Source organism: Ostrinia furnacalis, unplaced genomic scaffold, assembly GCF_004193835.3.
Source record: "Ostrinia furnacalis isolate ACB-3 unplaced genomic scaffold, ASM419383v2 OfSCF1632, whole genome shotgun sequence".
Lineage (NCBI taxonomy): Eukaryota > Metazoa > Arthropoda > Insecta > Lepidoptera > Crambidae > Ostrinia > Ostrinia furnacalis.
Window position 1 is genome coordinate 719 of NW_021131871.1, and position 288,358 is coordinate 289,076.

Sequence of the window (288,358 nt, forward strand, 5' to 3'; positions counted from 1 at the left end):
TAGTCCTTGAACTGTTGTATAACATACATTTTTTTCAACTATTTCTGTCCAGCAGTAAAAGAGGAGTAGGCTGTACAAAATGCCCATTTAGCGCGGATTGAGGACACTAATCGCCTTAATAGTAAAACACTGCATTACTATAGCTTATTTACTGACACCAAAATAAAAATATTGACAGCTTTTATTGGATTCTCTAATTGGAGTAGGTAACGATTTTATACGCAAGGTGTTTGTGATGATGATTGCAATTTGCAAGCTGTGTGAGGTGAGGATGGATCCTTATGGATAAGAAGTACTTAAATATCTAAAAAAAATCATCAAGGAACTCTTAAAGTGACTCATACCTTAATTGCTGACTGCTAATTCAGGGACCTTTTTGGCACAGGGCACTTAAAATCTATTTTTATTTTCTTTTTTGTTTTTTTCTATGTTTTAATCTTGTATTATGCCTACCTATTGTGTATTGTGCCAAATAAATAATATTCTATTCTATTCTATTCTAATTCCTGTTTCCATTCGTCCAGCTTCATTTACTATAGTTAAGATGCACATAATATTATCGACATCAGCAACCCACCATTACTGGCCGCTTTAGATCGGTCATAATTTCAAAAATGGAAAGAGTATACGAGCGCGGGCGCAGGCCAGTAGGCGCGCGCCACGCCCCGCTATTAAAAAGTTTTTGTCCAAATTTTATGAGTATGTAAAATGCTACCGTTCATAATGGTTATGTACGAGACTGATGGGAGAGTTTGACGAATCGACAGCTTGCATGGTTTACAAGGATTTAAGATGCCATATTTGGACGTGGAAAAAACCGGCAAAGAGCGAGTTTGGACTACCACAAACATCCATGAAACTGGAATTATCATGAATTAAGTTACTTGGCAGGCAGGCACTTTAAAAAGTTTTAAATTCCTATTTACAAGTTTCCCATTTACTGTAGGTATGCAATTACTCATTATTATACATACTTTTTTAAGCACCCAATTCCAGTATTTATAGCGTGTAAACAGACTTTATTTTAAATGTGCGCAATTGATTTTGTGAATATTTTGTGAATACTTTAACACATTGTGAACCACTTTTCTTTCACGACTATAAAAATATTTTAGCAATTTAATTCACAAAATCAATTGCGCACATTTAAAATAAAGTTTGTTTAAACTTTGACAGCAATAGACTGACATGCAAGGTGACATGTTAATGAAGTTTTCAGTTACTGTTGCCATTAAAAGAAATTAGTACCATTAGTTTTCCGCAACATGGCGAGGGTTTTTATGTTCCTGGTCAGGCTATAAGAATTATTTCGAAATTTAGAGGATGTAGCGCCATTAATAAGAGTAGCAAATTAACCTCCCCCGACAACTTCAAGAAACATTCAATTATGACATCCAAAATTACATTTTAATTGTTTAATGTGTTTTTAATTGGCCCCCGTAATAACTTAGAACAGGTGTTCGCTTATCGGTTCTGCAAATCGTACTGAAGAGGTCATATTTATTCCACCTCTTTGCATTTTTAGACAAGTTACATGCAACCTGCATGATCGATTAATCAACTTATGAAAAAAAAGTAGAGGGAAAATGGCGGCTGAAAATAGAAGCGCGAGTTCGCGCCAAAACAAACAGAAGGGAGAGGCTTTAAAAACGAAATTACTAATATTATGTATGTAAGTAGGTAGTTAGGTACTAATTGACCTCTACCATCGGATGTTTGTTACTTTTTTCACAAATTGCAAAGAAGAATATTTTGTGAACATTTCTCGAGCGATTTAACCCTTATTCAAACGCGAGCTGGTTTGCATTTTTTTTACAAAGTTGAAGTGGATTTTGGGTAATTGTGGGTCACTTATTTCATATTTTTGATCAAAATTTATAAAAAAATAGGGGAAGGGGTAGTTTTTTGGGTGGTAAATAATTTACCATTATCCATTCATGACTACGAATTATTAAATGTTGGTGGTAAAATAGTTACCATTGTCCGTTTTGGTTTATTTTTGGTTCTTGACTAGTGACTTCCTCTTGGTTCTACCTATATTTTATTAAATATTTTGGGAATGAAATAAATATATTGTTTTTATATTTATTAATATTACTTATTATGCTTACAATTAGGATGCTTACCTTGAGTCTGAAACTAACAATTCACTAATTACGTAACGTCAAAACGTTACGTAAATAGATATCAAAATAACTTAAAATTTCTCCAAATATTTATTTAGTTTTATTTGTGCACATACAAAAAACAGCAGTTTTTTATATATCATCAAACTTTTGTCAAGACGGGATCGGACAATGGTAAACTATTTACCACTTCTTTAAAATGTCTAAATTATATGAATAAATCAATTGCAGACGTTGCCTATAAGTGAGATTACAGGTAGAGACAATTTTAATTTTAACTAAAATGCTTATTTTACTTCGAAATCTTTTGTTTTTATTTGAAATCTAACTTGTCTTTATCAAAATTACAAATCTAGAGCCATTTTCAGTTTTGTTGTTAACGAAGCGTTGAATGGCGCGCTCGGAGAGGCTTAGTTCAAATGATCATTCCAAACGTTGTGATAGGGATAGAGACATGCGATTTTTGGTTTTACGAAGGTAATATGATAGAGAATAATACAAATTAATAAAAACCACCAGTTATAGGGGCATTTATTGGAGAAATTTATCAAATAACCAAAAAAACACGAATTTTTAAGCAGATTTTTTTCAAAAATTATATTTTTTTGTTATTTGTTGGCCTTTTTTGTGTATTTTATGTATTTTTTTAGTATTGCCTGTTATTTAGAATTATTACTGTTTTTATTTTATCAGGATATACCGCTTAGTTTAAAAGTTATTACGTTTTCTTTACAATAAGTAATTGGAAGAAAAAAAATTCTATAAAAAATTAAAAAAAAAACTAAAAAAAATTTTGACCTCTTTTTTGTCGATAAAAATAGGTCTTGTTTCATCTATTTTCATATGTACACTTTAACGTGACTCACACTGTATATTTACCTTTATTTGAATAAGGGTTAAATCGAAATCTTTATGCTATCATTCCCATAGGTACTAAAGTTTTACTGTCTTTCAAGCAAAGCTATATTATTTCACACTGTTTTTAAGGTGTTTTACTTACTAATATTTTATTTTCCCACATTTAATTTTGAATACCTTTAGCTTGGGTCGCAAAACCTATAAAAACTGAAAACACGGCTATAAATTAGTTAGCTCAAAATTAAAACACTAATGAGAACAAGAAACGAGTTTTATAACCAAAACTGATTGAAGGTTGAGCGGCGCGCGCGCTGCAAATCAAAGATGGCGGCGCTGCGGGAGGCACGCTTTAATTGTCGAGCTGTACTTGTAACTTATGTTTTGTTGTGGAGCCTACATGCACCCTGCGGCAGTACGGATAGCAGAATAATGAATTAATAAGTAAGTTCCAGCGAATACGTATAATCTTCAAGCACCTACTGCAGTGTGTAGAGCAAAGAAAAAAATACAAACTCACCATGTCGACCTCTTCGCAAATGGCAACCTGGATACCCTTGAGCCTCTCCAACCTCCTAAACAAAAACCACTAGCCATAGGGTAGTTGAAGAAATCACCAATAAATTGACATAGTTACTACTACCTACCTACCCACTAGCTGAAAAAAGCGATTCCACAGTAGACCCACAGTACCCACTGTGGATTACATAAAAACACGACGCCCACAGATTTATTATAGTTAGGTAGTATTTTTTTAAATGGCAACAGGCTGTTAGTTCGTCATAAATCCCTCATTTGAAGGTTTTTTAAAGAGAATTTGTGTCCTAAAATTATTGAATTAAACAAGTTAGTTTCATTCGATAAACCTACAAGTAGTTTTTGGACAGTACAACAAAGTACCACGTCAGTCGCTTCCGCGCTGCCACTCGGCATCAGTATTCGAAGACTTCTGTATTACTTAAACCAAATGCAATCAGAATCAGACGCTGTATAGATCAATTGCGTTTTAGATAAAACACGAATAACATAGAACCTGAAACCTTTTGAAAGCTCTCTAGAATCTAGCCTAGGAAGCTAAAATTCATCTAAGTCGGTAGAACACAAGCTAACCATTTTTAATCAATGACTTAACTTACGGTCCATTTATGTATCTAGTTGAGTTGATTCTATTTATTGAAGTTATTTTGATGCTTCGGTTCAAAACGCCTTCTTCTACGTAAGTAATGATCCCCTGGCGGACTGACGAGAAATGATGGAAATACTCGTAGCGTTTTATTTGTTAAGAACTGCCAGTGCTCTATCGACTGTATTTTTTTAAAAGAGAGCTCTTGTCAACTCTACTCCAGGATCAAGATTATGCTTATTTAGAGCATTTACCCGAAGAAAATAAGTACCTTGGTAAGTAGTGTACTACTTCGCAATGTGGATAGAGGAATAAACCCGCGCGCAGTAGCCGCGTTGCGCTGCGCTTGTAACTTGTAACTCATTCATCGTTGCATGTTAATGGTTGTTCTCGTCAGCCCTTGAAGTATTAGTGGCCGGTTATATCAATAAAGTTCTATTGCTAATGTTAGTTTACTAGGTACATGTTTAAGTAGGGTTCCTCCTACAAACAACGAAAATGGTCATCTTCAATTATTTTGAAGCACAATTTTAACAGTACTTAAAATAAAGGAAAACCAGACTTTTTTCCTGGATATGTCAAAATTCGTGGTAGGTTAGGCCCTTTTTACATGGCACTTAGGTTTCCACTAAGTCCAGTTTCCCAGTTTAAGCTGCTAAAAATCTCATGCATAAAATCTCACATCGTTCCCCGGGAATCCGTATCCATCCACCGCAGTGTCAAATACTGTCGACACACGACGCACTGCTTTGAAACCTTGATACATTAAAACCTCACTGTCTTGACAGTTCCAGGCAGGAATCCCGTCCATAATATCAGTCAGAAAACAAAACATTTATCTAATTCAGTCGACCATCAGTAAATCAGGTGCGGACCGCGCGGTAAAATATGGCGGCCACGGCGACATCCATCGCGGCAATTTACATACTTCAGTGCGCCGGCGCATTCCCACGCTGCGTCTTAATATCGGCCAAATTAAAGGCTTGCGTCGGATAAGAATTCGACCCATATTAAACGTTATCAAAAGGGAATTAAGAAATTAGCCACATTTTTCGGCTTTTTTCGACTCTCTTTTATCCTGAAATTATCACAATCTTCTCGGATACACGCCGGTTTTCGTACCAAAAGTAATGAGTCCAGTAAATGTTTCAGGAATAAAGCTGCAACTTGAAAGTCAATAGTAACATTGTTTTAATGTTTTAATTGGGTTATTGTGACTTATATGAACAGTTGGTAAATATCCCATCATGACCTATCCAGGACTTGGGCGTGGATGTAATTCCGCTCATGAACGCAACACTGTTTTTAAGAGCTTGATACTTACTCGTATGCTCATTTCCTATGAAACCTTGGAAACGACCATGAGTCCATGATGCATGCTGGCATTTGCATGATTTTAGCATGCATGCATTCATGTCGCATTCGCATTGAAGGGAAACAGTCGCCTTTTCGCAAACCGAATAAAATCTACACCTTTTTAAGAGATAAAGCAATCTTTTTGCCGGCGACATGAAAGCTGCATTGTGTCCGGTATTTGCATGCCAGGGGCTTGTTCACAATCATTCTATTCAGCTGCGCGCGCGCAACTTGTACTCGCAAATGAGATGGGGACAGCCAAAGACATGCTCGGGCTTGTATACTTTTACTTTACTTGATTACGATAGCTTGCTGACTCTATTGAATTATTTATATCTAGGTACGTTACTTAGCTTAGAATATTAATTATCGCCCGTATTCACAACATTACTATGAGTCGCACAGTGCGCGTGGACGCAAAGGGTGACACACGAACCAATCCCAGAGCTCTATTCAACGCTGTGCGTTCGATTTGCTGCTTCATTTAATTGTTTGTGTGATCGCTGCCTAGCGATAAGACCGTGTAAGTAAAGAGAGCACGGTTGTCTTTTCAATTTGCTAGGTATTTCAATAATTTGTAGTTTTGTAGTTAGTTAGGCTTTAGACAGCAAAATATTTTTGAAAATAAATCTAAAACGAGTCGCGTCCGAAGTTCCAAGTTCCGAGGCGGCTTCAGTCAGTGATATTCGGCCTTCCTTCACAGATCCTACACAATGCTTGTAGCAAATAGAGCAAAAGGGTGAGCCGCCAGCGACGTTGCGGCGGCCCTTTGGCGCGGATTTGCATCCAGCGTCCGCCATCTTGGTTCTTTTTGGCGCGAACGCGCGGCCTGGGGCACAGTGAGAGAGTATTCTACTGAGTTTGGGAGATAAAACTTCTATTCTCTCTTTAAAAAAAACCAGATTTTTTTTAAAGAGAGAATAGAAGTTTTATCTCTGGATCTGGATTCGTTACCGTCATGAAATTAAATGACAAGCTGTTCAGAATAAAAATTTTGTCACAACCTCAAGCGTCCACCAGTTTCCATAAATTACGTTAACGAAACGACATTTTATCAGCAACCACAAACAGTATGTGTTGCTTTGTCAACTACAATATTCGTGGGCCTCGCGGCATATTGCTCTTGTCTCCCTCACAATCCACTAAGAAGGTGATAGCAATCACAAATAGTGAAACATGCTATTTGACAGGTTGTTTAGTAGAGCAGGTGCTACTTTTTAATTCTTAAAGGTCTGAAGCTGTATATTCTAAGTGTCCAATTCACAAACCTACATATAGCTCAAAAATAATATTCCTACCGCTGCAACTCCTGTTTAGCCACGATTTTAGGATTCCTGTCAACCAAAATTGGACATCGTTTCCACTCACTGTGCCCCGCCCCTTACTCCGTCGTCTGTCGCTACATTCGGGAGCGCGGGCGCATAAAGGAGCCGCCTTCAATTATTATTCACTTATTATTTCGCTACGAGCGCCGTGATGCGTATCATACCAAATACCTACCAATTAAGATTGTCCTTTTCATCGAGCTTGTACCTCTGACGAGGTCCAAGTCAAGGCTGCGGAGTAAATGGCTTAAGTTCAAAAATAAAGTAATAAGAGTTTGACTACATAAACTGGCACCAATAAATGGTTTTAACGTCAATAATATTGGTTTGTAGCTTCCATGCCTACGGCTCCACCCGTGTAACTTGTTTTACACAGAATTTTAAGGTAAAAAAATGAAGATTAAGATAGACATAAAAATGGATTTTTAAAATAAGGTCATGCACAATGAAATTTTCTATTACAATTTGTATCTTTATTATTAAACATAAATGTCTAACATTCTTAAATTCTAATAAGTAGATAGATAAATCGCACATTATCACAATCTCTGGAAATTGTAAAATAAAGTAACAAGTCCATTTACATAGTACAAAATTCAAAGTTAAGGCTGATACTGAGGTGGATGACAAAATAACCAATTACCTACTAGAAACAAAACTAGTATTACTTACTTATTACAAACACTGTAACGGAAATTAAAAAATGTGAAAATATTCTATTGATTTTCAACTTAGTAGCCATCTCAATACTTAACTTATCAAAAGTTATACAGTACTTATTATTATTCTGTGGTTATACTGACTTATATCTCACTACATTTAGAGAGAGAGGTAGTCTTTGAGCGCTTTCACATAATACAGGGTGTCCCAGAATGGATGAATAAAACTGCTAGGGGAGGTGGCTCTAATAATGTACTATCCCTAAAAAATATGAACAAAAATAAAGCGCATAAGGACACAAAAAAAATGTTTTTGAAAAAGTGAAAATAAATCAGCTTTGCCTAAGTATCTGGCTATAATTGCTGCGTTTGGAGTTTATTTGTACTTTTTTCTTACTAATATTAATTGTACATGATCGCTTCGTTTATCTGTAAACAAACTTTTGAAAATAATGACAAGATTTCGAGTTTAGAGCACATTATTTAAAAAAAAAATCCGAACTCAATTTTTTTTTTTCATATTTTTAGTGATAATACATTAGTAGAGCTACCTCCCCTAGCAGTTTGATTCACCCATTCTGGGACACCCTGTATATGAATGCGCTCTATCTCTTTCTTTTCTTTAATTCTATTCGTCATTGGGCCCACAAACATTCTATCCTCACATTTTAGTTCCAGCACTTCACCAAAAGTTCGCTCACATGCCAGCTGCCTCCCTTCTCATCTCGGGTCATATAGCGCGGGAGTACTTGGCGACGACGTCCCTGTAGAATGCAAAGATGACCTCGCTGGCTGCGCGACACTTGGCCACCGCTTCGAAGTATGTGCCTTCACTGTACGTGCCTTCGGAGAAACCTGGAACAAGGTAGTGTTTTTTTTTTATGCAAGACAACGGGACTATTCCCACCTCTCGTTCCCACCACTGCAACTCCTGTGTAGCCAGGATCTACAGCTTGACCGGCACAAAAACCCAACCAATGAAGGTCAAGTTTGTCCCGGGGGAAAGTTAAACTGTCATTGGACCCGCAACGAAATTAATCAGAAGAACATAGGAGGAGTTCGAAATTAAGGTTCGACTTCCCTCCATTGCAAAGCGGATGACAGGTGACAAACAAAGGTTTAAAACCTTCAAGAAAAGATTTTGCACCACGGACAATAAATTAAATTAAGGGGGCCTATCTTATGAGCAATTAGCAACTACCTGCCAATAATATTTTTCACAAAATCGCTTAAAAGCACTCAAACAATCGCTTATGCAAGACAAGGCATGTATTTGACCGCAATCGCACCTGATGTTAAGTGAGATGCAGCCAGGTTGATGTTAGCCATGAATACCAAAGCGGGGCGGAGCATAGTGTCAGGCGGACGAATTTCTTCTCTAGAATTTCGGCACGCAGCACGGAGCGTTTTCCAAGCGAAGCACAGACAAGAGATGTGCTTTGAATAACCAATTAGATCGTTATTTCCAAATATCTCCGCTCAGCTTCAGTGGAAACAGATCGAGCAGAAAGGAGAGGAAATGTATCTGGCGGACTTATTTTTCTATATTTTGATTCTAAATAATTTCTCCGCTACGTTCTCCCAGCGCCTCTCATACCCGAAAGCGTCATACCATTCGTAGACAGCAATAGAATGACAGCTGACGACTACGCATAGCTCACATCTCTCTTCTCGTCTCCTCTCCGCTCCGCTTTGGTGGAAATAACCTGCCAGCTTCGCCGCACATTTCTCTCATCTCCACTTTGCTTTCGGCCGTATAGGAGCTGCTCACAATACTCACAAGTGATCAAATTCCTGTGAACCCCATCGAAGACGCAGCTGATGTCCACCCCAGAATGGTCTAGGGCCCACCCCAGAAAATCTTAGAAATAGTAATTTTACACAGTTTATCATCATTTACATACTATCAAACTGGAATTGGAAAATAACCCTAGATAAGCCAATGGATAAAAAACTACTCACAAGTGATCAGACTCCTGTGAACCCCATCGAAGACGCAGCTGATGTGGGCCGCCAAAATTCTACGTGCTCACGGACCAGGCTTTAGCTACCACCATCTACTACTAAAGTAGTAGTAATGTTAGCAGCATTGTATTCCGGCAGTCGGTAGTAAAATATCCAGCTCCTGTGGTTGAGGATTCTGGGTGAGGCTCGCTTCCACCATCGGCCTGAATCTTCCTCGAGCTTCTTTGTTGTTGATAAAAACCCTAAAAAATACTCACAAGTGATCAGATTCCTGTGAACCCCATCGAAGACGCAGCTGATGTGGGCCGCCTCCCCCCGCCCGCCCCGCCGTACCTCCCCTCGCGCGTCAACTGAGCACGACACGCACGCGAACACGTGACGCATCGCTACTCCAGAGTTGAGCAGCGCTAGGCACGCGCAGCTCAGGAACTGCTAGGAAACGCCTTGAATACTAGCCGCCTCGTGCTTTGGCAAAATGGCGCCGACCCTAGCAGGTCATATTATATCACACTCACACAAGCATGATAAGTAACTACTAATCGCACCCCCCAAGGCCAACTCATAGCAGGCGCAGATCCAACCCTCGAAAAAGGTTGTGGGCATAGCCACCAAAAATGAGCAAAGTGAGAGTTGGATCACTACATGCCCGGACATACATACATGCCTATCGATCTTATCAATAGATCATAATTAAAACAAGCAAATTAGGGTTGTGGGCGCTAGGCACGCACAGTTCAACGCGTACGACATGTGCTTAAAAGGGGTCTTGTTCTAAGTCCGCCTGACCAGCTACAACGATCTTACCTTAGTCTGACACTAAAACAACAATGTTAATACAACCGTGACGTCACATCGACGCTCTGGTACGGACGCGAACACGTGACGCATCGCTACTCCAGAATTCAGCAGCGCTAGGCACGCGCAGCTCAGGAACTGCTAGGAAATATCTCGAATACTAGCCGCCTCGTGCGTTCGAACGTACTACCGATTGGCAAAATGGCGCCAACCCACTATATCTATATCTCACTCTCGGACGTACTGCCTATTTACAAAATGGCGCCGACCCTAGCATGTCATATCTCACTCACACAAGCATGATAAGTAACTACTAATTAGACTGCCTCGTGGCCAACTCAGGGGCCAGACCCCCCTGGAAAATTACACTAGATACCTACGCCAATGGCGCACGATAGAAACTAAAGCCCGGTCTGTGAGCACGTAGAATTTCGTCCAATGACCCCTAGCGTAATTATATTGACTGTGCGACTGGCACCCGCAGTGAGTGTGCGAGCGCGATAGCAACATAACTACGCGCGAGCGATAAGGATGGGTAGCTTGGGGTCATTGGACAAAATTCTACATGCTCACAGACCAGACTATACCATGAAAGAATCCTCTCTGGGGAAAGATTTTTCTGTTCGGTTTGGTCTGTGGTTGCATTTGTTTTAAGTCCGCCTAGGTAGCTACCACCATCTACTACTAAAGTAGTAGTAATGTTAATAGCATTGTGTTCTGGCAGTCGGTATTAAAATATCGTGTTGTTGAGGATTCCGGGTGAGGCTCGCTTCCACCATCGGCCTGAATCTTCCTCGAGCTTCCTTGTTGTTGATAAAAACCCTAAACAAATACTCACAAGTGATCAGATTCCTGTGAACCCCATCGAAGACGCAGCTGATGTGGGCCGCCTCCCCCCGCCCGCCCCGCCGCGCCTCCCCGCGCGCGTCAACTGAGCACGACACGCACGCGAACACGTGCCGCATCGCTACTCCAGAGTTCAACAGCGCTAGGCACGCGTAGTTCAACGCGCAAGCCCGGTTTCCAAGAGCGGTGCAGTGTATTTTGAATAACCAATTAGACTTGGATAATATTTCCACAATTCTGCTCAATATTGAGGGTATTCGCGAATGAAAAATCCGCCAGATGGCAATACGTAGACGCGAGGTCCAAATGCTGCATGATTGGTTATTTTTGACATGACATTGACAGATATGTCAAAATCCACCAATCACGCAGCAGTCAGACCGCACATCCACGTCCCGCCATCTAGCGGATCTTTCATTCGCGAAAACCCTCATTGTCATATCTTACTCACACAGGCATGATAAGTATCAACTAATCGCACCCCCATGGCCAGGTCCCCCTGAAAAATTATCCTAGATACGCCGACGACGCGCGATAGGAACTAAGAACCAAGAAAAGAACCGCCTCAGTGCCTCTCTGTGGTTGAGGATCCCGGGTAAAGCTCGCCACCTTCGGCCTGATTATCACTTTCCATCAGGTGAGTGTAGAGAGTAGATGCAGGCCAAGAACTTCTTCGTTGTTGCATGCGCGTATATAGTGCGAGGGTCGGGTGGGCCGTGTCCACCCCAGAATGGTCTAGGGTAGTTTATCATCATTTACATACTATCAAACTGGAACTGGAAAATAACCCTAGATAAGCCAATGGAAAAAAAAATACTCACAAGTGATCAGATTCCTGTGAACCCCATCGAAAACGCAGCTGATGTGGGCCGCCTCCCCCCGCCCGCCCCGCCGCGCCTCCCCTCGCGCGTCAACTGAGCACGACACGCACGCGAACACGTGACGCATCGCTACTCCAGAATTCAGCAACGCTAGGCACGCGCAGCTCAGGAACTGTCAGGAAACGCCTTGAATACTAGCCGCCTCGTGTGTTTGAACGTAGGTACTACCAATTGGCAAAATGGCGCCAAGTAGTAGGGCTTGTTCTAAGTCCGCCTGACCAGCTACCACGATCTTACCTTAGTCTGACACTATAACAACAATGTTAATACAACCGTGACGTCACATCGACGCTCTGGTACGGACGTGAACACGTCTAGCGTTGTTCAACTCAGGAGTAGCGATATGGATCGCTACTCCTGAGTTGAACAACGCTAGGCACGCGCACTCCTCTCCGCTCAGCTTATATAGAAATGAATCAAGCGGAGAGGAGAAGAGATGTGTCGAGCGGAGCAGGCGGCCACGCGTACCTCGTTCCCCGCTGCCTTCTTCCCCGTACCTCGCGCAATTGAAAGCGTCATAAGATTCGTAGACAGCAGCTGCAATAGACTGACAGCTGATAGCTACGCATTTCACATATCGTATCCTCTCGTCTCCTCTGTGCTCGTCTCCGCTCCGCTTTGGTGGAAATAACCTGCCAATTTCGCCGCACATCTCCTCTGGTCTCGTCTTGTCTCCACTTTGGTTTTGTAACCTTGTAGAAACTGCTCACAATACTCACACGTAATCAGATTCCTGTGAACCCCATCGAAGACGCAGCTGATGTGGGCCGCCTCCCCCCGCCCGGCCAGCCGCACCTCCCCTCGCGCGTCAACTGAGCACGACACGCACGCGAACACGTGACGCATCGCTACTCCAGACTTGAGCAGCGCTAGGCACTCGCAGCTCAGGAACTGCTAGGAAATATCTCGAATACTAGCCGCCTTGTGCTTTCGTACGTACTACCGATTGGCAAAATGGCGCCAAGTAGTAGGGCTTGTTCTAAGTCCGCCTAGCTAGCTACCACCATCTTACCTTAGTCTGACACTATAACAACAATGTTAACTGCGCACAAGGCTGCCGTGACGTCACATCGACGCTCTGGTACGGACGTGAACACGTGCCGTATAGCTACTCCCGAGTTGAATAGCGCTAGGCACGCGCACTCCTCTCCGCTCAGCTTAGATAGAAATGAATCAAGCGGAGAGGAGAAGAGATGTGTCGAGCGGACTCGAGCGGAGCAGGCGGCTACGCGCACCTCATTCCCCGCTGCCTTCTTCCCCGCACCTCGCGCAATCGAAAGCGTCATACGATTCGTAGACAGCAGCTGCAATAGACTGACTAGTTTCACATATCGTATCCTTTCCGCTCATTTCATCTCCGCTCCGCTTTGGTGGAAATAACCTGCCAGCTTCGCCGCACATTTCTCTCGTCTCCACTTTTCTTTCGGCCATACAGGAACTGCTCAAATACTCACAAGTGATCAAATTCCTGTGAACCCCATCGAAGACGCAGCTGATGTCCACCCCAGAATGGTCTAGGGCCCACCCCAGAAAATCTTAGAAATAGTAATTTTACACAGTTTATCATCATTTACATACTATCAAACTGGAACTGGAAAATAACCCTAGACAAGCCAATGGATAAAAAAATACTCACAAGTGATCAGATTCCTGTGAACCCCATCGAAGACGCAGCTGATGTGGGCCGCGCAGTTCAACGCGCACGATATGTGCTTAAAAGGGGCCTTGTTCTAAGTCCGCCTGACCAGCTACCACGATCTTACCTTAGTCTGACACTATAACAACAATGTTAATACAACCGTGACGTCACATCGACGCTCTGGTACGGACGTGAACACGTGCCATATCGCTACTCCTGAGTTGAACAGCGCTAGGCACGCGCAGCTCAGGAACTGCTAGGAAATATCTCGAATACTAGCCGCCTCGTGCGTTCGATAGTACTACCGATTGGCAAAATGGCGCCGACCCTATCATGTCATATCTCACTCACACAAGCATGATAAGTAACTACTAATTAGACTGCCTCGTGGCCAACTCAGGGGCCAGACCCCCCTGGAAAATTACCCTAGATACGCCAATGGCGCACGATAGAAACTAAAGCCCGGTCTGTGAGCACGTAGAATTTCGTCCAATGACCCCTAGCGTAATTATATTGCTGTCGCGACTGTGCGACTGGCACCCGCAGTGAGTGTGCGAGCGCGATAGCAACATAAGTACGCGCGAGCGATAAGGATGGGTAGCTTGGGGTCATTGGACAAAATTCTACGTGCTCACAGACCAGACTACCATGAAAGAATCCTCTCTGGGGAAAGATTTTTCTGTTCGGTTTGGTCTGTGGTTGCATTTGTTTTAAGTCCGCCTAGGTAGCTACCACCATCTACTACTAAAGTAGTAGTAATGTTAATAGCATTGTGTTCTGGCAGTCGGTATTAAAATATCGTGTTGTTGAGGATTCCGGGTGAGGCTCGCTTCCACCATCGGCCTGAACCTTCCTCGAGCTTCCTTGTTGTCGATAAAAACCCTATAAAAATACTCACAAGTGATCAAATTCCTGTCAACCCCATCGAAGACGCAGCTGAGCTGGGCCACCTCCCCCCGCCCGCCCCGCCGCACCTCCCCTCGCGCGTCAACTGAGCACGACACGCACGCGAACACGTGACGCATCGCTACGCCTGAGTTGAGCAGCGCTAGGCACGCGCAGTTTAGCGCGCATTAGGCTGCATTTCCATCAGAGGTGTGCGGTTACCTCGCCTCGGTAAATGAAGTGATTCTATTGGTTCTTTACAAACACATACCTTGCTACGCATCCTCGCACATCTCTGGTGGAAACGCAGCCTTAGGCCCGGTTACCAAGAGGAGCAGAGGCAAAATGTGTTTTAAATAACCGATCAAATTTTATTACTTCCACATCTCTCCGCTCAGCCTTGATAGAAATGGATTGAGCGGAGTGAAGAGATGTTCGCGCGGACTTTTTATTATAGAATTTGACAGCAGCGCACAAACTAAAGCGTCATACGATTCGTAGACAGCAATTGACTGACATATTTGACATCAACGCATAGCTCACATATCCTATCCCCTCGTCTCCTCTCCGCTCCGCTTTGGTGGAAATAAACTGCCAATTTCGCCGCACATCTCCTCTGGTCTCGTCTTGTCTCCACTTTGGTTTTGTAACCTTGTAGAAACTGCTCACAATACTCACAAGTGATCAGATTCCTGTGAACCCCATCGAAGACGCAGCTGATGTGGGCCGCCTCCCCCCGCCCGCCCCGCCGTACCTCCCCTCGCGCGTCCACTGAGCACGACACGCACGCGAACACGTGACGCATCGCTACGTCTGAGTTGAGCAGCGCTAGGCACGCGCAGTTCAGGAACTGCTAAGAAATACCTTGAATACTAGCCGCCTCGTGCGTTCGAACTTACTACCAATTGGCAAAATGGCGCCGACCCTAGCATGTCATATCTCACTCACACAAGCATGATAAGTAACTACTAATTAGACTGCCTCGTGGCCAACTCAGGGCCCCCCCCCCCCTGGAAAATTACCCTAGATACGCCAATGGCGCACGATAGAAACTAAAGCCCGGTCTGTGAGCACGTAGAATTTCGTCCAATGACCCCTAGCGTAATTATATTGCTGTCGCGACTGTGCGACTGGCACCCGCAGTGAGTCTGCGAGCGCGATAGCAACATAATTACGCGCGAGCGATAAGGATAGGTAGCTTGGGGTCATTGGACAAAATTCTACGTGCTCACAGACCAGACTATACCATGAAAGAACCCTCTCTGGGGAAAGATTTTTCTGTTCGGTTTGGTCTGTGGTTGCACTTGTTTTAAGCCTAGCTAGTTACCACCATCTACTACTAAAGTAGTAGTAATGTTAACAGCATTGTGTTCCGGCAGTCTGTAGTAAAATATCCAGGATTCCGGGTGAGACTCGCTTCCACCATCGGCCTGAACCTTCCTCGAGCTTCCTTGTTGTCGATAAAAACCCTATAAAAATACTCACAAGTGATCAAATTCCTGTGAACCCCATCGAAGACGCAGCTGAGCTGGGCCGCCTCCCCCCGCCCGCCCCGCCGCACCTCCCCTCGCGCGTCAACTGAGCACGACACGCACGCGAACACGTGACGCATCGCTACTCCAGAGTTGAGCAGCGCTAGGCACGCGCAGTTCAAGAACTAAAGCCCGGTCTGAAAGCACGTAGAATTTTGTCCAATGACCCCAAGCTACCCATCCTTATCGCTCGCGCGTAATTAAGTTGCTGTCGCGCTCGCACACTCACTGCGGGCGCCCGTCGCACAGTCACGACAGCAATATAATTACGCGCGAGCGATAAGGATGGGTAGCTTGGGGTCATTGGACAAAATTCTACGTGCTTTAAGACCAGAGTATACCAGGAAATACCTTGAATACTAGCCGCCTTGTGCTTTCGTACGTACTACCGATTGGCAAAGTGGCGCCGACCCTAGCATGTCATATCTCACTCACACAAGCATGATAAGTAACTACTAATTAGACTGCCTCGTGGCCAACTCAGAAGCCAGGCCCCCTGAAAAGTTGCTCTAGATACGCCAATGGCGCACGATAGGAACTACCAGGAAAGAATCCGCCCTGGGAAAAGATTTTTCTGTTCGGTTTTATCTGTGGGTGCACTTGTTTTAAGTCCGCCTAGCTAGCACCATCTACTACTAAAGTAGTAGTAATGTTAACAGCATTGTATTCCGGCAGTCGGTAGTAAAATATCCAGCTCCTGTGGTTGAGGATTCTGGGTGAGGCTCGCTTCCACCATCGGCCTGAATCTTCCTCGAGCTTCCTTGTTGTTGATAAAAACCCTTAAAAAAATACTCACAAGTGATCAAATTCCTGTGAACCCCATCGAAGACGCAGCTGAGCTGGGCCGCCTCCCCCCGCCCGGCCAGCCGCACCTCCCCTCGCGCGTCAACTGAGCACGACACGCACGCGAATACGTGACGCATCGCTACTCCAGAGTTGAGCAGCGCTAGGCACGCGCAGTTCAACGCGCACGAGAGAAACTGGAGAAAAAGAAAAGTTTTATAAGTGGAAGTGTCAGAAAAAGTAATGTTTAACAACTAGGAATCCAGGCGCCAGCCTGTTTTTTGTTGTTTAATAAAAAAAATCTACTACTCTTCTTTCTGATAGTTGACAAGTTAAGCTCAAAACTATTTTTTTTATGCAGAACAAGGCAGGTATTAGACCGCATTTGCACCTGCCTGATGTTAAGTGAAATGCTATCTAGGATGGCACATATCTGCCCTGTAAGTGCTTATTTACTCATCAATAATCTTACACTACAGGAGCTCAACCCTCTCTAATTTACCAAAGGGAAGTCTAAGTTTGTGGTTTGTCAATATTAAGACTAATTATAGCTTCTTTCGTTATCATACTAATTCAGAATAATCTTGAGAGCTTTTTCTCAATTTATGTCCACAACTTTGTGATATTTTGTATTTTAACAAATTTTTGTCTCACACAAAACTGCGGGCTGTAGTGAAACCACTTAAATCAACCATTCTTACCCCTCCAAAGTCTTCTAGCTCTTGTATGGTGACAGTGATGCCGGTGCGTGGGTACAGACTGCCCAAGATTGCCTTTTCACAAGTTTGTCTGATCACATTTTCTTTGTATCTGCAATTAAATTGGATTCATCATTAAAAACCATTTAATTACACTAATAGCAGCACTTAACTTCTGTATTGGACTAGCTAACATAACACCATGATAATGCATTGTAACATCTATTTCACAATAATTTTGAAAAGATTTGTGCCTTATTTTGAGTAGATCTCTTGATAGATATTGTTGTAATCTCTTATTAGAATTAGGCTATTAAGATACCGCAATATTATACTTGAAATCTACAGATTTTGTAATTAAATATCAGTAATTAAATTATACAAATGAAATACAAACCTATCAGCAACTGATGGTTTGCCACCTTTGCTACTGTACAATATCTCGAGAGTTGACTTCTCTATGCTCTGGCTTGTAGTTTTGATATCCAGGGGACCGTTCACGCTCACCAGCGCCACTGTGTCTCCTGGAACACGATAGATAACGATTTTAAAGAACAACTAATATTATAACCCAACTTTTTTTAAGTGCCGATTTTTTCAATATTTAGCGCATTTACAGGTAAATTTAGTATTAAACTAAATACGGAAAGCTTGCTAAAAGTACTCCTAACTATTATTAGGGCCTTAAACACCGGTTTAACGACAAATAAAGCGATAAAAACCATTTGTACAAACCTTGAGATAATATCGCCGAACCATCGGATTTACTCAAAAAGTTTAACTCGCACTTCATAGGTTGGAGTTTGAAATCCTTAAAATCCTTTTCATCGGCGCCCATAGTGTTAATTTACAGGGAATTTTGGAAAATTGGGTTTATTTACTTCTTAGTCGACTGAAACGTGCATTTGACATTAAATTGACATCAAGAACTTCAAGAAAGTGACAACAACCGAATGCCAAAAAAAGGTACGGTCCAATAAAGAAAATCGTGAGAGCTCATCGTTTCGCGAACGTTGAGTGAGCTCAAAGTTTAGTCCTACTGAATTCTCTCCACTGTGGCCTTTTGCTCAGCTGAGTGGAGTGAGTCAACGTCACTCGTTTTGACATTTCTATTGACAGTAAAATTGCAAACGTTTACGCTGTTTTTTTCAGATTTGTGCAATTTATTGCAGGATAAAGTGTAAAGAATTTATTTCCATGAAAAGAAAATAAAGCAAACAAGATGAAGAACCGATTTAATACCTACGATATAATGTGTATGATCACAGAATTACAGAGGTAAAGGTTATGTTTTTGTTTTGGACTTATTTATTTTTACATAATTTATTTACGTTTTTACTGTTATTATCTTGCATTATTCTAAAATAATGCAAGATTCGAATCTTCAATAAATGTACCATAAGCTTAAGTCATAAGCTATGAGATAAAACACAATAAACCAATTACGAAATGATGTTAGGTTGCCTTGACCGTGATGCAACCCAGAATTTTTGGCAATGTACGTAAAGATTATCTTTTTGATAATAAATAAATAATAAAAAACTTTTATTTCCACAAGTTTACAAATTACAATTTATAAATTAATTTAGAAGCATCTGTCCGTTCCCTCTTGTGGCACCCTGTATGGGCAAAACCTCCTCCATCCCGCTCCATTTCTTCCTGTCCTGGGCTAGGTCGAACCAATTATCTTTTTAATATTTGTTAGGAATTTCATTATCCTATTTTAAATCTGAAAAATCTACATTTCAGGCTGATTGGCATGCGAGTCAATCAAGTGTACGACATCGACAACAAAACGTATGTGATACGATTGCAGCGGTCTGAAGAGAAGAGTGTGCTGCTACTGGAGTCAGGAAACAGATTCCACACCACACAATTTGAATGGCCCAAGAATGTGGCACCCTCTGGGTTCACAATGAAGGTGTGTAAAAGTATTTATTAAAAAGAATGGTAGTTAACAAACTAAATGAAATCTATATAATTAATTTTGTTTATTAACCAGTCGTATTCATTCCAGTCAACAATGCAAAAGTGTCTCATTCTTATCAGTGCTTAGGCATATAGGTTTATCAAAATCTAGACTTAATAATAAATGCTCCACAAAATGGGCCTAACTACGGATGACAGCTGTCGAGCATGTGGAGAACATGCGGAGTCCATGAAACACCTACTCTGCGAATGTGACGCGCTAGCTAGAACTAGAATGGGTCTCCTGGGGTCGGCTTATCCGACGCCAGAAGAATATAGGTCCTTCTCACCCAAGCACTTGATCCACTATATGGATAGGATCTTTGTGGATGAGGGGGGATAAAGGTATAGGGAAGCACAAAAGATCCCAATGGGTCGACGTGCACTGCGCCCATGCGCGGCCCAAAAATAAGATAAGAGATAAGACTTAATAAAAATTACTTAAACATTAAAAATATTTTGTAGAATAACTTTGTGATTTAAGACACACAAAAAAATTGATACTCAAAATGATTGTGTATTCCATTTTATTGTAGCTAAGGAAACATCTAAAAAACAAACGACTAGAGCGTCTCACGCAGCTTGGCATTGATCGTATAGTAGACCTCCAGTTTGGCACCGGTGAGGCAGCGTATCATGTTATACTGGAACTGTATGACAGGGGAAACATAGTCCTGACCGACTGTGACTGGACCATTCTTAACGTACTCAGGCCTCATGTGGAAGGAGATAAAATCAGGTATTTATCTAATAAAGTATTTGTATGTTACTGTAAATACTGTCTTAGTCTAGCACTATGTAAATAAACAGTCCAATCACTATCAATACATATTATAAAACAAAGTTGCTTTTCTGTATGTCTATGTATGCTTAGATCTGTAAAAGTCGCAACGGATTTTGATGCAGTTTTTTTAAAAGATAAGAGTGATTCAAGAGGAAGGTTTTTAAGTACTTTTAGCACCTGTGCGAAGCCGGGGCGGGTTGCTAGTAAGCAATAATAACTCCTACCTAACCACTCATGAGAATATGTTATCATCACTAAGACAATTACAAGTGCCACACTTCACTATGAATCGGATTTGCACTTTGTTGAATAAATAGACATGACACATAATGTATTGATGATTGACTCTTTAACTAAATATGTGTTAAACATTTTTACAGGTTTGCTGTCAAGGAAAAATACCCACTAGACAGGGCAAAAACGAACTACGCTGCACCGTCAGAAGACGCTTTGAAAGAAATACTGGCAAAAAGCAAACCTGGGGACAATTTGAAGAAGATCCTGAATCCCAACCTTGGTAAGGTCAAACTAATAAGTTTTTAAACTTATTAACATAGCACCAGCTCTCACAATGCTGATCTATAGTTAAAGAGATATAATATACGAAATGTTTTTCCTAAATTAGTCTGTCGTGAGAGATAGAAATACATAAATAAAAAATAAAAAGTGGTACTGAACATCATGTCACAACTGTATAAGTAAAATAATATTCCAGTGTCACTGCATCACCATTATTTACATACATACATACATACCATTCAAATAATCCGCTCCCAGAACGCATCTAATTATGGCTATGACTGGCCGATTGTAGATAATAAGAGGAAGAAAAAAAACTTATTATTCCATAGAGCCAAAGCACACGATGCGCTGCGGCGGCATAGAAATATATGTGGGGGAACACTTTGAAGCAAAGTGCGGCGCGGCGCCGCACCGCTCGATATGACGAAATCTTTGAGGCGCGGCGCCGGAACGCATCGTGTGCTTTGGAACGCATAATATGCAACCATTAATACCATTATATCAAAGGTGTCTTTGCTGCAAAATGTGCAAAGGCTGCTGGAATGTAAATTTTTCTCTACTTTCCAAAAACAAAATATTGTTGTTTCCACATCTGTTTTAATAATCTGACGAAATAATTACATATTTCTTACAGAATACGGATCGGCCATTATAGACCACGTGCTCTTAGAGAATGGTCTCACAGGCAACATGAAAGTGAGCTCAGACCCCAACAAGGGTTTTTTTGCCGAGAGAGACCTTGGGAAACTCGCGACGGCCCTCAAACAGGCTGAGAAACTTCTGGATGCTGCCAAAACAGAAGTCTCAAAGGTTAGTGAATTACTATCTTTTCTGCTGATATCTTTATGATAGTAAGATTGTTATTTTTTCTATTCTGTTTTTATTAGATTAGACTAGAAAACAGATTTAACACCAAGACATAGTTAGGCGGAGCGCGGCGCAGTGTGGCCGCGCTCCGCCGCGGTACGCGGAACGACAGATTTAATCATTGTATGGAAGTACCTCAGTTTGTATAGAAAACACGCGCGGCACAACACACTGACAACGCGTCTGCGCGCGGGATTTTTTATATGAAATCACGCGGACCGCGGCGGAGCGCGGCGCAGTGTGATAATCGCCTTACACCCTAGTTAAAACTATGCACAGACCCAGCTGGTCTCGTATGCATTTTGTCATATTTTTTTTATTTCACAAAGACATCTATCAATATCGATGTCTATATCATTTTTGTCTCTCTTCAAATTCCAGGGCTACATCATCCAAAAGAAAGAAGAGAGACCGAGCCCCGAGGGCGAAGCACCTACTTTCCTGCTGACCAACCAGGAGTTCCATCCGTTGGTCTTCTCTCAGCACCGCTCGCAGCCTATTGCAGAGTATGAGACCTTTGACAGAGCTGTGGATGAGTTCTACTCGGCTTTGGAGGGGCAGAAGATTGATTTGAAGGTTCGTAGACAGTATGGAGAGGGCTTGGTGTTTCTTTACGAGATCGAATCAGAAACGAGGAGATCCGTAAAAACGAACTAAAACATATCGCGACAGATTAGCAAGCTGAAGTGGCAATGGACAGGGCACATAGTACGCAGAACTGACGGCAGCAGCAAGGTTCTGGAGTGGGGGCCACGTACCGGAAAGCGCAGCGTAGGACACGTACTTTTCGGCTGCGTATTTCAAGGTGAACCGATGACCTCATAATGGTAGCAGTAAGGTGCTGGATGCAAGCCGCTACCAATCGGTCATTATAGCAATCATTAGAGGAGACCTATGTTCAGCAGTGGAATTCTTATGGTTGAAATGATGATGGTAAAAGATATAGCTTGAAAAGCTCTCATTGCTCTCAAGTAGCGACCACGGACTGGTAAACGTAGCATAGCAGACCAGGTGGAGTGACGATCTGGTAAGGTAGGTAGCACCTGGATAATAAACTAAACTGCATTATTAATCGTTTGTATTCTTTCCAGACGGTGCAAGTGGAAAGAGAAGCGTTGAAGAAGCTTCAAAACGTGCGCAAAGACCACGAGAAGCGAGTGACTGAGCTCGCGAGCGTGCAGGTCGCGGACAAGCGAGCTGCTGAGCTCATAGCTCGCAATGAGCAGCTCATCGAGCAGGCGCGCCTCGCGATACAGACTGCTATCGCCAACCAGGTAACTTGAGGGGTTCTTATGGAAGGGTGACGCAACGACGACGCGATAGTGACGCAACATCGGCGTGACTGTGACGCAACATCGGCGTGACTGTGACGCAACATCGGCGTGACGGTGAAGCAACGTCGGCGAGACGTTGATGCGACGTCAACAAAGACCACGAGAAGCGAGTGACTGAGCTCGCGAGCGTGCAGGTCGCGGACAAGCGAGCTGCTGAGCTCATAGCTCGCAATGAGCAGCTCATCGAGCAANCTGAGCTCATAGCTCGCAATGAGCAGCTCATCGAGCAAGCGCGCCTCGCGACACAGACTGCTATCGCGAGCCAGGTAACTTGAGGGGCTCTGATGGAAGGGTGACGCAACGACGACGCGATAGTGACGCAACATCGGCGTGACGGTGACGCAAAATCGGCGTGACTGTGACGCAACATCGGCGTGACTGTGACGCAACATCGGCGTGACTATGACGCAACATCGGCGTGACTGTGACGCAACATCGGCGTGACTGTGACGCAACATCGGCGTGACTGTGACGCAACGTCGGCGGGACGTTGATCCGACGTCAACAAAGACCACGAGAAGCGAGTGACTGAGCTCGCGAGCGTGCAGGTCGCGGACAAGCGAGCTGCTGAGCTCATAGCTCGCAATGAGCAGCTCATCGAGCAGGCGCGCCTCGCGATACAGACTGCTATCGCCAACCAGGTAACTTGAAGGGCTCTTGTGGAAGGGTGAAGCTATAGTGACGTGACGACGGCGCGATAGTGACGCACATCGGCGTGACTGTGACACAACATTGGCGTGACCGTGACGCAACATCGGCGTGACTGTGACGTATCATCGGCGTGACTGTGACGCAACATCGACTTAACCATGACGCAGTGTCCGCGCCGAGCACATCGCTCAAGTGAGCCTCGCGATACGACGATGACGTGACGGCAACGCGACGTCTTTCTCGATAAGTATTTAGCATTTTCCAACAAGAGCCATGTGACATCAGAAACATGCTAATTTTGGAAGCTTGAGAAAGATTTTAATTTTATATGACTGCCTATTTCGTGCCTATGCTGGTTGCCTATTTGGTGATTGCATATTATAGATTTTCCTATCATCTATATTATCTTTACCTAACCAAACCTAACAACTTAACGCTACCAACCGGGCAAGCTGGAAATCATAGGGGGAGCCCTATGGTGGCTGAAATGATGATAATAATAATTATTATTAACCTAATATTTCCCATACAGATGTCCTGGGACGACATCAAACTCCTGGTGAAAACAGCGCAAGACAACGCCGACCCCGTAGCCTCTCACATCAAAGACCTCAAGCTGAAGACCAACCACATCACCTTACTGCTCGAAGACCCGTACAAGCACAGTGATGATGAAGACGATGACAGCGAGAAACTGGAGCCGATGCTCGTGGATATTGACTTGTCTTTGACGGCGTTTGCTAATGCTAGGAGGTGAGTTGATGGATGATGTTATAGGTTTTTACCCGACTACATACATGGGCGGGGCACATAGCTCGTAGAGACGATGGCCGTTGGGGCAGGAAAGTTCTCGAGTGGCGACCACGGGCTGGAAGACGTAGCGTGGGCAGGCCTCCTACTAAGTGGACCGACGATCTGGTAAAGGTCGCGGGAGGAGCCTGGATGCGGGCAGCGCAGGACCGTTCATTGTGGAAATCCTTGGGGGAGGCCTTTGTCCAGCAGTGGACGTCATTTGGCTGAAACGAACGAACGAACGAACCCGACTACAAATAGGAGGATTAGAGCCCTCGCCCACGGCGACTTTTGGTAACTTTTTGTAGGCGACTACTAACGCGCGTTAGTCGCATTTGCAACGCACTACAGAGGCGATGCCATCGCGCGACTGTATCGATGCAAACGCGCGACCGTGTCGGACGACATCGGGGAGAGAACGGATGGAGGGTTACTGATCGCGTTTGCATCGCCACAGAATCTCGTTTTTTTTATTTGTTCAACTCTCACTCAGACGATTTCTTGCTCTTAGGCCCGGTTTTTTGAATCGTAGTTAAAATAACCAATAGTCAAATTTGACAGATGTCAAATGACAAGTGGTTAAATATCAGAAAAAAATGTTTTTCGAACAATGGTTAGCTTGACTTTTCGTACATTTTTTAACTATTAGTTAGCATTTTGTTAATATTTAACCATTAGTACCAAAATTTAACAATTTGTTATTTTAACTATGAATCAAAAAACTGGGCCTTAGCTGAGTTGTGTTGTCTTAACTTACAAACACACTAACACTTCAAAACACGTTTGTCCAGAAATTCCATAACCTTAATTATTATTATACCTTTCCATACTCAAGAGGTTAATTGACTTTTACTCTAAAGAAGTATATTCTTATCTCACTCAGATACTACGACCAGAAGCGAAACGCCGCCAAAAAGCAGCAGAAAACCATCGAGTCCTCCGACAAAGCTCTAAAAAGTGCTGAAAGGAAGACCAAGCAGACCCTGAAGGAAGCTAGTGCCATCAGCAGCATCAGCAAGGCCAGGAAGACGTACTGGTTCGAGAAGTTCTTCTGGTTCATATCCTCGGACAACTACTTGGTAAGTTTAGTTTTAGGTATAGGTCTTGGGGCAATAAAGTTTTCGTGTGGGTCTATTCCACTTTGATCACCTGGCTTTGATGACCCAGGTGATCAAAGTCCACTTCCAGCGACAATTTAGTGTCCTTTGATCACCCACGGATATGATGCTCTGGGCGCCTCTGGGTGATCAAAGTGAACTCCAGTTAAATTATTATTTTAGTGTCCTTTGATCACCTACATACAAATCACACCTCCTCTTATACTTAATGTACGGACAAACATTGTTTAGGTTAGTAACGCTTTAAAATATTTCATGCTGTAAATAAAATTGTCTATTATATTAAGAAAATGTTTGTACCTACTTACAACAATTGGACATGACGTGCCTATTCAGAGGAGATGATTTGTATGTAGGTGATCAAAGGACACTAAAATAATAATTTAACTGAAGTCGACTTTGATCACCCAGGGCATCGTATCCGTGGGTGATCAAAGGACACTAAATTGTCGCTGGAAGTGGACTTTGATCACCTGGGTCATCAAAGCCAGGTGATCAAAGTGGAATAGACCTTCGTGTGGTTACCACAGACCAGAAGATGTAATATAGGGCTCGCACCTGGTAGACTGACGATCTAATGAAGGTCGCGGGAACCTCAATGCGGGCAGCGTAGGACTAGTTGTTATGATAATCCTTGGGGGATGCCTTTGTCCAGCAGTAGACGTCCTTTAATTGAAGCGGATGACCGAATAGGCTCTTGAGAACCATCAACGATATCAGCCAGATGGGTTGTGGAGACCTGTACCTAGAGACCATTTGAATACGGAAGCAGTCTCTTTCATACCCAGGAGACGAGAAATTTTTCAAACGAAATATATTTATGTCATAGCATAATTCAAGATACAATTTAGATTTCACAAATGTTCTTTGTCCAGGTGATAGGCGGCCGCGATCAGCAACAGAACGAGTTGCTTGTGAAGCGTTACCTTAAAGCCGGTGACGTGTACGTACACGCTGAAGTCACGGGTGCATCATCCGTCGTGGTCAAGAACCCGTCCGGAGCACCCATCGCGCCGCGAACGCTGGCCGAGGCCGGACAGGCCGCCGTGGCCTACAGGTGAGACCACAGCACACACATTAAAATAGCTACATTACTCCCAAGTGGCTAAAACGGTCCCTAACTGCAACGTATACGTGATCGTAAAGAACCCAACTGACGAGCCCGACGGCTTATAGGTGAAACCCGACGATCGACTGATCATCCAGCCTCAGTCATACATAAATAGCTACTCCACTTAGTGTCTTGACAGACCGTGAGCTCTCGAAAGTCTCAAGTCGCCCGTACAAGTGCCTTAAATGGCCCAATATGGCTTTAATAACCTGGTCAAAGTGGGCAAGCCTCCCCTTAAGTGTCTAGAATGACCTCCGTAGACTCCAAGTGCCTTATAAGTGATATTCATCACCCTCTCGTGTCTTAATGGTCCTGTTAGTGATAAGTCCGATGTCCCACATGACCTTAGCCACGCTACCTCAAAGCTGGTGACGTGTACGTGCACGCTGAAGTCACGGGCGCGTCGTCTGTGGTCGTCAAGAACCCGTCCGGAGCGCCCATCGCGCCGCGAACTCTGGCCGAGGCCGGACAGGCCGCTGTGGCCTACAGGTGAGGCCTGACGAGTATTAAAGGCAGTGTTCCACCAAAACGGAGACGAGACGTAAAGAGAAAAGACCTGATTACACGTCTTACTGGTCTCATTCACAAGTTTCCAAGATTCCCGACATAAATGACTTTCAAGACTCCCAAGTGCTCTAAATACGCCACCACGGCGCTCTAGTGTCTTAACTGCTCCTACGGGGCTTCCAAATGCCTAGAATTACATCCATTGCCCCATACATGATCTCAAAATGGCTGAATGACTTACTCCTGAAGTATATTTCACTGACCCAAGTGACTGCAGATCTACACTTCTCGGTCGTTCATTGCGATTTAAATTAGTATTGTCTCACTTTTAATAACTTTGTGGATAGTTTACCAGCCGTAAAGAATCGTCCAGTAATCAGAACGGTTTCCTGGTAAAGGTTGCCTCGTGAATGTTCAAGTGTCGCTTGATCCAAGCAATATACCAAAAGATCTTCCTTTAAACTTCTGCGTTTGTCCCCAGCGTGGCGTGGGAAGCAAAAGTGATGACGCGCGCTTGGTGGGTGCACGCGCACCAAGTGTCCAAGTCGGCGCCAACCGGAGAATACCTCACCACCGGCTCCTTCATGATCCGCGGCAAGAAGAACTACCTGCTGCCCGACCAGCTGCACTTCGGGTTCACCTTTATGTTCAGGGTGAGAGAGCCTTTTATCGCGTGCACCTTTGTTATTCCAAGTTTGCGCCCATATAAGGTCACCTCACCAAAGTTCCTTCATGATCCGCGGCAAGAAGAACTATCTGCTGCCCGACCAGCTGCACTTCGGATTCACCTTTATGTTCAGGGTGAGAGAGTCTATTGTCGCGTGCACCTATTTTGTTCCAAGTGTGTTGTCACGGGAGGGCACCTCACCAAAGGTTCTTCGGGTTCACCTTTATGTTCAGCAGGGTAAGAAAAACAGTAACTGTTGTCGCGTGAACTTTTGTTATTCCAAGTTTGCGCCCCATGTGAGGTTACCTCATCAAAGGATCTTCATGAATACCTGCTGCCCGACCAACTGCACTTCGGGTTCACCTTTATGTTTAGGGTGAGAGAGTCTATTGTTGGGTGCTCCTTTGTTATTCCAAGTTTCATCAAAGGTCCTTCTTGATACTACCTGCTGCCCGACCAGCTGGCCTTTGGATTCACCTTTATGTTCAGGGTAAGAGGGACTGTTGTCGCGTGCACCTTTGTTATTCCAAGTTAGCGCCAACTAGAGGTCACCTCACCAAAGGTCCTTCATGATCCGCGGCAAGAACTGACTGCTGCTTGACCAGCTGCACTGGTCCACCTTTATGTTCTGGGGGAAAGAGTCTATTGTTGCGTGCTCCTTTGTTATTCTAAGTTTGCGCCCATGGGAGGTGACCAGCTTCACTTCGGGTACACCTTTATGTTCAGGGTAAGAGAGTCTATTGTCGAGTGCACCTATTTGGTTCCAAGTGTGTTGTCACGGGAGGGCACCTCACCAAAGATTCTTTGGGTTCACCTTTATGTTCAGGGTAAGAGAAACTGTGGTCGCGTGCACCTTTGTTATTCTAAGTTTGCGCCCATGGGAGGTCACCAGCTTTACTTCGGATACATCTTTATGTTCAGAGTGAGAGCCTTTTATCGCGTGCACCTTTGTTATTCCAAGTTAGCGCCAACTGGAGGTCACCTCACCAAAGTTCCTGCATGATCCGCGGCAAGAAGAACGAACTGCTGCCCGAGCAGCTGCACTTCGGACCCCAGTTTTGTCATAGACGTCTTTGGGGTGAAACGAACGATCTCTTACTCATGAAAACCCTGGGTAAGAAGCGCAGTGTCAGAATGCGCTGAAAACTAGTTCTATTTGGAGAACGCCTGCTGTCATTATGTCATGATTGTAATAATGAAAAAAAAAACTTGAATAATAATCATTATTTCTTTATTCTTCACCAGCTGGAAGACAGCTGCATAGAGAAACATCGCGGCGAGCGCAAGACGATCGTGTTGGACGATACCGCCTCTGACGTCACATCCATACAGGAAGACGAGCAGGAGATCATTGTCTCTGATGATGGTAACACCCAATATTATACGAGTATATAGCAACTAACTTTAAATTATATTTAACAACTATTTTGTTTCATATCTCCTTATCTAGAGAAGGTTAAGGTAACTGGAGTGTGAAATCATTTTTGAGTCTAAATTCTTTAAACTGAAGCTTGTTAAGTCGTAATGTTTGTGGCTGTTGTAAAAATCACACGTAATTTTTAGATGCATTTCTCTCGAACGTCACTATAAACGTCAAATAGTTCGTGACGCCCAAAGTGGCCAAAAAATTGACAACAAAACGTTATTCCAATGAAGGTTTTCGCGATTGAAAAATCCGCCAGATGGCAATACGTAGACGCGAGGTCCAAATGCTGCGTGATTGGTGGATTTTGACATATCTGTCAATGTCATGTCAAAAATAACCAATCATGCAGCATTTGGACCTCGCGTCTACGTATTGCCATCTGGCGGATTTTTAAATCGCGGAAACCCTCATTGTAACAAAGTCATGTTTGAACTTTTTAGCTACTTTGGGTGTGATAGAAAGAAAGAAAGATACATTTATTTACATAAACTATTTGACGCTGGCTGTACCTACGTTTTCTTAGTAGCTTTACGAATGTATTACATCAAACAAAAATGTTCCCAGATGAGCCCTCAGACAAGGAAGACGCAAAATCATCGTCCGAACCGAAACTGGGCACAATATCAGAAGAAACTTCCAAATCTGACAACAAAGACGATTCGTCTTCTCAAACCGCTCCTACAGAAGATCTTGACAAAGAAGATGATGATAAAGAATATGATGAAAATGAGAAAGAAGATAAACAGGATGAAAAAGAAGACAAAAACAGTGACACAGACAGTGATGACGAAAGCTCTTCAGAAAGCAAATTCCCAAATACTCATATTAAGGTAATATTTACGGGTCTCCTACAGGGTACTATACTTGGCCCTACATTGTAAATTATCAATAAATATCTAAAGAAATAGTTATTAATTGATGAATTGAGTAAATTATTAATGAAATAATAACGAATTAATCTTTTTATACTTCTAGGTGGATCATGGCACAGGAGAAGTAACTGTTCAGTCCAAAACGCGAACTATGTCAGAAGCATCAGATAGAAGTAAGTTCTATTAATGTTTTAAACCTTCATCTAATTGTTATTAAGGTTCTATCTTACTATAGCGTTTAACTCAGCCAATGCCTATGGTACGGGAGCGGTGCTTGAGGGTGTTTTTGAAACGTCACACGTCACTAACATTTCTAATCTCCTTCAGTTTTTTTTTTATATCCACAATGAGGAAGCTCTTGGCCTGTATCTCACCTGATGGTAAGTGACGATCAGGCCGAAGGTGGAAGCGAGCTTCACCCGGAATCCTCAACCACGGAGGACCTGGCTATCTTACCTCTAACTGCCGGAACACAATAATGCTGTTAACATTGTTGTTACGGCGACAGATTTAGGTAAGATGGTGTTAGCTAGCCAGGCGGACTTAGAACAAGCCCTACCACCAACCTTGATTGAACCAAGATTTGTATGCTCTGTCACGTCACATGTCAATGTCCCTCTCACGTGTCGCTCCCATACCTCAGGCACAGACTGAGTTAAGCGATAAGCCTATAATATTGGATACGTCTCCTGGCTACGTATTTGTTCAAATTAGTACGGGGGCGGGTATGCAACCAGGTCGTACTGCAGTCGATGACGCTTTGTGTGCCGGACCGGTACGTATGGCGGCGCCGGCAGCCTCCTCTATTCGCAATTCCGAATGCAAGAACCAATATGCTAAAAGAGGCGCCAATTACCAGAACGTTGCGTACACTTAATGTAGTAGCTAGAACCGTTGACATATTCAGCTGTTCTTTGACTGAATTCACAAAGGTTACATTATTTATTTTATGTTATAGTCATAGCGGCAATCTTAATTGTTAAATATGTACTAATTAATCTACTCTATCGCATTGGGGTAACCTGTAATGTTAGAGCTAAGATTATTATTAAATAAATAAATAAATATTTACCTATAACAATACAAAAAATATCGTAGGTGAAGACACAATCATGTCCTTCCCATCGCTCCCTAAAAAAGGCGGTAAAAAGCCGCAGAAGGGCAAAGGAGAGAAACAGAAGAAGCCAGAAGAGACCCCCAAGGAGTGCCCCACCAAGCGCGGACAACACGGCAAGATGAAGAAGATGAAAGAGAAGTACAAGAACCAGGACCCAGAGGATAAAGAGAGGATGATGCAGCTGCTACAGGTATGCACTTCGATTCCCAGGTAGCAGAGGAAGTGTTATCATCATCATCATTTCAACCATAGGACGTCCACTGCTGAACATAGGCCTCCCCCAATGATTTCCACAATGGCCGGTTGGTGGCGGCCTGCATCCAGCGCCTTCCCGCTACCTTTATGAGGTCGTCGGTCCCGCTTGTGGGTGGACGTCCTACGCTGCGCTTTCAGTTACGTGGCCTCCACTCCAAAACCTTGCTGCGGCCGACAGTTCTTCGTACTGTGCCCTGCCCATTGCCACTTCAGCTTGCTAATCCGTTGGGCTATGTCAGTTCTTTTAGGGCGGCGCCGCAGCGTCACCTAGTCGAATATTCCAATACATTATGATTAATTATTTAAATATTTCGAAGAAGGATTCTCTTTAAAATATTTTATTTATATTCATAAAAAAATAGATACTGCTATTCACACCTTTTACGTCCTTATTTTCCTTATTTTCCCTAGTTTTCTTTTGTATAGCATCTCGTTTATGTACAGATCAATGAAAGAGTTACAAACCTATAAAATCTGATCATCCACAGTCATCTAACAACGCAAAGGAATCAAAGAAGGCCCTGAAGAAGGCCGCAGCCCTGAAGGCAGGCAACAAGACCAAAGGCCCGCGCGCGCAGAAGATTCCTCAGCCCGCGCCCGTTATACTGGAAGCTGATTCGGAGGAGGAACTGGAGCCCGAGGTCGAGGTATGTACACCCTTAACTGTCTTTTTTTATCCACAACGAGGAAGCTCTTGGCCTGTATCTCACCTTATGGTAAGTGATGATCAAGCCGAAGTTGGAAGCGAACTTCACCCGGAATCCTCAACCACGGAGGAACTGACTATCTTACCTCTAACTGCCGGAACACAACAATGCTGTTAACATTGTTGTTATGGCGACAGACTTAGGTAAGATGGTGGTAGCTAGCCAGGCGGACTTAGAACAAGCCCTACCACCAAACAAACCGAACAGAAAAATCTGCCCCCACTGGGAATCGAACCCGAGACCTCTGCGTCTGAAGCAGGTGGTCTTACCACTAGACCACAGAGGCGGTTAAATACATAGAAGTCTATAGTCAGCTAACAGCGTAAAGAGTCTAAGAAGGCGCAGCCCTGAAGGCAGGCAACAAGACCAAAGGCCCGCGCGCGCAGAAGATCCCGCAGCCCGCGCCCGTCATACTGGAAGCTGAGGAGGAGGACGAACTGGAGCCCGAGGTCGAGGTATGTAGACCCTTATCTGTATTTTTTTTATCCACAACGAGGATGCTCTTGGCCTGTATCTCACCTGATGGTAAGTGATGATCAAGCCGAAGTTGGAAGCGAACTTCACCCGGAATCCTCAACCACGGAGGAACTGGCTATCTTACCTATAACTACCGGAACACAATGCTGTTAAAATTGTTGTTAAGGCGACAGACTTAGGTAAGATGGTGGTAGCTAGCCAGGCGGACTTAGAACAAGCCCTACCACCAAACAAACCGAACAGAAAAATCTGTCCCCACTGGGAATCGAACCCGGGACCTCTGCGTCTGAAGCAGGTGTTCTTACCACTAGACCACAGAGGCGGTTAAATACATAGATGTCTATAGTCAGCTAACAACGTAAAGGAGTCTAAGAAGGCCGCAGCCTGAAGGCAGGCAACAAGACCAAAGGCCCGCGCGCGCAGAAGATCTCGCAGCCCGCGCCCGTCATACTGGAAGCTGATTCGGAGGAGGAACTGGAGCCCGAGGTCGAGGTATGTAGACCCTTAACTGACATAGAAGTCCACCGTCAGCTAACAACGTATATGAGTCAAAGAAGGCTCTGAAGAAGCCCGCGCCCATCATTCTGGAGGCTGATTCGGAGGAGGAACTGGAGCCCGAGGTCGAGGTATGTAGACCCTTAACTGTCTTTTTTATCCACAACGAGGATGCTCTTGGCCTGTATCTCACCTGATGGTAAGTGATGATCAAGCCGAAGGTGGAAGCGAGCTTCACCCGGAATCTTCAACCACGGAGGAACTGGCTATCTTACCTATAACTACCGGAACACAATGCTGTTAAAATTGTTGTTAAGGCGACAGACTTAGGTAAGATGGTGGTAGCTAGCCAGGCGGACTTAGAACAAGCCCTACCACCAAACAAACCGAACAATCTGCCCCCACTGGGAATCAAACCCGGGACCTCTGCGTCTGAAGCAGGTGTTCTTACCACTAGACCACAGAGGCGGTTAAATACATAGAAGTCTATAGTCAGCTAACAACGTATAGGATCTAAGAAGGCCGCAGCCTGAAGGCAGGCAACAAGACCAAAGGCCCGCGCGCGCAGAAGATCCCTCAGCCCGCGCCCGTTATACTGGAAGCTGATTCAGAGGAGGAACTGGAGCCCGAGGTCGAGGTATGTACAGTCACGGAATGAAAAGGTTCGTCAGTTTTCAAATTGATTCCTTCAACGAATCGCGAGCACAAATTACCTTTTGAAACTATGTTACAGAATGATCTCGAGTTAGAGAAAATAATATTTAACTGTTCGTCAGTAAAGTTCAAAATTATTCAGATCAAAGTTGTTTGACGATTTATCTTGTCAAGAAGATTATTATGATTGATAAACTAAAACCTTCTTGTTAGTTCAACCTGCCATTATTATTTCTATTAAATAAAAAAAGCTATTGTCAATGAGGAAGATGAGTGTAATTATTTTATAATGTAAAAAGATGAAACATAAAATATAAAAAATATTAGTGAAAGAATTTTTTCGATATCTCAAAAACTGAATTTTCTATGGGCATTCAAAGTTGGATGTTTTAAAAATCAACTCGCACTTGACCGTTTAGCGCGTGACGTCACACCGCCCGTTACCTCCGCCGGGATGGCATTGNAGAGGGAATGTAACGACCCGCCTCACTATCTGCAATAGAAATAAAGACGAGAGATACGAAGATTCAAGTAGAACAGAAAAAGAAAGACGTAACAGACTCAAACTATAAAAATCAGGAAAAACGTTGACGACCCTCGATAGAGTTAGAAACCAGTTTTAACTGTGACAAAACAGACTGTACCTTACTTCCGATTCTTGATCGTACACTGATTCCATAGAAAGTTACAAAGTGTATACTAATAACTTTTTAAAGTGAACAAAAAAAATGTCTGATCTTTGTGTCAGATGGTTATGGTGGTAGTACTACTGACACATATATTTTTGATACTGCCTTGTATAGTTCACATCTTTGACTTTAATAAATTTTAGCTGAGATCCAACTTGCACAACAGTTTTGGTTTCCTCCAATAGCACGCTACTTCGGTACAAGCGGGATCTTCACTACGTCTATACATATAACCTTAAAACCAATTAATGCCATTGTATGTTTGCATTCTTCATTGCTTGCTGCACAAACTCCGCATTCCAGATTTTCCAATTTATTCGTTATCTTCAGCACAAACAAATGTACAATGATATGCCGTAGCTCTAACTTTGTGTTCAGGTGTAGTAACTCTTGTTTTTACTGTACACCGCGGATATTATAGTCTTTTCAAATGAACTTACCCTACGAGTATTACATTATGTCCATAATTTGATAGTTGGATAGTTAGTCTATAACACGACTGGACGTGATCGTCCAACTCTGTAAAAATAAAATATTAAGACATAACGTTGCTAAATTATTGATGGGTATTATTTTTTATCGATAACCCACAGCAATCTGACTGACAGCACTAGTACTTTTACTTTTAAACTAGATAGAACTTTTATAATCTACCTCAAATACTACAAAAAGCGTAAATACTAAATACTCAATTATTTATTGCATCCATAATAATAGGTTCACTTACCTTGCAAGTTTTAGCACTTGGATTTCTGCAATAATATAGGTACTTTGCATGTTTTCTGAAAGTATCCGCAACCATAAGTAAATCTACTTTCGGAAGATTATTTGGTTGGCATCAGATACGGTTAATATAAATAAAAAATGTATCGAAATGAACGAAAATAAGTTTACAGAGCGCAGCTAGCACCCGCGCCGCCCGTCCGTCGTTGCCCAACGAGCGGTGTGACGTCACCGCCCGTATTTCAGGGGTGCTATCAGTTTTCGCGCGTTCCCATATTGATTTGCTTATAAAATATTCAATTTTCGTGATATCAACAAAATTTTTTCACAGTTAGTCTTATTTTAGCTTAAAGTTTTTGTTAGGGCTGAAAAAGGGGAATAAATTTTGATTTACATCTTCCTCATTAGTCAATGTCATCATTGCATTGCACTGATGGGATAGAAAAATAAACAAGCAAAACCTTATTCGTTAGCAAACGTCATATTTAAATTTAAATGTTAGCAGCACTGTTTCTTGCACTGTTATGTTGGCAGGTTTGACTCTTACAGTACCTAGTGCAAGCGAAAACCGACACTAAGGTGACGAACCTTTTCATTCCGCGACTGTACATTGTACACCCTTAACTGACATAGAAGTCTATAGTCAGCTAACAACGTAATGGCGTAATACATCAAAAGACGTCACTAGCGAGCGTGTTTAAAAAATATATGAAGATTTTAGTTCTTGAAAGTTTCCGCTCGGGGCGCTGTACAATCCATCATACATTTAATGTCACTTTTATACGCAGTGGACATTGAATGCGTTTGACGTAAACTCACTACGCCCTCCTACGTAAAGCATGAGCACCGGTGACCACAGGAGTTTTGAAGAAAAATCTCTTCGCCGTAATTCTCCAGATCTTTGCTGGCCCTTATCCGTATTAAACGATGTAGTAACGAATGTTTTTGATCGTGTTCCAACAGCAAGAGACAGCCGGCGCGGACGCCGACGCCGAACTGTTAGCTCAGCTGACAGGCGCACCGCTGGCAGACGACGAGCTGCTATTCGCAGTACCAGTCGTAGCGCCCTACTCCGCGCTACACAACTACAAGTGAGTGTCATTTTAGGTCCCTGTTTCCATGTCCTATTCGTTCGTTCCACCTGATGCCGTTCACTGCTGGACAAAGACCACCCCACAGATTCCATAATGACTGGTCCTGCGCGGTCCGTACCCACATGCTTTCACTATAAATTTTGCGGTCCGTCGTCGCCACTCGAGAAGGCTTTAAAATGTTAAATTAGTTATGTTTATTCCTATTTCTGACTATGTCTGTAGTCAAGCTGTAGGTACCCATGTACTTCATCAATAATGTGTGAAAACGTGTTTAGACCCGTAATTATTTATTTCAAACTAGCTGACCCGGCGAACTCTGTTCCGCCTTAAAGGGAATTAATAAGCAAATCTTTCCTTATTTGCTCACCGTTTAGACCTACGCTGGACTACGACAAACATTTTAACACCAAAATCAGCTCAATCGGCCCAGCCGTTCTCATTTTTATTTATTTCAAATATTTATTCCCATTAAACAATCACTTAACTTCCCAGGTACAAAGTAAAACTGACTCCCGGTACCAGCAAGCGCGGTAAAGCAGCCAAGACCGCAATACAGGTGTTCTTACGCGACCGGGCGTGCACCGCGCGCGAGCGGGACTTGCTCAAAGCGGTGAAGGAAGAAAACATCGCCCGCAACTTCCCAGGGAAGGTCAAGCTGTCTGCGCCGCAGCTGCATAAGCATAAGAAGTGAAACCAAGTCTGCTGGTATAATAATCAGGTAAAGCCCGGTCGCCGAGCACGTAGAAATTCGTCCAATGACCCCAAGCTACCGATCCTTATCGCTCGCGCCTAATTATGTTGCTGTCGCGCTCGCACACTCACTGCGGCCGCCCGTTGCACAGTCGCGACGGCAATATAATTACACGCGAGCGATAAGGATGGGTAGCTTGGGGTCATTGGACGAAATTCTACGTGCTCGGCGACCGGACTATAGTTGAAAGTAATTTTGCTCCAAAAGAAACTGTATTTTTTTATTAGATTAAAACAAAAAGGGAGATCACGCGTCTTGGAACTGTCACTCAAATTGATGCCCTTGCGCTAAGCTTGATATTCGTCCGGGTTTTCCCGGAGTTGTCCTAGTTTAGAGGGTATCCTGGGTGTGTCTGGTTACATTTTGTAGTCCGGGCTTAAAAATGACACTGACATTCGCCATGTTGTCAGAGCCATTTTTTTTCTAAAGCATTGTTTTCCTTTTTGTTTTAATGTTCATTTAATGTGAGTTTCTAATAAATAAAACCGATATTATTGACACTGAGCACCCTATGCATCGAGTGACTTTAGTAAAATAACACTTTTTTAGCTCAAATGCAAACAGATTATCCAAGCTATATCAATCGTTATAAATAATGAAACTGAAGTGATATTATTGTTATTGTAAATAATTTGTTTCGCGTAATTATCGCCTTTTTCTTATTAAATAGTGTTTAAACGTTTGTATGATTTTTATTTACGACGTTTAAAATTACAAACCTCAAACATGTTAGTTTCTATCGTGAAATTTTCAATAGTTAAAGTGCTTTTTAAAAGCCTACTTGCAAAAACAAAATTATTTTTTTATCAGTTTTTATGAGTTTTTATTTTATAACTCAAAATAAAACAACCATTTAAAAATTAACTCAACGTTACATTAAAATAAGAACCATAATTCAACAAAACAGCTTTTTGACTATAGTCTGGTCTGCGAGCACGTAGAATTTTGTCCAATGACCCCAAGCTACCCATCCTTATCGCTCGCGCGTAATTATGTTGCTATCGCGCTCGCACACTCACTGCGGGTTCCAGTCGCACAGTCGCAACAGCAATTACGCGCGAGTAGGATGGGTAGCTAGGGGTCATTGGACAAAATTCTACGTGCTCACGGACCGGGCTTTAGTGTACCAAGCATGATCAATGGCCAGTCATTCTCAACCTTACTGCGTGGGCATAAGGTGCTAGTCCTCGTCCTCTTCCTCCTCGCCGAAGCCTTCCCCCTCTCCAGGCAACTCGGGCGGGGGTGGGGGCGGAAGATGCGCGATGCGGTATGCCTGTAGACAAATCGTATGTGTTATAGAACTTCTTAAAATATTTAGGCTGATGGTTTTATACTATAGCATACTTTGCGGCGCGCTCCCACGACAAAACTATTGATTTTCCAAAAAAAAATATAATACGTAAAATAGGAAATTTCTCTAGTTTTAGTTTCTCTAAAAAGCATGTTTTATCATAAAATTAATCCGAATAGAAATATTTAAAAAAACTGCTACTAGGCAGCATTTTTTCCAATATGGCGGCGCGAGCGGCAACCTTACGAGGTCGCAAAGTTGAAATTCGTAAAGAGCACATCGAAATCTATATAAATACCAATTTTCATTACTCCCGGAAAACTTTCTAGGTAAAACTACCAAATGACTGGACTACTATACATTGTTTATTTTTTTTTAATAGGAGAGTCAATCAAATTCAATCAATATTGAATCCAAATGCCAAAATATTAAACTTTCGTTTGCCATTTAGATTTATTTTCCCAAAAATGCACAAAGATCGCCGATTCCATACGTTCGGCTACACAGGATATTTTATAATATCGACCCGAATCGAGACAACTGCGCATCTGGCCGTGACGTCACATCGACGCTCTGATACAGCCACGGGGTGAACGCGGATGAGTGCGAGGGAGACGCATTCCAGCGATGTTCGCAGTTAGCTCGATAGGATTGTAATTAAAATCTCAGACAAACTGAACTAATCTCACATTGAATAGTGAGGTTACACAAAATGTTGAGTTTTCCAGAGAATCGTAAGTTTAGTTGAAACTAAACTTGATTAGATCAAATTGCTTTTTACTCGCACATACATGAAAATTTTATTTCCAACTAGCTGACCCAGCGAACTCTGTTCCGCCTTAAAGGCAATGAATAAGCCATCGTAATTTTTCCTTATTTGCTTACCGTTTAGACCTTCCCTGGACTACGACAAACATTTTAAAACCAAAATCAGCTCAATCGGCCCAGCCGTTCTCGAGTTTTAATCAGACTAACGAACAGCAATTCATTTTTATTTATATAGGTAGAAGATAGATATGTAAGCCAAATCAACCAAAAGTCTCTCACCTCCTCGTCAGCAAATGTTGGGTCTGCCATCTCCATGACCTCAGGCCCGATGGGGTACTCGTCCTGTGGCCGCGGCAGCTGAAGCGGTGAGAAGTTGGGCGGCTGGAACTTTAGCCCCCAGCCAACGTACATGCATTCTGCTTTCCTGGATAATAGGGATTGAACGCTGCTGAATGGCATGTTGATAAATGCTGCAGGGACAGCCAATAAACACGGGGTGTCTGGACTAAACTGGCCGCAAGAAGCGTTCAAACATTACGTATCAAAGACGCGCCCCACCAATTTTTGGTCGAGAGAAGCGCGGGGTGCGGGGAGTTTGATCCGAGCAATCCGAGAGTCATTATTGTATTGTGTGTGTGCACTCATGGATGATTTAGCATGTACCGATAACAGTCAAAAATTAGCGGAAGAGTGGTGTGGCGCGTCTTTGTGGATGAAATGATCTATAACGCAAATTGGGGGGAGGGGGGGTCACGTAAATCATTACGATGCATTACAAGGAAGTGGTTTTCGAACTACGCGTTACATAACATTGCTTGCGTTGGCAACACTTCCCGTATTTTTCTGTAAATGCCTCGATTTCGTTCGAAATATCGTCTAAAGGGAAAAAAGTCACCGATAATTTCGCATGACTGTTAATAAAATTGATTGGACACGTCAACATATGCAGTAGCAAATCAATTGTCTATCATGGCATACGTATACTTTATGGTTTAATTAGCTTTTGCCCGCGGCTTCACCCGCGTGAAATTAATTTGTCACAGATCGTCATAAATTATGGCCTATATGTTAATCTGGGTTATAAACAATAATACTGTAAAGTTTCAACAATATCCGTTCAGTAGTTTTGGCGTGAAAGAGTAACAAACATCCAGACATCCACACAAACTGTCGCATTTATAATATTAGTAGGATCATGGCTTACGTAACTTTCAAGCTAATAAAGGGCATAGAAAGGTCACGAACTTGCCAGAGGTCGCGTAAGCAACAGCCCCAGGCCAGACGTTGCTCCTGAGCACAGCGAGTGCTCGGTCCGGCGCTAGAATGGAGCTGCATCGAGGGGTCCAAGCTGGTAAGCCTTCGACCCTCGCATCCTCTGATAGGGGGGTGAAGAGAGGGGGGCCGGACTCGGGCTCCATGGGGGGAGGGCCTTCGTCTTCTTCTTCTTCGACGCCCTCCTCCTACGAACGAATATAAAACTATAGGCCTAGAGTTTAACTGACTTAGGCCCGATTCGACCAAACTTTTATCCGAGAATAACTCCGGGTATAACTGGCACATTGACAGTTTCAGTATGGGAAATATGTCAAAATATTGAATAACTAGCGATTTATTCTGAGATTAATATTTACTCTTGTTTGGTCGAATCCACCCTTAGGCTGAGTTATACCATCTCACTTTTACTTTAACAAACGTCAAAAATCTCTCATATTCCATGCAAAAAACACCGGTTGTTGTAGTTACGGTTAAAGTAAGTCGGTGCAACTCAGCCTTAGTGCCTGAGGCATGGGAATGGGAGCAACACGGGAGGGTGTTTTTGTGATGTCAAACGTCAACGACAGTTGATGTGCTTCAGATTTGTATGCTTTGTCTTTGTCACGTCATAATATGTCAATGTCACCCCTCACTTACGCGCTAGACTTGTGTTAATGGATGACCCCAAAAACTGCACATAAGTAGGTTCACTTGTGTGCTGTACTAATCTATTATATTACTTCTGTAAAAACAAACTGCTTACTATCCCAGCATTGGGGTTCCACCAAATGGTGCGACCTTGCTTGAGGATATGGCGTCCATGGTGCACCCAGTACGTGAGATTGGGGTCCAAGAGGTCCTTCAACGTGTGCCCCTGGTAGAACGGATTGGGGTTGAAGTCCAGGTCACCTATAATCAGAATAGTTCTGATAAAGATAAGATTAAGATATCATCAAGAGTTATTTCTGTCAAGATAGAAAAGTTTTCGCATGAGATTAAATGCATTATGAAATCGCAATCTTGAATTCTAAGATAGCGTAAGAATGTTCACCTCGGAAACGATAAGCTCTTAGAAGAATTAGCGACAATCCTATCCTGAAAAAGCAATGCTTTCCAGCTACAGAGTTAAGGTAAGGTCTTAGCACACTTATCAACTCTGGAAGGGATCACGAGGCAAGACATTTACATTACGGTGCGGATAGTGTATAATAATAATAGTGCATGTTGCATACAGAGTTTTTTTTTTTATCCACAACGAGGAAGCTCTTGGCCTGTATCTCACCTGATGGTAAGTGATGATCAGGCCGAATGTGGAAGCGAGCTTCACCCAGAATCCTCAACCACGGAGGAACTGGCTATCTTACCTCTAGCTGCCGGAATACAACAATGCTGTTGGCGACAGACTTAGGTAAGAGTTTCACACGAAGAATACCGACTGCCTCGAGTTGATGCGGTTTAGGTACGACCCGTTTCCGGGTTGATAAGTATGCTTCGTCCTTTACACTCACCACCGCCCTCTTCCATGTCAATATCCTCCTCTTCCTCGCCCGAACCGAAGGTGAAAAACCCTTGGGGGGAGACGCAGCTGCCTGCAGCGATGCGCGCGATTTGTGCCCGAAGGAAGTTGCGTTCTGTGCCTTCGAATGGGGGGAAACTCAGCACCTAGACCAAGCGATTTGAAAGCATGGAAAATATTACAATATTTTCCACTTTGATCACCTGGATTTGATCACCCAAGTGATCAAATTGGACTCCAGACAACACTTTGGTGTCCTTTAAACACCCATGAATTGATGGATAAGATTACCTAGGAGATCAAAGTGGACTTGTTATCACTGGGTTATCAAAGGACACCAAAGTGTCGCCTGGAGTCCACTTTAATCACCTGGGTCACCAATCATCCAGGTGGTCAAAATGGAATAGATCTGGCTAAAGCTATTAGATGAACCTACAAAATTGTAGCTGTTCTACTGGCTAACCTCTGCATCAAGATCTCCGGTCATGCAGCGAACAGTGAGCCTCGCCACGCGGATTTGCTCAGGTATGAGGTCTGGCAAGCATATCCACGGTTCGCCTGGTTGGTTGCACACCCAGTACACCTGATGATCGCAATAAAATATGGAAAAATAACATTTGAATGAATTCAAAAGGTAAACTAAAAGGATTATGCCCGTTTTCACCTTCAAACCCTAATTTTTAAATGACCCCTATGGTAACACATTAACTATATTAATTTTGTTTTCATAAGGTTCATTTGAAAATTAGGGATTGATGGTGAAAACGGGCATTAATCTCTTATCTAACCTCTCTTTTCTTTCACTGTAACTCCTGTATTTATTATAGCCAGAATCTATAGTTTGGCCTTCGATAAACCAAATCAGACAGTCAAAGTTCGGAATTAACTTTAACTGTCTGATTGGGTTTAGTTTAGGGATAGGTTAGATTCAATGGATGGGCGCACAGTACACCTTGGAGGTGTGCCCAGCGTGGGATGTCGAGCGGGAGTCCCTCGTTGTCGCCGTAGGAGACGACCTCTCTCTGCAGGCCGTAGTGGCCCGCATGGTGGGGAGTAAGGAGGTATGGCAGGCGATGCTCTCCTTCTGCGAGGCAGTTATCTCGCAGAAGGAAGCGGCGGAGAGGGAGCGAGAGGCTTCGGCTGACGCCCCTATGATCCGCCGCCGTCGTCCAGGGCGTCGCAGGGTTTACAACCTCCACGCTCCTCCTTAGGAGTCTCGACCGCCGGGTATGGGGATGCCCGGCGGGCGCCTAACGAGACCCGTGGCGCCGGCGCACCAGTGTCCAGGGCGCCGCCAGCGGATGACCCGAGGGGAATCACTATTCCCCTCGAAGCTGGAGGGGCTCACCCAAGAGCGAGCTGTAGCCTGAGAAGGAGCCGCGGACGAATGTCCAATAGGACAATAACTCGCGGCTTCGTATCATTGGCCCCGGAGGACACTGTCAGGTTTTAGTGGGTAGGCCCCGCCCTCCCGGCGGGGAGAGTCCCACATAACCCATTGACTGACTGTCCCCATCAGCCAGTGGGCATGCGCAAAGAATTTACCGACGCAAAAAAAAAAGATTCAATGGATGGGAACAATGAATTTATTTAATCAGAAGAATCGAAAGCTGATGGATGATGATGATGACCTGGATGCAGGCAGTGAAGGTACGGTCGGTGTGGAAATCCTTGAGGTAGGCCTTTGTCCAGCAGTGGACGACATTTGGCTGAAACGAACGGAAGCATCGAAAATTGTTCTTGACCACCTTTTTATTGACGCCTTGCCCTGGTCGCTCGACGGGTATCGGTGGAGGGGGCTGCCAGGTAGACACCGGTTCTGGAGGTAGCTTCGGAGGCACTGGTTCCTTCGGTTTCTCTTCCCGAGCTTCGCCTTCGCCCACTAAATGAAAACAAAGTGGTTTTCATTAAGAGGCGTCAAATTGCCTTTGGAAGCTCGGTGACGTTATGTGTAAAAAGTCATATGCTGCGTAAGCTTTCACCTGACAAAATGATCTTTTGGGTATAATAAACCATTTCATTATCACCGTTGTTTCTACACGGACGTTGGAAGCGGACCCTATTTAATTTACCAGAGACAAATGGAAGATACTCCCCACTCTTACTAAACGGGTTGCGGTCTGGTGATCTTTTATTTCTACCTAACCGATTCGTTGCATATGGCACGTCATTTTGAAATCGATGGTTAGAAGAAGAAACTAAAAGGAATTAAACGTACTCAGTTCCTTCTGCTCCTCAGCCTCTTGCATGCGACCCTCCCCTTCCCCCTCCCCCTCTCCAGGCATGTCCTTCATCTCGAACTCCTGAGATTAAGACAAGGGAACAATGAGATCTAGTCTACTATACGTCTAATAAAAATCTGGATAATTTCTGTGAAATACATGTGTGTAGGTCGTAAATATTCGTATTTTGTGTTTCATAGATTCTGATTCTTTTCGAATGAAGTTCTTTTCGTTTCATTTGAAATACATTTTGATACTATCTGCTACACTTACCTATCTGATGCCAGAGTGTTCAATTTAATTTAAACATAAGATAAAGTAATTCTGTAGATACCCTAATCCTCCTGTCGAGTTCTTCGATAGTCAGATCTGTCTCCGCCACGTAATAGTTTGCTTTTGTACCATAAATCTTGCCGAAGAAACTGGAAAAGTCAAAAGATTATCTACGACTTTAAACAGACTCGGACTATTTAATATTCTCGCACGCAAAACCTGAACTACGTGATTCGTTGAACTCATTTTATTCACATAAAGCATACAGTGTCAGAGGCGTCTCTAGCCCGTGTAGCAGCTGTGTGCAATCATTAACATAATAACATCCTCCATCCACTAGTCTCTGCGTCTGTGTGCAACGCATAGTAGGTTCGTTCGTTCGTTTCAGCCGAAAGACGTCCACTGCTGGACAAAGACCTCCACCAAGGATTTCCACAAAGACCGGTTCTGCGCCGCTCGCATCCCGGTATTCGTTCTTATCTATGGTGCAACACACACACTGCACCACCTCTAGGCTGCTTGACTGAGTTAATCAGGTCTTAGGGGCTTTTACGAATGCTGTATCAAAATAACTTACCGAACGGTAGCAACCGGCTCCTTGATCGCTAGCATGTTGAGCGCGATGTATACTGCGTAGCACTCACTGTCTGGGAGACCATAACCAGCCTGTCCAAAGAAAGAAAGAAAGATACATTTATTACAATGGACATCACACAAATACAGGCAATTACATAGACATGACAGTGGCACATAATAATGGAACAAGAAAAAAAAAAGAAAAAAACAAGAGTAAACTGAGCAGTGCCACCCACCCACCAATAAGATGCCCACTGCAACGGGACCCCACTCAGCATATGCCGTGGCCCACGGTGACGAAGGCCACGGCGCTGGTTTTCAGTGTGCCCCATGCATTCAAAGAAGGAAAGAATACAGAGGTATTGAAGGTGTTAGCTAACTTCACAATCCTTGAGGAGAGAAGAGATTCTTGAGATGATTATCAAGGATTTAACGACTCCGAACAAACGCAGATGTGCGTTAGGGCTATATTTCACCGGGACACCATGGCGGCGCAACCAGCCGCCGGCTACCAACAAAATGTATACAGCTCTATAGAGTTACTCACCTGGTATCCGTTTGGCTGCGCAAAGCTGTATACCTACATTTTGTTGGAATCGGCGACTGGTTGCGCCGCCATGGTGTCCCGGTGAAATAGCCCTTATGTAATCTTTGATGTCACTCACCTCACGAAAATAATAATTATGGTCGATTAAATCCGAGATCCGCGGCTTCACGTTGTCTTCTTCTAAATCTAACTCCTGCTCCTCTTCTCCCATATCTTCTAGCTTTTGAGACTTGCTGGCAACTAACTGTAAAAAAGAGCATACTGATCATAGGCAGGTAATCTACAAACCCACTTTCCTGGGTGTAGAATTGACAAATTCTCCTAATCAGAAGTTCTGGATTTCGATACCCAGACTAAACTGTAAAAAAAACTACAGCCCTTCAATTTTAGCTACGATTAATTAGGTCACTATCAGATCTATTTACTTAAGTCTGAAACAACTTCACACCATCTTTAATGCCATATAAAGTATGACGAACTCAATGCCGTACCTAATGCATTCTCTGACAGGTAACCTTCGGGCACAAAAAATCTAATCATACCCTGAACATTTCATCAACGCGTCGCACAATAGACAGCTGCGGCGGCGATAGGTATATGTCGTTGAGGAGGTCGAAGTTGGGACGGAACTTCTCCTGCTTCACCTCCCAGGAGTACTGCTCGAAGCTGTCCACCACGTCCGGCGGCTTCTGCGACAGGATCTTGTGCACCACGTCCACTAGGTGGTCGTATCTGTATAGTTAGTGCAAGCGTTTCATAATCGGGTTCGATTCCCGGTTATATCACCTACTCTATGTTTTTAATAAGCACTTACAGTGTGTCTCCTGTGGCCGCGCATTGCTGCTTCAGGAAATTCTTCGCCAGAACCAAATCATTGTTGAGATCTGGCATAACATTTTCAGTTGCGGCTATTATATCGGGCTCCAGTAAAAATGTTTGCGACATTTTGAGGGTTTCACATGAGAGTAAAAGTAAATTAAACTAGAAATCCAATTCTACTGTGGATTTCTGAAAATAATGTTTTCATTTGATATAGATTTCAAACCATGACAGGTTCTGTCGTAATTTTTATCATTTGAGTTTTTAAATAAACAAATTGCTTCAACCTTGAATGCTTTTTGCAACCAAAACACAGATTACATATTAGTGAACCAAAATAAACACGAAGACGAATGCATCCGTTGCGAAACGTCAAAATTTGTGTTTTGGACTTGAATGTCAAAGAGGTTATTTAATTTTCAACTTGATTTTTCTATTTATTTTAGCGCTGTAGGAAGTTTAAAAGTGTTTGTGAATGATCTACTACACCAAAAAATAAAACCATCGGACAATCCCAATGTTCTTCCTAAAATTATAACATCTGCTGGTAAGTGGTGCTCTCAAAAACAAATCAAAACAATAGCAACAAAATCGCGAAATGGCAACGAAATTCGACGCGGCTGCTTACAATTTTCGTAAAAAATGTCCGTACATAAGCAAGGATTTGCTCAGGTGGTTCCCCGGCCACATGAACAAGGGTCTAAAGCAAATGCAGCGCAAGTTAACGAGCGTAGACTGTGTCATCGAAGTTCACGACGCTAGAATACCCTTCACTGGCAGAAATCCCATATTTACGAAGACCGTAACAGGTGCTAAACCCCACATATTGGTCCTGAATAAAATGGATCTGACTATGAAGTCGTTAATTCCCAAAATAAAAGACCAGTTAAAAGCAGAACAAAATATAGAACATGTAGTGTATACGAACAGTAAAGACCAACATTGCCTTGGATTAAAGATGTTGAGGCCTCTCATGGTCGACCTGATCAAAAATTCAAATAGATACAATAGGACAGAAGAGTCAGATTACAATGTAATGATCATCGGAGTGCCAAATGTTGGGAAATCATCGTTGATAAATATGATGCGGTCGAAAAACATGAGTGTAAGACATGCCTTACCTGTAGGAGCAGTGGCTGGGGTGACTAGAAGTCTGATGACCAAAATGAGGATCAATAATGACCCTACTATATTCATGTTGGATACACCTGGTGAGTAATATTTAATTAGAATATTAATTTACAGCAATAATAAGGTATTCAGTTGTTAGTTTATCCATATCTAGGGTTGCCATCTCTCCAGGTTTCCCTGGACTTTTCCTAGTTTAAGAAGGCATCCAGGTGGTGTTTTATTTGTTGTCCTGTTATAAAAACCTTATGTCTTGGGCTAATTCAGGGTGATGCAACTAAGTTTTATACAAAAGCTGACATATCCAGGTTCTGGGCTTCAAAATCAGGGTTTTCACACATCTTGTTCTGGATGCCAAATTTTAGAGATGGCAACCCAGTCCTATTTTGCCATAGCCTGCTTATTTAACCACTATGTAATAAATTGTTCATCTTATGTATCAGGTATCCTGGAGCCCTCCGTAACTGATATTGAGGCAGGTCTGAAGCTAGCGTTGTGTGCGTCGCTGCAAGACCACCTGGTCGGGGAGGAGGCCATCGCGGACTACCTGCTGTACTGGCTCAACAAGCACGGCAAGTTCAAGTACGTGGACTACATGGGACTCCTGGAGCCTTGTGATGATATCCACCAGGTGAGATGTTGTATGATTAGAAGTTAAATTTATTTTATTTTTAAAATATGAATTCTATCTATCTATTGTTTATTGGATTGTCTACTTTATCATTATCTAAATCATGTAATTACAAAATCGATGTAACTAGAACTAATAAAAACCATTAGTTCTAGTCACCTTCCTGCAGAGTAACAAAGATCCATTCTCAAAGTTTCAAACAATCTAAATAAAATATAACTCAAAGGTGATCAACTATCAACTATCAACGCACAGCCCAAACCACTAGACGGATCGGGCTGAAATTTGGCATGCAGGTAGATGTTATGACGTAGGCATCCGCTAAGAAAGGATTTTACGAAACTCCACCCCTAAGGAGGTAAAACGGGATCCACGCGCACGAAGTCGCGGGCGGTCGCTAGTTAATATTATAAAGAGGAAAGATTTGTATTTTTGTATTGAATAGGCTCCAAAACTACTTGACCGAATTTCAAAATTCTCTCACTACCCCCAGGTGTTATTCTCGGGCGCGCGCAAGATGAACCGCGTGCGGCGCGTGCGCGACTTCGACGGCAGCACGCGCGACGTGCCCGATCTGACCGAGGTGGCACGCACCATGATCAAGGCCTTCCGCACAGGCGAGCTGGGCCGCGTGCTGTTGGATGTAGACTTGTTGAAGAACCACCCGAGTCACGCTAGCCGTAGCACGAGGCAGATGGCGTAGCACGAGGCAGATGGCGTAGCATGAGGCAGATGACGTAACAACGAGACAGATGGCGTAGCAACGAGGCAGATGGCGTCGCGTAGTTCATGGCAAAAGTTCAAAAGGTTAACTTGCACCTTTTGAGATTGAAGGTAACAGACAAGTTAAGAGCTTGCCAACCTTTTGAGGTGAAGAGCCACCGTATACACTAAATATCATGTAGCTACGAAGATTTATGACATTTTATAATTTTAATAGTTAAATAATTAATTTTGTGACTGAAACTAGAAAGCACAAAAGACGTGTTAATTTTTTTTCCCTTAAAATTTCACAAAGCTTGCAAGGCCTAAGTGTTCACTGTGCTGCTAACCAAGCGAGTCACGCTAGCCGTAGCACGAGGCAGATGGCGTAGCACGAGGCAGATGACGTAGTAACGAGACAGATGACGTAACAACGAGGCAGATGGCGTAACAAGAGGCAGGTGCCGTAGCTCAGGACTCGGCAACGTTTTGATGTGGGAGCGCGGCGAGACAAATGGCGTAGTTCAGTGCTGCAAACTAACCTTTTGAGGTAAAGAGCCAATAGTAACAATTTACAAAAATACAGTTTGTAAGACCACAAAAATGTTTTATATTTGATGACCTGTGGCGTAGATGGAGTAGTTCAGGATTTTAGCTAAACGTTTGATAGACAGGTCTTTGGGTAACAGGGTCCCATACTGTCCAATATTATTGTCAAAATCCTAAATATACTAAACTCAATCCGTTAATATTAGCCTATCGTACGGGACTTCCCACTTCTCGTTCCCACCGCTACAACTCCTGTGTAGGCAGGATCTACAGTTAGACCGCCAATAAAAACCTAACCAGTAAAGGTCAAGTATATCGATACCTCTGGGCTCAAAGGTCGTAAAGGACAAAATACCGAAAATGAGTTATTTATACAGTTTTACTCAGAATTTCATTCTCTATCGATCTGTATATTTAGTTTGTCGAAAATCCCAAAAAAAGTGCCTTTACGACCCATCATTTTTGCTATGCTAAACAGAATTAATCGTGAAAATTGGGATGTAAATAACATTTGATTTTTTAGTACAGTTACTATGGTAGTAAAGAACAAGTAAACACACATTTTTGGGCGTATAACCTAATATTTTCATACCAAAGTCTAAATAATTTGTCCTTTACGCCCTTAGATTATCTAAACAAATATTTTAAAATCTACAAAAAGAGGATATTAAAATAACTGAAAAGGTAAATTTATTAGATGTTTCTTATTGTTTTTAAGTATGTGCGTTTTGAACAAACGAAAGAAATAAAAAATCATCAAAAATATGTAATAAAACTATTTTAGAGTGTAACATTTATGTGATTTGTACATATAAAATGATGATATCTACCCACATCGGGTAATGTAGCTTTTTATTATTTCTCATATTACTAGAGACTAGGCATTTGTCAGGGAAAAAGATAATTTTAAAAGATGATTTAAGAAAATGAAAACATGCTATAAAATAACGTATTACCTAATTAAGGTAGGATAGTCATCATCAAAATTGAAAAAATGAAAAAGTTACATTTGTTAAGAATATTATGAAAAAAAAAGTCGCCTTACTGTAGTACCTCAACGGCCGGTTCACGCATGTCTCCGTTTTACTGTTTCGTTTTATCGTGTACGTTTTTTTTCGTCAAGTACAATAACATAAAACGGAACAGTAAAACGGAGACATGTGTGAACCGGCCGTAAGGTGTCATTATTTTGTATGCACAAATCACAAAAATGCTACATTTTACAATTGTTTTAATGATTTCCTAGTAATTTTGACTAACGCCCTCGGTCAAAACCACTTTTGAGTTTTGACTGTAATAATTATAATAAATAAGTATAGTTTCTAAAGTTATTTGGATCAGCTAATAAAATATAACTAATCTTACTTACCTAACCTTTCTACTTTTGTACCAAGTACAATAACATAATTTCTAGCTAGTATGAATAATAATGTTTAATCTTTTTAGAATTTAGAATAACTACTTTGGTTTTCCTTTGTCCTTAATAATTCTATCCTATCTGCATTATCATAAGGTCAACTGGTTGACAGACTGCCCTATGGAATTAAGTCCGTCATTTCTTGTTTTTCGAAAAATTAATAATGATGAAATAAATAAATAAAATCAAATTGGTTTCGGCTTTTCGTAAAAAGTAGACATTTAAGAAGTTTTATTTAAAAGCGTCATAATACTTATTTTCTAATTTCGCTCTTATATCGGAAATGGTATCTTCTAGTTCGAAGATATCAAAACTTCTGCTTAAATACATAGATTCTAAAGTTATGTGCATTAAATTATGAAGCTACGAAAAAATATTTTATTTCATTAAAAACAAACATAATTTATTTAAATATGTGAAGAAATGGTATATTACCATATCAAATACCATAAAACATTAAATATTTAAGCTAAATTATCAATTTTTCCTTGCATAATACCTTACCTGGATATTCCGTTTACGACCTATGAAAACCTATAAAACTATGTAAATTGTCATTTATTACCTTGGTTTTGTAGTTTTGTAAAATAAAAATAGACTTACGTCCTGAGCAACTTGCCTAGGACGAATATTTGAGGGGCGTAAAGGTCTTTTTAATGTAATTTTGAGGGCGAAAAGGAAATCTATCTCAGTAAATACAGCTCTAGTCCAATTTTTCAATACCTCTTCGGAAAATGCTGTGAATTCTAAGCACTTTCTTCTTAGGTCATATTTTAATAGCTCGAAAAACAAAAAAGTTACTGTCGAATAAAAAAATAAAAAATCGTTTTTTGCTTCTCCTGAAAAGTCGTACTTTGTCCTTTACGACCTTTGAGCCCAGAGGTATCGATATCCCGGGGGAAAATTAAACTGTCATTGGACCCGCAACAAAATTAATTAGTAGTGTCCGACCGAAATTAGTTTTACGACCGAAACCGAAACCGAAAACGAATTTCGGCAACAGTGTCTATTTCGGCCGAAACCGAAACTTCCTTACNATTCGGTTTCGGTCGTAGTTTCGGCAAGTTTGCCGCCGAAAACGAAACTAAACCGAAACTCGTGTTTTTACCGAAACTCAACCGAAAACGAAACCGAATATTCGGTCGGACACTATTAATTAGAAGAAAATCCTAGCCTATTCTTTCAATTAAACTAATATGAAGATCGTTCTGCCTTCTTCCAAAAGTTGCTGTGCCTTTATCATTATGGATAATAATGTTGTATGTGGACAATAAATTATGATAAATCATTAAACGATTGAGTATTTAATTAATGTATAACCAAATAAATGTAAATATTGTAAATATGTAAGATACCTAATAAATAGTAGTAGGTATACCTCGACAAATACGTGTTTTATTACTTTTCCTTATAGCGCACGCTTGACCATAAAATACAAGGTTCACAAAACTTGCAAGGCCAATTACAAGAAGTCAACATTATGAATGTTAAAACTTTTTGCTATATCAAGCATAAAAAAAGACATCCTGTCAAACCATTTTAGAAAAATAATGTGACAACGTCAAAGTAATGAAAACCTCAATGTCCTCAATTTAAGTTCAAAATCAATGCCATAAATAAAAATTGAAACCTGAATAAAATATAAAAAAAATACATGGATACTAACAGTGCTCGCAGGTCATAGCAGGTCTTTCGAAGAATGTTCTGCTGCCTCTGAAGTTCTGATTGGATCTCAGGGTACGGGATCCAATATGAACCCCCTCCGGTACCTAGAAAGCATCGTCACATCGATCCAGGAGTACCGCTGGCTCATCGACATCGCGGCGGACTGCTATCCGATCGCCATGATGTCGAAAATACACACCGCCTGAACTGTGACGCGTCAGAACAAGTGTGCAGTCAGACGGCGTGCTGAGATGCTATGATGATTGTGTTTCCAAAACCTAAGAGAACCTCAGAAGACTCCTTCACCGCTTCCGTGAGCGCATCGGTCGGACGCGACTCCATCTCGGACAGAACATACTCGACGTCGGCGTTCGAAACCGACATCGAAACCTTCAGCTCGACTTTAACAGAGAACACCCTGAGCATGATAAGCACCCCGTGGACCACAGAGTCGTGGACCGTCGGGACGCTGGACTCGAACGCTCTGGGCTCGTCTGCCTTCTCGTGGCCGTGCAGCGACGAAACGATGAGCTCCTTCACCGACCTGCCAAACACCTCGACGTCCTACGGGGCCGTGAGTCCGCCCTTGAACAGCAGTAAGACCACCGTCACCATCCTCTGCGGCGGCGGCTCCTGCAGCGACAGCGTCCCTATAAAGCCGTTGACCCGACAGAACAGCAAGATGCAATCGACACCAGACACCTTCAGCTCGTGGACTGTTGAGACTTTCACGAGTTCTGGTTGGGTATCGGACATAGATTCGCAAGTCGTCAAAGCGAAATACCCTTGGAGTCCGAGCACCACGTTATCTGGGACCGACATCTACCCGAGCACTTTGGACTCGTTGACTTCTCGCAAAGGGAGCCGGGTGACGATAGCCACAACGGCGACATTCGGAAGCAGGAAAGGGGAGAAGGGACACATCACCCCCATGACCTACATAGGCCTCAACAACGCGCCCGAACACAACCATCTATTGAATTGGGCGATCGAGGTCAAACGCATTCCGTTAAGTGACTTGCCTAATATTATAGCTGCTGTGTAAAAAAAAAACGAAAGTAACAATAAGACATTTATTTAATAAAATAATGTTAAAATCACAAATTGTTTGCCTTGCCCTTAAATAACAATAAAGTAACAATGAGGTACTAGTACAATATACCTATAATTTAAATGCTCCGTATCTAATGTGCGCTTGGTTGTCGGACAACCTTTTACCACTTGCCACATTTATATTCTTACGACTAAAATATCCAATGGCAGTTTACTGTTTCGGCGTATTGCAGATGCCGATGACAGACTTGTAATACTTGGGGTCGTCGAGCGAGTCGACCAGGAAGGAGCCGAGGTCCCACTTGGAGATGGTCCTGCCAGGCGACTTGTCGGCGTTCACTTCTACTTGGATTTCGCGGCTGGGCTCGTCTGAAATGAGAAACTCGTATTAGGCCTTGTCTAGGAGGGCGAATTCGCCGCGAATGTCTTCGCGCTTTGCGTCCAGAGAAGCGATTCGAAACGCGAGTGTTTGGAGAGGGACTCAGTAGTGCAAAATACGTGCACTCGCAGCGCCGTCACGTTCGCGCGTTTACTGGAAGAGGTCCCTAGGCCTAGGTCTGGCGTAGTGCACGCGATTTATGTTATGTATTGGGATACTGATACTAGCAAGTATCTTGCCAACGCGCGTAGGATTCGCGACGAATTCGCCCGTCTGGACAAGACAAGCCGTGTTACTTTTGATGTTATTTACCAAAACCCTGTTAATCTTACCTGCTATATGTGGAGGGAAAACCGCGATCCAATCCAGAGGACTCTCCTTCAACGCTTGGTACATTCTCTTGTGGTCCTCGTTTATGCTGACGAATATCGGGGGCACTTTCTCCGGCTCGTAGAAGAGGAAGGCAGATATGCACGCGGAGACAGGCTTCACGTTTTTCGCGCGCATTGCGTCGATGATGTTCTTAGTGCCCTCGGACATGTCCGAGGTTGGGTCCAGACAGTTGCGGGTGCCCAGAGCTATGACCACCCCATCTGTGCCTTCCACGGCCTCGGAGACGGAATCAGGCTCGAGCACATTCCCTTCGAAGATCTCCACCTTATCCTTGAGATACTCTGGCACTTTAGCGGGGTCCCGAACGAAAGCTCGCACCGACAAACCTGTGAATGTATGTCATATATAACATTTACATATTTAGACCTATTTTCTGCAGTGTTATTGCATATTGAACAACGTGCTATAATATGAACCGTTACTACTTTTCAAATTTGCTGCTTGTTAAAGCATTACCTACGTAACATGTAACTAAATAAAACAAAGCTATTTTATATAGGAAATATGTATTTTACACAATTTATTGCTCCTCACTTTAGCTTTCGATCACATACCTGCATACATAACTAAATAAAACAAAGCTATTTTATATAGGAAATATGTATTTTACACAATTTATTGCTCCTCACTTTAGCTTTCGATCACATACCTGCATACAGTCTAATTTTTTAGAAATCAGCAGAAATGTCATCAAATATGGCCAACTGACATAAAAATATTTTTAGTCTGTGAACTAGTGATGCGACAAAACCTCTCGTTAATCGCGAAGTGAAATGTTGTAGTACTTGCGTATCATCGCCGGGTGATCGTCAAAATACTAAAAATATGCAACAAAGTCGCAACATTGAATGTGAACTGATTATGAAATTTTCGAGAACAGGAAACAAACTGTATGCACAGATGTAATCAAAAAGCACACTGGACAGTAAAACAATCAATGATATCCGTAAAGTTATTAAACTTCTGTTGCTTGCTGTTGCTTGCTGCGTGATTGGTGGATTTTGACATATCTGTCAATGTCATGTCAAAAATAACCAATCATGCAGCATTTGGACCTCGCGTCTAGGTATTGCCATCTGGCGGATTTTTCAATCGCGAAAACCCTCATTGAAAGAAGTTTTTTATTTTCTTAAAAATAAACAATGGAACAATACGTAAGCATAATTGCATAAAAAAGTAAAATAATTTCGTTTAAATAAAACCGACTAAAAATTAAACTGACTCCGAAAAAGTAAACACTAAAAGTAGAAAAATAAATTTACGTTATCTCCAATATTGTCGAAGTTATCGCTGGAAAACTAAGCAAAGTATCGTATATTTTTTATTTAAAATTAATCAGTAATCGGAATAAGTGAATACTTAAAATAATATCGATTAAATTTACAGATTATTGTCTATGACTCACAGGTTACGGCACTGATGTGTCAGAGACAAGTCATAGACAATATATATGTCGCAGTCGGATTGTATAATCCGCCGTTTTACATTACCACTAGGCATTTTACATTACAGCTCTGTTTTGTAATACGGCGGTTCAACGTTTAGGCGGATTGTCATTACGATACGTTCTTCAATACGGCGGCCCACGTTTAGCCGCATCGTACTACTATTTAGATTGTAGGGTGACCATACTTACAAAATAAAACAATGTTTAATGAAAATAAATTTTAATAAGACAGATTTCTTCTCACGATATTCCTTAGTTATTTTCGTTACTTTAAGTAGGTAATACTATATTATATATTAATTGGCTTCTGTCATTTTTTTGTATATTTATAAATCACAGGGGACAGCCATCGCAAAACAAATACATTTTTTTTGAAAGTTAATAATAAATAAAATATTTGGCTTTAGTCATTTTTAAACATAATGAGTAATCACAAGGAAAAAACATATTCAAAGATATCTCAAAATCTTCACCAGCCACTGTCATAATATCATACTTTTTGCACCAATAATATTGAGTAGGATTCCACCGAACACCAGAATCCATAGCCACTTTAGCGGTTTTGTTGTGGGCTATAACCTCCAAAACTCGGTCCCTTGTCCACGGTTTTTTGACTGTTCCACATTGTGAAGAATATAAATTCTACGATTGCAAGTTAAAATTGTTCTTAAACTCACTGTCGACACACATATTTATAACATTTTCTTAATTAGATTCAGAAATAACTCCGTAATTTAGCAACACATTTTCTGCATCCGATGCCATTGTTGTTGTTATGTCAGGCAGCGCCACGGTATTGAAAATGGGAACTAAAAATTGTCAAAGCGGCGGGTAATGACACGCTGTTTTACATTGCGGCTAGCCGTATTGAAGAACGTTTGGCGCCGAATACATTCCGGCGGATTTTCATTCAGCCGTATTCAATCCGCCTAAACGTTGAACCGCCGTATTACAAAACAGAGCTGTAATGTAAAATGCCTAGTGGTAATGTAAAACGGCGGATTATACAATCTGACTGCGACACATACATTATGGCGAATTTCAAAGATGGTGTGGGATATGAAGATTGCAAAAAGGTTAAAACAGCATCATCAACGCAGTGTCCCGTTGTGAGCGTCCAAACAGGAGTTAGCACTGATGCAGTGCAAACGTATTCGAAATATGCGTCAAGTTGGTTTGAAGAAATTTTCATTCCTAGTCTGACAACGTATGGGTATTCCATTGGGTCTGCATCTTTGCCGCCAAAGATCCGCAGTGCGGCTTCAATCACACCGCCTAGGACACTTAAAATGAGTAACACTGGAATCATTTTGAGACTTATTTAGTTTGTAATGAAACAGCTGCTCTTTTGTACATGTATTCTGAACTAAGTTACCTTTTAGCTTCGGTAGAATGGCTAGTTGTTACTTAAAGTAAAACATACTGAACGATGTCCCCATGTACAGCGATCCTAAAATTACTATTTTGCTTTTGTATGAATGAATGAATTTTATATGAATTTTAACACTAGTTTTATGTGCAGTCCAGTAAAGTAGTTATGATTGTTTACAAAACCAATATCAATAAACTAAACTATAGATTGTATTATTATTTTCGTTCAAATGTATTGATGGAAAGTACGCAATAATCGAAAACAATATTAAAATGACTTAGTAATATTTTATTATATCGTTGTCTTATCCTTCGTTATGTGGTGGGTTATCCACCCAATGAAAGGACCGACAGGCGTTAAGACACCAGCAACTCGACTATCTGTCACCGCAAGGTTGTCCACTCGCAAATTGCATTTTATAAACGTTGCTGTATTAACTGCTACGATTCCCGAATGATGAATCAAGGGCCCCCCGGAATCACCCGGACAAAGTGTGGTGGGGATCTGCTGTTTGCATTGTCTGCTAATACACATGTTTGGATAAGTATACGTCAGGTCAATCTTCGGGCATTTTTGGATAAGAACGTCCAAGACTTGCAGCGGCTGACCAAGCTTCAACGTAGTGTCCACTTGGTTGCCCGCCTTAGTGAGGCCTTATCCGACCGCGACAGACGCTTGTCCCATCAGAGAGGGGTACTCCATTGCGCTCAGCTTGCCGTACCAGTCAAGTTTTATTGGCATAGTCTTCAGTAGCCCGACATCGTTACGTAATAATTGGCTTGTTTTTATATTAATAAACTTATACGTTGGATGATTTACTGTAGCGATGACGGCACTAAAACTGTTTTCTGTTGACCCATATCTGATGACTAAACTTATCAATTCCGATTCAAGCAAATGGTGAGCTATCATATAGTCAGCACCGTCAATGCAATGCCCCGCTGTCAGCGTCCAAACGAGGCTCAGCACAGACGCGGTGCACACGTGAATAGACAGGCCCTTGTAACTGTCTTGCAGCTTGACTTTGCCTTGAATTTCCATTCTTACGACATATGGGTATTCGAATGGATACGCGGGTCTGCCGCCGAAGACACGAAGCGTTGGATCGCTAGCGCCTGCTTTTAAGGCATTACAGAATGCAAAAGCTGACACCATTTTTAAGTGGAGATTCTAAAACCAAAACATAACTAAAGTAATAATAACATTTTATCAACACGTAAACAAGTACTTCGTACAACTAGAGATGTAAATTGACTGTATCTGACTGGTCACGAATCACGATGGTCAAAACAAAAGCCATAAATGACCGGTCATTTACTGTCAAATTCAATTGGCGTCATATATTACTGTCTACACCTTGCACAAACTTTGAACTTACTGATCCTGAATTCATTGTGATTGTGGTCTGTATTATATTATTCCTGCTGGACGTGTGAATTTTCAGAAATAAAGTTCATATAGCCTGACCAGGAACATAAAAACCCTGGCATAGAGGCGCGTCCATTGCATTTGATAGTGCAACACTGAGTACAGTCGTACCTGTGTTAAATTAATAGGCTAACTTTATGTATCAGGATTCAGGATTACGGGTTAATTTGATATTTTCATAAATTAACGAAAACATATTATTATAGGTAACCTGTTTTAAATAAATTAAATGAAACCACCAATCGAGCAAGTAGGATTTATTTTATTATTCATCAATAATCAAATTCAGAACTTGAAAATACAACTGCAATGTCTGCTCATGAACGCTTCAAACTCGGTACTTCTTTCCCAATTCCATAAAATTCAACATTAGAAAGTGACAAAAAATTTTAAAATAGGTAGTTGAAACAAACCACAGCTAATTTTCATAGTGGACTGTACTATACGATAAACATGTCAGTCAATTTGACATCCTTTGTCGGAAACATTATTCAATGAAAATATTGTCCGAACCCTTAGTATTTCTCTTCGACAAATACTTTAACACATTGTGAACCACTTTTCTTTCACGACTATGAAAAGATTTTAGCAATTTAATTCACAAAATCAATTGCGCACATTTAAAATAAAGTTTGTTTACACTTTGACAGCAATAGACTGACATGCAAGGTGACATGTCAATGAAGTTTTCAGTTACTGTTGCCATTAAAAGAAATTAGTACCATTAGTTTTCCGCAACATGGCGAGGGTTTTTATGTTCCTGGTCGGGCTATACTAGGTATGTATGTGTCGCAGTCGGATTGTATAATCCGCCGTTTTACATTACCACTAGGCATTTTACATTACAGCTCTGTTTTGTAAAACGGCGGTTCAACGTTTAGGCGGATTGTAATTGCGATACGTTCTTCAATACGGCGGCCCACGTTTAGCCGCATCGTACTACTATAGATTGTAGGGTGACCATACTTACAAAATAAAACAATGTTTAATGAAAATAAATTCTAATAAGACAGATTTTAAGAATTATTACCTTCGTTACTGTATACTAAATAATATATTTGGCTTCAGTATTTTTTTTTTACTTAGTTATAAATCACAAGGGATAGCCATCTAAAAAAAAGTAACTCAAAACAATAGACTTTTCTAAACATTTTAAGAATTAATTAGATATTTGGCTTTAGTCTTTTTTAGACATTAAAAATGATCAAATGGAACAGGTAAACCAAAACAATAAAGTTTTAGTAATTTTTTCTGGGTTATTTTTCTTTAAGATAAAATTATCTTCACCGGCCACAGCCATGATTTCATATTTTTACACTAATAATATTGTGTAGAATTCCGCCGAACACCAGAATCCATAGCCACTTTGTCCGGCAGCGCCACGGTATTAAAAATAGGAACTAAAAACTGTCAAAGCGGCGGGTAATGACACGCTGTTTTACATTACGGCTAGCCGTATTGAAGAACGTTTGACGCCGAATACATTCCGGCGGATTTTCATTCAGCCGTATTCAATTCGGCTAAACGTTAATCCGCCGTATTACAAAACAGAGCTGTAATGCAAAATGCCTAGCTGTAATGTAAAACGGCGGATTATACAATCTGACTGCGACATATGGATCAGCAACGGCACACCGTTCGACCACCGACAATCTCAGTGACATCGTTGCGACTGTTAAGCACCCGGCTTATAATTTACTTAATTTAGTGACCATACAGCTTGGTGCATCAGGATTTAACGACGTTGCACTAGCAAAGACTAAGTCGACGAAATTGACCAAGTACGCAAAGCTGAGTGCGGTTGAGTACCCTTCTCTGGTGGGGCAAGCGGCCATCGCAGTTGGATATGGGATGACATTTGAGGGAGACCAAGTGGACCACACTTTACAACTTGGTAAAACGTTGCAAGTATTGGACGTAATGATAGGGACATGCCCCAAAGATTTTCGCAAAAAAGCTTTTTCTCCCATCATATGCTTGAACAGACTTTGCAGTCAACCCGCTACAAATATCTGTCGTGGTGATTCTGGGGGACCCCTGCTGCACGACTCAGGAATTGTTGGAATTAATCATATGGGTGAATCACACGAATGTACACTGCGATCAGCAAAGTCAGGAGTCATGAAAAGTAGTACTGTCGGGTTCAACATACCGATCAGTCCATATGTGGGATGGATATCTAATCAAATACGAGAAAAGGAAGAAGCCCACTAGATATGGTGGAGTAAAACCCATCTAAATACCTACATCGCGGCTTCATTGCTTACGACTGGGAGACTCCGTCAACATCTAGTGAACTCTAGTGCATTGAACTGAAAATCGTCGGGTTCGATCACTCATAACTCGAGAACTGCTAGACCGATTTTCATGGTTTTTGATTTGCTGTATTTATCCCCGTCCCGAGTAGCAAAAAAACGATTAAAACTTAGGAAATTTGAAAAACGAAAAACATTTTCCCCATACGAAATGTTCCTGGATTTCGTATTTTTTCTACCCGTGTGAAGCCGCATAGCCGGGGCGTACCATACCGCTAGACAAAATGCGAATGGGACGGTCTGCGTCAAATCCGTAATAATAAATCTGAAGGATATTATTATCCTTAAGTACCCAAACAAAAAAAATGAATAAAAGCAAAAAATACTTGTTTAGAATGTTCTTAGTAAAATTCCATTATTTATTTGTTATAATATAATTTACTGTGACTCAGAGGACATACAATAAACAAAATGTAGATGATAACAAAACACTTAAGTAATGGAATGAATAAATAAAGTTCCATTAAAGATTACGTTTGATCCGACGTCGTTTTAATGTGATCGGTAATCCAATTGATGAAAGGGCTCACCGGAGTGATCAGTCCAACAATATTGCTGCTAATCCCCTTTTTTACATGTTTCACTTTGCAATCTGACGATATTCCAGTTGATATGACTCCCAGGATCCCACTGAAATGCATAATGGGACCTCCAGAATCCCCTTTGCAAAGTGAGGAGGGATTTCCACAACGCCTGTTCAAGCATAACCCAGGATATATCATTTTGTTCTTCTTTATGAAGAAAGCACAATCTTGAACAACAACATCTAAAACTTGCAATGCTCTTCCCAGCTGCAGGGTGTTTTTGATTTCTTTTTCCATTAGCATCAATCCATATCCCAACGCTTTCGCGGCTTGCCCAGCCATCGTGTTGTAATCCACAGCGCTCAACTTTGCATAGTGTTCTAACTTTACAGGCAGGGTTTTCAGCAATCCAATGTCATTATGTACCCTAACCCCATTCATAGCATACATAGAAAGGTAAGCAGGATGCATAACATATGATACAATGTCACTAAATTTATCATTCTGTGATGGGATGCCAGAAGGTGACCCATATCTTACAACTCCTTTTGGATCAATAACCCATTTCTCAGTTATGATCAAGTTCAAGTGTTTAATGCAATGACCTGCTGTTAATGACCAAGTGGGTGTTAGGGCTGAAGCGGTACACATGTGGCTGTTTTGCAAAACAAGTTGAGTCTTATTTTTTGCCTTATGCCTTATTTCCATCCTTACAACGTAAGGAAATTCAGTTTGTTCAGCGTCTCTGCCTAGGAGAACACGTAACGCGGAATCGGTAACATCCACACTTAAGAAACATAATATAACAAACACTAACATGTCATTCCATGTGAAAATACAACAAGAATATACATAGGTATTGGTATTGCTTAACTGACTTGTGTAAAAATTATGTTCATGCTTCTAAAGCAATAAAATTCTACATGAAAAAGCAATAAACATTTGGTATATTATTTGCACCAATATTATTAAGGAAGGAAGGCCTTGGGGGAGGCCTTTGTCCGGCAGTGGACGTCATTTGGCTGAAATATTATTAAAGTGGAATAATAAATGCATGTTTTATGTAAAAACATAATTGAACACAAATGTAGTGTTACTAAATAAATTTAAATTAGTGCAAATGTATTTAGGTACATACAAGTATAAAATAACTTTGTGTACTATGATATAATATGTAGTAATCAGATAACTTCTTCATGCGGCACATGATTGATAAGACTTTTAAAATTAAAATGTTGAATAGAATGGATATAGAGCTTGTGATTGATTGAGCTCCAATTACTGTACAATACTATAGTCTGGTCCGTGAGCACGTAGAATTTTGTCCAGTGTTGCAGTGAGTGTGCGAGCACGGCAGCAATATAATAGTTAGGGAGGCGAATAGGGGAATTTTTGGCAATAAATAAATAAAATAAATAAATCTTTGGACAATTTCACACAGCGCCAGCTAGCCCCAAAGTAAGCAACTTAATGCTTGTGTTATGGGTGCTAGCTTAACGGATATACTACTTATATACTGTTTTTTTAAATACATAAATATTATACATAGTCACACCCAGACCCGTCACAGAAATTAAAATTCTTCATTTCAATTTCTGCCCGGCCGGGAATCGAACCCGGGACCTCTCGGCATAGTAGTCCGTTCTGAACCACTACACCAAACGGCCGGCAATACTCGAGCGTGGCAGTTTAAGATATGAGATATACCTTAGACCTAATAGAACAACCTTGTAAAGTATTTAGCTCTATATGTAGTGACGCGCGCCTAGGATCGACGATCAGATTAGTAAAAAAAAATGGATAGTCTGAAATACTCGAGCGCGTCAGATTAAGATATTGGGGGTTGATTTAAGTGTTTAAAGACTAAATTTAACTAATCTGACGATAAGTCCTTGACGCCGCCGAGTTATAGGGTCGCGAACTTGTAAAAAAAAAACGTTAATCCGGCATTCTCGAGCGCGATATTTTTTATTTTATTTTGAAGAATATAATCTAAAACTTACTAAAATACAAAATCTGCCGGTTTCTGCATGACCGGAAGCGTGGAGAAGCCATTTCGTCTTCCTAATAACGCGTTGCGGAATATAAGTCGCGAACGATACATTTTACAAAAAAAAGTTTAAATAAACAAAAAAGGTAACTTTATTACATTCTTAAATTCCCCATTTTATCAAGGAGAAAGAAAGGAAAAAAAAACCAAAAAACCTTTTTCGGTCAGATTAAGAGAACCCACCAACATTTTTGTCAGATTAAAAAAATATGCTTTCAGGATACCGAGATAAACCTCCCCTATGAAAATCTGACGCGCTCGAGTATTTCAAAAAACCTTTTTTTTTGCATTTTCAAAAATTCATCGTAACTTATCGTCACGCCGAAATCGTCAGTTTTTTTAAAGGGAGCTTCCTTGGGGCCTCCTTAACACCCCTTCCGAAAATCTGACGCGCTCGAGTAAATTTTTTTTTTCATTTTTGACTACTTTATATGCCTACCCCCACCACGCAAACCGGCAGATTAGTATACCGTTGTTATCAGAGGCACTCGGGGCATACGTAGTATGAATATCTGACGCGCTCGAGAATGCCGAAGTAACTGTTTTTTTTAAACATTTTTGAAAAACCGTACACGCCAAACCCACCGCTAAAATGGTTTTTGCCATACGAGCTTTTCTTTTCCAAATTATTTTATCTTTCGATTTTCATAGGTCTCGACGGCGCCGTTGAATTACGCCATTTAGCTACCTCGCCTCCCTAACTATAATTACGCGCGAGCGATGAGAATGGGTAGCTTGGGTCATTGGACAAAATTCTATGTGCTCACTGACCGGGCTTTAGCTTGAAAATTGTTTGAATATTTTTGCCCGTTTTCACAACATTTTTTGTTGATGCTCTACTCCTATTGGTCGTAGCATGATAGTGATAGCCTTCCTCGATAAATGGGCTATCCAACACATATATTTTTTCAAATCCGACCAGTAGTTACTGAGATTAGCGCTTTCAACCAGACAAACAAACTCTTCAGCTTTATAATAAGTACTAGTATAAATATTTTTAAGACACACACCTTTTTTCACTGCAGCATCCAAGGCGCAAAGCCCCGTCATGCCGGTGGAGCCGAAGATCACGATTTTCTTCATTCTAGAAGCAATAATATACGTCAGTACCCACAAACAGGATAATTACAAATATCTGCACCGCTAACCGGTCTGGCTCACAGATCACTATATATGTAGCAAGCGTCTGGCTAATCGTCAACAAGTCCCGTCGCCGACCACTTGAGATTTATCAAGAGCATTATCTAACTGATAAAAATTACACACGATTCACGATGAGTCTTTCATCGGAGGTGTGCCCAATCAACAAGTAAAACTTGAATGATATTGACTGATACTGTATTGTGTCGAATGAGAAGAAACAATCAACCAAAATAATGTAATATTTAGGTTTTTTACCTTGTATTTTTATGGTGAAAGGTCGAGAACCGGTGAAGAAACAACTTTATTGCGGGTCACTTGTCACTTGCAGGTAGTGGTGTGTGTGGTGGGGGTGGATGACTTTGACACTGATTGACATTGACAGTATTAAGTTCCGAAATACCCACCACACTTAACCTTTTCAGCGCCAAGTCTTAAGGTCTATACAGTGTGAGTCACGTTAAAGTGTACATATGAAAATAGATGAAACTAGACCTATTTTTATCGACAAAAAAGAAGTCAAAATTTTTTGAGATTTTTTTTAAATTTTTTATATAATTTTTTTTCTTCCAATTACTTATTGTAAGGAAAACGTAATAACTTTTAAACTAAGCAGTATATTCTGATTAAATAAAAACAGTAATAATGCTAAATAACAGGCGATACTAAAAAAAAACATAAAATACACAAAAAAGGCCAACAAATAATAAAAAATGAGACTTTTTGAAAAAAATCTGCTTTTAAATTCGTGTTTTTTTGGTTATTTGATAATTTTCTCCAAAAAATGCCCCTATAACCGATGGTTTTTATTACTTTGTATTATTCTCTATCGTATTACCTTCGTAAAACCAAAAATCGCATGTCTCTATCCCTATCACAACGTTTGCAATGATCGTTTGAACTAAGCCTCTCCGGGCGCGCCATTCAACGCTTCATTAACAACGAAACTGAAAATGGCTCTAGATTTGTAATTTTGATAAAGACAAGTTAGATTTCAAATAAAAACAAAATATTTCGAAGTAAAATAAGCATTTTAGTTAAAATTAAAATTGTCTCTACCTGTAGCGGAGAATAATGTTGTGGCAGGCCTTTGTTCAAACGATCATAGCAAATGTTGTGATAGGGATAGAAACATGCGATTTTTGGTTTTACAAAGATAATACGATAGAGAATAACACAAAGTAATAAAAACCACCTGTTATAGAGGCATTTTTGAAGAAATTTATCAAATAAAAAAAAAACACGAAATTAAAAGCAGATTTTTTTCAAAAAGTATAATTTTTTTATTATTTGTTGGCATTTTTTGTGTATTTTATGTATTTTTTTAGTATCGCCTGTTATTTAGCATTATTACTGTTTTTATTTTATCAGGATATACCTCTTAGTTTAAAAGTTATTACGTTTTCTTTACAATAAGTAATTGGAAGAAAAAAAATCTATAAAAAAAATAAAAAAAATCTCAAAAAAATTTTGACCTCTTTTTTGTCGATAAAAGTAGATCTAGTTTCATCTATTTTCATATGTACACTTTAACGTGACTCACACTGTATAGGAGAAGAGAGAGAGAGTATCTGATTATAATCTAATTACAATATTTCTTAATTTATACATTTTGTGTGTATTTTTACGATTGCCCTTATCACCTTTTGTTAGTTAACCGATTGAGGTGCGATGTGAATAATGTATGTGATGGACGATTGATGAGTCCGGGCGGGACAGTAGTGACAATTAAGAAAATGTTGGCTATTGCGATTTTGCTGTTCGGAAAGTAAACAAATGCCCCTTATTACAATGAATTTTTTTATGTATTTTATTTATGAAATAAATATTATGATTGTAGATATTGTCGTCTTTTAATAAAAAGGCGTGGAGGGTTCGGAACTGCGGAAACGTTTGTCTTCTATAGAAGACCGTGGCGGTGAAAATGTTAATTGTAACTATGTTCTATTCTTATATAAAACGAAACCATGCTCTGTGAACGAAACGTAAACGTAACGTAGTATAATTAATGACAAGTTATAATGGCAGCTGTAGTAACTAAACGCATATAACCTCACTAGTGAAAGATTCTCATGTGTTATTTTATGTGTTTTGAAAAATAAAATCAGTTTATTCAGCATATTAAATAAGTAAAAATGACAGAAACTGAAGAATACTTTCCGCGCGGTGGAAAGAAACCGACAGTAACATATTTTAAACAAAGTAACAATGTAAGTTAGTAAGTAAAGTAACAAAGTAACACCGTAAAATTCTTGGGTCTACCTACATATAGATAGCAATTTAAAATGGCAAAGTCATATAGATTTTGTGTGTAAGAAACTTTCCCAGTCATCATACAGTCTTTACCACTTATCAAAAAAAGTAAATCTCCCTGCGTTGGTCACGTCTTACCATGGCTTCGTAGCTTCCAGATTGAGGTACGCCATAATCTTTTGGGGAAATGCTACTAACTGGGATAGAGTATTTAAGTGTCAAAAAAAGTGTATACGTGCTATGTGTGGCTTGAAGAGAACTGACAGTTGCAAACCTCATTTTCAAAATTTAAAAATAGTGACTATGCCATGCCTTTATATGTATATTTGAGNGAACTCATGGTATGATTTTAATGCAAACTTCATCGATCCACGTTTAAACTCTATCGACTGTAGTATACGAATACAAGTTTTCGATGGCAACTCATGGTAGAGGCACTGTTCTGGCTTGTGACTTTTGACCGATGTTAAGATTTTGTAGCATGCAATTGTATTCATTAGTAGCATGCATGTTAGAATACGTGCGATCTACCGGTAGTATTGGTTAGTAGTGTTAGTACCCCAGTTTTCTCGCTTAACACTTCCTGTTCGAAATCGAAACTTGTTTTCTCGTCTCTAAATCGTGCAGCGTGTCGTTATCAATTGGCTACAGCCATGTCTTGCCTTACATACGGTACCTACCGGTAAGTGAGAGGCGGCAATAGGCAAGGACAGACATATGCACCAAAATCGATCTATTTTTTTTTTTTATTCTTTATTTGATTTGGGGCTTTTATCCACATGGATATGTCAGCCCCATAAAATCGATCTATCAACTTTACAATTTCCTGTTCAATTTTTCAAACAGGACAATAATATAGAGTACCTAAGTACTTTTGAGTGACACATAGGAGCTTTTGCTAATCAAGCTTTAAGAAAATATGTATTTTCATTGTTATTAAACGTATCTAAGAATGTATATCAACTTTTTTTACTTACTTTTTTTTAAGTTTTTCTTTAAACGCGAAAAGCTTATCAAAATACTTATGCTACGAAAGCGTCACAACACCCATAAATACTGACTTTTTTACGTTTATGATTGTAAGACCATCGGGATTGCATGTTTTACCATACAAAGTGAGAACCCAGGCTCGCAAACAATGGCTCTTTCGATCATAACTGATTAGATAATTATTGGAGACAAAACCAATAGGTATGTACTTTTATAATGCCGCGTCATATCTATGATCACAGTTTACGGGCGAAGTTGTATAGAGATGTCGTGACGATGTCTTCTACATATTTAGTTGACATTCAAACGGGAAGATTTTCGAAACGTATAGCAATATGGGCCTCGTTACCTACTAAGCAAGAATGCTTCTTTGAAGATATTTGTATATTATTCTGAGGCGTTTAGAAAATATTTTTATCCTACGCGGAGACATCTTCTCCAAAAGTACATTTCGTAGTTTAAGAATAACATATTTACCTACTCTATCGATAAAGTCACAGTCCAGTACACAATCAGAAAGCTCACAAGCAGTAGGTGCAGCTTTTATTATCATTTACATCAAGTTTTTATATTCGAATTATATTTTAATTAAGTCATAAATCAGAAAAAGTGTTGCTTCAGCAATTGCAAAAAAATATAAAAAATGTAATTAATTATGCAATCGTAAAATTCTGAGATTAGGACGATTTGAGGAAAATGTTTCATTACGTTGTATTACTAACGAGTACGAGAGCAATAAAAATCTTTTATAACCAGCGATATCTTGACACCATAAAGCACTCGAGAGAAAGTAGCGCTATAAAAATAATTGTCGCGTAAGTTAATGAGAATACCCATTGAGAAAACTTTCGACTGAGATCATAAAACAATAACAATCATGAACCGCCTGCGTGCTAGATGCATAATCTTGCATATAAAACGTGAGACAATGATGATGGAAAATATCGCGCTCACCTCCGACTCCCATGTGTCTTTCACGGTTCGCGGCTTGCTCTCCTTCATGTTTCCAGAGAACGTCATTCCGGGGGTGGTTCGGGGTCGTCGCACTCACACTGACCTTCGGCGGGTGCGCCGGGTCCGGGTCATCCACTGTTCACTATCACGTCAAAGAGGGCACTTTGTTTAGCACTGTCGCTTTCTGTTATGGCAGCCGGCGTGTGCACATGGCGCGTGCGGTCGCGCTCTGTCCCGGCACTCACTGGCGGGCGGGCGGTAAGCGGCGCTCTACAGTTAACTTTCTCCCGCGCATAAGCTAAGGCGCCGTCGAAAGTCGCCGCCGCAGCCTCACGGGCACAGCCCTCATTAGTATTTATTTATTGGCGTTTTCTAGCGTAAACACTGCCTCGAACAATGACAAGACGTTTTTGGAAATCAAGAATTTACCTCATTACTTGAAATTTTCTTTTGAACAATAGTAGGTCAACTTGCACAATTTTTAAAACTGATAATCTTAGCACTCTGATAAAAGCAACATGCTATAACAATCAGCGCCAGTTTAATGGAGGTAGAACTATGTACAATCTATAATAATCTAGGTTAGATTGAAAAGAATTACAATTTTAGGCAACGCAAGGCCGGTCTAAAGTTGAAGGTTTGGGTGATGGGTATTGGAGATAAAACAAAACAATCAAGTATAAAACTTAATGTATAATCATGATATTTACAGACTTATGTTATATAAAACAAGTAATTTTATGGCTATCAGTAAATATACTCATTACAGCATGTCATTAATAATTTACACGATATTCAAAATAAAAGCAACAGTATACAGTTTACTGAAGGTAGCAATTATATTAATGTAATAATAGCACAAATGATACGCACGATATCAATGGAAATAAAAGAGATTCCATAATGTACAAGATATTAAAATTATATACAGATATCATTAAAAATAATGTTTATCGATATAATTGCTTTAGAAACATCCTTATCACATTAGACTTTGTTGCCATGTTCATATTTATACGTCCTTTAACGACTCTAAGTAATACAACGTGAGACTTGTATCCTGAAGCTCGTAAAAGCTTCAATCTTTTAAAAAATCCGTATGCATGGTTTTAATAAATTGCATTGTGGTCACAGGCGTATTTATTTATATTCAAGTTTGTAGTACAAATTCCCGCATGAGTATTGTGTGCGCGACAACAACAATGATTATACTTATTGTTACGCAGCTCAGGGAGCACCACCTAGAGTTTTAAAAAAGCGATGATGGATTATACATAATATAATAATATATTATACATAAATGTATGTATTTTCAAAAGTCTAAAGTAATACAAAGTTGCTAAATTAAAAATCGTATCACATTTTAATGGTAAAAGTAATTTTATTTATATACACGCTATATGTGATGTCTGCAGAATTATATTCACACTTGAGACGAATTTGTGTCGGTCAAGACGTACGTACATTATCGCAATATACATTATATACGATAACAATGGCAATATGAAAGCTAGCTAAAAGAATTTAGTTGAGCCTTAGATCTTTGGAATCTGAATGTCTTAATATTATAATATATCGATAAACATCTACATGTTACCTTAATATTTTAATTGCAAATCTAACAAAATCGTTTAGAAAAATAAGTCGTCATTTTGGCTTCCACTTTATTCTATAATGGAATGGTCTCAAGAATAACCATTGTATAAACATTTTGTTGTAACCTGCTATCATTATTTTTCTGCGTATTATGAACCTGTTTGACCTATATTATTGTGAGGTGGCTTAGTAATGCGAACTGCACGGGTGTGCGAGATGATGTTACATGTATAGTAATGCAACAATATCCATTACAACGTCTGCGAGACCAATGACCTCGGCCCTACTTGGTGCGCTTATCATCCCTTAACACTGAGAAGTACTCCTAAGATATCATATTCAACAACAATGTGATTATCGATTGGATCCCGAACACGTCACGACTTCACGAGTAATGGCACCGCTACTGAACAATATATCGTTTTTATAAAAATGATTTATTTAACTGATCCCTATCTATTAGTTACACTACGAAGTAATCACCTATACAGTAATGTAAAAAAATCTCAACATTAAAACTTTAAACAATCGAAACAGACCGACAGCAGAATTATTGCTCATTATATTATCAAGTCATTCTAAATTACAATTACCGTCTTTACCAAAACATACGCAAACATTTACAATATCGAACCATAACGTAATCTCAGAAGGCGTAACATTATTAATTAACACCTACATTTTAGAGTTATTCGATCAATTAATTAGTTGTTTACTTGAATACTTCGTTCAATTTTGAGTACCCTAAATAAGAGCTAGGCTAGAGCGACCAGGAGACCACGAGTGCCCTCAGCCATCCTCTCGGCGCCATGGCCGGCCGCCGACTCTCCCTGTAGGAATAGCAGTACTGGACCATACGCCTTATACGTAAACAATTTCACAAAGTAAACTACCATAATATATCGATTATTATCGGTTACTGCACATCACGCGGAGATTATACAATTACAAAAATTAATGATTATGATATAAATATACATAGGTACTTCGATTTAGAAGCGTATTATGAAAATAACTACTCTTATCAACAAATTTTTAAAATTACAAATATAGATATTTGCATTGTGATAAAAGATAGTAGGTGATATATTAGTCTAAAATACGAAAAAAGAAAACTTTAATCATGCAGAGAAATCTTTAGTTGAGCAAACTAATAGTTGTGCATACTTTTAATAGATACCAAATTGCTACTGAGAGTACTATTTTTATAAATCTTCTATTATACATAAGGAACGGAGTCCCATATTTAATGATTTATTGTTACGTTGCACAGCATTTGGAAGCACTTCTAAGATATTTAGTTCATTAGACTGGAGTGATGAAAGAAATCGAGCGACAAGGTGTCGCACAACCGTAACCAATATAACACCTACGTATATCCTCACGTCAACAAACATTTACAAAACATATCTGGCATTTCCAATTGTATGTAAGAGGCGATTCAGTTGACAGGCGTTTGTGACTGTCGCACAAGTTATGAAAATCAGTGGTAGTATCTCATGGTCTAATCCAGATGGAGAGCGAAAATCCGCTGTGTACTTAGTCATTGCATTTTCGTAAACGTGCAAACAAACGGAAGGCGTCCAACGTAAGTCGCTAACACTACGTAATTCAAAAAGTGAAATTATTTAAAACAATCGAATTGTGACCGTAAAATAGAAATTCAATACGAAATAAATATGTATTCAAATCGAATCTAGCTTAACGACTACGAAGCTAAAAGCTAGCAATATAAGAAAAAATCACAAGACTACAAAAACTCTATAATCGGATACGTCTCACATATCAAAATAATTCACTCGTAAATCTCACAGTTCACCGAGCTTCGAAGCGCATAATCTCGACCACAATAATCAGTATCACTAACCTTTCGCGAAGGTCAATTCAAAGAATGTATAGGTACGCTTAGAATACTTGAACTTAACATAACGTTTTAATAATAATAATTAATAAATTGTACTCGGCAATAACTACGATACAAGAGTTAGGTGAGCGATGGCGGGCGGACACAGGCCCACCGCGCCCGCGCCCGCTGTAAGGCACAGCCGTCATGGCCTATGGAACCTGCGGACAAAAACACGTATGATTCAACACAATTAAACAATACACAGACGGCCGATGACCTAGGCTATACTTATCCATAAGATTTGACACCTGTCAATCTCACAATGCACACAGCTATGACTTTGCTACACGTATGTAGCTTACGGCTATTCAATTATATTGATAAGTAATACCGCGCTTATGCCGACCGTGTGTGCGAAATTGGCTTTAAGAGAAAGCTATTCCCTTTGGAAGCACAGTCATCATTATTACCACTTCAGCCGTGGGTGATCTGTTGCTGAACATAAGCCCATCTTTTAAAGTAAACGAACTATCGCAAGCGGTTTGTATTCAACAAAGCCAAGTTCCTGTTACCTTCGTCACATCGTGGGTCCACAGGCGCTATTTTCGCTTTATGTTATTGTCACGTCATTACTATGTTTATTTTTAAAAAGTATTTTTTATTGTTAGAACATATTACAGTTGAACAAAACCAAACATTAATAAATTAATAAGGAAGAACTTATTAATCCAGATAAACAAACCCGGTCTCAAATGGATAAGACGTCTGACGAAGCGAACAACGAACTTGATTTGTTTAATAAGGAGTGAATGGCAAAGGCGACTACTATCTACTGTAGACACGGAAAGAGGAAAGATAGTGTCGGATAGAATGACACTGAAAACAAATGAACTTTCATATTTTTTACAACAAATATTTCACGTGGTTCGCCCAACTTTATGTGTATACTTAATTGTGGAAACTTAATTATAGATCTAGCGCTAACTAAGTCAGTGCCCGAGGTATGAGAGCGGCACGGAATGTTTTTGTAACGTCAAACGTCTGCGAGGCTTCAGATCTTCCATGTCACCCCTCCCGTGTCGCTCCCATACTTCAGGCCCTGTCTGAGTTAAGCGCTAGGCTTACAGTTTGTGCGTTATTTTACTGCAACTCATTTGAATTACATAAATCGTAGCTGTATGTTTCCCAAATATAAATAAACTAGCGGCCGCCCGCGACTTGGTACGCGTGGACCCCGTTTTTACCCCCTTAGGGGTTATATTTTGGGAAATCCCGTCTTGGTGAGCACTTACGTTCTAAAAGGAATCCCCATGCAAAATTTAAGACTCCTAGCACTCGTAGTTTCTGAGATTTCGTGATGAGTGAGTGAGTCAGTGACTTTTCGCTTTTATAGATAATAAGGGTGGCATACCTCGTGAGGTGCTTGCTTTCCTCGTGCACAGCCATTTCGGAGCTCTTGAACTCGTTGAGTTCGCGGCGGATGGCCGCCTTGTCTCGTGGCGTCAGCCGCGTCCAAGGCTTGTCCGCGCGGCGGTCATAGTCGTGCGCCTAAAATATACAAAAACAAGAAAAACTTAGTAATGCTAGTAATTAAAAAACTCAGTAATGCTGCCTTGATTGTGACTTTTGTTTTATAGATTGACAAAAAAGTAGGTGAAATAAAGCCTCGGCCAAACCAACGCGTTCAGCTTGCAGCTAGGACGCATCAATGTGAACACATTTTTACAAGTTCATAAACAACACCTGATTGCCAGCGTGCACGCTATCGAGCACGCTTTGGTTTGGAAGAAGCTTTACACGCGAATGTGAAAAAACTTATCTGAAATAATAATATGAAAAATGAATTCATCCATACCTGTGTTACTTCGATGTAATCACTAAATCTTATGATCTTCTTCTCTTTGAGTTCATCTACTGTGGGCCGGAAACTGAGCTTGCGTAACAAATACCTCTTCTTCTCTTCCTTTTGTTTCTTTTCTTCAGCGGGTGATTGACCTATAATTCAAACATTAAAACATGTAAATACAAACTTCTGTTTTTACGCTGCACATAATCTATACAACTAAGCATAAATTGATGTCATTGCACCAAAATGCTTATAGCACCTTTAAGCGTATGGAAGATGCTTTATAAAATCTCGGGATTGTTAAACCAATCAGAATAAAAAACACAGTTGCTTTTTAAGTTCAATTCACACCATTCCATATTAGACAACATCGTTAACTTTGCTCAAATGTATATCATAACAGAGAGCGCCGCCCATGCAATGACGACTAAGGACATGAGAAAGTTTTAATTATGTATGTATGTATGCACAACAAGGCAGGTATTTGACCGCAATCGCACCAGGCCCCTAGACAAGTTGCACTTTTTGATCGAATCGAAAATCGAATCCGTCAAAACTCCATACAAAAAAAGGCCTTTCGACAATTTTTGGACTGGTTTGCGATTATAATGTGCACTTTGTCTAGACCCACTGGTGTTAAGTGAGATGTTAAGGCAAATGCACTCACTCTTCAATATGTTCCTCTCGACCAGCTCGTCGGCGGTGGGCCGCATGGACAGGCGGCGGATGAGGCGCGCGCCGATCGCCTCCCACGACTCCTGGCGCTCGTGCTCGCTCTGCACCACCAATATATTTCTGCCAACAAACACTGCACTCAATTTCCTATCACTCTATTTCTTCCCACTTCACTCTGACGTAACTGTCTCGCACCGATGATACAATACCACTAACAATATTTATTCAGTTCACTGCGCGCGCACCCTGCCAGCCGACCGGTAACATTAAATTTGCCAAAAGCTTGCACGGTGCTAAAAATGTTTTAATAACGCCTGATTAACACAATATTTTGGCTATATCCCAAGTCGCTAATAAAGGCTAGCTCCTAATTAATTAACAACTATCGTTTATCACCCCGCAACACTTTTTCCAGTTTACGCTGTCTCTAGTGAGAATGACATACACGCTAGACGTACGAGAAATTACGAAATTTCAAAAAAGTTTTTCGCGCATTTTCAATGTCGATAATTATACATCTAGTAACAATGCCAGTGCCAAGAACGAGCTCTCGGTATCAGGAAGAACGAAACGTCGATAACAATGACTTTGCCCGCCGATGCAAACAAAAATAACACTCCCAGGCGTTCATTGTTGTCAAGCGAACGAAACTCGACACAAAATGTGCGGCCAATTTTTTTGTAACTAATAACATTGAACGTTGTTATCTATAAAATTTATAAACAAACAAACAAGCGTACCGAAGAAACTTCATATCAACTATGAGGTTTAATTAATTGACACCGAGGCACAGTCAACGAGCAGCCGGCCGCGTGGGTACAGCTGGGAGCGAGTTGACACACTCACTGTATTCTTGCGCCGATGACACAATGTTAGTCATCCCATTGCTAATGTATAGGTTACTTTGATTCTGGGTCACACACTGTATAATTTTGGCAATCTAAATAATGGCTAATAAACATAATTTCTCAGACAGTCATTCATGCGCGGTAGTGACCTAAATTTTCGATATTGTTTGTCTATTATTTAATTTTGAAGTAGTCATTTTTAGATTGTTTTTGTAGCAAAAAGATATTAAGTTACATGGGCACGGTGAGATATTGTGCAATTTATTCATAGCATGGTTCTTTTCCTTTCTCAAGAATGGACATTGTCTAAGGATTTTTATTTGTAATGCAATAAAATTAGATTTCAATGTTATTTTTAAACAAGATTGTTATTGTATTAGCATCAACAATAATAAACAATGGATTTTTCCAAAGTACCGGAATTGTGGGTATGAAAACAAATAAAATGGAACAAACAAAATGACCTGTTCAATGTTTTGAGATTTTTCTTATGTTCAGCTTTTACCACTGATATACTCAAGTCACATAATGGCGATATAAATATTTTTAATTACTTGGGTGACAAGTAAAATCGTTTAGTGTCCTCAAATTCTAGAATAGATTAACGGGGTAATGGTTTGAACATAGCCAAAAAGTATTTTTGAATTCGTATCAAAGCAATTTAATTGGCCAGTTGCTGTTCTGAACAGCCTGTTCAAATATTTTTTTGTTTAATTTAATAAAATTCACAGAAATGAAGTCTATTTTTTTAAGACTCATTATGTGAATGAAGGTATATTATTTTTAAAATCAATTTCACGAGTATTAAAAAAATTGGGCTTTTACCTTATTCAAGACCATTTTTTTTATTGATGGTCATCAAGTCATCGCGGTACTAGCCGCCCTCGGGTACTAGCCGTCCTCGGCTGCGCGTTGTCTCTCTTCTCTGGTTAGTGACTAAAGACTGACCTGTTTATAAGCTCCTGTCGGTCGGGCCGCAGCGCCAGCTTGATGTTGAGACTCACTTTGCGAGCCAGCTTGGCGGCCACGCGCTCCGACTCCGTGGCGTAGTCGTCGCGGTACTAGCCGCCCTAGGCCGCGCGTTGTCTCTGTTCTCTGGCTCATGCTAGTGACTGACCTGTTTATAAGCTCCTGGCGGTCGGGCCGCAGCGCCAGCTTGATGTTGAGACTCTCCTTGCGAGCCAGCTTGGCGGCCACGCGTTGTCTCTGTTTTCTAGCTAGTGGCTAATGACTGACCTGTTTATAAGCTCCTGGCGGTCGGGCCGCAGCGCCAGCTTGATGTTGAGGCTCTCCTTGCGGGCCAGCATGGCGGCCACGCGCTCCGATTCCGTGACGTAGTCATCGCGGTACTAGCCGCCCTCGGTCGCGCATTGTCACTGTTTTCTGGCTCTGCTAGTGACTGACCTGTTTATAAGCTCCTGTCGGTCGGGCCGCAGCGCCAGCTTGATGTTGAGGCTCTCCTTGCGGGCCAGCTTGGCGGCCACGCGCTCCGATTCCGTGGCGTAGTCGTCACAGTACTAGCCGCCCTAGGCCGCGCGTTGTCTCTGTTCTCTGGCTAATGCTAGTGGCTGACCTGTTTATAAGCTCCTGTCGGTCGGGCCGCAGCGCCAGCTTGATGTTGAGGCTCTCCTTGCGGGCCAGCTTGGCGGCCACGCGCTCCGATTCTGTGGCGTAGTCGTCGCGGTACTAGCCGCTCTCGGTCCACGGCCGCTCGTGATCTCTGTTCTCTGGCTAATGCTAATGACTGACCTGTTTATAAGCTCCTGTCGGTCGGGCCGCAGCGCCAGCTTGATGTTGAGGCTCTCCTTGCGGGCCAGCTTGGCGGCCACGCGCTCCGACTCCGTGGCGTAGTCGTCGCGGTACTCGCCGCCCTCGGCCCACGGTCGCGCGTTCTCTTTGTTTTCTAGCGCGTTGCCCACGCGCACAGGACGGGTGCTGCACGCGAAAATAGCACTTAGTATTCATGATAACAAGATTTAAATAATGACCATATTTGTGAGAACTATGTAAACGGCTATGGTTTGAAAAACATGAGCGGCCATCTGGTTAAATCAGTGTCCCATCTAACAGGCCACGTAAAATCAATGTTTGTTAAACCGTTCCGCGTTAGAACCAAAGCAGATGATAGACACTGTATTTTAGAGTTCCATCGTCTGCTGAAGCTGCATACTTCAATTTGTTTTCTATCCTTTATTACTACTTAATTACATATAGTAAGATTTAGTTTGACGATGCTATTTTTTACGTATCAATTCAACTAAATCAATAATAAGTACCAGCAGTATGAAGCATTTTGACCCAGCAAATACATGTTACAGGCAAATGGCATTTTTTAAAAGATAAAATAAATTTGTAACATAAAAAATCAAATAATTAGGTCATAGTTTTCATCCTTGCATGTACAAACATCGATAACAAACTAACATTATGTATAATTTTACTGTTTATATTACCTATTGATTAACAAGCCAAACATAACAACATGAACAAAAAACTAAGTCGAAAGGAAACTAAATAATACCTAGATCTGGTAGTCATAAAACAGAAGAAATTATACTAAGTCATAAATTAAATAACATTTACATGCAACACATAACAACAAGATATAAGTTAAATTATAGTTTAGATAAATGCTCAAGACATACATTCATTAACAACAAATGATTAATGATTGTCAAGATAAGTACATAATATAGGTTTGAACATTGATACGAAAGTGTCTGTAAGTATTTTTAGACCATTTCATCGCAGTGACGATTTTGATAATGGTCTAGAAATCATGTAAAGCGTCACAACACTCGGTGAGTTAGTGGGTGTTCACATCTATATTGGCGTACGGGCGGAGAGCGTTAGACACATCGAACAGTTAGGAAATACTCAAGACAGATGATAGACGGAAGCGTGCGATGCACGATGCATGGACTAAAGGCGAAGCGGGCCGTCGGAAGGCCTCTGGGCGATATGGCGTGATTCGACAACACTGACGTAACGTCTGGGACCATTACCATATGCGAATCCTCGGTTTAGGCGGCGGCCGCCTGCGAGCCGGCACATTATGGAAATAAACGAATTACTTCACAAGTATGCCCAAAACCAATACACTGAGTCGATTACAAATAACAATGAAAGTTTAGGTGTGTCCTAAAAATTTTACACGTGAGTTAATTCAATTCAAGTACATTTTTGATTTTGATACTTTAACAGTTCATATTACATGTAACATGGAAGCCTAGATCATGAATGAAAGTTAACTGGATACAAGAGCTAGCTGTATGCTATAGTACAAGTCAGTTTGTGAATCGTAGCCCACGTTATATCTCTCACTCACTTGAAGCTGGCATGGTGATGGTCTTGTCGCGGCGCGAGCGGCGTGGCGGCGGGCGAGGCGGCGGGCGCGGGCCGCTTCTTGAGCGCAGACTTGAGCGGCACCGCGTTGAAGCTCGGCTCCTTGGGTGGGATCTCTTCTACTCTGTTGGTGTCCGCGCCTAGGTTTAAGGGTTCAATATCTTCCTCCTGTTCGTCCTCCTCTTCGGCTGGGTGAAGGGAAAATTAATAATGAACTATACGAACTTACTGAGACAACATTCGATAAGTTACTGGTGGTTGAACTTTTCAACTCTAACCAAATCTTAACGTTTCAGAATTTAGTAATTTAATTAACAGTGTTTATCGCTGTTAAACCAAAAACTTAACGAATTTGAGTAAGAGAATTCTTATGCCCAGTTAAGAAGTTATGTCGTAAGAGTTAATAACGACAGATAATCACAGGGGGCTGAGATTATAACTGTATATTTCATCGACACAAGTATCAAGACTACGCAATCTTGTATACATTAATACAACAAGTACCCAATCTGTATGAATTACCGGGAAATGCGGTTATTGGAACTAAAACAACAACTGAAGGTAATTTACATTTTAGAATAAAACAGGTCATTGGACCGTATTGGAATACGTAAACCAAAAGATTCCGTAATAAACTAATTACATAATTAGATTTGAAAAATAATTGGATTCTGCTCAAAATAGAACTATTTGACTTTGCGAAATGTCAATCCACCAACGTAATCCAATTATAGAATTTTATATTGAAGATTAATAAGATTTATAAATAAATGTAAGTAAAGTAAATCTGATTAAAAAGAATAATTATAAATAAATTTAATAATTAGGAATATGACTGACAGAATAATTTAATGGTTCAATGATTTGATCATCTTCGTTGTTGTCCGATAGAAATTTTGCCGCAGTCTCGGTGCCGTGAAGCTGTGAGGTAACTTACAGTCAGAGAGAGGATGTTGAATGATGGCGTGTTGGTGGTGGTGATGTTGGTGCTGGTGCCTCGTAGGGCTGGGCGAGCTGAACATGGGCGGCGGCGGGATGGGCCCGATCTCGGACACCGCGATCGGCGGCTCCGGCAGCTCTGAGAGCACCAGCGGCTCGTCGCCGCCGTCGCCGCCGCCGCCCCCGCCCCTGTCGACGCCCGAAGACCCGTACCCACCTACTGGAATCACATGTTGAAGTCAACTTAGAAATAGACTTGGCGAACTTCGTACAGCCCATGTTTGTCGCGGAAGTCTAAGGCTAAGGCCGGATACTCGCGACACCTCCACTCGGGCGATGCGGAACGCCGCGGAGGTTTTAGTGGTTATACCGTCTTTTTCAGTGCGCCGGGAGTCCCACACTCAACCCTGTCCTCCGGTAGTGGTGCGCAAAAAATTCCTCCGCGTCAAAAAAAGCCTATGATCATCAAAAATGTTGTAGAATTCCAGTGGTGATTTTTTTTTCAAATCGGGAGCCTATTCAATACAAAAACGAATAACCAAATCTTTCCTCTTTGTAATATTAGTGTACCTAGACTAGATAAGGCTGGTGGAGAAGCAGAGATTCTGGACGCATATCAGTGTGTTTGTGTAAACATTTGAGCGTGCACATTGGTGCTGACCTTGGCAAGTGGAAAAACAAAATGTACAGTGTCACAAATATTTATTTCCGTGCATGTACGTAATTAAGTACTATAGCATACACGTACAAGACAGCAGAGGCAGCGAAAGAGGCTAAAAGTGATGATAATGTTGGATATTAAATACATTATTTTAAAACAATGAAGAGTATTTATTAACGAATAGAGTATATTAATGCAATTACTGCAATATAAAAGGTTTGTATGTGTGTAGTAGGTATATTTTAATCAATAAAGATTTAAGTATTCCACCTGCCTTGACAGCCCTTATTAAAATTAATCAAGGATTTGGCTGAATGTAATTTTGTACGTGTAATTACGAGGTCTCTTCAATTAATATAAAGGTTAGATTAATCTCGTTTCTCTGGAAAATTCTCATAAATGTTTACTCTTTTATAAAATGTGAAAAGTTATACTGGAATTGGATAGATTGACAAAACAATGTTGCTTATATTTCATTACCGGTCAAGTTTCCTCCTTCTATTTCCAAGAAAAGGAACAAATTAAATCAAACTCAGAGCAAAGACCTCTATTCTATGTGTAAGTTTTTGCCAACAAGTCCCTTTTACTCTGTGATTAAAGCTTGTGTTAACCCTCCGAGAGTAATAAAGTACCTAACAATAAAGGTAGCGAGTAATTATGACATAATTAACGAAGCTAAAATAGAAGGTGCGTAATTAAAATTTCTCCTTTTACAGTCGTTGATTGATAAATCAATACCCACCAACGTCTCCTTGATAGCATATCCGCCGCGGAAGCTTTCCTGCTGTCAAGGAGTTCGGCCGCTCGGGCCTCATCAGCTCACCGCCATTTTCCAATTTGTCTTTCTTTGGTTCTGAAAAAAAAAAATCATACTGTAAGACTTATCGCTCGACAAACGAATCATTATTAGATTAATCGTTTATTTTTACAAGACTTTATACATTGCTAATGAATGAATCTGTACGTAACGTTGTTCCGTTGGCGTACGATCCATTGATTCATTATCTTTAATTCATTAACGAGAGTCGATTGCTTAATAGCAGCGAATCGTAAATGTTTGGAAGGCGTATTTATTTTATGTGTCGGTAGTGTGCGAGGATGCGTCAATACAGCTCCATGGGCGGCCAAGGCCGGCGGCGGTGAATGGAGGCGCGTGCCACGCGGCGTCACTCGACTATTCGTCTATTATTAGCATATCCACGGTACTACCACTATACTAGGTATAGTGTTGACGAACATTTCAAAAGCTGATGATATTCACGCCTCGAAATATCTCAGCGTTAAATTCAAGTACAAGTCTAGCAAACAACACGTTAACAAACTTGCGAACTTAATCATAGCCTTTGACCTCGTTGCGTTCCAACGAACCTTGAAGATAGATCAACATTATTAAGATAGAATACAATTTGGCACACATTATTTACGAAGGGGAGATTGAGGAGGCATGAGCGTAAATATGCGAAATAACCAAATCAAATTCATGTTTCTTCACGGTTCATTAGAATGTGTATGAATCATAACACTGTAACGTATTTCTAATTGATACTACTAGAATGTGTTTCATCTTAAAGCTAAATAAGTGGGTTTGAATGAACTGTGTGTGTAGAGTATAAATAACTTTAAGTAATTAAACCTAGAGAACATCAGGTAATTAAATTTTATATATCTAAACAGAAATGTGAAATAACACATTGTTTGTATCCTAACGCAAGTAAACACAAGACGAAGTTACGGCGCTGTAAATCTGTTGTAGAGTCGATACAATACTGTAAAAACATAACGTGTGTACAAAGTTCGACACAAATGGATCAATCACCCTATTCAAATGTGCCGGTGCTCACATGAAGCAATGTTGCTGCGGCACCTGGCGGCGCCGACACCGCCGTTTTCATTTTCATGACCCACTAAGGCTTCATTGCTCAAATAAAGTTACATCATAAACTGTTTCGGGGTTAGATACATTTGACAAATTGCAGCTCTAAGCCGCAAAATAAACATTCACCATTTCTAGCAAAAGTTTAGCTTACAAATGCTTGTAATCTTATTCGTTTACGTAATTTCATGAACAACAAAATGATGACGTCGTTAGCCGTAACCATTATTTAACCTGTATTTTTAATATAAAGAAGATCAGAAGATTTTTGTGGGAAACACACACAAAGCACATAAAAATTAATAGGCTATCACAAAGGCAATATCAATTCCAATATTCAGTCAAGTGCCTACTCAATATGAGTTCAAAGAGCGAGTGCGGGTGGCTTGTTGAAGTAATCGTGATCGTAATTGTTACTGTTTCGGTGGTATTGAGGTTCGGGGTGTTTATTCAACAGGCGGGCCACCGGGGCGTGCGCGAGCGCGCTGGCACCCCGATCGATGGAGCCGCCCTTGGCCGATCCTCCCTCGCCCGAGACGGCCACGCTGCAGCGTTATGTAACGCCATCTCCCAACACGTGCTATTGAACCTCGCCGCGGACATTCCAAGGACACAGTTACCACCACCATTAATCAATTGAACAACCTTGAGGGTGCGAACATCTCGAGCAACGTTTTGAAGCGATATTGCGTTCTTGGTTATTGTAAGACTACCAATGGAAATTATTTCTAAACAAATATTATTTATCATTTTGCTGGCAGCGGTCCGGAAATTTGACGTGAAGAATCTCCGATCGAACGTTTTTCACGTTACGTCGATCGTCGTTGATTTTGGGAAGGCCGTGTCGTGGAAATAGGATGATGTAATTAGTGAGATATTTCAATAGCGCGAAGGATGAACTAGTAATAGCACACGCAATGTCAAGAGTACGAGAGGTGGACACGCGCTACATGCACGCTCGCGCTCTCGTCGTGTCGCGTAAAACGCCAACAACACGACCACGAGCTCGTTAAAAATACATTTAGCGCTACAGAAGAGAAAACATTTGCACTGACGCGTTAGGCATTTGGCCTGTTTACGAGTGTTAAACGAATACTTTAATACAGTGTTTTGGAGCTTTTCATTCGCCCACAAAAACAAAATTACTGTCGACATTCTTGAAAAAGTTATTACTCTCCTAAGAGAATGTTCCAACCGCGCAGTCTAAAGCGACATCGTTGTTTAGGTATAACTTCAAAGGACGCGCTGCGGTCATTTTATTTTATGTTACGATTTAGTTTGCGATTGATGTTTATTTAGCTAGTAGTGAAACTACTGATTATTCCATAATAAACAAAATATTCAAAGATTTATTTTCAGAGATAACTCAATCAATATTAACACTCATTTCACATTAACTGTATTCATACATGTCAATAAATTCCATTAACGCAAAAGCAAGTTTAATTTAAAAAAGTGATTAGTTTTAAATTCCACGATAATTTTTAATGTTGCTTGCTAAAGCTGAAATATTTTTCACTTTCAACATTGCTTAGAAGTCAAGAATGCGAAAGTATAGAACACAAGACATAAAGAGGCCAATAAAATTAGTGAAACCAATATAAGTGGGTCGCGGAGTAACGGCTCGCGCGGAATTCACGTTACAGAAGAGTTTAAAAAATCGCTAGAGACAGTGACGAGTGCCACGTGGGCGGACGACGACGGGTGCGGTAATAATGTTCTTCTAATAAGAGCAATTTTAAAAAGACTGATAAAAGTATATTAAGTTTTATAAAAAACTCCACTAAGTACCAACTTTAGGTCCATAACGTGGACAACGCAGTCGAGTGTTATCTTCCAAAATCCAAACTCTACCTTTTCACGTTTAATCCACTGAACCGATTTAGATGATATTAGGTTACTTTGTGACTCAAAGAAAATCATTGTATTTAGTTTGTATCCCGATTTTTTAAAGGGATCCGCGCGATAGTTTTTCCATGACAGACCGCAATAAACACGCGCGAAGCCGCGGGCAAAAGCTAGTTTTAATGAAATCGGTTAAAAATATTGAAATATGGCTTCTCGGTACAAGATAATGCATTAACTCGATCGGCTGTAATAAATTTTTACAACGATTGCGATCAGAACCACTATGCTAACCCGATTAATCTCGAGCGTATTGTGCAAACATAGTTTATTCGAACATGACTGAGAACAGTATCAGAAGATAACTATAAATAATATCTTCACTTCCACTGGCCTGTATTCTAACAATTTAAATATACCCCACTATATTATAGTATCAAGTTTAATATTTATAAATAATTTATTTCGTTAACTTGAGTAGAGCGGAAAATCAGTACAGGCAGTACTTCAATTACACAATTTATATATTAACATAATTTTAATTATCCAATTGAAGCTTGACGTTTTGAATTCATGACACCTAATTTAAATGATTGTTAAATCCATTTATAGTGTGTAATCAGCTGTTACTTAAACAATAATTTAGTACTTGAAATTGCCTGTGTATGTGTTTCATTCATAAATTGCTGAAAATTTCTACAATAAAGGGAATGTAATTATTAAACTAATTTAATTAAATAATAATTATAATCAATTAATTAATCCAAGTTAAAAATGTCTTGATTTAAGTACAATGTATGTTATACAATTTTATAACACATGCTCTTTAAAGTGTAACGAAAGCATGAGCCAACTCGTAAACATCATCATAATCCGCATTTAAATGTTTTATGTTTATATGCTACCGTGAGCAACAAATGGAATCTGTCATGGTGACCATTGACCTACTAACATATTTTTGAGTCTCATTATGTTTTTCAGCATTCATCATTTTGTTTTAATTGTCAACTATAATATTCTGGCATACCATTAAAAGTGGCTTTCTACGCATGCTAACCGCTAGCATACTCGTAAGATGAATTTTTCAGTAGTTGAAAGGCCCGTATCTCGATACATCATAGAATGGTAACCTAGTTTTATTACCAGAGTCCGAAGTTTATCGCAGGTTTTCATCCGATAGGTAACAATGTTGTGTTTACAGTACACCGACTAGAAGTAGATAAAAGTTTAACAAGCGCAAACAAAGCGTTCAATCGAGCAGCAGTTATCGCGGGCGGCCGCTGCACAACGGAAGCGGCGGCGGGCGGTGGGTCAAGGCCGCGACCGCCCGCCCTAGCTGCGGGAATCTGCCCTTCTCATACCCCGAATTATTGCCTTTGCTTTATCCCAATATCCGCACAATCTCGGCTCTCGTAAATATTTAACAAAGTGGTCCTATCACCTGATATTGCAGTATGAATAAATACATCGCATCACGTGGGAATGCGAAACCACAAGCAATTGAAGTTCGTTTTACGAGTGACCAAAACGCGATTCCTTCATGAAAGTTGATAGGAAAATTATATTATTTTTCAGCAGATATTCCTACTTGATTTTAGTTGAAAAGCAATTTATTCTTTTACAATAATGTTATCTTGAAATCAAAGTTTACGGCATAACAGTTATTATCATAATCTCCAACATTGTTGACTTTTAATTTAACTTTCTGTTTATGGTAAAAATTGGGCGATTGATTTTCCAATGCTTCCTTTTTAGGGTTCCGTAGCCAAAATGGCAAAAACGGAACCCTTATAGTTTCGTCATGTCCGTCTGTCCGTCTGTCCGTCTGTCACAGCCGATTTACTCGGAAACTATAAGTACTACAGTGATGAAATTTGATGGGAATATGTGTTGTATGAACCGCTACAAAATTATGACACTAAATAGTAAAAAAAAGAATTGGGGGTGGGGCCCCCCATACATGTAACTGAGGGATGAAAATTTTTTTTTCGATGTACATACCCGTGTGGGGTATCAATGGAAAGGTCTTTTAAAATGATATAAAGTTTTCTAAAAAACATTTTTCTTAAAGTGAACGGTTTTTGAGATATCAGCTCTCAAAGTCGTAAAAAGTATGTCCCCCCCCCTCTATTTTTATAACTACGGGGTATAAAATTCTAAAAAAAATAGAGGTGATGCATGCTAATTAACTCTTTCAACGATTTTTGGTTTGATCAAAGTATCTCTTATAGTTTTTGAGATAGGTTGATTTAACTGTAATTTTGGTTAAGTTATTGTGCTTACACTGAAAACGATGGCTGAACCTTATAAGATAGATCAAAAAATATACTACAGTATTGTACACCTTTTAAAATCCGCGATGATATAAAATCTTTATAATGTAGGTACTTTTTACGAGAAATATTAGCTTATTCAAGCAATACGCCATTAATCCTTATCCAGTAATGTACCTTAAATACATTGTGCATTTGATAAAGTTTAATATTACAAATGTGATTGTTGAGTAATAATAGGTTAAACATATCCATCGAACCAATATTTTTAAAACGCGTTAATCCTATAGATTATTATTACATCGATTCAAGAAGATCGGTCGCTCGCTGCGCTGCAGCGCGTGAGTTGCGGGGCGTGGTCTCGCGCGGGAGCGGGGATAAGATAGCTAACCGCGTCGACCCGAACGGGCAGACACGTGAGGGCAGACGTCGTTGTCACTTGTGCGCGCTAAGAGAATTTCATCGTTCCCATTTACTTCTTTCGCAAGTCGAATTTGGCGTTGAGACTTTTTAATATTGAATTGTACCTATTATAAAAAATAAGTAAGTAGGTATACTGGTTTAATAGGTGCTATTAAACCGGTCACGTACTAATAAATCCCCCAATAATATAAATTCCTTTGTTTTTGGTGCAAATTTTAGTGTTTCGTAGCAGGTTTTTAAAATTTCTAAAGCTTATTGTATATCATCTAACAATGGATACTTTAGATAATACGTTTTCCTACATTCTGAATTATAATAACTATATCGAAGATGATGTGGTTCGCGCATTTCATGAAAAGTTACTTCGGTGCACATCATTTAGACCGCGTGAGCTAGAATTATTTCAACACCCTGAACTGATTGAACCTGTACCTAAAAATGAGACGCACCTTCAAGTAATTTATGACGGTGACGTGGGATTAGTGGGGCACTGGAGTTGTATTTATTACATTAATGGAATACTGCGTGTGTACGATAGTCTTGTTGGTGTTCTAGGAAAATCGCAAAAAATATATGTAAAAGCCTTGTTTCCGTATCTATCGGAGTCATGTATTCAGTTTCCAAGTGTTCAGCGACAACCGAATACTATTGATTGTGGTTTGTTTGCCATTGCTTTTGCCACCTCTTTTTTAACTTATTTTTGAATTGAAAGTTTGGATGAGTCCTTACTCCCTGGAATGCGATGATTGACACACGGACGGGCAATTAAATCGGCGTTTCATTTTGCATCGGCGCCGACGCACGCCGCAAATAGTTGAGCAAGGCCACGAGGCGACGCCTTCGCTCGTTATTTATCGACATCCACTGCGTCGGCGCCGCACCAAACCGATCTCCGCAAACATCCGCCTTTTCTCTGACGACTAACACACATCACGAACTGATTCATATTGAAGTTGAAATAAAAATCGAGCAAATCCAATATTACAGACAATACACGAAAGGACATAAAATCTAATGAAAATACGAACAAAGACGTAAAAAGCTCTACCTACTTACATTTTATTTCAAATAAGAGCTTCGATTCTGTAATCGTTGTAGATATTTTGCGAGATCGAATGAAACATAAATCTTAGAATGTCTTTGATTAGCTGGGATATACCTACCTTCTGAATACTTGGATATAAGTTTAGGACGAATCTGAATATGTAATAGGTAACTTATGTACACAAAACTTAACCCGAGCACATAAGGACTTTACATTATGCTAAAGTTATGAAAAGCGGGCGGAACGCGCCGCGTGGGCGATTAATAATCCTCAGTACCTCGGGGTGTGCTAACAATGAATATTTTGTATTCCGCTGAAACAAGTTAACTTTCAAATAGCATTGCAAATGTTTGAATAAGGATAGTAACATTTTCTTTATAATTAATTATGCTGTTTAAGGTACGAGTATCTGACATTATTTATTTAAAAGATAATTAGACTTCTGTTTCTGTAGTTTTAATTGTCCCTTTACTTTTTTGTTCATAATTCCATTACGTAAAAGTTGAGGAACGACAATTTAATTTTCAGAATTTCCATACTAAAAGTTTTACAGTCTAGTATTTCTACTTTTATTAAAATAAAGAAGAAACCCTCATCAGTTTTTATTGTTCTTTTCATAATCCTTTCAGACGTAGGACGGACTCTACAATACTGAAGGAGAATTAGAGGACTTGTAGCAAGAAGGAACTTAAAGGCTTTGAAAAAAATATCGTGCTGGAATGTAATAATTACGGAAGATGCACAGTTAAGGAAATAAGATGACAAACCAACCAGGGTGAAGATGCCAATTCCTTAAGCATGGCATGGACAGTCATGAAAAGTGTGACAAAGGAAGGACCCATCCCTGTTCCCAATGAAACCAATCGTCAAATACCGTCAGATTAAGAATACCCACTTCGAATTTTGAAAGTGTACACAATGCCTTCCGACGCCACGTCATCAGTATTACTGAAAGCCTATTACTGAAAACCGTAATAATTTAAAAAACTAAAGTAGTTTATATTAAAAAGAAAGACAAAATAACTATCGCGAAGGGTTTTATAATAATGATAATGCAAGTAAGTTCAGTTTTCAACAATTAGCGATAAATTCAGTACGAAGAAGAAAGAGCCATTAAAGCATTTTTTTTATAAAATAAACAAATTGGAGTGATCTAAAATACTCATTTAATTCTTACAGAAAACTAGGGGTCATTTTGAATATAGCGGTGCCGCATTGCGAAAGGCTCAAGATATGACATAATAATTAATTAAGAAGAACTTTTACTATTAAAATCCATTTAGATCGCATCGTAAACGACCTGTAACCTTGTGTCAGTCAGGCATTCGATATGTAAACATAAAAGTGTATCAAATATTACGCCAAAGTTCAGTTCTTTGTGGTGAACAAAGATGCGTAGCACATAAATAAGCATTAACTTCGTAGATGTTTAAAATAAGCAGACACATCTAACTCTGAATAAAGTTTAAAAAGTTGTTTGTTGAAAAAGTAGAGTGCTTTATAAAAAATCCATAGTTTAGTTAACGTACCAGAAGATTGAAATAAAAGTTTCATGAGTCATCTCCACTAATCCAAAGAATGCGATACAGCACAGAAATTCCCAGGCAAGGATTGAAAGTGGTGTACGTGCAGTGATGATATGTATGATAGCGTGACATTGACATTGCGTATGGCGTGGCGGCGGGTGCGGGCGGGCGAGGATGACACGCGGCCAGCGTCCGCGCTGCGTGCATGGCTCGGGAGTGCAAGTGCATGGTTTCGTGTGAGGGTACCGTTCTTGCGCGCGAACAGCGTGAGGTTTGCTGCGTGCCTCGGAATGGGGGACTTGCGGCGGACGTAGTAGTGGTCGTGGCGCTGCGGCGGCGGCGGCGGCACGAAGGGCGGCGGCGGCGGCAGGCGCGCGGGCCGTCGCCTCGCGCCGCCCGCGAAGGCGTCCATGGCGGCGAGCGTGCCGACGTCGCTCATGCTCGCGGCGCGCTCGCTGGAAGACTGCGGCCGGCCGCGATCGTTACGCCGCCCCCCAGCCCCGGCACCGCGCGCGCTCTTCGATCGCCGCCCGCCCTCCGCGTTTGCCATCCGCCCGCCCACGCGCCGCCTCGCTTTGTTTTGAATTTTTAATTTATCGCCATTCATCTAGCACTCGTGCAACGTAACAAGAAAAAGAGCAGCTCTATGGTCTTAAAGTTCGGTGACCTTCTTGCTGCATCTATTACAACTGAAATTAATTTGCTTGCTTATGGACATGAACAGTGAACTTTAAAACTTTTAGATGTAAGTCGTAACAAAGTTACTTGAAAACTAGAACTTACTTTAAGACTTTAAATAAAAGAACGATTTTAAACCATGTTATTACGAATAACACAGAAACATATTATTATTGAATTAATATTATGTATTGCAAGATTTGTTCACAAGACGACACGGCCGATTCCGCGTCGTTTAGTCTTTTTAACGAAAAACCAAGGACATTACAAAATCTAAACAACGAAAATCGACTGAATTTCTAAAAGGATATTATGCTTGTAATAGCTCTACATTATATTTAAGTACGGTGTCTGTACCAGTTCCATAAATGGCCACATAAAAAGAGGACTAAACTGCAAATGGCTAAGGTAGCTTTATGTTAAAATAGCCCCAACAAGTCAGTGACCTCTGACTTACGTCCTTGGACAAATAGAGAATATTCAATGAGAACTTGAGAGCCAATCTTGCTATATAAACTACATTCTCTGTATTGTTATCATGTTATGTTAACTACCCGCTCGGAGCTACATCCTATTATTATTTAAACCATTTGAATGAATATGAGAGTATTCGCTAGTAACACTAATATTTCAGAGAACATATCATGTCAAGTAATTAGCATAAAGAGGATATCATTTTCATTAACACAATTTAAAATAACTGTGTTATATGACGCTGACGTGCATCGTGTTTTTATATTCATTCGTTAATTAATCATTAATGCGGAGGAGTCAACGACATCTTTTTTGTGTCGTTATATTTGTTACATGCTAGACAAGAAATGTGCAACCCAAGATTTGCCAATGAGTCAAAGAATGGAACACCTAGAATTTAGATCAACTTGACTGGTAGAGTCACTCATAATACGAACATTCGTAATAAGTATGGAATTTGTGAGTTAAGAATATTATTAATCAATTAATGAAATTGTGTTGGTATTGCACAGCTGTGTATTCCAGATGTACGTATGTTTGTAAGCAGCTTAGTGCTGCCGGTAGAACTTCTACAAATACATTCAATCACGTTAAAATGTGTATCTTCAGTATTTACTTAGCTTCCACTTACTCTTGATATCTGTCTCAAAAGAAGCAAACAAAAATAACCTTTATCAAAGAAAAATAATCTCGTATTTCATTACCATTATTGGATTTTAAGAAAATAAATTTCAAATCTAATATCAAAAGAACGAAACAACTTCAGAAAAAGGAACTGTACTTGAATTTTATGAATATTTCTTTCATTGTTGTTTGAGGATAGCCATCGAGATTTTCATTGCTGAATATAACTCGAGTTGGTTAGCACTTTAACCGCCGGAATATTCATATTATCATAATATAATCACGGACTGAGTACGTGACCGGCTGTTAAAGGGTTAAACTGTTGCTGTATATTATAGTTTAACGTTATACTCCCACGCGATGTGGTGGTTATGCAGTCTGCGCTGCCATATGCAAGCGGTTTGACGTCAGTGACACAATAGCGGTCGGAGAACAAGTGCACCGAGAATGGCAAATGCTTTATTATTCATAATCTGCACGTGACCGCTGTGAACCAACACAGGTTCACAGCTAAATTATACCTTGTCGGTGTCGGTACAATCAGGCCTCCGTCACTCGCCTATGCCGGCCGAGATAATTACCTACATCGCGCGACAACTTCAAGTTGCAAATCAGTCCGGGCCGCCACGCGCCTGTTTGCACACGCGTATCTATACACGCTCGGTCGATCATAGTCGCAATCAAGGTTTATTGTTCCAATAGCACTGTTATTCTTCTTTAAAAATTGTAATATTTAGGAATAATAATTAACTGTAGTGATTTAAATAATAACAAAAAACTACACTTTTTAAATAATAAATTATTTTGAAATACTCATGACAAAAAACTATAGCAACAAAATTATTTTATCTAATAAAAACATTAACTTTACTTCACCGTGTCTATTTTCCGACACTACACCTTTTAAAACTGTTTGTTTAATTTCGAATTATCGCAACACTGAAGTTTATTAATAGGTACTTTAGAGATGGTACGATTATACAAACTCCACTAGATTAACAGTAGTTTATCAATGGACGCGAGCTGGTGACGTCACGCAGCTCGTGGCCTGGAGGGGGTTCTGGTCACGCTGGCGGTGCTGGTATGCGGCGCGGGGCTGGCGTGGCTAGCGGCGGGGGCGAGGGGCGCGCGGGGGCGGGCGGCGCTGGCCACGCTGCGCGGCCGCGCGACGCATGACCCGGAGGTGCGCTACCTGCACTCCGACAACGATGACGAATAAACTGTTGATTTGACTGCGTTATTTTCTTAGTTCCTTTAACCCTTAACCACTGACGTGTCATTTTGTTACACTAACACTGACGTACGTACGGCATACGTACGTAACTTTGAAGACCTCCTGATGTATCAATAGAGAGTAACTTTGGTGAAATTTGAACTTAAATTATTTACACATATTTATATTAAACAGAGATAGTAAAAAAAACATAGTAATATTAATAGAATAGTATGATATTGGTGAAATCCTCCAGATATAATTAAAGTTAGACAGGCATTTTTTTAAAAATCAACACAAAAATATTCGATAACACTAGGAACTTCTATTTTGGCTATATTAAAGATTAATAATAGTTTTAATCAGGAAAAAATCACAATAGCAGTAATTCACAAATTAAGTCACTTTTTAATACAGTTCATTTAAGAAGGCTATTTTCTATAGCCTTTCTTTGTTTGATGACCTGGTCACCAGTTTTCCGTGCTTCAAACTAGCTAGGAAATATGAAAATATGGTAAACAATCTTCAGAAGAAGTCAAATCCAAAGCCACGAACTAAAGCTCCTTCACCATCATGATGATTGTCCTTGAAAACCGCAACTAATATAAAAATTTTCATCCACTGGATTTTTTGCTAATTTCTTCGTCAATTGTATTATTTTTTGGCGTAAATAAGGTTTTTTATATATAGACGGCCAAGTTAATAAATTAGACTGCTAACAATTAATTTTATCTATGGACCAACATACAAAAGCGAAGTTGAAAAAGTTACACTAACACTGACGTTACGTACCACATACGTCGGGTGGTCTAGCTCTCCTACTTAGGGACGTGCTACCCATCTATTTTCTCCCGTCGCACACGCATCTCTGGCCACTAGGAAACTACCAAAAAGGACACTCAAAAATTTCCGCATAAAATGAAGTTTTGAACGAAAAACCGTTTGACCGACGTACCACGTACGTACGTCAGTGGTTAAGGGTTAATGAGACCCTCGGATCCGGTGACCAAATACAAAATTACTCTTCCGGGCCATTTCTCCTAAATAAATATTTCAGAAAATAGCTACAAGGCTGGTTTTAGAATCGCGCTAACCGTTGGCGCTTATAGCCAAAACATTTTTGCGTCACTCAGCCTGCGTCCGAGACTTCAACGTCACTAAGGAACCTTTACTAGAGTTAAATACATACATATGCCAGTCTAAATGCTGGCCCCTTCCTTGCGATAAAGCTAAGTAGCTTTCCAGCGAGAGGAAATGCTGCCAGCATCCTTGTCTCTTTGTATCTCGAACACGAGTTTATCAATAAACTTCGCGAGCTGGTGACGTCACAGCAACTCCTAAAGATGGAGGCCTCCTCCATCTTTATCAATCTGCTTTATCAATTGTCTTCGCAAGCTGGTGACGTCACGGCAGCTCCTAAAGGTGGAGGAGGCATCAGTAGTTTATCAATGGACGCGAGCTGGTGACGTCACGGCAGCTCCTATCTAAAGGTGAAGGCATCAGTAGTTTATCAATGGATGCGAGCTGGTGACGTCACGCCAGCTCCTAAAGGTGAAGGCATCAGTAGTTTATCAATGGACGCGAGCTGGTGACGTCACGGCAGCTCCTAAAGGTGAAGGCATCAGTAGTTTATCAATGGACGCGAGCTGGTGACGTCACGCAGCTCGTGGCCTGGAGGGGGTTCTGGTCACGCTGGCGGTGCTGGTATGCGGCGCGGGGCTGGCGTGGCTAGCGGCGGGGGCGAGGGGCGCGCGGGGGCGGGCGGCGCTGGCCACGCTGCGCGGCCGCGCGACGCATGACCCGGAGGTGCGCTACCTGCACTCCGACAACGATGACGAATAAACTGTTGATTTTTGCATTTTAAAAATGTTTTTATGCATTAAATCGCGCAGCCGTCTAACTTACCTTTTCCCGAGATCCTCTCGCGCCAATCCTGAAAACTTACCTGTAGAACCAGCTCCAGCTCCTCCAACTCCCGAACCAGCCATTCCCTTGAAGATCATTAAACGTCATCCTGATGCAGAAGAAATCCCATCTCCTAGTATACGCAGAAATGTGTAAAACCTAAATTCTTACCTTTTCCGTTTTTTCCTAAACATCGCTCATTTCACCCCGATGTTTAGTCTACCCCCGGGAGGTGTTACAGATAGCCCTCGCACCCTATATTGCTTACCTGACATTTCGCCTTTTGCCGACTCATCCTTTTCTATCCATAGCCTGCGATCCCTCGCATCTCCTTGCCAGTCTCATTCCACCATCCGAACTAGACGGCTGTCTTATCCTTTTAATCTCGTGTTCTTTTTTAAAAACCCAAATCCCCAGAGGCTCATAACAGCTCGTTATATTGTAGCAATTTGAATAACATTATACTGACTCTATAGTACATGCTAACTTGCATACCTAGTCGATCAAAGCATTTACCTTCCAAACGGCTTTTATAGCACAATTTCAAATAGAGCAATATTCTTCACACAACGAAAGTTTCACAACATTTATGTAATTGGAAATACATTTGGTTTAGGGGATACGGCGCCCCGTTTATAAGATGGATGTTTCTTTTAGAGACATTTATCTAAAGCCTGAATGTTTTTTGGTTCTTCCGTTTGATATATTAACACCAGAAGGGATTCGTACGTCGTTCGTAAAATCGTGATTAATGTTAGGAATAAACTCTACTTATTTGTCGGTCGCCTAGCCTGGTGGTTCGCATACTGAATAACTAAGCCAAGTGCAGTTGTAGTAAAGTTTTTGTTTGAGCTAGATGTAGGTGAGGTTAAATATAAATGGTCAGTTTTATGAAAATAATCCCCATTTTCAACATCAATCCCTAATTTTTAGGTGACCCCTATGAAAACAAAACTAATTGTTACCATAGGGGTCACTTAAAAATTGGGGATTGATGGTAAAAAAGGGCATACCTAGCTGCTACTTTAAAACAGCCTTACTTACAAATACGAGTATATCGTCGTTCATTAAAACGAATAATTTCTGCATTTTACGATTTTTTCTCATTATTGTATTGTAGAATTCTAATTTCAAACATCGATCGAAATAAACTTAAGATTTTACTTTTTCCCGTAAAGGTCACACTGAACCACCTTTCAATATTTTCCAAGAAGTACCAATAATAACTTAACGCTGAATGGAATTCTCACAAGCCTATTATTACAACGCGGGCACTAAAAATACGTAAGTACTTGAAAATTCTCTGCAAAGTTACTGAAGTCTAAGTTTATTCTAATGAATAGGTAAAATGCTGAGTAGGTTTATATTTTACGCGCTTGGAAATAAATTGCGCAATGACAACGTAATAGTTTAGCTACCATAAAGGATTTAAAAGTTAATTCAGAATACTAAATAAACTCGTAAGAATACATAAATACTCGTAAATACATCAAAGTCCGCGACTGTTACGTTCAACACTTATTCCAATTACATTAAAATTGTCCCTTAAGGCAGGATCCAAACCCACGACCGCGCCTAGAAATTTAATCCGGTATGCAAACCACCAGGACACGCAACCATTTTACTTATGTTTGTATTGTATGTAGGTATTCAGTAATGTAACAGCTGTTTCAAAATGAAAACCAAACCAAGCGGCGATGTCAACCGCATCTTGCAACATTGAACAACCAATGAGTGAAAAGGTACTAGTTACGTAAACCCAGATTAGCCAGTTAACACAGTAACGTTATAAATTATTCTCTTGGGTTCGGGACCCTGAAAGGATGGGGATCAATTTATAATGAATGTTTTGTAAAACACACATCATCATTAAAAGGAACAATAAAAAGCTGCTTCAACCCGAAATGAACATGACAAAAGCCACCTTAAAATCCACCACATAGAGCTTACAATGTGTAACACAAGCTGAAAAGGCTTTCCGGCAGTCGCTGCTACCGGAGGTTTTCTATTATGCAAAGTACCATTATTCTCTCGAGAAAGGTTTTCACTTTCAGGGATTAAACATTAACCTATGATGACTGAGTGCCTAGAGCTGAAATTTCAGTGAATCAGTTAAAATAAAATATCAGTTACCGGTTACGTAACATACAGAAAGAAGTACCTAGAAAATTTTATTACCTAGATTCAACGTCCGTAGCATTTATATTCATATCAGTGCCTAGGATAGTGCGATTACAAATGGTAACGAATCTTGATTGTTTTTACCGTCAAGTAGATCATTTTTCTAAATGGATATAGCCTATGGTGCTATTGGATGCCACGAGCCGTTGGTCACGACCAAAAAAATTCGAAAGCCGCAGAAGGCTGGCTCGTAACCTGACAATGTCTGATGACGAGCTTAGACTTGAGTGTAATACCACAGAATAATAATAAGTACTACGTACAGAAGTTTTACTTCGCGAAGGTATTTAAAAAAAATGTATGCTCAATGTCATTAACAATATGGTATAATTTAGCCTGTCTCAAGAGTCAAGCATCATTTTGTTGACAAACGTCAGTGATCGGCACTGCGCCGAAGCTACAGGGCTGACTTCGGTAAAATGATGTGACGTGAGGTGCCAAACTGCGGAAAATGGCGGAGGAAATACATGATTTAGCATGAATTATCATGAATAATTTAATTACTTATTTACCTCTCAGTGTCTTGAGGCAACTTAAAAAAGTACATTCTGTGTTTTTATTATTATTTAGGCAGTTAAATACTGCACAGTATTTAGTACACCATTTTCTTTATTTTCTTCCATCATACACAAGAATACGCGTGCGTGAGTCAATGTTCGCTCGTATGTGAGGCCTTGTCAAATAGTATCCTGTAGGTGGGCCATCGTGCGTGTTTTGTTTTCGATGTAAACTCGCGGAGATGAACAGGCCTGGTAATACGCACCTCTCAAGCAGGCGCATCCCATGATGTAGCCCATCATAGAGACGCGAGGCGCGGGCGGCGGCGGGGGCGGCGGCACGCGCCGGCCGCGGTGCGGCGCTCGCGACACTGCGCCCGCTATTATCCGCCGCACTCAACGCTCTCGCGCCCGCGGCCGACCCACATCACGACGCACTTTCCTCTCAATATTGTCATATCTTCCAACTACCGATTTTTTCCCATTTAGGCAAAGATAAGGCCGCTAACGTTTACGATTTGTACTACACGTCTACTTATCTAAGCCAAGTCTTCCGTTTAGAATTTACACTATTATTGCGTTTTATTTGTACTCTCTTTAATCTAAAACTAAGAACGCCGCAGCCAATATTGTCGATGACTGAAAAGGGTGCGGTAGGTTAGACCGACACATGAACATGCGATGTATTAAAGTAATTAAAAATGTATAGTTCCATCGGAACACATAACGAGTGGCACGGGACGTATTCGGTGCAGCGGCCGCGATCGCGTGCTGGCGACCGGTGACGATCGATACCGGCCGCAAACTTCGCGCCTCGCAACTTGTCGCCGGCCATAACTAAGACATAACCCTTTCACAATAAATTTATAACCCAAACATCGTTAACTTTATGAATCACAATCCAAAAACACATCCACAAAAAATACAATAACATCTCAAAAGAAACTAAACCAAAAGACGAAACGCGAAAACCAAGTGTAACATTGTGTAAATAATAGAATAAGCTTGTCATATTACACAATTAGGTCGATTTTGAAAAATGAAATAAATCAACCAAAATGGGAATAACCAAGCAAACATAGAACATTTCTAAAACGTTTAATTAATAGGTCCTTCGTGCCGGATCAATAAAAAAATACAAAACAATACTGAAATATCATATTACAAGAAGTGCCCGTTTGCGCTGCATCAGGTTCACTGTATGCGTCAGCATTTGCCGTCGACTTCCCGTGCGTGAAGGTGAGTGCTCGATGGGAGATCAAGTGAAGTGTCCAGTCGGTGATTTGACAGGTGGGATATCTACGTGGGCGGGTTATCGAGTGAGGTTAGGGCAGGCGGGCGCGAGGGTTGGTTTGCGGCAGGTCGCGGGCCGGCGCGGCGGTGGCGCGGGTGGGCGCGGGCGCGGGCGGGCCGACACTGAGGCGCGCGCCGCGAGCCTCGCCCCGCGCGTCCCACCCCGCCGCAACCCCTAGGCACCAGGATTACCTAGACTTTCACGACACCCCCTCTCCACTAGGCTCAAAGCGAAACCTCTTGACACCCATCCAGACTTCAGTTGGAAACGTAACTCTAATACACGTAATCCGACGGCGACCCGACAATCTGATACTCTAATCTAATTAATTAATATCTTTTATAGCCCGACCCGTCTAGCCGGCACGGGGAAGGTAAGCTAAACCCAAGTGCAGTGAAGACTAAATGACGTGGGTGTTGATGATCTTTTATAATAATTAATTTTTCAAATTTCGGTAAAGTTATCCTGTTAAGTTTGGCACATTGACAGTTTGGGAAATATGTCAAAATGACAAGTTTATTCTTTAGTTAAAAGTTATCCGACGATGGTAAAATCAGCCCTAAAAGTAGCCATTATTCATGTTATGAATATTAATAGGTTACTAAACAAACACAGTTTTTCGTAAAGCAAATATATTTAAAGCGGGCGCCTAAAATCAATCAAGTGGTTAGGAAGTAATTTTCGTTTACATAAACACACAGCGAACATGAGTTTGTTTGACTGTACTAATAAATTACGTTCTGCACGCGAACGTTATTATATTAATGAAGAAAAATACCTTAACCGAGAAGACAAATTGAATTATTATATGAAATACAGTTTTCTGAAAAGCATTTCTAGGCTCAAAAGTTATTTTATTATGGCATGTATTTAAATGATCTTTTTAAATTAGCAAAAACGGCAAATAAAAAAATCTAAATGGTCATCTAATTTAATGATTGATCCTCTTTCTTTGAGACATAAAATAAATAAAATCGATCGATATTTTAACCTCTTTTGAACTACGCAAAAAAAAATTGAGATGTAAAAATTATATCTGATCGTTACTTGTTGGTCCTCAAAAATAAAAGAAATGAGCACCAAATATTCAATATTGTGATACTTTTTTAAATAATTCGATTTGTATAAATTATTTTTTGTCTATATCAAATAATCTTCAAAATAATTATGTTATGGTACTTATTTTTATTAAGTTGTAGTCAAAGGATGGAAACTATTTAAAGGCACTTGATGTTCATAGATTTTTTTTATTAAAAAAGCATACTTAACACGTTCACACTGCATTATCGGGTCGAATTGACCTTAGGTGCTGGATGCATTGGTGCGGGATGGATATATTCGGTCTTTTCAGTAGTATGAAAGATAAATATTGTTTTGCAATTGTTTCGTCAAACACAGTAAATATTTGGAAAAAAAAAACTTATCAGGTCCTTACGACCCGATGTCGCACTAAAAGTAAACAAATATCGTTTAGTGCTTTTATCGTGTCTAATCGACCCATTGACAGATGACTTTATGGTCACTGATCACGGTCGAGATCGGTATACTAAGAGAAAATCAACCCTGCGATTTGAAAAAAATAAAGATGTAAAAATTATGATGTCGGGTTCAGGGATGTCAGAAGTAAGAAATTATTTTACATAGCGCCTCTAGTCCCAAACTAAGCAAAGCTTGTAATTTAAACAAACATGGCAATATACCATTCTGCTTGCTAATTGGCCGCCAAGCCCTTGGCCAACTCAGTAACCAATGACGGACGATTGTCACTCAACCACAAAGTACCGCGTAAATTAAAAGATATTTTTTAATTAAAAATATTAACCAATAATATTTTTTGTTAGATCAAATATATTTTAAAGTTAAGTTATACATAGATCGAAATGTATTTATTAGGTGATCAATATTAAAAGGCAAACTTGATATAAAAATCATCAAATTAACAAAATTAAAGATCAATAACTAAAAAAGAGGATCAAATATTATTTTTGTTTACCAAACATTAAAAGAGTAGGTTAAACATAAATATTATGTTACCTTTAATGAAGATCATTCATAATTTATCCGTAGATCAACTAATATAGACCCAATAATTAATATAAAGATAAAATATAATAAAAAACATCATTTATTTTTAAAAGTGCACATACAAAAAAGATCAATTAGTTTTTAGAGGATCAAATAATATTGTCCCTTATATTATCACTATTCTTCCGCCGACGATGGATACAAACTTTCCCCAAGATATTGTTTCGTAGAATCGGCTAATTTATTATCAAAATTTTGATTTCATGTCATAATGGTAATGAGTAAAATTGACATGTTATCGTAGTATGTATATTGCATGATAAGGATTAAAATATTTTGGACTAAATTACTAGCGTACCAAATGTAAGTTGAGGTTTTAGATGCCTATGAGTAATTGTGCTTTATTGTTTTGGGATTTCTCCGTGCCAAATATTGCTGTTTGATAAGTTTATAATAGGTAGGTACCTATCATAGAACTAGCCCATATCAATTAGATGCAAAAGTAAGCCAAGGTGTCTGAAGTAAGATTTTTAACTTTAAATTAAATTCTAGAAGAATACTATTGTAGAGTCTACGATTCCACTGTCTGATCGACCTGTAAAACGCGATTACGGTTTACAGTATGAAAATTATACAACTAATCGAATTTAAACTTCATCGTTGGCCAGTTCAAGCACCAGCCTAAATGAGTGGTGAATAACTGTCTTAAAGCATATCACACCAACTTCCGACGGTTGCAATCGAGTATTGTTCAAGAAGATTATGCAGGATTAAATAAATGGTTAATATCAATTGAACGTTTCGCGAGGCTTGTTTGTTGTCTAGACTACAGCTCGTATGATTGCATAGCAAACGATTGGCAAGCCGGGTCATCGCCCCCGTCCTGCCAGGATGCGGTAATTCCTGGCACGCGCCACTCCTTCAAACACCGACGTTATGCGATTAACAACAGTTGCTTTTTAATCACCACCACTCGCCAACTATTTAAAAATTCACATGAAACTCATTAGCCGACATAATTATTAGACTTTTCAAAGCTAATTATCATTTTCGGTTAGTAATTAATACCGTTATTGAAACCGCAAATATGTATAACAAGATCAATTGTTATAATATTATACAGTGACATTAAAAAGTGTTGATAAAGGAAAACCACATGTTTATATTAGCCATAAATGTGATAAAATTATTGCATTAAAACGGTTTCAAATACACGTAACAGATAAGACGATGATAATAAACTCATATCTATGTAATTATGTATTAATAAATTAAACGTATTGTCTACATGGCGCGGCGTATCTAAGTATACCAAAGAACTTATAATTTAACATCAGTTATGTTACAATTGTTAACAACTGGTAGTAAACCCATTCGTTTATAGAAATTGATAATATTCTTTCTAGCAAAGTTAGCGCGATATTAACACCCAATGCGGTACATAAAAACATAGTATATCTGATAAAATGAAGAATGAATATTGTAAGAAGCGGTTTTTTGTTTACTAAACCACGGACTAAACATTACTGTTTCAATTTTTCAACAGTAAGTTCGTTTCGGTAATTAATAGTTACTGAAAACGCTGAATCACGAAACAAATTTTTCACTCCAATGTGCGTTGACTACACGGCCATTTGGGTATAATAGTCCTCAGGTCGTTTGTCATTGCATTGTGAAGCATAATGCACTATCGGTTAACTAGTAAAACTATGATAAATCGGTCGGCTCTTAAAATATAATGCATACGGACAGTATCTTTAACTACAGAAAAACTAAATGAATATTTGAAACCAAAGCAATGTTTGAGAAGCTTAAAAAGACTAGAAGAAAGATTTTAAGTGAAGCTGCATACTTATTTAGGTTTTACTTAAAAAAGCCGGTGCACACGTATTCACAAATATTCCGCTGGGAATGGAGAGAACTTTAACTTCTCTTTTTTGGGAGTATTTACTAGGTTTAGAAAAAAGCCCATTCGATTTGCAAATGTAGAACAGAGAGTACCTACTACTTAGCTACGATGAATGTGCTTTAAAGGGAAACTGCATGGTTAGTTTCATAAATGTTTGTATACTTTGTGAATAAAAGCTCTCTACTCTTGCTACGTTTCCGCTGAGAAGTAAACTCGTAACATTTACATTTACAGTTTTTGTGCGTAGCAGTAATCTACAGTGCTGCCACCAAAGCCACCATTGTCTTTTCAATTATTTTATTGATAAGTGTATAGTTTTCCAATATGTACTTTATTTATGTCTAAAGACTAAAGGTTACGTGATTCAAAAACAAAACCCGGGTGAGATTATGATCAAGAGCTAGCCTATTCAATATAGCAAAACAGAGCAAAAAGCGCCGGTAAAGATTAAAAGATAAGGAGACATACATATTAGAACCCAATAAGGTTAAAATTTGTTTAAAAAACTATAGTGTCAGCACCATTCCATTGCCGGGTCTACACCGAACGAACCGAAGTCTAACTTTTACGGTGGCTTTTTCTGTATATTCAATAGACTGTAATTCTACTAACGTTATACCATTAAATCGAATTTTTTTACAAGCTTTTTATTATTACAAGCTTTTTATTACTTTCACATGTCTGGTGTCTGTCGTCAAATCTTGCAACTTAAAATTGACCCACTTCCCGGTTTTCTATTGAGCTGGAATTTTGCATGCATGTGTAAGTCGGATGACAATGCAATATTATGATGACACGGAGCTGATCTGATGATGGAGCTGGAAGGTAGTCATAGGAACTCCGCAATAAAACGACACAGGCCTATCGAGTTTGGGCTCGTTTAATTTGTATTGACGAGAACTATAATCCTGTATGGTAACCATTAGGGTCTGATGATGGAGCCGGAAGGTGTCCATAGGAAATTCGCACTGAAACAACACAACCTCGTCGAGTTTGGGCTCGTTTAATTTTTATTGACGAGTACTTTAATCATAGATGGTAACCATCAGGGTCTGATGATGGAGCCGGAAGGTGTCCATAGGAAATTCGCACTGAAACAACACAACCCCGTCGAGTTTGGGCTCGTTTAATTTATATTGACGAGTACTTCAATCCTACATGGTAACCAGGGTCTGATGATGGAGCCGGAAGGTAGTTCAAGGTAGTCATAGGAAATTTGCAATAAAACGACACAATGTCATCGAGTTTGGGCTCATTTGATTCGTATTGACGAGTAGGTACTTTAATCCTACATGGTAACCAGGGTCTGATGATGGAGCCGGAAGGTGGCCTTATGAAATCCGTACTAAATCGACACAACCCCGTCGAGTTTGGGCTCGTTTTATTCGTATTGACGAGTACTTCAATCCTACATGGTAACCAGGGTCTGATGATGGAGCCGCACGGTGGTCATAGGAACTTTGCAATAAAACGACACAATACCATCGAGTTTGGGCTCGTTTGATTCGTATTAATGAGGACTTCAATTTTATATGATAAACAGGATCTGATGATAGAGCCGGCAGGTGGCTATAGGAATTCCACACTAAAACGACACCACCTTATCGAGTTTTCGCTCATTTGATTCGTATTGATGAGCACTTCAATCACATAATATGATAACTAGGGTCTGATAATGAAGCTGGAAGGTGGTCACATGAACTTTGCAATAAAACGACACAATACCATCGAGTTTGGGCTCGTTTAATTTGTATTGACGACAACTTCAATCCTATATGATACTAGGGTCTAATTATGGAGTTGGAATGTGGCCATAGGAACTCCGCAATAAAGCGACACAACCCCGTAGACTTTGGGCTCATTTAATACGTCGCAAGTCGTAACCCTATCAAATGGGAATAATGTTCGTTACATTTAGTATGAATGTAAGTAGTTTCATTTTGATTTGATGAATAACCCATTGCAAAGGTGCACGAGCTGAGAGCTGAATATGAATATTATGAGGGTGTATAAAAAATAATATGTCATAATCACTAACGCTGCGCCTTAACCAAAATGTTTCAATAAATTTCAACTTTTCAAACCCGCATTATAAATACTAAAAAGTCGAAAATAAAATTAAATAAAAAAATATTTTTCAAAAACAAGCTTTTAATGCTCTAAAAAGAATAAAATAAAACAAACCCATCTACTTATTACTTTACTCAATTTATATGATTAAAAGCTTGTCGCGAGATTTACTTGTATAAAAACTACATTTAATACGTAACTTGATCTTGCTAAAACTTTGATCTTAGAAAAAAATCAAATAGTTAAATACATACATCTAGTAAATCTCGCGACAAGCTTTTAATAATATAAATTGAGTAAAGTAATAAGTAGATGGGTTTGTTTTATTTTATTCTTTTTAGAGCATTAAAAGCTTGTTTTTGAAAAATATTTTTTTATTTAATTTTTATGTATAATATTTGGACAATAATTAGAAGTATTTCCCCAACAGCCAGACAGTTTTGACAGTTCCAACTCCTTGCCAGACAGTTTTTTACAGGGTAGCTCCCAAAGCCACCATGACCCAAACTTCATAATTCACCAACATTATATCCTACATTGGGAGCATACGCTGACAAACTTTCAGCTTTTATAAAATGACGTAGATCTGGCGTTCGCTAGCTCTTAGTCTATAAGGCCGAGTTGCACCATATTACTTTAACTTTGATAAACGTCAAAAAGCTGTCAAACTCCATACAAAAAAGCACCGGATAATGTTATTTACGGTTAAAAGCGAGCCACAGTCTGGGGCGGAGCTGCGAAAGAATGTCTAGGCCGTTTAGGCGTTTGCCACACTTGACGGAAATGCCGTCGCGGATCTTCCGCAAAGCAAATTGCTGCATACAAAATTAGAGCTACCGATCTTCCGCGTAGTGTGCCCGCTATTTGTAATTTATATGCAACTAGCTTTCCGCCCGCGGCTTCGCCCGCGTGGAATTTTGTCTGTCACAGAAAAACTTTATCGCGCGCGTCCCTGTTTCAAAAACCGGGATAAAAACTATCATATGTTCTTTCCCGGGACTCAAACTATCTCTATGCCAAATTTCATCAAAATCGGTTGCGAGGTTTAAGCGGGAAAGCGTAACAGACAGACAGACAGACAGAGTTACTTTCGCATTTATAATATTAGTTGGGAAGTTGGGATTATATGTATTGGCATTCCGTAGCGAAAGACAGCGATCATTTCCGTAAAGTGTGGCGCTGGCCTAAGTGAAGCACATACCTATGACATTATTGTTCTGGTGCTGCTGCTGCGCCGCGGCGGCGACGGCGGCGGCGAGCACCGCGTTCTGGTGCGCGAGCTGCGACGCCAGCTGCGCCTGCAGCGCCGCGTGCATGCTGGCGAGCCCGCGGTCCGGCCCGCCGCCCGCTCCCCCGCCCGGCTCGCTGCGCTCGTCGCTGTACGGCGGCGATGATTCCTCATCTATGGCAATTAAACAACATTATCAATAGTATTCGGTCAATGGACAAAGTTCCAGGCCAGTCGGGCTAAGATAACAATACAAGATGGCGGTTATAGGCAATCGGTCGGCGTTTATATCTTTAACGACCGTTTGGGGTTTACTAACTAAACAATGAGGCTCGACGGAAATGGGCCACCGACCACAGCCACCGGTGGCCAGCAACGGCGACTTAACACACTTTTTGTACAGTGGCGAGTCGCGGACACTACTGTAGCGAGTGTCCGCCACCGGATGCACGTGTGCGGCGCGACTATACAAAATATATTAAAAAGTGTGCTAAGTCGCCGTTGCTGGCCACCGGTTGCTGTGGTCGGTTGCCCATTTGCGCCGACACTTAAGATTCTAACTAAGCCATCGCCCCCGCCCGGCTCGCTGCGCTCGTCGCTTCACGGCGGCGATGATTCCTCATCTATGGCAATAAAACGCCATTATCAATCAGACACTTAGAAACTATGAGAGATACACACACACACACAATGATATTTCAATTAGTAGCTTAACCATGAAAAAAAATCAGTTTTTATTTTCTCCTGTAAAGTTTGAAAAAATGGACATAAGCAGTTTGAAAATTAAGCTTATGAAAAAGTATTCGGTAAAATTCCAGGCCAGGAGAAACCAAATCAAAAAAATCAATCAGTCACATGGAAACAATACAAGATGGCGGTCAGCGTTCCAATCTATAACGATAACGACCCTTTGGGATTTACTAACTAAACAATTAGGATTCTAACTAAGCCGCCGCTCCCGCTCAGCTCGCTGCGCTCGTCGCTGTACGACAGCGATGATTTCTCACTGAATAACAAGACACCATAAACATTAATTAATGCAATTATTATTGAAATTTTATGGGCCCTAGCCTGAAATAAATGTCTTTTTATTTTTTATTTATTAATCAAGCAGTTAATATCGACAGCTTCAAGCTGCGACTGCATAGAAATTTACAGTATTCTACGTGCAAACCTACACGGAAATCAGGAGGTAATTACATACATTTCTAGTACATCGAGCTGAAATACATGATGGATGAACTCAATGAGATAAACTTCCTTATCTGCATCAATATCAATCCATTATCCACGCCATAACTAACTTATTCATTAGTATACTACTTCATTAATTCATTCACGTAGGTATCGATATGAAGCCGGTTTACGGCCCACCCGGAACCCGGATTACACCGGACATCGTTGCCGTACGTTGGCGATGACTCTCAATAATCAATATCCGATTTATTCAAATCAGGAATCAATACCAAACTCGCGGATATGCCTTTTGAAGTATAATTAAATTAACCAACTGACAGAATCATTATACATAAGCGTAACATCGAAGCCTGCGTAAGCCAATCGCTCACTTTATCAATATATCAATCGATTGTCAAGTGTCATCAGTAATTATATGTAATTTAACGATTTAAAAGCGTAATGGGTTGTGGCAAAACAATACTGAACCTAATTTTTTCATTATTAAAACCAAGTTAATATCAACCAAAGTTTCCAGCTCAATGATGGATGTTGCTCTATCTGAAACACGCACTCATTTATATGGCTTTTGGGAAAATTAATCTCCAGACTGCGCAAAATTGAGAATGATAAAACGACAAGATAGCGTAAATATTTTATGATAATTTCTTAAATTCAATCACGTCATATTTTTCTTGATAAGATAATACTTAAATCATTAACAAGGACGATTAATTCAATAGTTGATTTATGTCTTGAAAAATGATTAATTAATATATTTAGAATTAACAAGTATAAAGTAGATAACCTACATCTTACTGTATTCGTATTATTAATGGCGGTGAATTTGTAAAAAGAAATTACAAATTAAAAGTGAAACACAAGAAAAAGATAGTCATACTATCACATTTCTTCTATTGAAGAAAAACCATATGCATGTCTGGGGGTCATAATTATAAACGAAAACGCACTATAACATACTAAAATAGTAATGCCAGCAATTATCAAAGTAATTGGTGTGGAACACCAATATCGTCACGAATTCACACATTTTCGATTTTTATCTGATTTCTCTAAACTGTTAGTTTTCACTTTTGGATTTTTACACTTAGCATAACACTACAAAAACCATTTATCGAAGTCATAAAAATGGGTCGATATTGCAGATATAAATAAATAATAATAAATAAATCAGTCTACTATTACAATATTCATATTTTTACTTTCTCTATTCCAATTACATTTACCAAATATGATATAGAATCTAAATAAGCTACTGTATCAGACACAGGACGTCGTATGTCTTAACTCGATTTAAAGAACAGGCAACGTAAATTGCAAAAGATTGAGTTTGATTTGATTACGTAGAGTAAATCAGCCAGTCGTTTAATTTAAATGAAATTCTTGGTAACGTATAAACTTGTATACATGGTATAGAAACTAATAGATAAATGTGTTCTAAAATGTTGGGTCACCCATAGAACGAGCGACATAATTTTTGTTACCCAAGCCCGAATTCCTCGCAACCAAAATCGAACAGAAAAGAAGCATGTCTGTTCTAAGCGTTAAGAATGTAGCGTTACATAAGCAATCTAAGTTACAGAACTTAGCTTTCAAAAATAACATTAAATGTCACACATAGCCGCAGCTCTACACAACTTCAGCAGGTTATTACAAAAATTTGCGCAACACAAGTCAATCCATCTGGACGCAAATTCAACATTTACAGCGATACATTTTGGGTTGATTATGCTTTGTGTACATAATGGTAATAGCGTAAACGCATCATGGACTGCACAAGAAAATTATCTAACTTTCTCGTTCATGCGTAGCTACAGATTTGTAGCATTACTCTGGCCAACACGAATTCTATCTTGTAATTTCAATGTCCGATTTCGATTGCGGATACTTATTAAATTGGTAAAAAATAGATTCATTTTATTAGATAATCGAGTGGATCACTTATCGTTTCCACCCTGTATAATCCGGTTGTATCTCTAGTTCACCTAGATACATTCCATAGCAGCTGTAATAGACATTTAGGTACATACATTTACCAATTTTGGTGATAAATATGAATTTTGTATTAGGTTTTGTATAACGCCTGAACAAAAACAAAGGGTAATATTTTGGTGTTGTACATAGATTTCGAATATAAAAAATATATAATTTAACTAATTAAGACATGACAAAAAAACTGAGGTATGTCTCGATTCTGTCGGGCCTGGGTCACAGATGACCGTTCTTCTTTGACAATTAATGAAAATGTTGTTAAACGGTATTGTCATTTAAAATGTATGTAGGTATAATATTAAATAAGTATTTCAGAACATTTACCTGCTTCAGCCACGGGCGTCACTGGACTTTCCGGTAAGAGGATGCCTTTCTGCACTAACTCATCTCTATTCGCACGGACGGATATTTTCCTTTCTAATGCTGCAAATAGAAAAGGATATATTTTATTACATCAATACGTTGGTATCAAACGTAATAAAAATTTCGGTAATAAATTAAATTAATTGCGTTGATGGACATGTTTGCAAAAAACAAGACATTTATTTCATAATCAACGTCAGGAAGAATTAGGTACAACTGCAGTCGCAAATAGATAATTTATCAAATATTATTTGAAATAATTAATAAGCTACCTACGATAAAGTGCCTAGTTGTAACAATAAATTCATAACGACCTTTACAGAGAAACAAGTAGCATCGGTTTTGTAGAGCTTCACACAAATATGTTCATAATGGAACTCTACCGGGACAATAGAAGCAGAACTAAAACCAAAGATCAAAAGAAATGGTGAAATTAAATTTTATTTTATTTATTTAATCAGCTGGTTAATGATCTCGGTCGGTAAGACAATCGATCTACGATAGACAAACGAGTGATCTTCTTTGATTGACAGAGATTCTCTACAAAACCGAAGCTCTCAGTCTCTTTTTTTTGGCTACAACTTTATACTTTCATGATTCTATAAATTTATAGGTACCTTACTTCAAAATAAAGCCCACACTAGCGCTAAGTTTAGGCAGTTAGTGGCAAGTGGCTATCGGGCTGAATTTTTTTACTGCTGACTTATCATATCATCAAATACTTACTTCTAGAAGCAGCTTCAAACTTTTCCGATTTCTTTTTCCGTTTCCACTTCCACGGCTTGAAGAGTCTGCCGAAAGCAGAGAACTTGGATTTGGTCCGCTCGACAGGTGGCGTGCGGGCGCCCGAGCCGAGGCTATTCGTGCGCACCGTAGAACCATTCTGTTTCTTATTAGCTGCAAACAAACACAAAAACTACCTTTAATTACAGGTAATATTGTAAACAAACGCGCTCCTACTTATTTATAATTTAAACATCTGTCATTCATATTCTATTCACATGCACAATGAATGATGCATTGTGATGTGGGAACAGATAAAAATCTTATCTAATTTAAACACTGATATTCCAATGTATTTTTATTGTAAAGAAACATAATAGCATGAAATTATCTACATTGAAAGTGTGATGGCATGGAGGAATGAAAAGTAACAGAAAAAATCACATTGTATAAATATGGTCACCAAGAGATGCCTGCCCGCCCAATAGTAGGCAGTCACACACTACATCCACACAATCAATGGCCCCATTACGTCGAGTGTCTATTGTCAAGAACTGTCCGTGACTATCACAATACCAGCGGGAACTGCGAACATACCTACAACAGACGACTTTCTCATCTCGCCAAAGTCCACAATTCATCACTTGAACAATCATATTGATCGCTTGTTCTTAAGTTCACAAAGTAACAATGAACTTTATCTCAATGATACGTCGACAAATGGAAATAACCTTAAACTAAATCCTACTAAAAGAATATATTTATTTTAAACGATGAGAAAGGTTTTATGTAGATAAGTTAAAGTTATTATGTACGTGCTTACTGCAATAATTGATCACCTGAATTTACAAGAAAATCCAAGTAGACCGAGACATGCATAAAACAAATCACGGCTCTACCAGCAATTTATATGCGAGGAACGACAGAAGAAAAAATATCCATTCTGCCAAGAACACCAACTTTGTAAAGAGCTTTGAACTGAGATAACCTAAAGTAGGAAATAATGAGTCCGTTATTAATCTTGCCTAACTTTTTCTTGGGCATTCATTAAATTTAATCTTAGCTGACTTAGATTTGAAAGGAATGCTGTAGTTAGGTATACGGACTGATAAGAAAAGGCCCGATTGGGACATCAACATCGCAATTACCTTATCTCTGTACCAAATAATCTAGCTAACTACCTACCTAGTTTTCACAATTATCAAACATCGCTTTAAGAAAGAAATACGAGGTCAAAATTCACAATTTGTTATAATGACCGTTTCTTATATGGACTATACATTTCTGGTAGTGTGAGACCTTTCAAATTGACAAAATATTATATCCCTACAGTTATTACTATTACTGCTACATTATGTATGGAATATGTAGGCGTGAAGAAGGCATAGAAATCCATCGGGGCGTGTTGGTGTTGGCATCAATTATTGCGAGTTTGCAAGTGTTGCGGTCTTAGACGAAGACGTCTAGCTAAGCGGGGCGACAGACCGCGATGGCATGGCAGTGATGGGTGGCTCATAAATGGCAAGTGATCGTGACTCATGTGACGGCCCCGTGGCGTCACATCGACGACTCGAGCGCCCACGGTGATCAATGGTGCGACACCAACGCACTTAACGTTCACTATATTTATACCTTTCATTACTGCTGAAGTGCTGACGTATATAAATGTACCTATTTACTAGTATTATCAATCGAGTCTATCATTCATATCGACGACTTCCATTGATAAATTGCAGTAGTAAACAAAATACTATGAACGTGAAAATAAAAGTTGAGAGTACAATGTGTTTATTGTCACTCTACATTTATACAGCGTAGGCATTTAAAAGTGTAAAATTGGTCATTAGGTCATTTGTAGTCACCGTTAACAATTACCTATACTGTTATGTATTCTGTAACAACACGTAGAAATGATAAAGAAGACAATGAATGTGACAAAAATGGATAGTATTGTTCTACAATGTGTTTACGATTGATAAATTCGTCAGCAGTAGAGCATTTCTTATCAACATCGTCACAACACCAATACGTACGTTCTATATTTAGATATTATAAGGAAGATTACCAACAAGTATAAACGTTGGGTACAATACCTAGGAATGTAGTAACTGCATTCTTTAGACGCCCATGTTGATGAATCAATGCTGTACCTTCATTGCGCAACATATTCACATTAATATGCTCCTCGTGTTAACTATGCATTCAAAGTTTAACACTGTTAGTTTACACCGCGTACGTGCCACGTTTCAATCATAAAATATTAGTCACAAATATAAAACTATTTTTTTGTTCGTCTATTTTCGTAGACTTCGTAGCGTAAAAGGACACTAATAAATAAGACTTCAACGAGCTTTTTCCAATAAAGTAAATAAACTGTTCTCATTTTTCTTGATGAAATCACTTGTCACTCGATTTTGAAGCCAGACTAGTGTCCCTGCAGTATTGGATCCGGCGTTCATATCGTACCACGTCAGAAAGGGAACTGGAACACTGCGAAGTGTCTTTAAATCATTATTAACTTCAATTAAGGCAAAGGCTAAACCGTGTGACACAGGTGACATGACGATTATCATGTTCCAAATCTATATGCCCAATGATATTCAGGAGATTAAATTACACCTAATGCTTAATATTTAAGGAATAACAATATTCTGGGTCACGGATAATTAATTGGAGTAAGTTTAAAATAACAACAAAATATTATTATCTAAAAGCTCAACAGCACTGCATATCATAACAGACGTCATAGTTTTTAATTTGAGAAAAGTACGAGCGCTGAAAGTAAATATAGCGTAGAGGTCGTGCTCGTAATGTAAACGAACTTATTGTTGCCGTCCTTGTTTTAGCCCAATAAATTGATTTCTTAAGTTGCAAAACCGATTTGGTCAATCATTTCAGAAATAAAAAGCCAGTAGATAGAAAAAATGACGATTCTTTTTCAAAACACGCTGAATTTTATAGAGTAGTATAGTTTTGAAATAAATCTCGAAATGATATTTTTCTTCAAGTGATTTAATAGTTAAAATAAAAAAAGAACAGTCATGTTAATTTTACATGAAATATTCAATTAGAAAGTTCCTAAAATGTTTTAACTTCGTAATAGCTGTGTCAGCGAAAACGGAACATGACGTGACATCATCGCGCCGCGAATAATGCGCGAGATATAATCTGGGCATCTAATACTGTTATTCACAAAAGTATTGTGCCAGTTCAGTTTGTTCGTATGTAATGATGACTAAAAATACAATCAAAATTTCAACTAACATCCGTAGAATCGTTGATTAGTAGAGCCAATTTTCGAATTCAGTTACTATCATGTTACGAGTCCGTTATTTTTAATTAGTGTTACCTAATACTCGTACATTACGCTTTTAGGTACTTCTATTAGGTACTTGGAGACAATTTATTAATGTATCAACTTTGAAAACTGATTAAAAGATACACAGGAGATGTATTCTTAGCATTCAAATTGAAACTTGAATTCAAGTACGGAAACAAACCGTTTGAGAATTAGATTTCTACTATTTCCGATTTATCGAACCTATTTTTAAAGCACTCGAAAACTGAATTGTTCTCATGTTATGCAGAGTAATTAAAACCTAGAACTCCCAAGTCAAGATTTGGGAAGCAATGGGTTACCATCAAAGGATTCGACTTCGTGGAACAAGTTAATTGCCCATTTATAGTGAATGCTTTCGTCTGCTTATTCCGTGAATATAATTTGTCTATGATTCCTTCTGTTACCTACTTTTTGTAAAAGGAAAGGTTTTGGAGAAACCAGGATTACTCGTAATATTCAAAATAACGTTTTTAGGAGTCCAAATGAGAATTGTGTGCGTCCATAAATATGATTTGGAATTTGAACGCTCAAAAACACTTTTTACCTGTTATGTCATGCAAGAAGATTAGTCATTTTTACAAGTATGTGCTGTAATATGGTTTTTACTGTACTTTGCATTGTTTCCATAGTTTACAAAGTTTACAACTTGTAACATCTCATGGTGCAAAGAAACCACAATTTCACTTTCCATGGTAATCGACAACATGGGAAAGTGTGGGTAAATGAGATCTCTTTTGTTTGATCGAATAGACACAGAAAGACTCAACATCTAGTTGAGTAGACAGAGACAATAAACAGGCTCGTAAACCGGTACTAGAAAAAGCCTTAGCCTTACCCCAAACGACCTTAGTAAAGGTTGTCTTATTAGTCTTATGTTCAAGTCAATAATAAGGTCAAGTTAGTATACGACCTATTCCATCCGCATTTGGAAGTAGCTGTCTGGAGCAAGTTATCATTGTGTATTAAAGCAAACGTAGAAACGTACTTGCGATCGAAAAATATATAGAAAAACTATATTCGCCAAGACAATCGTGCGAATCCTACAGGCCTCCGATGAGTTTTTTCCCTTCTGTTATTTACGACGAGACAAAAAGTTACATTAGCAAGGCAAGTAATCATTATTGATAGTTATTAAAGGAATAGATAATACGTATAATAAAGATACTATTATACTAATAATTAATGTTATGCTTTTTTAGATAACATTCTAAAAGCCTTTAGTCCAGTCAATGAATGCCTTAACGACGGTGTAGAGTGAAATCCGTGGAACACAATTTCTGACCTCGGGACTTTATTTAGCCTAGTTAGGTGGTGAACATAGCAAAAGTCCCCGCCCTTAGCCCTTGAGCCGGCAGGGAGAGGGGGGTTTAAAGGTACCACTTTTCGGTTTTTCGCTTAATCCTCGGAAACTATGCGTCCTAGTGACATGACTACTATGAACCAAAAAAAGCTTATTCAATTTGCTACAGGCGAGACCGTCAAGTTTTTCTATATCTTGTATAGTTTTTGCGGCATCTGCTCTAGAAGGTCTGTAAAATTGGAAATTTAATTTTTGTCTTACATGTTCCTATCAGGAGAAAATCGACTAAATCAACATTGAGCAAACACTATAGACATGCGGGAGCATGTTAAGCCTAGTTCCAGGGAGGGGACTGCACCGTGCGTATATTTATACGAACCAATTGGAGCCACTTTTGACTCCTCATCATTCAAAAACTACTGTGCATTAACTCTTCAAATTTGGCTCATGTATTGAGACTTGCAAGATATACATCAGCTTTAAATTTCATAAATATACCTCAAACGGTTATTTAGGTATTGACGTTCAAAAATCGACATTTAGAACACTAAAATCTATCTATCACCTGTGAAATGTTAAAATTTACTGGTTTTTTATTTGTTCCTTTGTATTTACATAACTACCTTTCTGGATGCCAAATTTGAACCTTCGAGGTCATCTGGAAGTGGTTAGAATTTGGTATATAGGTCAGACATGTAGATTTTTGGACGTCAATACCTAAAGAACCGTTGGAGGCATATTAGGCACAGTAGTTTTTGAGTGATGAGGAATCAATAGTGGCTCAAAGTGGTTAGTCTAAATATACGCACGGTGCAGTCCCCTCCCTGGAACTAGGCTTAACATGCTCCCGCATGTCTAGAATGATTGCTCAATGTTGATTTAGTCGATTTTCTCCTGATGGGAACATCTGAGACAAAAATAAAATTTCCAATTTTACAGACCTTCTAGAGCAGATGCCGCGAAAACTATACAATTTATCAAAAAAGTTGACTATCTCACCTGTAGCAAATTGAATATGCTTTTTTTGGTTCATAGTAGTCATGTCACTAGGACGCATAGTTTCCGAGGATTAAGCGAAAAACCGAAAAGTGGCACCTTTAAACCCCCCTCTCCCCGCCGGCTCAAGGGCTAAGGACGGGGACTTTTGCTATGTTCACCTCCTAACTAGTCTAAATAAAGTCCTGAAGTCAGAAATTGTGTTCTACAGTTTTCCATCTATAATGCTTTATTGACTGGACTACTTAATTATTATACCTATCATCATTTGATAGAGTCAGATCTCTATAATTCTATTTACGTGTGAACAATCTCAGCTAGGGTCTCTAACTTGTAACAACACGCAACTTGAATGAAGGTAATCATAGCACGCTATGCCTATGTCTGACTTTTGCCTGACTTGCCACTCCTGTATGTAACGTTGGTGAGATCATGCCTCAATTTTTTTTATGTTTTCGTTATTGAAAAGGACAATGTTGTAGGTATAATGACCTCCCATCACATGAAGGCAAGTTTGACAAGCAACCCAAACAAGTATTGAATGACTGTGATGATCTACGCAATGTAAGTATGTATGTAGAGCCAATAACAATATTGATCAATTAACGTTCGCGTGAGTACTTTGGTGGACTGTGTAATGAATGTATGAAACAAATACGTATGTATAGAGGCCAACGCCAAGTGCCATGCACGAGTCTTTGATTTCGCAAAGCTATTGTTAGGAATGCGGCTGGGCGTATGAGACAAAAAGGAAAGGGAAGCTGACCGGCTACAGCTGCAACCTCCTTGGCACCCACATGCAAGAAGTCTGTGAGTGACAAGGTGCTGGCGATCAGCTGCCTTCGCTCCTGAAAATCCAGTTGGTCGAGGCTACCGGTCCTGGTCCCGCGCACCGCCTGAGCGGGCGCGCTCAGAGACATGTCAACTACACGCCGCCATTTCGCATGCACAACATCTTCGTTACTAAATCAACACAAACACTGTCAAGAAGCACTAACAAAGGCACACGCGATACCGGTACTGGGCCCGACGATTACGTAGCGATTATAGCAAAGTGCCTGCGCCGCTTGGGACGCACAACGGCGAACTGGCGCGCGGGTCGAGCAGTGCGGGGCAGGGTGGGGGCTCGGCTGCCTGCCTCTGTCTCTCCTGCATGTTGAAATGCACTCGACTCGCCTCGTCGATCCGCGGCCATCCGACCGGCGAGTCTCCGAACTCTACGACTGCCGGCATCACGTCAACACCGACCGAGACAACAAACGATGCGATGCGCGCCGCGGCCGGTTGAACCATACCCGTTTTGCTTCATTTGTAATGTTTTTGCATCTGTACACTACAGTAAGTTTAATTTATAAATAGAGATCCAACCAAGTTTACCATGGCTTGGTTTAAAAATAATCTCAAACTGTTATTAATTACAAACCATATAATATGTTGTTTTTGCTATTCAGTCATACCCAGTAAAGTAGAGTCAGCGTAACAATACAAGGATAATGGTAAAAACGACCTTTAGTAAACTTGTCTTGTTCTTTTTTTCCTGTAATGTAGTTTTCATTTGAATAATTGTCAATACAATGAATCTCCTTCATAAACGGCCATAAAATCTTTTTTACATCCATCAGTATTACGAACTCTACAAAAACCTGACGTCAAACTTTTATTTTTAAAAACAAAAGAGCGAGTTAATACCGAGTTAGTCAGTGGTTAATTCTTATTCCGTGACAGTAGGCAAGCCGGTCATTCCGTGCGGTGCAACCATTGCATTGTGCAGCGTCGGTACCTACGCCGCGTCACCCACGTGAAGGCCCGCGCCCCCCGTGCGAAGCAGGTGTAACACCCGACACCCCGCGGCTCCTTACGTTGCCTCCACGCTAACAACTATGATGCGACTAGCATTCGTAAGTTAAGTGAACACAAACTTAGGTAATCAATGATCATCTATTAATCAATAATGCCGTGGAAAGTTTAAAGGATACTATAGTTATTTGCAAAAATTGTAAATTTTAATTTTAAATAATGAAAAAATGATTAAGTCGACGTTCAGCCAGGTAAAGCTTGTAAACGAAATGACATCTATCTAGGTCAAACTGATTTTGAAGATTTAATTTTAGTTATGACGAAGAAAACATAATGCATTTTCAATAGAAACAAATAGAACCTAATAAACGAAATAATATTTTAGGAATGGCCTGAATTCTATCATACCACAGCAATAATGTCATGTACTTAACATTGTGGGTAAAACCACAGGATATTTACTAGTCAAACCAAAATATTTCTGTCTAATTTCCTCTGACAACTTAGTTTGATAGATATCATTGTAATATTAAGAAAATATATTTAATTAACCACAAACAATAATTATACATTAGTTACAATAATACAACAGTTTTGAAATAAATAAATAAGTAAATACATATAACTAAAATATTAATTGTTGTGAATTCTAATGAACATAAGTAAAGACGATAAGAAATAATGAACACCATGTATCATTAATTATTATCAATTTTGATTTCTTTGAGCAAAGCCAACTCAGATTTTGTTAATTTATATGAAATTCATTATAAAATTTAAATTTTTTATCATTTTATTAAAATTGTACAATTTGTACAGTTATAAAACAGAATAGCAATTGGAAATACCACCTAAGTAGCTATGTGTTATTTTTTCTACCAAGACACGGACCAAGGCGGTCATTGATTTCGGGCTCGTTTAAAAACTGCAAAATGCATTTTTTTTACTTTATCCCACGGACTCACAACCATGCGAATCATGCGATGCCGGCATGCATGATAGAAACAAAAAAATATCAAGCTGAAGTCCAAAGGGTAGAGCAGCAAACCTGTGTTGTGTAGTGTCAATATTTTTTATGGTGATGGGGTTCTGCAGATACACGAATTACAGCATTATAACATTAAAGGAAAAAAATATTCTCATTTCTTTATGGATGTTTCCACCACTTCACTTGCGTACTCCACATTTTGAACCCCGCGTTTTGTAATAAAAATATGTATCTTCATTATTTTCTGGATGATCCCGCAACCGCTGAGTATGTTTTAAAATATTGTTATCTGTGAATACCACACTAACACTTACAATTGTCGTCCTTATCTAAGGCCCCAGATTCGCTCCTTGTGTCGTCATCTATCGGCCTATGTTTTGTTTTCACTTTTTTTATGTCCATATCATCCATTCTTACACAGCAAATCCACTTTGCCACTTTCAAACTACGTCCCCATGACTTCAACCACATATGTGCATGTAGTTCAGACGGAGATTTATAACTAAGACATTATATGAAACCTTATCGATAAGATAAGACCGATAACTTATCAAATTGTTTTTCTGAGTACAGGATATTGTACCTGTTGTGCCTCAGAGCTCGTTAAGCAATCGTCAAATTGTAGACGAATGATTCACAGGAATGTATGGGATACCATCGATTCCTCGTGCCACTAACACGATTGAAGATATTTCGTGGTCTGTCTGCGCATTCTAATGGTGATAAATGTATAGGATACCCTGCCCGGCTACATTTGTGGAGTCATATTGCGAGTTAACCCTTTCTGAAAAATACGTTTTTGGTTTTCACAATTCAAACATCAAGTTATTTTCAGATCAAAGATTAAAAATAATCAAATAATCGACATAAGAGTTTCTAGTTCTATCTAGCTTATGTGATATTGGATGTCACGAATAAAATGGAAGAATGAGTCAGTCGAGAGACATCTTAGCTATTCTCTGATAAAGATAAACAAAAAATGTTAGTAGAACTACCGATTCTGGAAATTATCTCATGGAATGTCTAATCGCAAGCAAAGGGTTGTTCAGGAGATGGATTCTTAAATTATGACCAGAAGAAAGAGAAAAAATATTATAATAAAAGCTCGGGAGCTTAAGTAGTAAATAACAAGCTTAGATTAACAGCTCATTCTTTAAAAATCTATTATCTACTATATAAAAATAAGTCGGGTTTTCCTCCCTGACGCTATAACTCCAGAACGCACGAACCGATTTCCACGGGTTTGCATTCGTTGGAAAGGTCTCGGGCTCCGTGAGGTTTATAGCAAAGAAAATTCGGGAAAAGGGGGTAAAACAGGATCCACGCGTACGAAGTCGCGGGCGGCCGCTAGTTATCTATATCTATCTTAAATTGGACGGTTAGGTACTGACTGACTGCATCAAATAATACTGAATCTTGCATTACAAGTTTTATAAGCATGTTCCTATTCCTATGCAAACGTCAATAACAAGGAAATTTCCCAAAGAGTATTTGATGAATAGAATTAAAATTGGCATAAAAAATTCAATGAAGTTTAATGACCCGAAGAAATATAGCTAAATAAGTTCAAGAACACGCTTAGAATTCCATACAGCTTATAGTGGATTGCTGTAGAGTAAAGTAGATAGGTAATTGATAATAATGCAAAAACATTATAATTAACCAAAATAAACCGTGTATGAAATGTTACATGGTCACTACCTGCTTGAATGATCACAGTGCGCAGAGTTGACTTTAAATGGATGAAGCGGCCGCTGTGAGATTAAGCGTGTAGCCTTCATTTATTAATAGAGCCTATTGCCCTAGAAAACAGGCGAACCATGATTTTTATGCCTGAAACCTATGTAGCGGATAATGCATGCAATGAAGCTTAAAATTCGTTTAAGTAGGTATACTCTATCTAAAATTATGTTTATGCTTAACTACACTTGGTGGTTAGTCATATTAATATAACGACATACATTAAATATGATAAAAACGTCTCAGAGACGTAAAAATAATTGTTACATCCTGAAACATATAATATAACTATACCTCCTGTATAACAGACGCCGAAAACGCTTGGTCTTTAATCATGGCAGCTAATCTGTCCAACGTAGAGCTCTTTTCATGGGGCTTATTTACATGTTGTTTGCCATGGCAAACGATGTTACGCGATAATCGCAGGAATTAAAAATGAAACGTAAAAAAATCTACGTGTTAGACGGTATAAAAAGGATGTAGTAATACATGCCAGTAATCGCTAATACACAACGACAATAACACAGATTGAGTGTACACGCTCACCTCTGGCGTATATGGGGAAATCGCCGTCGGATCGGCTGTGGGTAAGCATGGGTCCGTAGCACCGCCACGGCGGCCTGTCGCGCGGCCCCCGGTGGCCCTCCACGGCCGCTCACCTACAGGCCATCAGCACATAAACTTGGCACGGGGCCTACATCTACGAGACACACTCGGCGTGGCGTCCACCTCCCGGGACTCGCATCAACTCGCCGATGGCGGCGCCACAGATCCGGAGAGCGGAGGCTGCGCGGCGCATCTCGCGCACCCCTCGCCCGCCCTGCTGCCGAGCCCGGCGCCCGCCTACCCGAGCGTACATCTATCTATTCACCCCATGATAATACGGAAAGGTTGTTCAACACCATCCATTTTGCTACGTAGGTAGGTATATTCAATACGATGTTGTAATGTTACGAGCATATTTTAGTATTTAAAGAAGATAATGTTTTATTTAATAGTTTATGGCCAACTATGAAATTATTTTAAAGCTAAGATATTTAATATACATAGCACAAAATAATGAGAAAAAATCGTCATTGATATTGGAATAGGCACCTATCAAAATCAGCAGTACTTATACAGATTGCAAGAGTTAGTTAGCAAGTCTTTCTGTAAGACAAAACACTCATTATTATACTAATATTGAATTCTTAAAGGTTATTTCAGATGCACTATTATTAAGTCTATGGGACTTATATATTTAGTGGCTTTGGTTTCGTTTGTAGGTACAGAACATGGATAATATTGTCCATATTTATGGCTCAGGATGTTTTAATGCGAAACTCGTTTTAATTAACATAATCTCCACTTTCCAATAATCTTCCTTAAAAGCTGCTATACTGACGAAAAACCGAAATGGTAGGAACCACGCGATATTTATAGGCTTGTGTCCCACGAAAGTCGTGTTATTTTACCTACTTATTTAATTACTCAGAAACTCTTTTAATCCATCCATGTGCTAAAAAGCGTTTTATTTCACGTTGTTTGTTTAAAAAAAAATGTCTGCATATTTAAAATAATAATAATATCTTAATTTATTCATATACATTGCAATTTATACAAAAAAAAATTTTTTTTGTAAGTAGTATAAATCCTTCAGCAATAGCTCTTCCTCTGCCCATACAAATAAATAAAAGAGCTAGATATTTATAAAAATAAAATCACAAACCCAATATTCAGAAAGTTTTGTGTTAATTAAAGGCAGTGGATACAATATCACGTTTTTTCTCTGTTAATAGCATAAAATCTTAAAAAATACTTTTCATAAGTAGTAGAGTAACCTTTATTTGTTAATTTTATTGTCAATCAAAATATACTCACTCAAATCACCGTTAGCTGTTGAAGTATCAAATGGAACCGATAAATGCCGGCCTCCTTTGCCCACAGGAAACACACCCAGATTTGTTTTCTCACCGCTTTCACCTATGTCAAATATTGTTTGTTTTACAATAACGATTTATACTCAAACAAAATGCACATACTATTAGCAATATCAAATATTTCACTAACAAACATGTTATAATTTATATCCAAAACTTATGCCAGTACTGCTACTGGTCTTGGTCTGCACCAAGAGCGAAGTTAGGTAACATATCTAGGAAAATTGTTTATGTGGTGGTCTGCACATAAATATAAAAACTTAAAGCAGCTTAAGACTAAACTAACTTAGCTCTGGGTTGGCAACTGACTTTAATCCAGTAAAAATTTACAATTCTAATAATGCCAATGTATAAACTGGGTGTTCCCTTGTGTAATTGTGTCCTTTAACCACAATTACAAGCTATTACTTTACTTAAATTTTACTGTAGAAGGATTATTAAATATAAAATAACAAAAATGTATGAAGTCAATAGTCATTTAATCAAAATGGTAAATAATGTCCAGTGGATTATCAATGTAAGACATAAAATCAGAAAAATCCATATATTCATGCATTGAGCCTGCACGCATAATACGTATTTGATGTAATTTTTCCTCTTCACTTTCTGCATATTTATTCTTGTATGTGGTTTTCCATGAATCAGTATCACACTGATCGATACCAAAGTCTCTTTTTACTAAAGCACGCCACACAATCTCTTTATTTATGGCATCATGTAGTATCTTGCATGTTTTAATAACGTTGATTACACCCGATATAGGTAATTTCATGACAATATTAATCAGAACTTCTTCAGGCAATCCTATCAAACTTGCACTTGCAGTCCCATGAAGGCTTATTATTCTACTCTTTACAGCACAAGTCAACCGATCCTTAAGTATGTTACAGAGCTGATATTTGCTAATATTATACACTGTAGGGCTTGTAGAACTTTGTGGTGTGGGATACACATATGATCCAAGAGTTAAGCATGTTGTGTATGTTTCTGCATCCAATTCCTGAATCACTAAATTCAATAGCACTGCTTTACCTAGAGGACTGATGAGGAGTTTCAGTGGAATATCATTGAAACCACTCATGACCAAATTTAATTGAAATGTACCCTCACTTGATTGCCATTTCTTTAATTGTTCAAGGTCAAACTGTTGTATATCAATCACTTCACTTTCTTGATCTATAAGTAAAAAACCTTCTTCTATTAATAATAAGATAATTACAGTACACAAAATGTTCATTTCAATAGAATCACCGGAGCTTTGTGAAATCACTCTCTTCACGATTATGTCCGTCATAGGAGACTCGGAAAACTCTTCTTCAGGAGCAATATATTTTATAATATCCATTTTGATTTATAACTTTGTAGAAGCTGCAGCTTTACAGCAATAAAAACAGTAGGTTACTGAATTAAAATACCATGTTGTTTTGATGAGTGTTTGTTTTGTTTGTTGTGTCAAAATGGTTGATTGACGTAAATGACATTTGCATTTCATTCGTTCAACAATTACCTACGTGAAACAAATTTTCAATAAGTCTTTGAGCAATTACAATGTGGAGAAGGCATACATTTATCTTTTACTGACCATGACCTAATGACTGAAAATTTCCGAAAATTATAATTTATTATTCGTCTCACTAAAGTATTTCTATTGCATTCCAACTTTATATGGAGCCCCTAAAACTCTACCAATAATAGCGAGTTTTATCTGTGCAATCCTTTGTTGTAATAGATAAAAATAATTGATTCTGTTTCCATACATATTTCTGTTCTTCTGGCATACAATTAGAACCAGTAGGTAGGTCAAGACTAGACAAAGTGCACATTATAATCGCAAACCAGTCGAAAAGTGGTCGAAAAATTTTTTTTTTAGGGTTCCGTAGACAAATGGCAAAAAACGGAACCCTTATCAGATTCGTCATGTCTGTCTGTCTGTCCGTCCGTATGTCACAGCCATTTTTTTCCGAAACTATAAGAGCTATACTGTTGAAACTAGTAAGCACGTAAGCAGATTTCTTACCATTTTTTACCCCCCCGCCCCCGTTGTCATCAAAAGTAAGCAAAGCACTTACCCCCTCCCCCTATGCTTACGTAAACATTTTTAGTTATAAATGTTTTTTATACAGTGTGAGTCACGTTAAAGTGTACATATAAAAATAGATGAAACTAGACCTATTTTTATCGACAAAAAAGAGGTCAAAAAATTTTTGATATTTTTTTAAATTTTTTATAGAATTTTTTTTCTTCCAATTACTTATTGTAAAGAAAACGTAATTACTTTTAAACTAAGCGGTATATCCTGATAAAGTAGAAACAGTAATAATGCTAAATAACAGGCGATACTAAAAAAATACATAAAATACACAAAAAAGGCCAACAAATAATAAAAAATGATACTTTTTGATAAAAAAAAAACTGATTTTAAATTCGTGTTTTTTTGGTTATTTAATAAATTTCTCCAAAAAATGCCCTTATAACCGGTGGTTTTTATTACTTTGTATTATTCTCTATCGTATTACCTTCGTAAAACCAAAAATCGCATGTCTCTATCCCTATCACAACGTTTGCAATGATGAAATAACTAACGATGACGTAATCATCATCTAGACCCCCCTACCCCCCATGTCATCCAAAATAAGCAAAACAGAGACCCCCCCACCCCCCCTTGGTGCTTACGTAATACTTGAACGGCCCCTTGGTAGGTAGATGTATTCGGTGAACCGCATTAAGATTTTGATGCAAAAATAAAAAAATAATAATAAATATTGGGGGCTGGCTCCCCATACTTAGAACTGAAACTCAAAAATTTTTTTTTTCATCAAATATATAAGTGTGGGGNAATAATAAATATTGGGGGCTGGCTCCCCATACTTAGAACTGAAACTCAAAAATTTTTTTTTTCATCAAATATATAAGTGTGGGGTATCTATCTATGGATAGGTCTTCAAAAATGATATCGAGGTTTCTAAAACATTTTTTTTCTAAACCGAATAGTTTGCGTGACAGACGCTTCCAAAGTGGAAAAAAGTTGGTCCCCCCCCCCCTCTAACTTGTAAAATAAGAAAATGAAAAATCTAAAAAAAACATGATGTACATTACTATAAAAACTACCAACGAAAATTGTTTTGAACGAGATCTAGTAAGTATTTTTTTTTAATACCTCGTAAATCGTAAACCGCTTATTACCGCGTAATCTTTCATACTAATAACTTAAATAAAAAATAATAATTTTAATTTGATAAATCAATGGTACGGAACCCTCGGTGCGCGAGTCCGACTCGCACTTGGCCGGTTTTTGTGACGGATTCGATTTTCGATTCGATCAAAAAGTGCATTTTGTCTAGACCCAGACAGGCGCGTAGGCTCTGACTGGCTCTCGGCAGTCGTCTTATATATACGTATTTTTGCAATATAAAAAAAACAAATTGCAAAATTTAATATGGTTGGCTCCACTCTCAGATCATAGAAAGAGATCCCCTTCTATGATCTGAGGCTCCACTACTAATAAAAATAAATTCTTTGAGACTTAAATAATTTTTCTAGTGTAATTTTTTTAAGTCATACCAATTTATATGCATCTATATGTTTAAATTAGAATAAAATAGAGCACTATTATATTTGTTAATTTTAAACTAGCTCAAACCAAAACAATAAAAATTGTCTTTAATTACAGATAATGAGGGAAAAAATGGATTGAAGAAATATATTTTAGTTTTAATTAGACATTCTGGATATTAAATATATCCAAAATATCTATGTATAGCTAAAAAAAAGTAGTTCTACTTCTATTACAAGTTAATAATTAAAATATTATGCTTAATGCAGTATTATTAAATAATCTGAATATGTACTTACCTATAAATAAATAATAATAAATAAATATCTTCGAACCGTGCGCCTCTAGTCCCAAACTAAGCAAAGCTTGTGCAATGAGTACTGAACAATGGATATAAACATGCTTAAATACTTGCTTTTTTCATCCTGTCATGAACAATTAGATGGTCTAAATTAAAGTGCATTTAGAATGCTAAGTGAATTTGAATAATGTCGATGAACATTGCCATAACATAGTATTTATATGTAATATGACATGAAAGTTGAATGTAATATTCCAGGTGTTGCTTGACAAACTTACATTAAGTTAGTTTTATCTAATTAGAGACAGCATAGCTATTTCAAACTAAGTGAAGTGGATTTACAAGAAATTCTATACCTAATAACATTGAAACAAAATTATTTCAAAATGTGGGTATGTTTTGTCTGTCATTACTTACTGCCATACTAAACGAGAAATAATAAGATACATTTAAACCCATATAACATAACATTCATAACAAGGCAAAATTCTCATCATACTTATTTGCCCTGTAAACAATTAGTTTGCATTTACAATATTATTAAACGATGATCTCTTAGTGAGATTTACTATTTCTTTAATAAAAAAGATAACATTATTATTACCTACCTATTAATTATTGCTTGTCATTCATTCAGTTTATTTACTGGAGGTGTTAGATTATATTTAGGTACATCATTAACAATATTTAGGACATTTGTAATAATTTGATTTGAACAGGTCTAATGAATGAAGAGACATCAATGAATGAATCATTTGTAAGATTGTTTTAGTTTTTAACTTTACGCACATTTAAGTATAGAACATTTTTATAAGTTTGTTAAATTCCAAACAAAAACAAACATTTTACCAACACGATTTACTGGGGAATTTATTTGTATACTTACAGTCCCAGCAAAACCACAAGGTTATAAAAAAGCATCGTGTAGCAAAACTTTGGCGAAAATTGAGAAGTTAAAACGGCACTGAGATAAGGTAAGAACTTACCAATATTTCCAGTAGTTCCTTGGTTCTTAGTATTTCTCAGAGAACCATCTAAGTTATGATTACTCGAACTTTTATCGCTGTCACTAGCCATTGAAAGATTTTGTAGAAAAATATACTTGATTTTGAAACTATCACATTTTATGGATAATATCACTTCAGTAAGCTTTTAAGAAACGTTTAAAGCTCAAAAACTTAACGAAAAAAGTCATTTTTAGAGCACTAAATTATTAATTTGATATAACATGTTTACACCCCCAACGTACTTTTTTTTATTTGTTGAAGTTTATTTTTAGATATGAGACACAATGATTTTGCCAGTAATTCTCTGAACATCTATTTTCTAACCTGGCAACATTAACACTTAATCATAGACAATAGAAACCGGAACCAGCGTGATTCCGTTATTTTTTCATTCGTTCATTCATTCTATTTGAATGGAAAAAATACCACGGCACGGCAGGAGCCACTGAGCCAGCCACGGGAATCGCTTGATTGAATTTTGTTTCGTTCATTCATACGATTACGGAAATCTATTCACTTTTCTATTATTGTTGGGTGACAGAAGTTACTTTAAAATATTTTCAGAGCGTGTTAATTAATTTATCTTAATTGACGCAGTATTTTTTATCAAAATTCAGTTTAATACCTGTGCAAAGGATCCGTTTTACATTATTTTTTGTGTCAAAAAATAGTGCACTTGCTGATGTCTTGAAATGTCATCGTATATGGCAGGTGTTTTTGATTTTGATTTAGATGTAGATACGGTTACTGTTGGAGATTCAGACGACGACGATATCATTGAAGTTGATGAGGTATTTATGATCACCATGCTCCATGCAAATTGTTGTAAAGATATTGCCTAACCTATAACAACTAAAGATTGACCCAATGCTCAAGGATCTTTCCTTCGAGTTTATTTGTGCTCATAACGCGTTTAACCAATGAACTAAAAATCAAAATGTATTTAGCACCAGTTTCTATTTAGATTATTATTTATTTGGATTGTAATTGATACATTTTGACCGCAGGTGGACTATGATCCTGAGTTACATGTAAACAGTATTGTTGAGTAAGTAACATAGTATTTTAAACATTTAAATTTGTATTTATATGTCTACCTGCACAATCAGTACTATTTATGATTTTATTGTAGAGCTGAAGGGTCAGAAACTATCCAACTGTCTGAAGATACTGTAAATCCCGGACAATGCAAGCGCCTTGGGCCACAAGATTTTGAGCTTCGAAAGGTTTTAGGCAAGGGCGGCTATGGAAAGGTCTTTCAAGTGCGAAAAATTACTGGGCCTGATGCCGGTTCTCATTTTGCTATGAAAGTACTTAAAAAAGCATCTATAGTACGCAATCAAAAAGATACAGCACACACTAAAGCAGAAAGAAATATATTGGAAGCTGTCAAGGTACTTTTTTATTTACGAATTAAAGAATAAAAAACAAACGAAGAAAAATTCTTGGAATTTATTTTATTCAATAAAATTTGAATACCTAAAAGTGTCTAAAATTTTATTTATTTTTATTTTCCAGCATCCATTCATAGTGGAATTAGTGTATGCTTTTCAAACAGGTGGTAAATTATACTTAATCCTAGAGTATTTAAGCGGAGGGGAATTGTTCATGCATTTGGAGCGTGAAGGCATATTTCTAGAGGACACAGCATGGTAGGTATTAAAATTTAGGTTTATTTTTGCATTATCTATAAATTATTTCTCAGTTATCTATGAAAAATTACCAAACAATGGATATAAACCATAATATACTCAACCACCTGCCAGGTAGAAAAGGATCAAGGGTCACTGACTTTTGTCTTGACAGCTAGGGCTAGGGTAATTGACCTTAACCTTTTGTATTTAATCAATAGTCCTATTCATAGAGGGATTGCAAAAGTAAAAAAGTTTGATTTATGTTTTGCCTAAAAATTATCAATAGTCTAGTGTGGGATTTTATTTCTTATTTAATTAATAACCTTAGAATGTGATGGTTGCTGCTAGGATTATTAACATTGACCTAAATTTGTATAAATATTAATATCAGAATGTTAAACATTCAATGACCTTGACCTTTTAAGAGTAATGCCCTTAAGGTCAGTGTCAATGACATCCTTTCAAATTCTTGTTTACCTTTATGTTTCTTTGAGATTTATACAAATAAGAAATTATTGGTTTAGTAACTATTGAAAAAAAAATCTCATGTACACAATCTGCAGATTTTGTTAATTTCTAAATTATGTGATAATGAATCAGTCCATACGATATTCATTTGAGTCAGCTAGACATTTGAAATTCTTAACAACCTCAGACTGCTGAATTCATATCTTGGTGTATAATCGTTTTTAAGTACCACTACTGGAATATAATTTTACTGTAATTAAAAATGACCACTTTATTTACTTAACACATTGTATTTTTATCGAGCATTTTTCTGAAGATATTTTTCTGTTTTTAGCTTTTATTTATCAGAAATCATCTTGGCTCTGGAACATTTACACAGTCTAGGGATTATTTATCGAGACCTGAAACCAGAGAATGTACTTTTGGATGCTCAAGGACATGTGAAACTGACAGATTTTGGCTTATGCAAGGAACATATTCAAGAGGGAATTGTTACACACACTTTTTGTGGCACAATTGAATATATGTAAGTTATAATCCTTTTTAAGTTTTGCAAAATTATTATGAAATTCACTTAGATTAGAACAAGTACTAAATTTTAGTTGTTAAATTATCAGTACCTATGTAACTTCTAATTAAACTTTAATAATTATTCAGGGCACCAGAAATTTTGACACGAAATGGACATGGAAAAGCTGTAGATTGGTGGAGCTTAGGTGCCTTGATGTATGACATGCTTATTGGTCAGGTAAATACATTTTCATTTTCAAAATTATTACGGCACCCCAGTTAAGCCCAGTTTTATATGCAAGTAGCGCCATCTGTTAAAAAAGTTATATTCAACCAGGGTTCAAAATTATCAAGATAATTACGCTTCATGATAATTATCCGATAATTATCAACAGTATAAATTTGTCATATTGTTACATAAAAAATTGTGATTGCTAATGTTGTTTTATGTTTTTGGTTGCTGATTGTTGTCAAGTTATCCATTAGATCATCATTAGTCGCATAAAGCTTTGAAAATAGACAAATAATTTGACGCTAGATAACTAGTAATCATTGTGGAGTTAATAAAATAGGTTTTATAACTATCTATGTTGATTAACGCCCACCATTAGACGCAAGTGCGGAAATACACGTTCGAAAACTTCAAATACAGTCCATTTTCACGAGCGCATTTTTTTGTTATTATCAACCGATAATTATCTATCTGTTATTATCACGATAATTATCGTGATAATTATCATTGATAATTATCCTTTCGAACCCTGTATTCAACACAATAATAAGGGGTTTTTTTTTTCAAAATTTCAGCCGCCATTTACGGGAGACAATCGTACCAAAACAATAGAAAAAATATTGAAGGCTAAATTAATGTTGCCGGGCTACCTTACACAAGATGCCCGGGACTTGATAAGGCGTTTGATGAAGCGTTCTGAGACACAACGCTTGGGTGCAGCCGGGGCAGCTGCTGTCCGAGGCCATGCTTTCTTCAAGCATGTGCACTGGGACGATGTGTTCAATCGAAGACTGGAACCTCCAATTAAACCTAGACTGGTAAGCTACAAATACTCGGTACTCAAGCTCTATATTAAAACAAATTAATTAAATCATACCTAAATTATTGTCAAAAGAGAAAACAGGTTCATTTTTTACAATAATTAGAAAGAAAAGGATAAAATGTCTAGAATGTATAAATCATAACAATGATCAGTTTCTTTTGGTATGAGATAAAAATCCACAATAAAGTTAAACTTCTCAGATTCATTATTATCTTAATCAATACCCTTGATGATACTTAATGTAGTTTGTTTATAAAAGTGATAAGACTTAAATAATGTACTTGTTGAAATTATCAATATTGGTCATATTTACAGTCGTAATATTACAATATAGTTGAACTGGAATCTTGAGATTTTTTATTTATTTATAGTCACGGTTAATAACATTTTATCTGCTATAATAGTCAAACAATAGAATACAATTTTTCTAAATGTGGCCATCAATTCTTTCAGTATCATTGTGATAGTTAATATATTGCAAATATAACTAGTGATATAATGCAGCTATATTGAAGTTGATTTCTTGCAGCCATAATTTATTTATTTATTTATTTATAATATTATCAATTATACCATCCTAGACTGCATCTAACTTAACACCAGGACCTGGTGTTAATCCGCAATCGCACCTGGTGACCAGGTGCGATTGCGGTCAAATACTTGCTTTGTCTTGCATAAAAAAAAATGTACTGTTGGTGTACCTTATCAATAAAATAAATATTAATCAATTTAATCGAGAACTCTTATTTTTCAGACCAGTGAGGACGACGTCTCTCAGTTCGACACGCGATTTACCCTACAAACGCCCATTGATTCTCCTGATGAATCTACCCTTAGCGAAAGTGCCAACTTAATGTTTCAGGTAATTTTTTTTGTCATGTGAACCTTACGAAACATATTACATATATGGAATATTTAAAGATCTTTGACTGACGTGAGCGTGACGTCATTAGCTACGCAATTACAGATCAAAACCTTTGTACACATCACTAGCAGAGCAAAAAAATTCATAATACTTACATAATTAATATAATACTTGTGTTACTTTAAAGACTCCTCAAAGTGACACTTTTGTATTTGTTTTAACATATTGGGTGAGCTTCAAAAACCGTGACATTGACAGGGGGGCGCCACCGTCAATACCGGATCGCGGGTACCGATTTTTGTCATGTTGGAAACTATGTAGTTGAACACTTCAGTGTAAGTCATCTACAGGGTTTTAGGTAAATGGGTATATGAGTCGACACTTAGCCCATGTTAACATGGGCATATAAATGGTATGGTGAAGTCAGAAATTTGATATCATCATTTAATTTTTTTAATTTTCATACTAAATAAGTTTTATAAAATCCGGTTTGTATGAAAATTAAAATGATTAAAATGAAGATATCAATTTTCTGACTTCACCATACCATTTATATGCCCATGTTAACATGGGCTAGTGTCGGATCATATACCCATTTAGGGGCCATCCATAAAGTACGTCACACGAATTTCATGATTTTTTTACCCCCCCTCCGTCCTTGTCACAGGTGGTCACATTTCTGAGATCCCCCCCTCCCTAGTGTGACGTCACATGTTTTGCAATTTTACATCGAAAAATCATTAAATTAACAGCAATAATTAGTTTTATTTCCATTTAAATTAAGTACTTTTTTTATGAAATCAACATTATATCAAATATTTGAAACAATTAAAATGTGATGTCACGAAACTTTGGACCCCTCCCACCCCTTGTCACACCATGTCACACTTTGTCAACCCCCTCCCCCCCTCTACGTGTGACGTACTTTATGGATGACCCCTTACCTAACACCCTGTATACCTACATTACGGAAAAGATTTTTCATTTCAACACAAAAAAATTTTAATCCTCCGCAGGGCTTCACGTACGTGGCGCCGTCCGTCATGGACGAGATCCACAAGCCGCGCGTGATCACGGCGCGCTCACCGCGGCGCCCGCGCCCGCACCACCACCACTTCGCCGCGCCCGCCGCGCACTCCCACCAGCAGGAGGACCTCATGGAGGTCCAGGGGCTACCCATCATATAGTGAGTACTCCACCTACAACATAAACCTAGAATAAGGCGCCGACGTGAACTGACTGGGTCATACTTTTTCGATGTAAATACAGAATTAATTATGCAATTTATGTTGATGCTCCCGATTTGAAACCTCGAGTACAAGCTAGAACGCATGTCTACGTTTTGTTTGGCACATAGGTTTTTGCTTGGAGACCGACTAACCTTTGAGCGAATTCATATACGTACGGCATCGATGTCGACATCACTAAATGTACATCATTCTGTACATTATTATTATGTTCAACAAATGTTATATTCAGAAAACAGAATAGTACACACAAGTATTTAAACACATCAATGTTCTTTTATCGGGCATGCTTAGTTTGTTTTATGGGTATAAACTGTTTGAGACAAATCTAAAAGCAATATACATGATCATGTATATCACAAAATGATATTGTTGTTTTTTTGCGATTCCATTCCCAATAACTGCCACCATAGTAAAAATCATTTTAACCTATAACCTATGGCACACAGCCATCATGAATGCATCAAAATATTGTGTGGGCGACGTGAGGATTCCACACACATTGACAGAGAATAACATATGTGTCATCATCATCTCATCATCATCTTCATCATCATTTCAGCCACAGGACATCCACTGCTGGACATAGGTTCCAATGATTTCCACATCGCCCGGTTGGTAGCGGCCTGCATCCAGCGTCTTCCTGCTATCTTTACGAGGTCGTCGGTCCACCTTGTGGGTGGACGTCCCACGCTGCGGTTTCTGGTACGTAGCCTCGACTTCAGGGGGGTGAGTGTGAGTTTACATCAAACTTCGTCACTAGCGAGCGCGTTAAAAAATTTTAGTTCTTGAAAGTTTCCGCTAGGGGCGCAGTCACTAGTGAAGACGTTTGACGTAAACTCACACTATCACACTAAGCCCCCAGAATTTTGCTGCCCCATCGGCCGTTAGTTCTGCGTACTATGTGCCCTGCCCATTGCCACTTCAACTTGCTAAGCTAATCCGTCGGGCTATATCGTGTCGTAATATGTGATATCATGTGATGAGCAAGGCTACGACTACTGACCACCAAACTATGGGTTCATTCCCATAAAAAAGTTTTTTTATATTCCCTTGCCTCGAGAACTAAGCAAAAAGTATCCTTTGTGTCAAACAGTGGACAAGTGTAAATATTCAATAAACGCACCAAATAATGATCCAGCCGTTCTTATTGTTTCAGATACACCATAAAATTATTCATTATTGCATAACTTTTTAGTCTAATTTCTTTTTTGGTGTATCTGCAACTTGGCTTATAGTGGATATTTCGATATTATTTGTGTAATCATCAATTATGGCTATTTTTTATTTTGTGTGGAATAAATACTACGTACTCAAAATTTAGTGTTTATAAAAAGTGGCTGAATGAAAAGGAAACTGCCGTATATTAGAAATTGAATTAACTTGATAATAATATGAATTATAAGTCATGGTAAGATTATAAAGATAATATGGATTACAATATAGGTAAATAGAATTGTCCTGTAGTGTGAATAAACTATATTAACATAATAAATAATTATATACATATTTATATGTTCTAAATAATATACAGGTACAAAATAAAAATGTAATATCGTGTTCCTCAGGAATAATTGGTCATGTTAATTGATAACTTACATATGAGTGAGAATAGCCAGGACTTTCGAGCGCGATTGGGCTCATGAGTATTGGAAAAGTGACGTATAAATTGTATGGATTGCTGATAATCTATTATACGGCATATTAATAGATGTATCAGCAATCCATAAATTCCATAATATAAAGCAATAGGTAACATTGTTGCCAAATACCCCAAACGTCATATTTCTGATTCGAATGCAGCGAATCGGATTGAAGAGTAAACGGTGGTACTAGAAAATGATAAGTAAAGATACCTTCCAATAATAGTCTGTTTTGTTGTGCCCTTTTTATAGATTTTCTAATTTATTTTTACGAGTTTATGTGATGGTAATCTGTATGGTTGTAACTTACTACACAAACAAAAGAAAAGAAATTGCAGGATCTTTATAAATTATGCTATTTGTTTCTACTAACTTGCCTATTTACTTTCTCCAATTTACAAAATCTGGCGTTATCTGAACTTTCTGACTGAACATTTCAAACTTGCAAAACCTTTTAATGTATTTGTTATTGAGCACTTCATTTAATTTTGTAAGAATAAAGACACCATGAAAATCTGATATGCATGTCAGAATCCTATGAGTACTTACAATAAAATCGTCTGCGTAAAACCGACACAGTGATGGCTTATAATTAATTGTGTTCGACTAACAGCTTATATGTAATTATGGTAAGACAGGCTTATTTACGTCTTCAATCAATCATACATTTTATTTTCGCATTATTATATGAATAGTTATGTCTATTAGTGAAATTACATTATAGTTAAGTAATAGTTTTAATTTAATATTATTTAAACTGATTGTCAAAATTAAATTACGTATTTTGCATTATTTTAAATCATAGTTGTCATATCACGACAAAAATGACTGAAAACTCTTATTTTCAGGCCTATGGCAATTCTCAAAATAGTTGATTTTACACTGATTATGAATTCAACTACAAAAGATGCCCCCGTACTGTCGGTAATGATAATGGTACTGTTTTATACAATATATTATTAATAAAGATTGTACATTTTATACAAGTTACCGTTTAGTCTAATCTTTTAGTAGGAATTAATCACTGTAATAAAATGTTCTAACCCCGACTGTATGACAAAGTAATAATTTACAATATACCTTGTTACCATGCTTCATGAATTGAATTAAAAGGTCATTTTTTATTTTGTACATCATGTGTTTTATTTATCATCATAAATTAATTCAAACAGTGTTTTCTTTACTGGAATTCCAGCTCTCCAGTCTTGTGCGGACTTAATGCGCAGGTTCGAATCCCGCCTTAATATCATGAAATATGGTCGCGCGGCAAGTTCAAGTAACAGAACTGGCGAGCAGTACTGTGTAATATTACACAAACCATTTGGAGCCACTTGATATGATTACTAGCCGTTCCTGTAAAGACATACTGAATTGCACTAGGTATTTACTCGTTGTAAGATGTGTATGCGATTGTTCTCGCAATTAGGTAAATCATCATATCTATCTATAGCCTAATATGGTCATTGTCTCAAAGATTCCCGAAGCTACATATTTGGACCGCTGCTGGCGCGCTATCTGCGACAAACTGCACTGGAGTACGGAGTGTACTATCGGCAACAGTTATTAGCATGGTCGTCTCGTTCTATGGCAAAGAAAGAATCACCATTTGATGACAGCGAGAGCAAAAACGGAAATGGATACCTAGTTAACACTGGCGGTGTGTGTACATGACAACGAAAGTTTAGGCTAACACGTTACTCAAAGTGATGTAATTTATTATACCTAAACAAACATAAATAACACATTTCACTCTTCAGTTCAAATATTGAATACACTAGCTAGCTACCTCGCTCTTGTTAAATGTCTGCAAGCGAGACAGAAGAGAAAGCACAATATCAGTTAGACGTCAGCGCTGAGAGCTTATACCTGTGCTTATACCCGCATTTATAAACGATGCTTGCTTGTGTGATGCAGCAACGCTATGCGAAGTCGAACGCACAGCGTTGAATAGAGCTCTTTCGTGTAAGTGACTCCGTCCGCCACTCAAGTATTGTCTATGAATAAAGGTTTTTGAGATCCTGTGCCTGTGCGTCCACGCGCAGTGAGACCTCATAGTAATGGTGAATACAAAATACTCTGCTTGTGTTGACAATGGCTTCTAGTTGCGCAACCCAAGAGAAGATGCCATTGATCATACGACAACAACCGAAGGGGGCCAGATAGGAATATAAACGCCACCTACATATTTAGTGCCTGCCAACCTTATGGCGCAATTTCACTATAGTCGATAGAGTCAGCATGCGGCGTGCGGGAGATTTCTGGAACGCATGTCACAGGGCCCGCATTCGGGGAACCGTTTTCATTCGTCGATAGGGTCCTCATGCGGAGTGCGAGAGATTTCTGGAACGCGTGCCACAGGGCCCGCAATCTGGGTGCGAAGTTTACTAAAAAATAGAAAAAGGCATGGCGCGTCAGAAAATCTGAACGATGAATTTCATTGGTCGATAGCACGGTCGGTATAATGCATGCGGGGAATCCCCGCAGGCGTTGTACCGAATGCGTATCGACTTGCATTGCAACTCATTGGTCGTTATCTCGCATGCGGGGAATCCCTGCATGCTGTATACCGAACGAGTTATCGACTAATGAAAATGCGCCATTAGATTAATTAATCTAAGCTGCCAACAAACACCCCGCGCGGTGGCAAGCTTGAATGGGGTAGATGGAAATAAATACCTTTTGGCTTTTCCTTACCTTTTTGGTAATAAGTAGGCATTTAGGCAATTATTATTAAACTGATAAAGTACAAACCTACCTATACAGAGCGTTACTACCACGCTACTACACACTACCACAGGTCCTCTGTTGCAGATTTGTAGGAATCAATAAAATCAATAAATAAGTAAACAATTTATTAAAATATTTACAAAAATGATTAAACAATCGATATGAATAAGTTATTTTCATTTTATTAAAATTAAAATTCTAAAGAATAAACAAAATAGTGAATAAGTTGTTCAAAAAATAAGTTGCAGGTGTATTTTCAAACATTTTATTTTAAGGTCCAGGGTAAATGTAGGTATGTATGTTGTATCTTTGACTCAATAGATACAAACAATTATTATTTCTATCAAATTAGACCCAAATAATGTTTTTTTAGTTTAAAAAATATATCACTTAAATCTTATTTTTAAACATCAAATCAAACAACAATTTGCATTTCTTGACAACCACTACAAATTAAGTAGATGTGACTTTCATGTGATTCTGGTACTAAGACAAATTGGAATTCATGGTTGCATAATGCACTATGTTTTTCTAATGAATATAAAATTGATTTTTTAACATCAGCTAATGATTTATCGGTTTTTATAGTGATTTTACAATGTAAGCAAGTTAGGTCACAGTTTTCAAGACAAAGATTTTTTTTCTGACAAATTGGACATATTACATTATTTTCTTGTTCAATTGTTGACCAATCAACATCCACTTGAGACTTTTCATATTCTTCCAAATACCTGAAAAAAGTATAATTATTATTATGTAATTTAATATTTTGATTACAATTTTATTAAAGTTAAAATTTTAATCTAAGGTAACCTACCAGTCCATTTCCTCCTGAATCAGTTCATTTTTTATTTCTTCTAAAACTTCTACGTCTTCATGATCAACTTGAGGCACATTTGATAAGTCAAACATATTATTATATATTTCAGTCAAAGTATTGTGCAGAGCGAATTCCTCTACTGTGCCACGGAACCTATTCATTAGGGTTTCACGGCAATTTTGAATCTTGTCCTTGTAGTTCTGTAATCAAAGATAAAGAAATCAAGAGTTTTAAATGGAAACAAATATTAAATCTGCAGATGAAATGGATTATCTTATCTATTTTTAAGTTACCATTAAAAAACCTGTCTAATTTATCCTGTGATGTGATCAACACCTTTTTGAGCACATAAGTCTGCTGAGAGAGAAATATTAAATTCTTAATTCAATTAGGACAGTCACATTAAAGCTGGTTTGTCCGATTATCCAACCATAATAAACTTGTCTTGTCACCTCGGCCAACTGGTAACTTATAGCATGTAACAGAGAACTATCTAACATCTAACTATCATCATGTCATCTAGCCAGGGGCCAACTTCTTACTCATCTAGGTTTAATAAGAACTAGGTAACTTTATCATCATGTCATCTAGCCAGGGGCCAATTAACTTACTCATCTAGGTTTAATAAGATTAAGGAGTGGTCATTCAAGTGTTTGTTTGCAAGATTACAAGGGAAATAACCATGTAAGTAAAGCTAAAAAAATGTTACTGACCTTCCGTATTTTTTCTTTTAATTCCATAGGTGAGCTTCTTTGTTTCTTCCTTAAATTTTTGAATTTAGGAGAACTGGCACTGGGTGAATTACTCATGCTTGTAACGTGAATGCTGTCCACGGTAGAGCAATTAAATGTTATGTTGTGTCCTAAAAACTATAACAAATAAATAATGATTAACACTAAAGTGATAAAGAATATGTGTATCAAAATAGAAAGATAAATACCCACATTACAACAAGTTGGAGGCAGCGTTCAAAAATCAAATCAACAAAAATTAGAGCCAAATTTTGACATTTCATTGATTGTGACGTCACAGCTTTTTTTTTTCTAGACAAGGTTTACGGCTTGGGATGTCCATATAGCCAAATATTTTCTAACGCATAAAGGTCGAAGCACACCTATCATATCGGCAAGAAGAAACCTGTCAAGTATGGTGTTCACAATAATGCGACTTGGCCAAGACTCAAGAGTGTACTTTCAGCAGTAATTGGATTGCCTATTGATGGAGTGCTCTATATTATTATAATGTCAACGGGGCTCTGTTTGTACTGCTGTCAATTTATTGGTCTTGCTGTCATGTCATTGTCAGACGAAAAACAATGTGAGTGTGTGCGATAGTGATAAAAATGAAAAATATGTCTAAGTCCAAAAGTTGATCTTAGTTAGATTTTATGTGATTATTAATTCATCTTTACCACCTAGTGTTTAGGCAATTGAATACTAAGGTAACAACGATGACACACGTTGAGAAACGCCAGCCTCGACCAGGAAAGGAGACTATTCATTCTGGGCATTTTATGGTGTCGCATTTTGAAGCAGAAGCTCAAGATGAATTTGACGATTTGGCAGTACCTGTTCCAGACGAAGAACAGAACATTCAAAAAGTGTCTGTGGTTACAACTTACACCGTACCTGGCACGAAAGAACAATTCACTCCCTCAGACAAAATCGTGACCAAACAACATCAACAGCTTTCTATCGAAATATCGCTTACAAAATTATTCAAATGTATGACTTTAGCTTACAGGTGAGTGTGTTTTTAAATGATTGGTAAAACTTAATGTTGTTTTGTTACATTGATTCATGTAGGTAACTAATTTATTAGTTAGTAAAAATCTAAATTTTGATCCTGCTTTTACTATGAACTAATGTCCAATTTGGAACTATAAAAAGAAATTGTATTGTCTGACAGGAATCTGATTTAAGATATTGGAAGTCTATAATTGCTTACAAGTTTTAAAGCATGCTATTAACATTGTAGAGATTCTTGTTTTCTCAAAATGAGGAAACAGTATGTTTCCATTAGTTTGGTGTGCAAAGATAACAGGAGGTCATCATAGCCTGTGTAAAAGACGCAGGTCATGTTCTGAGATAACTCCGTCTATGAATACTTAGTTATTGATATTTGTGTTTAATTTTATACACTGATTTGTTGGTAAGGGTAGCTGATAATACTGATTTATTTATACTAAACATAATTACATAGCTGGAGTTTCAAAGCTACCTAACAATAGTATAATTCATGATTTTACTGTTGTTTCTAGGTGGTATGTCCTTTATTTTGTTGTTTTATAGGAATATGTAATTTAATCGATAGATCTTGAAGAATATTGTTGTTAACCATGATAATAAAATATGTTTATAAGTCTATATTATATGAAATGAAAAAGTATTCCAATACTAATACATGAAATAAATGTAATTTTATTAGAAAAACAAAATTATATACCAAACAAAACATCATAAACCCCAAACGGTTGCATAAGACTGCATAACGATTGATATCTACTGTCTCAATTCATGAGGCTTGAAGGGTTAATGCCCAATAAGTAGAATTAGAATAGAAAAAAACTTCAGATGTAAAAAAAAAACAATTAAAAATAAATATTTAATTTACCTATCCTTTTAGTTCTTGAAGTTGTTTTATTCCTAAAAGTAAATCAAGGTTTTGAGCCACCATACCAGTACCTTTTATGAGTAAGCCTGGCGCTATACATTAGTCCCTTTTATTAAAAACATCTTTTTTTATTCAAAGTCGTTTACAAAGTCTGAAGTCTTGAATGTCTTGACCTCTCATAAACTGTAAAACCATAGTAATATTACCTAAATAATAATAAATAAATGTAACCATTAAACAGATCATAAAAAAAAACAAATATCTTGTAAACAAGCAAAGTCACAAAGACAAATAAGCAACAAAGTTAAATTCTATTTACAACTCTTATTACTTTTAGAGCAATTTTCTGTAAGACAAAAAATAAAACTGATTTTACTAGGTAGGAGACTAGTTAAGTAATTTATTTTTCACCTATTTACGGTTGGGAGACTGTAGAACTATAGGGTGATAAGATAAGAAGTCTGAGTTTATTCCTTATCAACCTGCTATTTGCAATAAGCTTAAGATCCATTTGATAGCACAGCTGATAAGTGGCTTAGCATTCGACTGTCAGACAATTTCATATTTCAACAGTACAGCTCCACGCCAAGTCTGTACTTGTTAATAAAGTATACATTTTTTTGTATTCATAATAATGCCTATTTTAAATTCATCACAAGTTAAAATGATACTTCTTAGCTCAAGGACTCATATAGTTAACTTAGTTAGTAAAGTGCTTTTAAAAAGTATTGGGTTGTGACTGGAAGTTGTTAGGATAATTATGGTAAGTGAATATAAAAATAATTTTTCTATTTTATTATTTTTCTCAGACAAAAACTAACCTCTCCAAAATGGAATCGTTTCAAAGGTATAAAACTCCGGTGGAAGGACAAAATCAGACTGAACAATGTTATATGGAGATGTTGGCACATGCAATGTAAGTATTTTATTTTTTGAGATAATATTTTATTCTGGCCATGTTGCAGAGGTACTACCAATTACTTGTTATATTAACATTACTGAATAATTTCCATATTTTTTGCATTTAAAATAAAGTAAAGATCTATAAAATTTTGAGTCATTAATGAATTTATTACATTTAGCTGCTTTGTTAATACTAGGCCAATAGATAATATTGTAATAAATTAATAATTTATTTGTAATAATCCTATTAGTCTGTCAGTACTATTCAGTAGACTTTATTGTATAAAATTATACATTTGTTTTATTAGTGAGCACACATTAGTGTTTGAGAAGTGCTTGAAGTCCTGTTGTTTGATGTCTTACTCACACAAAGATAAATCATCAGCTTAATGTGCCGTGACGTCATTTGCTATGTATAAAGTATACTTTGTGATCAGTTTACACGCGTAATACTTTTATGTAAATAATAATTATCAATGTACCAAAAATTTCCGAAACCTACCGGTTTTATCTCGTTAATGTCTTAATTAAAAAGCAACGCACATTTTTGTATCAAAAAGGTCCGATTATACTTTAATGCACAATGATTGCTAAAAAGTCTGTATTGCATAAGTGTGGTTAAATATTGTCAGATAACAGTGACCTCTTAAAACTTATTTCTTGACGTGAAACGTAATTATAGATAGGTAATGTCCAGTAACTGATGATCTTTGTTATATTTTAATAAATATCATTTATCAGCAGCTATTGAAAAAAATGTATTTGAGATTTATTATCATGAATCAAATACCTCGACGCCAATGAAAAATCTGCCAAAGGTGACTCTTGTGAATACATTTTTATCGATAGAAATGCTTAGAAATGTTACTCAAATACCTTTAGTTTAGTTCAGTTCGATAATACTGAGCGGCTTAAATCTGAAGTCTTGAAATACGTTTTAATTCTAAGGTTTTAATATTTTAAACAATAAGTGACTTTTTAAGTATGTCCTATTACTTTATTAAATGCTGGTCACAGATTGAAGTCTGGTGCAGTAGCACCAGTGCGGGCAGTCTGGTAAGACTGCAAAGCAGTATTGCGGATTTGCGGTGGTCATTGGGAATCAAACTACCGACTCGCGAATTGGTAGTCACGTTGGACTAGTGGTGCCTTATATTACAATTACAATACATATAAGTACCTACGTATTTATAAATTATTTATGGTATATTTGTAAATTTTCTCGATTTCCCCTAAATTTCATCTTCAGTTCCTAACTTGGTGTTAATTGAACTACTTGTCTCTAAAAATATCTTAAAAATCGGCCCCTAAGTCGAGACCACAATGATATTGCTGAATATTGACTGGTTTAGTACCTAAATATTAGAAAATAAGTAAGCTCTTTAGGGCTCTTTGTATTATCGTAAAAACAATTTGTGAGCATAGACATTACTATGTGTTTTTTATATCAGGTATAAATAGCATAACAAGATTTATTGGGTTTGTTCCGCCAAACAAAAACTTTCCGTTTCATTTTTCACGGTTCAAACGAAAATGTATACAATAAGTATTATTAAACATATTTTTATTATACTAATACTTTTAGTTTTGGGTAGTAAGTACGTTTTTTATTTAAGTCCGCTAGTATTTACGCTTGTGACCGCTCTATAAACGGTGAGAGAATCGGGTTTAATTTGTAGATTTAGCGAGATTTTGGGCAATGTTTCAATTCCTAGTTTTGAAAACGGTACTATTGTATGTCTAATATGTTATCTAGCACGTGCTAGAGTGATGCGTGGTGCTGGTATCTGTAGTTGCTAACGCGAATGTACTACAAGACTACCACGCACTATTATCGTGAAAGGACCCAATCGAACGATGCGTGTAGACGATTTTATCATATTAATACTTGCTGAGTTATAAATCATTGATAAGTTGGTCAATATGTTCGTGTCGGTAAAAGCAATGAGGGATGTGGCCGTGGGTGTGTGTTCATACGCATCAAGGGGTGTGTGTAGGTGTATGATTAATTAGTATTAGCGAAGTTAACTATTTAATTACTATTCAAATGAGTCTTGAGCAACAAATCACTGATAATCAAGACTGTTGTTGAAGATTGCGTCTCGATCTTCATATTAATATTAAGTAGGCACTTTATCATTCTAATTGGCTAATAATCACACGAGCTGCCTACTTACACACATGGTCTCAATATTGAATTTGATTTGCAGTTATAAAGAAGCAAAATACCCTGGTGTGCCAGTTCGCTTCACCGTTAGACGTTGACACTCACGTAAAACCAGAGGTAACTTATTTAAACTTTTGAAATATAAAATAAGCTATACTGAGAATATTATAAGTAACTGGTTCGTTTAATTACAGACAACAATATTAGAAGGCAAATATTGGAAACGAAGAGCCGAAGCAGTAATCGCAGAATATAAAAAATGGCGCATGTTTCATATAATGCGGCTCCTCGGCAAGGGGGACACCGCCGTCCAGGATACGGTGAGGCATTTGAAAATGGGTATGATTTAACCATTTGACCGCCGAGTGTTAATGAATGTTTCTGCTTAGATATCGGACATGGACACGGTGGAGTCGTTCTCGCAATGCAGCGACCTCGCGGGCAACATGTTAACAGACGAGGACTACCTCAGCTTCATGAGTGACACTCTGTTCTCGACCATCACCAACCACCAACCTTTCGCGTTCCCCGACTGCAGGGAGATTGGTATGCTGTTCAATTGTTATCTTGTGATAAGTACTTCTTTTAGCAAAAGGTCACACTAGATTCAGGCTTATAGACCAGCTATAGACGTATGTCATGACTATTTATTTAATTTTACCGAATCGCTTAATGAATCCTCTTCCAAATCCTCAAAAACTTATTTTTTCTTACCATACGGTTGGATACTCTTTGACCGCTTGGTAGCCACGGGTTATTGGATAGTTATAAAACAAAAAATTGTTGGGGATAAAACCAAGAAACTCCTTATATTTTTATCTAAGCTGTCGCAAAAGAAATCGCCAGTATGACTCGAATAAAGTACCTACAAATTTATCAGCACATAGTGCCGTGCAAGATTTCCCAAATGAAATTACGAGTGCGTGAGATTTTTGTCAGTTTTTACACGATTTTGTACACAATTGATTCAAATACTTATTCATCAAGAATAAATGTATTCTTAAATTAATTCACCGTATTTGGAATGTGGATAGGCGTAGATAGCCTGTCTATATTGTAAACTGGCTTTTGCATTCGACTTCACCTGCTAAATTATCCCCATACAAACATTATTTTCGTTAGAATACCCCTGAATCATGGGGATAATTACAATCACATGTTCCAGGCTTACATATCTCTATACCAATATTCATCAAAATTGGTTCAGTGTAAAGTAACAGACAGACAAAGATACGTTCTCATAATAATATGTGATAATATTAACACGTGCGTAATATTGTTTACTTTCAGCAAGAGGTGCTAGCTTAGCTGACTTCATTCAGCCGAGCTTAGGTCCTTTGCAACCTAACCTCGATGATTTTATGGACACATTGGAACCACTCCAAGGTGAGGAAGACAAAACTCGTTATCTCATTATTATGTTTGTGCCACTTCTCCAATAATTTCCGGCTACGTGTTTATTGACCTTCATTTCTTTTATCTTTTATTGCAAACGCTTATATTTTCTATAGGCATATTATGACTGCAAGTACGATGACGCAATCGAGTAGAAAAATGCGTAATATTCTCGATCTATTTTTATAAAGGGTCAACATTTCTTCTTGCTTGGGCTAATCTTAGTATGAGTAATGGAACTTATTTATATCTATTTATCGTAGGTCGACACTCTTCATAAACTGTCACCTAGCTCACTTATCTACACTATAATAATAAATTTATTTATCCCCTTACGCTAAAAATGTCTACTATAATAACTTCGGTTTAAGTTAAACGACGTGTTATCTCGTTTCATCACATTGAATTTAACATTTGACAGAAAGTGACAAACCATGTATCGATTAAAATCGGGACTAGATCTATGTACTGAATTAGGATGTACTTTTTTATTATCTTGAAAAAAAAAAAGTGGATACATATATTTAAAGTTGAATCCTTCAGATTAGAGTTTTATCTATTACCTGTTATAAATTCAATTATAACGGTAATGATTTCATTCTTAGTTAGACACATCTATGATAAAAATAATTTATTACCTACCTAATTACCATCGAACTGGCAAAACAAACATGTAAAATTGTTCATTACTTCAATACTTTTCGGCCTTCCCGTTTACCACAAGCATAGGTACTATTAATATCTTGAATAGGTATGCTGTAATTGAGGTCATGCGCATCACTAATAGCTTAGTACAAAAACGTATGTACTGTAATCTGTATGTAACTGTTGTACTCAATAAATATTTTTGCATTCATAGTATAAAACAAAATCGCCCCCGCTGTCTGTACGATTAGATCTTTTAAACTTCGCAACGGATTTTAATGCAGTTCTCAGCAAAGATAGAGTGGATCAAGAACGTATTATAAATGTACGATATAATACATTGCCGTGCGAAGGCAGAACAGTTAGCGGAGTAGAGCGTAGCGCTAGTTAATAAATCTTAGTCCCATCCCTAGTAAACCCTTGGAAAAGAGGCTGACAATATTGTGACTGAGTTTCTTGCGCTGCTCGCCCATTTTTTGTCCCGAAGCAGTGGTAGGATTAAAATAATACTGGGACGTGTAAAGGCGTACGCGCACGGGTGACAGTACGTCTCTCATTTTCCCTTTCTAATGAGAAATATACAGAGTGTCCCGTAAAGAGCAAACTTAAGGAGATGATACACGGATGGTCATCTATTCATTTTTTTTCTTTTTGGAAAAGTGTCGCCATTTCAGATACGATTTTTTTTCTTATTTTTTTTAATCCTCTATTTTGAGCCTTTCTCTTGTTGCTGTGTGTACAAATGAGCAGATATTTCTCTTATTCTTATTCATCTTATTTCGAAAGTCATCTTAGTCTAAAGGCATAAACACCTAGTTGCAAAAATAAATGAGTTATTCCCACCATAACCCCATACTTCAGAACTTCTGTCGTCAACGCCCCGCCTGCCTCCCGTGCCCGTATCAAATACAATTTTTTTTCGTGTTTTTTTTTTCATCCTAAATTTTGAGCCTTTCTCTTGTTGCTGTGTGTACAAATGAGCAGATATTTCTCTTATTCTTATCCATTATAACCTAGTTGCAAAAATAAATGAGTTATTTCCACCATAACCCCATGCAACTTGCAGAACTTCTGTCGTCAACGCCCCGCCTGCCTCCCGTGCCCGAGGAGAGCGCGCTCCCGGCTGAGGAGGCGCTGTACCGGGGCGGAGGCATGTCCGTGGACTCGTACCAGCAGGGCTACCTCGGCAGCTCGCCCGCCGCCATGCCCACCAGCCAGATGACTATACATGGTAGGAAACAATAAAACAGTTTACAATAGGGTCCGATCCTGCGCCGCTCGCATCCAGGCACCTCCCGCGACCTTCACCAGATCGTCGGTCCACCTAGTGGGAGGCCTGCCCACGCTACGTCTTCCGGCTCGTGGTCGCCACTCAAGAACTTTCCTGCCCCAGCGGCCATCCTCCTCCTTGGGGGCGGCCTTTGTCCAGCAGTGGACGTCTTTCGGCTGAAACGAACGAACGAACGAACAATAGGGTATTTGACATTTTGAGACGAATAACGCCCGTATTCACAAACATTACTATGAGGTATCACAGTGCGCGTGGACTCATAGGGTGACACGAACCAATCACAGAACTCTATTCAACGCTGTGCGTTCGATTTGCTACTTCAATTAACCAAGCATCTTTTGTGAATACGGGCGTAAATACTTTCTATTCTATCTATTCTGACGTACTTTTCATGAACTGTTAAAACGAGACTCACATAGTATGTTTTGTAGGGCTTTATACTTTTTTACATTAACAAAGTCAAAAATCTTAATTTAATTTGATTTTAAAATTAGTTGAGTTTTTAAGACCAGAACGAAATGTTTTTAAAAAAATTGTACTTTAAATTGGTGAATGAATAGTGTCAAATACCCAATTAACGAAGTCTGTTAAAAATAACTTCACAAATAAGTCTTTTATGTGACTTGCACTCCATTCCACTAGCTTACTGTAGCCACAGATAATATCTATAGCCCATGACTTGACTTTTTATGTTATCTTTATCTACAATGTAATATCACAATATCTTATTGAGCAAAATTTATTGCGGCTCGATAGGCGGTTTACATCAATGATTGTAACGTTATGTACCTATACTTTTATGAGTCACCATCCTTAATTATTGTCATTAAAAACTATTTTCAAGCCAATTTAGCATTTAGCAAATAGTTAAATACCAACCAATCAGTATTCCATTACGTGACGCTAAATCTAAGTTGGTAAAACTTCAAATTTTATCGCACATTTCTAAATAATTAGACTGACAAAGATGGCCGAATTTGTTCCTCACTTCTCAGTAACATCCCAAGGATGCCCAAAGTACTGACTGATATGTATAGCAAAAACATTGATATGTTTTTCCTATCTTAAGAACAGTTATTATGACCGTTATGTTTACTAAATGGCAATGCCAGATTTTGTATGGAAAGTGGCGTCTTTTTTTTTTCGCGCGGCCATCGACCAGACTTTGTTTTTTGATTAGAAAATAGTGTAATAAACCAAACTTACTATGGCATGTATACCTCTAAACACAGTCTGAACTGAGTTACGAGCATCAGAAGTTTGATGATTTTCATACTAGATTTGCTTTTTGTGCGCAAGTTTTGTAAGAAATTGCAACAAAATATTGCGCTATTTTTTTATTGCGCTGATTCTGCTCCATACTGATATCTGGAGCCTTTAATGGATGGTGTTGTTTGTTTACACATACAATGTCACCATTTTGTTGCAATTTCTTACAAAACTTTGCGCGCAAAAAGCAAATCTAGTATGAAAATCATCAAATTTCTAATGCTCGTAACTCAGTTCAGACTGAGTTTAGAGGTATACATGTCATAGTAAGTTTGGTTTATTACACTATTTTGTAATCAAAAAAGAAAGTTTGGTCGATGGCCGCGCGAAAAAAAAAAGACGCCAATTTCCGGCATTGTCTTTTTTGAATAATTTATCTTACATAAGAACCTCGTCATGACAATAACAAACACAACAAAAAAAAAAGAGAGAAATAGATCCAACTTTTACGCATGATGAATAGGGTACTTGACCCTTTATCATGAATGATTTCACCTTTCAGGCACAAGCAACAATACTCAAATGTTAATGTCAGAGGAGTCGATCAAGAACGAGCAACAGAGGCGCGCGTACGAGGGCTCGCGAATGTTCGCGCAGGGCGAGATGCAGGGCATGATGGGCGCGGAGCTGATGCCTCAGTACGGGTATGTAGTGTTGCAAAAAAAAACAGTCTTTTTTCTATATTTTTTTTAAGAGTAAGATCCAAAACTTTTCAGGCAGTTACGATTATAAACGAATACTTAAGAGTACATAATATAGTTTTCGGTTTATTCTTGACTGTACTGTACTTTTCTGGTGGAATAGTACCAAGATTTCTACGTTGACCGCAAGACAAAAGTAGTTTAGGCATTGAAACTGATATTATAGGAAATATGAAGAATAAAAATAAAGAAAGAAAATAAGTAAAGGTGCAATCTTTTGTTGGAAAATAAGTAAAGTTGCAATCTTTTGTTGGAAGTTGTTATTACTAAATTATAAATAAATAACTTGTATTAATCCTTCAAGGCCCGCGAATCTAGACACAATAGATAATCAATTGTTAAGGCATTAATGTATACCGTCTGGGACTTTAAAGGTTAATGTATTTTGATTCATAATTGAATTAAAAGTGAGGCAAAAAAAAACACGGGTGTCAATTTTTTTTTTTCACGTTTTTCAAAAATCTGTTAATTTCGCATCACTAGGTATGAGCCGGCGCCGGCGCCCGATGCGCCGCTGCAGCCCTACGCGGGCAAGGCGCGGCTGCAGCACGTGGCGGCGCCCAAGATCGTCACGCAGCCCGACTCCTACTATAAGTATACTGCAGGTGTGTTCGTTCGTTCGTTTCAGCCGAAAGACGTCCACTGCTGGACAAAGGATTTCCACAAAGACCGGTCCTGCGCTGCTCGCATCCAGGCACCTCCCGCGACCTTCACCAGATCGTCGGTCCACCTAGTGGGAGGCCTGCCCACGCTACGTCTTCCGGCTCGTGGTCGCCACTCAAGAACTTTCCTGCCCCAGCGGCCATCAGCTCTTCGAGCTATGTGCCCCGCCCAATGCCACTTGATTTTAGCGATTCTGCGGGCTATGTCAGTCACTCTGGTTCTCCGACGCAGGTGTGTTATAGCTTCTTTATTACCTGATTGTTTTATGCTGTCTGTAAACGGTGACAGTGATCGATAGACCAAGAATGAATGTAAAACGACTACAATTTGCGATTCTATGGCAGTTGTTTCTGCAGACTCCACCAGTCACTACAACCACTAGACAGTTCTGACTAACCGTCATTTTCGGAAAAATAATAAATCACAAATATTTATTCAATTTTGACCAGTATTTTGGCACTTATGAATGTACTTGACTTCATTCTTAATTGTTTCCAATTACCAAAGTTTATAAGATTGAGCTTTTCAAGAAATTAAACCGTCTTGCACCAAAAAATCGACTGCCCATCTTATCAGTTTGTAACCCACCTTTATCAAAGTAACAATGCTTATTCTTTCCCAGCGGTGCCGCCGTCCCAAACAGCGCCGGAGACAGTGACGCTTCTCCAACAGCCGCTGCCTAGTTCAAAGTACGCGTCTACCCTCGTGCTGCAAGGGCGCGGCTACCCGCGCGCGAGCGACAAGCGGCGGCCGCACTACGCGCCCGCGCCGCCCGCGCCGCCGCCCGCGCCGCCTTACCAGCCCTACCCGCAGCAGATGGTAGCTCCGCTTGCCTGTCGTAAGAGCAGTAGGGGTGATCGATACAAAACGTCGATGTTGCTTGTTTAAACCTCGGGATTTCAAAATTTTGTGCTGCATGAAAATGACTAAGAATATGCACCCATTTTGTACTTATTTTTGATTGCAGACTAATTGACGAAAACCGTCGATGTAGATAAATTACAATGTATGTAAAATCAGAACTTTTCTTAAATTCTGACCTTATTAAAACCTTGATATCTGGACATAATTTTTCCCACGGTGCACTAAATTAAACCTGATTGTTCAACAACGTTGCACATATCGATCACCATCGATGTTTTACCGAACAGCGATGTTTTGTCAATTGATCATCCCTAGTAGGCGCGATCGGTTACTAACTGTGGTTTCGTCACAGTCGAGCCAGCCGAGCTACGAGGCGCGGCCGCGGCCGGCGGCGCCTATGCAGTACCTACCAGCGCCCGAGGCCTACAAGCCGAAGCCCGCGGCGCCCAACCAGCGCTCCTTCAAGATGCCCTCGCCTCCTCTCGTGGCAGCTACCTCACAGCAGGTAAGCCACTTCTAATCCACTTTCTTTTCAAACAAATTACGTTAACGACTGGTGGAAAGACCGGTCCTGCGCTGCCCGCATCCAGGCACTTCTCACGACCTTCACCAGATCGTCGGTCCACCTAGTTGAAGGCCTAACCACACTATGGCTTCTTGTCCTAACGACCATCAGCTCTACGAGCTCTGTGCCATCGCTCTTTGGGTGATCTTGAGTCTTCTTATATGAATCTACTTTATTCTACGCTGTTACTACATCTCCTTTCCACCATTACAAGTCTTCAGTAGCTGTATCTTTAGCTGGATTAGCTGGATAACCAATAAAATGCAACCAAGGAAAGACTACTTTAGTCCCAGGAGAGAGTTAAGCTATTGCTAGATCTCTATTTACATCCAGCCAGGCACGGAACAATATTTTTCTGTATTATCTGTATAGTTACTTTGATGAACTTCAACTTAAATCAGAGTTTCTTCCGCCACTTTGTTGACCCGAAGTGATGGTAGGGCTAGCAATATTTGGGGCGTGTGTAAGCGCCCTGGAATGGGCTTAAGTACTATGTACATTATTTGATTTAAGTAAAGCCCGGTCTGTGAGCACGTAGAATTTTGTGCAATGACCCCTAGCTACCCATCCTTATTGCTCGCGCGTAATTATATTGCTGTCGCGACTGTGCGACTGGCACCCGCAGTGAGTAATTACGCGCGAGCGATAAGGATGGGTAGCTTGGGGTCATTGGACAAAATTCTACGTGCTCACAGACTATAGGTAAATATTGTTTTTGTCGTCAGGTGTCAGGCGCCGGTAGCTCTGCGCAGGCTGGTAGCAGCGCGGGCAGCCCGGGCCGCAAGGAGCAGTTCCGCTCGCACAGCCTGCCGCTAGGCGCGCAGCTCAACGCCGACTGGTCGCTCAGCGCGCCCGCCCACGCCCACGCGCCGCCCCACGCCCACGATACGCATTCGAGGCATACCGCCAGGGTCAGTGGCTAAGTGTATAATGATGAAACTAGTTAAGTTCAAGACAGTAGCAGTGCGGGCAGCCCAGGCCGCAAGGAGCAGCTCCGCTCTCACAGTCTGCCGCTAGGCGCGCAGATCAACGCTGACTGGTCGCTCAGCGCGCCCGTCCACGCCCACGATACGCACTCGAGACATACCGCCAGGGTGAGTGCACATGATAAATTCAATAAAAGACTGCCGGAAATTGGCGACTTTTTTTTTTCGCGCGGCCATCGACCAATCTTTGTTTTTTGATTACAAAATAATGTAATAAACCAAACTTACTATGACATGTATACCTCTTAAACTCAGTCTGAACTGAGTTACGAGCGTTAGAAGTTTGATGATTTTACATGGCCGCGCGAAAAAAAAAAGACGCGACCTTCCATACAAAATCTGGCATTGCCATTTACCGCCTCTGTGGTCTAGTGGTAAGACCACCTACTTCAGACGCAGAGGTCCCGGGTTCGATTCCCAGTGGGGGCAGATTTTTCTGTTCGGTTTGGTTGGTGGTACGGCTTGTTCAAAGTCCGCCTGGCTAGCTACCACCATCTAACCTAAGTCTGTCGCTATAACAATAATGTTAACAGCATTGTTGTTTTCCGGCAGTAAGAGGTAAGATAGCCAGTTCCTCCGTGGTTGAGGATTCCGGGTGAAGCTCGCTTCCACCTTCTCGGCCTGATCATCACTTACCATCAGATGAGATACAGGCCTAGAGCTTCCTCGTTGTGGATAAAAAAAAGAATTTCAAGACTACTGCTGAAGCGTAAGCAGAAGCCTTGTTGAGTCCTTTTATCAAAATTATTTTAAACTCAGACTTGTGTAATGTAATGTCATGTAACGCGAATAGTGGGGACGCAATCTTAAGGTGAATGTCTTTTGTGCACTGTAAACAAAAGACGAGCGCGCGTTACAAAATAAAGGCAAATTAGAGGCGTGATGCTGCGACTGCGCTTCGTTATTCTTGTTGTTCCATCCACATTCGCGTTATATCACGCTTTATGCCGTCTGTAGACTCGCCGAAGGGGAAAATAAAATTTTTTCCTCTCGGCTTTCCTCTCTCGGCGCTCCCAAATGGCAATGCCAGATTTTGTATGGAAGGTGGCGTCTTTTTTTTTTCGCGCGGCCATCGATCAAACTTTGTTTTTTGATTACAAAATATTGTAATAAACCAAACTTACTATGGCATGTATACCTCTAAACTCAGTCTGAACTGAGTTACGAGCATTAGAAGTTTGATGATTTTCATACTAGATTTGCTTTTTGCGCGCAAGTTTTGTAAGAAAAATATTGCGCTATTTTTTATTGCGCTGATTCTGCTGCATACTGATGTCTGGAGCCTTTAATGGATGGTATTGTTTGTTTACACATACAATGTCATTATTTTGTTGCAATTTCTTACAAAACTTGCGCGCAAAAAGCAAATCTAGTATGTAAAATCATCAAACTTCTAATGCTCGTAACTCAGTTCAGACTGAGTTTAGAGGTATACATGCCATAGTAAGTTTGGTTTATTACAATATTTTGTAATCAAAAAACAAAGTTTGATCGATGGCCGCGCGAAAAAAAAAAGACGCCACCTTCCATACAAAATCTGGCATTGCCATTTNGCGCAAAAAGCAAATCTAGTATGTAAAATCATCAAACTTCTAATGCTCGTAACTCAGTTCAGACTGAGTTTAGAGGTATACATGTCATAGTAAGTTTGGTTTATTACACTATTTTGTAATCAAAAAACAAGGTTTGGTCGATGGCCGCGCGAAAAAAGAAAAGACGCCAATTTCCGGCATTGTCTTTTGCACATGGGGCTGTCTCGCGAGTATTCGGGCGAGTCTGGGCGAGAGCTCTCAGACAAGACTGACGAGAGTACAGCCGGCATTAGACAATCGTGGATGTTCCTAAAGGGCGTTTTCAATTTAGACATTTCGTGGCGGACATTTGTCGGACGTTTGCAGGACCACACACGGTAAATTGTATGACAACTGCGTCGGAATAAATCGACAATTACTAATAGTGTGCGGTTTTGCAAACGCACGATAAACACTCGACACGAAACGTCTAAATGGAAGGCGCCCTTAAGGTTCAGCCAAACCAACGCGATCACACGCGATCAGCCGGCATGCAGCGATGGCGATCAGACTTACGCCCGTATTCACAAACGATGCTTGCTTAAGTGAAGCAGCAAATCGAACACACAACGTTGAATAGAGCTCTGTGATTGGTTCGTGTGTCACCCTGTGCGTTCACGCGCACTGTGAGACCTCATAGTAATGTTTGTGAATACGGGCGTTAAATGCATTGCACGCCGGCTGATCGCGTTGGTTTGGCTGAACCTTTACGTGTTGCTTCGCAGGCCCGCGAGAGCACGCCGAGCGCGCTGCGCATGCGCTCTCGCTCGCAGTCGGGCGGCGGCGAGGCGGGCGCGCGGCCGCCGCTCAACAGCGTGGCGTCCGAGCCCAGCCTGCCGCAGGCCAGCGTCATGCTCGCGCAGCTGCTCTCCGCGCAGCACTGTCAGTTGAACACACGTCACGGCCCTCATAGCTCCCATACGCCCTCCACAGCCTCTACACTAAATTCACAGCCTCTACACTAAATTCACAGCCTCTACACTAAATTCACAGCCTCTACACTAAATTCACAGCCTCTACACTAAATTAACAGCCTCTACACTAAATTCACAGCCTCTACACTAAATTCACAGCCTCTACACTAAATTCACAGACTCTACACTAAATTCACAGCCTCCATATTCCCCTCTCAGCCCTTACTTTCCCCCCAAAGCCCCCACAATCACTCCATAGTCTCTACACTCCCTCCATAGTCTCTACAGTCCCTCCATAGTCTTTACAATCCCTCCATAGTCTCTACACTCCCTCCATAGTCTCTACACTCCCTCCATAGTCTCTACACTCCCTCCATAGTCTCTACACTCCCTCCATAGTCTCTACACTCCCTCCATAGTCTCTACACTCCCTCCATAGTCTCTACACTCCCTCCATAGTCTCTACACTCCCTCCATAGTCTCTACACTCCCTCCATAGTCTCTACACTCCCTCCATAGTCTCTACACTCCCTCCATAGTCTCTACACTCCCTCCATAGTCTCTACACTCCCTCCATAGTCTCTACACTCCCTCCATAGTCTCTACACTCCCTCCATAGTCTCTACACTCCCTCCATAGTCTCTACACTCCCTCCATAGTCTCTACACTCCCTCCATAGTCTCTACACTCCCTCCATAGTCTCTACACTCCCTCCATAGTCTCTACACTCCCTCCATAGTCTCTACACTCCCTCCATAGTCTCTACACTCCCTCCATAGTCTCTACACTCCCTCCATAGTCTCTACACTCCCTCCATAGTCTCTACACTCCCTCCATAGTCTCTACACTCCCTCCATAGTCTCTACACTCCCTCCATAGTCTCTACACTCCCTCCATAGTCTCTACACTCCCTCCATAGTCTCTACACTCCCTCCATAGTCTCTACACTCCCTCCATAGTCTCTACACTCCCTCCATAGTCTCTACACTCCCTCCATAGTCTCTACACTCCCTCCATAGTCTCTACACTCCCTCCATAGTCTCTACACTCCCTCCATAGTCTCTACACTCCCTCCATAGTCTCTACACTCCCTCCATAGTCTCTACACTCCCTCCATAGTCTCTACACTCCCTCCATAGTCTTTACAATCCCTCCATAGCCTCTACACTCACATGGACATAAGATGAATATTTAATCAACCCGGGACTTTTTGTCAAGCGTAGTTTATCTGATCACCATAGTCCATCAACAATATACCTTATGCCTATGGCATTCGAACTATATTTGCTCAATGCTACAATTCATACACTTGTGAATCTTACGCACACTGTTAAGCTTTTTTGCATACCATTATTTTAGTATATTTTCAGTAAAATATGAAATAGGTTTACTAATGATTCCGTCATCCCCTTCCAGCTAAAAGCGTGTACAAAATGGGAAGTAACGAGGAAGTCGCCGGAGGATCGGATCCGAAGTCCCCAATTCGCAAAGGCCAGCCCTCGCCTATTGGCAGTGATATAATGTCACCACATCCGGTTAGTAACTCCATAAACTACATAATTATATTATGTAACATAATGTTAGTTTATGGAGTTTTGTATAATATTTCAATCGAAAAATTATTTAACTGACTTGTTTTGTTCTTTTTAAACAATATTTTTTCCAATGAGTTTCATTGATTAATTTATGAAATAGAAATAGAAATATTTATTTGTCTTATAATATATGTTATTTAATGGGCGGGCCGCATTTGAGCGGCTCCGCGTTGCACTATACGGCGCGTTACAATGCGTAGTGGGGTTGTTGTCATTCTGTATCGCATTAGGGCCCTCGCTCACGGTGACTTTGTCGCGTGTTTTGTAAACGAGCGACAACATCGCTACTAACGCGCGTTAGTCGCATTGGCAACGCGCTTCAGAAGTGATGCCAACCCGCTACTAACGCGCTACAGCAGCGCGATTGCATCCTACAAAAAGTCGCCGTGGGCGAGGGCCCTTAGGGCGGCGCTGCTGCGAGCATCTCATAGTGCTGTGTCGCGCAAATGCACTGACGTATATTTTCAAATTAACTATCAAAAGAGTCCGTTAATCATTGGTACCAAAAAGTCATAAAATATCTACTTAGGAATGTATTGAAAGGTTGAGTTGCTTGCAAGTCTCAATTAGTGAATTTTACTGTAAAAATTTTAGGTAATTTTTAACATAAACATAGTATTTTGGGCTACACTTCCAGCTCCCCGTTTCCGGTCATTATGTCTCGTTTTATCGCAAAGAATCGCCATTAGATGAGAGCGAGAGAAAAAACGGAGATGGGTAGCTGGGTCTGTGGTCCACTGAACATAATGTATGTGTATAGTGTATGAAACAATATGCTCCGTATGCGCAGTCACTGTCGCCGCCCACGTCGCCGGGCTCGCCGCGAGCCGGCTCCCCGCGCGAGCCGCGCCGCACGCACCTGCACGCCGAGCAGAAGCGCCGCTACAACATCAAGAACGGCTTCGACACGCTGCAGGCGCTCATCCCGCACCTCAACGCCAACCCCGCCGCCAAGGTGAGGACGATAAAGCACCTTAGACCTCAGCGCACTAGGCAGCCTGGCTATGGCAGCCAATCCGCTCTATGAACACTCCATGAAGCCCGCGCACTAGACAGAAAAGAGTATTCATATAATTGGCTGTCACGGTCAGGCTGCGGCAGCCAGACTGCCTAGTGCGCGGGAGGCCTTATGCCGACGACATTCGAACCTTCTTTGTTTGACTGCATGCAACTTTAACGTCACGTGTCGTGTCTTATGGACATGGCTGCGTGCGCGATGGCGATGGCGATCCTACTGATTTTTACTGATCCTTACTGACCTTAGGTCTTCTTCCTGGTAGGAGCACCATCTAAACATAACTAAACTGCGGAGTGACATTACCCTGATTAAATACATAGTATTGCTTTTAAAATTGAAGATGTGAGATTGGAAAGAGACCTCTGTGATAATGTTTATACGTAAGAATTTATTTATTAAGAGCCATTTTACATTTTCGTGCGAAATTCTAAGATTTTGGAAGCATGAATTACTATCTTAAGCAACACCCAGAGATTATTTAATAACTGCGAAAGATAGGTCAATCCTTGGTGTTGACCATTAATGAAACGGATTTACTAAAATTCTTTTGCTTAATTCACAGTGCCCCATCTCCCACAACCATTTTACGGAAAAATTGCCGCAGACTCATTTTCAAAGTCCTGTATCTATTATTTATGCTCATATAATAAGCTTAAAAATATATAGTAATCATCGGACATATATTCTTGTAGTCCATTAATGAAATAGATTCTTGAATTTCATTACCATTATTGAGTAAAATCTAAAAATAATTTGGCAAATTTGAAGATTAACGTCACATTTTGATCGTGGTTTTTGGTTTAAAAACACAGCAATAACTGCAATAAAAGTATCCCAAAATAAAGAATATTCATTGTAGAATTGATTTCTACAGTTATTGTTTAAATATTAGTAACCACTTTGTCAAAATATTGATGTGAATATCAGTATAAATTACAATGCGCAAGCCGACATCGATTAGTATGGCGCGAGCGCCCGTCAAGGCAGGACCTGTGTCATTTTTCCCGCCGTGACGTTTACGTGCGTTCGTGTCGTACGAAAATAATTACACACAGCACTAGAGTCGTATCGGAACTGAGTGAACCAAAGGTCTTGCGATAGGAACGTCCGACCCGAGTGATAGTTGAACACAGACTGCCTAGTACTGCTGTACTGTACTGTAAAGTTTCATCAAAATCTGTTCAGTAGTTTTTGCGTGAAAGTGTAACAAACATCCAGACATCCACACAAACTTTCGTATTTATAATATTAGTAAGAAGTAAGATAGTAAGATGAATTATTTTAGTTATTTGTTTACTTATAATAATATTTATTTATTTATTTCTTAGCTCTATCTGATAATGGATCTGGAGGAGATGCAATGGCCACCTCCGTAACAAAACAATAGAACCCTATGGAGTTTGGGCTTGTGTGATTCGTCTTGACGAATATTTCGTATCCAGGGCCCGATGATGGAGCTGTGAAGGGGCAGATTTTTTTTTCACTATGTCAGTCACATAGTGAAAAAAACTTTATTTTGTACTTAATATATATTTTACATATTATACCTATTAGTGTTTCATTATGAATCGAAATATAAAAGACTTATTAAACTCTATTAAAAATTTAAATTAATTTATCAAGTTTGAATACCTCATTCTACCTTAAAATTAATAACTTAAATCAAGTCTTAATACGGTCACGGCTCAAGATTTTTTTGTCCATTTCAGCGTTCTTTTTACTCTTTTGACGTTGCGTTGACAGCTTTTACCTAAATTCGCGCGGAATATTTTTGTGAAATGGCTCTTAAACAAAGTGTATAATAAAATATGTCTTTCCTATCTTTTTATAACTGCATCTTATTTAAGTGAATTATTAGATATTTTAATATAAGATATTTATGTGACTTGACAAAAACTTCAATTGATTATTTACAGATTAGCAAAGCTGCAATGTTACAAAAAGGTGCCGAATATATCAAACAATTGAAAGCTGAGAGGAATCAAATAAAAGAAGAAATGGAAAGTCTTCGGCAACAAACAGAAAGTTTAAATAACTCAATATCGTAAGTTGGGTTTTTTTTTTCAAGTAAATTGCTAAGTTTTGAAATGAAACACTTGAGATATCAAATCTCAAAATATTAGACTCGACTACTACGAATAGATTAGACTTTTGAATTAAGGACTAATAAACTTGACTTAAATGCCCTAAATGCAGCTTTCTGGGCGCTGGAGCGGCTGATATACTATCAGTACCAGAGGAATGGGAGTAGAATGGGATTTTGTGATGTCAAACGTCAGCGAGACTTCGAACGTGCTTCAGATTTGTATGCTCTGTTACTCCCGTGCCGCTCTTATATCTTAGGCACTGACTCGGTTAACCGCTAGATCTATCCCTTCATAGAAGTGTTGTTGGTCAATAAAGCCTTGTTTTCCTCAACAACTGCTACTTGCTGCTGCCGGCGACGGGCGCGCCGGTGTCGCGCGCGCGCTTCGCACTGTTATAGTATAGACTAGTCATAACGAGCCACGCGCCCAGAACGCTGCGTTTCCTTTCCTCTATAAAATTGATTGATGCAATGCAGCATTTGTTCAATGGCGCGGTTAGGTGCGCGAACTTGATCGAATCAGATAGTGTAAACATCTGAACTTAATGAGGGTTTTCGCGAATGAAAGATCCGCTAGATGGTGGGACGTGGATGTGGGGTCTGACTGCTGCGTGATTGGTGGATTTTAACATATCTGTCAATGTCATGTCAACTCAAAAATAGCCAATCATGCAGCATTTGGACCTCGCGTCTACGTATTGCCATCTGGCGGATTTTTCATTCGCGAAAACCCTCATTGCAGTTTGTTTTTCCGTGGGTCGCCTATATTTCCATGCGCGTGATCGCGCTTGCGTTCGTTCTAGTTTGCTCATAGTGTAACTGCGCAATAATAGAAATTTATAGAATTTAGTGCGCCCTAAACGCAGCATTCTGGGCGCTAAAGCATCTGATATACTCGTAGTGGTTTCATAAAAGTGTTGTTGGTCAATAAAGCCTTGTTTCCCCAGCAACTGCCACTCGCTGCTGCCGGCGACGGGCGCGCCGGTGTCGCGCGCGCGCTTCGCTCTGTTATAGACTAGTCATAACGAGCCACGCGCCCAGAACGCTGCGTTTCCTTTCCTCTATAAAATTGATTGATGCAATGCAGCATTTGTTCAATGGCGCGGTTAGGTGCGCGAACTTGATCGAATCAGATAGTGTAAACATCTGAACTCAATGAGGGTTTTCGCGAATGAAAGATCCGCTAGATGGCGGGACGTGGATGTGGGGTCTGACTGCTGCGTGATTGGTGGATTTTAACATATCTGTCAATGTCATGTCAAAAATAACCAATCATGCAGCATTTGGACCTCGCGTCTACGTATTGCCATCTGGCGGATTTTTCATTCGCGAAAACCCTCATTGCAGTTTGTTTTTCCGTGCGTCGCCTATATTTCCATGCGCGTGATCGCGCTTGCGTTCGTTCCAGTTTGCACATAGTGTAACTGCGCCACAATAGAAGTTCATACAATTTAGGCGCCCTAAACGCAGCATTCTGGGCGCTAAAGCATCTGATACACTCGTAGAGGTTTCATAGAAGTGTTTTTGGATTACTAATGTTTGGCCAAAAAACGTTTCCCAAATTATCACATGGCAAACAACGTTTCGCAAATTTTCATTTGGCAAATTCTCATTTGGCAAAACAACTTATTGCAAACTTTTAATTCGCAAATAATGTCTTTTTTGGCATATTATTGTTTAGCAAATTATTGTTTGGCAAAAATATTTCACGATAAACTATTTACAAAATAATTTGATGGTGCATAGAATGGAATACAAATTAGCTTGTGGTTATTATTTTGTTTAGTGCGTAGTTAATATAAAATTTGTTCTAAATTTATTTTCATATTTCACTAGCTTTCCGCCCGCGGCTTCGCCCGCGTGGAATTTTGTCTGTCACAGAAAAACTTTATCGCGCGCGTCCCTGTTTCAAAAACCGGGATAAAAACTATCCTATGTTCTTTCCCGGGACTCAAACTATCTCTATGCCAAATTTCATCAAAATCGGTTGCGAGGTTTAAGCGGGAAAGCGTAACAGACAGACAGACAGACAGAGTTACATTCGCATTTATAATATTAGTTGGGATTATTTTTATCGAAACTAAAGGTGATTCTAGCGCTCGGCAGATTAGGTTGCCGCGGCGGCGGCACGCTTCGCTCGCCTTCGCGCGTTAACGGTCACTGTTCTAACCTAACCTAACCTACTATTTTCTGCAAAACCTACTTTCGCATCCATACTATTTTCTGCAATCTCTTTGTTTTACATAAAATTCTTGTGAAAACCATGATCATTTGCCTTTGTTCAATAAGGTCTTGTTTCCCCCAGCAACTGCCACTCGCTGCTGCCGGCGACGGGCGCGCCGGTGTCGCGCGCGCGCGCCGGCCGCCTGCGCGAGATGTTCGCGCGCCACGTGGCCAACCGCACCATGCACAACTGGAAGTATTGGCTCGTATCCTTTTACAAGAAACAATGCAATATCGACAATCGAAAGGAGATAGAAATTAACAATTTATTCGAAGTCCCGAAGGGTGGGTGTGTTACCAATTTGATGCTTAAATTGGTGAGGAAGTTTCTGAAAGTTTGGCCTTTGCTACCATCTATTTGTTTGTATTCCTTTATTTGAGGACAAGGGTGGGGGTGATTGCAATTTTAGGCTTGAATTTCTGAGGTGATTTTTGAAGATATGGCCTCGGGTTTCAAGTGGAGCCACCCCTATTAGCGCCATACTGGGGAAAGGCTTACTACGGCCACTCCTAACTACTCCTTAAAAAAATCAACCTAGTAGTAAAATCAACCTAAAAGTGTCGAAAAATATCTAATTAAATCTCTGGGATCAAAAAGCATTTGTTTTTTCGAACTACAGCCAATGCAACATCAGCTTTAAGTTCCTTAACATAAGGTTCAGTTTAGCGTGGTAGCCGCGGCGCTGGTGGACTCGTTCAGCGCATGCGTGTCGTGCGGCAGCGGCGCCGACCTCGTGCGCACCACGCTGCTGTGGGCCGAGCAGCACTGTTCGCTCGTGGAGATGAGGCCAGGTGAGATATAGGCTTTATGTTCCTTAGCGCAAGGTTCAGTTTAGCGTGGTAGCCGCGGCGCTGGTGGACTCGTTCAGCGCATGCGTTTAAAAAGACATTGTGACTTTAAAATATCTTTCATTCATGACTTTTTTGTTGGACACATATTTATCAAAATCAAAATCAAAATCAAAATCAAAATTATCTTTATTTGTTTAGACTAATTAAATTAGTTCTTGCAAATCGTCAAATGCTCTTAAGGAGCCTATACATGTCTCATTCTTTTTTTGCCCTACCAGCGCTTCGAGACAAACATTTGGCAAGTGCTGAGAAGAAGCGCCGCAACAAACTCAGTCACCACTGTCTGCCGGTTTAAAAATAAAAAAGTAGGAAGTTACATACATTCAGAAGCAAGTTACTTACCACGCGCTCCCGTTGATAGAAGGTGGCCTTTAAGACGCCCATCTAGCACGAGACCGCGTGGCAGTTTTGAATAAATTTCTTTAGTGCCGTGCTAATTTCTAGGTTAATTGTTGCGTTTTGATACATATATTTTATGTCAGGTATATCTTTCCTTGACCAGTCCCCGAAGGCAGCGCCTGTTCACAGACATGACGTGTGAACCAGCCATCGCTTCACTCGACCATATTATAGGGAATGTAACGACCCGCCTCACACGCCACTACCCCAGAGACATTTTAGTGAGCATGACAAGTCTAAGATATCCTTCTGGCTAAGTGCCAGATATAAAACTATTTAGGAGACAAGGCAAGAAAACTCTAGAGAGAAAAGCAAGGCACCATAACAAAACCGTGTGGTAGTTTTAAATAAATTGTATATTATTATGGTAAATAACGCTAATATTTCCATAAAATACTTGATTTGTCAACTAATGTAAAACACGAAAATAGGACAGACGACCTCATAAAGGCAACGGGAAGGCGGTGGATGCAAGCCGCTACCAACCCGGAGACTATGGAAATCATTGGGGGAGGTCTATGTTCAGCAGTGAACTTCTGTGCTGTGGGTGACCATTGTGACACAATGACACAACTCAATATTACAACAGTTTTGAATGAACTTAAAAGTTTTACTGTTGTATTGATCATCTTTCTCACCTTTTTCAACGTGCCAACTCCATTCCAGCTGTGCTCAACTCGCTCCGAGTCCTGTGCACGACGACAGACATCCTGACCAACCCGGAGCGTCTGCCCGAGGAAGCGCGCCAGGCGGCTGCCTCCAGCGCCGGCGTCAAAAGCGAGCCCACCTAGCGCGACACCACACGCCTCTTTACCGGTGAGCTCGCAATGAGGGCTATCGTTTTAGCGCTCACCAGTTAGCGCCACTGTAGAGTAAGGTCCTGTCACTTGCTAGTAGCGAAGACAGTGGCACCAACTGGTGAGCGCTAAAGTGGTAGGAGGACTATCGCATTTGTACTTATCAAGATGGCGCCACTGTAGAGTAAGGTCCTGTCAATCGCCAGGGGTGCCAACTGTTAAGTATAAAAACGATAGCCCTCATTACTATAAAACCCTTTTACACCGACCATAAGGTTACTGATATCCACTTGCGACGAAAGTGTGACATCTCGAACTATAGTATTTATAAAACGAGATGTTATGGTGCGTCCACATAGGGCGAACGGGATCGCGCGGCATGCAGGTCATCTTGCTCACCTTGCTCTTGAGTGAGCAGGATGTCGAGTTAGCGCGTGAGCCCGTTCGCCCAGTGTGGACGCACCATTACTCTGTCGTCGCAAATGGACGAAGGTCCAACGCAAACTAAGCCAGTGCCTGAGACATGGAAGCGGCACGGGAGGGTGGCATTGACATGTTTTGACGTGCAGCATACAAATCTGAAATAGATTTGCTGACGTTAGATGTCAACAAACACACTCTCGTGCCGCTCCCATACCCCAGGTACTGACTGAGTTAAGAGCTAAACCTATAATGACTAGACAGCATGGTATTTGAGTCTGTTTCAGTAGGAACGAATGGATAAAATACAGCGACTATAGACTATTCTGATCTCCTAAACTATACTTTTTTGGAGTCTCCTTTTTCTTCTATCGTCAACAAATATAAGTTTTCCGTTCTATTTTAATATATCACAATTATTATTATGATTTAAACATGTTTCCACAGCACGGTGTAAAAGGGATATTTATTGTATTATAAATATATTTCTGTGAATAATTCTATATTTATATATTTTATAATAAGACGATATTAAATCTCCCTGGTGACTTACTGAATGAATTAATGTTATTTTGTTTGATTCTGCCTCCACTATGGATGTGCAACTCACCGGTAAAGAAGCTAGAAATATTTAGTTACTAATTGAATATTATTGTAAAGAAATATAATTTTATAATTGCGGTTTGGTGCAGAGCTTATTTACAGATTTGTAATTAAAACAGATGATCTAAAATATTTTTGAATATTGATATTATCAAAATTGTTCACATGAACCATTCATTGCCTCTATTTAGATTTATATTTCGTAACGTTGTTGATATCTACGTTGAAAATTGGATTTTATTACTATTTTCTGGCTCTGATCCAAGACTGTGATAATGTACAAATATTTCGTAAAAGTTGTTGATTTTTTTGCACGTTACTTATTTGAAGAAAATGGTTCACCTGGTTATTTGATGGGCTTATAATAACTCTGACGTGACTTAACCTTTCGAGGATTGCCATATTAAACAGCGGTGGTCGACTGCCATTCATTCATAAACATGCCATGTTGCTACCCATAGCTGGGCACCGTTAATCAAATAGTTAACTTCGTTAATCGTTAAACCGTTAATAAAAAAATTAACTTCGTTAAACGTTAAAACGTTACATTTAGCAAGATTTAACGCAAGTTAACGTTAATCGTTAATCCGTTAACACATGATAATAAAACGAAAAAAGTAATTGTATGCAAGGTTCAAATAATTTCGAAAGCTTGTAGCACGTAGCGCAAACATAAAAGAGGAATAAATTCCGTGCGCGATACAAGCTTTCGAAATTATTTGAACCTTGCATACAATTACTTTTTTCGTTTTATTATCATGTGTTAACTATAAAATCTGATTTTTATGTATAATATTTGGGCAATGATTAGAAGTTGGTTCGACATCAGCCACACAGTTTTGACAGTTCCAACTCCTTGCCAGACAGTTTTTTAGGATAGCTGCCAAAGCAACGATGACCTAAACTTCATAATCCAACATTTTAACCTATATTGGGAGCATACGCTGACAAACTTTCAGCTTTTTTATAATGACGTAGGTCTAGCGTTCACCAGCTCTTAGTCTATAGTATCTCAATCTCAGTGCCTTGGTTCAATTACAATACAATTTAGCACCAAAGTGATCGAAAAGACAAATCCAACAAACCCAAACTCGATAAGTTTCCACCGTTTCGTTTAGGAACTCCTATAGCCACCTCTTGACTCCATCATCAGGACCCTGGACATCATCTAGTACAAAAGTGCTCGAAAAGACAAATCCAACGAACCCAAAATCGATGCGATGATGCCTTTTCATTTAGGAGTTCCTATGGCCACCTCCTGACTCCATCATCAGACCAGCTTAATGGTACCATAACATTGCATTTTCATCGTACTTACATAATTATACCAAATTTCAGCTCAATCGGTTGAGAACTGCTCTTAAATTCAGTTGCAAGATTTGTCCCACACACTTTGTACTAACAAGTGAAGAAAAATATAAAGCTTGTAATTAAATAAAAAATAGCATTTTTTATATCGTTTCGTTCTGGTTACAAAGACTGTTGTTTTGGGTTCTGGAAGTTCTGGAAGCCCGAACGTACTTGTCAGAACGCGTTTTTCTAGTGTTTTTCAGCGTGTCTGCTGTATCTTTTTGGTAAATAGTAGGTACTGGATTAACGATTAACGGACTTAGGATAATTTAACGGAAGTTAACGAGTCCGTTAACAATTTTTAAAGTTAACTTAAAAGTTAATCCGTTAATAGAAATGTTAACTTCGTTAATTAACGATTAACGGATTAACGAGTTAATGCCCAGCTATGTTGCTACCACATAGTAATGGAAGTGGTAATTATAAGAGTTGCAAAATCGAAAATTATGAACTAGAAAATGTTGGTGTTCACTAGTTATGTAGCTTCAAAATTCAATACTATATTTACGTACAAAAGATGTGTTGAATTGGAGAAAATGTTTAGTAGCTTTTTGGCGCTGTTATATTGCAAAAAATGTTTTATAAAATATGAAATTAGCTTAGTGAGTGCTGAACGTACCACTTTATTACTATTTTTGACTGAACTTTCATATCCTCTTGATTTGTACATTATTTGAGTATACTTGACATGTGTTTGAACTGTGTGGCCTCACTCAGTGCCTTGTTAGTCTTGGTTAGCTGCAAACCTTCACGATAACTGGATTCAGATACTTGTATCAAAAGTTGTTTTTTTACCAAAGATGTATAACAATCCTCAATACCTATATGAAATGTATGTTTAATAGCTTTCTGTGTGATAATAATGTACGAGTAACTATGAAATTTTAGATGAAAACGCCCGTCCTGTCAGACTAGACGTGAATACCAATATAGTCAATAAGTGGAAAGATGAATTTATAAAATGTGTCGAGATTTAATTTAGTTACTGTAAGTATATTTACGTAAGTAAGTACTTTAAGTAAATATTTTTATATGATTTGTGAAGAGACACAAATGTTTTTATAATACTATATAAATCGGTGCCAACGTAAATATTGTTGTAATTGTTATGTAGTGATATAATTTTATGAAGTATCGTTGACTCTGGCCCGTGGGCGGCGGCTCCTGAGCTTTAAACAGTTATGTGCAATTGTTGTTCTATTGGAAATACAATTTGAAACAAAACACACGCATTTTATTTGAACCTTTATATTGAACACATATTATTATATCATGTAAGTCAGTTCTTATTTAATAACGACATAAATAACCTACGTTATATTGGTGGGAAAATAAATAGAAGGAAATCAATTTGTAAATAACACTAATTATTGATTGTTAGGAAATAATTGGCTAATTTTCTTATTGGACATTATTAAGTGGGTAGTACTTTTCATTGTAAAGTAGTATTAAATAACATCCTTAAAAGATGTAAATGCTGGATGCTCTTAAAAGCAAACTTTTGAGTTAAAATAATATTATAAATAACTAAAAAGTTTTTTAGATCTTAAAATTAAGCTAACAGTCCATATTTGTATTATATTCGGTAGAATATAATAGCTTACTCAGTAATTAGTTTACTCAGATTTATAAAATGGACAGCAAAAAGTAGAAATTAACGTTGACGTCGATGAAAACATAAATTGATAATATCGACGGTTTGTTGTAAGCGTACGGTTCATATCATTCGTTTTACATTCGCACCAGCTCTATATGCATAAGGATGCCTTATTATTAGACGCCATGTCATATTTATTTTAACAGGTATGTAGGTATTACACCTCTATAAATTGATTCATCACGATAGATACTTATGTATTTTCTACCTTATGGTATTACTCAAATGTCTATATAGCACTAATTTTATCGCCATACTTCTTATGACCCCACCCTTTTACCAAATAACCATGTATGAAAAACAATAATCGAGTATATATGTTTCTCTATACTATGCGAGTACATAATCTTCAAACATTTCCGGAGCAAAAGTACGCATCGCTCCCACTCCCGTCAATTAGTTACTTACAAACAATTTAATTAGAAAAACTTAACATATTTTTTTTCTACGCGATTTATACGGTCCATAGTCGTTCATCCGTATTAAAAAACGTAGCTCAAAACTAGATTCAATTAGATAGATTCTGTCTTGTGATCGGTCTATAACGTTTAACCAATCTAAGCCTCGAATGTATGCTTCAAAATGGACCGAGATTTGCACTTCATTCTGTAGGTAGTTTTGTAGGTCGTATTAGCCTAGGCGCAGACTACCGACTGTTTGTCGGCCGATAGTTGGGTCGGGCTGTTATTCAGTAAGGACATGTATAAAAGTGCGCACATTGGTATCGGCCGTTTCTATACAAATTAGAATCGGGCCCAACTATCGGCCGGCTAAAGCTAAGCGTCCACATGTCGGTATCGTACGCATCGGACGTATCGCACGCAACGGATCGTAGTATTATTTATATGGAAACTCATATAAGTGCGTCCACCTGTCCGCATCGTACGCATCGCACATCCGATACGATGTGTTTCCGACATACCGACAAGTGGACGCTTAGCTTAAAAGTGTATTCTGCGGGGAGTCTAAAGGCCGATGACGGGCGGGCCGAGGGGATGGGGGGTACAGCAGAGGTCAGGGCGTGCGATGCGGCGGGTACATTAGATGTCAAGGCGTGCGGTGCGCGGCGAGCATTCGCGCGAGACGCGAGGCGGGCTGCGCGAGCAACGCGCCCACCGCGCCCTGCTCCACCACGCGGCCCTCGTCCAGCACCACGGCGCGGTCGTAGCCGCGGACGGACGAGATGCGGTGCTGGAAGTGAGTGAATTGGTTAATTGATTTAGAGACATGGAGAATCTCCATTGGAGATGTAATTTTTTTGATACTGAAAGTTAAGGGGTTTTCTGATACTGAAAGGTAAAGGTATGACTAGACGATTTACATGCTCTTTAAGAGCTGTGAGAAGGTGACTAAAGCCTGGTCCGTGAAGTACGTAGAATTTTGTCCAATGACCCCAAGATACCCATCCTTATCGCTTGCGCGTAATTATATTGCTGTCGCGGCTGTCGCGACTGTGCGACGCGCGCCCGCAGTGAGTGTGCGAGCGCGACAGCAACATAACAAAATTCTACGTGCTCACGGACCAGGCTTTACCTATTTCATTGGATTCCCTATTCGTATAAGGCTGGCAGTGGCTATGAAATCACTTTTACGAACCATGTATTATAATTTATTTGCTACTAAAAATTCGAATCTTTGTTTTCAGGACCGTAATGTAGACTGTAGTTGGAATTATTGGGAATGCTTTATGGAGGCGAGTCGAAGATTTGAACAGTATCGCCGTTCTACTATGGAAATTCTCTAATTCCAGTTCCAATTGATTCCATAATGGCTGCTATCAAATAGTCGTTACTTCGTTCGTTTCAGCCGAAAGACGTCCACTGCTGGACAAAGGCCTCCCCCAAGGATTTCCACAAAGACCGGTCCTGCGCCGCTTGCATCCAGGTACTTCCCGCGACCTTCACCAGATCGTCGGTCCACCTAGTGGGAGGCCTGCCCACGCTACGTCTTCCAGCTCGTGGTCGCCACTCAAGAACTTTCCTGCCCCAGCGGCCATCAGCTCTTCGAGCTATGTGCCCCGCCCACTGCCACTTGATTTTAGCGATTCTGCAGGCTATGTCAGTCACTCTGGTTCTCCTACGGATCTCCTCATTTCTGATTCGATCACGCAGGGAAACTCCGAGCATAGCACGCTCCATCGCTCTTTGGGTGACCTTGAGCCTTCTTATGAGGCCCATAGTAAGCGACCACGTCTCAGAGCCATACACCATCACTGGCAAACACACTGGTCAAATACTTTTGACTTGAGACACTGCGGTATTTCGGACGTGAGAATTTCGTTACTTACAGCTACGGTAATGATGGTGGTGTTGGGCGCGGCCGCAGCCAGTGCTGCCAGCAGCGCGCGCTCGGCCGGCGCGTCCAGCGCTGCCGCCGGCTCGTCCAGCACGAGCGCGCCCGCCAGCCGCGCGTGTAGCGCCGCCCGTGCAGCGCACGCTCGCGCCGCGCGTCCGCCGCTCCAAGAGCACCCGCCGCGGCCCACGCCGCACTCTGAAATATTACAAGTAGGTAATCAATTAAAGCCTGGTCCGTGAGCACGTAGAATCCCGTCCAATGACCCCAAGCTGCCCATCCTTGTCGCTCACACATAATTATGTTGCTGTCGCGCTCGCACACTCACTGCGGGCGCGCGTCGCACAGTCGCGACAGCAATATAATTACGCGCGAGCGATAAGGATGGGTAGCTTGGGGTCATTGGACGGGATTCTACGTGCTCACGGACCAGGCTTTACATTTAACCACTTTTGGTTAGCCTTTTACCTAAGTACAGGATGTTATTAATAAAAGCGTAGGATGCGCGCCATGATAAACTGTTTATCGATTTTACGCGATAAGCCCATACATTTCACGGCGCACTTCTTAGCCTCGTGCACTAGCAGTGACCTTTCAGTTGCATATTGAACAAATAGAATTCTTTGTGTGGACGGTTTACATCTTCTTGCACATGCACATTGCACAACACACTGACTTATTTATCAATAATCCCCCATGTTTAGCAAAGTTTTATTTCGCAAACCGTGAAAGCCAAGAAAAAAAAAAGATTTACATTTATTTGGTTAGCTGTTGGTCTTTTCCGTGTGCACACCATGAATTTCGAAATCGTATAAGTTCTCATAACTTTTGTATAAAACCTGTACGTATGTCAGTGGCGGCGTAGCATAAGTTGGCACCCGGGGCGGCACCCCCTCCCCCCCCCCCCGTCATAATATAAATTATAGCCTAAAAGGCATCCCAGAATGGCACCCCCCCTGTCATGACATCACAACCGTCCTTGCCATGCAGATGCGTCAGTGAGTACTAATTGCGCGACTTTTGTCACCCCCTGATGCTTGGCACCCGGGGCGGACCGCCCCCACCGCCCCCCCCTTACGCCGCTACTGACGTATGTATCTGTTACTGTAAAAGCTCGAATTGCAGTAAATCCTAAGATATTCCAGTAAAACCTAAGATCTACCAATTCCTAATGGTAAATGTCCCAAAAGGTTTGCGATTCGAACTCTTACCACCATTTCGTTGGTAAATCTTAGGATTTACATTAATGGCACGGTAAATGTTGAAAAACAAACAAGCATTTTTGACAGGTAACAATCGGTCCTATCGACGCATTACCCGAGCGCAGCCTTTTTGTATTGTTTAAATGTACGAACAATTTAAGAACTAAAAAGAAAGACCACGGCATCACTTTTCATTTCATTTTAATACAATTAAACAAACCATGATGTCACTGCCTTGTTTTTTCTTTAGCAACGTAAGATCATGTCATATAAAATACTAGTTTTTGCCCGCGGCTTCACCCGCGTGTAATTTTATTTGTCACAGATCGCCATAAATTATAGCCTATAAAATGTGTTATTCTGGGTTAGAAACAATAATACTGTAAAGTTTCATCAAAATCAGTTCAGTAGTTTTTGCTTGAAAGAGTAACAAACATCCACACAAACTTTCGCGTTTATAATATTAGTAGGATGCATGCAGTACAAAATTTTAGTGTCCTAGATAGGTATGATATTTACAGATATGCGCTACTATCAATGCTGGGTTATTATAATTCCGATTTTTATCCGATTCCATGGACTCCATGGTATTATCATTTTTGTTATAATCTTACTAATTAAAAGTTCTGTAAACTTATGCGAAAACAGCATCGTTGGTAATGTAGTCAGAAGGAATAAAAAAAGGAAACAGTAAAAATGTGAACACCAAAACACAAGAAAAAGAAATGATTGCAAATAATTTAAATAAGTTGGTATTAGTTTGTACTTATTACTATCATGATACCTTTATAATACTATGTAGATACCTGTTTTGTCTAATAGTTGATGAAAGTAAGTAATTAAGCATTACTCATTGTTTTATTCCTAAAACCAACATCTACCAGCTGACAGAGGTAAAACCTAGCATAAACTGAATTCGAATGGTAAAAGCTCGAAAAAATCGTCGTATTTTCAGAAATACTTACATTTACCAACTCATCTCGGTTAATCTTAAGACTTACACTTAAATCTTAAGATTAACCGTAGTTCGAGCTTTTACAGTAACATATCGATAAATAATTATTTCAGTTTCATAAAAATGTAGTAGGCAAATTGTAATCCTTACCTAATCCAGCGGGCTGAGCGGTGACGAAGTCTTGTAAACCAACAGCTCTCAGGCTCTGCCAGATCTCTTCATCTGTATGCACTCCTAGCGGATCCAAGTTCTCCCGAAGAGTGCCAGAGAACATCATGGCCTCCTGTGGCAGGACCACCACCCGGTGTCTTAGTGCCCGTAGTGGGACCTGCGTGGCGTCGGCGCCGTCGATGAGCAAGCGCCCGCTTCGGATAGTTGTGGCGCCAGCGCAGGTTAGAACCAGCGTAGACTTGCCGCTGCCGCTTCGACCACACACTGCAACCTGCGAAACATCTTTATTGAAAAAAACGTAGCAGAACGCCCGCCTGCTCGATAGATCGAGCTCAAGAAAATAGCTGGCAGTAGTAGTGCAACCAGTGTTTTTTCTGTTGGTTAGCCCCATTCATTTTCGATTCCATTCACCAGATAGTGATAAAGATTCAAAATTAATTTCCGAAAATTATAGTTACCTTTTCTCCTGGCGCGATAGAGATGTTTATGTTGTTCAGGATTGGTTGTGAATCTGGATCATGTTGAATGTTTACGTTTTCGAAGTCCATTTTTCCATTTCTCTGCCACCCAGACGGTATTGCACCTGAAATGATACAAAAACAAAATAAGCAGATATGATCAGCTGGAGTTTTGCACATAGCTAGTTAAGAAAGAAAGTTCTTATTGCCGTAAAATACCTTATTCATTTGAATCAACCAAACCTTGTAAGTACTCACAGTCTTCTCTATAATCCTCTTACGGCACGTTTGGTATCCGCTCGCACTTTTTCGACGACTTGTAACTCGAGATCGGCGCGGCTTATCCAGGTGCGCCAGGTACGCCGACCATATCTCCGTAAGTAACTAGAGTCAACCAACCCTGGACACGTTGCTCTCCGCTCTGACTGACCCGCTTGACGGCGGCTAGCTACAGGTCGAGGTCGGCGCGGCACTTTTCTAGGTGCGCTAGTTACACCGACCATATCTCCGTAAACAACTCAAGTTATAAGTAAGTACTCACAGTCTTCTCTATAATCCTCCTGCGGCACGTTGGTGTCCGCTCGTACTCTCTCGACGGCGGCCAGCTGGAGGTCGAGGTCGGCGCAACACTTTTCCAGGTGCGCTAGTTACACCGACCATATCTCCGTAAACAACTCAAGTTATAAGTAAGTACTCACAGTCTTCTCTATAATCCTCCTGCGGCACGTTGGTGTCCGCTCGTACTCTTTCTACGGCGGCCAGCTGCAGGTCGAGGTCGGCGCGGCACTTGGCCAGGTGCGCCAAGTACGCCGGTAGCAGTAGCGAGTACGCGCCCGCCAGCCCCGCCACCGCGCCGCCGCCGCCGCCGTGTAACGCCACGCCGATTGAAACGCATACTGTGGCGGCGCCTACCAAGTCCTGTAAAGAACAATTTAAAATAATAATAGTCAATGCTACAAGTTGAAATATAGATAGCATAAAAAGAATTAGGTACTGGTGACACTATCCCCGTGCCAAAGAAGCGACATTCAACAATGATGACGCATGTCCAGATACTGGTTGAATGATGATAACTTAACTCAGTCAGTGCCTGCGGTATAAGAGCGGCACGGGAAGATACCTATTTTTGTAACGTCAAACATCAGCGAGAATTCAAATCTTCTTCAGATTTATATGCTCTGTCACGTGATAATATGTCTATGTCACCCTCGTGCCGCTCCCATACCAGCGGTACTTCAAAGACTGCCCAATTTGAAATATTTTAAAGTTACCAGCATGAGCCCCAGCCAGCGGTTGGCAGCGTTGAGCAGCAGCAGCGCGTTGTTGTTGACGTCGAGGCGCGCGAGCAGGGCGGCGCGCATGTGCGGCTCCTAGCTTAGACCGTCTCTCATATAACTGGGACTTCAAAGACTATCCAGTTTGAAATATTTTAAAGTTACCAGCGTGAGCCCGAGCCAGCAGTTGCAGCGTTGAGCAGCAGCAGCGCGTTGTTGTTGACGTCGAGGCGCGCGAGCAGCGCGGCGCGCATGTCCGGCTCTTAGCTTAGACTGTCTCTCATATAACAGGGACTTCAAAGACTATCCAGTTTGAAATATTTTAAAGTTACCAGCGTGAGCCCCAGCCAGCGGTTGGCAGCGTTGAGCAGCAGCAGCGCGTTGTTGTTGACGGCATGTGCGGCTCTTAGTTTAGACTGTCTCTCATATAACCGCGACTGCCCGGTTTGAAATATTTTGCAGTTACCAGCGTGAGCCCCGTTGTTGTTGACGTCGAAGCGCGCGAGCAGCGCGGCGCGCATGTGCGGCTCTTAGCTTAGACTGTCTCTCATATAACCGGGACTTCAAAGACTATCCAGTTTGAAATATTTTAAAGTTACCAGCGTGAGCCCCAGCCAGCGGTTGGCAGCGTTGAGCAGCAGCAGCGCGTTGTTGTTGACGTCGAGCAGCGCGGCGCGCATGTGCGGCTCCTAGCTTAGACTGTCTCTCATATAACCGGGACTTCAAAGACTGCCCGGTTTAAAATCTTTTTAAGTTACCAGCGTGAGCCCTAGCCAGCGGTTGGCAGCGTTGAGCAGCAGCAGCGCGTTGTTGTTGACGTCGAGCAGCGCGGCGCGCATGTGCGGCTCTTAGCTTAGACTGTCTCTCATATAACTGGGACTTCAAAGACTATCCAGTTACCAGCGTGAGCCCCAGCCAGCGGTTGGCGGCGTTGAGCAGCAGCAGCGCGTTGTTGTTGACGTCGAGGCGCGCGAGCAGGGCGGCGCGCATGTGTGGCTGCAGGCGGCCCGCGCGCACCGCGCCGCCGCCCGCGCTCGTCTCCGCCGCCAGCGCCACCACCGACGCCGCGCTCAGCGCCTCGGTGCGCTGCAGTTCCCTGGGAGAATAGCATGAGTAAAGAAACCGAATTCTTTACTCTAGTAAAGAACCCCTGAGAAACCTCGCATATTTTTAGTCGGCGGATAGATTCTGCTGTTCTTACTCATTTTGAGAAAATCTAATACGAGTATAGTGACGGTAGCTACTAACTCTTAATTTTAAGGTTATCTAGAATAGATCGCTTTTGGCAATAAGACCGCCGCTGGATAAATTATGTCGTTTCGTTTCTATATTGTGTGCCTGTTCTTGTGTAGGCAGTCTTCCTGGTATCTTCCTGGGGTCAGGCCAGTTAGGAGTTTCAAGCAGTTACCGTTTTGGATACCGCAAACTTTATTTAAATAATCTTCTCGTATGTCATTTCAGCCAGTGGAATCTTACAGCTCCTAAGTGCTGGTTATCTACTTAAGTACTCGGACCCACCTAGCGTTGGAGAGGTAGACGGACTGCAGCGTGAAGTACAGAGCCACGGCTGGCAGCAGCGCCAGCAGGCTCCACGGGGACGCGATCGCGTTCACGAGCAGCGCCGCGACGCACAGCAGGGCTAGCTGCCCCCAGCGGCTGACTGCTATGGGTAATTTCTGGAAATCATCACAATTCAACTTAAAAGAGGTTGTAAAGTAAGTGCAAGTATAACTGTTGCTCTAGCTTTGTCTCTTACGGAAAAAAATATGTGAAAGGATGAAGAAGACTTGCAGTTTTTCTGCTCGTTCGTTCGTTCGTTTCAGCCGAAAGACGTCCACTGCTGGACAAAGGTCACCCCCAAGGATTTCCACAAAGACCGATCCTGCGCCTCCCGCGATTTCCGCTCGATTGGGCTGTTATTAGGGCTTGTCCTAAGTCCGCCTGGATAGATACCAAAAACTTACCTAAGTCTGTTATAACAACAATAACGGTAACAGCACTGTTGTATTTCAGCAGTTGGAGATAAGATAGCCATGTCCTAAGTATGTGGTTGAGGAAGCTAGCTTTCAACTTTGGTCTGATCATCATTGTCCATCGAGTGAGATGCTGGCCAAGAGCCTGCTCCGTTGGTAAAAAAAACTCACCCTATCTATGACCTGCACATCAGCCGAGAAGCGGTGCAGGAGCGCAGCGGGCGCGGCGGAGCGGTGGTGGTGCAGTGGCGCGTGCAATGCCGCGTGCAGCAGTCGCTCGTGCAACGCGCGTCGTGCCCGCGCGCCCGCCGCGCCGCCCGCGCACTGCGCTAGCCCGCCGCAGACCACCACGCATAAGCACCAGCCGGCGTAAGAGCGCACGCTCCACCACATCTGGATATTAGAGAGTTTGTTAAAGCTTTCTAAGAATCTGGGGGAGATGGCAAGGTAATGGGTGTACCTATATTGATGTTGTCATAACACGCCGTTTTTCAGCGTTTCCTAATGAATGGAACGTAATTTGCCTACGTATGGCGTATGGTATTAATGCTAGTACTGATATTGGCATGAACATAGGCTAATAGGGCACTAGATAACTCGCAGTTCCGTTCCATTGAACTTGGGAGGACATTGATGGGTTTTATAAAACCACCCAGTATAGTGGGTATACTGGGTATAGGCCCCGCCCTTTTGGCCTGAAGAGCTCCACATTAAAACTGACTAGTGGCCAGTGTGTACGCGAAAGCATTTCATTACGGAAAAAAAGGTAAGATTGCAACTCTTGATGATTGATGTATTTTTTTTTGTTTTGCCTATAAATATTAACTACCTACGAGTAGGTATGTGCATTTCATTTCCAAAAAGTTTTTTGTATTTAAATTAATGGGGCTGAAAAAAATCTAGTAATTTCATAGGAATGTGTAAAAAGTACCTCTTCATCAGTGAGGGGCGCTTGCGCGTTCTTAGCAGTGGCGCGCGTGAGCCAGTAGTCGGCCAGCAGCGCCAGCGCCTGCGCCGCCGCGGCCGCCGCCCAGTACGCGCGGCCCCACCAGCCGCATGCGCGCGCGTACTCGCACGTAGCGCCGCCCTGAAAGTACGTTGGCTGTTATCAGAGTAAATACAAATGAGTAGGTCAGGTCATCTTCATAGAAACGCACGGGCGCGGTTTGTATGTGAGCGGCGCGCACGCACACACTGACAAAATTTAGTGGGGAGCCAGTCGTGGTTGCGCCGAATTTTGTCAGTGTGTGCGTCGCGCCGCATACGTATATTGGCGCGCTCACATACAAACCGCTCGGTGCGTTTCGCTCATTTGTATTTACTCTGCTGTTATGTAGTGTGATAGTGTGGACTTTATTGACGTCTTACAAGGTTTAAAACCAAATAAATATGTATAGTGAAACTGGCCTAAGTTGTTTTTTAACCTTAAAAAGAAGTACGGTTCAAAATTTTTGTGGAAATCCTTGGGGTGGCCTTTGTCCAGTTGTCTTCTGACGTCTTTCGGCTGAAACGAACGAACGAAGGTTTAAATTATGGTGGAAATAATTATGTATATGGGACAGAGCTGTAAAGAAAGAATCTAAAGATTTAGTGACTTACTTTGATCGTTAGTTTCAGTCAAATGACGTCCACTGTTGGACAAACAACTTTAACTTTCACGGTCCCGCTGCTTCCCACATGCTACGTAAAATAACGCGTATTTACCGAAGTCCATTAGGTACTATGAATTAATGTTGATTGCTCCGTCATAGTTAGCGTTCCTAGTATCCAATTGAAGTCATTAAATTGTGTAAATGCTTTACCAACATTTTGTCAGTAATTCAGCATTTAACTGCATGGCGTGCCTGTTAGATCTACTTTTCTATCCTTGAACTAAATGGGATAATGTAAGTAGAATAAATTAAAGCTCATAGTCACATTAACATGGTTCGTTAGGAGTTTATCAAATACAGTTGGCTTACTTCTGTTGCAGGTTCATCGGATTCGGGTTTGTTTGGTGTCTCTTCTTGGATGACAACCGTACTCGTTTCTGTTCCATTGGATGTAAGAGATGTGTACGCTGTCTCCAAGGCTGATTCATCGACTACTCCTGCCAAGGTAGATAACATTTGGTTAAATTTCATATTTTTTTAATAAAAACTTACAATATCACTTCAACCACTTCTGTCTCGTTAGCTTGACTTACCGTTAGGTATATTCTCTTCGGTAGTCGTTTCGGAATCCGAACTTAATAGTCGCCGTAAAGTTCGAGGCGTCCATCTAAAAATAAAAATCAAATTATTTTCCTCCTCATGATTTCCCATTTCAAACCGAAGTCATAGAAGTTACTAAGTATAAATTATTTCTTACCTGGCTAAAGTCCGGTGTGGGCGGGGTCGTAGCAGTCGCCGCAGCAGGCTGGCTTCCCTCTGCAGCGCTGCATTCGATGCATCGGCGCTTACGGCGCGCCGCACTTCACGGCGCCACCTTTTATAAAAACACTCATAAATATAAAACTTCATTTACATGGCATAGATTTCATCCAAGCGACTAGTTACAGATGTTATAGTTATTAGAGACACCTAACTTCTCTAGAAGGAAGACCTTTGGTCAGTGTTAATCTTGAAGAATTTTCACTGAAAAGAAACATTTTAAAGACTTTTTTTTCAGAACACCCAAACACAAATTCATTTCCAAACGATATTCAATGTGGGATGTGACCTTAATCAGGTCTCCCTATTTGCTGGTTGAGACATAAGGGACAACTAAGTAGCAGCCACGACAAGAGCTAAATTAATAGGCTAGGCAGGATCCTGGATGCATGAAGAGATCAAATTACTATCTGTACGTACAGCGCAGCGTGAGACGTCCACCCAAAAAGTGGACCGACGGCCTCATAAAGGTAGCAGGAAGGCACTAGGCGCAGGCCGCTAGCCAACAGGTTAATAATGAAATCATTAAGAGGTCTATTTTCAGCAGTGGATACTGGACGTCCTGTGGCTGAAATGATTGATGATATGATACGGGACTAAATTCCCGCCTCTCTTTCCCACCATTGCAACTCCTGTGTAGCCAGTATCTACAGCTTGACCGCCATTAAAAACCCAACCAGTGAAGCCACGTTTTCACTAGGGGACATGTCGCAGAGATAAGTCGTCCGACATTCACGTAGTTTGTCTCTGCAACTTTGTCCCTCGACATATGACTTGTTCACACTAGCCAGTAGTGCATAGAGCATCGACAAGCGACAAGTCTCGCGACCCGTAGATGTCGCAAGCGACGTCGGGCGACATTGAGCGGGACACGTGAATTTCGTGTCGGGCGACAGAGTCGCGGGACAAATGTCTCCTAGTGAAAACGCGGCTTAAAGGTCAAGTTTGTCCCGGTGGAAAGTTATGTTATAGTTGATGATATGATGATGATTGATGATGCTGATACATACTTGTAGTTGTGCACGGAGGGCGGCGGCGAGGAGAGCTGCCGCTCCAGGGCGGGCCGCTGGCGCGCCGCGCGCCGCCAGCTGCCGCCCGCGCGCGTCGGCACCTCGGCCAGCAGGTGCGCGCCCGCCGCCTCGCAGATACCCACCTGTGAGGTTTGACAAACTTGACAATTATTTGAGTTGAGAGTTGAATCTCAAACTAATTTAAAAATCTATATATATAAAAGAAAGTCGTGTTAGTTACTCCACTTATAACTCAAGAACGGCTGAACCGATTTAGCTGAAAATTGTCAGGGAGGTAGTTTAGAGCCAGGCGAAGGACATAGGATACTTTTTATCCCGTTCGAAATAAAAAAGTCTGCTTATTTATTGCCATTAAGGCGGAACAAAGTTCGCCGGGTCAGCTAGTTATTAAAAAAACTTGAAAATTTCGAACTGTAAACAGTACAGGAACGGCGGGAATGCCACCCACGACCTTTCGCTTGCAATTCCCGCCTTAGGCAGTTCGATTTTTTCCGGTTTTTTATAATTTTCAAATTTGAAAGTAATGTGATACATTTACGCCCGTATTCACAAACGATGCTTGCTTAAGTGAAGCAGCAAATCAAACGCACAGCGTCGAATAGGGCTATGTGATTGGTTCGTGTGTCAATCCTGTGCATCCAAGCGCACTGTGATACCTCATAGTAATGTTTGCGAATACGGGCGTTAGACCTCATCGGAGTGGAGGCAGGCGCAAGTGATGGCGCGAGTGTAAACTGTTTCCAATGGCTCAGTCCGCCCGTATCGCTTCTGTTAGGTGACTGCACCTGCAATCACTAGTGCAGTCTAATTGAGGTTTAACACTAAGCTGAGTTAATTAGGCCGGACACATTGCCATGGCAAACCGAATCGCCCGAAGCGACGTATTCTTTTATAACGATCAGATTGATTCAAGCCAAATTAAAGCATCCCAATTAGGTAATGTTTAACGTGTTTCTTCTATTGGACCCTGGACCTAGTAGAGAGACTAATTAATCACTAGAACGATGAACGCGTGACAACCCGATAAATTATTACAGCAATTATTATTTACTGGCGCTTGGAAGAATTTGTGGAATTCCTCTTTCGTGCCTAGCACCATCGCGCTATACTGTCTACCTGTTGTCTATCAAAATCGAATTTATAACATACCTAAGTTGGAAAAAAAATAACGTAGAAAGTCGCTTGTTTCGGAACAGTAGTAATCCATCACAAATGCAGTCGACCATTTCCTAAACTGATTGTTTGATTTTTCACTAAGCATTTCACATAATGCCATTGTCCATTTATCTTATGTTCCATTTGTGCGAATCATGTGCGAATAGATCATAGCATCTACCGAAGAAAAACCTTGGTGTTAAGCTTAGGTAACGTAAGTAGGTACTTACCTACCAACGCTTTTAACGTAAAGTTTGTAACTCAAATCTAGCAACTCTCGATGCTTCATGAATATTGTACGTATGTACCATCCTAAACTGCATCTCTCTTAACATTAGGTGTGATTGCGGTCAAATCTGCTATGATTTGCATTTTTTAAAGTGCGAAAGTTGTGTTGGTGCTACGAGAGTTTTACTTACCATAGTATCATCAGAGTTGCACCTCTGGAACCTGGCTCTGGTGAGCTCCCGCATGAGCCTGGTGCGTTCCCGGGCGGCGCCACCTGGCGGTCCCGCGCCCGCTCGGGCCGCGGCTGCTCGCGCCTCCGCCGCCAGCCGCGCCCAGCGGGACACCGCGCCCGCTGCGCCCGCGCCGCCCGGGCAAACACCGGCGCCCGCGCGGCCCACGCCGCTTACACGGCCTTCCTCCATTGCGATCACCTAAGATACATACACAGTCTTTGATATGTGTACATAAAATCGGTAGAAACAATAAGCTCTTGCTATTTTTTTGCATTTGAGCATATTCTCTACATTATTAGAAAGGACTTTCATGGTGAATGGTGACAGTCTTTCTTGTATTGCATCTATAGGTACGAGACTTTGCATGTGAAAAGTCCCTACGTTCCGGAGGATTTCAGGCGTTTTTTGCGCATGCAAATTAAGTCTTTTGATTTATTTGATTCCATAAGAATCTAAAAAAACCAGGAATGATTGACTAAACATTTTAGAACATAAAGAGTGAAGATTTTTAGCATCAAATACTAACCAAATCCGCATAATGCAGCAGCTCCAATCGATTAGTGGCCACAACCACCGTCCGGCCGGCCCTGGCTGCCGGTACAAGGGCCCGGGCCACGACGTGTCTCGCTAGCGGCGCATCCAGCGCTGCCAGCGGCTCGTCCAGCGCTAGAAGCCGCGCGCCGGAATACAGTGCGCGCGCGATGCACACGCGCACGCGCTGCCCGCCGGATAGCGGCGCGCCGTGGCTGCCGAGGCGGGTGGCGTCACCCTCTAAAGAATAAAAAACACTTCAAGCTTTATTGCACACAATATATCAGAGGACAAATTGCGAATTTACTGTCCTATGGCATTCTTTTCCAGTCAACCTTTGGGCCAAGCAGAAAATTTGTGTAACCGAACGGTATGCATAAAAGATAACGTTCTCCCTCAACTTTGTTAATATGTGTCATAAACAGCCCCGTAAAAAATACATAAGTAGATCGCATTTTTGTAAAACATGATTTAATGCAGCGCAAGTGTCTAATATACCTATGGACGGACATTTCCCGAATCTTGAAAGAAAATAATCAGTGATGTCCACAGGTAAAACCGTTCATAGACTACACTTGCCCCTACAGTGACAATTTTGATGATTAAAATTTTCAAGTTCATCTTGCTATGTATTTATATTACAAATTGCAAGATGTGAGATTATTCTAATCGTGGTCTTCTCCACTAAGTTGAGATATAATTTTTATTTTCAATCGTCATAAAATTTACAATCGTATTAAATCCCATAAACGTAATAAGTCTTGAAAAACATTCCAATTCATTGTAATTAAAATAAATCGTGCGCTATTAACCGGCAGCCATGTAGCGTGAAATGTTGATGAAGCGTTCGTTTGTTTTTTCAACTTGCTTATTGGATTTGCTGTCTGCTGAGATACCATTTTCTCGAAGAATATTTGGATACTATGTAGATCAAAATAAATACTTACCGTGTACATTTTTTACTCACTTAACTTTTTGTGATGGAAAGATGCGCTATCTAAATATAAAAAAAAGACTGCGAGCTGGTTGAAAAACGCAAACTTACTTCACGTCATCTAGATCTTAGTATATTTCGCATCCTATAGCGTTTTCAATTCAACCGTTAAAAGAAAATGAGAAACTTTAATAAAAGGAACCGTTAAGCGAAACTGCTGATTCGATGGACAAACTGTTTTTATTAATTAGGCACAGTTAGATTGTAATTAATTATTACTGTTAGGCACTACTGACAGTGCAATCTTTAATTAACAAGAGGAAAATATTATCTCCTATGTGATTATTAAGAGTTGTGTAAGTTGAACATGTAGTAAAGTGCGAAGCACCTTCAGCTTCTAGCCGTATACCTACTGTTATTCTTCTGGTTTCTTGCCTGGTTACTCCAGGATTTTTTTCAAGTAATGTAGGTAGGACTTGATTTTAGTCTTTTTTACCTTTTCACTGAAAACTAGGTAGCATGGTTCTTAATTAGCAATTAAAAAGCTAATTTAATATCTAGAAATCTGAATCATTTTCTTGTCGAGTTTTTCGATTTTTTACTGCTGTTAGTTACCTGGTAACAGCTGCAAATCTGGCCGTAGAGCAGCGGCTCGCAGCACGCGGCCATAGCGCCGCTGGCACCAGGGGCTGCCCATCACAATGTTGTCGCGCACCGAGCCCTCCACCAACCATGGAGGCTGGCCTGCGTACCATGTCGTGCATCGCCTAAAATTAATTTAAACATGATCATGACCCTATAAATTTTATCGCAACCTTCGGAAATCGAAACGGAGTTACATATTTACTATAATAATAATTTACTTAGCTAGCTACTGTTGTAAGGATCGGCCCAGTACCTCTAGATTCAAGAACCATATATCGTCAAACATTCAACCGATTTCTATAAATATTGGGTAGGGTTTTACAACAGCTAAAGGTTGATACTCATAGAGCGACATTACTAGTTTATTTTCCCATTCAGACTTTCCACAAAATACCGTTCACAACATGCACAGGCGCAGTCATTGTAAAAGACCGTTACATGTACGAGTAACGTGTTTACTTGTCACGTTTGTGGAGCATCATTCCCTATTAAGTACTCACCCGTTGTAAGTGACGTCACCGCGCTCCAAGAACATCTCGCCGAGCATTGCCGACAGCAACGAGCTCTTGCCTGCACCACTGGTTCCAACCACCATTATTAGTTTTCCTATAAAATAACACCATGTTAATAAGTAAGATTACTTCTCAGTGGCGGATTCAAATAAATGCTACTGACCTGCTGGAATATCCAAATCGTCAACTTCTAATAGCATGTCATTCTTCATTCCCCAAGAAAAAGCGGCATTTCTAAACCTAACAACGTATTCTTGATTCGAAGAGATTCCACAATTTTCATCGTCAGAAAATTGATCTTCTGCGTCCACAACATCTTTTACCCCATCTTCCACCATAGAGTTGTCGTCTGGCACGTTGTCAACAAAAGCGTCGTTGAAAATGTCTGAAGGTTTTCTTGAGTTTTCAGAGAGGCAATCTTCTCTCACGTTATTTGACTCTGGTAGTTCCAGAAAATCTTTAATTCTATTCGTGCTGACCTGGAAAAGTAGCAACCCTTCATTTACTGGTAGTGTGGCGTCATGAGAAGTTAACTAGGTCTATGAAATTATGGAGAAAGGTGGTTGGACCTACCATAGCTTGTATCATCATCAGCACTGTCACAGGAAGTATCAGCAGCGGGACAGTGAGCTGGTTGAACAAAGCGAGCCCAGCAAATACATTGACTGCTGTCAGCCCTTTACTGTCGTTCAAGAAGTAATATGCTAAGAAAGTTATCACTGTTACCAGTACTGTCGAAACTTGTGTAGTGAATGCTGCAACAATAATGTTTTATTAGAATAGAAATACATTTGGTGTTTTTTTACATTAAAATAAAATACTCGTAGTAGGTGTTTTACTTACTCAAAAAACTCCAGTAAATTGAATCTTTGTTCAAGAGTTTTAACTCTACTTCTCTCAGATTTAGTATTTTTTCCTTAAACAGGTCTTCCCAAACGTAAAGCTTTATAACGTTCATGCCTTGCAATATTTCAGTTATTTTAGATATTCTGTGATCTGTACATTTTGAGATATCCTTGGAATTATCCGATATCTTTTTCCCGATATAAAATTGTAAAGGAGTTATGAATAGGACACTAACTGCCGTGCCGATAATTGCGCTAACTCCTAATTTTGTGTATAATAAATACAAAATAACGGCTACCTGAAAATTCACAATAGCAATTAATTGAAGAACATTGCAATAGGTATTTGTTCAGTATTGAAAAAGCTATCAATTTTTACCTTTAAAGGTATGGCCCACAGATAGTGGCAGATCCAAACGCACGACATGATGTTATAAGTGTCCTGTGACATGAGGTTTGTGAGAACTCCTGAAGGTGTAGCTGAAGAGTCTTCGGGTGCGTGCAACAGAGGCGACTCCTCGTCTCCGTTGTTATCGTTAGATGACCACGGCGCTAAGCGCATACACTTGTCGAACAACATTCCCTAAAAAGGTAGATTACACACATATATACAATCACGATTTTTCCATGAAACAATAATAATAAATTCTTGGCATCATTTCGACTAAAACATTCTAAAGGAATAGGTATCAAAGCAGTTCGATAATCTCACTCACTGACTCAGCTGATTGGGTTTTACGTTTGACGTCATATCGGCAAGGGATCTACCGTATCATCCAGAATACCTAGATCTCTTTTGTAACCGAGATATACCTATCTCATACCTGTAAACCAGTCTTCAATCGAGTGCCCTCCACTGTCACCAGATGGGTCGAGTTTTGCGAGAGAAGTGCTTGAAACACAAGTGCCAGAGTCACGACAAGCAACATTACATAACCGTTGCTGAAAAACTCCTGGAGCGTGACTTCAGAACTGCCATCGTAAGTTTCAAGAGGTCCTTCAATATACTGAATAATAACAGCTAGGCCAAGTGGTGGTACCACGCTTATCAAATCGCTAAGCAATTTCATAAGTCCGGCGATATAGAAATTAGGCCAAACTGTTCGCATATAACATCGCCATATACTTGGATTTCTTTCATCGGGTTTTGTCACCTAAAACATACTTTACATTTATTTTGATACATTTCATATCATTTACTTTGTAAAGCACCTTTCAATATTTACCTTCCTATCGAGATTGTATATTGTTTTAAACTTATGATAGTAAATCGTAGATCTTTCATCTTCGGGCAGCTCGCCCAAATCGTCTTCCTCAAGCGGTGACTCATAGCCGCTCCACAATAAATAATTCAGCCAGAAAAACGTTATCTTCGAAAAGAAATGAGTGTTATTGTGTTTATATGAAACATTATGGCTTTCTATTGAAGACTTTGGACGATCTCGGTGTCGTTTTGTAACCTGAAACAATTTTGAATTCTCAAGTTAGTTATGGAGTACAGCCTTAAAACATGCTCATTAAAATAAGCTAACTTTTACTGGAGTTACTTCTTTCTCATCTAAATCATGTACTCGTAACTAACTATTATCTATTGCTTCAATGAAATGGCTTATTTGTACCGGAGCTTCTGTTTACGATGTGTAGTGGCAATTTGGCGGTATAAAACTGGATATCACTGGCGCCAGACTTGGAAAGCGACCGAGGCGGGCGCTCGGCGTCTGGCGGCCTGACCGCTGCTACTCGAAACTACTCCTTGTTCCGCACGATCCAGAATACTTTAATCCCTCTGTGCCGGAGATATTCGATATCGTCTGGACTAAGCTATTTGCGAAGGTCGATGATACCTTTATGCAGACGCACCATGCTTTGAAACTTCTTTGTGAGGGTCTAGATTTAAAATTCGTAGCGTAACGTAGGTCCTTACTATCTATTTTAACAAATTATAAAATTGCTTTAATGGACTCTACATTAAATTATTTGTACTACAAATAAAGACATTATGTAAATTAGCTCTATGAGCTCTATTTTCATATTGTAAAAGATACAAAAATGACGACGTAATTTAACTGACTCCTAAAATTCTGCATTAGTTCATGCAGTCATTTCTTAATTAGATTAGCGACTGAATGTGTTAGGTTGGGTTTTCCATCTCATAAGATATGAGGATGAAGTCGTCGCTCTTCCGGGTCGTCGTCCCGTAATTCCCGAAGCCTTTCGTCATCATTCCCAGTGCTGATGACTCAGCCCTTTTCGTTGTTTAGACGATTAACATTCGAACGATTAACGATACGCTGACACTACTCCGTAGTTAACCCGCTTTAAACGAGCTACGTAGAAAGTTGGTATTCATTTGTTTTAAACAAGTGCTACGCTATGACCACTTGCTGCACGATGTCAATTAGCGAAAAATATTACAAAATCTAACTCTTTTAAAAGCTCATTCTGAAAAACATTCAGCATTTCTGAATTTCCTTATTTTGTGGCGATTTTTGTGTATGAGAAACATAAAGTATTTCTGTAATGATCATCTGACTTGTATGATGTTATAGACATTTTATTGCTTTCGCCTAAGCTATAATTTGGCTCTATAAATTTTATGACCATAATGTTGATTGTTAATAGGAGTTGTAACGTGCATTTATGTGCGTGACGCGTATGACTATAGGTACTCTACATAATAGAGCTACGTATAAACGAGAACACATGCGACGCTTTTAGGTCACACAGCAGGCATTGTGGCCTTCAATGATTAATTATTGTTTATGTCGATAAATGTATTTCAAAGTATTTTTTATTTTCAATCTACTTAATAAAATTAAAAATACTTTTGGTAGAGTCATAGCCACTTAGGGTTTTAAAGATTGTATTATCTGGTTTATGGTCCCCATTCCACGATGTCGCGCGCTGCGTCCGATAATTGCAGGCCGGGGTATGCACGGCATGCCACCACGCCACTGCGACATGCCCGGCTCACACACATTTAACTATCACTCCATTCCACAACTTTCCATTAGCATAGTGTTTCGCATTAAAACACCGAGCGTTAAATATTTGGGACGTGCGGAACATAGTAGAGTAGCACAATACGAACTTATAATATGTTAGTCTTTGCCCGCGGATTTGTCTGCGTTTATTTCGATTTGTGATATGGGTTATGTCTATTTTATATACAAGTATTGTGTGAAAAATATTTTAGAAAGAAAGAAATAGACTTTATTGAACACAGAAGCACAAATTATAAGCAATATCAACACAAAACGAATAAAGAAAAATAGTGGGCCATTGTGTCAATAGGCTCGCTCAGCATTTATCCTGACATGCTCGTAAGGGCATGTCAAGAAGCTAAGAAGCTGGTCTTCCGCGAGAGTCCTTGTTGTGGCTTCGCGCAAATGTGGTTTTTTATGTAAAATTACCAACCTCATCGTAAAAGCAGACGCTGTCTACTCCTGCTGTGACCAGCGAGAGAACCAAGGAAATCCCTTGGATGTAGAGTTCTATGTGGTTTGGAGAAGCTGTTGTCGCTAGGTTTTGGTACAGGATCCCAGCGGAGGAGGCGGCAGCCAGTAGCCAGTAAATGGCCAGGTATAAGAGAGGAGCTGCGGAGCGCCGGGTCCAGAGAGCGACGTGCAGCGCGGTGGCGGCCAGCCAGGCCAGCGGCGCCAGGGTCAGGGAGACCAGCGCCACGGTGGCCGCGGGCCGCAAAGACCCCACCGCAGCGCCGCAGCACCAGGCCGCTCCTACTGTGAGGGTTGCGGCTCCGCGGATGTTTTGACCCCGCCAGCGTTTTCCATACCTTAACCATATACTTAATTAATGGTCTAAGTTCTCACTACATCGACAATATTATAAGTTAACTAACTTACAATTTAAAGAAAATAGGTAAACATTAATATGCCCGTTACCACAAAATTAAATCTCGACGTGAAAACAGTTTCATTTTCCGCATACATGTAGGCAGAGGCCTACCTACATGTATGCGTCGCCGTCATATTTACTCGCATTTTGTAATATTGTAGGTATTGTTGTGTTAATTAAATGAAACAATAAATAAGTATTACCTATGTAAACCGAAAAGTATTTACGTACGTACGTTCATATAACAAATGACGTATAGTTTTTATTAAACAAAACGTTACGTAAACGCATTTCTCAGGTCCTTGATATTAGTGCTCTACCACATGGAAACTTTAGTTTACCGGACATCTGCTTTTAATTTACACACTTGGTAATTAATAATGGGTAGTGGTGAGAGAGACCTACATAAAATTCTAGTTAACTACGACTTCTTCATAGACTTCAATCTATGTCTTCAGACAGACTATGATTGATATAGATTATGTTTGCTTTTAAACAAAGCCTTCGTTTTACCTACTGCTGAACATGCACCTTTTGAAAGTTGCGTCCTTCTTCTCTTGGAAAATTTTACATGTGAGGGACACATATCAATGGGACACATATCAATGTTTTGAAAGCCAATGGGGCATCAAGGCAGCTGGAGTGGAGGCCACGTACAGGAAAGCGCAGCGTGGTCTCACAAGGTGGACAGACGACCTCATAAAGGAAGGCGCTAGATGCAGGCCGCTGCCAACCAATCAATATGTAGAAATCATTGGAGGAGGCCTATGTTCAGCAGTAGACGTCCTGTGGCTGGAATGATGATAATTGATAACCTCGTTTTGCGGCCTGTGAAAGTCTATGTTAGTGCTAAAAATAGTTGGCCACAGCGTCTTGATCTCCAGTACTAGTCCAAAATGGACTGCAGACCGCAAACTGCAAGCCACCAAGGTTTCTATGAAATGGCCTGTATGAAATGCGGTCTACCGTAGCCTAGTCGCAGTGTCGCCTGCGGTTGCAGTCTGCAGCCCATCTTGGACTTATACCTTTAGTAGCGACCCGCCCCCGCTTCGCACGGGTGCTAAGTATAGGTATCTATACTCTATCTATCTATTAAAAAACCGTCTCAAAATCCGTTGCGAAGTTTTAAAGATCTTAGAGACAGACGGAAAGCGACTTTGTTTTATTCTATGTAGTGATAATGACATCTGCTTACCAGGAGTGGTGTCCAGGCGCGCAGCAGCAGATGAGCGCTGCGGAGATGGTGGCGCAGTACAGGTGCAGCGCGTGCAGCGCCGCGGACAGCGCGTGCGCTTCGCAGCCCGGGTCGCCGCGCGCGCACACCGCCTCCATGCTGCGCGTGCGCGACGCTGCACCAACAGGTGGCCAAACATTTACATATAGATGACCCACGCTGAACTGTCCCGCCAAACTCAATGACAGGGGGGCGCTACCATCGTTCAACTTTATGGTTTCCAACATGGCAAAAATCGGAACCAGCGTTTCGGTATTGACGGTGGCGCCCCGCTGTCAGTGTCATCGATAGGACAGTTCAGCCCCCCTAGACAAAACGCACTTTTTGATCGAATCGAAAATCGAATCCGTCAAAACTCCATACAAAAAAGTGGCTTTTCGACCACTTTTCGACTGGTTTGCGATTATAATTTGTACTTTGTCTAGACCCACAGCCCCCCTAGACAAAACGCACTTTTTGATCGAATCGAAAATCGAATCCGTCAAAACTCCATACAAAAAAGGGGCTTTTCGACCACTTTGCGACTGGTTTGCGATTATAATTTGCACTTTGTCTAGACCCACAGTATTTTGGAACTATAATAGACAGTTTGACACCATACCCCAATAATTCGGAACCACAACTGTTTTAAAAAGACCCTATGGTCTTAAAAACTTAATTCATCTTAAATTACCTGTAAATTACGATTTTTGTTCGCATTGCAATTGTAAAAAGTAGTTTGATTGAGTTGACAATATAGTGACGTCACTTGCTTGTAATGCCATACAAAATCTATAGGAGTTTCGTTTTGACAGTTAAAAAGTACGTCAATTGAGTGGTGGTGTCAACATGTCTATTGAAGGGGTGAGTGGACAAAGGTCTTAACTAACAAAATGAGTTATGAGTGTTTTAAAATGTTAATCTGCTCATACCACATTTGAATCCTGAAATGTATGAATGCTTGTCAGATAACACCTTTGTTAAGGTTTGATAGGTACTTAACAAAATTGCGTGTTTTGAGCTCACAACTTAAAACCTATGTTCATGCAAAAAAGTCGATTCTTCAGTTTTGTCTGATAACACCTTTGTCCACTCACCCCTTCAATTACGTGGTTAAATACCTAACTTAGTATTAAAGTCTTTTAAGGCCCGTTAACACTTCGGGGTAAGTTACAAATATCCATCGCCACAATGGTCCAGCGGCGCGGCGGAGTTCGAACCCTCGCTCGTTCCACGGATCTAACGCGATATACACCATTGGCCTATTCTGGGCTATTGTCGCCAGTAGCGGCGCAAGGCGGTCCGCCCCGGGTGCCAAGCATCAGGGGGTGACACAAGTCGCGCAGATTAGTACTCACTGGCGCACAACTGCATGGCAAGTCTGCGGTCTATCGGTAATAACCGGTAACCGGAATCGGTAGGTAACCCCCAAAATCCTGGGGGTACCAGGGGGTGCTTTAGGACTTATAACGAGGGGGGTGGGGGGGTGATCGCCCTGGGTGCCAACCCATGCTACGCCGCCACTGATTGTCGCGTCTTTGATAATAACTAAGTACCATGGGTTGTCTGGGAGAAATCGCTTCCAAGAAATAAGACGTACCTACTTACTAAAATGTGCTGTTTCGAACTTAAGTATGTCTCATAATCGACAGATGTGTGTGGCTTGTTAATTACTATTTAATCTATCTACATACCTAAAAACCTGCGATTACAGTAGATTTTTCAGTTTCTAACTAAGCGAAAAAGGTAACGTTCGCCGTCGGCCTTCATCTCGATAATATAATTTTATAGGAAGGAAATAATTAGCTATATTGCGAGTTAATTATGAGTAAGTGATTAATTAATCAGAATAGCCAATATTAATTACATCATTATTATAATAATATTACAGTTAACTAATAGGTACGCTTAATAATTCGATGTTCTGAGAAGTTGATAAGTAGTTTTCATAATACCAATCTATATTTATAGAATAATTTTCTATTAGAAATGTTTAATTTAATTATTTTCCAGTTAATTTATGTTGGTGCGTAAACTAAGCATAGATAGGATGGCGTGGAACCGTTGACCTGCTTTTACTTTACCTCACGCGAGAAGACTTCTGCGAACTAATGTGGAACTGTCACATAAGTACGACGGAATCTTTTTCACCATCATTCAATGCAAATACTTGATAGTAATTAAGTTTTTATCTTTCGACTTTGAACTTGCGATGTGAGTCTGTTAGTAATAGAACTAATTAGTACACTTAAACCATATCCGATCGAGTTGACGAGACAAATGAGATTGTCTAATAAACGAGGCATTGAACTAGAATGTACGAAAAAAGGAGTGTCACTAAATATGGACGATGACACCGTTTTCAGGCGGTTTCAAGGTTCATAATATTATACAACACACTTAATTTGAGTGGTCTACCTAATATGCAATATGCATGAAAGATTTAATTGTTTGTTTGAACAGGTTTACATGCAGGATCTATAAGGCCATTTTCAGATGGCTTGGGCTTAACTTATTTTATTTAACTAGATTTATATTAAAGATAGGTAAACTGAACTAAAATAACAATTTCATTTGTTTGCGCCGTGGAGACAGGTCGTGTTTACTTTTCTACATTTTTGTGACATATTTAAAGATAACACTATAAAGTGTACATTAACGGCGACATAAGAATTGCGTAGTTCGTTACTTTTATCCGTAATGAACAAATAAAAAAAACACTATTAAACTACTTTCATCAAACAAATGACAAAAATAATGAGTGGGTTAATGCCGCAAGGATAAAAATATCTGCGACCTATTTTTTCTTGATTCATCAATGGTGTATCCACAAGTGTGATCTTTATTTCGGGCGATGATATCAATTTTTGTTAAAACTATAGGCAATTAAGAAGTGAGTGATTAATGAATAAATCCTGAAATTCCTCACTGAAATGTTTATCCTTCCTTACCTAGATGTAATTAGGTATGTATAGTAGTGGCTTATCGGGCCACTTTAATGCCTATTACAAACGAGGAAATGCAAACAAAGTTATGTTCGTGTGAGTGGTAAGTACGTAGCTACATATCTTTTTGGACAATCGTTAGAACAATAGTTTTGTTAACATAGATTTATGCAGCCCCACCAATATGGCACGTCAAGGCAATTGTCTAGTTTCGAGAGCCAAAGGAACATCCTTTTGTGAGAACAATGCGATGGTAACGCTTCATCGCATTCTTTAGTAATACGGGGCACGTGGCAAAGGAAGCTATTATTTTAGAGTGATGAAACGTAGGTCATTGCTTATGAAAGGCTTTTGAATTAATTTCACTAAAACTTTTTACATTATCATCCTAAGTAGGTAGGTACATATAGATACGCGTGAGTTTCGTCAAAAACCACAAAACACTGAACTACAGAGACTGAAAGTACAGTACTAAAAGCAATAAAAAAATGTTTCAATTCATTTCGATGTGTAGTGATGTTTGGGTCAAATTACTTACCTATATATTTTAGTTTTCTTAAATGTTAAGTGGCAAGTTTGAAGTTAACATATAGATATGACGGTTCTTTTATATTTAAGTATTATGAAGATCGTGCACTATAAAGACTACAATACATCAAGCTAGACAGTTGGCATCTTCTGTAGTAACAATAGATCAGTATCTACCTACTACATATTTTGCTAGGTATTTACAAAATAAATGTATTCTGATGCGCTGTAACCTACACCAAGCGAGTCTATAAACAACCATGCCTTATGAAACAATGACTGCTACGAATACTATGTAGTAGGAAAATAGCTCCTCGTAGTGGAAAAGTATCTAGGATTGGGAAAATATAACATAGAAGTACCTACTGTCAGGCAATGAGCCTAAGCTAAAATTCAAGACTTAACCACTAAATAAGGTTCAATGTTCCGGATATTACTTGTAAACGCTAACTGGCTGTAGGTACCACAACGAAACTTGTTAGATCAAATCCAGTTTTCCCCATCAAACGTTTGGTTCATGATGAATGAATAGTAACGTACTGCCTATGACGATATTGTTTTCAAAGTTTGATAAGATGTTTTTCCATTACGCTAAACCGGAATAACCGGTGAGCACGAAATTAGCCTTAAATAAAGCCTAGATATAAATAAAATAAGCTTGAAACATATTATAAACAAGTTTTGAGTCTAAGTGTTTGCTGCCTAGAAATTTAATATCTATGTATAAATCTGTGCATTATCATCCTACCTGCAGACTACGGTCTAACATGCGCTCAACAGGAGCTAGAATTTATTACGTATGTAATTTCCTACAGGTAATCTGTTTAAGTATTCACTATTGGAAAAAAGAAATATGAAAATGCATTTTCCTTGATTTTACTGTATCTAAACGAAATTAACATGCATGTCACAATCATAATATAAGCTCACCTCCGAAAGTATGTCTCTGCGCGGTTTTGTAATAGTTTCTGATTTAAAACTTGCAAATCACTCTCGATTCGGTGGTGCGTATTTACGAATATCACTCACAGTCCATTGTGTTACAATGTTTACGTTATCGGCGATTGTTTTGAGACGTGTGACGATCTTAGGAGGAACGCATCGTAGCGCCGAGGGGATCCGCGCGCGTGGGCCCGCTCTCGGGATGTGTCCGCGACTAACCGCTCGAACGGACGGCTCGCCAGCAGCGAGACATGGTGGCTGAACGGTGTTTGTCACCGCGCCGCTGCTGCTCGATAGCATGGAAGCGCGTAGCAGCCACATTTCAATTTAGTTCATTGAAAGTACACATAAAACTGGTTGCTAGTCTGGTGCGCTTTCATGCATAATATTTCCTCCAATATTTCTATTCCAAAGAATAGAGATTCATTCCTACATTTCATTAAATAGCGGATCTAGAGCATTATTAATTCATCAATAAAATTAAATTAAAATTACGATAAAAACAACCAGGTAGAGATACCTGAGATGCGTAATTTTTGGTCTTCTTACAAAAGACAGCAACGTCGTCTGTTTACAGGTGCTTGCATGAAATTGACCTAGGATCTAATATTTATGTATTAGAAACGACGCTCAAGTGTGAACAGATCACGCCGGTGATTGATTTATTTGGTTTTGTTTAACAATTTGAATATATTGGATGCATTTAATTACTTTGAGTGTGGGAATGGGCCACAAATATTAGGATTGGTAAAAAAATTTCAGATATGGCTGCCTTGCATTGCTAAAATGTAAAAAATAGACAATTTGACATAATAAATATTTTATAGATTCCGATGTCAACTATACTGGAGTCACTGACTGACAATGATGAACAGCCTGATGTTGAGACCAACAGTTATTTGAAGTGCCATCGGCACTGAAACGGTTAGTTAGTCTAGTCTAAATTTTAATTTTATTTAAACATCTAAAGCAATATTTGATTAGATATAAATAACGGTTACTAAAATGAATAAGTAGTGGCTAAGTGACCCCGATAAAGGGCACGGAGCAATGCGCGCGCAGGTTTATTCCCCCACTGACCTCCATTCAGGCAATGCGTTTGCGCATCGAACAACACGTGTGCGTTCTTCTACGCACCCATTCGATGCTATAGTCCACGCCAATAGAAACTGGTGTTTTTTCTAGCAATTAAACCCAAATTACATCGACTTTAATGCAAATGCAATCAGAGACGGTTACACAACATTAAACAGTTCAGTGTCAATCTCTGTTTTAGTAGGTTTTTTTTACCTATCATAATTTATTAAAAAATTGCTAGTTTCTTTTGAATGGACGTTCTCGATCTACTTGGGAAATGATAAAAACTCACAAAATCAGTATAAACGTACAAACTTTATTTTACAACTTAATTAGAATATAGCATGTATGTTATTTTATTTACACATCGCCAATTAAAACTACTTAGTTTGGATAAAATAATAGAATTATGCAGTTATTAATTATGAAGTTATGAATAAGCGCATGAACTAGGTACTATTGTTTATCAATCCGCTGGGTACATTATGTAATGACTGAAACACACACTATTTAGTATGGTAATAAATAGCAGGTAATAATAAGTATCAAGGGAATGCAACCATTGCGTGACGGATCGTATCAGGGTTAGATTCTGCTATGAACGTTATGATAGCTGCATTCACAGAACAGTCAATTTATCACTATTTCATTAAAAGCCAATTTTGAAGGAACAACACTTGAGTTTTTTTGTGTTCTAGTTAGGTACAAAGCATATTAACTAATGTTTTAGTATCTCTATTATGATTTGGACATAAAAATATTTTTTATTTTATTTATTTCTATCTTGCTTTATTATTATTCTTACACATTCATTTAGTTAAGTACATCTTAAATTATTATTACATTTAACTTATCCTAAATAAATGAATAATCTCGGCTTTTAATTCTATTTTGTGCTAGGTTTTGGTTTTTGTGGAGGTGTATATGACTATGTACAATCGTCAACACAATAGGCTTTACGTTTTTGTTGGAAAGTCGCACACAAATTACAAAATTGCCACAAATGCCACAGAAGTTTGATGACTCAACGCCTGTACACCAAGAAATCAAAAGACTTGTACATTTGACCCAGTTGATGGTGTACGGTTCCCATCACATTCACACGGATTTTACCATTTAAGGCAACTCGTTGTATTCTATCGGCCGGGACTGTTGTACGATTCACGTTGAGAACTTTAGTTAAAAATTAATCATTTTGCACGAAACTATCTTATATAAAAATGCTCGTGGAATAAAATTATTGGTTATTGAAAAGCTGGCTCATTAGCGCGTGGAACTGTGTACCACAAGTAACATCGTGGGTGTTTCTACTCAAAATCTATGTAGAAACAACATTTTGAAAGCCCATGAAAAGTATCTCCATGATTTGTGGAAAATATTTACATAATTGAAAAGTACTTTTCCATGTAAAACATTTCTTGATCAAGTCTTCTATTAATTGATCAGAAGTCTATGTCCCAACCCGACGTCTCATCTGGAGGCAGTTTGTCTTTGGGATACTTTTCGAAGTTGGAAAGGTCCCAGTCGTTGGCGACGGGTTGCACCAGCGGCGCTTTCAGCCGGCGCTCGCGTAGGCCTTCCCAGTCAAATCCGAGGAACCATCTGGAAATAGAGGAAAAACCACATTGTAGAAAGTTAAATTTCTCTACCGACAATGCAGACAGAACGCAACTCGCCGAGCCCAGTGTTCTAAATACAGGATGGCGATTTCCTATATGCAGTAACCAGTAAGTAGTTGGTTTGGTTATGCTTATTAAACCAATTTTACCATTAAATTCGTGTATAAGTTTTTGTTTCTTCATAAAAATTTGCGCTCTACCTCAACGACATCAAAGAATCATGTTGTGTCTATTCTAAAAGTGCATTTTGATCTTTATTTTTGATAAACTTGATCACATTCATTAATGCAGGGACATACGAGTAAATCTCCACCCTGTATTTAAACATGTTCTTATCTTTTTCATTTATGCATGCATGACAAACTACCACATCTACTCGTAAATGTAAAAAGTATTTATCTATTTAACGAGAAATGCATTCATTTATTCCATTTAATGACGCATTTCTTCATTTAATCTTAAATGTGCATCGCATAGCTCGTTTCACTATAAGTGGATTAGTTATCAGAAATTATTAATTTTATCAGAAATTTAAATGTAAGAAAACCAAAACCTATTGATTCAGACATTCTCGCGTAATAAGTGTACCTACCTACTTAACTGTAGGTGAACTGATTATTATAGGTACTGTACCATTATAATTATTATGTGGGTTACGTATGTTTCAGAGCTCGGGTTTGTGTATAATAAACACGTCGGTGAGCGTTGCATGAAACATGCCACTATTACATAATAATACCTCTGTGTGAGAATTCGAGCAGCTCTAGTATTGTTGCGTGGAAGTGAAGTCTTGTGATTTAAGTAAGTAATATGATTTTGCAGAAAATGCAAAATGCAGCTATACTTACTCGAACTAAGAAAAACTTGACCTTAATTGGTTGGGTTTTTGTGGCGGTCAAGCTGTAGATCCTGGCTACACAGGAGTTGCAGTGGTGGGAGCGAGAGGTGGGAATAGTCCCGATTTACTCTAACTAAGAGCCTGAAATGTGACCATTGCCTCAAGATTATGAACTCGGGTCGACATCAAAATATGCGAGATGGTTTTTTTTATGCTAGACAAGGCAGGTATTTGACCGCAATCGCACCTGGTGTTAAGTGAGTGTGAGTGAGTATTTGAGAGTTGTAAGTCACTTACTTCTGGTTTTTAACGTCATCCATTCCGTTCTTGAGGTACCCAAGTCGCTCGGCCGGTACAGCACGACACAGCTTCCGAATGAGGTTCTTGGCGGAGTTGGAGACGCGCGGGTGGAATGCCACGGCATCGATCCCGCGCAGTATCAGGGTGTAAGTCTTCATGTGGTCGCCGCCGGTGGCGCGGAAGGGCGGCTTGCCCACCAGCAGCTCGTGAATAAACACCCCCAGCGCCCAGCAGTCCACTGCACGGTCGTGTCCCTTTAAAGTGACATACGAAAATTACTCTGAACGTCATATTGTTTCACTTTATTTTCTCATTCACTACGGAAAATTCTAGCTTAGGTTAATAGGTTATAGATTTTCCAGAAAGCTCGAAAAGAAAACGACGTTGACGTAATTACCTACGTTATTTACTGACCTTATTGAGCACAATTTCTGGTGCAACATATTCGGGAGTTCCCGCAAATGTCCAAGTTTTACTGTTTGCCGATATTCTCTTCGCAAACCCAAAATCAACCTAAAACAAAGGCAAATATTTTTCAATGATGAAATCATTGTTTGAGATTTACTCAGCAAAAACATTAAGTGACCTACCAATTTGATATAGCCGTTCTTATCCAGCATCAAGTTCTCCGGCTTGAGATCCCGGAAGATGATGTCCTTGGAGTGCAGGTACTGGAAGGCCTCGACCACGCAGGCGGTCATGAATCGCGACACGTTCTCTGGGAAGAAGCGCTGCTTCTGCAGGATGGTCCACAAGTCGCCGCCCAGCACCGGCTCCATTAGGAAATAGATGTACTTGTTGTCTTTGAACGTGCGGTAGAGCCTGTTGACAAAGTACTATGCGGTTACTGTTACGTGATTAATCGCTATTAGTAATCCATTGATTTATAAATTATGTGTTGAAGCTTTTCCCTATGACAGTTTAACAACTGCGAAAAAGATTATTAGTTGGCTACACGAACAGTTGGTTTAGCTATAAGGCTAGTTAGACCATTAATTGCTACCTACCAAAGGAAATCAAGGTGACTAAAGTGTTTTAAATTTTCCTAAGGTTCGATGAAAACTTATTTTCTATAGCGATAGTATGCTTTGTAGAAAATTTACATTTTTATGAGTTCGATGTCGCTGCTGTCTCTCGATTCGATCATACGAGGATCATACATACCAAATTATCTAGACACGCCTTCATGTTTATATGAGGCTATAGCTACTGCCCATGGATGCTACTGCCATTATGCGTGACCGAGAATGTCATGATTTCGAAATAACCAAAAAATGATTGCTCTGTTACGGGTGACAGCAATCCTGTAGCTGTTGAAATATTTTTTATCTATTTAAATGCGTAAAACTAATAAATGGACTCGGAAAAAGGAAGACGGATGAAAAAAGCAATCAAAAAACAGGCTTAAATGCAGTGCAGATTTCGTTCATTAATCTTACAGAAGCAACTGAGCGCGACGAAAATAGTAGTTATCTTTATGTATAACTGATGAAGAAAGGATATCAATGAGCAACTAATTGATGGAACAACTCACACCACTCTATTTTAAAATTAAATCTTTGAAAATGTTACTATCAATAACTGAGCTTTGATTAAGTTTTGTTATGAAAATTGTTTTGTTTCTCGAGAATCTCTCGACACGTTTCCTAAACTTGAAGTGCTTAACTTATAAGGAAGATAGCGTCTCTCTCCGACTTCGCACATGTGCAATGCTGATATGCATATTTTATGACATATAAAACTTACTGTTCCATAAATCCGTTGCGTAAGTTTTAAAGATCTAAGCATACATAGGGTTGATAGGGTCAAACAGCCGAAAGCGACTTTGTTTTATACTATGTATAGCGAGTGTGCTTTATCGCGTGGTGTGGTACACACAAGTAAAGCTCACTCGCCTCGTGAGTTGCCAGAACTTTAATGAAGACAGGAATTCGATCTGCTCACTTGCATAAGAAAGGACTGTCGCACGCCATCATAATGTGCTTCTCGTTGTAGGCGTGCTCCTGCTGCTGCTGCTGGACCATGTCGATCTTCTTGAGGCACTTGAGCGCGAAGGTGATGGTCTTGTCGGGCCGGTACTGCACCAGCTCGACCCGCCCGAAGCCGCCCACGCCCATCGTGCCAACGATCTCCAAGTCTTTTAGTTCCACGTACTCGAACTCTGAGGGGTTAAAATGAGAAAAATTTGGCCACGGCAGCAAAATTTTATTGCGAGAGAGAATTACATACAAGAAATCGTGTAACTAAGTAAGTATTCCTCCTGACTCTCGTACACAGGTTAACCTTTTACGAGTGCGGCACTTATTTTGTAATTTAAGTGTTTATTTAATAAAAATATTTTCATTTCATTTTTCATTTTCATTCAGGATTAAATGAATTTTCAGAAACAGATGTGTTCCTACTACATAATTTTGTCTCCAATATGGGAAAGCATTTCGTGGGTGACGAACGACTTTGTGAAGTAGGTAGGCCTACTAATAAAAAAGTTTTCATGGATCAGTTTTTCAGAAACCCGTATGAAAAACTAAATGTACCTAATCTACCTACATAATTTATTGTTGATCAATTATTATTCACTTTATATTAATAAGCTATATTAATAAGCTGAACGTTATCTTTCAGTACATTGTCATTACATTAATCATTATGTGACGTCATTATTAAAAGGTACTACCTGAACAAAGAATTTAAAGTACCGAGCAGTGTCATAATGTAATCTTTTTATTACTATTGTTATTATTCTACTTAGTATTTCATCCTATTTAATTGTTAATTTAAACACACACTATACGATACGACTAACGTGTTTAGATTAAAAGTGATAATACAAACCGCTTCTGACTTGCGATGTCTTGCTTTGCTGGGAGGGTCGCGGCACTGTATGCCGTTTTAGTCTCAATTCATCTAGATCACCCAGTAGTTCTGTGAAAGGCCTGAAAGAGAAACACTAATGCTTTACTTAGTTTGGGACTAAGTAGATGGTTTGTAAAAAGTAAAACGAATTTGCACAAAATTTGACTTGTGCAACAGATGAATGTCGGAAGTTCGGAACGTAGTAGGTTAATCAGTTAAGTTGGTCTGATCTAAGTAGGTAGGTGCCATTCAATGCCATGTATTGCTCTGAACCGTGACACACAGATACAATATGCAATACTTACTTATGTGAATATGAGAAGAACTGAATGGTTTTGTTCATACCTAGCATCTAGAAAGAACAGAACTTACCCTCGTTCAAGGGTGAGGCATTCAACTCCGGGCGGCTGCGCCGTGACGGTGGCCAGCCGCCGGTCCTCATGTAGCAACGCTTGCTCGCCGAAGTAGTCTCCTCGCCGCAGCGTGCCCACGCGGTTCTCTCCCGCGTCGCCCTCTCGCTTCGTCACCACTACGGTACCACCACGGATGATGTAAAACTTGTCCCCACGATCCCCTTGTCGCACAACAGCCGTACCAGCTGAGAAGAACTCCTATAATAACAAAACCAACGATTTGGTCACGGAACTATTACCACCTCTCGTTCCTACCCCTACAACTCCTTTATAGCCAGGATCTGCAGCTTGACAGCCAATAAAAACCCAACCTATGAAGGTCAACCAGTAGGTCACTCGCCTGTCATAAAATACATAATTCAAGTCAACGCTGTTTAACCCATTTACCCAATTTACATACCCTCTTCAAGAACCCGGATATCTTAGTGAGTTCAATGGGGTGGATGCCCTGCAGCAAGGGCACTGACGCGAGGAATCGCACGTTATCTTCTTGCTCCTGACGCCCGCTGCGCACCATGATCTTCTGGAACACTCGCCTCTCCAGCGTCCATACTTTCGCTTCTGTTATACCTGAACGATGTAAACAAATACTGTGGTGATTATTTAGATGGAAAACAATAATATCTTTTATTGCGGATTAACAGATTACTTATAATAATAATAAATAAATATCCTTGGACATTTTACACTGCGCTTCTAGTCCCAAACTAAGCAAAGCTTGTACTATTATAACAACTTTGATTGATACAATAATTGCGATACATATAAATAGCGATTACCTACTTTTATGGAGTCAATCATTTTGCTTGAAGTTTGTCACAAAAGAAAAATAAGTAGGTAGTTAGGTATATAGGGTGGATACGATAAGTGATCTTACTCGAACTACACAAAATATTATCGAAATACTCGTTACTGATTCTGAAAGTGCTTCGCAAGCTCTATCAAACGGTATAAATACTTAATAAACTGGATCTATCTGAAAATTCACTTACAGCGTATAGATGCGAATCGTTTGGCTTTGTATAAAATTGCTAATTCGCCAAACGCTTCACCGGCTCCGAAGGCGCCGACCACTTGGCCTCCTTTCAAGACTTCGAACTGTCCATGTGCTGAAACGTACAGGTGGCTGCCACTCTCCCCTTCCCGGATAATGAGACTGCCTGCTGGACAGTCCTGCGAGCTCATGGCTTCCACAACGGCTTTCAGTCTTTCTTCGTCCATCAAATTCCTCAAGAAATCATTAGCCATAACGGCTTTACTGATTTGTGCAGCAGATCTATAAATATTCAAAGTAGTTTAAATAATCATCATTTTCCCGTAGAAGTAACCTCTTGCCTACGAAGTAGCTGTAGCTGAATAATAAGTATCCGACTGTTTGTTATATCAAATTGGTAGGTTGGCAGAAAGACTGTGTGACAGTGTTTTGTTTGTCTAAAAGAAACTTACCTTTGATCTTTTTCAAATTTATCATACTGTAGATCCGAGGCGTCGACGGTCACCGGGGGTGCAATAACTGCTCTTCTTTTGCGCTCTTGTTTATTAGGGTCAATTCGGACTAAGTCGGCAATAGTCTTACGACCTGCACTACTTTTTCGGTCATCCACTACGCCGCTGTCTGCATCCATGTGACTGGATCTGGATTCTCTGCTCTGCTGGCTCACAGCACTGGTCTTTTTGATGTCTTCAATAACGGACGGGTCAACAGCAGACAAGCTACTGATCTTGTTCGGCGCTGGAGAGTATCCATTTGTAATTTCTCCATTGCTCCTTGATGAAAACTCTCCTAACGCCTCGGGAAATATCTGAAATGTATTGGTATAATTCATATTTCACATTAAAAAGTAAATTGATAGGTACGTAAAAGTCCTATAATAAAGATGCCTCATTTATGCCTAAAAACATTTTCAATATGAGTAGGTTCGAGTAACAAAGGTCATTCTTAAAGAGAAATAAAGTAACATAAAGTTACATTAGGTACTTCAATTGAGATCTAATTTTTGAAAGCTATGACGTGAGATTAAAAAAGCAAATCGTAAAATTATTTTGTTTCATATTACTGTTATCTTTGCAGTGATTTAACCCACTATCACAATACTTAATTTTTATCTTAATTCCTACTTTTATGTAGCCTATCTACAATACATTGATTATTGTTTCTTAAATTGCTTTTTGTTTCCGCTGGATTTTAAATGAAAGTGGTAGGTATCACTGCCTGCTTCATGTTTTTACTATTTTATACTAAGTACCTACCTTCTAAATATTTATTGAATGACAGTGTAACTACATCCTTAATTACATTATATCTAGCAGTTAACTTTCTGAAGGCAAAGGACAGATACATTTTCTGAACGTTAAGATTCAGTTTTTACCTGCTTACGTTAAAGCGAAGGTCAAAGTGATAGCTCTACCGTCTAAGACTGTAGGAAAGCGGCGTTTTCAGCATAGGTACGTTTATTTTAGATTTAATTCGGCACTTAATTTACAAATAGGTAAGTAGGTAGTAGATTAACTAGAATATTATGCCAAGGCAATTTTGATATATGAAGGTCGGCGAGGGACATTCCCGATGCCTAATCTCTACGGCGATAATAAGCATTAAAATTATAATGAAAGTGCATAATAAGTTAATGGTCTTTCATTTCTCTACAATTATGGATATAAATGAGACTGTGTTTCTTCTGCCACTTCTTCCACCTGTCCATCAGTTGTTCTTCCGAAGTGGTGGTAAGTCACGATATATTTATTATTTGGAACTTGTTTAACTTTCCCTGAAAAGGGACTGTGTACTAATAAAGAATTTAGGTAGATATATGCCTAGTCTAGCTGATTTTAACCATTGTTATACAACTGACGTTTTTGTTTAGGTACCTAATAGGACTTTTGGATTAAAGTAATTTTTACCCTGATCCCCATAATTTTAGACATAACGCATCTTTTTAAATCATCAAACCCTACCTATATTAAATAGGTATTTCCAAGTCATGTTACATTTCCAAAGTAGCTGTCTAAATCAGTGTAATTTCATTCTATGCGTTATAACTGCAATCAGTTAACACCTATTGTTTGCAGATAAGGAGACGCAGCATTAGGTGGTCAAATGTAAATAATTATAGGGTACACAACAGATTATAGCCAATACTTACTGCGATTGTCTCGCGTCGTGTGGGACGAGCGGGATGCGTGCGTTGCACTTTGTTTAGAGAAAATCCACCTTTGGATGACCACCGGAACGGAGGACACAGCACCATATTGATGTTCTGATCTATCACCGGCACAGAAAATATCACATTGTTTTTTTCTAATTATGGAAATAGAGAGCTAGGCAGCGCTCGCGCATCGGGCTTCGACTGCGTGATTGGAAAAACGGCACTCGTTATCACTCCGCCAGATTATCTTGCCATTCCGATTGTTTTAATTATTTCACACTAAGGAGTGATTACTATTTATTATCAAGGAACCTTGCAATCTTATCAACATTAATAATATTATCACGCTCCCCCAATCAACGCTCTCCGGCATTGGCAGTTTTCCTTCGTTTACCGCGGCGGATTATAATGTAGAGTCGTGTCGAATCGTTCGCCGCGTTCGTGCCTCAGTGATAATCGCCGTTCGAAAAATAATAAAGTCCTCGACGTCATTCTTTCGTGTCACCAATGATAACGATCAAATTGTTTATTCGATTTCCATTACTGATTAATTTGATTCTTTAGAGAGATAGGAAGGTGCGATGATGGTGTGATGTCCAAATAAAAAACAAACATTCATACTATAATTTATTAATAACGTAAATGAGTACACAATGCCAAAGGCTTTAAATGATTCACTTCATTCAATATTTCTCATTTTGAAAAAAATATATTTACAATAAAGAGAAAATCAGCTTTGCAATTTATCAAAAATTGCCACACTAAAAAGGAAATTCTATTCATTATTAACTTTATCACAAATGGTACGAGGGGAGCTCGCTGTGCACTTGGCTCGAAAATGTTCGTTCTAAAACTGCACTTCCTCATCGGGACCGACGTGCAACAATAAAATGTGCATTGAATCTATAAACTGTGCCAAACGGAAGACATTCATTATGTAACAAATCTATTGTAGTTCACATTAAATTTCAAAAACATTTAGTTTTAACATTACGTACAACATACATTTATGGAAATTGAGCACTGTATTAGTATCCAAATACTGGTCGAGTGGAGGGCCCGCCCTCGGCGTAGCGCATACTCCGGCGACCGGCGGCGGCGCGCGGTCCGGCGGCGGCGGCGGCGGCCGCGGACGTGCCAGCGTGGCGCGACGCAACGTACGACCATCAGTAATTTACCATTATTAAAATAAACTACTCCCAACCATTCTATAACGTTTCTCTAAATTGTGTAGCTGGCAGAGCTCTATGATACCGATAAAAGTATGCGCTACGTCTACCTATGTTCCCACGTTTAGTATTACAGATAACAATATTTGTCTTAAATTCGTAGATGCGCCTACCGTGAATGTCTCTATCGTGCACTACGAGCGCGAGGCGCGTCTACGACTTTAACGTTACGCACTCGGATACATAGGCATAAAATTTAACCCTGCTAATATCTGAGTACGCTACTACACTAACTGAACAGCGTCGACGAGTGCAATTGACGAACAAGTGATACTTATTAACTCTGGCTACTTTAACAATATGAACCCGAGGGTAAAAATTATCCTTTTGTACCCTTTGCACCACCGGCCTGCACCACTGGTGGTGCAAAGGGTATTTTTAAATCCCTCTTGCACCACCAACAAATAGTGCTGTGCTACCATCGACTGTAAAACTAGTAGTAGACTGTAAAATACTTAATAATTTAAATGTTATAAATAAATCAAAACCTACCTAAAAGTTTTAAGTGCCTATAAACATTTCACTTCAGACCCACGATACCCCGGGCCTACATCCTACATACAACGATTAAAGTACCAGGGCAACATAACCATAAAGGAGCTAATTTATGATACATGTTTATTTCTCGGATCAACCAAGAAGAATTTGATATAGCTCCTTTATGATTATGTTGCCCTGGTACTTTAGGAATTATTCGTTGTATGTAGGTATGAATGGTTGTTATTAATTTTTATGTTATGTTGTCAAATCTGTCCAGTAGTTTCGGAGCCTATTCAGTACAAACAAACGATCAAATCTTTCCTCTTTATAATATTAAAATTATATGATTATAGATAATCGTTTTACAGTTAATGGTAGGGCGGCACTATTGGTGGTGCAAAAGGGATTAAAAAATACCCTTTGCACCACCAGTGGTGCAGGCCGGTGGTGCAAAGGGTACAAAAGGAAAATTATATGCACAACATGCGGTAGAGAGTCCACCGATAACATTATTTACAGTTGGCGGCTCCGCCGGCGCTCGGGGCCGCGCTAGCGCCTTCGCTGGCGGGTGCGCTGGCCAGACGAGCAGAGCGATGGATACCGTTCAACTGGTATTTGTTGAGAGCTAGCAATGATCCGGTTCCCATGACTCATCTCGCCTTAACCAGCGAGTCGCCATGACGTGACGTTGTGTGATGTGCCGCGCGGGGCTGGCGCGGGGCGAGCGCTCGGCGCCAAGCGATCATCGACATTCGCTAACAACACTACTGATATGACTTATTATGCACAATATTTTAACAATTCATTTTAGATCTAATGATTACAATATCGAAGCCGTCGATCGTATAATTTGTGCACAGCATAAAGAAACGAGAATAGTATGAAATTTTAATTTAACATCTCATAAAAACCGAGAAACAAATCGCGTTACAAAATACATATTATCCTTAATTTAATGATTATTATATTTATAATACATTGTTCTTGATGATTTTTTTAAATCTTATCGTAGCACACTAACCATTTTGTCAGATATGTCATTTAAATTCAAATTTTTCTCCAAGTGAAAATTTGGCTTAGATTTAAAAGTCTTGCATAAAACGAGAAATTGAGTTAGTTTTTTGAGATTTATTATCGTAATCACCTTGAAATGGCTAAAATGGTTTAACATAATAAAAGAATGATTATTATCATAGCACTAGCAATCAAGTTTGCGGCGAGTTTAAGACGCAGGGTACGGTTAGCTCTTAAAACAAATAATCGAATTACAATCACTTAATGATTCCATTGTGGCCGCTAGTCAAAAACACGCTTAGCTTACTTGTGCAAACTTATTCGACAATCATTATTACTGTAAGTATTTGTGACATCAGTTACCACCAGAAAAATATTAATAAAACTAATACATAAAACCATCAATAGAATCACATGTACTTTTAAATGTACTTAGATACAAAACTTGCATTAAAAAACTTAAACAGATCACTTAAAAAACTATAGGTTTCTTAAAATTACACATTCACGCATGAGTATTCAGCAGTAAAGCACAAAATGTTGATCGAAGCTGCAACTTGACTGGCTACAGTTACGTCTAAATAAGGTAATAACTACAACTTACACAATACAAAGCCAGTGGCACTAAAAATGAGTGAAGCTGTATAACTTCAGCGTACAGAAAAAAATATGACACGAAGATCTTAACAAATAAGATACTAATAAAAGAAAGAGCATACGTTTAAATCAAGATCAGATATACGGAACTTATTCCGTAAATATCACATGAATTCTTTACGAATAAGCACCTTTACTATGTAGTTTGTGCGTAAAGACTAGAATATCTGCAAGACCAAAAATGTCATGGGACTGCTACTTGAGGCGGCGGGCGCGGCGCCCGCGCACGTGCGAGTTAAAGCTAAAACCGCGGGCACTCGCGCGGGTCACTTCGGAGGCCTCAACATGCCTTCACTTGTTACTTGATATGTTAGTAGCGTTCGTGTGCCTGTTTCCTATCTTGAACTAACTGAAGACTTTTAAAAATAAAAGTGCCACACTCTCATTCCGAGGATACACTCTCTACAAATGAACTACATATTGAACGACACATCCGTAACAGCAAATAAACTTTATCAGATCTAAAATCATTTTGTTCGATAAAGATACGACGACTACTCTAGATGGCAAACAGATATGTCCATAGAGAAAATTACTTAGTAAACTACAGTAATATAACTTAAGAATATTAATTGTTCGTTCCGAATCATCTATGTGACTCATAGATTTTTAAAGTTTTTCTATTTGAAAGACTATGAAATCTACTGAGAAGTGGTTAGTGACATGCAAACGCTCCGGATACGTACGAATCGATGGGTTTTGTGCTTTGGTATAAACGTTGAGCGAATTCAATGTTACAATACTTTACAACACTAATGCAAATGTTATTATAGATCTAAACATTACGACGTCTAAAGGGTTGGACCCGTACGCGTGTTTGTTCCGTAAAACGAAAATACATCGGTTAAAAAGTATTAAAATAGCACTGTAAAATTACACTGTTGGGAAAACAACAAAAACAAAAGTACAAGGAGAAATCTCAATGATATGTGAGAACTCGAGGGAGTTCCCTTCTCTCTTACATCTACGTCTAAAGCGTTACGCCTACTTTTCAGTAAAATATTAATAATTATTAATTAGCGCTTTCGATTTACAGGTAATAGGTTCAACTGAAAAGTAAACATCTTGAGATTACCTACGCCGGCTTGAAGCGAGTTGTATGTACAGAGCAAGTGCTGAAATAAGGACTATTTCGGGAACACGAATGAACTTTGGCGCTCCACAACCGGGAGAGGCGGCCGGAGGCGCCGTACTACAAGGTACGCAGAACAATCCTACAACTATTTAAAATTACTCATTCAGTATAATATTATGTATAGGTTAGAAGGTAACTTTTGAAAAAATATATTTGTAAAACAACAACCAAATAAATGGCACCGTATAAAAATCGCACCATATAAAATGTAATGATTATAAATATAAACATTCACATTCTGGAAGTGTACTTCTTGAGTTGTTAATTCTATTGTCTCCCGGCGAATGCGAGAGTACGTGAATCCGCATTATAAATACCTAATAGTGGCCGGTACGAATTAATATTCTAGTGGGTTGATTGGAAGCTATCTAGTGGAGCTCAGGTTCAAACCGCGGGCGATTGTAAACGAGTCTCATCAAACATAATTGAGAATTACATTCCTGTATCGACCTCGCAATACGCGAGCGATTGGAAACGATTTTAAAGTGATTTTATTAACGTTTAAAACAGTAAAAACGTGTTCTGGATTTATATTATTTACAATTTTCTCTATGATATGCAAGTGCAAAGCTCACTAAATATCGTTTACATGAAATTTCTATTGTCAATTAGAAGGTTAACATCTACACTAGAAAATACCATACACTATTATGTAGATATTCACATTCACTCATGTGTTATTAGTAAAATAGTAACTCTTACAAATATCTAAATAGAACGAAAGCACTTACTTTAGCTGCTCGCACTTGTATAGCATTAGGTATACAAATAATTTACAATACAGTTTAACTTAATAAACTATTTCCGTTAGAAATTTTAATGACTTTGGTATTCATAAGTTCTCCCGACGCCGGCCGCGGCGGTCGGCTGTTAGTTCTATGCTACCAAGCTTACTTACACAGTAATCGGCTAGCACTATTACTGTTACCTTAATTATGAATTATGTTTGTACGTTTACAAAGAGAGTTCATTGTCATGTTAGGTTAGAGGTGAAGGTAGTTTCATATTCGAGTAAAATGTTAACTTTGTTCCACTGGCTTAATATGGCGCAAATCTGTTGTAACCGCTTCTGTAGACTGCAGTCTGCAAAAGGAGAATTAATTAGGTTAAACTCAAGTAAATTTTAATATACAGGGGAGGTAAACTCATGTAGTGAACTTAGATATACCGAATTTGAAGAAGAAAAAAAATTACCACAAATAAACAATAAGTACAAATCAACAAGAAAAAAATAAAGTGTTTTCTTACCCCATATCCCGTGACTGGGCCGATGCTGTGCCCTAGGTATGGGTCTGCGTATTCTCTGCCATACCTGCCAAAAAACGTTGTTTATTTATAACAGGGTCGATGAATAATGAAAATTCTTCACGTTTCGTTGGGTCTTTACAAGCCCCTGAAAAGTAATTTTAGAAACTTGGCCGGGAAAGTGGCATTTAATTTTTTATTGCATCAAAAACTGTCGTTTTAAATGACAATTTGTTAGGAAATGCCCTATCGACTGTCTGTAATAGAATGCATCTAATTAACTTCGGTAATTTCTATTGAGTTAAAACTGAAATTTGTAGGCAGTATACTATTTAGAATTTGCTTAGTTACTGGATGCCAGCGTTCTCTATTATTTTCCTAAAACTTTGTAGAATAATAATTATCTCAGCATTTGTGGTGTGCAATAAAAATTACTGTTTAATAAATTCATACAAGTATTACTTTAGCTCCTCACTAATTAAGCACGCATTGAGAGTGTCGTGTGAACAATTTGCTTTCGCCCCGATGACGTCTTGAAACCTTACGGAAAACTTGTTTTCACGGAATCCATAAAACAATAGAACTAAAACACATGTTCTATTGTTCGAGTTAGGTATATCAATTTTCCACTTGACATTGGCACAATAGAGATGTTTCTGGGTAAAAAGCAAAAGTGAATTAGTCGGTCCGTATTTTTCACTTTTTTATACTAATGAAAATTGAGAGATAAAGCGCGCCTAAGTTCAATGGAAGCCTGGGACGTCACGCGAACTTCACATAGTGTCAAGGTCTAAGTTTAATCCGATTTTTTATTCGGCGGAATTCTGACAGTTGTTATTTGATTGTCATTATGAAAAAGAAGAAATATAAGACATTAGTTGGATGGAAGCATCACTTACGTCGCTAGAGGCGCGAGCGCGGTGGGAGCGGGCGCGGCGCTGACGGCGGCGGCGGCTGCGCGCGCGGCGGCGCCGTAGTTGGCCGCCGCCGCCGCGGCCGCCGCGTGCTGCGCCGTCGTCAGCGGCGACTTCAGCAGGGGCGCCGCCGCCGCTGCCGCTGCCGCTGCGGCCTGCAAGCGCGACCACGGACATGTTATGCGGCGCATTTAAAATTTACGCTGAACGCGTAGCATTCTTAAAACACCTTTGCTAAAAGGCGAAGTATTTATAACGACTACCCGTGTGCAACGACAGTTATCAGTTCCATCTTTAGTTTCAGTTCTTATTAAACAAAGCTTTAGACGGAGCCTTAACCCGATAGCTGTAGGTGAAGCCGTTATAAGACAGGTTTTGTGTGTAAAATGACCTAACGGCAACATTTGAAGAGTCAATTACATTAATCCCTTAATTTCCTGAACTGTAAACTGAATGAAATTAGTAAATAAATTAAAAGCAAACAATAATCCCTCTGATTTTCATCAAGTTATTTAATATAATACATATGTACACAGCCTAACCATCAAAATAAATAAATACGGCATCGCGTTTCAGTTTCATGAATGAACTCGTGTTTCTTTAAACAACGAACAATGAGCCCACAATCCACGATAGCGTGGTTTGGTTATTCACTGAATGATGCGGGCCCCAGCACTGATGAGTTTGCAGCTCAGTTGATCAATAAAATACATATTATGGATATAATCACGTTTAAAACAGATAGAACGCCTGTAAATGTTATCTTACCATATTCTTGCTTGAGGTGTACTCACCAACCGATGAGATAGAAAGTTTATTTTATAGCAGATTTTATCTGTGTAGCCAGAAATACAGAAGCTAGAACGATGCATAGAATTACGCATTGAAAACTATTTAGGTACACGATAAGGAGCCGGTGTAGACTTTACTTATATTTACATATTAACATGCAGCGTTCCTCGCACACGGTCCTACGATGACATATTTTTCTGCGACAAAATACAAATTCAAACTGGGCGTTTCTGAAATAGCTTTTGCCGCAAAAAAATTGTGGTCTGATGATTTTATGATTCATTGGCATGCACTAATTAGAGAAACAGAAGATCAAAATAATGTAAAACGACACAAACTAAATAAAATAAAATAGAAAAATACTGTTACTATACTACATGGTGATTGTTAGTAAACGTCGAAAGTTGCAATTAAATTTTGTGGGCTCAATGTTCTACTCGGAGCATGATAATAAATTAGCATCAGATCGAGTCAACTCACAGCTTGAGCAAACGCCTAAACTAAATCACCCACCACAATACCAACGAACAAGGATAATAAACTCAACAGTAAGCAAACCGCGCGGTCGCGGGGCGGCCTCGCCAGTGCTCTCCGACTCGTTATCACAAACACAGTGCACCCTGCATTACGGTGGATTACCAACCAATAGGACCATACGAATAAGGAGCAAACAAAATCCCAGCACTCACTTCACGATGAATAATACAACTTATGCTAGCGTGGTGTAAACATGAATCAGGAAGCGAAAGAGATACTGATACAGTCACAATTGAAACCGAGCGCTAGAGGCGAGATGGGTTACCTCTGCTGCCGGCTTCGCGGCCTGCAACAACACACGCACGGTCACCACGGCCCTCCACGTCAATTACCTTCATAGCTCTCATTACTTGCATCATTAATCAAATATACATTGCAAAGACATAAGAAGTTGGTTCTATGAATGAACGAACACCTTTATGTCCAAAGTAAAAAGTATAGGCGGATCACAAGTTTGATACTGTACCTACTCAATGTAGGCGATTTGTATGGTGCATCATACATTTCGCCTACCTTCACATAGCAGGTTGCTTGTATTTCGTGATCTGGTAACCATGAAATAAAGGTGTTCGTTTCTGTACGATGGTTTTCGACTCATTGAATAACGCCTAGGGAAATTTCTTTGATGTGACATTTGTATAAGCAATATAAAAAGATAAAATCATAATAAGTGTAATTTTTACCTGAAGTCTGTAGTTGGAGTCAGCTGTTGCAGCCGCTGCTAAGAATGGGTCGTAATATACACTGGAAGTAAAACGAAGTCACATGTAATTACACAATATTATCTGTACATAAATATAATTATAATCTGTAATAATTTGATTTGAAAATATACGTTGAGTGCCTTAATTACTTAAAGCATTAAAAAAAATCTACTGTAATATGCAAAAGTAACTACAAATACGAACTACTGATTACATTATTTTATTATGCGAGTAAAATCTACTTCTTAAGACGACGTCACAATACTGTAGTGTCAAGAGCAGAAGTAGTTACGCTCTTTTATTACATCTGAATGAGATTAAATGTTTATAAGTCATAGCTTTAACCTAAGGTTTTACCTAAATAATTCTGAAATTAAACAAACAAATCAATTAAATATCTTGAAGAATTGCTAGTTTATATTTTTTATTGAATTCTAATGTCTAAATTCTTCAGAAGTAATTCTGTATTTCTCATGAAACTAGTTTTGCTGCTTGCTTACACTAAGTTTTGGGACATCCCTATTTAAAATAATATTTCTAACAGTTATGCAAAACTATTAAACATCTATAATATTTGCTACGTTATTGTTATGCATTATTAACATGTAAAGCGTTTACTGAGCTTGAGCAAACTAGTTAGGTTTATTGTTAAATGTTAGTTACAGATCAAACAAGTGTGCTAACTAATTACGGGTGTTGGTTGTGCTGATACGTTAATCTAACAAGTGTAAGTATTAAAACTTCATACCGTGTGAATCATACAAGGACGGGGTTCGGATCAGGATTCGGAGGGTGGGAGGAAAGGGGTGAGGTTACTTCGGACCATATTGACAACAATAGCTCGGTCTCCTGTGGTGGTAACAATCAAATATCATGTATTTTATTAAATTGAGTACAAGTCAAATCTGATCGATATGAAAGCAGCTAATTCAAATAATGTGTAACATTGTTTTTATTGGCAAAGATAGACAATGAAAAGGTAGTGGTTTAAATTTTATAAACACTAAAAATCAATAGCACTATTAAATTTAACAAAAATAATAAAATAAGTGCCTTACAATACAGGGTGTTAGGTAAATGGGTATATGAGCCGACACTAGCCCATGTTAACATGGTCATATAAATGGTATGGTGAAGTCAGAAATTTGATATCATCATTGTAATTTTTTTAATTTTCATACAAATCGGATTTTATCAAATTATTTTGTATGAAAATTAAAATAATTAAAATGAAGATATCAAATTTCTGACTTCACCATACCATTTATATGCCTATGTTAACATGGGCTAGTGTCGGCTCATATACCCATTTACCTAACACCCTGTATAAATTGAGCAAAAGTAATGAAATGAATTAATTTAAGAAACTAATGTGAAAGGAACTGGGAGCGCGGGTAGGTCGATGGCGCCTGGCGCGGGCGGGTGGCTAGTGTGGGTACTCACGGTGCATACGCGTGCAACTGCGTCGCGTAGGCGGCGGCGCGGGGCAGGACGTGCGGGAGAGTCACGTGGTTGTGCGGGGGCGGGGGCGGGGGCGCGGCGGGGCGGGGCGCGCGGCGCAGCCCGGCCGCTACATGCAACACACGGGAGAGCTAACATGCGGGGAGGGGGTACCTGCGTCGCTGGGCGGCGCGCGGCGCCAGCACGAGCGGCGGCGCGGGCGCGGCCGCCGGCGCCGCGCCGAGCCAGGGCCACGTCACGCCGGACACCCGCAGCCCTGCGCATACATCGCGCCTCTATACCCTCGCAACTCGGTATCGCCCGTTTAACCCCGATTATTTCAGTATGAACTACACCTAGGGTTGCCAACTATACTGTTTTGAACAGTATTATACTGTTTTTCACTAAATTATACTTTTTACTGTTGAACAAAAATAAAGTATACAAAATACTGTTTTCAGCTAGCATCACTAGTATCCATAGATATTTTTAAAAGTAAATGCCCAACACCACATTTAAGTACGCGTTGTAGAGCTATACTGTTTTTTTTTTTTTTTAATACTGTCTGTTTTCCTTCTCCGACCTCTGATATACTTTATATTTTGAAAGAAAAGTTGGCAACCCTAACTACACCATCGAAACCCTTCATCACCTCTCGTTTACGATGGAGCAATAAATGAATGGTTTTCGATATTTGCTTGCCAGACTGAATATGCAAGTTTGGTTACCATTAATCCACGACTTTAATGTCGATGTCCCCAGTCTATACAGAGTTCAATTCGTTACTGTAAACTGCAGCAAAGAAATGCCACATTCGAAAGGAACGCCGACGCACAACTGCTATTAGGTGTTTTAGTAGTTATAGTCGAAAAGCGAGTAAATACATCGCTCGTACATACGTTATTCACGAAATAAACTATGTTACTCTAAATATGCACTAGGATGCGAATCAAATGACGATGCTGAGCGTTCAGACATAATTCACAAATTAAACAGAATCAGGATCATATGGCCATGCTGCGTTACAGCTTATCTGATCGCGTATTCTTTATTATTGATAAATGTCCACGTTAAATATGCCTGGCCAACACGGTGACCGAGGACCGAGGATGACTCGGTTAAGTTTTACTGCTCTAAAGAAACATGGCCGTCGGGGCAACTTTACCAATGCTGTAAATTCGACAGGTTACATTCATTTCATCGAGCAACAAATCTAATCAACCGCATATTCCCACCACATTAAGTAAAGAAAAATCATGCTCGTATGAATGTTACAATTATTAATGTAAACGCGAAAGCTTTTGATTGAATAAATGATATATCATACATAATTATTTCTTTCTGTCTTACCTTCAGGCCATGGGACGCACACTGAAACAAAATAAATTTGAATAAATTAGAAATGAGCTATAAATTAATCGGCACTTCTAAGGCTAGACACATAAAAGACAAACCTAACACATTCTCAACTACAAAATTGAAATTGACAGTGCAAGACCGAAATAACATTCATTCCAGCAAACGTCAAGATAATTAACAGTAATCATATCTTGTCAATAGCTTAAAGAAGGTGTATAATATGGATCTAGCAAGCCGTCTAATAGTTGGGTGTTTTCGTTCGGACACAGAGATGTCTTCAGGCAAACAGTGAGGCCGGAGACAGCCTAGACATGTCAACTACTGGCGCGTCAGAACCAAACAAAGTGAACCGTAGCGGTGGATGAGTTTAAGAGTAACGAGGTCATGTGATAATAGCTTTTAGTGTAATGTGATATTGAGTGCATAACGCAACTGCGCAAGTTCGCCCGCGTGCCCAGGCGCAGACTGTCTCCGGCTGCTGACAGTGGACTCATTCTCTAAATAGCATTCACCTAGTTGCATTCAGACAACGGATCTAGCCAACATGTAAAGTTACATTGAAGTGGACAACACCGATCTTTATAAATCCAGCTCTCTCACCCAGAGTGGGAACTGATCCGTTTCTAGTCAGTATGACTGGATGGGTTAAAGAGAAAAATCCCAAGATGCATTATATGTCATTACAAGTGTGGGCGGTTAAATTTATTATAAGACATCAGTTAGTGTGAAACTTGCAGTCATAATATTGTAAACTGTGAGGGGAAATCTACTGAGTTAATGTTAGTTTGTAATTTTATAGAATGCGTTAAGCTAATAATGCAAAAGAGAGTTCACAAATGTGTTTTTTATATTATATTTAAATAACTGGTTGGTAGATCATTATCAATGAAATAAAAATAAAATTAGTAAAGGTAATAATTCTCACTCACCGTTGGGTACAGTTGGTGGTTTCTTTGTCTGCACTCTCGCTGTAGCATTATTAACCTGATTTGGAAGTAAACATTATGTCAGAACATGTTTTTAAGTCTAAAAAAACAGATTTGGCTGACTTTCAAATAAAAGAAATTAACTAATTAAAGCAAACAAAACAAAAGTAAACTGAATTATATTTTTACTCTACTTACTAATATGTATTAAATAATATTTTATTTACTTTCAAAAATTTATACTTTGATATTTAAAGTTAACCAACGGGATTCGAACCCATTTTTGCTTTACTTGACATTTATAATAAAAATATACAAGAAAAATAGTTAGTAGTAAGCTATTAATAGTACAGTAAAGTCAGCCAATGTTCGTGTCAAAGGTCTTTGCAAAGTATTGGCAAGAGATTTCAAAATTAGTTTGAATTTCCAGAAATAGCTACAACAATTTAGGTAACTCTATTGCGTAAGACGTTTGACACTGGAAGGTGTTGAAAGGAATGAGGAGGAAAACCATACGGGATTGAATTTTCGAAAATAAAAAAATGAATGTCACAAAGTCATCATTATCATGTTAGTACTTTGTGTGTTTCAGAACAAATAGATATTATAATGGACTAAAATTTGTATTTGTAATCTTACCTCTGCGGCATTGACGGTACGGTTCGTTCTACATTCTCTGTGAGACTCTCTCATTCGATCGGCATATTAAATGACCGTCTAGAGAGTAAAGGGATAAAATAAATAAGGTTTGTTTGTGGATTAGATGTCGGCATACTTAGTGCTAAGGCGCGGCTGGCGCGGCGCGCGGCGGCCGGCGCTAGCGTGACAATACTACAGAGCAGACGAGCGCAGGTTGCGGTGGGCGTGGCGTAGGAGCGGGATGTTATAAGTTACATAGTGCTACGGATGGTATTCATTGAGTCATGCACACCTCTATCTTTCTGCCCTCAACCACGGTGCCGTGAAGACGCTCTCGTGCTCGCTCCGCATCACCACTATTTGCGAATGTTACAAAACCGAATCCCTGCATGCAAGACAGACAAAACATGCATTAAAAACAGCGTCGCTCAAAAAACAACGTGCAACAAAAATTAACATTTATGCATTGCATATTCTTTATTTAAATATTCTAGTGAAAATATTGATAGGATATTATTGATTTGATTACGTTGATACTTTGAGCGTATTCTAGCTGAATGGGTACACATAAGCATTTGGATTACAATAAATTAATATAAAGTCGCTCGACCAAGTGGTCTTTACTAATTGTAGGACAGTTCGTATTGCTGTGTATGTCAGGATCGAGGAATCTCTTCGAAGCTAATTGAAAGACACTACTTGAATCAAAATGACAAGTAAACTTCGTGTGGAATGTTAGCTGCAGTTTGATCTATACAGAAAAGTCACCGATCATGCATCAATCACTAATATGGACTAATCGGAGCGGAGCAACCAACACTGTGGCTGGGAGTCGGTCTCTGACATGTGTTACATGGAGGAAGATACAGAATTCACGGAGCAAAAACACATTTCAACTGAAAACTTCCAATATCTAAATTCGCCATTCAACAACCAACAGCCTATACATATACACGTACTAACTCATTGACACACTAACGGGTAGGTACCTACTGTACTTTATAACATTGTGCAATACTGTACAGTGCCAAAAACTATTAAAAACTTGATACATTGTCGATACAACAATATTAATATCTTGGGAATGCCGCAGGTTTATGTCGTTCGTTATTAACAACTTTACGTGAGTTAAAAAATAAACAAAAGTCAGTATTTAATAATTAAAAGACGTAAAACTGCATACAAATCAAAACACATGATAATAATTTCATTAAATCACTTGTATCAATAGGTCGTGCTAAGACAAATTAACTACTGTCAATACATGGTGATAACCCATAGATACAAAAAGCAGCTAGCACAGCACACATCATAGTGGAAGAGACGAGTTGTGAAAGTGGCAAACAAGTCGCTGATTGTACGAAACGCTTACACTTATAAAAGCAATGACAGCTCTATTATTACCATTCTGAGTGCAAGTAATTATTAGGTAAACAATGATCTGGGCAGAGAGAAAGAGAGGTCAAGAGAGGTAAATTAATAATGAGGTGGAGGGTACTGCGAGCCTCTGCAGCCTCGACGCGCGGGTCGGCGCGGCCGCGGCCCGAGCCCTCCAGGCTCTCATTATTAATGAAAAACATCAAATTCTAACCGATAGACGAAGAAGACACGAGTGACATTTGAAATAAGCCAAACTAAATGATGCACCAGTTACTTCTAGATATAATTTACAATTTTTAAACTTATTAACACATTGTTTAGGTCAGCGGAATGTACATGCTCAAAACTAATGAAAATCATGTTCCCTTGTTAGGAAGCGTATGACTTACAAACCGGTTTTTAAGTAAGTTATAATGGACAGGATATTAATGTATAAGAGAGTCTAACTAAATTGGATTAAGTAGGAACTTCAGAATGATTCGTCATCCAAACTACAAGCACATTGAACAAGAGAGAAAACATATAATTTTGAAAACTTGCACATTATGATCACGGAATATAACCAATTGTAAATTAGTTTTAGGGTCGTATTCTTAAATGATGTTCGAACATCGATTCAAGCATAGACTAAGCGTCTGATCGATTCAATACTGAGATCAATCACAGGCTTGATCTATTCTTGAGAGAAGACTCTACAGGTCTCCCAGTTACATTATGGACCAGAATATTTGTTCGTTGAGTAGTTTGGACGATTACAAATTACAACAATATTATTAGTCATGAATAATAGAGCTGTCCTGAAAAAATATGACTTAGGAAATCAGCTGTTATAGTGACGATGCATCATTCTCTAATACTGCATATCCCAATGTGAGGCATTGAAGAAAAAATAATTCGGAGCTATTATTCCAAAAGAGTAAAAATACTTGTTGACATGAGCGAGCATGGACTACTTCAGGGGCGGTCACCAAACGGACACAAGGAAAGCAGTAACACGAAAAAGCGTTCAATCCAATCAATTATAAAATGGTTTCGTAAAATTTTCACAAATTTATGGGAAATTGTCATTTACAGTGAGTTGTTTTTTGAGTATCATTATTAAAATTATGTTCAGATTAACAGCTGCTCCTGTGACTTACTTTTTAAATTGTATTTTTAAGCAAGACAGATTACAGAGTCAATAACATAAAAGTAAATTGATATAAAAGTATGTCACAGTCATTTTTAGAGAAATCATAGATCAGATTTGTAAAATCAGAATAATAGACTTTTAATTATTTATTATTCAATGATAATATACAATGCAATTAGAGATACTGCACCAAACATTAAAACCAAGAATACGCTATGAAAATAGTCTTGTTTAAAACATGATTAATAAATTAAATTATTATTTTAATACTAAGCCCATTTGCCTTTAGATCTGTTAAGCTATTAATTAACAAATCACATGAATTGAAAGAGAAGAGAAAATTTCATTGTATAGGGTCATTTACTTATTGTTATTTTAGTTTGGGCAGAAATACTAATTACTAGTGTTAGTTAGATTTCTTAGCTACTGCAGTGTATAAAAATATTCTTTAAAATTGGCAAATTCTCGTATTGATCTTAAAATAAAAGTTTGAATTGTATTACGTTGAAATATTTAAATTAAAGCAATAGCTATGAATATCAAACTTATAAATAATCACAGGAATATTTAATGACAATTATTTCCATAATGTACGCATTCTTTAGGACTGATGAGTAACGTAGAGACAACAACAATGCGTCTTACTCGCACTTGTAGGAGGGAGTGAGGGTCATTATTGTGTAGTTCTATGTCACCAGCAGTTGGCTTCAAATTTGTAAATTATTTACTAAGTAAACATTTCCAAATGCACTATATTTTACGATAAAATGTTTCACAGTCTATGAAAATTTAGTAATTAATTATTCCTGTAATTGCAACAATATGTAGAGTGTAAGGGACAGGTTGGTAAAAACTAAAATAGCAAATCCAGACTATGCGTAAACCACTGGAATTTCATCCCATATTTTTTATACTACGATATTTCATTTAATACTTCATTTACAAAGTGTATGTTCAGCGAAAATACATCCCAAAATCCTTAAAAAAGTCTATTTTGAGCACTGAAACGGGCACAAAAGAGATGTTATTACATTAAGGAAAGAAAAACCTGAATACAAAATGTTTGTTTTCATTTCCGGGAAAGACTTGGTATTAAGTTCGGGACAATGATCTGGGTTCACTTTTCAAGGTTTTGCCAAGCTGTTCTTTACACTCTGTAAGTATTTCGAAATTGTCAACTAAGCAATAATCATAAAAGGGTTCTTCATAAATAATTCATGTAAACGAAAAAGGTACATTTCGTTGTACGTTACATTGAGAAAAAATCTTTATAGTTTATTGCTTTGCTGATTTTTCAATAATACAGTATATAAAGTGATAATAAAAAGTAGCCACAATGAAATCCACCCATGGAATGGATTTCAGGGAGCCACTTTATTTATGGGCCTATAAAATGCTTACCTTTGAGCCTCTTTCATTGAAGATTATTTCTACATCAAGTATCGTGCCATATTGCTGAAATATAAAACGTCAAATTAAATTTGCGGCCGCCACATCGTCTAATAACAACATCGATCAATCATGCCGTGCTTGAATAAAAAAACTAAGTGTCTACGTACCCCAAACATGTTTCTGAGATCGGGGTCTCTAAATCGGAAGGGGATGTTGGAGACGTGCAATCGCTTCGGTTGTGAGGCTTGTGAGACAGGGACGAGTGTTTTGTCCGGCGTGGCGGCGGCGGCGGCGTTGGCGCCGGCGGCGACGGCAGCGCTGACGGCGGCGGCGGCTGCGTGCGCGGCCGCGGCTTGCTGTGCGACCACCGCGGCGGCCTGTTGCGCGGCTACGGCCGCTGACACGCTCACGGGTGTATTTTCCTCATTCGACTCTCCCTCGCTTTGCTGTAAATATTTAACGTTAACCCTTAATTGCCGAAACAAACGTTTGAGCAAATCACTTTGGCAAACATTCCAACCGCAGTCCTGTGGTTGATTTATTGCCCAGAACAGAGTAAAGCATTTATTGATGGCCAATAAATATCCCTGGTATGACAGGCCGTTCCGTTTGCAAAATATTGTTTATCATTCAATTGAAAATCCTTACTCACTAATCTTATGCAAAGTTGTGTAGTCCGCCGGTCATTAATCTTTATTATGATTGTACGATTAAAAACATGACTAAAAAACTAAATAAATTAAGTCCAAGTACAGTATGATTAGGATTTGTAACACGAATAAACAGACGGCGGATACGGCCTTTTTGGTAGAGGTATCTAATAATAATAATAATAATAATAATAATAACTTTATTTATTTCTCTCTTTACAAAATACATAAAGTCACAATTTGTAACGGGTAATTATAACAACAAGGAACAAAAATAAGTATTTCGTAGAGACTGGTGTCCGTACTAGGATACCCTGTGCTACAGCACACCAGGCCTCCACCACCGGCTAATCGATACTGCGTGGTTGTGTTAATCTATTTAAGGTAAGTATTTTATATTAGAAACAAACTAAAAATAAAATAAATAAAAAATGGAATGATAACATGTGATTTACACAAATAGGCAAAATAAATGATAAGTGATAAGAAGTACTATTTCAAAAATTTAAACTTTAACTTTAAAAGCAATCTTTCTTTCTAATCTTTTGTGTAAGTGTGTGTGTGTATGTGCGTGCGTGTGTGTGTGTGTGTGTGTGTGTGTGTGTGTGTGTGAGTGCGTGCGTGTGTGTGTGTGTGGGTGTGTGTTATGTGTTAGTTATTGTATTGTTTTAATAAAAGCCTCACTTTCTTCGTAATTTTTAGATATTAACCATTCGGTTAGAAGTTTCTTGCATTCTACTTTTGTTAGTGGATATATATTAAGTAAACGATTAATTTTGTTATATAGATATGGTCCCAAAAAGCAAAAGAATTTTTTGGCAAAAGTTGTTCTAAACCCTTTAAGAGTACATACAATATCTTTACGTCTAATTAGTTGTGTCCTGGGGTCATAAGATGTTTTTGAGTGTTGTTTTAATATTATTTGGAGTATGAATAGCTGTCGGATTGAGAGTACACTCCACTCCCTATATAGGTCATTTGTTGGATGAAGGTAGTGTTTGAAGGTCGCTACTTTAAGAATGGCTCTTTGGGCAACTTCTAGGGATTTTAGGTCCGTTTTGGCTGCGCCACCCCAGCTAGAGATACAATAAACAAACACTGATTGACATAGAGCATAATATACTGAACGAATTATCTCAAAATCGGCGAAGTGGCGGAGTATTTTAAAAACATATGTGAGTTTGTATGCTTTCGAAGAAAGCTGTTCCAGGTGGCAGCGAAAATTAAGATGTTGGTCAATGATAACACCTAAGTATTTGATATTCGTAGCACTTTTAAGATTATTACAGTTACATGTAGAGGTGTCAATACAAGTATGTGCTGTAAGAGCCAGATTTTTATCCACTGGAAGAGCCGCTTTGCGGATGCCGAATGTTATATATTTAGTTTTGTCTGTATTAATTGTCAGTAAATTGCCTTTTAGCCATTTAAGAACTTCATTTAGACCCGATTGCGCTGCAATAAAAGTATCCCTCCAAGTATCACCCTTGAAAATCAGTGATGTGTCGTCCGCAAAAGATAGGATGTTACCATTAGTTAACTTCATCGAACACAAGTCGTTTATGTAAATTAGAAACAAGGTAGGGCCCAATATACTCCCTTGAGGGATGCCAAAACTCACTGTTTCCTCGTCACTGGTGAAGTCTCCAATACGAACACACTGTTTTCTTCCAGTGAGGTAGCTTTTAAACAGATTTAATTGAATATTTCTGATACCCATACTTTCCAGCTTTTCTATCAGAAGTGGAACCGAGACTGTGTCGAATGCCTTAGCTAAATCTAAAAATATAGCAAGACACTTTCTCCCACCGTCCAAACCCCGAACAATACAATCAGTGAGCTCGTGAACGGCTTCATCAGTGGATTTTCCTGCACGAAAACCATATTGTCTATCTGATAGAAGTCCGTTCGACTCAAGATAGTTGGTAAGCCTCTTATTGATCATACGTTCTATAATCTTAGATAAGGATGTAAGGATAGAGATTGGACGATAGTTTGAGACATTGTCCTTTTCGCCACCTTTAAAAATCGGACGGAGAATACTTTTCTTGAAAGCGTTAGGAAAAGTGCCAGACAAAAAACAGGCATTGCACAAGTAGGTGATCGGAGGAACAAGAATATCTCTGTGTGTCTTGAGTATATCTGCCGATATACCATCCCAGCCAATAGCACTATTTGATTTCAGTGAGAGAATGGTTTTTTCAACTTCCTCATAGTCCGTTTCCAATAAAACAAATGAATTTTTGGCCTTTGTGCTTATTACTGGTGAGCTATAGTTATTTTTTAAGATTTTATCAGCTAGTTTAGCACCAATGCCAACAAAAAAATCATTCACGTAGTCAACGGATGCTTGTGGTGTTGGACATTGCGACAGTAGGTCATTAGCTTCAACTTTACTTTTTTGTAGATTTGTTGCCTTTTTTACTAATTCCCAGATTTTTTTATTGTTACCTCCAGCCTTTTTGAGTTCGTCTGTTTGATACTGCTTTTTAATTTTTTTCAATAAATCATTACAGTAATTTCTATACCTACGGTATGTCAACTTTAAAATTTCGTCGTTTGGTGTTAGTTTTAGTTGTTTGTGCATTTTATCCCGATTTCTCATACATTTAAGAATACCCGGAGTTATCCAAGGCTTTACCACTACCCTTCTATGTGCTACTCGGTGTGTTTTTGTGTTTTTTTTCAATAAATCTGAAAGAGTCCCCACCAGAAAGTTTGCGGCATCCTCAACATTTTCGATTTCATAAATATGACTTAAGTCAGCTTCCGATAGGGACTGTTTAAGGCCAATATGATCAATTTTAGTTATAGTCTTATAAGATTTAGATTTAGTTTGTTTTAATTGAAGGCTAAGGGCTACAGCTTCGTGGTCGGTAAGGCAAGTCTGGACAATAAATGACATCGCAGGCTGTTTTGTTTTGAGAAACAAATGGTCTATACAAGAATTTGATCTAGTTGGTGTTGTGAAAGTAGGGAGTAGTTCATGCGATGCTAACAAATGTAAGTATTGCTCTCCTTGTTGATTTATACCATTTGGGGAAATATCAATATTTATATCACCTGTGATTATTATATTTTTGTACGATTTTACTTCGTTTAAAAGTTTGTTTAGGGAATATAGGAATTTAGTTGAGTCATGCTTAAAGCAGTGGGGGCGATAAATGCCTATCACCACAGTGTGCAATCCAAGCTTAATAGTTAGGCAGTTAGCTTCAGAGAATGATGGTTCTTCTATTTTGCATGATAAGTTGTCTTTTACGTAGATTAGAACTCCATCATTCTGATTAAATGTTTGCTTAGTAACGTGTGTCGAGTATGATTCAAGTGGAGGGATGTTACCAGAACAAGAGAGCCAACATTCGGTTAGTATAATTAAGTCGAAGTTTATATTTATCCTATTTAAAAGGACAGTAAGTCCATCGTAATTACGTTTAATGCTGCGTATGTTTTGGCATAATATATTGGTATAATTATTTGTTTGTTCTATTACGGTCCGCATTTCTTCAGGTTCACAAATTTTGAATTCAGCTGGTTTGATATTGTCCAAATTGACAAGTAACTCATTTAAATTAGCGCCTTTTAAATATAATAATCAGTGGGTGGACCATAATTGATTGCGACAGTTTTTTATTATTATTTATATTGTGATCGATAGGTCTACATAATGTTCTATAGTACTCTATTACCGTGGTTATTGATTTATAATTGCATATAATGTTACTATAATAATATTTATTCTGATATTTTAATATTTTTTTAATGGGATTGATATATTGATGCTCGTTATGATTGCTAAATGATTGAGATAATAAAATAATAGTGAGAGCTTTGGATGTGTTGCTTGTGTGTGTGTAAGTGTGTGTGTAAAAGTGATAAGATTTGTTCAAAACAATTGCGTACCTTATATTAGAAAATATTTTTTTTAAAACTATTATTAATAAAAAACAATAAATATCCTAAGTCTAGTCATTTCTGGTTCTTCAAATCGGAGAGCTGTCCTTCGTTCTTCACCAAGATGTATGGGTCACCGTCTTTGCGCCGCAGGTAAACNATATTCATTTTAAAATCAAAGTGAGCAGTGCATTCAAAAGTTTTAGCACTTTAAATCTAGTTCAATGTAAATAAACGATTTTTATGATAGTAAGAGCAGTTACATTGCAATTTTATTTTAAGTGGAATCCGAGATTGCAACTTCGACGGCAAAACTTCTGTTCCTTCAACTTAAGAATTTATTCCTTTTGAATAAAGCAGATAAGTCACGATTAGGTACCTATAAAATTTCGATATTCTCCCTAGATAAAATTCAATATAAAGTAAAAAGATACAATGAACCCAGATACAACTAACCCACATAAGTTGTATACCTGCAGTGTAAAGTCGATTTTTAAAGGTGGGATTTCCATCTTAGGCAATTCGGGTTTTTTTAAGTTACATAAAACTTTAAACGAGAGATGACTTAATGCCAGAAAATTTTTATAACAGTGTGAAAGTGTAAAGTCAATACTTACAGCAGCCAGTAAGAAGTCAAAGTTGCAGACAGTCAAGTCTTTCAGCTTCGTGAAGTCTCCAGCTAGCAGTAAATGTAGCCATGACTCTTCCACGTGCCTCTGTGTGAAGGCAGCGGCTGTTCTACTGCCGGAATGGAAAGGCGTCGAATCGAGGAGGGCATCATCGTCATCTACGCATCCTGGGTGAACAAAATATGGTTTTAAGACCATCTAAACCGGATTATTCAGGACTAAGTTAGTCTAGGTTGGATTTTTTGGACGAAGAGAGCTTCACAGGAGTTGCAGCAGCTAGAACGATAGGTGGGAATAAAGAACGAAGCACTTATCAACTCGAGGCGGTCAGATTCTTTGTATGATACTTTGTACTGCATCCACGCCGTAACGAAACGCTTCGCGGCGAAAGGCGATAGGTCTTATAGGCCTTTTCCAGGTTGATAAGTATGGTACCTTACAAAAGACAATATTGCAGACAACATCTTCAATGTATCTTTGTAAAATGACATAGTGATAATAGAAATGCCTACCATATTATATTGTAATGTCATCGATAACCTTACTGAACCATTCAACCAATGTTATAATAGTGTATGGATTTAGCAGGAACTTGACGTCATTCGCCGAGCTCTATACATCTGTATTATTTTTGGCACAAAGGCCTATTCTAACTTAATACTCATCAGTATCATGAATAATCACGTAATCAGTTTCATCGGCGTCGTGTAGGAAACTCGCAAATTGCAAAGCGGCTAAGTCCGAGTGTGCGTCCCTTAGTGCAGCTTGGACTCGCACATAGCGCCTCCTTGCTATGAGTGCTAAAAAGAACTTAACTGCATCTTCATCTAGGTTCTTGTGAATCAAATGTATCAGTTTCATCAGCATCGTGCAGGAAGCTTGCGAAGTGCAACGCGGCCAATTTCGAATGTACGTCCCTGAATGCAGCTTGCATTCCCCTATCACGCCTCCTAGCTAAGAGTACTAAAATGAACTTTGATGCATCCTCATAAAGAACAACTTACCTGGTTCCTGTGCATCCGACGTATCCGTATCATCCGCCTCGTGTAGGAAGCTCGCAAAGTGTAAGGCAGCTAAGTCCGAATGTGCGTCCCTTAGTGCAGCTTGGACCCGCACATAGCGCCTCCTAGCTAAGAGTACTAAAATGAGCTTTATTGCATCCTCACAATAACCAACTTACCTGGTTCTTGAGCATCCGACGTATCCGTATCATCCGCGTTGTGTAGGAAGCTCGCAAAGTGTAAAGCAGCTAAGTCCGAATGTGCGTCCCTTAGTGCAGCTTGGACCCGCACATAGCGCCTCCTAGCTAAGAGTACTAAAATGAGCTTTATTGCATCCTCACAATAACCAACTTACCTGGTTCTTGAGCATCCGATGTATCCGTATCATCCGCCTCGTGTAGGAAGCTTGCAAAATGCAAAGCAGCTAAGTCCGAGTGTGCGTCCCTTAGCGCAGCTTGGACTCGCACATAGCGCCTCCTGGCTCGTGCCCCCGCGCCCCCCGCGGCCCACCGCCACGTACATCTTCCTGATACTACGCTCTCCGATATCAGCGACTCTAAAAGACAAAAGTCGTTTATTTTTTTGCAATTGTTATACCTTTAAACTAAGCGCAGACCACCGATTTTTAGTTGGCCGATAGTTGGGCCCGATTTTAATTTGTACGAAGAATCTGCCAAATCAAATCGGTGTAATGTGCGCACTTCCATACATGATCATACTGATCAACTGCCCGACTAAACTATCGGCCGACGAAAAATCGATGGTCTGCGCCTAGGCTTAAAATGCGCATGTAATGTACGAAGCAAACTCCATTATTGGAGTGTTGATTGATGCCAAAAAAATGGTTTTAAAATTTTCATTCCGTACAAACAAGTGTCATGAAATAAACAAAGTTCGTCTAGAAATCGTTTCGATAAATAAAACCAACATCGCACACAACGAGAAATACAAAAACATTGGCATATCCGGTATGGCAGCTAAATTGCATTTAGCTAGGAAAAGTTATCGGGCAGTTGTAGTTGGACTCGTCGGTTTTGATTAATAGTTTTCATAAAACACAACAGTTACAATCAGGTCACGGGTTTTACAAAGTTTGGTTTGTGTGGAGAACTGATTTGAAATGCTTAGGACCAAATAGGATTAAAGGTTTCCCCTTTAAGGCATAAATTAGAATTTCATCTGAAATTGAGTATATTGCCAGGCACAAAACGTGGTATAAGAAGAATTATCTACAATTGCGATTTCGCAAGAAATTGAGTTCAGTTCAGTCTCAAACTAATTAAGAAGCTTACTGGAATAATGAGACTAGACTGTGGAATCTCAAAATCGTGATTACGTCTTAAAATAGAAATATGCTTACTTTATTCAATCAATAAACAAAAACAAACTCTCTCTAATCAGTAACTTACTCATCATATGTTTGGCCGCACAAAGCGTCGAGAAGTTGAAGTTGGCATCCTTCAGGGTTATAACTGCGTCACTGTTGCTCGTAGGCATCAGCAGTTCCAGTAATTCCAACTCCGTCAGACCGAACTCCGAACAAGTTATGTAACCTACAATGTAAGTCAGTTCTAAATCAACCAAGATTTACATAGCGCTTTAATATCAGCCAGACCATTTGGAGCCCTACGAATATGATAAGTTTGTCTAATCTGTCAAATCACATCTTAGAATGCAGTATTAGAATAGAAAGTTTATTTGAACTATTTGATATTCGTAGGTACTCTCTTAGTTACCTAGCTTACTAAGAAATATTCAGTTAAAAAGACGTCTCCGAATTAATTGAGTTTAAAAACATCAGTCAAGCATCGCTTTTTGTATTAAATGAGATCGTCGTGTTCTAAGAATTCTTTATGGAATTAAGCTTTTCAAATTGTTTTATCTTTTTCATAATGTACAGTCGCAGAATGAAAAGGTTCGTCACCTTAGTGTCGGTTTTCGCTTGCACTAGGTACTGTAAGAGTCAAACCTGCCAACATAACAGTGCAANATATACAATGTGTTTGGTCACGTTTGGGACAAACTTTAGGGATCGGCATTAAGCTAAACTCTTAATAATGATGAAAAAATCCCCCGACGCTACCAATGAGGGAAAATTACGAATTTTAGGAGGAATTTTTTTGAAATTAAACTAAGAATGTATTAACTAAGAATTGTAGGTATGGCCAAACACACTGTGAAATAGTTATATCGCTTATTTTGGTTTAGCGTAAGATTAAAACAATAATAAGTCCAAAAAATGTATACTTAACTTATTTTAGTTTTCAATGTCACTCGAAGGTTCTTTCAGTAGCTATTATGTAATTAATTGTGTTTATACATAGACATGTACATCTCCAAAACATCTTATCGGCACGGTAGTCACTTGCGAACTATCAAGAGATAATTTTCTGTGAAATCCCGGGCGCGCGAGATATTCCTGCTACATCAAAGGGGATAACTCGGGAACTCGGAGCCATAGTCGCAACAGATGAGAAATACTATTAGGTACAAGGCAAATAATTTTGTGTAGTTTGCAGAATTAATAAGTCAAGACATGACAAAGACGGTGTTTATGACCCTAAACATACCTACTAATTGTAGAGAGTTGGTAAAATCCCGCAGAATTGCTAAAATCAAGTGGTAGTGGGCGAAGCACATAGCTCGTAGAGCAGATGGCCGTTGGGACAGAAAAGAGACGTTGGGCCAGAAGACGTAGCATGGGCAGGTGAAGGTCACGGGAAGAATCTGGATGCAGACAGCGTAAGACTGGCCATTTTGAAAATCTTGGGGAAGGCCTCATTTGGATGAAACGAAAGAACGAACGATTTAAAAACCACTTGGGTAATTGCATAAAAAATAGCAAAAAAAATTGATGTGCTGTTTGAAGAATTTGCTTTGCTCATCTATTTTGCCTACGCCAGCGTCTTCAAATTTATCGTCGTCGGCCATTTTGGAGGTTTTTAGTGCTCAAAATGGAGGTGCATTTCCTTTGTTACTGTAGCAAGCGTAATGTATTGGAGCGTTTGTGGCGTGTTCGCGGGTGTAAATGGCTGTATTATTTTTGTTATTTATCATTTTGCTATTTTCAAAATAAACATTCAAAGGGATACCTTTGTCAAAGTATTTTCGAGTTTGTTCTATTTAATATTCACTTTCTTTGTTACAAGCGTTTCTTGCTTGGACTTCAAACTTGAAACGTTATAAATTGTAATAATATGTTTGTTATTGTGTTTTCTTCGCGTTTTCATGTCCAATTGTTCAATGTGAATATTTTTTCCAGTAGGTAACAAAAACCGACTCAGTCAAAAGCCTTCTATAGGCCATAAAATCATCGCCGTAAAAATTAATTGTAACCTTTTTACCCCTTCAATCGAATATCAATCGTTAAAATTTCCGACTGCTATTATTCATTTTGTAACTTTCTAAACTTCCATTTACACCTCGGCATTGAACCCTATTGCCCCAGATCACCGGAATATACTCCCGGTAAGGTCACTTAAACAGATTTAATGGGCAAAGTTGCCCAACTACCAATGGAACTCCCAATAAATACACTAATTAAATGAGCCCTCAAGCCAGAGGTAAGCTTGGTGTTGTTTACAAGAGCCCCCGATGCTAACAAACCAAACCAGAAACCTTCAATTCCCCTGCCTAATAAATATTCTAATGACTCGGTATCCAATTCAGTCGAAGCCCGAATCTTTCCGATGGGAACTATACATTAGCATGAACTCGCCGAATTCCGATCTTCCATTCGTCGTGCTAGCGATTTTGCCCCGTATCCCTTTGGGTTTATGTCTTGTCATGATTCAATATGGCCTGTAGGAAGTTTGTCGCGGTTCGTAAGGTTGGACGAACAATTCCTCAAAAGAGCTCACCTCTTTGGAAAGTTTGTTTAATTCCTTTTAATTTATGCGTTACGTCTTTAGTTTGTTCGCTTTGGGTTTGATTGGGAGTTGCGGTTACAATGCAGGTCCGTGCGGAATGGAACAATTGTTTAATTAAGAAATCAATTGTTTTTGTTCGTTTTGTTAGCTGCGCATAATCACCCCTCTTAGAACCGATTCTTGATAAAATACTATTCAAATTTTAGTGTTCAGACCGTTTTTAGGGTTCCGTACCTCAAAAGGAAAAAACGGAACCCTTATAGGATCACTTTGTTGTCCGTCTGTCCGTCCGTCTGTCAAGACCCTTTATCTCAAGAACGCGTGAACGTATNGTCTTTGCGCCGCAGGTAAACATTATCGTTAGAAGTCCAACAATACGAATATCCCAGGGTTTTAGCAACCTCTCTTGCCAAGTAGAAAAGTTTCTTTGATTTGTTCGATAAGTATTCGCTGATATATATAGGTGATTTCGTATGCATTATTCCCATATGATTAGAGTTGAGTTGGTCCTTGGGGTTGTCTTTAATGTAGCGCTTCACCGCGTCTAGCACGTGACTCTTTGTCAAAGTACTTCCAAACTCCGCTATTAAGGTTGCGGAGGTTGCCTCTGCCCTGCTAGGCAAGCGGTGGACATCACGTAAGTTGCATAAATCAAGATCTATATTGATGTTCGATGTCAGCTCTTGTATATATTTGAATAATTGTTCCTTTTTCTCCCCTTTAACTTTGGGGACATTTCGAATTTCTATACAAGTTTTGCGTATATTTTTTTCTAAAGTCTCACACTTCGTGTCCACTGTGTTTATTTGAGCTTCGAGTGCTTTGCGATTTTTTTCTATCTTAGAAACTTCAATCTGTAAGCTATCAATTCTTGTAGAAACAAAATTAATTGATTTCTCTATTTCTGTGTTTGTGCGCTGAATTGTATCGTTCTGTGTTGTAACTTGAGCAAGTTTTTTTTCTATGTTTTCCAACCTTGAGTTTTGACTGTTCATAAAAGTTTCCATCATTGTTTTGAGGTCATGGATTGCGACCACAGGGTTTACTTCCATTTCCTGTTCTTGTGCTTCCCTTTCGTCCTTACTTAACCGACGCCGCTTGTGTTCTCTCTGTGTTATATTACAGGAAACAAGTTCAGGGTTTGAGGCTGTGAGTGAAGTATCGCGGGGCGGTGATCTAAGCATATTAGGCATTTTATTCAATTGCAGTAGTCGGTTTTATTCAGTAAAAATATTGTAGGTTTTGTTCTTTTTAGACTCACTTTGTTCTTAGACTCGAGTATAGCCGCACTAAGACAGGTCACATCACTATGCGACAGTCCGAGATCAGTCATTCAAAGTACCAGGCTAACAGAAAGCAAGTGGAGCCGTGCGCCTACACTTAATAGAAGAGGGGTCAGGTTAAAATGGTGGCAATCGACGCTTTGGTACAAAATCGTTTTCCGTCCAGTATAAGTTGATCCCTCCGTGTTTGTTTTCTCGCTTACTAGCTTGTTGGACTGAGGTGATAAATTTTGTGTTGTCTCGTTTCCGCTTTCGTTCGTGACGGGAGTGTACAAGTAGACAGAAGATTCTCTCACAGATGGTACGTACTTGTTATCAATGCGTTGGTGTGAAACAGCGCCGCTCCCGTTGTGTGCGTGTGTAGTCGGCGATTGATGACTCCTATGAACTTCTGCACTCCTATTTTCGTGTGATAATTTATGACATTGATTAAATCATTTTATTTTTACATTTTAACGCGGTAACCAAAAATACGTGTGCACTCTTTGGCAGTCCGGGGGGAAGGGCTATATTGTTTATAACCCAGACTATAATTTATGACGATCTGTGACAAAATGAATTTCACGCGGGAGAAGCCGCGGGCGAAGCTAGTATTACATACTTTGACAGTAGAGGGTGCAATTTCATGCATTTCCTGACGAAGAAAAAGGACTTTAGGAGTTGTCTATGCGTGCGTTTTATGTTATGCGGTTAGGTCAAAGTGAACGCAGCTCGCATCATGTAAGAAACATTGTCGGTCTCTGTACATTTTGTATTGATGCGATTTGACCATGCGGGCATGATCCAGTGTGACAAATCCTTTAATATTGTTGAAACTTTGTTAAATAAATAAACTGGACTTTTCCCTCCTCGTTCCCACCGCTGCAACTCCTGTGTAGCCAGGATCTACAGCTTGACCGCCAATAACCCGACCAGTGAAGGTCAAGTATGTCCTGGGAAAGTTAAACTGTCATTTGGACCCGCAACGAAATTAATCAGAAGAACATAGGAGGAGTTCGAAGTTAAGGTCAGACTTCCCTCCATTGCAAAGCGGATGACAGGTGACAAACAAAGGTTTTAATAACCTTTAAGAAAAGATAAAAGAAGAGAAAAAGATAAATAAAATGTTTCCTTCCAGGTCACTTCATATCCGAGCATTACATGTTTAAGAAGGGTTTCGAGACGTATTCGTACTACGGACCCCTCAACTGGATCACATTCAACGTGGGGTACCATAACGAGCACCATGACTTCCCCGCTGTACCCGGCAGGAGACTGCCTGAGGTAAGCAGTCTATTATTTTAATTTTAATTCTTTATTATAGGTCTAAAGTCCGGTCGCCGAGCAGATAGAATATCGTACAATGACCCCAAGCTATCCATCCTTATCGCTCGCGCGCGTTGCTGTCGCGACTGTGCGACGGGCGGCCGCAGTGAGTGTGCTGGGGTCATTGTACGAAATTCTTCTGCTCGGCGACCGGACTTTAGCGCTTGACTGAGTCAGTGCCTGAGGCAAGGTGACAGTGGCACGGGATGGGTGACATTGACATATTAGGACGTAATAGAGCATATAGATGACCTATACTGAACCGTCCCAACCCAACCGTTCCTGCGGTGCGCATCCAGGTGCTTCCCGCGACTTTCACCAGGTCGTCAGTCCACCGAGTGGGAGGTCCTATTCTACTCTGCCGGAACCACATGGCTACTGTACAACTTTGCTTACACCCGTATTCACAAACGATGCTTGCTTAAGGCCGGGTAACAGAGAAAATGGCGAAAATGAGGTTTTCATTTTTCATTTTTGAGGTACTAAACAGTAAAATAAAAGGCTAAGATTTTTTTTGGGCATAGTTGAGGATATTTTCTAGGGCTATTAACGGATGGAAACACGATTTGATGAAGTTGACTCGATAGAATAAATTCCCAAAGTTACCTCTATTCGTTTTCTAATTATGGTTTTATTTTTAAAATAAGCGATTTGAGATTCTGAATCTTTTACTAAACTAAAGTTCAGAAATANCCGGGGGGAAGGGACATCTGTCATGAAACATAAAAAATGTGGGTACATCTTCAAATAACATTAATTTAAAATGAATGTGAAATTATGCCAACGGCTCCAAAGCTTGAGTTACCTATGTGCAGATGACAGTTAATATTTTTTAATTTTACGGATCTTTGTCGGCCTTTATTTGTTTTGCTTTATCAACTGTGAAAAGGAAAACAAAATTACGCAGGCCTTTTATACCGAAAAACCAACAACTTTTTTAATAAGATACTTGGGAGGGACGATTTGACCTTCCGAGTGAGGGAAATATTTAATACTACATTTTGCGCTACACAAAACGAGAGTCGTTTTGTAACGTTAGGCACAGGATACATTACTGTGCTAATATCTAATGTTTTTCACTAGATTCACTCGTGACCCTTTATTATTTGCTTAGTTGGTTGGGAGTATTTACAGACTCTTTGAATATTAAAAATGGATCTTACCGAACTAGTATTTTGATCTATTGAATTTGGCTGGTGGGGTTGTGGAGGTGGTTGTGGTGAGAATGCTGCTGGCGGTAAGGGCGCCGGTGGCGGCGGGCCCTCGCTCTTGACGAGCGGAGGCTGCGGGGGCGCCGCGGGCCCGCCGGCCTCCGCCTTCACGCCCGCCAGGTCTCCGTTGGCCGCGAACTGCGCGGCCGCCGCCGCCGCCGCCGCCGCCGCGGGAAACGGGGCCGCCATGCCCGTCCCCACCATGTGCTGAAAATAACATACAACCATACATCAGAACAGATATCACAAACGAAATAATTAAATGTGACAATTAAACAATAGGAATTCAGGACAGGCGCGTCTCAGGGGCGACGACTAGTTTTATGGCTAATTCTGTCGCGATAAATACGTCCGATTATATATTTGACGTTACTGGGCTGCGAATCGAAATATTGACGCGGAGTGCTTGTGCCAAAACACGAACCGTACCGTCTCGCACGATACCTACCGCAATCGCATAGGTTAAGTTGAATATAGTATTTTCAATGGAGTTAGTTTGCCAGCTTAGTTTACTCAGATCTCATGCCAAATAGGGTTTAACTTGAATTACCAAGCATTTTGTGACTGAATCCGTTTCGGAGAATTTCGAATTATTCGTGTATTTGAGAATATAGAAAACCGTTTTTGGATATTTTATTAAAATATACCTACATAACTGTCGTTTATTAAACTCGCACGCTCGATTTTATTTTACGCCCGATATATCCACCGGGAACAAAATTAAAATTGCGAATAAATTCTAACACTCTCCCCCATGGTTCGTTGGCCGGTGTGCCGCATGATTTTGGCAATTTTCACCCTTTCTCGTCTCTAACCCATCATATACTGTACGTATGTATGTAGGTACCCAACACGCCCGAGATATGAATTTCGTACAATTGATACAGTAACAAAAAGTACAGTTAATGTCGCTAGTCATTGAGTGAATTAGACCCGACTAGTGCACAGCGGAGCTCCGGAAACGAGAAAATTAGGAAGTGGTTATTGGTCGCAATTGCGTCAACTACAGCCGTCTGCTTGGCTAGAGAGCGGACGTAATAAAATCTGCTCCATAAAAATATATACCGTACTATTATCACCGAAGGACTACTTACTTATAACCAGCAATAACTTTTCAAATTACCTCTTTATCAATAAATATTTCATATTAAATGAAATATTGTACACAATTGGGCTTTACTCAATAAATGAAGTCAATAGACGAGAAACGGTCAAATACAACTTTCTCAATGGGATCAACAACGGCCAACTCGAGAAATAAAATTGCTTCCCTACAAATTATAACGACTAATCTAACAAGCGAAAACTTTTGCTGTCGCTCCCTCAGGAAATTTGTCTGATTTTAGACTCGCAACTAGAAACACGTTCAATTTCCAGTTTGAGTATTTCATGCAATAAAAGTAAAAATCATACTATTCATAATCAGTGTAATGTAAAACGTGTAAAACACTTTCTATTAATGGGAAAATCTTAAGTTGTTGTATTAATGGGAAATTGTAAATTGTGGATGTCGACATTGTCAACCAGAAATAATATCATCAACTGCAGAACAGAGACAACGATCTTGTTTGTTTACAATAGCTTACCAAGCACTTCTGCACGATAGTGGGATTAGATCGGCCACGGGCGGCCAGCGAGCCCGGGCGGCCAAGATTATGTGCGCGCCCGCCCATTCAGTTTTCACAAGGCGTTAGATTAATCTGCTATAACAACAGCTTTACAAATCGGATGCAATAAACAGTGAATTTAATTACACATAATGATAACAATAACAACCAAATATTAAAAAAAAAACGACGTTTTCATACCAATTGTAAAATAAACCGATGCGGACATTATAAAAAATATTCCGTAAACGCTCTATTGATTTCATAAAATTTATATCATTTGGCGTGTAGAATTTAGCGAATCAATTGCATTAGAACATACCGGTAACACTTAGTATTAATTCGAGATAATAACTTTCACATCGTTGAGTAATTAATGGAAGCCAAAGTGAAAAAAGCTCTTGGCAGATGTTATTAACATGTTTCACTGCATTGTCTGTATCACAAAATAAAATACAAGGCTACTAATATCCAGATTGGAGGAAAATAATAACCTCGTTTAGTAGCAGAGTTCGTTTACAAGCTCAAGTATTAATAAAAACGGAAAAACACAATAAAACATCGAAAATACAGAGTGGAAAAACTACAAAAGAAACATTTTCTCCATAAATAAAATGAATAGAGTTACTTTTGAATAGCACAATTTTACCCTCATTGTGTTGATTTACAATAGGTCTGTTCGCAAAAACGTCATGAGACTCCTTTTGAAGGTGGGTGGGTCGGATACTAATACCGATACAGTCAATAGTGGCGGACGGAGGGTGTCTCAAAGACATTATTAATCACGGGCCGCGGCGAGGCGCGGAGGTGGGCGGCCTTTTTCTTCCCCGATCTCATTGCTCTTGAGTGCTGCTCTTTTTTAAGCTCGCATCTTTCGAATACCAAAGACAACCGGAATACGAAACATTTCCCAAAACAACTCCGTGATCCGCCGTGGCAAACTCTGTGGGCCTAGATTCGAGTAGAATTAATTTTGTGTAATCACCTAATAAGGATGTTTTTTGTAACCTTTTATATGTTCGCAAAAATATAGAGCAATTCACGAAAAAGAGCGATTTGCATAACTTTAATACAAGAAACAAAAATAAACTTGCCGTTCCAAATTTTAGACTGTATAAGATTGGGAATTCATTTATGGGGAAATGTATTAAATTATTTAATAAATTACCACAAACTGTTGTAGAACTACCCATTCATAAATTCAAAGCACATATTAAAAGTACCTTAATGAAAAAGGGCTACTATAAAGTCGATGAATTATTTAAAAGATAAAAATGTTTGGGATGCGTAACTGCCTAGCTCGCATAAATATTTATAACTATGTATTTTGAAAACCTATAAACCTTTGAAAAAGAGGCTGACAATAGTGTCTGAGTTTCTTGCGCTGCTTCTTCTCAGCACTGGCCCATTTATTGTCCTGAAGCAGTGGTAGGGTTAATACTGGGACGTGTAAAAGTGCTTTTTTTAAAGCCTACTTACAGAAATAAATGAGTTTTACTGAGTTTCCTGGGTAAAAAAGGAAGAGTTGTAATTAGTCCGTCAGTTAGCTTATCAAAAACTAATCGACACATATTTTTCGCTTTTTAAATCTAATGAAAATGTAAAGAGATAAAGCGTGCCAAAGTTCAAAAGAAAAGGCCCGTGACGTCAGTGAGTGTGTAAAAGTGCAGCACTTTGTGACGTCGCGCGGAACTTCAACGCACTATAACTTTGTAATTATTTGTTTGATTGACAATTAAAAATATACGTGTATAATATTTTTTTATGTTAAAATTGATGGACTAAAAAAATTTTTTTAGGAAACTAGCCTATTGTTCCAAGGCTGGGATGATTGTACATAAGAAATACGATTCCGTGTTTCAAAGGACACATCAAACCACGTCAGTCCTTAATATGGATAGCGCAAATACGATAAAGAATGTCCACCCACCTCCTACAGCGGCCCATAAAGTTTGACGCCAGGACTGCGGTTACAGCAGTCAGCACACACGATAGAAGACGCACGACATTGTCAAGTTAGCATTAATCAACATAAAACATGCCGTGAAATTCATCTAAGTATCTACCTACATTATAATTTAAAACAACGAGCAGAAATCTCCAAAATGTTTATTCACGATTTCTATTACCTAAACATCAGCCATTATCTACGAAAAATATTAATGATACTTTAATGGTTTGGCAGCCAAAAGAATTCCAGCGAATTTTTGTGAAAGAAAAACGGTTGAAAATTGACAGATGTCAGTCAGGTTTTGTAGCGATAGGACTACAAAGAGCGCCTTGAAAAACATTACTACGAAAATGGTTTATTAAGGCGCCAGCTTTTATGGCATTTTTGCACAAAGTACAATCATTAACAGAAATATTAAGCAAATGATTTATTTCATGACTCGTATTCAATATTTTTAATAAGAAGTTTATGTTCCGTAATAAAGTGCACGTGGGAATATAATTGTCAATGAAACGGCTATTACGTTGGATTATTGGAGAAAATGTAATAATTTGGGAAATATTAAAGAAGCGTAAAAGCGGTTCTGTTCTACTGCCAAGATAACGATACCTACTTACAAGATTATTAAACTCCCTCGCGCTAGCAATAGCGGCACTTAGATGGTTATATTTTAATATAAAGAGAAGAAAATGAGGAACAAAGGGATGAGGGGTATATTTAGAAAGAAAAGAAAGCCATTGTACACAGGTGCTTGTGGCGACAGTCACACGACGGAGTGTAGCGTCTCGCTACGAACAAACTAAGAACACTCGGCTTTTGAGTTTTAATTGTCCAACCACAGATGGTCCAGGCCTAGCGATGATTTAGTACGTACATGTGTCGACTTGCCACAGCACCCTTCACATCTCGCTGCTATTTATGGTAACAGCTACAATGGTGTGACTCACTCTTTAACAGCGCGTAACGAGGGATTGTAAGTGCTAGCGGCATTTAGGCTACCCAAAATACTTTCATTTGTTTTGTTTTAGATTAACAATAAAGCACGTCAAACTTACAAAGGATTACTTCTTCTGTCTACTACTGATTGATTGCTGGACTACATATTAAGTCCAGCTCCTTTCAACAGCTATTCAATTTCCTCATAAAATTATAATGAGCGTTTTGTCATTTTCAGTTAATTTTAGATATTTGTTTATAGTTTAAGCATGATTGATCACAAAGACTGGCTTTATTTTTAGAATTTCTAAAAAATTTACTTAAAGGGAATAAAATGTAAACTCTTAAAACACGGAAACACATGGCAGCTGTAGGCTTCGATTAAGTAGTAAGGAGCTGTAGAGAAAAGTAAACGATGACCATTACACATGTGGCGCACCACAGCCCGGTCATATCCGGCGGTCGCGTAAACAGACTTTTTATAGAGCGCGCCTGTGATTCGTCTCGCGCCCGCCGCAATTCTGTTTAGGTAGTCTCTTTTGCCTAAGCTATGAACGCCGTCAACAATATACACACACACAGCTCAGTGTTCAACGTAAACTATTTGATCTTACAGCGCGATCAGCCTTTACTGCATATAGAATCAACCTAACACGCTAACTGTTTTGATCACGCTTTAAAACAGTTTACATTTTGAATAGAAAAAGGAACTATATTAGCTAGCGAATGTGCTCAATCCATCTGCAGAACAGATTAACTTTGGAACTTTCAATGCTTAATATTTGCAACTTTTTCATTACTTTTCAAAATTGAAGATAATCAACAGAAAGAGAAGAGTTATCTAAAACAATTTGTCTCAAACTCCTGGGTGAAGGAATAACAGCATCATGTTCCAAACTAAACGGGTTATTTCCTCAGGTTTCGTAGAGCGGGCGCGACTTACGAATACGAGTGAGGATATGAATTTGCGATGAGCCGTTTCATGGTGCGGCGAACTGTGAACAAAATTGTGCGATCTCCAATATCAGAACCAATTCCATATTCACTAATAACGTTCGGAAATTGGAATTGACTTAATTATGTTTTCCACTATTGCACCATGTTATTAAATTGGATTGGAAAATGTTTCTCACTTGGATTGTGATAGTAATATGACGTAATATGAAACACACCGACATTCAATGGCATTCACTGGCCGACTCACAATTAGGTAATTATATCAAGAACAATTAAATGTAATTGAACGCGAGAGGAGCAATAATGCTGCGGGTACGTCGCAGCACTGGGGACCGAGATGCGTCACTGGTCCGTTTGTAATGGACATCTGCCATCGAAAAATAGCTCATTCTGTATTCTTGTCCCTTATTTGGCATAATCGTGTCTGGAAACGATTCAATTGTAGCGTGGCGTGATCGAACAAGTAATTTTCAAACACTGCTTTGCGCTCTATATTCAATTCAAAGCTTCATAATCTGCCATTTGAAAGAACGATTCAGTAAAATTTTACTTTACGTAAATAGTTTCGTGAATAATCTTTACGTGGTAGCTTATATCGTAAACTCATAAGGTTCAAATGAAATTGAAAAGCTTATGAAAACTTAAGAAGTCGTGTTCGTTTTTATTTAGTTAATAAATTAGAAACAATGTCACATGGCGAAATAGAAACTGGGTGGTCAGACTTTTTCATTAGCTCGTTCTTATTACACGACAGAGGAACAGTCGAAATACACCCGCTTAATGAGAAAAGTTGAAGAATGAGCCAAACACACCTTGAACTTAGACACTTTGCGAACAAACTGGGAAAATATGTAACTTGAACGTGGTTGTGATATGGGTGCGTCAATATTGATCCGATTCAAATCAGGATATTAGGATATCTTTATCAAACCAGCCTTATTCATACGTATATTAAGTTTTCATAACTGTATAGAAACAGGCTGATTTATGGCTGATACAAGACAACATTCAGGCACACTTCTGTAGACTGTGATGATATGGTTTTACGAGCGGCGTGTTGCGAAAGAGTCAGCGAGTTCAACAAACCTCTATATTTAGCAATGTACAGAGTACCTACCAGAGCACTGGAAACCAGTGACGAATGTTTTCAGCATTGCTCAGCAATGAATAAGAACAAAACAAGAAAGTGATTGCCTGCTGTTGTTAACCGTCTACGATCGAAGCGAAATAACACCTATTGCATGTGTTAATTTTAACATTGACATTCAAATTGTTATTGTGTTTCCAAGCCTAATAGAAAATCAGTTCTCAATGTTGTCACGATTGATATAACCTACCTTTTCAAATATGTAAAGTTATTTTCAAAAATCAAATGCGGATAAGTCAATGTAGATATAGGATACGTAACAGAATAATGTTTCACGATTCCATTAGGCGTCACAAAGAACCTCGCGTACATTATGCCATGACTGCAGTCGTTTGAAATTCATCTGCGGGAAGTGTAAATGGGGATTGCTTTGTACGTTTCACGCGCGTCACCGCTCGTGATCGCACAAGCCACAAAACGGGGTTCGGGGACTAAGTAGAGCAATGTTCGGATTTTCACCGATATCTGTGATAAAGAGGTTCCGAACGGTCCGTCTCTAAACGCATGGATTAATGACGTGGGCTTCAACGGAGCGTGTAGGTGCACAGCTCCCTCGCCCGTGGTCCCTCCCAGGGCCCCGCGCCCGCTCTACTTCTCCCCCCCCGCTGAACAGAAGCTGGCTCTTGTAAACAAACACTCCGCGTTTAAGGAGAGATAGTAAAATTACACCCCGTCCGGACCCAATCCCGATCTGATAACATTTGTTGCCGTTATCTATTTCAAATTTTATAAGTTCAAAAGCCAAAAGGTTATTTTAATTAAAGTTGAAAATGGTTTAGTTATCGTTAAATTCGTTCATTCTTTTGGTGGATGGATCTGATGGATGATAAGTACCTGCGTCTGAATTATTTTTCTTTCTACGTTCCATTTTGGTACAGCCATTTGTAACTGAAAATCAACGAAAAAGTTCATTTTCAAATTTTAGCTTGCAGGGGAAATTATGGAATGAAACATCTTGACCCACTTCTTGAATGACATCTTCTTGACCTTATTTAGTATTAAATACATATAAAAAGAAATTTCTAAGTTAATCCAACGGGAAGGAATTACTGCAATTAATATTAGTAACGCCTTTTACTGAGTACATACTAGTATGTAGCGAAATTCCACTTTGCAAAAATTCTATAAGGTTATTCCAGCTTCTGACCTGACATTACCTACTCAAATACATACATTCATCCAGCAGGCACAAGAGTAGAGGTAATAATGCTGTCAAATTTTGATATACGAGTATACAAGTACCTATGTAACGTACATAATAAAGATTACCGTGTTTTGATGCTCGAGTAAAAACGATGACAGAAGATGGTAATATCAGCTAAAACGAACGGAGAACAGAGATATCAAATCAATTTACATAAAATGTCGACTCAACAAAACTCCCTTTTATAATAATGGAATATAAATCAATTAGCTTAATATCCCCTATGGAATCGGTCGTCATCCGCGTGGAGGATTAACGTCGCTCCCGCTTCTTGCGTATTCGAGCACGGACGGGATTTTGTTTCAGGGAATTTCTTCTAGTGAATATTATCCCATCAAAAACAATACTTGTCAAAAAAACCAAGTCTCGCAACTCAGTTGTTCTACGGTAAAAAGTTGTGAGATCCATGTAATACCAAGTCCAGGCCAGGAAATCTTTAACGTTTTACATAAATTATTGACTTGGCCATCGCACTAAATAATTTAATTTACACGTGTTTTCATGCGATGGCCAAGTCAATATATTTATGTAAAACGTTAAAGATTTCCTGGCCTGGACTTGGTATTACATGGATCTCACAACTTTTTACCGTAGAACAACTGAGTTGCGAGACTTGGTTTTTTTGACAAGTATTGTTTTTGATGGGATCTCATTTCTTTTTGTATTTTGTAGACAGCAGTTATGTATCTAGAAAACTGGACCGAAATTGAAAAATTTTACTCGACTTGGCGGTTGCACTACCGTGCCCCCAAATATTTTAGTTTTTCCTTGATTCATACACCAAACACTACTTATATTCCAAATTTGAAGCTTCTAGGTCTGCTAGAAGTGCCTTAGAGTTTTGATGATCGGTGAGTCAGTGAGTCAGTGAGTCAGTGAGTGACAAAATTAAGTAACTTTGACCCGTTATAATTCTTAAACTACTGGTTCAAATTGAATGAAATTTTAAATATACCGTGTCTTTACAATGCCTGCATAGCTAATGAAAATTCAGCCTTCTAGTTTTATCCACAACGAAGTTACAGGCGGTCGAAAATGGCCTGAATTGCTTCGAGAAAAGGATGGTACGGCCGTGCCGCTTTTTTGCTCGACTTGGTGGGGGCACTGCCGTGCCCCCAGATTTTGCGTATAAATATTCAACAGTTTGCAGCAGCGCAGCGCTACGTGACCGGGAGAGTATTTACAGTGCTTAGCGAAACGCGAAGCCTCCGCGCCCAGCCGGGCTCCCGCCCGCCGCGGCCGCCCGCGCTGCCGATTACATGCATATGGATAATCTGCCACTTACTAACGTAATATTTGTCTTTTAAAATTATGACACGGATTCTACAGCGTCATATCAAGCAGCCACTGGGATGAGACTCGTCATATTAAAAATATTTGCATATTACGTAAACGATACTACGAATAAAACACAGCCGTGAATTAATATTAATTAAGCTATATCAGTCTGATGCTTAGTTAGACCCAGTAGTTTAATACACATGTTACCACTAATAGTCGACGATATAATAGAGTAAAAGTGATTAACACGAAATTGTAGATACATAAATACCTTGCTGCAAAAACTGATTCTCCGTGAAACGGTTTTTTCGCTAAACTTGCTTTACTTTGCAGTAATTATGTTTTTGCTATCGCATTTCTAATACGCGATGATAATGAGTATCGTTCGAATAATTGTTTATTATTCATAAGATGCCAATATAGTACAATGACAGAAACTGATTTCCGCATACTGTTCTTGCAGTAACTCAAGATTATGGAATGTAGGCTGTAAATACAGAAGGCAATTTGGGACGATGTAGTGCACAGGGCGCGCGGTCATGCCGCCGACGACAATACGCTTGGGTAATGATCGGTCGTAAATAGTCCACTTCCGGACGCTGGGGCCCTGTTAGCCTCTTATTCACTCAGTGTGAAGCTAATATTCACATGGACGCCCCACGCCATTATCTGCTTGCACTCAATCGCACATCGTTTCAGAGAGGTTGATGACATGCCTTACTTCTATTCTAGGTGTCAAGTCAATCGATGTGGAAGTGTTTTTTTAACTGAAACGGCAACCTTGACCACACTTTGTGTCTACATATCCGTTACGTTATTCGTCGGCGTTCAACCGTGCGTATGCGTATAAGCTATTGATGCTTGCCGAGTTGAGCCCAATAACCGCACCTCTTTTCGTATTATTACGTTGTTGTAGCAGCCGTTACATGTATTGGATCAAATTGCAAGAGCCGACCGCGTCGGTTGATGGAAAGGGAATCTCCCAAAACTCCATTAATAATTCGCGCCTATCGTCTGCCTACATCACGCCGCCGAGCCGCTCAACGAATTACGAATCGATAAATATTTGATTATATTTTACGGGAAAAAAAGAACATTGCCTGATGATGTTTCATTTAATTTAGAAACGAGTTTCCGAAAAAATACCTTGTTACAATTCTTTGAAGTTACAGTATAGATCTTTCTAATCTCATAAATGTTGAAATTAATTACAGAATTACTATACATTTTAGTCATTTTACTAACCTGTCTTAGAACTTTATTTTCTAATCAATTCAAATAAAATTTGCGTTCGTCAAAACATATACAGACGGTATAAAACCTAAAATCTATTGAACATTTAAGTTTGTTTCACTAGTAAGTCAATATTGTAGTTTCGTACCCAATTACTAAGCTAGTGCTTATATTTATTAAGTTTTAGTTTACACAATTTTGCCACTGGAAATATAATTTTATCTTTATAATAAAGAAAAGAGTTTACACACTGGAAACTCGTAGTATATTGTGTTAACATTGGTATCATATTGGTTTGGTATCCTCAAATTGGGATGATATTAGCGTCAAATTACCTCATTTATCGGGGTGCTGATTAAGCATTTTGTGCAGTGATTGAGTGGTATTGCATTGACCGAATGTTCGGTGCTGCCGTTCACAGAAGCAGTTCGTTAGCAAGTTATGCATGCAAATCGCGACCGTGTATGCTGACTGCGCCGGCTTGTTGTGCCACTCGTGACATAATTTATCAGCTAATAACGACGGTGCAAGCAACAAATGTGGACACTATTTAGGGTTTTCCTTGAGTTCTAAAAAAAATTTTAAATTTTAAAACTGTTTATATTGCTGAACAGCTATAACTTAAAATAGCACTCGTGCATCAGTTTTCGGATAATACTCATTCATAACAAAGATATTAACTAAATATTTTCACTAGTGTAGCTACAGGATAACTTGCTCTCGAAGACGAACTTATTTACAGGATAATAAACTGAATTCGCGTCTTAGCAAATGCGGTCATCCAGCGCGGAATATACCTAAGACGTGAGCTGATGATGGAGGACCGATTATTAAAATTGGTTCTACTAAAGTGAACTTTTATTTAAGGCCTACGATTGAATCGTGCAGAAGTACTGCCAGTATATTTTATTAACATCTAGATAAACTCTGCATCAGCTCTTTTAATATTGTTTTCGAAAATGGATCTGCTTAAACCGCAAATTTAAATTACACATTATAAGGGTGGGAAACAATGTAATATTGGACAAGTAAGAAAACGCTGCATTGGCAGGTAAACCAAAATGTTGGTTGGCTAACTAAGCCAATAGGCTCGCCACCTGAGGTTTCAAACATCATTTAAATGTAATTAATAAGGGAAAGGGCCTTTATACCTGACCGTTTTCAGAGCCTTTGTAGCGATCAATTAAAGAGGAAATTAATTCCACCCCCTGTAGAATAATTTTCAAATGTAACTTTTAAATAAAAAGGTATCGAAAAGTCTAAAGGACACTTTTTTCTTAATAGGTTTATCCAGAAATACATAATTGACATTTAAATTATTTTATCTGTCTGTAATCATGACATAAACTATAGAAAACGTTCATAAAATATTCAGAGGCGTGTGAACATACATGCTTAATGGTCAAGTCCAGTTTCATAATAAATGTTACAAGTTGGTAGATATTAGAAGTGTTCAAGCCACTGTCAATCATCCACACTGAAAGGAAAAAATTCCTTAAATGTAATACAGAACAGAGAAAACGAAACGAGTAAACCATGTATTGAGAAAGAGATTAGCAGAAACGTTGTTAGCCGTAAATTCTTTCTAAACGAACTCTAGCATAAAATTACGACTGCTCAGTCGCCGCTGAAACTTTAATTCGTTCGAAAGTGATTAATGGGGATTGTGAGCGATTAATTAGTGAAGCGGCGGGCGCGGGCTAAGTCAGGATAAAAGCTGCAAGCAAAGTGCACGACATGACATTGGTGGTATCCAGATATTCAAATCACTTTTCTTGTTGAGTAAGATTTAATAATTATTATTTCTATTTTCAACTAAATAACCAATTATAATAACGTGTACATAATATTAATATTTAAATAGATATGAGAAGTAACTAGTTTTTAATATTTGAAATACACACGGCAACGGGTCGAACGGGCGATTAAATATTAGAGGAGCGTCTCAACTCAAACCTATTGATAAATATGTGATAAGAGACGTATTTATCATAGTTTGCTGATAAGGGTTGGCATATACCCGTGGTAGCTACAACTAGCTTACTAGCTAGACTAGGCATCATTATGTCGCCACTAGTTCAGAGTAAATAAAATACTACGGGGCTCTACCACGCGCTGCATCGCGTTGCAGCCAATCTCTTTGAAACTGCACAGAGGTGTACCCTATTTTACGGATCGCTGGGCCCGTTAATTAACCCTTGTATTTTTCAATCCCGACCTATATGGGTTACTAGGAAAATGCAATTTTTTATACGAACGGTAGAGAATTGGAAATGTAATTAGCATTATACTTTTCGCTTCATGGATAGTTGGATGATACTCCAGGGGATGAATTAAGTATATTTTAAATATTTTCTATTTCAATCTGATCCTCTAGGGCTAGGTTATTCGAACGGAACATGATTAATCAGACAGGAATTAAAAATACTAAATACAAACTTGCAGTGTAAATAAATTAAATTTTACAGGGAAGAAAAAAACTATAGATTATGTACCTATGTACTTTAATTTATGTTTGTTGTTTAGGAAGCAGACTACGATTACAGTTTGCTTGTAAGTAGGTACATTGAAATATTGCAATTTCAACTAACTTGTATTTTACGTTAACTTCCTAAACAAAAAATAAAATTAATAGTTTTTTTAGCGTGTAAAACTTAATTAGTAGTTAGTTAACAAGTTTACACTATAGGTGACGATTTGTTTTTGTTATTATTGTTATTGGATGTTATTTGAACTGACGTTATTTAATATTTATTTGTGAATAAATGAATAATTTATTGATGAGCTTGTCTTGGTGTATTTATTTATGATGACTGTTTTTAAGGTAAACTGCACGTGTAATTAAAGCAACGCCATTTTATATTACCTTGCCTCTGTCAATAAAAATCAAGAATTTTGCTTCTACCGATAGCAGCCGCAGGTAAGACAGACAAAATGCAGGTATGCATTTAGCTCTATATATTCACATTTTAAATCATTTATGAGATAATCCTACAACAAAATAAATAAATAGGTATTGCAAATGTTTGTGTCTTGGTAATGTTAATCACTGCTCCATTAATACACAAGTGTGTCTATAGTAATTTACGTAAATAGAGGGGAATTTCACTGGCTGGTAAGTAGACATCGGAAGCGAACAGTCACGCAACTGGTATGGAAAGTATCTTTGCTTTCAGGGTTCCGTATATTAATATTCATAGCAAGCCAAAAAATTGAAATCAAATATTCATGGGGTCACCAGAAAATAAGTAGTTTTATTAAAAAGCTTTGAGATAAATTATTTTTTTCACATTAATCACAAAAAAAATGTTTCAGAGTTCAGTTTACACTCTAGTAAGTCAATTGAAATTTAAATATTTCCAAGAAAGTAGTCAACAAGATTGACATCGGGACATAAAGCCACATTGTGTTTTTATGCAATCAATGCTATAGAGAGAATAATAGAGGATAGAGAGCAAAATTGTTTTGTCAGGTATGTTGCTGTCGATAGTACGTTTCGTTCCACAGCGAATTACGACCCTCATCAATGAGGGACACGGCTGAAAAAATAACGCTCCAGTTTTATTTTCCGTTCGGATTTACTCACTGAAACCCAAATATGAAATGTTTAATGTCCACAGAACTGGATCTCTGGTAAACTTCCGAAAGTATTTTTACTTTCAACACAAAGGTATTTCAGTGAAGTAGATAAATCCAACGTCAAATAGGGGTTCAATTGCACACGGTGTCAGTGGGTCGGTGCAAGCAAACGTTCCGAGAAAAAGACTCGAGCCGCAGGGGACCGGTTCTGTCAGCACAATAGTAGGTGAGTAGTAAACAGTTTAAGCTTTCTTCATTTCCACTCACAGTCTGGCTGTTTACACGAGGTAGAAAGTCTAAAATAAAGCTGTAGCTAGTAACTTGTTATTGAGTTGGAAATTCATTGCTGAGATTAAAAATAAGAAGCAGCCGCCTGATGCTAACGCGCAGATGCCTGAACTAAGTGTTTACGAGAACATAACAAGAAGTGTATTTGGGTTGATAAATTGTAAGATTTCGACATGGGCGTACGTCGGCCGGTGTCCGATGCGGAGTAATCCTGGCCGACAGGCGCGGGCCGGCCCTGAAACCATCACCTACGGGAAATATTGATCTTATTTGAGCTTGATTAACTCAGACGTTGTCGGCGTGCTAATAATATCCCACCTCTGGCACTCGTCCAGCCGAGGCCTTAATGGTACTTCGATGCACGACAACTCTCAAAGGTGACACACTTGGTTTTGATACCGATTGATAACAATAAAAGGAGCATCAAAAGAACTGAAAAACATTGCGTCAAACACTATATTATACTGTTTTCGTAAAACATTCTTTCACGCATGACAGCCAATTGTTTCACCAACCAATAAAAATACTAAATTATTTGATCAATATCAAATTAAAATGAGCACCACGCCACAAAATATAACAGAAGACAAACTCCATACTAAACGCGCTCGAGCCACGCACACATAGACAGACACCGCTCGAGCAAGACTGTCTTGGACGAATGCGAGCGCGACGTGGCGCGACAGACAGACGTTCGCCACACGTTCCCTGTGGTTCGCTTGAGTCACGCGCCGGTCAACCGCCTGTGATATTATTTTGTTTTGCGCAATTGACGAAAATGAGTGAACAGAAAAAGTCGTATTTTAATTGTTCGGTATTTGGTTGCTTAAACTCATCATTGAATGCCGAATTTTCATTTTTTAAATTACCAGTTGATTCGGGGAGGTAAGTAAGTTATTTATTTGAATTTCAATTGAAATTGAAAGCCAACTCAATTATTAGGAATATCGAATTGTTTAGAGAGGTTTTAGGAATTATTAGATAACTAGCTTTTGCCCGCGGCTTCACCCGCGTGAAATTTAGTTTGTCACAGATCGTCATAAATTATAGCCTATATATTATTCAGGGTTATAAACAATAATACTGTAAAGTTACATCAAAATCCGTTCAGTAGTGATCGCGTGAAAGAGCAACAAACATCCAGACATCCAAACTTTCGCATTTATAATATTAGTTGGATAATAGTGTCAACCACTCAACTAAATACTACTTCCTTCTCTTGTATTTGTTTGCAAACTATTACTATAATAACGTACTAAATATAAATAAGTATACGTGGATATCTGTTATTGTCTTTCTTGCATAGTATTAAGAGTTACATTTTTCTATCATAACGAAATAAACGCAACACATGACAAGACAACCCTAGCGCGACGGCCGAGCGTGCGAGCGAGAGAGGTATGCAAAGCGAGGTACATACATGAGTTTACCTTCTGTTATATTTTGTGACCACGCGGAGCGGCGCAGCCATAAGAGACTGTGTACACTTACAGCATCGCACGGAACGCGAACCCATTTCAAACGTAAATCCCATCGCATTAGGCTCTACCGTTGTAAAGCTATCTTTACGGAAAATAAAGTATGAAAGGAATAACTTGCGTAATAATCTCAGGGTTTTATGATTACAATTAAATAAGCGGCAAATTACTTATTTCCGTATAAAGGGCATCCTTTTTAGGAGATAATTATGGTAATTTTATTGCCGACGCACCGCAAGTCTTGAAAATGTTAGATACATCGTAGTAGGTATTTTTTTATAAAAACTAGGACATAAAAAATACTTTTAGTCTTTGGCAAAGCAAAATGAGACACTTGTGTTCATTAAGTTTAGGCCTACTAGATTTGAAATTACATTAAAACTTTTTACTAGACGGTCTGAAAGAGATGATTTTAGAAGAATGATATCACAGATAATATTATGAATTTATGATGGAACTTTCAGATACTTTCTCACTAGCCTACATGGAACAATTTTAATTATCGTCCTAAATAAACATTTAAACATCTGATGATACGAATTCACAGAAAACTTATGAAAACTCGAGTGTATCATAGTTGTGCTCGTATCTACAATACCACATAAAATAAAGTTGATAATATTTAGCATCTGGAATAACTATATCATTATGCAGAAATATCTAAGATTTAAGACGATATAAGATGTCTTAAATCCATCCCACTTTTTTAGCTGAAAGACGAACAAAGAGAATACTAAAATAATTATTCAAAGCGCCCAACCACGTTTTCCGCAATTCCAAACGGGTAAAAATAAGCAAAACCGAGCGATTGCGATCACATCGCATCGCAATGTCCCGGATAAGTTTTTTATTGTGGCCCCTTAGAATGAAATTTCTTTTGAAACATCGTTAACAATACCACGTACTTGAAATTGAAATAAAAGTATAGGGGTTGTTATAACAACGAATAAAAGAGTATCGTATATGACTGCCATTAAAAAAAGTAATATTTTTGGATGTGTCCGGTAGAAAAAATTACATGCTATCAATATTCTACAAGAGCGTGAGACATCATGGTTAAAGCACATTGTTTGAAAACAATTCATCAGTCAGCACTTTATGTAACAGAGTAAAGGGTACAGATTCGCTTGAAAAGTAAGTTCGATAAAAATTTGATAACTTAGAACGCAAAGCACGCGCCTCGCACTAGTCAAGCCAGGCGTCAATGCCATGGGTTGCCACAAGAACGCCCGAACACAGCGCATTCTGGAAGTTACCTACTTAAATGTAAGTAAAATCTCTCGAATATAAGAGATTCTACCATCTACTTAATTTTTACCACAGTGAAATGATAGAGAAGAAAACATACAATAGGTTGGTTCAGATAATAACCAAACAATAGCGCCAGACGATTGCTATAACATGCCAACTACATACTAGAGAATGTAATTAATTAAATTATAATTATCTATGTAGTAGTTGTACACAACGTTTATTAAGATCAAAGCATTCCATACTGTCACAATTATGCCAGTGTCTGTCTAGCCTACATCAATGCCATGCTCCGTTGGAAGCGTTTAATTTTACATGGGTTATGATGATATTGTCGTGAGAACATGCGTGTAATTAGAAAATGATGTCGATATCTCTACTTGCAATTCGAAATTCTGATTTCGATATAAAAGTGTATCGACTGAGTCCCGTGATTTATACTCGCGATGATTGTCTCCATTGTTATGAAGACACGTATTTCAGTAATTAGTCGGCGACTCAAAATTCGTACTTCTGAGCCTTCGTTAACGATATCTCGTTTGACCAATTTATAAGTATTTTGATAAAATGAGAGTTCATCTTATTATAATTTCATACTACAGTTAAATGATAGTATCTACCTTTATAGAAGCAAAATAAAATACGAATAATGTCTAGGGTGTTGCAAATAAACAAGAAAGATTTCGAAGTAAGATACGTGTGTAATGAGTACCTATGCATGTTTTTCTATATTAATCTTAAGGCCAGAAAATGCATTGTGCAATTAAACTAAATAATTGTTAAATAAAAACACGCTTAAGAAGTCCAGACACCTAGAAACAATACGAGTAAAAATATACTTTTCAACCGACTTCAAAAAAAGGAGGAGGTTCTCAATTCGAACCGTATGTTTTTAATGCAAATTCTTTTATTACTTTTTTATTTTTCTCTTTGAGCTAAACTTTTTAGATTTCGTGGAAACTTTTGAACGTGTCTTGACTATTGACGCATATGAGTAACAAAGAAAATTATCTAACCATGAATGGCACGATCTGAGACTAGTCCAGCAAGAGACATTAACAATCAGCATCATCTACATGTATCACATTAATAATTGCATTTGCAGGCATGTTAAAATGAATGAGATCATTTTTACGAAGATAACAGCTGGTGGTCATTCATACATGTGAAGCTAGTATGATGTGGTTTATAGCATACACATGCTGAAAAAGTAAACGATAAATACCAGTAGGGTTGGTGTTCCTGTATCGATGACATTGCCGTTACTCACCTGTAACAAACACAAAAAAAAATAATAAGTACCTATTTCTTTCATTAATTTTAGTTTATTTGTAGTTAGGTATAATTAATTAAACCTAGGCTGAGTTGCGCCACCTTATTTTAACTGTAACAATAACATTAACCGGTGCTTTTTGTATGGAGTTTGACAGATTTTTGACGTTTGTCAAAGTTAAAGTAAGATGGTGCAACTTTCCCTAAGAAATCACAATAAACGTCAACATACTGAAATTCCAAATAACATTATTAGCTTGTTGAAAAGAAATGCACAAGCGTGCGTCTTGTCATGAGAATATGTGTAGTGATAGTTTATCGAGTCGAGTCAAGGAAAATTGAATGATTTATGTGAATTATTTTAACTGCACACGCAAACTTAATATAACCCGCTGGCAAATTCTGAGTAAACATGTAAATTGGATCGCTTTTATTACAACTCGTGTGTTAATGTGTGTAGCGGTGGCGATGTCACGCGTGCGTGCGGGAGCGTGTTGCGTCCAAGATAAATGGCAGAGGATCTGTGACAGCCGTCAGCGGATTGCATTAGGGCTGGTACCGGACGCCCGCGGCCGCCAGACAGCGTAAGGTGACGCACTAATGTTGTCACTCTGTCACGGATTGCAATTAACGCGGGTCGTCCCCATTAAGCTACATACTCGTATTTACAGTAGCTGAATGTTGTACGATTGAAAGAGCAATCCGAAAAATCTCACCCTTGTCACTCACCCATTACGTATTAAAAGGGAATTGTATTGTATTTTTTGTTTCGCAGCGAATCATCCCTTTTGTGAGCCCTAGAATCATGTACTCAACAAAACATTTTATAGTGTTTTTATGAGTTCCCAGGGGTGATATACTGCTATAATGTTTAATTTATGGTTGTGTGTGTTTTAACACAAGAACGTCGCATTGTAGTAAATGTCCTATTTTTTGTCCGTTTTGTCTCTGGAGAGACATTGTCTTGTCCTTTTCTTAACACAAGGGATTGGGTATAAGTACCAATTTTTGGACTTTAAGAAAATTGTACTCTATACTTATTCTATTGTTACCAACAACAAAGCATTTCTATTAAATTTTGTTACTATGAGCAGACGCTCATGTCTACTCAACAATAGACATTTTGTTAGAAGATTTCACAGTATTTTGTTTAAAATATTTCAGAAAAGGAAGACACTAGTTAAACACCAAAATTGGATGTTGATTATGGTTACAAAATTATTCAATAATTATAATCTAATGTCTATTGTAGGTACATTTATGCACAGAGTAGCTACTGGTCTTCAAACTTACGAAGCACAGCACAACGGGTTTCGTAGTAGGTATCTAAACAATCTACGGCAACTTAAATGATAGGTAGGTAATATTAGTTAACTCGATATAAAAAAAATCATCCTGGGTTTCGCTTGCCCATAATGATACAGCCAATAAGATGCACCGAGCCGTAGTACGGAGGCACGATGGTCGCCGACCGCGCTGCGATCGCGAAGCGAACATCGGCGCCGCTGGCACGCAGCCAAATATTTTTCATGTGCCGCGCCCGCCACCGGGATAAGTCGCCCTATTCACCTGAATCGGTACCCGTTTAAATCTGACCGCGATCGCGATGCATAGTGAAGAGCTCAACTAAAATTTCAATAGTATCATTTATTTATAAGCTCAGCTTAATAGCAAACGAAAAGAACAATAGAAGATTTATTTTCCATATTGTTTGCTTACATTTAATCATTAACTGTCAAAGTAGCTCCTCAGCATCCTCAACCAACGACTTAATGTGATTGTACCCGTAATGTTTACTCGTCTAATTAACAAGCTAATTATCGGTCACGAGTAAACTATGACGCGTCACAAGGGTCACTTGGGGCAGTTATAATTAAGATAGGACTAGTAAATGACATTATTATCAGTGACCAATGTCTCTTGCAGTAATTCTCAGTAAAGGTATTAATAGGTAGTTTCATAGGCGTAAAATCAGTCGGTAGACGAAAGTCAAGGGACATCGGACTGGAAAATATCATAGCGTGTTGTTTTTGTATTTTCTACTTGTTAAAGAAAACATTAGTCAGCGTTAAAACATTTAAATAATTAAATCGAAAAACAATGTTGTTAAATGTTTGTAAATATTATTATCATTTATTAATAGTCGGTCATCCAAATCAATTTTATAAGTAGTTTTTTCCCTAACAACATTGTTTAGTCTCTGATCTTAGATACGTCAGTTACTTTACATTCAGTAAAATGGAAATATTTCTACCAATCGAATATTCGTAGCAATACATTAAGACTTGAACAAAAAAGTTAGCACTAGAACGATTTTTTACACAGTTGCTGCGTTTGTTTGCCAATAAATCGCAGAATTTACAATATATGGTTGGATATTACATTATACATACTCGTAGAACTCCATCTACTGAAAAATGTAAACAAACTTAACGTTACGACGTCAGACGAACCTTATTTACGATTATACTCGTAACGTGTCTGGTTCGTTAATTAAAGAATGTCAGATTGCAATAAGTTTTCCATTTTTAAATAACATTCCTGTTTACGCAGTCTTGGGAACTCTCCGCTCGAATTCGCACCCTACTGAATAAACAGCTGCATCCATTCCATGCGTCACAAAAAATATCCTACCTACTCAAACAGTCGTAATATTTCATGTTCAACATTTGTACGCGGCAGCAACAAAGAAGCGAATAACTCACATCAGGCTCCTAGTTAAACTAACTGAGCCGATTTGGAATCCAATATGCAATACATCTCCCTTAGATTCCCTATCGGCAAAATAGGCCCAACCCTTTGACGCAGGAAAGCTATAATTATGACCACAAGTCACGCTGATCAAACGCAAACGTATACAATAACTACTGCTGTGATTGGGTGGCGTGTGTTCTAAAGCAATCACAGCCACAGTAATATTATAACAGTTCAATCTGATAATCCATGAAGTATCAATGGATTAGAATTAATAGACACGAATTATCTATAGTACACATCTCTATGTTATTAGCTTTTAATTACTGCTGAGGCTGACCTCTAAAATAACGACTGGAACATTAATATTGTGTAGCATAAACAAATAAATTAACTGCACGTTACACTTCTTATCAAGAAATGAAAGGATGTTTATAAAAATAACAAATAAATCAATACAAGAGAAAGTGATAACTTCAAGACGTTATCTATTAAGACAGAACAGTCATATGATTAAGTTCATTGTAACTGTTTGTGTAATGAAGTCCACTTTCCATTGCTCGCTCCATTGCTTGCGTGTTGCTGCGATCGTACAAAGTGAAAAATAGGGGCCGCAAATGGAGGCGTTACGACCAACTCAACCACTTGCTCGCAACTGGTTCGCCTTCACATACCAAATGACTAGGAGATCTACTATATTTCTAGTATACGTCATGATAATATTACATCAATATAATATTCTTACAAATACCTCACTTTATAGCTGCCGCAGTGCCATTATACTTAATTAGGCTGTTGTTAGTAAGCGATGTAATATCTCATTTAAAGATTAGAGGAATGTAATATGATTTAACAGCATTAACTGCTCATTTCTAATTACCATTTTATACATTTAAGTAATTATAAGAACATTAAAATGCATGTTAATGACATTCACAGACAAACAAGTTAATGACACTATCTACAGATAGGTATTTACAACCAAAGTGCGTCAACGACAAGGGTTTAATGGATAAATAATATGGCCCACACAGGCATACATTTATGTGTCTTGCCCTGCACTGCTAGTTAAAAAGTATCATTCACGGCGGAATAAACAAAAGCGAATACTAACAGACTGGAGTTCATTCAAGGCCCATGAGTATGGAAACATTGAAAACGCTTCCTTTCACTACGAAGTTTTTTGAAGCGAACTCGGTCGAGCGTACGGATGCAATCAAAGCTCGCTACCAGTGAGTGCACAAGCTCTATCAAACACGGTTAACAAGGGGCTAGCCATGAACTACAAACACAAACCAAACTTATTTAATCAGCGCAGTATCGATAGATAGATGGTTATTCATTTGTCGTTACAATAGATACTAATACGAGTATCATCGAAGAAACAAAGGTTAAGCGACAGACAGCAAATACCTTCATTAAATTACTCGTCATTAGCTATTGTGATTGTGAAACGTATGACGGTTACAAAGAATAGCAATCCTATAGATAAGCGTGACCTCGTTATCGGTTATAAACACGCAACCCACGAGTCAATAATCGCCGAGATACAGGAAGGAGTTTACAGCTCTTTACAATAAACAGATCAATACCAAACATGGCAATGCAGGGACGTACCCTTTTGCTATTTACAGCGTCGCCGTACCTGGTCTCTATTAACACGTAGTCCCAAGGGTCCATGAGCAATAAAAAAATTACACCAGAACCGTTAGACGACAGGCATTTCATTGCAGGCTTTCACGAAAGCTACGTATTTTAGGGCCAATTTATGGGCATCATTGTCCACTAGTCTCTACCTCACTGCCTGCAAAATAACCTTCAAAAGAGAGCTTTATAATCTCGGTTTGGTTTGGTCTTTCTTTTGTTTGTCGGGTTTCTACCCGACCGAAATGCTACCTAGAACCTCTGAAATAAGTACTCCATGCAATAAAACGCCGTAAAATCAAATGTTCAAAGAATTACAAAAGTAATTTACCGTATCTAGCAAGCATCCTGTACCCAATTTAAATTAATTAATAAATATCATTTATTTTGTAGGGTCCATGACTTATAAAGAATTCATTTAGAGATCGCCATTAAAAAGTTTGCGCATAAACTCGGCAGTTAATTACAGCTTCTGCTGAAAATTATTAGTACATAATTGATTCTTCATAAATCCTTAAAAAGTAGAAAAATCACATTTCATTTCATTCACTCATTAATAATGAGTAATTATTACGAATTCTGGAAAGTCGTTCGGGTTATTAAATGCGCGAAAACTTCACAAACACGAAAAGCTAATGGACTCTTTAGTTAAAACGAACTTACAACGCAATTTACCCAGGCAACTTACTAGCAAGTAAGTAAAGAGAAAACGCATATAACGAGCTCTGTAAAACGCCAGAGCTTTTATTGCATAAGCTCGCGCAAGGAGCTTGCCAACTTGGTGTCCGCCAAACGCAGCGCAGCGTGTTAGATATTCCTATCTAACGCAAACTATAATAACCTATTAGAATTTCGACACAGAGATAATGACGGTTTGTAAACTAACTACCGTTCGGCGAGCGAGGAGATTTAAGGCCAATGTTGATTCTGTAGTCTTTCGTTATTAATCATCGCACAGTGACGCAACTTAAAGTAACAGTTCATGTCATAAATTAAGCTCCGTGAAGGAATGATGCGATTTACAAATAAGATTTAATAGATATTTAGGACATACTAGTTGCGATACAACTAGATATTCATTCCAATATACAATCTATAAGTCTATAGAAAGATTTTCGGAATCGAATTCACGCTATCTTTAAAATAAAAAATAATCTTTTGTCACTGTCAAGACTTTAGACTAACTAGTTTTACAGGATGAAACAATCCTGGAATCAAAATGTCTGGCTGCAAGCTGTCTGCCATGGGGGATGCTTACATGCATTACAACTATCAGGAACTTCCAGAACATATCCCGCGATCCTACGTACTTTACAAATACAGCATAGTAAATCATCTAGTTTGACAGACAACACCCGCACCCTTTCGTAGTTCTTTTATCTTTATTTACGAATACGAGGAAAATTGAATCATTGATTTCACTGGATTTATCGCGCATTTCTAAAATACGATAAGTGACATACATACATTACACCCACTTATCTTGTCTAACGAGATTTTTATACTACTTATTTATACTTCTTAGAAAGAAGTACCAACGTATCGCAGTTAAAAGAAATGGGAAATGTATGATCATGATTTATTTGCGTAATAACTTGAAAATTTATGTTTTGTGTCGTACGACGGACAATATTGTTCTTGGTTGTTTTTATTATATTCAAGCTTGATGGCAAAATATTTCAACGGTTCTTAACCTCAGTAGTAAAATTATTTTTTATATGACTACTAAAAATTAGAAGTTGGCACAAGAAGCCATACTCAAAATATTGGTTACTACACCTATATTAAATTGACGGAGGAAATGTAAATCATATGTAATAGCATTCAAGTCGACGACATTCGTCTGATACGACAGCATTTAACTCGGTATCTGCGAGTTTTGCTGGAATGTAGCCAATTTGTCCAAAACATTTTTGTCAAGATACTGCGTGCATAGGAGGAAAATATTAGAGACAGATGTTATTATTCACTTTAACCGTTCAATGTTTATCTGGACGTTAGAAACAACGCCGATCAGATCACTAGATTAGATTAAGAATTAAATGCCAGCCACAAACAGGTGAAATCTGCATTTCTTGTGTGAAAATCTCTAAAACATGAGCGTCATGCAGATGTATTGCACTAACGTATTTTTTTCCAACAAGTAAGAATATGCTAATCAACACTGCGTTCATGTGCGCTAAGTAACGCAACAGATCAATGTGCATCGAACTCAATGAAGATAAACTCTTCATTGAATCCGCGAAAAGAAAATACAAAAGAATTCAACTACCTACGAAAATATTGGCTCAACCTATTTTAGTCTACTGTCTATTTTATGTGTTTTACACAAAAATGCACATTGTAATACAAAGGTTTTTTTTTGTTTTTGACTTTTTAGCCCTCCCTCAGAGCATCATCCTTTGTATTTGATTTTTTTTTTACTTGAATATAACTTAGCTTCTGACCGCACTGGCACATCCATTTGGACCCATCGATTACAATAATCATAAGAAAACAGGAATAACTGTTTAAACAACAGCTAACAGAACAATTTTAGAATAGCGGAAAATTAAACCACACGATAAGTATCAGATACTATGCCAGCAAATATTTGTAGGAGGTTTGTCAGACACGATGTTGCTTTAAGGTACCAATTTAATAAATTGTATTTACCACTCTTCGTACCATTCTTGCGAATAAAGTTGTTGATTCTATTCATTCAAACAAACTTTATATGCATAGTTATCTGTGGAAACTTAATTGATTTATGTGTTTTTACTGTATCTTATTAAATTAGGTATATTGTAACTGTACGTTTCCCAAATATAAAAAAGATTACTTGTAATTATAATTATATAATCCTGAAAGTATGTCCAATATTCATCAGTGGAATCTTTATGAGAAAATAACTCTGTTGATAGATGTCTGTCAACAAAAGCTTACGAGACAAATGAACTGCCTGCTGCTTGTCGCTACGAGTAAAAATAGGTACCTACATAATATGTATGTAGTAACATTAATCTGTAAATAAACACAAAGAAGGTAACTTTCAAATTAAACTTTCAAAGTAGTCGTAAGTAGTTGTTAGAATACAAGCCGTTATTTTAGATTAACGTGAGGTACCATTTAGTTACATTCAGTCCCATTTCAGAGTGAATGATTACAGTCGCAGCTGTTTCCACTTTTCCGGCGAGTGTTCGCGAGCAGTAAATAACGCGACCCTAACACAATAGGTAGGCAACTGAAGGGAAATGAGACCGCAGGTTTAATTGTAAAACGCGAGCAGCACTGACTTCAAATTTCTTCTTGTGTACTAAGAGACGCTGTCGCAAGGAGTTTAAGAATTGGTACTTTTTAGCCTGCTTAGGTATTCGCAATAATTCGCATAAACAATTCCGCTATTGGTAGCTTTCAACGTAATATCTTTAAATAACTTAGTTACAACCGGGTCGACTACAATTTCCCAAAGGTATTTCACAACTACATAAATATGACCTAAAAACCAACAAAGGTCTCAGTTAGATGTGATCTTGACCTGTTATTGTATTATAAAAGGACATTTTGCGTCATTTTACGAGATAATTAACATTGTTATTTAATATTTCTCCGTGAAACAAAGATTCTCAGTCTTCTACATTAAAATATCATTAATTTTCCATCCAACGAGGCACATGTTGTTATAACTGAATACATCTCAATTCGATTTCCTTAATTTTACCGAGACAAGCCTACATTTTAGCAACAAAATTACAACATAAACGTATTACAATTTTGAATTTACCTTTGATAAAGCTTCGGTCGGACATGAATATGAGTGAAGCGAGGGGAAATCTCCTCGAATGATGTTCGTTCAGTGATGGAATCAATCAAATTCATTAAGCAATTAAGCATAGTTAATTACGGAGATCAACATTATAATTTAGGTATGTACCTCAAACATACCTTGCTCATTTATCTGGGGTTCGGTATATTTAACAAGGACTTTGGCATCAAGTGTCTGTGCGTCCAATCGATCTAGCTAAACTGCTTCAACATTTCGAAAAATGGACGTCACGAACTCAGCGTAGCTTCGCTTACGGAAAAAAGGGGATTTGATGAAATCATTATTAATGGAGCTATGAGTAAAATAATATTATGTTTTTCATTTCATACAGGTTTCCAAGAAACATTACGTTTTGTATGACATTTATAGGATAGACAAGAGATACTACCATTAAAAATATTAACTTTAAAATTATATTACCTACCATTGTTTGGAGGTATTGTATAATATAATGTATTTCTGGCAGTGATGTCTCTGATAAATGAGATCTCTCTCATACAACACTGCGCTGCAGAAGATATACAGACTGTTTTAAGTTTACGGTACATCGTAATTTAATGTAGGTATCTGTAATTTATGATAATATCGGGTTGCCACAATATGAGTATGTATTTAGCCCCTCGAGTATGTAGTTCCAAAATAATAAAAAAAAGAAATGACCAAACCACATCGAAATAACAAGGATTCAACAGTAAAGCATCAATGTGTTACCACTTAATTAATACAACTTCGTGATTAGTCACATCAAATGAGACGATTGAAATTAATATAAATATTACGTTATTTATATTAGTTTAATTTGCCGCAGCAGCCAGCCAAAAAGTCAAGGATCACGAGAAGTGTGTAGAGGTCAATGTCAAACGCAAAGTAGACATAAAAAGAGAATAGTTCCGAATGTGAATTGTTTTATTTACTACTAGGAATTAATTACCTAATATACTAAAATACGATAACTGCATGTTTTGGGGAAGTTTTAGAAAAGAAAGAAAAGAAAAAAGAAGAAAGGAGAAGAATTTAGTGTGTGTGTTTAGAGAGTTTAACCACAAAACAGATATAATCCTTAGGAACAGTAATGACCTAATATGATCTAACCTATGATTGTATGTATTTAAATACAGGATGGTCCACGCTAGACGGATATATTTTTTAGAAATCTCATATTCATACAAAATTTAAAACAAATTTCTATACTATTTTACTATGTGGTAATAATAAAAAGTCATTACGAATAAAACTAGACGGAGATTCAATGATGTGCTCAGCACGGCACGGCGCGGCGGGATGGGAGGAGCGGAAGCCTATTTGCCATCGCGGCGAACACTGTTTATTCTCACGGGAGCTCTAGAAATACACGGTTCCGTTAGTTGTCAGATACAAAAGCATAAGGGCTTCGCTATAACTTATACCATGTAACCCTGGCATCTATGTAAACAAACAAAGGACATTAGATCTTTCGATATGTTACGATTCAACATTGATCTGCAACATTTACCATTATTTAAAGCGCTCTTAGTTAGCGCTTTCAGGCTGCACCTCTTATATCTGAGTATTATCTACATTGTTTTCATTCAAACAAAGTATGAGCATTGTCAGTGGAAGCTATGGTCTGTTTTCAGCCAAACATTCATCAGTCATAAATAAATAATCATTGTAACAAAAAGCTATTAAAGTTTAACTCACACTTAAACGAGCATACCACGGCACTAATAAGACCTACTTATTAACGCGGGCCTCGGGTTAAGGGCACAAAGGGTGCGCAAATAAATTTCCTGTTTCTCCGTTAAACTTTCAAATGAGCGAAATAAGTAAGTCATTAACAGGTCCAACAAGGCAAGGTTGGGTGTACAGCGAACATTAAATTAATTTGTAATTTTCTCGACGCGCGTCAACAGTAAGCCTATAGCTAGCTATTAAAACCATTTGGCACCTAAAAGCCGAATTAGGTACTACTAGTAGTTGGTTTTACAGTCGTGGTCAACTAATTAGGGACGTTATATGACTAAAACACAAGACCGTCTCTCCAGTCCGAAAAAAAAATCTTCACGAGGCTTTGTAGCTTGTGCCTATTAATAACAAGTAATTTGGCTAGTATTCTAAATATTTAAAGGCCAGAAAAGAAACTAGCTAGTTGCGATCAATATTTTTAAAATAAATAAATCATTGCCACCTACACATTTATTGACCTAGGGATGGACAACTAATTAGGGACACGTAACACTTTCACTGTAAATGTAAATAAATTGGGAATTATTTAAGTGGTTTTTATTGGCCTCTTCCTTCTAGGCATACTTTCTGTGGTTTCATGATTTTGAAATAAGCCACTGCATCGTAGATTCATGTTTTTGGAACATTTCAGATGATCTGCAATTTACCGGTATTGCCATCCACACTGATAAAGATTGATTATAACTTAGCGCATTGTTGCTTTTATTTCAGCCCATTACCTTTAATAATTTGATGAGTTTTTAACTCGCAAGATAAGAATATCGCTTTTCAAATTGACGCCAAAATTACAAATGAACAGAATAAAAGTTATTACTTTTATTTTTTTTAATTTAGAAGGAAAAACTTAAGCGTCCCTAATTAGGTGGCCAGACCGTCCGTACCATAATTACCGATTCATGTGATTTGATTAAGATTTTTATAAAGTTAGTAAGTTTTTTTTTGTTGTTATTGTATTCTGTTAAATAGAGTACTTGATAGTCAATATGTTTACAAAGTAACAGTCAGTAATATCGAATGAAGCTCACAATAATAGGATATGAACACTTAGTATTGCTTAGTATTCTATCTGTCCCTAATTAGTTGACCACGACTGTATGTGATAATAATTAAAACTTAATGATGACATTCTTAGTTGTCTTGGCACCTCCTCCCGTTGACTTTATCATGTCTCTCTAACAAACCTCTCAAAATGTATTTTCTTCTATGTTCATTATTTTATCATTTTCCAGGAAATGAAATTCCTGTAATGGAAATATGTAAAGTCCTACCTAAATTATTCCGTATCTTTTGAACTACCATACTTTTCTGAATCGTCGTTGGAGTTCCTCGTAACAACGAATACTAATTTGTCTAGTTAGTATTTTAATGCATAATAAACAATCGACAAGAAAGACGTAAAAATGTAGGTTTGGAAAAAATAAAATAAATGTTATTACGTGTTTATTTATAATTTTATACCGTTATATTATGTGAAAGAACATGGATTTTGTACCATTATGAAATAACACGTAGCAGTAGAAACAGAAATGTCGCAATTCTGTCAACGAGATTCTTTGGCTCGCGAGACGACAATAAAATATCACCAGAGAATTCAACCTAAATATCTTTAAGGGTAAGAAAATTAATTTTCAAAATGACACAAAATATGTATTTGTTTTATTTAAAATTAGACCTGAAATTAAAAATACAATCGCTATCAAGACATGTAGTAGGGTACTGTTACTGCACCGTACTGTTATAATAACATGGTACAGTGCAGTGTGCGTACTGCAAATGGTGAACGTTCTGTCGATCAGTGAAGTAATTGAAACCCACTAGGATGTCACACAATACGCACGGATAAACAACACAGCGACCCGATAAGTTCCGCCTGCTTCGCTCATCATAAACGAAAACAACCACAAGTTACCGTCTGAATGAAAATTATGAATGATGAAGTGTGTTATCCTCGTCCTGCGCCAGAAAACAGATGATAAATTAATGGACAACGGCTAATTAGTGGCAATTATAAGGATACGCTTTCTCTTCCTTATTTTCCGAGTTTTCCGACTCGAATAACGACAACAACAAAAATAAAGTAATCCTTATTATTTGGTTTATTCACTAAGATATCTCTGTATATCTGTAATTATATTTTACTTTGTGATGTTTTTAATGAGTTACATTAATTGAGTAGGACTTCATTATTGTCATTTGGATTCATCAGAATTAATTTGATAGAGTTCTGCTGTCTAACTTTTTTTTTTAATTACACCTAAGAATTATTATATTCGCTCACCCTGGGATGCTGCCGTTAGCGAGTGACGGATGGCTCCGATAAATCGATAATGTTTTGCGTTAAAGACATATTGTCTAGTTCCTGTAAGTAGGTAACATATCGTTTTCATCCGATTTATTTTGCTTTTGAAACAAAGGCATAGGTAACTAAAACAAATAAATGAAGTTTAAGCACTAAACATTGCCTGGCATTACCATACCAATAAAAGTTATCCGAGATTAATTTAGGTACAATGCTGATTTTAAATCCTAGAGTTAAATAATTTATATTCCAGAGGGATACCCGATAATCAATCGCTATGAATATATAATAACGAAATCGATACTCGCGGCTAAAATGTTATATTTTATTACCTCTAATTAGCTGAAATAAAATATTTATAAAAATACCTACTAGTAAGTAGTACCGAACTATTAATCAATAACAAGGATTATCTCAGGAATCCCTATTAACATTGAGTACCTACTTTTATTCCAGAAATTAAGATTCGGCAAGTAGGTATCGCTCTTCTTTGAGTGTCCAATCCAAAATCCATCCAGCCGAGGGTTAACTTAAGGGCCTTATTATATCCAATAAAATTGATAGCACCATTCTGCCTTTCAATATAGTTGAACCATATCGGACGACGGTTATGAAACCGTCGTTTAAACTGGGACTGGACTGTTTTGCTTTACGCAGCTCTCGTGTTCGATGCCCGCTACCTGGGTGTACGCGTACAATGTTTTTTTAGGAGCAGGTAGACGAACCCAAGGCTGCGAATGTATCCGTGAACTCGAAATGTGAACAAAGGGCGGTATGCGAATAATTTGTCCTTATTACCATCTCTGGTCGGCGCGGCCGACGTGCAAGTTCACCTTGAGAAATGAACGGGTTCCTTAATATCCCCTACAAACAAGCACCCGCCCCGTGGCGCTGCACAGCCCAAATATGAACGAGGGAGGGTGGTTTATTACATTTTGAAAAACATCAGGGATATAAGCGAACGTCAGACATCTCCGGCAAGATTGAAATTCTATTATGATAAAATACTGACGGCGTTGAAGTTTTATTACTTATTTGTTCTGTGATGGATTAAGTAAGCTGTTTAGCTGTATACTCCACTAAATTATTATTTTCTTTGTTTACTTTAATAAGTTACCTATAATAGTAGGTATGATTAATGCTTTGTGCTAAAATGAAATGATAATAATTACATAACTTAGTAGAAGACCTGTGCCTCTACCCAATCAAAGCTAGTTGATTGACTACTCAATAACTATAGATGTAAAACATTTCTGGTTGCAATGAACTGTTTACAACTGTACAGAAATTAGTACAATTCCTGAGTGTCATCAACTTTTCAACTGGGCAATGTCTACCCACACTCAGTTCGCAAGGTCGGTATGAGTCTTTTACGGTCCAAAAACACGCGGCCGGAACGCGGCAAAGGACTGTAAGGTATGATAAGAAATATGGAATATTATAAGTTATTACATCTTTAGCCAAAGATCTTGCTTATCATGAAAGACACATTTTGAAGGGATGCATCTTAATCTTAAACAGTTTTAGACTAATTATTAATCTATACTAATATAAATGCGAAAGTAACTCTGTCTGTCTGTGTCTTGCTTTCACGCCTAAACCACTGAACAGATTTTGATGAAATTTGGTATAAAGATAGTTTGAATCCCGGGAAAGGACATAAGATAGTTTTTATCCCGGTTTTTGAAACAGGAACGCGCGCAATAAAGTTTTTCTGTGACAGACAAAATTCCACGCGGGCGAAGCCGCGGGCGGAAAGCTAGTTAATAATAATTAATGATATTGAGACATTGCAAAAACCATGTCCTGAATCTGAGAACAACTTTTATCTAATCTGTGCCGAAGACCATGTCCTGAATCTGAGAACAACTTTTATCTAATCTGTGCCGAAGACCAATTCTTTGGTATTATGTACCTACAGTCACGGAATGAAAAGGTTCGTCAGTTTTTAATTTGATTCCTTCAACGAATCGCGAGCACATATTATAGCCTGACCAGGAACATAAAAACCCTGGCATAGAGGCGCTTCAATTGCATTTGATAGTGCAACACTGAGTACAGTCGTACATGTGTTAAATTAATAGGCAAAATTTATGTATCAGGATTCAGGATTACGGGCTAATTTGATATTTTCATAAATGAACGAAAAATATTATTAAAGGTAACCTGGTTTAAATAAATTAAATGAAACCATCAATCGAGCTAGTAGGATTTATTTTATTATTCATCAATAATCAAATTCAGAACTTTAATATTCAACTGCAATGTCTGCTCATGAACGCTTCAAACTCGGTACTTCTTTCCCAATTCCATAAAATTCAAAACTTAGAAATTAACAAAATACTTTAAAATGGATAGTTGAAACAGACTACAGCTAATTTTCATAGTGGACTGTACTATACGATAAACATGTCAGTCAATTTGACAACCTTTGTCGGAAACATTATTCAATGAAAATATTGTCCGAACCCTTAGTATTTCTCTTCGACAAATACATTAACACACCGTGAACCACTTTTCTTTCACGACTATAAAAATATTTTAGCAATTTAATTCACAAAATCAATTGCACACATTTAAAATAAAGTTTGTTTACACTTTGACAACAATAGACTGACATGCAAGGTGACATGTCAATGAAGTTTTCAGTTACTGTTGCCATTAAAAGAAATTAGTACCATTAGTTTTCCGCAACATGGCGAGGGTTTTTATGTTCCTGGTCAGGCTATACCTTTTGAAACTATGTTACAGAATAATCTCGAGTTAGAGAAAATAATCTTTAACTGTTCGTCAGTAAAGTTCAAAATCATTCAGATCAAAGTTGTTTGACGATTTATCTTGTCAAGAAGATTATTATGATTGATAAACTAAAACCTTCTTATTGGTTCAACCTGCCATTATTATTTCTCTTAAATAAAAAAACCCATTGTCAATTGGTCAATGTCATCATTGCATTGCACTGATGGGATAGAAAAATAAACGAGCAAAACCTTATTCGTTAGCAAACGTCATATTTATTTAAATGTTAGCAGCACTGTTTCTTGCACTGTTATGTTGGCAGGTTTGACTCTTACAGTACCTAGTGCAAGCAAAAACCGACACTAAGGTGACGAACCTTTTCATTCCGCGACTGTACAAACACAAAATAACAATTACAAAGTAACAATTATTATTTAAATAAAAAAAAAATAAAGCAAAGAAACAATTATTGAAATAAATTAAAAAATTACAATAATTTGTTATTAACCGCTTGAGTCCCAGACGGCATTAATTAATGTCATAACAATTGATTATCTATTGTGTCTAGATTTGCGGGCCTTGAAGGATTAAAAAAAAATAAAGTTCCCATTATTGTGTGGAAATGGATTAACTACTCTCCATTATTTTGTTATAATAAGCGAAGTGATATTACAATACTTTAAATGTTCATTACAAAACTTTTTCAGTATGGTATAATGTATGTACCTAATGTTATTGATATTAATTAGTTAATTTCATAAATCATAATATTCTTTCTTAACGAAATGATAAATATTCGTGACAATTTGAAAATCCTTGCCGAACTAGTTTATTACTCCACTGTTTCCAGTAGACAAACCGATCGAAATAAAATGTTTTTGAAAACATACATTATTATTTTGAAATGAGTATTAGTGCTATTTAAATGGAGTAGGTACAGGTACTGAATTTATCTAAGACGAATGACAATGATAAAATATGACTGGTGAAATAATTGGTATGATTGATAATAGAAATAGATAATTATTTGTCTCAGCTCATAAATAATGTGAGTAACTAAAGTTTGAAGGTAAAGTTAAAGAAGATAATATTTCAGAATGTAGGTAAAGGTTAAAACTATTCTCACATATTATTTGACACTATTTAACACGTTATGAGATTTGTTGATGTTTTATAAAATTTATAAATTTATGTACTTGCAACATAAAACTTAAAGCATTGATTTAAAATATCATGATTTACAACAATAGCAATTATAATAATGAAGCTTCCCTGTGCACTACAGTTTCCCTTAGCACTGATAGTTTAAATCTGCAGAACTTATACCTACTTCATTGAATTAAAACCATTATTATGAATAAATCAGAAGTGAATTTGCATTATTGAATTTATATCAATATGGACACATAGGTTACTAGTCAATATCTATATATATAAAAGAAAGTCGTGTTAGTTACTCCACTTATAACTCAAGAACGGCTGATCCGATTTAGCTGAAAATTGTCAGGGAGGTAGTTTAGAGTCAGGAGAAGGACATAGGATACTTTTTATCCCGTTCGAAATTAAAAAATAAGTCTGCTTATGTATTGCCATTAAGGCGGAACAAAGTTCGCCGGGTCAGCTAGTAGTAAATAAAGCTGATTGGCTTGTTTTGACACCATTTACATTGACTTTTGTTTAAATTAGTAAATGATGAATGTGAATCACAGTATTCACACAGTTGCATGGTGATTTTAATCTGTGTTGTAGGTAACCCTGACAACCTCCTATAGTAGTGGCTGTCATTTGGATTTGGTACCTACTTTGTTTTCACTGTTCAATCGTCAAAAGTACAATATAAACTGAAGCTGAATATAATAACTCATGCAATGGTAAATTGTATTACAGGAGAATTAGGCGTAATAATAACGCCATGCGCCATTAATTTATTGTTCTCTGTTTCAAATGAGGAGTACAGGGTTATCTCTTGACATGTTGTCATGTCTGACTCTAAATATAAATTATTTACCATTACAAGACTTTGAGAGATAATAAGCGTATTTCTACTTACAGGATAATACATCCCCTGCGGCGGCAAAAAAAAGGCCCCTGATCCCCACAGCTTGCCGTTTGTATTTACTTTGTGTTGCACAAAAATACACTCCACGTACGCCCCTTGTTTGGGCGTTTTAACTTTCACAGCACTAACTTACTAAGTCGAGATAATCATGAGTGTTTAATGGTAATTACAATGACAATACTAAAAATAATCAAGATTGTAACTTTTAGGTTATGTAGTTGTAGCGCGGAGGAACGCGCTGTAGCACTGAAAGCGGTTGATGTCGATGTGCAACAACGAGCACGCGTGGCTACTCAACGAGTCGTTCGTGCAAATCGCTGCCTGTGTGACAAAGATAGATGATACTACTGAACGCGAGTCGGTCATTGAATAACGATGTGAGATATTTCTGTTTCACTCTCGCACATTACGAATAGCGACGGAAAGGCACGACATAGTCACACACACATTGATAAAAGCGTCAACCACGATGAATGTTTTCAACTTTTTATTAATCCTATTTTTTTCTAAATTTAATGCAGTGTCAATGAGACATGACTTTTATGGTACTTATTAATGTTGTTCAATAAGTATGTATATTAAAAATAACAATAAACTTTGTTTTTATCACTGAACAGTTTATTAATAAAAACATAAACAAAAAGCTTTATCGGCACACACAATTAACACACGTCAATTTAATATTTTGTCATTAGCATTATAGTCATAGTTAGTCCGGTAATGATTTACTCACAGTGCACGGATTTACTATATGATAACTTCAATGATAAGATAATTAAGCTAAATATTGTCTATTTTTTGCTACAATTTATTATTATTACCACACTGAATGAGACCATTAACTTGTCAAAATTCTATGTTGAACGGAACGGTAATAGAAAGAGAGAAGCTTCGTAGCGGTAGCGTCTTGTCATCTTGTGTTCTCTGTTCTCCCTTTGTTGTCTCTTTCATATTGCCGAGAATGGTTCGGATCAATGAATCGTTCCCGCCCGGGCCCCCCGATCCCAGCGTCATCCCAACAACCTCCGCGATCCGCGTTCCCTCTAAATTCGCATCTCCCTACCTACTCCCGTCCGTCGCACCTCGCGCGGGGAAGGAGGACACTGCTTTTGTATTTTTTTCTATTCATTTGTTAACTACACCACTAGCCGCTAGCCATAGCACAAAACCCAAACACGAACCGACCCAAAATGCTTGTTTTTTATTTTTTACTTACGGTTTTACATTAAACAATTTTGAAAGTTCAGTTAAGTAGGAATTCGATAAAACGTGAAATAGAAAAAAAGAAGGCCTCATCATTAAGCTATTTAATACTATACTGCATTAATATCTACCTAGGTACCCGCGCAATTTTTTTATTGTGTAAGTCCTACCTTCCTATGTTTATCAAGGTACCTACCTAATATTGCCAATATGCAATTAACTTTAACGGTAATTATTAATTATATTACCAACTGATAGATGATGTTTGTTAAATAAATCTTGATTAAATGAAACAATGAGTTTTACTGCATAAACACCTAACCTAACCTATCGTACCATTGATCGTACCTACTAGGCGATCTTTTGATCGACTTTAATTAAAGTTTTTCATGAAAGTACTCCCACAAAAATAGCCTTTGTAGTGGGCAGGTAGGTACTTATTATTTTCGAAAATTTACCTTACCTCTTCGATTAAGTAAGATAAACTGTACCCGGAGCACAAATAAAAATCGTTCTCGTAAGTATGTAGTAATAATTTTTTTACGAAAAACAAAACAGCGGTAGCGTTCTGTTGCTACCGAATAGGTAAGTATAAGCACGATACCTTTATATTGTTATGATTACGAGAGTTTGTGCTTAGGGTACAGATTAGACAGGTTCTAACATTATAATATTTGCATATTTTTTAAGTACATAACATTGATAATATTATTAGATTAAGTAACTTAGTACCTACTTGTAAAAGAGGAAAGATCTGTATTTTTGTAATGATTAAACTATAAAACTTCTGGACCGATTTTAAAAAATCCTTAAGGCACCCGAAATTCACGCGGGAATATTACTTTCTTGATTAAACTTGAGAATACTTGAACGCCTACCTGTACATACCTTTTTTAATTACTAAAAATCGCACACATATCGCTCAATCATTGCCAATACCAAAATACAGAGTATCATCATGTCATGATCATTTAGTCAAAAGAGGAAATGTGTATCCACATTATTCGTTTACAGATGGCCTTTTTATACGTCGCAGCTGTTAGAATACCCCAATAAAACCTTGTGTGAAACACGCTTTGTATCCTTTCTCATTCAGAGTTCTACACAAACCATTCGTCTTGATAAAATAAGGGTACCTACCTAAATAGTTCGATGTTGGTACCTATATTACTTTTGTAAAGTAAGAATAAAATAGGGGACAGGGGTTGGTACTGGTACGCACGTTAAAAATATACGCGCTCGGTAGATAGCTTTATTATGTGGTAGGTTCTGTGTAAATAATTATATCTGTGTGTAGTGTACCTACTTATGACTAGAATTAGATAGGTAGACACGTAGCACGTAGGTACAATGTTAATTAATTCAAAATGATGTCCATCAAAATTTTACACACGTGTCTCGCTAATTCTCCGTCATCCTCATGGACATTTGGTTTTTCTATGTCATGGATTACTTACCTTTACAATTTTTGTACCACTCGGTTTATCTACCTGTAGGAGGTAGGCAGGTAGTTTTTGGCAGTTCCGTGCCCAAAAAGTAGGTAGGTACCAACGAAACTCTTATATAGTACATTATTACATGCTCTAATAAGCAAAAATGTATCTAAGGTAATTGATATTATTTTAAATATTATTATGTATCGTTTTGCTTAGAATAATAATGACTAAAAATAATAAAAACTAAAAAATATTTATAGAAAAAATCTATCAAATATAATATCTTAGTGACATCTATTATGAACCTTGTAATGTTTCGTCTTTTGCACCCACCATTACTACATGCAAGTTCTTAAAACGCAGTTGAAAAGCTCTCCGCTAGATGTCGGTAAAAGTTCATTGTAATGAATACAATACAACTCTACTGAGTTAGAGCTTGTTCCTAAAAAGACATCCCGTTTTTTGCAGGACCCCGTTTAGTAGTATACGTGTTTTAATATACTTAACGCTTACACGAATATCAATATCAAAACCGATCCGTTCGAATTTGTAATTCCAATTTTAAACTCACTTTCAAGTTCACATGTCAGTCCCAGTTTATCCTCTAAAGGTAAGTAATTACATAAAAACACTGATTTAACTTACGAAGATACAATAACAATGAACCGTATTTTATTTGCGAGACACTTTCGGTCTATTACTAAACTTGTAATAGACCGAAATCCAGTCAGGCGAAATTGCGAGAAGCTACGAGTAATTTTAGATGTAGGCTACTCAAATAGGTATTACATAAGTTAGGTGCACTAACTCAACTTTTGGTAACTTAAAATACTTAAGTTAATGCTCTTTTAACCTCATTAAATCTTCAGCTATAACCGAGGACAGAAGCCATAGTTAAGCTCAAGTTGACAAGTCAGCCACAGAACTTAATACAGATAGGTACCTACTTACTAACTTACTTCTCCACAAAACAAGCCACAGTCCCACTCAAAGTGTATCGATGTTTATAAGTTGCTTATAAACTCAAGTTAGTGTTGTTTGAATACATTCATACTTTGCTTGTACGAGATACTTAGGACTGTGATAGCTCTAGTATAGACGTGCTATTAATTATTGCTCTACAATGCCCGCATTTGTGTTTTAACATCCTTTGATCATTTATTTGCCTATTTATAACGTTTCAATTGATACAAAATTAATATTTCCATTATGATCATAACTAGAATCCCAACTAATATTATAAATGCGAAACACAGATAATGCGAAAGTAACTCTGTCTGTCTGTCTGTCTGTCTGTCTGTTACGCTTTCCCGCTTAACCGATTTTGATGAAATTTGGCATAGAGATAGTTTGAGTCCCGGGAAAGAACATAGGATAGTTTTTATCCCGGTTTTTGAAACAGGGACGCGCGCGATAAAGTTTTTCTGTGACAGACAAAATTCCACGCGGGGAAGCCGCGGGCGGAAAGCTAGTAACATATAAAATGTTGATCAATAAAATTGAAGGCCACAAGTACAAGCTAGTATTATATTATCTGTGGTACAAGTATTACTTTAAGATTTTGTTTTGTTTTCACATCTTCAAATAATGTTTTAGTTATTTATTGTATCGACTGAAGTAAATACAAATAAAATGGTCTCTCTTACTTCGTAAAAGAGGCTTTCTATAAACACTTAAACCCTTTGTTGTTTTACAACTAACTAGATACCAGTTCCAAGAAAACGCTTATAAAGGTAATAGAAATGCTCTTAAATAGTCAAGGAGATTGAGATGTTAGCTAGACAGACACCTACGTGTACCTATATTTATAAAAGTAAGTAGGCTGCGTAGATTGAAATTTGAGTCTTCGCTTTGTTAGGTATGAGGAATATTGGAATGAATAATGTTACGCAAATAAGTAAGTATAATTTAAAATGTTAATACCTCTTAGCGTAAGCGAATTTTTCGGCAATATATTTTCATAAACCTATATATATAAACGCCTAAATAAATTAAACTGATTTCTTATCCTAATGAACTAGCTCTAGAAAATATTTTTTAATTAAATACAGAAAAGTATTTTTTTAAATAACTTACCCAAATACAAGTGTTAATGTTTTCCCAGTCATTGTACCACTCCATTAACAAGAGATATCGAATATTTAACATTTTCACAACTAACCTAATTGAAAAATTGAATTAAATTATTTTTACAAGCTTTGTCAAAGTCTCGTAAAAGTTCAACGTTCAAAGTTCTGGTACTACTGTAAGTTTGCGTACCGCTACGGGTTCTTAATTTAAAATTACCAATAAAGACTCGTTTTATTTTCATTGTTAAGTCGTTTCATTTCTTTTAATAAATGGAAAGCTTAAATTAATTAGTCTTTAAATGAAAATTAAATATTTTAGGTTAATAAAAATATAGATATTTATATGTATCTAATTAGAGCCTGTGAAAATATTTTTTTGATAATGCTTTTTAATCTAGAAAGCTCTGGTAGGTAACTTTTACCTAGGTAGTCGAGTTTTGTTTTATGCTACTAACTAGATCTCTTTTTGCAAAGTGTGATGCGGGAGATATCTACTTCAGCTACAATTTGAGTCTATCCCGAGTAGACTATTGGTCCATTTTACAAAGATACAACTAGACCAAAGGGCACAAGCAATTTATGGACTTTTTCGCACAACCTACCAAAGGAAGCGTTTTTCAGGAGGATTGTATTCTGTTCATGTACGAGTATCTTAAATAAATAAATGAAGAATTATTCGTAATTAATCTTAATTTTACAGTTAAAGTAATTTGTCATAAATAAGTACCTAGTTAAATATGTAGCAAAAGTGTACCATGCAGTTCCTACACGTGTGTAATTCTATAAGTGTAGGTATTATAGGAAAAGCACTCCGAACATGCAATTAGTAACTGGATAGTAGAGCGAACAAAGTGAGAGAGCTGTAATAGAATATTAATGGTAATACGTAGTATGTATGTTGTAGGTATACGTAGAGCATCATAAATGGATCGCTTTTAGAAATTGTATTTGCATTTATGTATTTAAAGCATTTATTAAATCAAAATATTTGTCTCATATATTCATCGTTTTATTCTTCTGGTGAGAGACAAGAACGTCCGTCGACATTTTATAGAAATTCCTGGCATTTTATGTGTTTCAATGACAGTCTCTGGATTTAATTAACGGAAACACTTTGAGCTTACCTAAAATTTGCCGAAAATTCTTTTGCGCTTGTAAAGGGGTCGTCTGATTTATGTCGGGACAAAAGACGAACATAACGTTTGACTTTTTTTGCAAACTCTACACGGATCAAGCAGAAAAGGTTTATTAAATTCGTGGAACAGATTTGATTATCATTATTATTGTCTACGTTGAAATTAAACAGTGTTTCGCAAAAGTTTGGATCCACAAAACGTCCATTACAGCAAAGGAAATTGGCGAAGTTTTGTTTTTTGATAAGCTGAATAACTTAAATTTAAGCGTCTTAAATAAATAAGTAAAGGCCTGAACCAAGTGAACTGGACTCACGAACAAAGTAACATAGTCTTTGTATTAAGATTCAAATAAGTTTTTGAAGTGGATGTTATCAAAGTGTTTACAACCCAATAGTTCTTGGAAATATTAAGTTAGTGAAGCCCACGCCAATATCACGCGTGGGATACAATTTTATAACAAGCTTACAAGTAGGTGTAGGTACATGTTTGATGTCTTAGAGGCCTCACAAAAAACAGTGAATATATTTATCTCACTCAGCTTTCTATAAAGCTGTAAAATGAAGTTATGACCCAAGTAACACAAAACACAATTATAAGAAGCGTACAACAGCACGAACTAACGTGCAGAGCAGTATATGAGCAGCATATGTAGCACTATATCAGCCGTATAAAAGTCTATAAGTGTCTTGTAAGCGCAATTTGGGCCCCAAATAATACGAATTTGAGCATTATTAAATATTATTAGTGCTGCTAACCAGCGCTTATAATGTTATTGAAGACAGACATTAGTAAAGTTGTTAGACAGCATATTCTAATGTAAAAAGCATTTTATTAGATGTTAGTACAGCTACGAAACAGCTTTTAGAATTACAATGCCAAAGTTACGTTTTATTCTAAGGCTGAACGTTTTATTTTGTTTGTTTGAAAGTATTCGAAAAAACTTATCGCATTTTATTGTCCGATTTGATTATTTTTCGTTTAGAGTATTGCAGTGCAATGGAGTTGTGAGGAGATGTTTTAATGTCTTTATTAAAAATATTTATCACTAGCTGACCCGGCGAACTTTGTTCCGCCTTAATGGCAATAAATAAGCAGACTTTTTTTTAATTTCGAACGGGATAAAAAGTATCCTATGTCCTTCTCCTGGCTCTAAACTACCTCCCTGACAATTTTCAGCTAAATCGGTTCAGCCGTTCTTGAGTTATAAGTGGAGTAACTAACACGACTTTCTTTTATATATATAGATATGTTACGGTCAAAGTGATAAATGTGAAAATTATGAATAATCGCCGGTTATTATGAATAATCACCGCATGATTTGGTAAATGTGATTAATATGAGGTCATTTATGTGTGTATAAAACTAAATAGGCGGCTTAGGGGTGGCCCAAGGGCCACCCCCGCCGCACCTTAACCTGTTTTTCACTTTAAATTAAAACATTATGTTATAGGCATCATGGAAAAGTAATAATATTATGCAAGAAACATTACAAACTCATTATGCCAAATTATATTAATATATGATATCAAAACGTTCAAAAGTTTGGCTGTATACGAGCACGTACACAAGATGTTGTTCTCTTTTATGAAATTTGTTAGTGCTAAGGTTGAATTATTAAATAATCACTGTTAAATGTGATTAATTTATCACTTTTACCGCGACTGTCGGTAATTATTCATAATAACCGGTTATTATTAATAATTTTCAATTTATCACATTAACCGTAACATATATACAGGATGGCCAAAACAGTGAGGTCTAAAAGAAAAATTTAGATTCCTTACATCAAGGTGTACCTAAATCACCCCCATGTATAATATACGATTGTGTTTAGTTTAGGAGATAGAGTTAATTTTGTGATATTTTAAAATTGTATGACCTAGTGGGCTTTAAACATTTTTATCTTTTTTTTGGGTTGACTTTTTTCAGATTTCTTTTTTTCGACAGATTTGTTATGAATTGCAGATGTTTGAAAAAAATAATCACTTTCCTATCTTTGATTCAAGATACAAAAGTTTTGCTAGAAACATTAAAATTATGCTTTTATCAGAACACTATCAAATTTTCAACTTAAAAGTTTAAGCAAAAAAAAGAACTTCCATAGGTCCAAAACCATTTTAAAAACTGCGCCGTTTCCTGAACATTCATAATAATACAAAAAAATATGTACTTAATAGGCCACTATTTCCTGTTATCGGTCCACTAAAGTGGTAAGTCGGAGATTCCGTTACATGTTTTTGACTTTCTTAGAGTGAATTAATATTGGGAATCCTCTAAGTTTACATTACGTAGAACAGATTTAATCCCCTTCTCCACGTCTTTCAATTTTATCTGTCTCCAATTGGATAGGTACCTAGTTTGACAAGTGTTAAGTATAAAATCATTATCACTACAAATGTAATTTGTAATGAAACACGATATAGCTATCTATCTTATTTTTCGCTCATTGTAATAGTAATATTTAAAGTAACTTTTTGTAACTAGTTAGTAGTGTTGCTGTAGTCGTTTTTTTTAAGGGTTTGCGTTATACGGGTAATTATTTAGTTTTCAGGTACCTACTTCTCAGGTATTAAGTCATAAATAAGCTTATTTGGTTTTTTTTTCAGATGCCTTTTAAAATAGAGCAAACGACCGAAAGGGATGAATGAATGTTCTACGGAACTTCTTGACTTAGTGCTTGGCTCACACAACAACCGATTGTACTGTATTTTGTGTATGAGGAGTATCATTTTTTGGAACACGTTTTGCATTTCTTAAACCAAATATAAAGAAGAACGGTCATCTGTGACCCAGGCCCGACAGAAACGAGACATACCTCAGTTTTTTTGTCATGTCTTATTTAGTTAAATTATATATTTTTTATATTCGAAGTCTATGTATAACACCAAATTATTACCCTTTGTTTTTGTTCAGGCGTCATACAAAAACTAATACTAAATGCCTATTTATCACCAAAATTGGTAAATGTATGTACCTAAATAGCTGCTATGGAATGTATTAAGGTGACCTGGAGATACAGCCGGATTATACAGGGTGGAAACGAGAAGTGACAAAATCCAAAAATTCAATGTTACCAGTTTCCATAATGTGTAACCTATTATTGGTACCATTTGAAAGAGCTCGTGAAGCACTTTCAGAATCAGTAACTAGTTTTTCGATATCTTGTATAGTTTAGAAATAATCGAGTGAGATCACTTATTGTTCCATATGTATAACCACCCTGTATAATCCGGCTGTATCTCCAGGTCACCTATATACATTCCATAGCAGCTGTAATAGACATTTAGGTACATACATTTACCAATTTTGGTGATAAATAGGCATTTTGTATTAGTTTTTGTATAATGCCTGAACAAAAACAAAGGGTAATATTTTGATGTTATACATAGATTTCGAATATAAAAAATATATAATTTAACTAATTAAGACGTGACAAAAAAACTGAGGTATGTCTCGTTTCTGTCGGGTCTGGGTTTTTTTTGTATGGGGCGTGACCGTTCTTCTTTTGAATATTCCGTCTTTATCTTTCTCTTTACTCCACCTGTTCTCTTAGGCTGAGTTGCACCACCTAACTTTGACCGTAACTATGACGATAACCGATGTTTTTTTGTATGGAGTTTGACAGATTTTTAGTAAGTTGGTGCAACCCGGCCTTAGGCCCGGTTTTTTGAATCGTAGTTAAAATAACCAATGGTCAAATTTGACAGATGTCAAATGACAAGTGGTTAAATATCAGAAAAAAATGTTTTTCGAACAATGGTTAGCTTGACTTTTAGTACATTTTTTAACTATTAGTTAGCATTTTGTTAATATTTAACCATTAGTACCAAAATTTAACAATTTGTTATTTTAACTATGAATCAAAAAACTGCGCCAAGTCTTTTTCCACTGTTTATTCATGTCAATAACGTGACACGTTCGACATAAATTTTCTAATGAATATACACCTACTAACGCACAAATGAATATAATCATACGGCTCGTGGTTTTATGGTCAAATTATGACCTAAAGTAATAAAATAAAATTTTTATTTATCTAAATAGTGCTAAAAGCTTTAAAGTAACATTAAAATAAGAAGATAACAGAGCTAAAACTTTAGTAAATGTTTGGCTAATGCTGAGCAGTAAATAAGCATAAGAAAAGATCATAAAAATGCGTTCAATCTGTAAAATGTGTTAATATAACTGAATGCACTATAAAATATTTCGACAACGTTTATTTAATGCATTAGGTTTTCTTATTTACTAATATACGGTTTTAACCTTTGTGTTAGTGTAAATGCTGTTAAAGGTGCTGTATATTAAAAGTAATTAATGTTTTAGTATGATTATAAGCCAATTAACTTAATTTTTTTAGACCATATAATAGCTTCATGCATTGTAAATTTTACCGCATTCTACTCAAAAGCATTTAAACTAAGTCAAAACTGATTTAAAGTTATAGTCTGACTTTAAAACGTAAATTAATCTTAACTTCAGTGAATATACAGATTACGTGTTACTTGGGGAATTCTTTATTTCTGCGAATAATACCACAGATTACCTAATAACTAGTAGGTACATATTTATTATATGTTAATAGGTACCTAGAAGGTATATGAATAGGTAGTTACTACCTACTCTTTTTTCAGCCAGGGGATGTAACGGCGTAGTGGAACCAAGCTTTTATTTTGAGCTTATCCTAACAGCACGTCTTGGATATAACGAGCACAAAAATAATTATTATTTTCCCTGGTATCAAATAATAATAATTTGTAAATTTTGTAATAGTATTTATAATATAACCTTTGTACAATTAAATTGTTTTGATGATGTCGAAGTAATTTTCGGCTTGTTATTTTATCCTTAACTTTCCCCAAAGTTCCGAACTCCAAAATGTTTTCCTGCATAAACAGATAATTTACATACTTGTGATGTGTTAGGGAACAATTAAAATTGTATACCGAGTAAACACTTCGACTCAATCATTGTTTTGATTTATAAATATTTGCTAGTGCGATATTAGTAGACTTCGTATTCTTAGTATTTTATTGACTTCTGCTAAAACTATATCTACCTTGATACCTTCCCATTATACTAGCGAAAACAGTTCAAAATTCTTGGAAATAGCAACCCACAAAAGATTTTTCAGGTCTTCTTCGTCTCATGGTTTTTTTCTGGTGATCGAGCAATCAGATCAAATCAAAGAAAGATATAGATCGAGTGGGGTCACCACTCGAGAATCTTTGAGTATAGCCATGATTGAATAACGGTCGGCTTAAGTGTGCCTTAAACTGCTAGCTTAATATAATTCACGGGGCTACGATTTATATGCTTAAATACCTTCTAGTTACTATCATCTTCGGTATGTAGGCATTTTAGTTAATATTTAATACCCTCGAAGGCGAAAAAGTAGCAGTAATCTCAAGATAGAGAATGAGGTGTCGAGAGCTTTCCTTCTTTTAAGCTTATAGCGGCTAGTGAAAAATGAACGTTAGCTATATTAATACAGAGCAGAGCTACCGAGGAGAGCGTGAAAATACGGCCGTAGAATCTATAGCTGCCGCCGCTAGTGAGGAAGATTAAGGTAGCGTGTTTGGACAGAATTTCCCTTTATTTTTAGTGGAAAGAACATTTCTTTTGTAAAAAGTATCGCCGCCGTCTTTGTCGAGTCGACCTTTGAGAATTAGATATTTTCTAAGTAGGATAGTTAGGCCTACCATTATATCCAAAGTTTATCGGAAAAATCTTGGAATCTTTAGGTGGTATTTTGATTGTACCTACATTGTGATTCATAACGTATCTCCTTAGCATTTAAGGAATATAACTTATTCAGCATTTTCGTAATCTCAAATTCATATTAAAATATGCCCACATTAAATACATACCTAATTAAAACCGTTCTTAGTGAAGGATATATGTATGTACTTACTACCTTCGTTCACTCCATGTTTTTAGACGTCCCTTAAATTCTCTTGTGTTATTAAAAATTCAAGGTTAACCTAGGTTTAACATTTGCGGGCATGAAAGGCCTTTCATGTACTTTAAATGTACATTAAACTGTTATGACGAAAGGATATAGCGAAGAAATAATGTGAGAAAAATGGTTTCAAAAGAGGCTTTTATGTCATCGTCAAGCCTTAAGCTTTAACGTGGGCTTCACGGACATCAGTGATTCCGTTTGTGCGGCCACGCTTGACAAAGCGGCCGCCCAAAGTCTTGAAGTCTGGACCTTCTTCTTCATTACCTAACCTACTATCTATATCTACCTATTCATAATAAAGATGTATTGATGTGAATTCCCCGTCAATTACGTATTTTATTGGAAGTAGCTCTTAGTAACTTTTTAGCTAGAAGTAATAGGTAATATTATTCTTCATAAATTAATTATTTTGTGCTTTTATAATCTCTTAAAAAATTTCTACATTTACCTGAAAAAGTTACTGACTCGTAAGTTGGGTAAAAAGTATAATGGACCTAGGTACTAAACATGTAAACTTGAAACAACCTTTATCACGAAATGAACATTGGCATCGTGGGAAAAAATCAGATGCTTCATTATTATGCAGAGAGAACGAATATTTTTCATAGAAGACTATACTATCTTCATCTCTCTTTTGGATCCTATTATAGCAATTACAAATTGTAACTTAATATTTCTACGTAAAGTAGGTATTAGCACACAATAATAATAAGTACTGTATTAGTTACATTGAACACTATATAAATTGTTTAGAACTAAGTTTTAAATTAACCGCTATTACTGTAATAGAGCCTTCACGAGTGCTTGGAGGACTTGACAAGGGGTAGGCAATTAAAGCTGCTTTATAATACGATACACCAGGAAAATGCATGTTCCCCGAGGGATGCACGATAAAGTTTTTGACAAAATGAACTTCACATGCGATTAAACGTTAAATAAAGTCGGATTCACCAGTGACGAAACAAATATGTACCAGACAGACCAACAGTTTTGTTATCTTTTCGATTACGACTCAAGGGAATTCTCAACTGATACGACAACCAAGTACGAGAAACACGCGAAAGTTGGCAACTTAAAACATGTTCGTTACGGATAGCGCCGTGGTGATGCCTGCCTTGTGCCTGATACCATAGCTGATACCTTTGAGTGGAGGTATTGGTACCTACATGTAAGTAACTATATCTAGAAGTTAGCAGATGAAAATCGAAAAGCACAGTTGTGTCGGTTACAGATAATGCCATTGGAACAAGGAAAAGAGATGCGAGATCGTTGCGCTGCAATGTCATTTTTGGATTACGAGTAGATAAGTAGTCTCAGTCTTATGATTCAGTCATTGAACAATCTAGTACATTTCGGTACCTATATCACGATAATATTAAGAGCATACCAAGAGTTATAAATATGCATGACAAAATCACATATCAATATTCCTAAATTTTAATTCATCATGTTTGTTTGAGGTCCATTCGTATTTAAATGGAAATCAAACAATCAGATAGGTATTGGTACCTACACAATCCTATTACAGTATGTTGAAACAATACTGACGAGGTCTACCCTGGGTAATCCCGCGAGATTGCAAAGCCTGTCCGCCGTGATTGACTACTAAATAAAATATGGCACCGCTGTGATACAAAAATTGATTACCAATAGCTGTAAGTACACCTACGGTTTCTGATCGTTTGGTATTGTATAATCAATGAAAAAGGTTTCTTTTTCATCCACGTGAATAAGCTCAATTTAATTTGGAATCGCTAAGCAATGTAAAATAAAATGCTTAATTTAAGTTACAAGTGATACAAATATAAGTTAAGAGGAAAAATTTTCCTAACATGGTACCTACTAATGGAATTGTTATAGCTTTGTAGGAAAGTAAAGGAACAAAATATTTTAACAGCCGAGTATATTTAGCTCCAATTACTGTTCAAATTATGTTTTGATTCTTACTTAACAAGAGCCTATTTTGATCTCCATCTCTACTTACTCGTACCGACTTAGTAAAACGTTTCTTAGAAATAAATATAATATAATTACTAACTCTGAATAAAGCCAACCATGTACTCTACAATTAAGACTAACAGCCGAATACTTCATAATAGACTGTGTAGTCTAGTAGATATTCCAAATTTCCAATTGACCTCAATTCTCAATAATTTCGAGACGATATTCCACTCGATAAAGCAACGTATCGCGTAATTCTCGGAATATCATCAAACAAATCACATGGGTTCTCGGTTCGCCGAATTTAACTGCTTAAATAGAGGTTGACGATAGCACGATGTGGGCACTTTCCGGAAATTGAAACCACGACATAGCATAGCATAGCACCCGACTCTACCGACTTACGACTGCTCGCCGGCAGAATGCATAGATGTGATGTAGGACTGCACTACCAGTAACAGTATAGTTCTTGCAACTCACGAAAGCGAGTGAGCTTTACTTGTATTTGTACCTACGTTCATGCACATAACGATAGTGTAAGTCTGTAAAAACTTTTGAAAAACGTACAGTAGTGAGCCACCATACATGTAAAGCTCACTCGCCTTACAAAAACGGTCACATCGTAACGCACTGGACAGAAAACTCTTTTATTACAGTTTAATGGATAATTTTATATCTTATTTCTGGGGTGGTATTTATAGTGGAGGACGACCTTTTTCAGTTGATATTTTAGATGGTAATATTGCTACATTAGTTATGTCTTCAATTACTTAAGTACTTATTATTTATTATCTAGTTCAATTTTTGTGTCACAGCTGGTACATTTAATGTAGTCACAACAAAAAGCTTTTAAGCAGAGTAACTATATTATGATTCTGTCACGAACCTAAATCTGATTATTACATCAAAAAAATAACTTATTTTACATTTACCTAGGTAAAATGTTACGATGAAGAAAATTCCTGTAAAATTTTGCTTAATTAACCAAAAAGAAGTTTATCAAATCACTCATTTAAATATGAATTGCAGTTTAAGTGGAGAACAGTTAATATTTTTCGGTTGATAAGAATTTTTATATCGCGCTACCCGTATTTCGCTTAGTTTTGAAAATTGGTCACGGGCTCCTAATGCCAGGCGGAAACAAGCGGGGGGCTGATAAGATGGCAGATAAGCAAATGACGTCATCACGTGATTGCTACTCGAATACACGCAGTAAGTAAGTCAGAAACCGATACTCGATGGCTCCTACGTATACTGGCGTAAGTGAAAAAAGTAAATTTTACAGGAGAGCCATTTTAGTGGCCAGAACCATATTTTTGGGTCATATCTTCTGACCTACTAAAACGAATTTAATGAAATTTCACATTTAGCCTTAACATGTAATGCTTTTGCTACTGCTGTTATCAATTTTTATATTTTTCTTATATATTTTGAGATTTTACGCATTGCCCTTTTACGTCGGCATATTTCTATAATTTCATGTATATTGTTCAACGTAAAGAGACTTAAATGACAATGTAAATATAATATTTTAAGCGATTACTCTCTTTATTTATGCATGTAATTATTTTAATTGTTATCATGTGCTATATCAATAATAAATCAGTTAGAAAAAGTCGTTTAATGTACCGTTTTACGTTTTAACGCAAATACGCCCATATACTGTGCTCGAGATTTAGTTAGGTCTTTTAACATAATGTGTCATATTTTTAAAAAATATAAATAACTTGAAAAAATCGAATTGCCTAAGGCGAGAATTGAACCCACGATGCCTTAGGCAGTTCGATTTTTTCAAGTTATTTATCATTTTCAAATTAGTTTGAGATGCGACTCTTAACGCTAAAAATTAAATAACTATATAATGTGTCATAATTTATAAATAAAACAATTTGCTAAATATTTTCATGGCTTTATTTAAGATTTGGATTATAAAAAATATATGTTTATGTAAGCAACTACTCGTATAGATTGACGAATCCTTGGGACGAATCGTATGATTGGGCTTTATACGTGGCGTAGTTTTGCACATACGCCTATTTGCCTAAAATTTTATTTTGTATCTAATGGAAAAAAAAATTTTTTTCTTACTGATATTATAGATTAGAGCAAAGTGAAATCATTGCTTAAATAATTGGAAAAAGGCGTAAGCGGCAGTTTCGCCCTTATACGTAGGAGCCATCGAATTACGTGATTTACACAGTTCATCGTGAAAAATACTAACAGCATATTTACGAATTTCGTTTTGAACTCAAGGCTAATTATTTTATTTATAAAAATACAGACAGCGGTACGCCTAGTCAAGTTACATAGAGCAAAATTAGAATGTTTTGAGAGGAGGAGGGGTATATTAATGTTAGTACCGAGAAGTTTCCTTCATGCTTCAAGCCTGAAGGGCTCTAAACGAGCGAGCGCTGATTGAAAATAAAATTTCAGCTTGCTGTAAAGTTTATTGCACGATTTATCTATATACTTAGATTAATAATCTAAGTCTATATATATAAAAGAAAGTCGTGTTAGTTACTTCGCTTATAACTCAAGAACGGCTGAACCGATTTAGCTGAAAATTGTCAGGGAGGTAGTTTAGAGCCAGGAGAAGGACATAGGATACTTTTTATCCCGTTCGAAATTAAAAAAAAAAGTCTGCTTATTTATTGCCATTAAGGCGGAACAAAGTTCGCCGGGTCAGCTAGTTTTCTATAAATGAGACCTTTTAATAAGACTTTGAAACAACGTTTCCATTGATTTTAAGGGAATGGAAAACATTAATAATAGACTTGAGTAATTACTAATCTTACTTAGCTACTTCAAGTGCTAAAACAATTAATTTAATAAACTTGCTCTCTATTACAGCTTGTATTTTATAAAACGGCTCTCTACTTAATTAAGTTATCGATGGCCCTGGGAATTTTGAATGTTTGTTTATCGCGATTTGTTAGTGTCAGTGGTTGATGTAGTGATAGCATTTGATGAGCTGATCAAGATAAAGAAAGGTTAGCGTGCTGACCTGAATTACTTGCAAAAACGAATAGAAAATAGCCACATCGTCTTTTACAGCACAAATTGAATTTTGCTGGATACTATAATTTTACTTTGTAATTTGGAAGTGAATACCTTAAATTGGAACGTACAAGTACCTACCTAGTTTCTTTTATAAGCATAATCAATGGTATTAAGTATACCTCGTGTACTACATATTCAAATAATATTTTCGTTAACTGAAAATCAATATGCGATCCAATTTAACTATCCCTCTCAGCGAACGACATACTCTAGCTTAATATAAAAATAGAATGTCCAAAATATTGAAGAACCATGCCAGAAAATGGGTAGCGTGATTGCGTCTTATGATCGACCACAAAAGCGCTGTTTTAACATCGTAAAACTTGATATGCCAGCGATAGAGGGGTCGGGTATCGGTTGGACCCATGGTTGGACCTCATCGCAAAGTTTCCAAAGTTATTTTAGCAAGTAAATGAACAAGATTTTTTAAAATATTAACTTATCTGGTAGTTGTGTAATGTAATAGGTAGGTACTTACATTAGGATATTGACAATATTTAATCAAATCAAATTGTTTCAGTAGTGTTGGTTTTTGTTCCCAAAATTAAAAGTACCTAAATATATAATAGACGCACTGTTTAAAAACAACGTGTAGAAAATTGCAACTATTCATTAAAAGGTGCATAAATGCAGTATCGGGTCAAGGGTCATATTTATACGATATTACCGGGTGATTAGCTGAAGTCTAGGCAAAGGTAATAGTGGCAAGCACGCGAGCGTGTTTGCCGGCCGCCGAGGAAACTCGTAGCGCAGCTTGCTACGACGCTACGGCAGGCGGGGTGGACGCTACGGCAGGCGTAGTAAGCTCGTAGCTGCTTAAACTTGCCGAGCTCGGAAACTGTAAACTGAGCGCTCAATACTCGCAATTTACCCTTAATTGCTACATTTTGCCCAGGTTAAAATAAAGCTCCACATTCTAGATGGTTTTGGTTTCTTTACTAGTACTTATGCAAACTCGAACTATTCTAGTTAGGAGTCCAATTTGCTCGTAGGTGTACCTATTTAAAATATTCACAACCAAGACAGAGAAGATTGAAGGTAAATACGAGATTTCCAAACAATTTGCGCCAATTCATTCCAGTCTTCAGAATACATGGACTGAAACAAAACAAAGTTTACAGTCGCCTCCTCTTACGGGAGGATAATTTTGTAACAAGGTGAGTCATGAAAGTTTCACGAATTGAAAAGCGTATCCAATTATAACGTACGCACAAGGCGTTTGCTGGATTCGGAGTTTTAATATGTGAGCATTAGAAAAGTTGGGACGTTAAGTCGCGGGCGGCGGTCGCGGCTTGCCCGGCGAGTTGCTCGTGGCCACCAAACTTTGCTACTTATGGACTACCAGCGGCCGCCCGCGACTTCGTACGCGTGGATCCCGTTTTACCCCCTTAGGGGTGAGTCAGTCAGTCAGTCACCTTTGAGTTATACAGGGTGGAATTTTGTAATGCCACCTGGAGGGAAAGTATTCCTAATACGGTAGATAGAAAATTTTACTAAAAGGAAACATTCCTTAATTTAGAAAAAGAAATAGAACTGCATTAAGATTTCTAAAAATTTGCTTGCCACACCCGGGAATCGAACTAACTACAAAATGTTAAAAATTACACCCTGTATATTTATTGCATCGATCGTTAGGGTTAAGTATAAGGATGAAATCTCTCTAACAAACTTGATAAATCAAATCAAAGGAAAATCATGTAATCTTAAATAATTTTAATTATTTACAGAAA

General features: G+C 38.7%; 16 protein-coding genes across 36 annotated transcripts; 5 read left to right on the top strand and 11 right to left on the bottom strand.

Moving 5' to 3' along the window:
- Window positions 1–8,091: 8,091 nt before the first annotated feature.
- On the bottom strand, window positions 8,092–18,387 carry Rrp46 (exosome complex component Rrp46). 2 transcript variants are annotated; one of them, XR_003655920.1, is made up of 6 exons: window positions 18,204–18,387; window positions 17,866–17,992; window positions 17,472–17,580; window positions 16,784–16,967; window positions 15,941–16,124; window positions 8,092–8,299 (listed from the first exon to the last, which is right to left on the bottom strand). XR_003655920.1 is itself a non-coding variant. In XM_028305007.1 (5 exons), exons 1-5 carry the CDS (start codon window positions 18,304–18,306, stop codon window positions 8,175–8,177), a joined length of 648 nt encoding a protein of 215 aa, XP_028160808.1. In that variant the 5' UTR covers window positions 18,307–18,387; the 3' UTR covers window positions 8,092–8,174. The 2 variants fall into 2 exon arrangements, 1 of the variants encoding a protein (XP_028160808.1); XM_028305007.1 differs by lacking the exon at window positions 15,941–16,124.
- A 178-nt stretch (window positions 18,388–18,565) lies between these two features.
- Clbn (Nuclear export mediator factor NEMF homolog Clbn) lies at window positions 18,566–37,046 on the top strand. Of its 2 annotated transcripts, XM_028305005.1 has the most exons (18): window positions 18,566–18,746; window positions 19,218–19,389; window positions 19,973–20,175; window positions 20,601–20,737; window positions 21,377–21,552; window positions 21,991–22,185; window positions 22,701–22,883; window positions 24,127–24,347; window positions 25,270–25,465; window positions 26,380–26,561; window positions 27,604–27,775; window positions 29,035–29,155; window positions 29,780–30,045; window positions 30,191–30,260; window positions 31,186–31,394; window positions 31,948–32,106; window positions 36,168–36,295; window positions 36,791–37,046. In XM_028305005.1, the coding sequence occupies exons 1-18, from the start codon at window positions 18,691–18,693 to the stop codon at window positions 36,987–36,989; spliced, it is 3,045 nt and encodes a 1,014-aa protein (XP_028160806.1). In that variant the 5' UTR covers window positions 18,566–18,690; the 3' UTR covers window positions 36,990–37,046. The 2 variants fall into 2 exon arrangements, with proteins under 2 accessions (XP_028160806.1, XP_028160807.1); XM_028305006.1 differs by lacking the exons at window positions 36,168–36,295; window positions 36,791–37,046 and adding an exon at window positions 33,136–33,222.
- A 1,040-nt stretch (window positions 37,047–38,086) lies between these two features.
- On the bottom strand, window positions 38,087–46,524 carry Rsph4a (Radial spoke head protein 4a). Its single transcript, XM_028305010.1, has 13 exons — window positions 46,311–46,524; window positions 46,039–46,228; window positions 45,615–45,740; window positions 44,951–45,039; window positions 44,435–44,522; window positions 44,097–44,181; window positions 43,627–43,760; window positions 42,342–42,461; window positions 41,871–42,024; window positions 41,126–41,271; window positions 40,354–40,568; window positions 39,388–39,532; window positions 38,087–38,322 (listed from the first exon to the last, which is right to left on the bottom strand). The coding sequence occupies exons 1-13, from the start codon at window positions 46,439–46,441 to the stop codon at window positions 38,230–38,232; spliced, it is 1,716 nt and encodes a 571-aa protein (XP_028160811.1). The 5' UTR covers window positions 46,442–46,524; the 3' UTR covers window positions 38,087–38,229.
- Window positions 46,525–46,686: 162 nt separating this feature from the next.
- On the top strand, window positions 46,687–49,627 carry LOC114353176 (mitochondrial GTPase 1). Of its 2 annotated transcripts, XM_028305041.1 has the most exons (4): window positions 46,687–47,526; window positions 47,887–48,074; window positions 48,568–48,783; window positions 49,156–49,627. In XM_028305041.1, the coding sequence occupies exons 1-3, from the start codon at window positions 46,914–46,916 to the stop codon at window positions 48,775–48,777; spliced, it is 1,011 nt and encodes a 336-aa protein (XP_028160842.1). In that variant the 5' UTR covers window positions 46,687–46,913; the 3' UTR covers window positions 48,778–48,783; window positions 49,156–49,627. The 2 variants fall into 2 exon arrangements, with proteins under 2 accessions (XP_028160842.1, XP_028160841.1); XM_028305040.1 differs by having other exon boundaries at window positions 48,568–49,203.
- Window positions 49,628–52,115: 2,488 nt separating this feature from the next.
- Window positions 52,116–53,534, top strand: LOC114353153 (uncharacterized). The gene has a single exon (XM_028305000.1). It carries the CDS (start codon window positions 52,664–52,666, stop codon window positions 53,450–53,452), a length of 789 nt encoding a protein of 262 aa, XP_028160801.1. The 5' UTR covers window positions 52,116–52,663; the 3' UTR covers window positions 53,453–53,534.
- Window positions 53,467–64,872, bottom strand: LOC114353154 (flavin reductase (NADPH)). Of its 2 annotated transcripts, XM_028305001.1 has the most exons (4): window positions 64,767–64,872; window positions 64,379–64,452; window positions 54,172–54,558; window positions 53,467–53,829 (listed from the first exon to the last, which is right to left on the bottom strand). In XM_028305001.1, exons 2-4 carry the CDS (start codon window positions 64,449–64,451, stop codon window positions 53,672–53,674), a joined length of 618 nt encoding a protein of 205 aa, XP_028160802.1. In that variant the 5' UTR covers window position 64,452; window positions 64,767–64,872; the 3' UTR covers window positions 53,467–53,671. The 2 variants fall into 2 exon arrangements, with proteins under 2 accessions (XP_028160802.1, XP_028160803.1); XM_028305002.1 differs by lacking the exon at window positions 64,767–64,872 and having other exon boundaries at window positions 64,379–64,585.
- On the bottom strand, window positions 57,572–58,456 carry LOC114353155 (trypsin-1-like). The gene has a single exon (XM_028305003.1). The coding sequence runs from the start codon at window positions 58,204–58,206 to the stop codon at window positions 57,706–57,708; it is 501 nt and encodes a 166-aa protein (XP_028160804.1). The 5' UTR covers window positions 58,207–58,456; the 3' UTR covers window positions 57,572–57,705.
- LOC114353152 (putative trypsin-6) lies at window positions 60,691–62,706 on the bottom strand. Its single transcript, XM_028304999.1, has one exon. The coding sequence runs from the start codon at window positions 62,135–62,137 to the stop codon at window positions 61,265–61,267; it is 873 nt and encodes a 290-aa protein (XP_028160800.1). The 5' UTR covers window positions 62,138–62,706; the 3' UTR covers window positions 60,691–61,264.
- A 4,596-nt stretch (window positions 64,873–69,468) lies between the features above and the next one.
- LOC114353167 (phosphatase and actin regulator 4) lies at window positions 69,469–127,009 on the bottom strand. 11 transcript variants are annotated; one of them, XM_028305019.1, is made up of 15 exons: window positions 126,740–127,009; window positions 121,841–121,942; window positions 109,823–109,993; window positions 109,058–109,156; window positions 105,518–105,718; window positions 81,204–81,314; window positions 79,799–80,020; window positions 78,845–79,049; window positions 78,522–78,554; window positions 77,310–77,451; window positions 76,634–76,677; window positions 74,661–74,788; window positions 74,003–74,142; window positions 73,559–73,695; window positions 69,469–72,365 (listed from the first exon to the last, which is right to left on the bottom strand). In XM_028305019.1, the coding sequence occupies exons 1-15, from the start codon at window positions 126,828–126,830 to the stop codon at window positions 72,350–72,352; spliced, it is 1,842 nt and encodes a 613-aa protein (XP_028160820.1). In that variant the 5' UTR covers window positions 126,831–127,009; the 3' UTR covers window positions 69,469–72,349. The 11 variants fall into 11 exon arrangements, with proteins under 11 accessions (XP_028160820.1, XP_028160821.1, XP_028160819.1 ...); XM_028305020.1 differs by lacking the exon at window positions 76,634–76,677 and having other exon boundaries at window positions 77,266–77,451; window positions 79,799–80,017; XM_028305018.1 differs by lacking the exon at window positions 76,634–76,677 and having other exon boundaries at window positions 77,266–77,451.
- Window positions 122,360–123,365, bottom strand: LOC114353168 (uncharacterized). The gene has a single exon (XM_028305030.1). It carries the CDS (start codon window positions 123,242–123,244, stop codon window positions 122,378–122,380), a length of 867 nt encoding a protein of 288 aa, XP_028160831.1. The 5' UTR covers window positions 123,245–123,365; the 3' UTR covers window positions 122,360–122,377.
- Window positions 127,010–127,204: 195 nt separating the features above from the next.
- Window positions 127,205–135,313, top strand: S6k (Ribosomal protein S6 kinase). Its single transcript, XM_028304998.1, has 10 exons — window positions 127,205–127,551; window positions 127,768–127,808; window positions 127,893–128,154; window positions 128,279–128,412; window positions 129,197–129,388; window positions 129,520–129,610; window positions 130,180–130,422; window positions 131,182–131,289; window positions 132,309–132,478; window positions 133,102–135,313. Exons 1-10 carry the CDS (start codon window positions 127,453–127,455, stop codon window positions 133,136–133,138), a joined length of 1,377 nt encoding a protein of 458 aa, XP_028160799.1. The 5' UTR covers window positions 127,205–127,452; the 3' UTR covers window positions 133,139–135,313.
- A 1,973-nt stretch (window positions 135,314–137,286) lies between these two features.
- LOC114353164 (RPA-interacting protein alpha) lies at window positions 137,287–138,764 on the bottom strand. Of its 2 annotated transcripts, none has more exons than XM_028305014.1 (4): window positions 138,674–138,764; window positions 138,443–138,598; window positions 137,727–137,929; window positions 137,287–137,640 (listed from the first exon to the last, which is right to left on the bottom strand). In XM_028305014.1, the coding sequence occupies exons 2-4, from the start codon at window positions 138,536–138,538 to the stop codon at window positions 137,325–137,327; spliced, it is 615 nt and encodes a 204-aa protein (XP_028160815.1). In that variant the 5' UTR covers window positions 138,539–138,598; window positions 138,674–138,764; the 3' UTR covers window positions 137,287–137,324. The 2 variants fall into 2 exon arrangements, with proteins under 2 accessions (XP_028160815.1, XP_028160816.1); XM_028305015.1 differs by having other exon boundaries at window positions 138,443–138,591; window positions 138,674–138,734.
- Window positions 138,765–139,043: 279 nt separating this feature from the next.
- Mondo (MLX interacting protein mondo) lies at window positions 139,044–163,373 on the top strand. Its single transcript, XM_028304995.1, has 19 exons — window positions 139,044–139,472; window positions 141,152–141,258; window positions 143,456–143,529; window positions 143,607–143,732; window positions 143,802–143,958; window positions 144,703–144,798; window positions 146,519–146,683; window positions 148,515–148,656; window positions 149,197–149,318; window positions 149,999–150,195; window positions 150,593–150,745; window positions 151,531–151,716; window positions 154,088–154,244; window positions 155,693–155,811; window positions 156,662–156,826; window positions 158,806–158,933; window positions 161,281–161,404; window positions 161,861–161,990; window positions 163,116–163,373. The coding sequence occupies exons 1-19, from the start codon at window positions 139,180–139,182 to the stop codon at window positions 163,238–163,240; spliced, it is 2,766 nt and encodes a 921-aa protein (XP_028160796.1). The 5' UTR covers window positions 139,044–139,179; the 3' UTR covers window positions 163,241–163,373.
- A 4,782-nt stretch (window positions 163,374–168,155) lies between these two features.
- Sur (Sulfonylurea receptor) lies at window positions 168,156–193,859 on the bottom strand. Of its 2 annotated transcripts, XM_028305033.1 has the most exons (26): window positions 193,598–193,859; window positions 189,177–189,330; window positions 187,544–187,919; window positions 185,353–185,586; window positions 184,951–185,280; window positions 184,506–184,709; window positions 184,125–184,425; window positions 183,855–184,036; window positions 183,445–183,760; window positions 183,270–183,375; window positions 182,740–182,891; window positions 181,186–181,430; window positions 180,618–180,857; window positions 179,023–179,165; window positions 177,951–178,067; window positions 177,787–177,860; window positions 177,563–177,690; window positions 176,533–176,688; window positions 175,773–175,994; window positions 175,147–175,304; window positions 174,529–174,724; window positions 173,053–173,272; window positions 172,355–172,479; window positions 171,876–172,167; window positions 169,564–169,766; window positions 168,156–168,467 (listed from the first exon to the last, which is right to left on the bottom strand). In XM_028305033.1, exons 2-26 carry the CDS (start codon window positions 189,311–189,313, stop codon window positions 168,324–168,326), a joined length of 5,001 nt encoding a protein of 1,666 aa, XP_028160834.1. In that variant the 5' UTR covers window positions 189,314–189,330; window positions 193,598–193,859; the 3' UTR covers window positions 168,156–168,323. The 2 variants fall into 2 exon arrangements, with proteins under 2 accessions (XP_028160834.1, XP_028160835.1); XM_028305034.1 differs by lacking the exons at window positions 187,544–187,919; window positions 189,177–189,330; window positions 193,598–193,859 and having other exon boundaries at window positions 184,951–185,290; window positions 185,353–185,520.
- Window positions 193,860–194,981: 1,122 nt separating this feature from the next.
- LOC114353143 (cGMP-dependent protein kinase, isozyme 1) lies at window positions 194,982–204,171 on the bottom strand. Its single transcript, XM_028304986.1, has 11 exons — window positions 203,853–204,171; window positions 202,156–202,511; window positions 201,702–201,985; window positions 201,110–201,279; window positions 200,669–200,907; window positions 200,276–200,376; window positions 199,388–199,604; window positions 198,034–198,265; window positions 197,858–197,956; window positions 197,441–197,697; window positions 194,982–196,288 (listed from the first exon to the last, which is right to left on the bottom strand). The coding sequence occupies exons 1-11, from the start codon at window positions 203,955–203,957 to the stop codon at window positions 196,129–196,131; spliced, it is 2,220 nt and encodes a 739-aa protein (XP_028160787.1). The 5' UTR covers window positions 203,958–204,171; the 3' UTR covers window positions 194,982–196,128.
- Window positions 204,172–206,088: 1,917 nt separating this feature from the next.
- Window positions 206,089–270,276, bottom strand: Rbfox1 (RNA-binding Fox protein 1). Of its 5 annotated transcripts, XM_028304987.1 has the most exons (14): window positions 269,813–270,269; window positions 252,810–252,854; window positions 234,625–234,879; window positions 220,998–221,276; window positions 220,840–220,893; window positions 217,219–217,311; window positions 216,291–216,345; window positions 215,353–215,373; window positions 214,177–214,279; window positions 212,542–212,602; window positions 212,124–212,144; window positions 210,515–210,684; window positions 209,619–209,682; window positions 206,089–209,453 (listed from the first exon to the last, which is right to left on the bottom strand). In XM_028304987.1, exons 1-14 carry the CDS (start codon window positions 269,822–269,824, stop codon window positions 209,409–209,411), a joined length of 1,278 nt encoding a protein of 425 aa, XP_028160788.1. In that variant the 5' UTR covers window positions 269,825–270,269; the 3' UTR covers window positions 206,089–209,408. The 5 variants fall into 5 exon arrangements, with proteins under 5 accessions (XP_028160788.1, XP_028160792.1, XP_028160790.1 ...); XM_028304991.1 differs by lacking the exon at window positions 217,219–217,311 and having other exon boundaries at window positions 269,813–270,276; XM_028304989.1 differs by lacking the exon at window positions 252,810–252,854.
- Window positions 270,277–288,358: the final 18,082 nt, after the last annotated feature.

What these genes read in the sequence shown, in the direction of transcription:
- Sur (XM_028305033.1), bottom strand. Translation starts at nt 189,313, where the DNA reads ATGGAGGCGGTGTGCGCGCGCGGCGACCCGGGCTGCGAAGCGCACGCG. An exon ending in GCTGGCTGGGGCTCACGCTG is followed by an intron (nt 173,273 to 174,528) that starts GTAACTGGATAG and finishes TGTTCTTTACAG; the next exon opens with GACTTGGTAGGCGCCGCCAC. An exon ending in CCACCATCATTACCGTAGCT is followed by an intron (nt 168,468 to 169,563) that starts GTAAGTAACGAA and finishes ACTCACTTCCAG; the next exon opens with CACCGCATCTCGTCCGTCCG.
- LOC114353176 (XM_028305041.1), top strand. Translation starts at nt 46,914, where the DNA reads ATGGCAACGAAATTCGACGCGGCTGCTTACAATTTTCGTAAAAAATGT. An exon ending in ATTCATGTTGGATACACCTG is followed by an intron (nt 47,527 to 47,886) that starts GTGAGTAATATT and finishes CTTATGTATCAG; the next exon opens with GTATCCTGGAGCCCTCCGTA. An exon ending in CTTGTGATGATATCCACCAG is followed by an intron (nt 48,075 to 48,567) that starts GTGAGATGTTGT and finishes CACTACCCCCAG; the next exon opens with GTGTTATTCTCGGGCGCGCG.
- LOC114353154 (XM_028305001.1), bottom strand. Translation starts at nt 64,451, where the DNA reads ATGAAGAAAATCGTGATCTTCGGCTCCACCGGCATGACGGGGCTTTGC. An exon ending in GGATGCTGCAGTGAAAAAAG is followed by an intron (nt 54,559 to 64,378) that starts GTGTGTGTCTTA and finishes ATACATTCACAG; the next exon opens with GTTTGTCGGTGCGAGCTTTC. An exon ending in TTTCCCTCCACATATAGCAG is followed by an intron (nt 53,830 to 54,171) that starts GTAAGATTAACA and finishes TTCTCATTTCAG; the next exon opens with ACGAGCCCAGCCGCGAAATC.
- Rsph4a (XM_028305010.1), bottom strand. Translation starts at nt 46,441, where the DNA reads ATGTCGCAAACATTTTTACTGGAGCCCGATATAATAGCCGCAACTGAA. An exon ending in GCGTTGATGAAATGTTCAGG is followed by an intron (nt 45,741 to 46,038) that starts GTATGATTAGAT and finishes TCTTTTTTACAG; the next exon opens with TTAGTTGCCAGCAAGTCTCA. An exon ending in TGACATGGAAGAGGGCGGTG is followed by an intron (nt 41,272 to 41,870) that starts GTGAGTGTAAAG and finishes TTCTGATTATAG; the next exon opens with GTGACCTGGACTTCAACCCC.
- LOC114353168 (XM_028305030.1), bottom strand. Translation starts at nt 123,244, where the DNA reads ATGGATATTATAAAATATATTGCTCCTGAAGAAGAGTTTTCCGAGTCT.
- LOC114353152 (XM_028304999.1), bottom strand. Translation starts at nt 62,137, where the DNA reads ATGTTAGTGTTTGTTATATTATGTTTCTTAAGTGTGGATGTTACCGAT.
- LOC114353153 (XM_028305000.1), top strand. Translation starts at nt 52,664, where the DNA reads ATGATGATTGTGTTTCCAAAACCTAAGAGAACCTCAGAAGACTCCTTC.
- Rrp46 (XM_028305007.1), bottom strand. Translation starts at nt 18,306, where the DNA reads ATGGGCGCCGATGAAAAGGATTTTAAGGATTTCAAACTCCAACCTATG. An exon ending in AGCTAGAAGACTTTGGAGGG is followed by an intron (nt 16,968 to 17,471) that starts GTAAGAATGGTT and finishes CTTTTTCTCCAG; the next exon opens with TTTCTCTCGTGCGCGTTGAA. An exon ending in TCACAGGAATTTGATCACTT is followed by an intron (nt 8,300 to 16,783) that starts GTGAGTATTTTT and finishes ACCTTGTTCCAG; the next exon opens with GTTTCTCCGAAGGCACGTAC.
- LOC114353143 (XM_028304986.1), bottom strand. Translation starts at nt 203,957, where the DNA reads ATGGTGCTGTGTCCTCCGTTCCGGTGGTCATCCAAAGGTGGATTTTCT. An exon ending in CACGACGCGAGACAATCGCA is followed by an intron (nt 202,512 to 203,852) that starts GTAAGTATTGGC and finishes AATACATTTCAG; the next exon opens with ATATTTCCCGAGGCGTTAGG. An exon ending in TGCCTCACCCTTGAACGAGG is followed by an intron (nt 200,377 to 200,668) that starts GTAAGTTCTGTT and finishes TTTCTCTTTCAG; the next exon opens with GCCTTTCACAGAACTACTGG.
- LOC114353164 (XM_028305014.1), bottom strand. Translation starts at nt 138,538, where the DNA reads ATGAGTAATTCACCCAGTGCCAGTTCTCCTAAATTCAAAAATTTAAGG. An exon ending in TAAAAGAAAAAATACGGAAG is followed by an intron (nt 137,930 to 138,442) that starts GTCAGTAACATT and finishes CTTTGATTACAG; the next exon opens with AACTACAAGGACAAGATTCA. An exon ending in ATTCAGGAGGAAATGGACTG is followed by an intron (nt 137,641 to 137,726) that starts GTAGGTTACCTT and finishes TACTTTTTTCAG; the next exon opens with GTATTTGGAAGAATATGAAA.
- Clbn (XM_028305005.1), top strand. Translation starts at nt 18,691, where the DNA reads ATGAAGAACCGATTTAATACCTACGATATAATGTGTATGATCACAGAA. An exon ending in CCAAAACAGAAGTCTCAAAG is followed by an intron (nt 21,553 to 21,990) that starts GTTAGTGAATTA and finishes TTCAAATTCCAG; the next exon opens with GGCTACATCATCCAAAAGAA. An exon ending in TATCCTCGGACAACTACTTG is followed by an intron (nt 25,466 to 26,379) that starts GTAAGTTTAGTT and finishes TTCTTTGTCCAG; the next exon opens with GTGATAGGCGGCCGCGATCA.
- LOC114353155 (XM_028305003.1), bottom strand. Translation starts at nt 58,206, where the DNA reads ATGGTGTCAGCTTTTGCATTCTGTAATGCCTTAAAAGCAGGCGCTAGC.
- LOC114353167 (XM_028305019.1), bottom strand. Translation starts at nt 126,830, where the DNA reads ATGGCTAGTGACAGCGATAAAAGTTCGAGTAATCATAACTTAGATGGT. An exon ending in GTTTGAAGCTGCTTCTAGAA is followed by an intron (nt 109,157 to 109,822) that starts GTAAGTATTTGA and finishes TTCTATTTGCAG; the next exon opens with CATTAGAAAGGAAAATATCC. An exon ending in CGAGAGGAACATATTGAAGA is followed by an intron (nt 74,143 to 74,660) that starts GTGAGTGCATTT and finishes TTTGAATTATAG; the next exon opens with GTCAATCACCCGCTGAAGAA.
- Rbfox1 (XM_028304987.1), bottom strand. An exon ending in TCAATGAAAGAGGCTCAAAG is followed by an intron (nt 217,312 to 220,839) that starts GTAAGCATTTTA and finishes TCTTGCATGCAG; the next exon opens with GGATTCGGTTTTGTAACATT. An exon ending in CGCGCCGCCCAGCGACGCAG is followed by an intron (nt 212,603 to 214,176) that starts GTACCCCCTCCC and finishes TTTTACTTCCAG; the next exon opens with TGTATATTACGACCCATTCT.
- S6k (XM_028304998.1), top strand. Translation starts at nt 127,453, where the DNA reads ATGTCATCGTATATGGCAGGTGTTTTTGATTTTGATTTAGATGTAGAT. An exon ending in ATATCATTGAAGTTGATGAG is followed by an intron (nt 127,552 to 127,767) that starts GTATTTATGATC and finishes TTTTGACCGCAG; the next exon opens with GTGGACTATGATCCTGAGTT. An exon ending in CTCCAATTAAACCTAGACTG is followed by an intron (nt 130,423 to 131,181) that starts GTAAGCTACAAA and finishes CTTATTTTTCAG; the next exon opens with ACCAGTGAGGACGACGTCTC.
- Mondo (XM_028304995.1), top strand. Translation starts at nt 139,180, where the DNA reads ATGACACACGTTGAGAAACGCCAGCCTCGACCAGGAAAGGAGACTATT. An exon ending in CCCCGACTGCAGGGAGATTG is followed by an intron (nt 143,959 to 144,702) that starts GTATGCTGTTCA and finishes GTTTACTTTCAG; the next exon opens with CAAGAGGTGCTAGCTTAGCT. An exon ending in AGCCCTACCCGCAGCAGATG is followed by an intron (nt 150,196 to 150,592) that starts GTAGCTCCGCTT and finishes GTTTCGTCACAG; the next exon opens with TCGAGCCAGCCGAGCTACGA.